Consider the following 242,550-nt stretch of genomic DNA (forward strand, 5'->3'; position numbering starts at 1 on the left):
TGAGATTTAAGCAGGGGTTCCAACATACAGGTTAAGACCTGTCTCCACAGAGTGTATTTTGTGTGGTGTGTGTGTGTGTGTGTGTGTGTTTAAACATAACACCATCCCCTCACTCGTTGCCAAGTAAATAGAAATCACATTTCATAATGTTTTTCTAGATTTTTAAGCTCTCACATCAAGGAAAATAATTTAGGATTCCTGAAAAAAATTTGCTGACCCTTCATGAGAGGCAGACCATCAGACTCCCCAGGCTTCGAATGAACAATTCTTATTTCTTACCGGGCCACATTCCACGGAGGTATGAGAGGAGCGATGTTGTCTTCTTGGCTGGCCTGCAGATAACTTCTTCCAGCTATGAGGAATGTTGCTGTGAAGCGGGAAGGGGTGGGCTCTGCCACTGCAGCCTGGCGTGGAGGCAGACCAAGGCTCTGGGCTGTTAGCAGACCACCGCCCAACACGTGCGCAGGTGCTTGATGTCAACATGTGAAAAAGTCTTTCTACAGAATCAACCAGAGGAGTCAAACATTACTAAACACGTTTCTCATGTTTAGTAATTAAATTACAAACATTTTCAAAACAATGAGAAACTGCTGCTGCTAAGTCACTTCAGTCGTGTCCGACTCTGTGTGACCCCATAGACGGAAGCCCACCAGGCTCCCCCGTCCCTGGGATTCTCCAGGCAAGAACACTGGAGTGGGTAATGAGAAACTAGGGGGGCAGAAATCAGTGTAGGAGAGAGGGAACCCTTTTTCCCTGGCCAGAAAACACAAGGGTTTTGAAGCTTGGTGTTGTCCTGGTGGCATTTTCCATGAGCAGAGCGTGAGAGCTGGACTGCAGCGCGGCAGGGAGAGTTAATTCCTTTCTAATCGTTAAATGGAAGGAAAGTACACATGTCCGACCTGCCGAACATGCACTGGGCCGCACACTTTCCCACACCCTACCCTTGAGAGTTTCAGGTTGAAAGACTTTGTTTGCAGTCCTTCATTGCTCAGAGTCTTGAGTGGAGGAGCCAGAAACACACCTCTTTACTCCTTCCCATTTCAGCTGACTCACCTGTGGCTTTTATGGAGGTGATCGTGAGAGGCCAAGGTAGGGCAGTGGAGGTCAAGGTGGTGCCAGCAAAAAGTCTGGACTTTAATGAATCAACATACTTTGTGATTGAAAAGACAGAGTGAAGGAAGGACTTCTTATACTGCGTGCATTCGGTGCTTTTACTGGAACCCAAGTTATGCAGGGAACACCTTGGCAGAGGAGGTCAACAGAGCTTTTTCCAATTATGAGTGATGAAACGAGCCAACATACGCTCAGTAAGAAGGGAGCTCTTCCCCACCATCTCCTCTCATGACTAGTCCAAAGATCAGCTTCTTTGAAATGATATGTGTGCTTTTCTGTCTTGTTCTAATAGGAAACACTGATGCTATTTTTTTTTTTTTTGAGTCTCCAGATGAGATGGCTGGATGGCATCACCAACTCAGTGGACATGGGTTTGGGTGGACTCCGGGAGTTGGTGATGGACAGGGAGGCCTGGCGTGCTGCGGTTCATGGGGTCTCAAAGAGTTGGACATGACTGAGCGACTGAACTGAACTGAACTGTGTTATCTCTGGTATTTCCAAACAGGCCCCAGTCCCAGAATTTCCACGGAGACATCCTGAGCAAGCTTGTTGGCAAGTCTCCCCTGATGGTCTGGGAGCCAGGTCCGCCCCAGGTGTTCTACTATTGATGTGCGCTGCGGGGAGCCGGCTTAGAACACCTGAGAACAAAAGGAGAAAAACATTATGAAATGTGATTGCTACCTGGGCTATGTCAGATAGGAAGGAAACAAGTCTTTTGTAAGGAAGCAGGTCTCAGCCTGAATCTCAGGGCCTCAGTAAAGAACGCCAGGAGATTGGTGGCTTGATGGGGATGGTGGTGGTGATGGCGGTGGCAGTTGTGGTAATGGTGTGGGAGAGTCAAGGATTTCTAAATGAGAACACCTCAAGGATGCGCTGCCCTTAGGGATAAGCACCCATCAAACCTGTGGTAGGGACGTGGTTCATTCTGGCGTGGTCCATTCATTTTGGGCAAATATAAGAAGCAAGATCAGATCCGCCCACATGAGGCTTGTGAGAAAACTCCATGAAAGGGGCCAGGGAACTGTGAGATGTTCCTGTAACTGAAACCTTTGTAGTTCTCTCATATCTTTGGAAATACTGCTAGAGGACGAAATTATAGATAAGGTCAAGACCGGGTTCGGCTTCTTTACTGGATAGTTTAACTCAAATTGAAGGCTTTGGAGAGTTCTAATTCTTCATGTCATGCTGAAGGCCAAAAAAAAAAAAAAGTTGCAAGCCACCTCCCACCCAAAACTGAAGTTCTTTATCACTCTTTTAAAAAGACACCATGACAACAACACACCAGGTAGTTTTTACGCTCCTTCAGGTCCTTCTAACTTGAATAACAACATTGCTAGTTTATCATTCTCAGCTAAGTCAGGCAATACCTGCTATGCAGGATTTCTCAGCAAAATGATTTACTGCAAGAAACTATCAATTGCCTGTCTCCCTTGGTGACTCTAGAGAGACTGACAGAAACCAGAGATATGAAAGGAAAATATTTGTGAAATAAAATTAGAGTCCTTGCTCCTTCCACTTGGCACCACTCTTATCTCTCTAGAGTAATTCTAAGACTCTTATTCAAGTTGAAAGCTCACCCTGCCTTTCCATGATGAATATTTGTATCATTGAATAATTTATTTGTTACTCGTTTAGCTTATTTCAGGGGCAGACTAAGTGTACGGGGTGTGAACTAATTTGCACATACTTTTTGATCAGAATAAGAGTTTCATTCTGCCACAGGTGATGCTAAAACTCACACAAAGGAGCATAGTATGTAAGGCGCTTTGTAAAAGGAACTTGCACATTTTCTGATTATTTTAGTACACAGGGTTCATGCTATGCTAAGTTGCTTCAGTCGTGTCTGACTCTGTGAGACCCTAGAGACAGCAGCCCACCAGGCTCCGCTGTCCACGGGATTCTCTAGGCAAGAATACTGGAGTGCGTTGCCATTTCCTTCTCCAACACAGGGTTCAAGTAGAGCTTACAAAGGGCTTCCCTGATGGCTCAGATGATAAAGAATATGCCTGCAATGAAGGAGACCTGGGTTCAATCCCTGGGTGGGAAAGATCCCCTGGAGAAGGAAATGGCAACTCATCACTGCAATATTCTTGCCTGGGAAATCTCATGGATAGAGGAGCCTGGCAGGCTACAGTCCATGGGGTCACAAAGAGTTGGACACAACTGAGTGACTAACACTTTTCATTTTTCACTTTCTTTCACAGCTTCCAAAAAAGTCTCATCTCTATTTTAATGTAGTTACCTCTTTAATGAACTTATCTCAAGATACAGTCACACTCTGGGGTGTTGAGGCTTAGGTTTTCAACATATGAATTTTGAGGGGACATCATACAGCTCATAACACTGACTTTTGTATTAGTCATATCTTCTATGGTCTGAACGTTTGTGTCCCTCCAAAATTCATATATTGAAACCTAATCCCCAACATCACGGTATTAGGAGGTGGAATCTCTGGGAGGTGATTAAGAGGCTGGAAATCTACTAGAAATTGCATTGCTGCTGCTACTGCTGCTAAGTCGCTTCAGTCGTGTCCGACTCTGTGTGACCCCATAGATGGCAGCCCACCAGGCTCCGCCGTCCCTGGGATTCTCCAGGCAAGAACACTGGAGTGGGTTGCCATTTCCTTCTCCAATGTGTGAAAACGAAAAGTGAAAGTGAAGTCGCTCAGTCATGTCCGACTAGTAGCGACCCCATGGACTGCAGCCTACCAGGCTCCTCTGTCCATGCGATTTTCTAGGCAAGAGTACTTGAGTGGCTTGCCATTGGATTAGTGCCCTTTAAAAAGTGGCCGAAGAACGCTTACTTACCCCAGCCCACCACATGAGAACACAGTGAAGAGGTTTTGTCTATAAGCCAGGATGCAGGCCTTCACCAGACACCGTGTCTTCCAATGCCATGATTTGGACTTCCAACCTCTTAACACTGTGAGATAAATTTCTGTTTTAATAAACCACCCAGTCTTTGGTATTTTAGCAGCCCATATAGATGGGCCACTTGGGGTCCTTGGTTCTCTGAGTCAACAGGCACAGATCAAAAGGAAAAAAAAATCTGATAAGGTTATTTTTGAAGAACAAAAAGCCCTAGTATTGGATGAAAGTGCCTAAATATTTTCTCACCCCAACTAATTTGTGTTGGTTAAATTCTGCTGATGGATTGCATAACTGAATTAGGAAGCAGGAATGCCAGAAACCCGCTTGAGGTTCAGAGGATAATGAAGTTAAAATAACTGTGGTCTCTAAAGTACTGAGTCAAGAAAATGTCCTGGGTTCATGGAGGGAGTTAGAGAGAGAGGAAAAGGAATTCAGCGGTAACTGTGGTGAAGAAGTACGATTTCCGAATTGATAGACGAGGGATCTAACTGCACATTCCAGTGCTTGTCGCCTCACCCTGGGGCCTCCATAGGATGAGGGGCTTGCATTAGATGATCTCTGAGGTCCTTCTGTGTCTATTAGTCTGTAAAACAGGGGACATCCATTTAGAGGATGCCAGGTTTGATCAGTAACACATTTTTGTTTATATGTGATTTAAGTAAATAAAAATGTGTACTATATTAGCATACTTAGGATTTTCTCAATGGCTTTTCCAGTCTCTGAATTCCACTTGGTTAAACAGGCTATTTAAATAAAATTTGAAACTTCCAGGTGGAATCAATGGGGTCAGTCAGTCAGTTCAGTCGCTCAGTCGTGTCCGACTCTCCGCGACCCCATGAATCACAGCACGCCAGGCCTCCCTGTCCATCACCAACTCCCGGAGTACACTCAAACTCATGTCCACAGAGTCGGTGATGCCATCCAGCCATCTCATTCTCCGTCGTCCCCTTCTCCTCCCGCCCCCAACCTTTCCCAGCATCAGAGTCTTTTCCAGTGAGTCAACTCGTCGCATGAGGTGGCCAAAGTATTACAGTTTCAGCTTTAGCAGTAGGATTGTCAATTATACCTCCATTAAATAAATTAATGTGTAGGGAGATAATTAGAACAAACTGTCAAAACAACAGAACAGAAATCTTAAAGAAAAGAATGAAGGTACATAGTACTTGTCTAAATGTTACCAACAAGAATATGAGAGCTAGGGAATTTGAAGAAAGCCACAGCAGGAAATGCAAAGAGACAACTCATTGGAAAAGACCCTGATTCTGGGAAAGATTGAGGGCAGGAAGAGAAGGGGGCAACAGAGGATGAGATGGTTGGATGGCATCACCGATTCAATGGACATGAGTTTGAGCAAACTCCTGAAGATAGTGAAGGAAAAGGAAGCTTGGCATGCTGCAGTCCACGGGGTCATAAAAGAGTCGGACATGACTTAGTATCTGAACAACGAACAACAGTAGGAAAATACGTGTCCATAAATAATCTTTTATTTTGGACCATCAACTTTGGTTTAAAAGAGTTAAGAAAACATAGAGGATGATCAAAATAAATGTTTCTAACATTGAAGAAATAAAATAACATTAAAAATCCTTGATACTTCATAGTCTTCCAGCAAAGACCTCTTAAATAAAGGTGGTTCTCTGAATAAACGTTGGCCTATAATCTATTTGGAAACCTCATTTTTATAACCTCCACTAGTCAACTTCAAAATCTCCACACAAAGAAGAAATTCTATGGAAAACATGGAAATCAAGTACTGGGAGCAAAACCAGGCAAGAGGAAAGACCTATCCTAAGGCACACAGGTGCCACTGCTGTGAAGGACACCGGCAGAGCTGAGGTCACTACCACCTGTCTTAGTGGAGGTTCCCTGGGACACAGGCCTGGAGGTAGAGATCTGCCTGCAGGAGGGTCACGGGGATCTTCTCAGCAGCAAGCCCTGGAAGGCAGTGAGGGAAGCAGGGCTGGGTATGAGGAGAAGTTGAGCTGTGATGAAGCTGCAACAAAGGCTTCAGCCGATCCCGCCAAAAGTTCTGGAGCTGGGGTGGCCTTTCAAAACTGGCTCAAGTCAAAACGAGAAGACTGGGTCTTTGTACAATCCCATGAACTGGTCACTGGATGTAAGCTACACCTGGGAGAGAGTGTAACCTTGGGTGAAGCAGCTGCCTGGGGCTGAAGGCAATGCCCAGAGAGAAACTCAACTGTAAGCTTTCAGCAGCCAGTGTATCAGCTACTGGGGGACATAGTCCTGACCTGGGGGAAGGAGGACTTGGGTCCTGCACTAAAGGTCACCAAATCTATGCACCACAGACAACAAACCTGATTCACAGGAGTCTCTGCACAAGAAAGCTGGCAATACGTCATCTACGCCCACATTCGATGAGAACTAACACGTGCAGAGGAGAATTAAAAATGTCTTGATAACACTGTGGACATTGTGACCACTGACAATGTATCTGTGAGGTAGGAGCCAAAGAAAAATGACACGAGGGAGGAAAACACCAATAACAACAACAATTTAAAGGGCAAGGCGTCCAGAATCAGTTAGTTGTAGTGAAAGCGGATCCTAGCGCCTCACTATGCCTGATGACATCATCCTATCACACAGCCCATCACTCATCAGATGATCAAGAAAGTGGTATTCCTTACATTTTGTTTATAAAGCCAAAACAAATTTCAGAACAATTTCCTTCCAGAATATAGTTGATGGTTTAAAAGCTTGACTGCTTACTCACGGCTGTTCAGACTCCACCCCCTTCTCTGAAGGATCTGAAGCTCACTAGGCATGGCTTCAACAAGAGCTTTGTTAGGTAGATGTTCCCACCGCACATCTGTGGCAGTGGCTCTGTATCCTATTTCTTTCCTTCCTTAATCAGGTCCCCTGGGGAGTGCACTTGATAAGCACGAGGTCAGCTACTGGTTCTTCCAGGCCGATTGCAAGTTTGGAGCATGCTCTTTGCCTCATCAGTCATCTTTTCCTTGCTAACATGGCTTAAGAAAATTTCCTGCCAGCAGGTAGAATTCTGCTCTGGCTCAGCCATTCAGCCAGCCTCTTTCCGGTCTTATAAAGAAGACACAGTAAAAGCAGATTTCAGACCAGCTTTCAGAGGCTGTATGCCTGCGACCTGGGGGCAGTGAGCAGTTGTTGCATTTCTACAGTTAAGCATGAGGAGAAAGTATTCCTGAAAATTAACCTAACTGTAAAGTCAATGAAAGTACTTTTTTTTTTTTTTATGAAACGCTGAATCATTCTGATGCATGGAGCCAGGAGTTTATGCAATTTCTCTTTTATCACCGGAAGATCTTTAGTAACTGTGGGCACTCCTCTTATTTCAATAGCTTCAGAGAGGGATTGTTGACACCTTAGATTAAGCCAGTGGATACATGCCACCTTTTTCCATTCATAAAGTCAAAGCACCAGGCATGTGCTAAAAACCTGAAAGTCGTTAAAGAACTGGACTTCATTTTTTTTTAACCTTGATTTTTTAACATTCTAGTAAGATCTTTATATCATGAACACAATCAGCAATCCTTTTTTTTTTTTTAATTTAATTCTTATGGCAGTAGGAAATGGCAACCCACTTCAGTATTCTTGCCTGGAGAATCCCATGGACAGAGGAGCCTGGTGGGCTACAGTCCATGGGGTCACAAAGAGTCAGACACGACTGAGCGACTGAGCACGCACATGGTCGTAAGAATTTAACATGAGATCTACCCGTTTAAATTTTTCAGCATACAATACATCTCTGTTGATTTTAGGCACAAGGCTGTATAGGTCCCTAGAACATATTGTCTTGTTTAGCCCATTGATTAGTAACTCTGCGTTTCCCCCACCTCGAGCCTCTGGCAACCACCATTCCACTCTTTGATTCTACGAATTTGACTATTTTAGACTTTTCATTGGTGGAACCATGAGGTATTTGTCTCTCTGCGACTGGCTTATTTCGCTCAGCATTATGTCCTCAAGGGCCACCCGTGTTGCCTCACATTTCCCTCATTTTGGGGGCTGAATAGTATTGCATTATATGCACGCGGCACATCTTCTTTTCCCACTCGTCCGTGGAAGGACGTGTAGGCTGTTTCCGTGTCTTGGTTACTCTGAAGGCTGGTTCAGTAAACGCGGATGGAAGTGCTCCTACCTCCTAGTGGCCTGAGGAGTCTTCTAATCTTCAGCACCTCAAAATGGATCCATCCTCTGTCTCTCCCCTGCCCTCACCGTCCTTTGTCCTCAGATAAGCTTGCAGGCTTATATGGCATTTCTAGCACCACGCTGATTCACAGTGTGAAAAGTGTAACACATCATACCCTGGCAACCTCTTTGCCAACTAAATCGACAAAATTGGACATAATCTCAAAAGCAGATCTTACACATTCATATAAAGAAAGATTTTATTTTCTCTATGAAATTGTACACAAATGTTAGTATACTTGACCTCAACAATGTGGTTGGATGACAATTCCAGGAACCTTGAAGCAAATTGGAGCTTATTATTTGCACCTCAGTAATTGAAGGCACGTACGGAATAAACTCAAGTTTTCCTAATTTTATGTTAGGAGTCACAGAAGATGGCTAGTGTCAATGGAGGTAGATTTCTTTTGTTTTGAAGATCAACTAAAGGCTGGTTGTGAAGGGATAATTTCTAGAAATATGCATGGCCTGGGAGAAAGAATGGACCTTAAATTAAACTGGCAATATAACTTCAAGTATTCGTCTTTAAAGTGAAAATTTAAAGTTTCTCCAAGCTACAGGAGATCTGATTACCCAATTGGTGATTTATTTTACTATATTTCACTCATCCCTATTTAACCTTGAGCAGGAACACAGCTATAAGCTATTATTTTCCCATGAGACTGAAACGCAGATTGGAGTTCTGTTTCTAGCTGTGATGGAATAACTAGTACCAGACTTGCCCTCCCACAGCTGCTGCTGCTGCTGCTAAGTCGCTTCAGCCGTGTCCGACTCTGTGCGACCCCATAGACGGCAGCCCACCAGGCTCCGCCGTCCCTGGGATTCTCCAGGCAAGAACACTGGAGTGGGCTGTCATTTCCTTCTCCAGTGCGTGGAAGTGAAAAGTGAAAGTGAAGGCGTTCAGTCGTGTCCGACCTTCACGAACCCATGGACTGCAGCCTACCAGACTCCTCCATCCATGGGATTTTCCAGGAAGAGTACTGGAGTGGGTTGCCATTGCCTTCTCCATGCCCTCCCACTAGACAACTAAAAAACTGAACAAAATTTATGAAACAATTGTTTTCCAGACAGTAGAAAATAGAGAGCATAGAACTGCTATCCTCAAGAGAAGAGAGACAAAAGAGGTAAGGCCTATGCTCACCTTAGTGAGCCACTGCACTTTCTGGACTTCAGTATAGGGAAGGGGGACATAAGCAGAACATGTAGGTCTTGCTAAGTGAGGAGGCAGAGACTGGGGTTCTGGGAGGCTGAATATTCTGAAGTTTATGGGGTACAGGAATAGTGAGGTGAGAGCTACACTGAGAAAAAGCTCCAGAAGTTGTATGACCCCGAATAAGAGCATGCACAGAATGAGACCACAAAGCAGGGCTAATAACAAGGATGCATAACAATCACCAGGGAAAACACGAGCAGCAGGGAACACAGTTCACAGAAGTCACACAATGCTAGGAGACATTCAAGTGTGGACCCCCTTAAGCACCTAGATCACTCAGCACGCACCCCCGAAAGACCATACCTTAGAAATAGGCTAAACTAACTATAAGTTAAGGTTGTTCCATACGTACCCAGCAAAACTTAAAAAGCAAGCCTTGAAAAGGCCAAATTCATCTCTAGGTATTTTAACTGCCTGCCGAAAGCCCATAATACTCTTTGAAGGAAGACAAAAAAAATTCAAACAATCAACACAAAACATCACAATATCCAGTATCCAAGAAAAAGTTGTTAGACTTGTGAAGAAACAGGAAATGTGATCCATAGGCATGATTAAAAATTAGCAAAGACAGTTCTAAAAATGACAGAGATGGTGGAAATATAAGACAAGAAATTTGAAAGCTAACACAAACATTGAAGAGTTCGAATAAAAACATGAACACAATGAAGGGTGAAATTAAAGATGTGTAAAAGGACTGAATGGGCATTCTAGAGCTGAAAAATACAATACCTGAAACGAAAAATTCCCTGGATGAGATTAATTGTAATTAAGAACATGTGAAGAAAGATCAGGGAACCTGAAGCCATAGATATAGAAACTATGAAGAGTAGGTATAGAAGAAAAAAAGATTTGGAAAAAGATAGAGCCTTTGTGACTTGTGTGACAAAATTTAGTAGTCAAACATGAATGTAATTAAAGTCCAAGAAGGAGGGGAGGCAGGAAAAAAAGAAAATGGAGACATGAAGGCCAAATTTCCCTCAAATTGGGCTTCCCTGGTGGCTCAGATGGTAAAGAATCTGCCAGCAATGCAGAAGACCCGGGTTCGATCCATGGATCAGGAAGATCCCTTGGAGAAGGAAATGACAACCCACTCCAGTATTCGTGCCTGGAGAATTCCATGGACAGAGGAGCTTTGAGGGCCACAGTCCATGTTGTCACAAAGAGTTAGACACGACTGAGCAATTAACACTTTCTCTTTTCCCTCAAATTAAAAACAAAACAAAACCAACCTAAGAACCCATGAGTCAAAGACAATAAGTGAATTCCAAGCAAAATAAATACAAAGAAAACTACATCAAGACACTTCATAATCAAATTGCTGAAAACAAGTTATAAAGAGAAAATCTTAAGAGTAGAGGAAAAAAGACCCATTCTAATTCAGAGGAAACAAAGATAATAATGACTTTTAGCTTCTTTTCAGAAATCACACAAACTAGATGATTTTTAGATGCTGAAAGAAAAATTTCCAATATTCCAAGTGAAAATATTCTTAAAAACTAAAGGTGAAATAATGACATTGTCAAGCAAACAGACTGGGAGAATTCAGCAGCAGCAGCTCAGCACTGCAAAAAGTTCTAAAGGAAGCACTTCAGGGTGAAGGCTAACAACATCAGAGGGAAGTTTGGATCTAGACAAAGGAGTGGTGAGTCGGACATAACAAATGTGTGGGCAAATATAAAAGATTGTTTTCTTTTTAATTTCTTTCAAAAAATAATTTACTGTTTGAGGGGAAAATAACAACAAGGTATTGAGTGTTTATAATGTACAGAATTTTAAAAGTACACAAAGGCAGGAGGGAGGAATGGAATATTTATCTATATCTATCTATAATGTGTATGTATGAACATAAATTTGTCTTTTTAACCATTTTAATTTCGGTGGCATCGATTATACCCACAATGTTGTGCAAACATCACCACTGTCTATTTCCAAAATAATTTATTATCTAAAACAGAAACTCCATGCCCGTGAAATAAGACTGACATAATACTCCCAGACTTCACATAATACCACAAAGCTACAGTAATCAAAATAGCATGGTATTGGCACAAAAAGAGGCATACAGATTAATGGAATACAATAGAGAGTCAAGAAATAAACCCACAAACCTATGGTTAATTAATCTACAACAAAGGAGATAAGAATATACAATGAAGAAAAGATGGTCTCTTCAGTAAGTGATGTTGGGAAAGTTGGACAGTTGCATGTTAATCAATGAAATTAGACTACCTTCTCTCACACCATATAAAAAAAATAGACTCAAAAGGGTTTAAAAATCTAAATAAAAGACTTGATACCATAAAACTTCTAGAAGAGAACATAGGCAAAACAGCATTCCTGGACATAAATCAGATCAATATTTTCTTAAATCAGTCTCCCAAGGCAAAAGAAATAAGAGCAAAAATAAACAAACAGGACCAAATAAAACTTTTAGCATAGCAAAGGAAAACAGCAACAAAACAAAAAGACAACCTCTGTGATAGGAGAAAGTATTTGCAAGTGATGCAACTGACAAGGGCTTAATTCCAAAATATACAAACAGTGCATAAAACTCAATACAAAAAAAACAAAAAATGAGCAGAAGACCTAAATAGACATCTCTCCACAGAAGACATACAGATGGCCAACAGGCACATGAAAAGATGCTCTACATTGCTACTTATTCGAGAAATGCAAATCAAAACTACAATAAGGTACCACCTCACACCAGTCAGAATGGCCATCATTAAAAAGTCTACAAATAATAAATACTTAAGAGGATGTGGAGAAAAGGGAATCCTCCTACGCTGTTGGTGCGAAGGTAAGTTTGTGCAGCCAACTTTTCCATACTGTTTTTTGGAAAACAATATGGAAGGTCTTTAATAAACTAAAAATAGGGCTACCATATGATCTAGCAAACCTATTTCTGACCATATATCCAGAAAATATGAAAACTCCAATTTGAAAAGATACATGCACCCCAAGGTTCAAAGCAGCATATAAGACATGAAAACAACCTAAGCATCCATCAGTAGATGATTGGCTTAAGGAGATGTGGTATATAGTAATACAATGGAATATTCAGTTCAGTTCAGTTCAGTTCAGTTGCTCAGTCGTGTCTGACTCTTTGTGACCCCATGAATCACAGCATGCCAGGCCTCTCTGTCCATTACCAATTCCCGAAGTTCACTCAAACTCATGTCCATCGAGCTGGTGATGCCATCCAGCCATCTCATTCTCTGTCGTCCCCTTCTCCTCCTGCCCCCAATTGCTCCCAGCATCAGAGTCTTTTCCAGTGAGTCAACTCATCGCATGAGGTGGCCAAAGTATTGGAGTTTCAGCTTTAGCATCAGTCCTTCCAATGAACACCCAGGATCGATCTCCTTTAGAATGGACTGGTTGGATCTCCTTGCAGTCCAAGGGACTCTCAAGAGTCTTCTCCAGCACTACAGTTCAAAAGCATCAATTCTTTGGTGATCAGCTTTCATCACAGTCCAACTCTCACATCCATACATGACCACTGGAAAAACCATAGCCTTGACTAGACAGACCTTTGTTGGCAAAGTAATGTCTCTACCAAATCACTTTGCTGAAACTAACATAATATTGTAAATCAACTATACTTCAATAAGAGCAATAATTTCCTGTCATTCACCCCTCAGTCCATGGTTCCTTCTATTCTACTTTGGTCTCTACGAGTTAGCCTACTCCAGTTATTTCAAGTAAGTGGGATCATACAATATTTGTCCTTTTGTATCTGGCTCTTTTTGACAATGTTTTCAAGTTTCATTCATGTTGAAATGGATGACATAGAGTATCAGAACTCCATTTCTTTCTGTGGCTGAATAATAATCCATTGTTTGTACAGGCAGACCTCAGAGATATTGTGGGTTTGGTTCTAGACCATCAAAAAGGGAATATTGCAGTAAAGTGAGTCACAAAAAATTTTCAGTTTCCCAGTGCATACAAAATTATATTTATACTATGCTATATAGTCTGTTAGGTCTATGAAAGCATTATGTCTACAAAAAATATATCTACCTTAAAATTAAAATATTAATAATTTATTGCTAGAAAATGCTGACCATTATTTGAGGTTTTAGTTCAGTTCAGTCACTCAGTCGTGTCCGACTCTTTGCAACCCCATGAATCACAGCACGCCAAGTCTCCCTGTCCATCACCAACTCCTGGAGTTCACTCAAACTCATGTCCATCGAGTCGGTGATGCCATCCAGCCATCTCATTCTTGTGAGTCATAATCATTTTTGTTGGTAGAGAGTTTGAAATATTGCGAGTATTGCTACAATATGACACAGACATAAGTGAGCAAATACTATTGGAAACAGGGCTCCAATAGTCTTGCTCCACGCAAGGCTACCACAAACCTTCCATTTATAAAACAAAACAAAACACAACATAGTATCTACAAAGCACAATAACACAAAGTGCAATAAAAAATATATATGTGTGTTTATATATGCTGTTGTTACTTAGTTGCTAAGTTATGTACAACTCTGCAACCCCATGGACTGTAGCCCACGAGGGCCCTCTGTCCATGGAATATCCCAGGCAAGAATACTGGAGTGGGTTTCCATTTTCTTCTCCAGGGGATCTTCCTGATCCAGGGATCAAACCAGTGTCCCCTGCGTTGGCAGGCGGATCCTTTACCACTGAGCCACCTAAGAAGCCCATTCATAAATAATTTAATTTCAACAAAATATTTCAGATAGAAAAGTCTTCTCAACCAATGGCCTTGGAAGAACTGGAAAGAACAAGCTTCCACCTTCATCTCACAAAGCTAGCTTGAAATGCATCATAAACTTATATGTAAAATAAAATATTGTAAAACTCTAGAAAAACATTTAGGAGAAAAATCTTCAAAACTTTAGGATAAGCAAAGATCTCTTCTGTAAAATGCAAAAAGAACTAACAGTAAGAGAAAAATAAACATAAAATTGGCTTCATTAAAATTGCAATCCACACGGCTGGATGGCATCACCGACTCTATGGACTTGAGTTTGAGTGAACTCCGGGAGTTGGTGATGGACAGGGAGGCCTGGCGTGCTGTGATTCATGGGGTCGCAAAGAGTCGGACACGACTGAGCGACTGAACTGAACTGAACTCTTAGAAGAATACCACTAAGAAAATGAAAGAAAAAGTCACAGAATGGAAGAAAAAACATTTAACTGACAAGAGACTTATATGCAGAAAATATAAAGAAGTTATACATATTAAGAAGACAAAGAAACTTACTTTTAAGTGGGCAAAAGATTTGAATAGATACTTCACAAAAAAGGATATACAAGAGATACTTAAATATAGGCACTAGGGAAATGCAACTTAACACCGCAATAAGGCACTCCAGTATCCTTGCCTGGAAAATCCCATGGACGGAGGAGCCTGGTAGGCTACAGTCCATGGGGTTGCAAAGGGTCGGACATGACTGAGCGACTTTCACTTTCACTTTCTTTGGACCCCATGGACTACAGTCAATGGAATTCTCCAGGCCAGGATACTGGAGTGGGTAGCCTTTCCCTTCTCCAAGGGATCTTCCCAACCCAGGGATTGAACCCAGGTCTCAGGCACTGCAGGCAGATTCTTTACCAGCTGAGCCACAGGGGAAGCCCATACACTCTGAAAGTGAAAGTGAAGTTGCTCAGTCCTGTCCGACTCTTTGTGACCCTATGGACTGTAGCCCACCAGGCTCCTCCTCCATCCATGGGATTTTCCAGGCAAGAATACTGGAGTGGGTTGTCATTTTTTTTCTCCAGGGGAATTTCCTGACTCAGGGATTGAACTCAGGTCTCCCACATTGCAGTCAGACTCTTTACACTCTGAGCCACCAGGAAATCCCACTATACACTCCAGAACGGCTAGAACGAAAAAGACATACTATCAAGTTTTAGTAAGAATAGAACAACTAGGACTGCTATACATTGCTGAAGGGAGTGTAACATAGTTCAACCACTTTGGAAAACTATTTGTCAGTCTTCTATAAAGTCAATGTATTCTTACCATTGACCCAGAAATTTCATTCCTAGATACTCCTCAAGAAAAGTGAAAACAGGAACCACACAAAGACTTGCAAATGGATGCTTATGGCACTTTCATTTGTAATACTCCCAAACTAAAGAGCTCAAATGTTCATCAACAGATAAGTGGATAAACCACTCAGAACTATGACTCAGAAAGGAGTAAACTACTGGTATATGCAACATGAATGATTTCAAAAGCATTATAAAAAGCAAAGGAAATCAGATACAAAAGAGTATTTTCTATGTGATTCCATTTAATGGAATTCTAGAGCAGGTAAAACAAATCTTTAGTGATAGAAATCAGATCAGGGATTGCCTATAGCCTGGGGGTGGGTGGATGCTGGTAACTTAGCAGGAATTGACTGCAAAGGACATGAGGGAGCTTTTGGGGTGATAGAAATGTTCTCTACCTTGACTGGAAGAGAGTTACACGAGAGTATACATTAGCCAAAACTCATCAAACTGTGTATCCTTTAAAAATGAGTAGATTTTATTGTGTGTAACTATACCTCAATAAAGTTTATTTCTAAAAGTTTTTTAAAGATTATAGTAGATTATAGTAACATTCAGTTAACAGTCATATTTATTTAAAACAATACAAAGTTTTACTAAACACCAAGGAAATACAAAGTTGAATTAGACACGGCCTAGCCCTGGGATGTCTTTTAAGATAGATAGGTGCATAGATAATCATTGTACAAAGCAAACTGTAATCACATCCTTTAATAATTTCATAGTACTATATAGGGGCAAAACTTAGTTCTAGCTTCCCAAAGCTTATAGAACTAATGCGGATTCAGCTGGTGGGAGCATGAAAGTGGGTAGAACATTCACCAGGAAACTACATACAACCATGTAAGACAAAGCATCAAACATGTTAGCTCAGATGCTATCAATTGGAAATATATGAAGTATATCTATGAAATTCTTACTGAATAGGAAGTTATATAATTTAAGACTTTAGAGGTAAAATTAATAAATAATGAGCCACTGGGTATTATGTATTTTTTTTTCTTCATCACATTCCTTTATGGAAATATTGCCATGATGGAGTAAGTGTGGGCTTTGGAGTAAAATATAATAAACACTGGAGAAGGAAATGGCAACCCACCCCAGTGTTCTTGCCTGGAGAATCCCAGGGACGGGGAAGCCTGGTGGGCTGCCGTCGATGGGGTCGCACAGAGTCGGACACGACTGAAGCGACTTAGCAGCAGCAGCAGCATTTATGAGGGTTTACCAGGCGACTCATAAACGCTAGCCGTGTCTGCTTCCCTTGTAGCTCAGTCAGTAAAGAATCTGCCTGCAGTGCAGGAGACTGGGGTTCGATCCCTGAGTTGGGAAGATCCCCTGGAGAAGGAAACGGCAACCCACTCTAGTATCCTTGCCTGGAAAATCTCATGGACAGAGGAGCCTGGTGGGCTGCAGTCCATGGGGTCGCAAAGAGCCGGGCACGACTGAGTGACTAACACTTACTTACACTTAACACCAGGTGCCTGGCAGTGTACTAAGCTCTTTGTGTGTTTTATTGAATCTCCATAATAAATTAATCTGTGAAGTAGGTATTATTATTATTACCCATGTATAAATGAGGACGCTGAGGATTGTGAAGCTTAAGTAACTTTGCCCAAGTATACACCGCTTACAATTGACAAAACCAGGAAATGAACCCAAGTATACTGATCCTGGAGCCCAAACTCCCAACCATTTCACTGCCTTAAATTCCAATTCGGTACTTATTAGTTATAAGTCCTCTGGCAAGTAGCATAAGTAAGTTCTTTGAGGGCAAGAATATTTTATGAAGGTCTGTTGTAAAAAGTAAATGAGATAAGTTAAACCACTTGGCACAGTATTTGGAAGGAATACAAAAAATTAGTTTTTCTTTCCTATTTACTTTAGACTTAATTTATAACATGGTTAATATAGGACTTTGTGAGGGTCAAATGATGAAATTACATAACTTAAGTCCTTTGCAAAAAATATAGAGAATATAAATTCTGACTGTTACTGTAAAGGAACATAAATGGAAGTAGAAACTTAGCTGTGACTTTTTAAAATTCAGCATGTAAAATTCAAACTCCCAAGACTTCCCTAAGAGAGTAGTTTTCAAACCTGGCTACCAGCAGAATCTTTAGAGGAGTGGTTGTAAAAACCAGATTCCTTGATCACATCCTTATCTACAAAGAACTACTGAATTTAAAATCTGTTTATCTAGAATCTAGATCCCAGGTGACTCAGATGATAAAGAATCGGCCTGCAATGCGGGACACCTGGGTTCAGTCCCTGGGTTGGGAAGATCCCCTGGAGAAGGAAACGGCAACCCACTCCAGTATTCTTGCTTGGAGAATCCCATGGACAGAGGAGCTTGGCGGGCTATAGTCCATAGGGTCACAAAGAGTCAGACATGAGTGAAGCAACTTAGCATGCACACACACAACCAACCAAATAAGAAACGACATAGCAAATATATTTAATGAAGAAATATTGCAAGCCTTTCTCTCAAAATCAGGAACAACACAAGAATATCTGCTATCACATGTCAGCCAACACACTGGAAGTCCTAGCTACATAATAAGGCCAGAAAGAAAAAAAAGATATAAGGATTGGAATAAAAGAAATGAAACTGTCATCATCCACAAATGACATGACTGCACATGCGGAATCCAAAAGAATCGACAAACCACTAAATTGCTAGATACTAGATCCGCATACAATACAAAAATATCCGCTGTATTTCAATACACCAGAAATAAAATAGGCAACAAAAGTTTAAATGATTATTTTAATATGTATTTATAAATATATATTTATAACATGAAAAAAATCAAATATCCAGGAAGAAAAACTAGCAAAATATGTGGAAGAGCCTAGACAGAAAAGTCCAAAACTTTACTTAGAGGAATTAGAGAAGACCTAAATAGTAGAGGGATATACCATGTTCATGGGTTGGTGGGCTCAGTGTTATTAACGTGTCAATTCTTATGTAGTTTATACAATTCTAATTAAAAAGAAGGCTTTTTGTGAAAATTGACAAGGTGAAGAATAGTAAGAATAGTTCTGATGAAGACAAATGCTGGAGGGTAAAGCTATTTGATAACAAGGTTCACTATATAGCTACAATAATTCAGACAATGTGGTATTTACAAAAGGATATACTGATAAAATATAATAGAGATTTTAGAAACAGACCTCCAGAGATTTATAATAAAATACATAGGAATAAACCAACATTCAGAAACTAAGATCATGGCATCTGGTCCCATCACTTCATGGGAAATAGATGGGGAAACAGTGGAAGCAGTGTCAGACTATTTTTTTGGGCTCCAAAGTCACTGTGGATGCTGATTGCAGCCAGGAAATTAAAAGACGCTTACTCCTTGGAAGAAAAGTTATGACCAACCTAGACAGCATATTAAAAAGCAGAGATATTACTTTGCCAACAAAGGTCCGTCTAGTCAAGGCTATGTTTTTCCCAGTGGTCATGTATGGATGTGAGAGTTGGACTGTGAAGAAAGCTGAGCACCGAAGAGTTGATGCTTTTGAACTGTGGTGTTGGAGAAGCCTCTTGAGAGTCACTTGGACTGCAAGGAGATCCAATCAGTCCATTCTAAAGGAGATCAATCCTGGGTGTTCATTGGAAGGACTGATGCTGAAGCTGAAACTCTAATACTTTGGCCACCTCATGTGACGAGTTGACTCACTGGAAAAGACTCTGATGCTGGGAGGGATTGGGGGCAGGAGGAGAAGGGAACAACAGAGAATGAGATGGTTGGATGGCATCACTGACTCGATGGACATGAGTTTGAGTGAACTCCGGGAGTTGGTGATGGACAGGGAGGCCTGGCGTGCTGCGATTCATGGGGTTGCAAAGAATCAGACATGACTGAGCGACTGAATTGAAGGAGGTAAAAAAAGGAATGCACCTGTGTTCATAACAGCACCATTTAGAATAGTCAAGACATGGAAACAACCTCAATGTTCCCTGACAGATGAATGGATAAAAACATATACATATCTATCGCACACACTGTATGTACGATGGAATATTACTCAGCCATAAAAAGAACGAGATAATGCTGTTTGCAGCAACATGGATTGAACTAGAGATTATTGTACATAAGCAAAGCAAGTCAGAAAGAGAAAGACATTAAATATCATATGATATCACTCACATGTGGAATCTAAAATGTTATACAAATCAGCACATCTTTGAGACAAAAACAGGCTCATGGACATAGGGAACAGACTTGTACTTGCCAAAGGGGAGCAGGTGGTGGAAGGGGGAACTGTTAGGAGATTGGGATTAGCAGAGGAAATATTATATATATGATGGATAAACAGCAAGGTCCTACTGTATAGCACAGGGAACAATATCCAATATCTTATGAAAAATCATAATGGAAAAGAATATGGAAAATAACACATATACTATAGTCTATACATAACTTAGTCACTACTGTCCTGAGGAAATTAATACAACATTGTAAGTCAACCACAAAATAATTTAAAAATTTATTATTTTTAATACAATAAAAAAAAAAGGATGCAATTTAAAATAGGGTGGTCAGGGAAGGCCTGGCTTAGAGGGACAATGTATGCTACACAGTGGGAAGTCTTCTATCATAGAGATGTCACTTCTCCCACAAATATATGTGTAAATTCAAGGCCTTCTCAATCACAGCATCAAAAGACTTTTTAATGGAACCTGACAATTTGGCCCTAAGTTTCAAATTGAACAGGAAAAAAAATGCAAGAAAAAATAGTCAAGATTACTTTGAAAAGGAGAAAAAGACTGGGATTTTCCTAACACCATCAAAACATATTGTAAAGTTAACGTCACTAAAATGATGTGGCACTGGACTACAAATTAAAAAACAGACTAAAGGAATAAAACAAAGAGTAAACAGACATGTGTTAACTGTGTGTGTGTATTGGGGCGGTGGGACAGCGGGGAGACACACTCTCCTGCTTCTTAACTAAGCTCTCTAAATGTTTGTAGCTTTCCATCAAGTCTCTTGGACTTTTCCCCAAAGAGATGATGTTATGCTTCTTTTCCAATTGTTATGCCTTTGGTTGGTTTCTCTTTTCTAACAGCATTGACTAACACACCAATACCAGGTTAAACAATAATGGCGATTGTATTCACCCTTGTCTTAAACCCAATTTTAGTGGGTGTGCCCTTGATGTTTGTCATTAAATAAGAGTCAGACATGACTGAGCGACTAAGCACACACACACCATATTAGGCTCCCTGGTGGCTCGGATGGTAACAAATCCTTTGCAACGCATCAAACCTGGGTTTGATCCTTGGGCTGGGAAGATCCTCTGGAGAAGGGAATGGCTACCCACTCCCATATTTTTACCTGGAGAATCCCATGGACAGAGGAACCTGATAGGTTATACAGTCCATGGGATCACAGAGAGTTGGACGTGACTGTGATTCATGGGGTCGCAAAGAGTCGGACACGACTGAGCGACTAAACTGAACTGATCTGAACTGAACTGAAGCATACATTAAATAAGATGGTAGCCTGAAGACTGGGCTATCTCTAGTCTATCTCCCTCTCTGTCTGTATTGGTTTGTACTTTGCCAGTATCATACACTGCTCCATGCTGGGTTGGTGATAGGTGAGTTTGGGCTAGAGACCCTCTGAAATTGTTTCCAATTTCAATGTTTAATTATTCTACATATACATGGAAATTAGATTTGAAACTTCTGGGTTTTAAGTAGATGTTTCTCTCGGAAAGATTTTTATGGCTCTCAAGCAGAAAGCAAATGACCTCATTCTGTGCCCCATGTTTAGACTGAATGTCAGCAAGTAGAAAGATTTTTTTTTTTTTTTTGGATGGGGACCAAATGTAAAGTCTTTATTGAATTTGTTACAACATTGTTTCTACTTTATGTTTTGGTTGTTTGGCCATGAGGCATGTGAAATCTTAGCTCCCTGATCAGGGATTGAACCCTCATCTCCTGCATTGGAAGTGAAGTCTGAACCACAGGAACACCAGGGAAGTCTCCAGAAAAATTCCTGAAGGAGGTGAGTCTAGAATAAAGTGGAAACAGCGAAAGTGCAGGGAATGGAATACAATTCTGACCGTTACCACCCAGAGCTCCCTGCTTTTAGGACCACCACCCAGCGTCAGTTCATTCCACTCAAGACACTTCACGTTTTGATCTGTTGGGGACAGAAACTGCACATATGGTTTATCTCCAGCTATGGGAATTATGCAACAGGGACCCAACTGACTCCTATTCATACACTGACAACTTGAAACCACCCATGCCAGCACCTTGTTGCCACCTTACCATAACCAATCATTTGTATTTGGAAGAACGCCACCACTGTCAGCATAATTCAGAAGCAAAGAGATTGATTGCTAGGTTTTGTGTTGTGTTTCAGAGTTCTGTTTGATTGCCTGAGTTCTATGTTCTGAGGGTTCACCAAGTGTTTTGTCATAAACCCTGCTTTGTTTTCTGCTCAGTATATAAAGTCTCCCAGCTGGCACCTTGCTAGCATTTTACTCACGGGCTGGGATACCTCTACCAAAATCCAGCTTTCTTTGTTTCTTCCCAGTTTGGTTTCTAGCAGCCACACCCTTCCTCACAGTAGAGTGTGGAATCCTATGTTCACTTGAATATCGTATTTAAATACAGTATATTTTAAAATGAATTACTTCCTTTCATATAGAGTTCTGCCTTTCTCTCCACCCTTCTCTCTCAAAAGCCTGGGCTTTGAGGGTTTGTTTGTTAGGTGTTTGGAAGATGGTAACACCTGACTCAGGTGGAGTGGGAACTCTGGCTTAGCCCTCCGGTGGGTACACCAAGAGGCTCTGGACAACCACCAGTAGGAACTCCAGCTTCCCATTCGTCCTTATCCACAATTACCCGTCACATATAGTACTTCTCCTCAGTTCATTCAGACATGAAACCTGATACGAGGAAGCCCTCTTCCCACAGTGCTCACCTCTAAACATTTATTGGTTGTTAAGAAGCTCTCCCTTTTATGGAGGGAAAGAGACACGTATTTTGTGATCCTAGGAGATCTCATCTATTGAAGCCTTGGACTTCAAAACAGAAGAGAGAGGCCTGAGAGGGCCTTAGTGGCAAAACAGCAATATGAAACACGTTTTTAATACTCTCTGCGCTTGGTTTTTGCAACTTTTCATTAGACTGATCCTGTCACTTAGGGTAAATGTTTCAGTTAAAATGCTATTTCAAAGAGCCAGCAGCCCCGAGGCTTAAAGCAATTGTGAGGAATAAAGTTGTTGCCAAAGAGCCCAACCCCATTTTCCAAGGAACGCTTGGTAGGACTCCCCCTGCCTGCCTCCCCTGGGCTGCAGAAAGCTGGATTTGACCCAGAGGTTGACACTGTTACTCTGGGTGCTTTGACCCACATTCATACTGACTGTTGCTTGAAGGATCCTGTCCTGGGTATCCCAGGGAGATCTTGATATCAGCAGCTTCTACTTCTGTATTTTGATGATGGCTGTAATATATCCTTAGCTCAGATTCCACTAAACAGGAAGTCTAAACTCTTATATTTGAAGACAGGTTGGGTGAACAATCATCAGAGATGTTGTAAACTGAGTAGTAGGGTTGCCCTAGATCAGTGATAAACTGTTTTTTTTTAGACTGGGTGTCCCACGGGAGGAACTCAGAGATCACTCTGGGGTAATAATAATAACTGGGAAACAGTAATACAAAACACAGTCCTCTGTGCTCATGACTACCGCTCACCAAGACCATCCCCATGGAAAAGAAATGCAAAAGAGCGAAATGGCTGTCTGAGGAGGCCTTACAAATAGCTGTGAAAAGAAGAGAGGCGAAAAGCAAAGGAGAAAAGGAAAGATATAAGCATCTGAATGCAGAGTTCCAAAGAATAGCAAGGAGAGATAAGAAAGCCTTCCTCAGTGATCAATGCAAAGAAATAGAGGAAAACAACAAAATAGGAAAAACAAGAGACCTCTTCAAGAAAATTAGAGATTCCAAGGGAACTTTTCATGCAAAGATGGGCTCGATAAAGGACAGAAATGGTATGGACCTAACAGAAGCAGAAGATATTAAGAAGAGGTGGCAGGAATACACAGAAGAACTGTACAAAAAAGATCTTCACGACCAAGATAGTCACGATAATGTGATCACTGACCTAGAGCCAGACATCTTGGAATGTGAAGTCAAGTGGGCCTTAGAAAGCATCACTACGAACAAAGCTAGTGGAGGTGATGGAATTCCAGTTGAGCTATTTCAAGTCTTGAAAGATGATGCTGTGAAAGTGCTGCACTCAATATGCCAGCAGATTTGGAAAACTCAGCAGTGGCCACAGGACTGGAAGAGGTCAGTCTTCATTCCAATCCCAAAGAAAGGCAATGCCAAAGAATGCTCAAACTACCGCACAATTGCACTCATCTCACATGCTAGTAAAGTCATGCTCAAAATTCTCCAAGCCAGGCTTCAGCAATATGTAAACCGTGAACTCCCAGATGTTCAAGCAGGTTTTAGAAAAGGCAGAGGCACCAGAGATCAAATTGCCAACATCCGCTGGATCATGGAGAAAGCAAGAGAGTTTCAGAAAAACATCTATTTCTGCTTTATTGACTATGCCAAAGCCTTTGACTGTGTGGATCACAATAAACTGTGGAACATTCTGAAAGAGATGGGAATCCCAGACCACCTGACCTGCCTCTTGAGAAACCTGTATGCAGGTCAGGAAGCAACAGTTAGAACCGGTCATGGAACAACAGACTGGTTCCAAATAGGAAAAGGTGTACGTCAAGGTTGTATATTGTCACCTTGCTTATTTAACTTATATGCAGAGTACATCATGAGGAACGCTGGGCTGGAAGAAGCACAAGCTGGAATCAAGATTGCTGGGAGAAATATCAATAACCTCAGATATGCAGATGACACTACCCTTATGGCAGAAAGTGAAGAGGAACTCAAAAGCCTCTTGATGAAAGTGAAAGAGGAGAGTGAAAAGGTTGGCTTGAAGCTCAACATTCAGAAAACAAAGATCATGGCATCTGGTCCCATCACTTCATGGGAAATAGATGGAAAAACAGTGGAAACAGTGTCAGACTTTGTTTTTTGGGGCTCCAAAATCACTGCAGATGCTGATTGCAGCCATGAAATTAAAAGACGCTTGCTCCTTGGAAGGAAAGTTATGACCAACCTTGATAGTATATTAAAAAGCAGAGACATTACTTTGCCGACCAAGGTCCGTCTAGTCAAGGCAATGGTTTTTCCCGTGGTCATGTATGGATGTGAGAGTTGGACTGTGAAGAAAGCTGATCGCCGAAGAATCGATGCTTTTGAACTGTGGTGTTGGAGAAGACTCTTGAGGGTCCCTTATACTGCAAGGAGATCCAACCAGTCCATTCTAAAGGAGATCAATCCTGGATGTTCATTGGAGGGACTGATGCTAAAGCTGAAACTCCAATACTTTGGCCACCTCATGAGACGAGTTGACTCACTGGAAAAGACTCTGATGCTGGGAAAGGTTGGGGGCGGGAGAAGAAGGGGACGACGGAGAATGAGATGGCTGGATGGCATCACCGACTCTGTGAACATGAGTTTGAGTGTACTCCGGGAGTTGGTGATGGACAGGGAGGCCTGGCGTGCTTTGATTCATGGGGTCGCGGAGAGTCGGACACGACTGAGCGACTGAACTGAACTGAACTGAACGGAGGAGAAGGGGCAACAGAGGATGAGATGGTTGGATGGCATCACTGGCTCAACGGACATGAGTCTGAGCAAACCCCGGGAGACAGTGAAAGAACAGAAGCCCAGCGTGCTGCAGTCCATGGGTCACAAAGAGTCGGACACAGCTTAGTGACTAAACAACAACATGTGGTCTACTTAAAATAAATTTTTAAAAAAGAAACAAGAAAGAAAAGACAAGAAACCAAGTCCCTTCAGACATAATGATGTTCTTTGAAATGGCAATTTTAGGAAAAAGGATCCTATTGGGTGTGTCCTCAATTAATCTCTGAACTTAGCTTAGGGCCAGCTGGCTTCAGAAGTCCAAAGATGAGACACCAATCCTTGATAAATCTCTGCCCTACATCCTTGTCTTGAGACAAGCAATGGACCCATTTCTTTACCTTAGAACAGTACCATAGATCCCAGTAGAACAAATGTGGAAGAGAAACTGAAACCTTTAAACCATTCAACGTGAGGGAATCTTCTAGAAATTTCCTAAGGAAAAGTCATGTTTCACTCACATGTACTCAGTCTACTCAGAAGTTACTACTCTAAAAATAGGTACCAAGTTCAGCTCAGGAGGCCACTCTGAAATCCTTACACTGGTAATTCTTTGAGCCCACTGAACATGGGGCTTCCTGAGAGTCTGGGGTCCCTCTGCCTGAATTCATGTGCTTCCTGCAGTTAGACCTGCGCTCTGGGAGGCCAGTGTTTCCACATCGTAGCTTTACTGAGTGGGCTCAGGCTGACGCCTTCATGGCCCTGAGAGTCTTCTCATCCACGAAAGCTTCACCTTCAACTACCTACAGCACCTGATCTCTTCTGGAGGACTTTGTGAGGTGTCTCTTACTATACATGAAAGCCTTTGGAAATTACCCACAGTGAGGGTCTGGAGATCAGAACAGTAAGTAATGGCTCCTTTCAGAATCCTTTTTCTAGCCTACCACTTAGCTGGATCCCCATGTACTTCATTCGTTAAGCACTTTATTAGCTAACCATTTATAACTCTATTCAACATCCTGAAACTGCAATACTTTGGCCACCTCATGCGACGAGTTGACTCACTGGAAAAGACTCTGATGCTGGGAAAGGTTGGGGCCGGGAGGAGAAGGGGACGACGGAAAATGAGATGGCTGGATGGCATCACCAACTCTGTGGACATGAGTCTGAGTGTACTCCAGGAGTTGGTGATGGACAGGGAGGCCTGGCGTGCTGTGATTCATGGGGTCGCGGAGAGTCGGACACAACTGAGTGACTGAACTGAACTGATTCAACATCCATCTTCCCCCTTAAGCTGTAAGCTCCACTATGGCAAAGACTTTATCTGCTTTATTCATTTCTATGTTCCCAGGACCTTGCAGAACACCAGGCACACAGTAGATGATCAGTATATGTTTGTTGATTGACTGATGTTAAACTAATCTCTTCCTATCTTAGGGCTTTAGGTTTTTTTTCTATAAAATGAGGGGATAAATTAAATCATCTCAAAATCCATACCAGATGGAACTAAGATGTATCATGATTTGTGAAGAGTACTGATGTTTCCTACCTGCTGTGAAATGCATTAAAAACGTGAGATGCATTGTTGGATGCATAGAAGGATGGATAAAAATGGCATAAAGGAAGCGTAATACAAAGCTAATTGTAGATAAGGTAGTGACTCTAAGTTATTCAGTTACTACAGAGTTACTTCAACTTTCTGTGTAGTTCAAGATTTTCAAACTAAAATGTTAGGGGAAAAAATGTGGTGTTCAGAACAGCCTAAAGCAAGATTTTGGTAGAAAAAAAAGGCAAATAATTCAATATGCTGCTGCTGCTAAGTCACTTCAGTCGTGTCTGACTCTGTGTCCGACTGCCAGGCTCCCCCGTCCCTGGGATTCTCCAAGCAAGAACACTGGAGTGGATTGCCATTTCCTTCTCCAATGCATGAAAGTGAAAAGTGAAAGTGAAGTTGCTCAGTCATGTCTGACTCTTAGCGACCCCATGAATTATAGCCCACCAGGCTCCTCTGTCCATGGGAGTTTCCAGGCAAGAGTACTGGAGTGGGGTGCCACTGCCTTCTTTGATAATTCAATATAAAAGTCATCAAAATTAGAAATAGAACAAAGAGACAAAATAGATGTATACATTTTAATAGAATTGTGTGAACTTGCAAAAATTTTATGTTAAGTAGTAGAGGCAATATATGTATGGTTAAGAGTTTCAAGGAGAGAGCAACTTTGGGGGACACCAAGTTGGGCCAAAAGTGTTTCAAGGAGTAGGTGATATTTCAGCTGGGCTTTGAAGGATATACATAATTTGGATGGGTAATGAGTTTAAGGAAAGGAATTTTGTTTATATTTTTGGTCACATCTTGCGGCATATGGGACCTTAGTTCCCAGACCAGGGATCCAACCCTCACCCCTGCAGTGGAAGTGTGAAATCTTAGCCATTGGACTGCCAGGGAAGTCCCAGGAATAGACTTTTTAAGGGGCTGAGGACAGCTGAACATTTTCATAAAGTGAGCATATGTGTGGAGCAAGAAAACAAGCAACAACAGTGAATTTCACATCAGCTACAACTAAACAGGGAAAGGCAAGGTTGAAAAGGAATGATAATGATAAATAATATGACTAGGATCTTCCTTATAGATCAGTATTTGAGGTACCTGCACAGAGCACTTTCCATGTATTTATCTCACTTAATCCTCTCAACAAACATTAGGTGTTACAACTAAAATAGTTGCTAGCAAGGAAACTAAGGTTTAGAGAAGTATATAGTCATTTGCCCAAGGTCACACAGCTAACAAACAGTGGAACCAGGTTTGTCTGTTTCCCGTGGTCATGTATGGATGTGAGAGTTGGACTGTGAAGAAAGCTGATCGCCGAAGAATTGATGCTTTTGAACTGTGGTGTTGGAGAAGACTCTTGAGAGTCCCTTGGATTGCAAGGAGATCCAACCAGTCCATTCTAGAGGAGATCAATCCTGGGTGTTCATTGGAAGGACTGATGCTAAAGCTGAAACTCCAATACTTTGGCCACCTCATGCGACAAGTTGACTCACTGGAAAAGACTCTGATGCTGGGAGCGATTGGGGGCGGGAGGAGAAGGGGACGACAGAGAATGAGGTGGCTGGATGGCATCACTGACTCGATGGACATGAGTTTGAGTGAACGCTGGGAGTTGGTGATGGACAGGGAGGCCTGGCGTGCTGTGGTTCATGGGGTCGCTAAGAGTCGGACACGACTGAGCGACTGAACTGAACTGAACTGAACTGAAAGTCCAAACCTCTAACCACTAGGTATACTGCCTCCCTGGAAAAAGTGAGGCTAGACTCTAGGGGCCCTTACATCCCAAAGTAAGGAACTTAGGCTCTCCTCCCTGAGCCTGGAGATCCACTGAAAGATTTTTTGGTGATAGAGATTTTTAAAAAGAAAACTGGCATAAAGAGGCAAGAGATGGAAGCTAGGAAACCCAATTAGGGAGCTGTCACAATAAAGTGTGAATAAAATAGCTGTGGGGACAGAATAAAGGAATAGCCTTTAAGCAGAAATAGTCTACTGACTTTTCCTGACTAATATTGAAATGTATTGAGAAAAATCACTGTTTTGGTATTAAGTATTCAAATTAAAAGTATCATTAGATCCCAAGCATTGTATTGTATTAGCCTAGTGAGGCTCCGAGGACAAATAAATACACATTTATTTATTTATTTATTTATTGTCATTCCAGTCCACTTGCCAAGCTGCAAAGGCCTCAGGGAGAGTTTGAGGGTCTTCAGCATGTTGACAGGTCAGGCTTGTGTGAACCGCCCACGGGGCTCCTTTGGGTCCCGTCTTGCAATTCTCTGTCACTGGTGATGATCTCCAGAGTGGATTCAAGAGGTCCAAACCCAACTTTCCCATCAGTAATCTGATAGAGCTAATCTCCCTTCCCCCAGAACTGGATCTAGAGCAGTTAGGGTTTGTTAGGCTGTCACTGATCATCATCCTTGATCCACTGGGATGGCTGTGGCTTTCTGCTGGGAGCTGCCCTGAGGAGTCAGCTGGAGGGTGGGAATTCTTATCAAAACAGATGTGTGCAGATATGGAGGTGGACGAAAATTCCCAGAGAGGTGCTGCTCCCTGGGGGACATTCATTTACATGTGGGCGGAGTCCCTGAAACGGCTGTCTGGTGTTCCCTCCTCCCCCTCTCTCGGCTATTTCCCCGATCAAGTGACACACTGGGGAGTACGGACCATGAAACAGGAGAAGAAAAGACTATTGAAGATAGAGACCAGTGGACAAGCATAAATGAGCGTGTGTGTGCGCATGTGTGTGTGTGACTACATCACTACGAAGCAAGTTCTCAGACAGTGAGAGGGTGTTGAAGAAGGGTCTACCAGAGAGAATGAAGAACTGCATGATTTCCCCACATGTTTACAAACAACAGGTTTTGAAGTCCAGGGAGACGTGTAGGAGGAAGAGCACTATCCGAGCCTGAGCCCAAAGCTCAGACCCTCGGAAGTCACTTATAATGAGGAATAGGCTCAGGGGTCTGTTGTGAAAAACTGAGCAAACTGAGAGATTAATCGGTGCTTTATAAACTATAAAGTGCCTTTAAAGTCCAAGGCGCTACATGAACTGCAAAATACTACACAGACGTAAGGGAGAATGATCACAATTATTTGAGGAGGAAAACATTATTCTGAATGTAGTCTGTTACCTGAGAATTAGACGGTAAGAAGGCCATTTTAAACAAACAACAGAATTTGCCTGTTGAAATGTATCGTCTCTCTTTCAGAATCTTATTGATCTTATACTCTTGATGGGGCTTGACGTTTATTTCAAAGAGAAACTATTCAAAACCTACGAGACTCCTTCTCTGGGATTCATTTCCTTTGAAACCAGTTTACAAGCCACAAAAAAATATGATCTCACTAATTTGTAGTCACCTTGTGTTTTGAACCTTACATGTTATCTTGCTTAATCATGAGAGCTGAGTATAAAAGAATTTTAAGTGTTTTTTAAAAATCAAAATTCCGTTTCTAAACAATGATTCTTAATCATTTTCGGGGTGTGTTGAGGACCTGCCAAAGCGCACAACACACAGAACAGTTGGCGTGGGAATTTCTAGGTTCCGGGGCAAAGAACTCTGGATCTTCCAAGAGTTACAGAAGTTCCAGTTTGCGGACTCCAGTTGTTATTGCCATTCAGTTGCTAGCTAAATCGTGTCCAACTCTTTGAGACCCCGTGGACTGCAGCACGCCAGGCTTCCCTGTCCTTCACTGTCTCCTGGAGTTTGCTCAGACTCGTGTCCATTGAGTTGGTGATGCTCTCTGAGGGTTACAGATCTGAGGGCAATTATTTTCTGAGCATAAGCAGCAGGTTTGTTGGAACAAATGTTCGGCCTCCCCAGAGGAGCTGGTTGAGGGAAACCACACCGCTGTCGGGAGGATCATATGGTATGAGTGTCTAAAAATTAGTCCATTAGAGTCATAGGGGGTCTGTGCAGTCATTTCTGTAGCTGCAGTGGCTTCTGGCCTGTGTGTGTGTTTGTGTTCGTTGCCAGTGGGATGTTTGCTGCTGCTGCTGCTAAGTCGCTTCTGTCGTGTCCGACTCTGTGCGACCCCACAGACGGAAGCCCACCAGGCTCCCCCGTCCCTGGGATTCTCCAGGCAAGAACAGTGGAGTGGGTTGCCATTTCCTTCTCCAAGTGGGATGTTTAGGCGGCAGCTTTTGCCTCCCCAGCTGTCTGCCCTCAACTCAATTTCGCCAACTCAATGTGGAAGAGCCATAGCCCTAGGAAAAGGCATCGGATGGGCTGACAGTGCTCTTGGGGTCCAGATGTTTACAGGAGAGGAAGAGAGGCATGACCGGCGTTTGCGTAGCTGTTCTCAAAGGAGTCCTGGCCAAGCGGGGGTGGGGGTTGGCGCTTATGCTGCTCTTCTCTGTGTGAGATGGAAGGGATATCTTATGGTTCTCTCACATGCTGACCAGTGTTAGAAACAGACTTCAGGTGAACGCCCTCATTTAACGCTTAACCTCCTCAGAAAGATAGTATTATTCTCATAGATCAGAAAACCAAGGTAAGGAAAAGCTGACACAAAGTCAGTTAGCTAACAACTAGCCAAGCAAGGAATTAAACTCAGATGTAAATTGAGAACTCCTTTCACTGCCCAACACTGACTCTGCCATTTCTTCCCAGCCCCTGGGAAATGCTCCCAGGAGCTCCACCCTCGCTAGAAGCCCCTGGAAGTGAAAGAGACTCACTCATCTCACCAAGGACAGTGTCCCAAGCGGCTGGCCCATCGGATATCTGGGACTCAGACTCATTTGCTTCTATTACTAACTTCCTTCCTAACCTCGGCAAGCTCCGTAAGTTGTCTGTGTTTTCTAATCTGCAAAATGAAGAGGCTAGAACTAGATGAAACTTCCCACTGAAAAACTCAGTGAAAGCGCTCCCCCTATTCCCAGTGGCTGGCAGGCCTCCCAACCCCGTGGGGTGCTCACGGCTCCCCCTGGGTGCCACCTTCTCTGACCGCCTGGCTAGAAGGAAGCGCCACTCCAACCACATGTATGGCTGTTGTCCATGTTACACTCCCTTGGCTCATCTTTTCCACTTCCTTTCCATATTTTATCTGATTTCCTCAAATCTTTTTGCCTATCTCCTATATAGTTCTCCAGTGTAAGAATAAACCAATTTATGTTTTAATTCCTCCACAGCAGACAGTTGGGTGTTTCCATTTTTCACTAACAGTGCTGACACTAATATTCTTTAGGTTGCCTCCTTGACTACATGTGTAAGAGATTCTCTAGAATGAATGTCCAGAAATGAAATTGCTGAGCCAGGGGGTTTGTATATTAAGTATTGCCAAATGGTTCCCCAAAGTGCTGGTGCTAACATACGTTCCCACTTGCAATATGCTTGTTTCTCATATCCTCACCAATCCTCTCAAGCTTAACAGTCTTCCAAACCAACATTCTGACTGCATTAGCCTCATGGCACTTAATGTTTTCCACTTTATATTTGTTTATATGCTACCTCCCCTCCTGGGCTACAACTTTTGAGGGCAGAAGCCTTGCTTAACTCAAAGAATTCACTGAGCTTAGTAAGGACGCAGTAAAGGGTTGTGAACAAATAAACAGTGAGCAGAACCGAATCTGTCTTGACCCAAGGAGGTGGAGATCCCATGAGGGGAGGGATGAAGCATCTATCGCTCTTCATCTAGGGTGAGGATGTGGGTAGGGAATCCCCATCAGCTGCGGCGAAGGTGGCACAGTGGTCAGAGCTGGCTGACAAACCAGAGGTTTCAACATCTATGGAGGGCCGTCTCCAACCTTTGGAGATGTAAGCTCTAGATAATTTTTTATCATGGTATTCATCAAATATTTACTGATTGCTGAGAGTAGCAAATTTCCCCGTCTCTGGGCTTGTATTTTTATACATCAAGATTGCTGTTTCTGAATGGAACTCCCCCACCTCTGGCCCCACCCCGTTACCAAGGGCTGGATAGGATCCATGTGTCCTTTGGACTAGGAAGTTGTGTGACCTCTGGTAAATGCCTCCCCCTTCTGACACCCCAGCAGTTCCAGGCTGACTCATTTTCTAAATAAGCCACTTGTGGCTTTTGCTCTGACATCACATGTGGAAGAATGAGTAATTTTTTAAGAACCAGAGTTATATTTGATCAGAATAAGATGCATTGTGTATGTTACTCATGGTTCTAGGACAAGGGGTCAACACTGGTAACAAGTACCCTAACCTTCTCCCACCCCTCCTTTCCCTGGGGCCAAGGGACAGAGAGAAGGCAAAAGGAGGAGGAAGGTATGGATGTGAAGAATTTTTGTGTACATTTCTAATTTTGTTATCACATTATGTACAGTTCAATAAAACTGTACCTTGCTGCTTCTGCTAGATTAAATAAAAATAATGTCACAAAGTAAGCAAGGCCATGGGGCTCGGCTCCTTGGGTTCAAAGCCCAGCTCCACCACAGACCAGCTGGGTGACTTTGGGCAAGTCATTGACTCTTGATTTGCTTCCATTTCCTCATCTGTAAAACAATAATAGCATCTATCACATTGCAAGGAACAAATGAATTGATATATGTTGAGTGCTTAGGATTGTGCCCAGAACTTAGCAGCCACTGTTGGCTATATTAGTAAATATTTCCTTGAATCCATCACAGTGTTTAGGCTCAAAAGAAATGCTCAATAAATACTTTTTAATGAAACAAATTCATTCTATTAAAACACATTTGGAACAGGGGATGGGGAAAGAAGTGACAGCAAGTGGGAGACTCTTGGTTGGAAATGGAAGCAACCATGGAGATCAATTCCCTTGAGCTCAGGTATTACCCTCCCACCCTCCTCTTGTTTTGTTGCCTATGTGCACCCAGGTTATGTGCGTTGTGGTGGGAGAAGGGCTGTCCCCCAGGTGTCACTCAGTGGAGGTTCTACGTGCTGTTTTTTAAGTGTTAAAAAGTCTGTAGAAGGACGTTAGGGTTAAGACTCTGAACTGCCTCTGCAGGGGGTGCAGATTCAATCCCTGGTCAAGGAACTAAGATCTCACATGTGGTGTGGCACAGCTAAAAAAAAAAATTTTTTTTTTATTAAATACACAAATGTGCGTGTTAGTCGATCAGATGTGACCCCATGGATTATTGCCCATCAGGTTCCTCTGTCCCCAAGGGATTTTCCAGGCAAGAATACTGGAGTAAGTAGCCATTCCCGTCTCCAGGGGATCTTCCCCACGCAGGGATCGAACCGGGTCTCCTGCATTGCAGGCAGATTCTTTACTGTCTGAGTCGCCAGGGAAAGAAGCCCCAGTAAGCAAACAGATTAAAAAAAAGAAAGAAGAAGAGGCAGTTTTAGATCCTCAAACCCTGGGAGCCTGGGCTTAGTTCGGAGGGAGACCCAGGCACCAGAGGACTTCATTCTTGGACCTCTTAGCACCTACTGTTTGGGAGGAGTTAGCAAGGCCGCAGCATCAGGATGAGTATTATCTGGCTGAGTGGTTGGTGGGGTGGGCATCGTGTACAGGACATTATTTAGGTAAGATGTTAGTATCAGGGCAGATGCAGTGTGCATCTTCACAGCACTCGTGGTCGGGGTAACACACTCCTGAGCACCCAAGAGTCATGAGGAAGCCAGACTGAAATCCCTGCAGCGCAGACTTCTTCAGGATGCTGGGGGCCTGGGGACCCCATTCACCAGAGCACATCTGTCCTGCCTCATCAGCACCACCGTGTGGGTTGGAGCTGAGGAAACGGATGGACCTGACAAATGGCTCGGACTGGCCGCTACGGAAGGAAGGGTGCCACGTTTATTGTTAACAGAAAGGCTCTACATTCCGTACAACTGGTGGAACGGCTGAGTTACTGAAGGAGGTCCGGCCATCCTGGAGGAAAAGGTTCGCCCGGGCGATGTCAGGAAGTGTGGCCTAGGGAGCGTCTGAGGGACAGTCATGTTCTCAACCACGTGCAGAGACAGTCACACACACACCGACAGCTTCACCCTTTCTCTGCCCCCATTTGTGCACACTCGCGCGCGGGCCTCACCAACGCTGTCTCAGTCAACAGGGCGGCCTAGGGAAGACCTCACGGCTGAATCAAATGCTGGTGAATGCTGCTGCTTTTATTACACCAAAAGTCTTAACATTTATTTGGAGAGGAACACAAAACTTGGTGTACTGGCATGCATTCTCTACAGCACGGCTTCAGAGGAGCTCAAGACCACCAAGGTCCGCTCAGGAGGACCGCGCCAGAGGGGGTGGCGACGGGGTGGGGGTGGGGGCAGGGGGACCACAGGTCCTTGATCGCTGGAGTCAGCAGACCACAGGCGCTTCACCACCACAGAAGTCGAGGAACTGCGTGTGTTGGGCAGGGGTGTTTCCGACAGCTAAATAGGTGTGACAAGGGATCCGGGTGTGGGTGAGTCCCTGACACGTACAGCCTAGAATACCTGGGGGAGGGTAAGAATATTCTCCTCTCCAGACGGGCAGCGCTGACTACAGTGGGAGAGGGGCGTGCTTAGCACTGCATCTGAGCTCGGTGAAGCAGCCAGATGTCCTCGGTGAAGGGGGCACTCCGGTTTCACAAGGGAGAGTAAGACATGACGGCGCTATCACAGTAAGGCCACTAAAGTCACAGCAAACGGGAACCTCGGAGGAAGCTCTCACGACTACGGGAAAGGGGCTCGACCCTCTCTGACGCCAGGTGCCTCTCGCTGGTTAGGCACCTTGCCCTGAGACCGTCACCTGGCCTCTTGGTTGAGCTGTACCACGTCACTGAGCACAACGGGGCAGAGGATGGGGCCACGCACATCAAGGTCACGGGACATCGCCGCCGGTGTGGCGGACAGTTGCTGGCAAGTGTCTCGGACGCCTTCCCCGGTTGGGCCGGGGGCCCCCTGTGTGTCTGCAGAGCTAATCTGAAAAGAGGCTGGCAAAGGACTTCCTCAAGCTCCGGATGGTCTCTGCTTTGGCTTCATCCTCACCGGCTGAAGAGCGGAAGAAGGAGGATTCAGAGAAGCTGAAGGCATTGGTCAGGGACTGCGACTTGCTTGAAGAAGATAAAAACCAGAGAGAATGTGAGATGGTGGTGTTCCAGGTGAGGAAGGGAGGGACAGTGACACGGGGATACAACAACCGGAGCGCGCGCTCCCGCCCCAGGGAGACCGGGTGACCGAGGAGAGAGCCAGCGTGGGCAGGGCTCCCAGCCCTAGGAGGTCCCCACGTTCTCCTCCCCTGCAGCGCTGCTGGAGCAGGAAAGGACGGGGCCGCAGGGAGGCAGGGAGAAGAGAGGGGCTTGGGGTGCTTTCTTTTCCTTAATGCTAAAGCACCAACTGGGTAGGTACCAATCCAGGAACCTCACACCCTCGCCCTCTCTTGGATGAAATGCAGGAATGGGGGCCGGTGGACTCGTGTGCTCCCTCTCCCACCAACCGTCTGGGAGCGAGAGGAGCTGGTGCCGGAAGACCTGGGTCAACGTCTTGGTTCCAGCCCTCACTCACTACTGACCTTGGGAAGCCACGTGCCCCTCTCGGTTTCCTGTTTGCTTTCTTAATTCTGTTCTATTGATGTCTGGGAAAATGATCTCTAGGCCTTTTCAGCTCTTTCTAGTTTGCTTTTCTTTCTCTGATTCCTAAAGAACCTCTGAACTTCGCACAAACTCTAACGCTTCCATGGACCATCCTTCCAGTGGACATAATGGCCCTCACAGGCTTCCTCGGGGGAGAGCTGTGAGGTTCAGGGCGTCTAGGGGCCACAGAACTAGATATCAGGCCCACACGAGGTTACTGGGTAGTTTTCTCAGGAAAAAAAGCCCAAATCACACACATTTTAGGGACCGATTTTCCCCTGAGACACCAGTGATTCAGAGAAAAAAGCTGTGAAGGCCACAAGGTAGAGGGGGAGGCCAGGCCCAGCTCTTAGGAGGGGACATGTGGTCTGGGGTCCCCATGGCCATCTGCTTTCCTTCCTGACTTCAGCTTGTCTCTTTCCTGCTCGCCTCTGCCTCCAGAACTCCTCTCCCGGCGTCTCAGCGCTCCCAGCCCTCCCCTGAACTCGGGCGCTGCCCCAGAAACCCCTCTACCCGAGCGTGAGCCCATCTCTCCTCCCACGGTGACTGGCTCGGAACCCTGCCTTTCACTGGGCGGGGATGAGCCCCAACACGCCAGCTGCTGGCAGCGGGGACTCCTCTGCACGCACGGGCCGAGGGCACTGGGACCAGCCTCCCACTTGTCTGGCTCAGCCCAGGGGCAGTGACAAACCCAGAGATCTGCCCTCAGACTGCGGCCAGAGTCAGCTCAAGAGGAGGAGGGAGAGATTAAAAGGTCAGCAGGCAGAACATGACTAGGTTGAGGGGAGGCTGTGGGGCGGGCGAGACGTGGAAAGTGCCCGTGTCCCGGGCTGGGGAGCTGGACTGGGGGATGGCCTGCCCATCGTACAGGACTGAAAGACTCAGAGAGAGCAGTCATCGGCCACCCTCACCCGGCTCCGTCACTGATGAGCAGAAGGGCTTCAACAAAGAAACGCAGAGCTCTGAGCAGGGTTTCTAGGCTCTGTGCTGACTAGACTGTCTCTGAGAGTCTCGTCCGAGCCCCAGACTCCGCGGCCCCTGTCCTCTGTCCCCAAGAGTCTCATCTCTTTACTGAGATGCCCTCGTGGACTGCTTCCACTCCCCCGGGCGGTGGGGTCTGAGCTGACAGTGATGACACAGGTCTGCGTTTGGGCTGTTGGAGAGAGACATCCCGGGTCTAGGGGAGGTGGGACTGAGTCCTCTGGTGCTATCCCTCCCATATGCTGCTGCACTGTCTCCCAGGGGCCCCCAGTTCTGTCTTCTGAGGCCGGATAGTGTGGTGGGAGTCTCTGGGGTCACTATTGGTAATGAGGGAACCCAAGAGGATGGAGTCCCTCGGGGCCTGTATGTGGGCCTCTCCTTTGATGACCACACCAGAAACCAACCTCCTTCTGACCAAGCTGAAGGTAAAAAGTTGAGATGGATCTAACTACTTCCCCCTTTTCCTTCTGGGCAGCCTTGCTGATTGGCATACCCTGAACTGTGAGTCAGAGGCAGAAAAGAGAACTTTTTTTCTTTTTTAAGAAAGAGAGAGACACATACACACAGAGAGAAAAGGAATGGAAAAAAAGAGTGGGAAAGAGGATTAAAAAAAAACCAAAAACTCAAAACGCAAACCCTAAGTTAGTACAAGAATGGGAGACGGGGCAGTAACTGTCTTAATTGTCTGTCACTCCCCAGGAAGAAACGGGAGGGTTTGAGTTTCTAGCTAGACCTTAGAGTTTCACTTCCCTCTTTCTTACCCTCCCCAGCCAACCCGACCATGGCCCCCCAAAACACAAAACAAAACAAAAAAACCCATCGAAATCCAAACCCCCAAAAACCCCCACAAAAGTGTCTGTGGGAGGAGGTCTGACTGAAGGTGCTTCCTAGCAGGTCTGGACCCCCAGGAAGAGGGGAGGAGGGGAGCGGCTGAGCTGTCTCTTACTTGAGCTGTGGGTGAGGCTGGGGCTTCTGCGGTGGAGCAGCCGGGGGTGGCTGGGCCTCTGCCAGGGAGCTGCTGCTGGAAGGCGCATCTCCGTGGGTGGTGGGGCCGCCCGGCCGCGGAGGAGCCGAGGAGGAGGAAGAAGAGGAGGAGGAGGAGGAGGAAGAAGGTGGCATTGATGGTCCTGGGGGGAGCCGGCGTGGAGGCAGCACCTTGCCTGGGGGTTGCATTCCTTGGGGTTGCCCAGGGCCCCCTAGGTTCAGTACAAGAAAAACTTCATAATTTAACCATATCAAAGGGTTTCCTTATTAGAATCTACATCTTGAAGGGTGTGGTTATTTAATTATCAGAGGATAAAATCTGTCACAAGAAGCTGCTGGGGAGAAGCCTCCGGGGAGGCTCTGAAGGGCTCCAGCGTGAGTCCCTGGTTACCCCAAGGACACGACTCTAAGTGTGCCTCCTCAGACGCACAACACGTGGTCACAGCAGAAGTGGGAGCACAGCGCAGGAACTAGGGGATGAGCAGCCCCTTCGGGGGTGAGCTCTGCTACAGAAAGCCCCCAGACCACACACAGGGGCCACCCCTCTCCCCCAGAGCTTCCTCAGGTGTGGGCCAACCTGGACCGTGAGGTACTAGGGGGTCTCAAGTTCCACATGGCACACACAGCGTCGGGTGGTGGAAAGAGTCCTGGCCTGGGGATCAGAAAACCCCAGACACAGTCTGTCAGCAAGTCCCTGAGCTTGTCCCTGAGCAAGTCAGCTGACTTCTCTGGACCTCAGTGTTTCCAACCAGAAAACTGAACAGTTAAGATGCAGTCTTAGTTATCTTTCAAGAGGGTAGTGTATCAAAGATGACAATGGACAAGAACATTCTTCAGAAAGTATTCTGTGCCTTACAACCATCACTGACTTACACTGTGTGTTTTTAGAGTTGGCCTTAGTCCCAATCCACTCCATGCCTGGGTGTCTGGTTGCCACACCCCCAACGGGACTTTCTTTTAGCATTAACTGACGCCCATGACTAGGAACTTCCATGTCTAGGCAATTCTGCCTCTTAGTACCATCTTTAGGGGTTCCTGTCCCTCCCAGGTGTGTGTGGTGAAATTCTCCAAAACTCAAGACCCATTCTCTCCTGGAGATGTTGTGGGCACCAACTGGCAAAGAAGGGCCCCCCCCACCCCCACAGAAAAGGACAAGATCCCCTTTCTCCCAGAATGAGACAGAAAACAGTCTGGCAACCTGGAGATCTCATTTCTTAGTCTCAGTCCCAGAGTACCCATTCATGTGCCCGCTGGAAGGAGTGGGCTTACAGAAACGCAATGGACAGCTAAGACTTGTAACTTAGTTTTCTAGAAACACAGGGATACCTGTGGCCTCAGGAGAGGCAGAACCATACATCTATACCACTGTACATCCATGATTATAAGCCGATTTCCCCTCTACATGGTACAGCTTTCACTTTATCATCAATGACCAATTCATACCAGGGTTAGTTACACAGAGATAAACAAGTAAATAAATAATGGAATTTTGCACGTTGAAGAAGCTCGAGGTTCAAATCGGATAACTAGTAAAGATGACAGATTAGCAGATCACTTCATGTGAACCCATTTTTGCCTTTTCCAAAGCTTGGCATTGTTTGTATCAGCATTTTCTTGTCAAGTACTGCAGGTTGAGAGCTCAGTCTCTTGGACCAGACACCTGAGAGCTTTCCCACCTGTACAGAGATGCTTCAACAGCCAGAAACTACAACTTAACACTGAAGACAGATAAAACTTTTCCTTTATTGCACATTAAGCTGTACAAGAGTCACAAAAAAAGAGGTACTTCAATCACACTTCCAGCATTAAATGAGGTTCTCCCAGCCGGATTGGTACAAAAACGGGGGACAACGTCAAGAAAAGAAATGGGTACAAAACACCTGAACAGCACTCTTTTACTGTGATATGGTTGCCTCAGGCCACAGAGTTGTCCTCAGCATGCTGCCCGAGGGCACAGGACAGTCAGGGTGTGCGGTCAGCGGGTGTCTGACAGCGGGAGGAAGCCCGAGTTCTCCTCTCTCCCACCTGACAAGACTGGCCGACACCGCCCTGCAGTCCGACTGAATTCAAATGGCAACTTTGTGTTTGTGGCTCACGAATGTCACATGAAAAGCACCTGGATGTTCACACTGATCACATGCAAAGAAGCAACGCCATCATCAGCTCACTGCTTGAACAAAAATAAAATTAAAAAAATAAAATGTATTCCTCCGTTCTGGGAAATGTTTCTTTACTCCTTTCTATCATTTCGTCAGATCGGGAGGTATTTTCAGGACCTGATTCTTAGGCAGCCCACTTGGGAGTGCGGAACTGCACATCAGATATGCACCTATTCACAGCACACTGACCACCGTCGGCACCCACACAGCTAAGGGAGGAATCGCAGTCAAGAACAGTCACACTCAGTGCGTTTCCTTGCAGCTCGGAACCTGCCAGCAGCCAAGACGGGAAGCAGGGCACAGACCCCTGGACACAGGAGTCACGTTACATACCACCATCACCAGCAATTCCTCAGACCTGGCCATCCAGAAAAGGGACATGTCGTGACAGCAGTGAGGCGGGATGTGAAAGGAGAGCTCGAAGCACTTCTAAAAGGCAAACTGCTGGCGTGAACCCCCTCGGCCCATGGCCCTAGAGGAGGCAGCTCGGTGCCCCGTCCTGGCCTGGCCAGGAGACGGCAAGAGGAGGCACTGACCTGAGGCCTTGTGCAGGAACTGCCTCCTCCCTGCCCAGGAGATGCGTGTCAGAGGAGAGAGGACAAGAGGGGTGAGGGCTCTCCCAGAGCCCCGGCCCCAGACACACACGGGCTAACATCTGAGACAGCCCTTCTTAGGGAAGATGAAGCTCTTCAGTCTCTGGACTCAGGAGGGCTCCTGGAACAGCTGAAAACTAAAGCGGGTGCCTACCTTGCAGTTCAGGAGGCAGTGTACCCTGCTTGTGGAAAATGGGATAGTTCCAATTCGCTCCCAAGTTGCCATGCCTCGAGAGAGGCCAAAGGCAGCGCAATCGAGTCCTTCCCAGACTTTCAGCAGCTCCCAAATCGCTAAGGAATCACCTCTGTACACGGGTCAAGCTTTGGGGAAAATGAAGCAGCCTCGGTTCCACAGAAGCGCACAGATGGCCAATTCAGAAACAATTTAGGGGGACTGAGATGAACACAGAAAAAATACTCACAAAGTCACTTGATATTGCACATCAGCGGCCCCATTTGTTTTTTGTCTAATCTCATAGCTAATTAGTTAATAATAAAACGAGAGGTACACTGGGATGTCGAATACAGAACACATTCCTGGAGATAAGCTTGTTCTTTATAGTTTACGTCATCACTAGAAAACACAAGAGCTCCACGGGCACGGCCAGCCTATTCACAGAAACTCAAATGCACCAAAGTTTAGCAAATGGAGAAAAAGAGAGACGCCTTCAGATTCAACGAATGAAGCGATGGAAATGAGACCTTGGAAATCTCTTAAACTTCTAGCTATTTACCCGAGTCATGCAGAAAGGAAGCGAAAAGCACTGAAGATCCCAAGCACACTCATGGAGGTAAGCAGCGGGTGGGGAGAGGGGCGGTTTATCTGAGTCTGGGGGAAGAAGGAGGGGAGTCAGGTTTGGTCGTGCGGTCTCTGTTTCTCCCCTGCCCACCCCACCCCACCCCCAGCCCTACTGCACCCCGCATTGTGTAATACTTAGAAGAGAAAACACCATCAAACCACCCAAAGGCTAGTCACACTGAACCTGGGAGAGGCACAGTCCTTTTGTACACTGTTGACGGACAGCCCTGGATTCACGAGTTATACAGAGAAACGTTAAGTGGGCGTTACAAGCACGAACAGGAACAGGTGAAGGACCAGACAGAGGCGCTGACACTGCACGGGAAGAGCAGAGTCCAGTCAGCAGTGAGAGCGCAGAACGGCACCAGTGCGAGGGTCTGCGGCCTCCCTCCCCGCTTTCCTTTCTTTCCTCGTTTGTTTTTGGCTTAAAATTTCTGCTTTGAAAAAAGATTAACTACCCATCACTTTAAGAAGCTTGGACCTGTTTGGGCCCTACTGCAATGCCATTACAGTCGAGAATATACTGTAAACAACCTTGGGGGGCTGGCCGCTGAGGCGGGGTCTTGCTCGAGTCTGGATCCTTAAGTGTTCCACTCTGGAAGACAAAAATGCAAAAGAGATAAAAAATGAAACTCCAGGCAGATTCCCAAGAGAAACCCTGTGGCTCTGTGGCGGGGCTGCAGTGGGATCCACTGGGATCTGGCCCAAGGGCTTCAGCTGTCTGCAAACACCTCAAGGGGGTTCTCAGCCTCTGGCGTATTGCTGGGACCTAAGTGAAGGCAATCTGGGGCTGAGAACCACTCTGGCAGGCAGTGTCTGAGACCCTTACCCCCTTTTCCTTTCCCTTCCTTCTAGACCCTTTCTAGAAACTTCCAAGAGCATCTGGCTTCTTCTCTGGGAGCTGCCTGAGGGCCAGCTACCCTGGGACTCACGGCTGGCTTCTGGGGGAAGGATCAGTCCCAGTGCCAGCCGGGGCTGGGCCAGGTGACGGCTTAAGCCCTGGTGCTAACTCCTGCAGAGTTGGCTGACTCAGGGGTCAGAGCCACTCTCTGGGCTGGGCTGGAACTCCCACAGGGAGGGACCTGAAGGAGGGGGGCCGTCTTTTGTTTCCCAGGACCCTCCTTACCCAGAGGGAAGGAGTAAGACCTTACTGTTTGTAAAAGTGCTCAAGGCCAAGCTGTTTTTCCCTCTCTAACAGCATAATTGCATTTTATCCAGCACCATGGCTCCACTCCCAGGCTTCCTCTCCTCCCAGCTGTGATTCTGATTATGCCCCGTCAGGAGCAGAGACGCCTGTGACTTCAGTTTATCTACCGTTTGCACTGAAGGCAGGGAGCATGTGGAGCCTGAATTCAGCTCAGGGAAGATGCTCCTCGAGGCGGGGGTCTGCCAAGTGTGCTGACGGTGATGTCACAGCGGGAGCTTCGGAAGTGAGGCCGGGAGAGGCCCTGCAAGTCCTCTGCACCCCTACTTCCTCTTTCAGTGCTCCTCTCCCTTGTGACAGGCCACCCCACCAGCCCTGCTCCCACATTAAAACTGTTCCCCATTCCCATGGGCCCCTGATCTGGCCTTCTATCTCCCTTCCTGCTGCTGCAGGCCTGTTTTCAGCTCCACTACTGGGAGAACAAAACGACCACTCTCGCCAGGGTCACGGTCTTTCAACAACAGCATTGCCTACAGCTGTTCTACCAACAGGATTTCAGGCAGTAGAAGGCAGGGGGGCCTCTGAAATGTCTTTGGTGCCACTGCACCAGAGGGTGCCCATTCTATCCACAATCCCGACCTCTTACAGATCACAGCAAGAACGCCCACACTTCCCTTTCCCTTCTTCCAAGGCTTGCATGGGGCCTTCAAGGTGGGTCTCACCCCTGACCCTGAAATCCCCATGCCCAACCAGCTAGAGTGCACACCTTCCAGCCAGCCATCAAGGCCCACCAGGTTTTCTGTCTTGGCATCCAAGATTCACTATTTCCTCTTGACCAACTCTGGTCAGGCCTGTATCACTTCTTGTTCAGACTACTAGAATAGTCTCTCAATTCTTCAGTCTCCTTTACAATCCATCTTCTGGATACCTACTATCCTCCTAAACTCCTTCTCTAATTGTATCACTTTACTGCTCTAAATGGGCTTCCCTTGTGGCTCAGATGATGAAGAATCTGCCTACAATGCAGAAGACCCGGGTTCTATCCCTGGATCAGGAAGAGCCCCTAGAAAAAGAAACGGCTATCCACTCTGGTATTCTCGCCTGGAGAATTTCCTGGACAGAGGAGCCTGGCGGGCTACAGTCCACGGGGTCGCAAAGAGTCAGCACAACTGAGCAAGTAACATTTTCACCGCTCTGAATAATTTACAGCTAACACTACACACGTGCCAGGCAACATGATGGACAATTTTATGCAGTATTTCTCTTAAGCTTCATAGCAGCTCTCCAAGGTATCAGCATCCCTGAGTTTTAGATAAGGAAGCTGAGGCCCAGCTAAGTCAGGTAATACAGAGGCAGCTGGCACGTGAGCCCAGGCAGTCTGACCTCCGCCATCCGTTGCCCAAAGGATGACGTCTGCATTTTTCAGGCTGACACCACAAACTTGCTTCAGCATGGCTGGACTGGCCCCTTGAGCCTCTGTCCCTCATGTTCTAAATGTGCCTGCTCCTTCCAGCCTGACCCTTCACTGCTTGTTCTCTAGTCTAGGCCACTCCAGTGTTTATGACAAGTACCCTCCAGAAATACCTTCTCTCCTTTTCAACCAATCCAATCCCACACATCCTGGAGGTCTGAGTCAAATTATTCCTCATTTGTGAAATCTCTCTTCTGATTGCCCCTTTTGATTGTGGTCTCCTCTCTCAAATGCTATAACAGCACTTAACAGACTGTCTTGTTATCCTCTTGAAGACTGTTTCTATCGCCAGATCCTTGACAGCAAGGACGATGAGTCTTCACCTTCTCATGAATTCCTAACAATTACAGTGCCCATTTTTTCCAAAGAAAAATTGGGATGTATGGCCTGATTTGGTAACTCTTTATTTAAAAGGTAAAACAGCTAAGATTGGGACTATTTTGGAAAGTTTAGGACTATCGTCATTCTACCAACGTCACCACGCACAGGACTGAGCACATAAGAGGTCCCTAATGCCCGCTTATTCGATAAATAACCATGCGACCACAGTAAAGTCCAAAATGAAGTAGGGTATGAGTCTTTCAAGAGAAAGATGTCGTTAAACCGGAGATGTCAAACCACCCCGTATCCGGGATCAACTCTGATGGACAGCTCTGAAAATGCCCAGGTTAGAGAATTAGAACATGAGGCCTGCTACCTGTGCCTGCCTGCTCGGCGCAGAAGGGAAATTCAAAACAATCCTCAAAGAAGCAGAAATGGTCTCCATCAAGACTTAGTCATCCAGTCAAGTTAGTGACACTTCGGGCCCCAGAGTTCTTCCCCATCGTGAGCTCTTCCTTCCCCTGGCCTGGCTGCCAATTGGAAGAGGAGACTATAGGGTGGGGTGTGGTAACGGACACACAGGACCCCAGGGCTGCCTTTTGAGCCGAGCGGCCTATCAACCCTACTGCCCAACACACACACATATACACACATACACACTCCATTGGGTTTCCAACAGTCAGTCTTTAAGACTGGGCAGCAGAGTGGAATTTGGGCCTTGGGGTTAGGAAGATGTTGGGTTTAAATCTAAATTTCCCACTTACTAGCTGTGTGACCTTGGGCAAGTTATTTTCCCCCTCTGCACCCATCTTTCTTCAAATGGTTTCTATGATATAAAGGGATATTATCCACCTATCTATCTACTACTGCCTATGCATCTATCTACTGAGAAATCTATGAGTACCTGTTCCTGGCAGGTGCTACATAAGACACTACAGATGACGGTAATGGTGATGCCGGCGGGGGTGGGGTCCTTCCTTCTGAAGCTCTGTCATCTCTTAGGTCTCACTCTCATTGTGGAATACCCGCTTCGGGGTGCTCCTGTTCCTGGGCTTCGGGGAACTTGACTCAGCTGTGACGGCACAGTCTCCTCTGAGCTCCCTGACACGCCACTGGTGTCACAGTCTCACTGCCTGAGATGAAGTGTTGTTCAGTCGCTCAGTCGTGTCCAACTCTCTGTGACCCCTGGACTGCAGCACGCCAGGCTTCCCTGTCTTTCACCATCTCCCGGAGTTTGCCTAAATTCATGTCCATTGAGTTGGTGATGCCATCCAATCATCTCATCCTCTGTCGTCCCCTTCTTCTCCTGCCTTTGATCTTTCCCAGCCTGAGATGGATACTCATATGAAAGACAGAGAAACTCATGCAGTTTGTGGAGCCACTAGACTGGCTCTTGCTGGTCCCCTCCCCCAGGGCCTCACCCTGTACCCCTGACAGCTGCCCATGAAACACCTCAAACTCTGCTCAGAACAGCTTAAGACGCTCTCCTCCCAGAGAATTGCTATTTTCAGAGAAGGTTATGGAAGACCACAGGGCACAAGGGCAGAACCAGGGCCAGTGGGAAAAACCTCTGAAAGGTAAACTTTCAATGACAGGAAGAACTTCCTATTGTAAAAACAGTGGAAGAGGCCTCTTGGGAGGGTGGGTATGTTCATGCAGAGACTAGAGAATTACCTGACAGAGATACAGCAAGGAGTACACCTCTATGGAATACGAGATAGGTTAGATGAACACTATGCTTCACCTTTCAACTCTGAGAACATATGATTCCAGGAAAAACGAAAACTCCCACGGATTAGATTAAGCTCTGATGGTAAAACTCACAGCATGAGCTGCCAGGGGTAATGACACCACAAAGCCTGGCCCTGCCTCTCCTCTCTGTAGCCTCAGAATTATATGACTGAGACCCCCAATGGTGACCCGAGCCCACAAGTTCCCTTCCAAAGGCTGCAGAAGAAGAACTCCCAGGAGCTGTCCTTCACGCTGGAGCCTGGGAATGTGCCTGGGCCACGCTTGTCTGGCGCCTGGGGAGCTTCTCTGGCCCCCGCCCCCTGGAGCTTGTAGACTGAAGTCTTCCCAGGGGTGATGGGAGGACGGAGGAGAGTCCCCCAGGACTGGCCCTTGCCAGGCTGAGACTCTCTGGCCCCACCCACAAGCCTTCAGTCAGATGGGGCTGAGGGCCTGCTCCCTGTGGGGTTTGGCTACCATGGAATCTGTCTCCAGTCACCAAGAGCAGCCTGGGATGCCGAATTCCATGGAAGTCTGGCCACTCTGGCGTCACTGCCAAAGCCTGGCCCATGGCCAGCCCACAGCAGGAACTCGGGGCCAGAGTGAGCAGCAGCGTTTCCCTCAGGAAACTGGGTTGACTCAAACAGGTAAGAATGCGAGGTCCAGTGCTTGCGCCCAGCTGCACACAAAGGAGCATAAGGAAAACCCCCAAACAAGCCTGGGCTTACAGAAAGATAAGAAGCTCAGAGGGTGTCAGCGGGCAATGCAGAAGCTGGAGGCGCATCAGTGTCCCAACAAGGGGAGGTCACCGGTCCACTGCTCTTTGGATGGATAAGCCTCACGACAGAGCAGTGATCACCAGGCCTGGGTGCTTCTTTTAAAGGTAGACACCAGTGCAATAAAATGGGTACATGTAGCAGACAGGATGGTGAGAAGTGTGAAATGACATCTCCCCTCATGTGAATTTGGGCAAGTTACTTAATCTCTTGAGTCTCAGCTTCCCAAATGAGCCAAGTCTAAAGGAGTAAATGCGGTAACTGGGGAAACCCCGAGGACCAGGTAGAAGCTCAAAGTCACTCAGACATGAATTTGATCAAGGTCAAGGGCTGGCATGGGCAGGAATGAGCCTCCTGGCAGCAGTGTTCAAAAGGGCCTGGACAAACTCTTGTCCGAGGAGCAGGGTCGGGGGAGGGGGCGAGGGTGGAGGTGGGGTTCTGCAGTCACAGGCTGTGGCGACTTCTACAGGCTCTGGGCTCCCAATCAGGTCCTCTTATGCACTTTTTTGAGGTATGAGCCAAGCCTTTCTTAGCTGTGGAGTCTCGAGCCCAGCAAGAAGCCAAGGCTACAGAGTATGAGCAGAGACGTCCTGCAGGCACAGGATTTGAGGAGAGCGGGCTGCTGCTCCCCATCCAAGCCAACTGGCTCGGGTCCCACTGTGCTGAGGCTACCGGCGCTGGTGACCGGGGAAGCCAGGGAGGGGACAGCAAGAGAGAGTTGGTGAAGTGTAGAGGTGCCTCCAGGTTGGGAGGCTCAGTGTGGGGCTGAGGAGGAGGGCAAGGGCTACCCCTGCACAGGGTCCTCAGGGCCAGCTCCCTCCCTTCTCACCATCCCCGAGCTCTGAAGGAGCATCCAAAGGGCACGGTGCAGGGCACTGCAGAGCATCTGTGGAACTGGGGGCCAGAAGACCCAGCTCTCCTGCCTAAAAACTCTGTGACCTTGGACAGATCGTTTGCACTCTCTCTGCTGATTTACAGAGACAGAAACACCAGTTGAAAGCATCTCACGGAAAGGCTGTGAGGCTCAGAATAATGGCTGTGCTTTGTAAACCGCAAAGTGCCAGGTAAAGTAATGATCTGAGCATCATTACTATTATTTGAATAATAATAAATTATCATTCCAGAGGAGTGAAGCTTTAATGGTAGGATTTCACGCATCAGTGCAGAAGACACTGCCGGCAGTTTTCTGTCAGCTGCACAAGCAGTGCACAGTAGTTCAGGGTGGGCAGGGTAGGGTGTGGACTCGGGGCTGGGCTGCCCTCTGTGTATCACTGACGTGTTCCAGCAAGGTCCCTGAAGATGCAGTGAAATCATTTCAAAAACAGTAAATGTTAGCTCCTGAGCTTACTGGAAAGGAAATCACTAGTGTGGGAGAGAAACCAAGTCCACGGAGGAGGATTTGTGGGGTTGTGCCAAAGGCACCCTTCGTTCGCCAGCCTGCGGCTTTCAGCAGACAAACTGTGAGAGAGGAGCTCCTAGCGGAGGTCCCAGCAGGCTGGAGAGCTGAGGAAGGAAAGACACTGAGTGACTCAACTCTTGAGGGCTGCTGGCCAGAGTCCAGCCGCCCCCACCTCGGAGGAAAGCCTGTGCTTGCTCAGCATATCTGAGACAGGAAATTGGGAAAGGGTCTCAGGGTCCGGCCCCAGGAAAGAGGCCAGGCCAAGCTTCTTGCCGGACACGCCACCGAGCTATTCTGATCAGCTCCCCAGGCCCTGCTCCCCCGGTCCAGGACCCCAGGGGGATGAGGCAGCAGGAAGGAATGTGGTCGGGAGGTTGTAGGTTCAGCAGAAGCAAAGGGGACGGCCTGTTTCCAGGCACCTTGGGACCTTTCTAGGATCACTCCTGCGGTCCCTCGAGCCCACCTTCCTTCTGCTGAGAGGTTGCAAAAGGCACCCAGGGACCTGCTCCTCCTCCTCATGTGAGGGGAGCTGCTGCTCTGAGGGCAGAGGCATGCCGTGGACTGCAGTCCTCCCATCATCCATGATTTCCTATGGACACAAGGAAGGTCCCGTGGGGTGGTCCATGAGACCTAAGGGGACCCTGAGGGCTGGGTCACCCGAGGTCACAATGTCAGCAACAAGTGATTAAAGATGTCCCTTACAAGTTAAGACAGCCTCAAAATAGTCAGTTTCCCTGAATAGTCTGTTAAGGGATCTGGTCACTAGTGACTTTTTATGAACCTGCCTCAAATCTCACATTTTCAGTTTACACTCACTGGGGAAAAAATTCCCTAAAGCGGTCCGACTGTGGGAAGCAGGAAGGTCTTTCTTTGCCTGAAATTTACTTTTTCTGAGCTGAGTGAAGCCTTCTGAGGCCTGTGTTTGGGGTCTGAGTTGTGTCTCCTCCCTAACTGCCTGGCCCTTTGGATTCCAATCTTGGACCCCTTCTCAATCTCGGGTCTCCTTGAACTCGAGAGACTTCAGAGCGCTTTGCAGCTGGAAAGGCCTAGCTGGAAACATTTCTGAGTATCTCTCTAGGGCAGAGAATCAGTGAAAAAGGACTTGCATAATGCCCCACCAGAAGCCCAAGGCCAGAGGTTATCGGGCCCCAGTCCTTCAATTTGGGACGCTCATCACTGCTTTTCCCAGGTCTCTGGCTAGCGCACAGCCTGGATCACAGTGTCTCAGACCTGGAAGGAGATCGTTAAGAGCTGCCTGTTCCAACAGCCCTAGCCTCCGGCCCAGCCTTTCACCATGTGCCTGAGGAGTGGCTTGGACATCAGCAGTGATGTGGCAGCCACGTACCGCTTCCCCGAACAGCCACTTCCTTTCTCAGCATCAGAGACTTTACTCACGTCTTCCAATAGGCTTGCCTTTGGCACCTGATCTGCCCCATGACAGCTGTCAGAGAGCTGAGGATATGGAGTCACAGGCTCCTTGAGAATTCTGCTGCTCCACAGCAGCCCTTTTAACTTCTGCTCATAGAACAGATCTGCCAAATGCCCCAACCTCTGGGTCTCTCTCCTCTGAGCACCTGCCTCGTTGCGCTGTGACTCCTGGATGAAGCGACACTGGAGGTGCGCTGTGATCAGCTCAAGATCGAGGCAGGGCCTCATGTTCTTCCTGGACACGTGACGTGCATTCACGTTTCCAAAGGCTGAATCTTAGCATCTTAGATCCTCAGGGGTCTAACCCACAGCCAGATAGAAAGGCCAGGGGTGTCTGAAGTCCCTTCATGAGCAATTCGGTCCTTTGGCTCTGGAAGATTTTATTGGGGAATAAAAGGAGAGCCATGTGATAGGAAATGACAACTAGACACATGAATAAGAGCTCCAGGACACCTCCTCTGCGGGCATGACCCGAATGTTCTGTCCACCTGCAGTTCTGCCCCTGTAGTTCCTGGGGTCTCAGGAGCAGACCCCTTCCAGGGACCCAGGATGTGATGAGGCCCAGCTCAGATTCCAGACAACAGGCCCCAGGACAGGGAGTGAGAAGGGGAGAGGAGAGCAGGCCTGAGGAGGGAGGCTCCGCAGGCACTTAGCCTGGAGGTTTTGGCCAGCACTGGCCACCAGGTGTCACTGCCACCTTGAGAACAGCACTCCAAGTAGAGGGTCTCTCAGGGCAGCCCTGAAGCTGGCAGGCCAGCCAGGATGAGGCCAAGATGATAAGGGTCTGCCATTCACTCCTGCTCTCAGCGACTTCATGCCTCTCACACCCCTGCCCCTATTCCTTTCAACTGGGCCCGGCAGTTGGCCTGGGCCCAGCCCCATGACTTTGCTCTCTGCTTCTTACAATGACTCCACTTACGTGGCTGGCTGACAGGGTGAGGGAGGCCCTCTGCTCACCTCCCCCACCCCTAACCTCCTTCAGGCTTTCTTTTAGAGTCACAGAAATAAACAAAAGCTCTAATGCGGGAGCTGTAGGCAAGGAGAGAGAGGGAGAAAGAGAGAAAGGTTGACAACAGCTAGTCATGAGTAAGGGGACGACAGAGGATGAGATGGTTGGATGGCATCACTGACTCGATGGAGATGAATTTGAGCAAGCTCCGGTATTGGTGATGGACAGGGAAGCCTGGCGTGCTGCAGTCCATGGGGTCAAAACCGTCAGACACGACTGAGCGACTGAACTGAACTGAAGTCTGTCCTGGTCTTGACCTAGAATATGGGCAAGAAGCAGCATCTGGGGCTTGTGACACAGGCCAGAGGCTCTCGCAGCCTGAGCTGCCTGAGCCACAGAAGAAAGAGGCCAGGACTGGGGAGCCTGATGGTGAGGAGCGGATAAGAATTAGTGGCAGCACCCACGGGCTCAGATTGCCATTCAAAGCCCTGGCTGAGGCCCACGTAAACTCGCTTTGGTTTGCATCTCTTGCATTTGGACTCTACCAAATTCATTCAGAAGATCTCCACCCCAAGTCCAGCGCGCTGCTAGGGCTGTTAAAGACACTTATTCCAACCGGGAATTCGTTCAACAAATATGTATTGCACTGGCAGATCAAGGGAGAAGTAAGTGGGAGTGGTTTATCACTGTCATTTATATAGAATGGCTACCACGTAGTGATAATAAAAAAGCAGACAGACTTGATTTTGTTATTGTCATTGGACTTTTCTACCCACGACTGACTGTACCGGGCAGACCACGCCTACACCGCTCCTTAGTGTAGCCAGGATGCCTCTGCCAGACCTGAGACACAGCAGTTGAGGAAGAATCAGTTTATATGATCACAAAGGAGCCAGCCACGCAAAAATACAGAAAGAGTACGTCAGAGAGAGGACGCAGCTAACACAAAGGCCTGTACCAGTTTGGTGAGGGCATGGTGGGCATGAGCAGGACGGTACGAAGATGTTGCATTTATCCCTGTCGCCCCAAGTCTACTAACTAATTTTAAACACGTACTTTGGCCTAGGCCTGTGCTGGTCAGAGAAAACACGGACAAATAAGGCTTGAAAGTATTTGAGAGACATTTGCTAAATTAATTTAATTATGTATGCAGTAAAGAATTTGGCCTTGCCCAAAGAAAGATCTGGCCCTTATTCACAATCTCTCTCCCTGCCTTGGGAAGTAGCCTCTACACTCTTTGGAATTTCCTGAGTGACAGGAGTGTCTTTGTTATACAAGGTGGGGGCCCCCTCAGACCACCCTTGATGGTGCATGATAATGAGGTGATTCAGGGTGGGCCCCTCAGGCCCTGTGGTATTAGACTGACCTCCAGGGAGGGGAAAGTTGGAGACGCAGATGATCCATCAATCAAGCAAGCTTATGAAATGAAACCCCCAAAACCCCTGAACCCTGGAATTCAGGTGAGCTTCCCTGGTTGGCAACACTCCCTGTGCCGTATCAGTGACAGAGGCCAGAGATTAATGGCAAGCCACTCCAGTGCTCTTGCCTAGAAAATCCCATGGATGGAGGAGCCTGGTAGGCTGCAGTCCATGGGATCGCTATGAGTCGGACATGACTGAGCGACTTCACTTTCACTTTTCACTTTCACACATTGGAGAAGGAAATGGCAACCCACTCCAGTGTTCTTGCCTGGAGAATCCCAGGGACAGGGGAGCCTGGTGGGCTGCCATCTATGGGGTCGCACAGAGTCGGACACGACTGAAGTGACTTAGCAGCAAGGACAAAAGAGGCTCTGGGTTTGGAACGCTCCTGAACTCTGCCCTAGGCAGCCTTCTTGGGCCTTTATTTTTGGATCTGTGTCCTTTCCCATAATGCACCTGTGAGTACAGTGGCTTTCAGGAAGTTCTGTGAGTTCTTCCAGAGAATTCTCGAACCTGAGGGTGGTTTGGGGGAGTATCAAAACTTTATGCTTGTGGCAGGAGTAAAGGTGGTCCGTGGAGGACTTGCCTTCGGATTTCCCAGTTGGGCTGACCTCAGGTTTCATGTGACCTCAGAACTGAAAGGGATCTAAAGACCGTCTATCCCAGTTTCATTTTACAGGTGAGGAAGGAGGTCCAGAGGTGGGAAGTGACTCACCCACAGTCACGTAACGTCCTGGTAGAGGCAGACTGGCCCCTGAGTGTCTTGACTCCCAGCACACTGTGCTTTCTGCAATATCCTGTTATAACTTCAACTGTGAAGCTCAGTGGAGAAAAACTCACCCTGAAGCCACAAGGGCTTTGCTATACGGAATTTTTACAGGCATCCCTGTGTTTAGGGAAGCTCATTCCTTACAAGGTTTCCTGCCTTGACTCTGAAGGCTTTCTCTTTAAAATATTTAAGTTGAAGTATTTAATGTTCACAAAGTAAGGGACTCACTTAAGTAAGGGACTCACAAAGTAAGGGACTCAAAGAAGAATCAATGCTTTCATTGGGTAAAAACACTTTTTTAGGGGGAAAGTCTTTCTTTGTTACTAAAATTTTATAATTTTCAAATAATTAAATTTTATTGCTAGAAAAGATCGTTAGTGAATTTCTTGCTTCAACCCTTCCTTTTACACACAGAGATGCTGAGACGGAGAAAGAAAAGGAAATCTACCCAAGGCGACCTCATGAGTCAGTGGCAAGGACAGACTGAACTCAGGTCTCCTGACCCTAGGCATAGCCTTCAGTCTAGTCAGAATGATTTTCCTGTAGGAGCCAAGAGAGTGTGCACACGTTTATAAAAGTCCTGAAGGGACCCTCACAGGGTCTCAGAGCAGCCCATTTTTGTTTATCTTGCCTGGGCAACATCGGCTGCCTTACTCTGTCATAAATTCTTTAAGCAGCTACCAGATACTCTAGTTCTCAAGGGGTCAGCAGGAAAGGGAACTCTTGTCACTCTTCCTATAGAGCAGAAATGAGCAACCATCTGCCAATCCTATCACCGAGATAGCTAGGACCAGAAGATACCTTGATGCCATCAGATTTTCTAAGTCATATCATCTACTGCAGGCCTGATATTATTTCAACCAGGAAAATCTTTCTATCACCTCTAGTTAAGCACAATATTTAAATAATGGGCTTGTATCTCTAATAAGCAACTAAGGTGTGTTATGCTAATTACCCTATATAATTAACTGGTGACTATATTCCTAAAGCACAGGAACAGATTTTTGTACTTGTTTAGAGGCCCCCACAGTGTGAGCCATCTAAGAAGTAAAAGTGTTAGTGGCTCAGTGTGTCTGACTCTGCCATCCATGGAGATGGATGCCCGCCAGGCTCCTCTGTCCATGGGATGCTCCAAGCAAGAATACTGGAGCGGATAGCCATTCCCTTCTCCATGGGATTTTCCTGACCCAGGGACTGAACCCTGATCTCCTCCACTGCAGGCAGATTCTTTACCATCTGAGCCACCAGCGAAGCCCTACAGAAGGTGTGTAACACACACAAGAGCTAATCTATGGCACCATCCCGCCTCATGGGGCTACTCTCAACCTGGGCACAAACACAGCACAGACATGCGTTAGCCCACAAGCTCTCATCTATCCAGCATCAGTTAGGATGGAAGGAGAATTCTACTCAAAGAGATCTTTAAAGCTCAAAAGGTATTTAGATATTATCTTGTATTAATGGGGGGCGGAGAAAGATTGGAGGAGACAGATCGAGAGAGGGTACTGACTTACCAATTGCCATGTTGTTTTATCTTAGTCATTTTCTACAGAAACACTTCGTATGCATCATGTTTCTGGCCTTCTTAACCAGAGTATGAAACACTGACTAAAATGCAATCCTTTCCTGAGGGTTCAGGTCCATTGTTATGACTGTAAACTATGTTTCTTTGCTATGATCCTGTGATGTTCAAATGATGAGAAGATAAGTGTGGGGGTAATTTGCTTTTATACTAAATAAAGCAGACAAGTTTATACTTTTTTTCCCCTCCGTTTCTTCTTTCTTACCATATGATTTCAAGAATCCAATTACTTGGCTCCTGATTGGAGCATAATCCCAGCAAAGCACTGATCTTTAGAAAAGGGAGAGACGATCTCAAAGCCGAAGACTGGAGGGAACCCACAACCAGAGGCTGCCTACTTATGTAATAACACAGGTAGCCTTCATTGAGCATTTACGATATGCTATGCCATAGTTTATGTTCTTTACTTCATTTGCTCCTTACACCCTAGAATACAGGTGCTATTGTTCAGATCTCTCCTGAGTCAGAGATACAGTCCTTGCTCAAGGTTACAAAACCAGTAAACTATCAAACTTAGAGAGTTCTTGCATCAAAGCCCACATTCTGAGTTCGATTCCACCTCCTTAAATGTTTGTAGTAGGATCTTGAAAGCAAGATTGTTGAGAGATTTTCATTTACAAGTGATAAAACCTGAACCCTAGAAAGGGTAGTAACTTCCCCTCAAAGTCACACAGCCGCTTGGAGCTAAACTAGGACTCAGTTCTTCGATTCACTGTTCCAAGCTGTTACAACTCTATTACATAGTGGAGGGAAGAGTTTGGCAATATTTTTGAAAAAGGAGCTACATCCAAATGGACTAAAGGCCCTCAGGCCCAGGGTCCCTGCCTTTCTTTGGCCCATTCTAGAGCCACAGGGCTTGAGGTTCCACAAAAGCTTCAGTGTGGATCTCCTACTAGACCTGTGGCTGGAGTACTATCATTGTGGATGTAACTGACCTGAGTCACACACCACAGGCAACTAGGAAGTTGCCTCGTCTCCCCTAGGGAGGAAAGCAGAGTTCTTATTTGAGTTCTACCTGTCACTCTCTCCCAGAATGAGGGACCTGACTCTCCCCCTCTCCAGACCAGCAGGCGTCTCAGAAACACCCTTCTTTCTCTACAAGTGTGACAGACCTCTCGAGCACTGAGCAGCTAATGAGAGACCTGACCCAGCCCTTCCTCAGAGACCTCCTAGGTTACAAGTCCCAGAGGGAACAGGATCCGGTTCCCTGGAGTCCTCAAGTTCAGAGGGGAGGGATCTAATACTCCATCTCTGGACAGTTATACAACTGATCCTGCAGATTGCTAATGAGGAGGTTTCTATAAGGGGTGATGGAAGATAATCAGGTGTCCAGAGGGGAGGGAAGGGAAAGAGAGGGAGAAGGAAAAGACTCCAGAGAGTCCACCCAGGCCTGTGGGTATCTGACCTCTGCTCCGTCCTAGAGCCACTGCCGTCTGGAACAGTGGGCTAGGCAAGGGTTTGTGGCTGCACCTGTGTCTCCTCCCCGCTTACCTGTGGCTGCTGGGTGGTTAAGGGTCTCTGAGGAGAGAGGACAGGGGTCCTGGACAGCAGCTGGTTCATCTTGCCGACGACCAGCTCAGTGATGAGTTGTCTGTCCTCCACCTGGTGCTCCCCGATCAGCGGCATACTACAGTCCATGACCTGGTGGAGGAAGGGAACCCGGTTAGGAGGGGAGACATCCACAGCCTGGGACAGTCTTTCAGAACGAGCAGGACTTAAGCCAGCAGAGGGAGGTTGGGGTGAAGTGGGTGCTTGTGTCTTCAGTTGGAGTGCTCCTTTGCACGCCTCCATTCCCTTCTCCTGCAGCCTTGGCCATGGTCCTCCCCAGACTTCATGCAGGTCAGGGCTCAGTGGGACTTCAGTCTGGCGACTGAGGGTGGTGGGGAGAGGCAGAGGGCAGGCAGACAGTCCAGCCCCGGGCTCTAAGGCTGGCAGACAGGGGAGCAGGAACACGGAAGGCCACGCCCTTAACTCCAGTGAGAAGGCAGTTTTCTCCTCTGTGACTCTTCTCCCACACAAACTCTGTCCCCACTGATACTCTGCCCATTAAACGACTGGCTTCCTGCCTTTGCTCACGATGTGGGATGCCTTGACTCTTACCACCGAGCCAATTCCTCCTGTACCTCAGGGTCCAGATCAATGTTTTCCTCCTTTAGGAAGTGTCTGCCTGCCCAGGATCGCAGACTCCATAGTTCAACTCTCTCATTTAGGGATAAGAAAACCAAGGCCCACCAAGAGAAGGCTGGTATGACCATCTAGAAGTTACATGCTGAGCAGGCCATGGAGTAGATTCTGAAGCCCACTTTGGGCTCCAGACGTGAATCTTTTGTAAATACTACCAACTCCTGGCAAGGAGCCTCTTCTGTTCCCAGGAAGACTGGACAGGAATGTGTGTGAAGGACACATATGGCCACTGGCTCTCCCTTTAACACGGGAAAAGGGTCTCAAGGTTGTGCCAGAGGCCCAGACTGAGTCAAGTGTCTCCAGGGCTCAGAGAAGGGCTAAGAAGAATCTCCTGCATCCAGGAGATCTAGCCAAGTTGAGACACCGACTCACTGTGGGGCTTTACTTGTGGCATCAGGCCTCCATTCGCTCACTGGCAGAGCAGACTGGACCCAGTGATTCCCAAGGCCAGCCTTCTGAGACTAAGAATGGCAAAAACACTGATGGTTTCCCAGAGGAGGGGCAGGCTAGGACCCAGGAACCTGGGTCTGGCATCTTTCACCAATGGTGTGGGTCAGCCTGGCTGGTTAGAAACCATAGCTCCACTGGCAGCTGTTTGGCTCTGCACACTCCCCAGCTGTGTCACCTGGGAACCTTCCTGTGACTTAGGAGACTCTAACCTAACTGCAGTCCGTCTCCCATGCAGCTCTCAAGCCAAGAGCTTGGCCTCCAGCCCTGGGGCTCATCTCTTACTGAGATACTCTTTGGGCCAGACTTACCTCAAAAATATAGTCTTTCCCATCTTTGCCATGCACAGCTTTGACGGCACAGATGTCCAGGCCACCAAACATCTCAGAGCAGGTGTCCACCCACAGCTTGTACCTGGAGTGGGGTGGGGGAAAGTGTCCTGAGGCTGGGGCACTAGCTCCCACCTAGCTTGCTTGTGGTCATGCTATCCTGGCGGCCTCTACCTCTCCTGGCCGCACCCCCCAGCCCTCCCCCCATCAATCAAGCACACTGCCTTATCTACCAGGCCCTCTTGCTTTGCTCTCTAGACCCTCTCCACCTTCCCAAGCTTAGAGAAGGTCTCATCTACTCTAGGCAGCCTCCCTCAGCTGTTCAGCCCACAGTAACTCCTCCTGCCCTGGAGCGTCTATGGCAAGTCCAGTCTTTATCTCCATCATTCTCCATCACGTCTCCAGCCCTGCCTGATCTTCTTAACTGGGTGTTTGGGCCTTTGTGCTCCATCTGTCTGGCTAGATTAGAGGCTCCCTTTGGGCAGGACTCGTTTCTTACACCTCCTCGTCTATGGAAGCCGCCCTCACCAGACAGGGGAGCTGCACCCCTCCCCCTCGCTCACCGGTCTGACATGGCGATCTGCTCCAGCATTGCAGAGCCAGTGTTTGTCTTCCAGTTCCCTGAGATCGACGTCCTCCTGCAACAAGGCCCCGCCAAGTGATGGCTCAAGGTCGTTGTCCCCACCTGCCTCTCCCACCCAGAGCCTGGGGGCCTGTCTGCTGACCCGAGAGCTTGGCTTCCGCTGCCAACCCCTCAACCGTAATGCTCTCCTCCTTTCTACAAGGGTCCAGCTCAGGTTGCCCTGGTGCCCTGGAGTCTTCCCTTATCTTTTCAACCTGATGAGTGCTTGCTCTCCTTACAATTCCTAGAGAACTTTGCCTCCACCTTTCTTCAAATCCTGTGTCTACTTTTTACTTTAGTTATCTGAGCTAAGTCTTCTGTCCACAAGTCTATTAACCACTTGAGGATATATATTGTGTCTTGTACTTTGGCCACCTGATGCGAAGAGTTGACTCATTGGGAAAGACCCTCATGCTGGGAAAGACTGAGGGCAGGAGGACGAGAAGGTGGCAGAGGATGAGATGGCTGGATGGCATCACTGACTCAACAGACATGAGATTGGGCAAACTCCGGGAGATAGTGAAGGACAGGGAAGCCTGGTGTGCTACAGTCCATGGGGCTGCAAAGAGTCAGACACAACTAAGCAACTAGACAACAACAACAAATTGTGTCTAGTATTCCCATCAGCCGACCTACTTGGTATCTGGGCTGACGTGGTGTGCACGTGCTGAATTCTATCGGTCCTGGAAACACCCTCAAGGCTCCATTGAGTATCTTCCCATGGCTTCCTTACTAGCTCACTTATTCTTTCAACAGTTAACAATGAGGGCCTACAGTATCAGCACTGTGACTCTGGACAAGTCGGTTGACCTCTTCAGGCTTAAGCTGCCTCATCCCTCACATGGAGCTCATGGAGTCAAGTCCCCAACCCTTCTCTTTTGTGCCCTCTGCATCCTCCATCTGTGACCACGTGTTAGAGTCAATTGGTCTTGGATAAAGAAGGAGGCAATTGACCTGGTTTCTGGTTCTGGATTTGCCCTTGACTGGCTGGGTGACCTTGGGTGAATCACCTCACCTCTCTGAGCCTTCCTTATCCTTGTGTAAACACGGTTGTCATGAGGACCAAATGATACAGGTTTTAAGTAAACTGTAAATTAGTCTTCACTTTCTGCTTCATTGACTATGTCAAAGCCTTTGACTGTGTGGATCACAATAAACTGTGGAAAATTCTGAAAGAGATGGGAATACCAGACCACCTGACCTGCCTCTTGAGAAACCTGTATGCAGGTCAGGAAGCAACAGTTAAAACTGGACATGGAACAACAGACTGGTTCCAAATAGGAAAAGGTATACTGTCACCCTGCTTGTTTAACTTATATGCAGAGTACATCATGAGGAACGCTGGGCTGGAAGAAGCACAAGCTGGAATCAAGATTGCCGGGAGAAATATCAATAACCTCAGATATGCAGATGACACCACCCTTATGGCAGAAAGTGAAGAGGAACTCAAAGGCCTCTTGATGAAAGTGAAAGAGGAGAGTGAAAAAGTTGGCTTGAAGTTCAACATTCAGAAAACAAAGATCATGGCATCTGGTCCCATCACTTCATGGGAAATAGATGGGGAAACAGTGTCAGACTTTATTTTTTTGGGCTCCAAAATCACTGCAGATGCTGATTGCAGCCAGGAAATTAAAAGACGCTTACTCCTTGGAAGGAAACCAACCTAGATAGCATATTAAAAAGCAGAGACATTACTTTGCCATCAAAGGTCCGTCTAGGCAAGGCTATGGTTTTTCCCGTGGTCATGTATGGATATGAGAGTTTGACTGTGAAGAAAGCTGATCGCCGAAGAACTGATGCTTTTGAACTGTGGTGCTGGAGAAGACTCTTGAGAGTCCCTTGGACTGCAAGGAGATCCAACCAGTCCATTCTAAAGGAGATCAGTCCTGGGTGTTCACTGGAAGGACTGATGCTGAAGCTGAAACTCCAATACTTTGGCCACCTCATGCGAAGAGTTGACTCACTGGAAAAGACTCTGATGCTGGGAGCGATTGGGGGCGGGAGGAGAAGGGGACGACAGAGAATGACATGGCTGGATGGCATTACCAACTCAATGGACACGAGTTTGGGTGAACTCCGGGAGTTGGTGATGGACAGGGAGGCCTGGCGTGCTGTGATTCACAGGGTCGCGGAGAGTCGGACACGACTGAGCGACTGAACTGAACTGAGACACAGTCAAGAGGAAGGGGATGGCCCAGGGACAGAAAAGCCACGCTTACCCACTGACAGAGCCCAGCCACTCCCTACCATATGCTGGCCTTGTCACTCACTCTGACTGGAGACTGATGATGTGATCCTCTGCTCAGCAGTTCTCAGGAGTATCCTCCCTGGAGATCCGATACCAGATGCGGGGAAACCAAGACACGTGGTAGATTCTTCAGAGCCCTGTGCCAGCCCAGAGAGCCGACCCTCACGGCAGTGACAACGCCTCACATCTGTAGTGCTGATTCCCTTCCAAGGCTGATTCCCTTCCAAATCCCTCACCAAAGCCTCACTGAACATTCCCTGGTGTGAGTGGACTGCAATTTTTGCCCCCGCTTTACAGACAAAGAGATTGAGACTCAGAAAGGTTAGCTGTCTCGTCAAAGATTGTATATCTAGTCAAACTAGGTTCACATTCTAGCAAGGTAATGTTCAAAATCCTTCAAGCTAGGCTTCAGCAGAACATGAACTTTCAGATGTACAAGATGGATTTAGAACAGGCAGAGGAACTAGAGACCAAATTGTCAACATCTGTTGGATCACAGAAAAAGCAAGGGAATTCCAGAAAAACATTATTGGCTACGCTACATTATTGGCTACGCTAAAGCCTTTGACTGTGTGGATCACAACAAACTGTGGAAAATTCTTCAAGAGATGGGAATACCTGACCACCTTACCTGTCTTCTGAGAAACCCGTATGCCGGTCAAGAAGCAACAGATAAAACCGGACATGGAAAACCAGACTGGTTCCAAATTGGGAAAGGAGTACATCAAGGCTGTATGTCACCCTGTTTATTTAATTTATATGCAGAGTACATCATGTGAAATGCCAGGCTGGATGAATCACAAGCTGGAATCAAGATTGCCAGGAGAAATATCAACAACCTCAGATATGCAGATGATACCACTCTAACGGCAGAAAACAAAGAGGAACTAAAGAGCCTCTTGATGAGGATGAAAGAAGAGAGTGAAAAAGCTGGCTTAAAATTCAACATTGAAAAAACTAAGGTCATGGCATCCAGCTCCATCACTTCATGGCAAATAGATGGGGAAAAGTGGAAAGAGTGACAGATTTTCTTCTCTTGGGCTCCAAAATCACTGTGGATGGGGGCTGCAGCCATGAAATTAAAAGATGCTTTCTCCTTGAAAGAAAAGCTATGACAAACCTAGACAGCATATCAAAAAAGCAGAGACATTACTTTGCTGACAAAGATCCATACATCAAGGTGTGTATGTATGGATGTAGTCATGTATGGATGTGAGAATTGGACCATAAAGAAGGCTGTGTGCCAAAGAATTGATGCTTTCTAAGATCATGGCATCTGGTCCTATCACTTCATGGGAAATAGATGGGGAAACAGTGGAAACAGTGTCAGACTTTATTTTTTTGGGCTCCAAAATCACTGCAGATGGTGATTACAGCCATGAAATTAAGACGCTTACTCCTTGGAAGGAAAGTTATGACCAACCTAGATAGCATATTAAAAAGCAGAGACATTACTTTGCAAACAAAGGTCCATCTAGTCAAGGCTATGGTTTTTCCAGTGGTCATGAATGGATGTGAGAGTTGGACTGTGAAGAAAGCTGATCGCCAAAGAATTGGTGCTTTTGAACTGTGGTGTTGGAGAAGTCTCTTGAGAGTCCCTTGGACTGCAAGGAGATCCAACCAGTCCATCCTAAAGGAGACCAGTCATGGGTGTTTACTGGAAGGACTGATGCTGAAGCTGAAACTCCAATACTTTGGCCACCTCATGCGAAGAGACCCACTTCATTGGAAAAGACCCTGATGCTGGGAGGGACTGGGGGCAGGAGGAGAAGGGGACAACAGAGTATGAGATGGCTGGATGGCATCACCGACTCGATGGACATGAGTTTGGGTAGACTCCAGGAGTTGGTGATGGACAGGGAGGCCTGGCATGCTGTGATTCATGAGGTCGCGAAGAGTCGGACATGACTGAGCAACTGAACTGAACTGAACTGTGGTGCTGGAGAAGACTCTTGAGAGTCCTGTGGACTACAAGGAAATCAAATCAGTCAATCCTAAAAGAAATCAACCCTGAATATTCATTGGAAGGACTGGTGCTGAAACTAAAGCTCCAATGCTTTGACCACCTGATGCAAAGGGGCAACTCATTGGAAAAGACCCTGATACTGGGAAAGATTGAGGACAAGAGGAGAAACGGGCAGCAGAGGATGAGATGCTTGGATGGCATCAACAACTCAAAGGACATAAGTCTGAGTAAATTCCAGGAGATAGTGAAGGATAGGGAAGCCTGGTGTGCAGTAGTTCCTGGAGTTGCAGAGTCAAACGCGACTTAGTGACTAAACAACAAGCCCAGGACTCTTGGTTCCCTCATTGGGTTTCACTTTCCCATACACCCCACTGCCTAGTTCAGAAAAGATGAACAACTCACAGTTGAGTGGCGTGCCCTATGTGAACAGAAACACAAGGACAGAGCAGAGTGAAAATAATGCTGTCTTCCTAGCACTGGTGGTTCATAGGTGTGCTCCTGTGACTAGGCTGGGCAGAGTCCCTCACTTCCTTGTCCACAGCACAAGGCCTTGGTCCATAATAGGGTGTCAGAAACATTTGAGTGAGTAATAGTAAAGCCCCTTATACTTCACACCTTTCTGTAACAATGGGATGCCAGGCACAGATCCATGAAGGCTACCTGGGGCACATGGGAGCAGAGGGGAACCTGAGAAGCCATTCAGGGACAGCTCAATGGCCACTCAGGACTCACAGGCCATCCGACATCCATAGCGGGACCCACATTATTGCTGACTGACAGACAGCAGCAGGGGCGGTGCACTCTTCTCACCAAGCCTAGCCATCTCCTAGTCTGTAGGTGAGGGCTCGGGGAGAAGGGAATAATCTCAAAGCTTACCTTGGCTACTGTCAGGTCAGTTCCTTCTTCTGAGAGCAAGAAGATGGCCAAAAGTTTGGGGAAGAGGAGCTGAGAGAACCTAAACATTCGCCCAAATAACTGACAGTCCCTCACAAGTAAAAAAGGTATGTGAATATTTTCTAAAGCTGCTCTCGTTGCTCACCCCTCATCAATGGTTGGGGATTCTCTTTTCCTATGCTCCATTTAAGCTGTTTTCAGAAACCCCAATCTTTAAAAATGTGGTGCCTCCTTTTAAGAATCAAGACACTCTTGCTCCACTATCATCGATGATTTTTTGCTTATGGGATTTTAAAATTAAAGGATAGGAAATCTGCTTTCATCAGAGCTAAAATCATGGATTTTCCTACTACTTTTAGCTAGTTTTTATAATGGTCTTTTAAATTGTGCTAAGTCGTGTCTGACTCTTTGAGACCCCATGGACTGTACCCTATCAGGCTCCTCTGTCCATGGGATTTTCCAAGCAAGAATACTGGAGTGGGTTGCCATTTCTTCCTCCAGGGGATATTCCTGACCCAGGGACTGAACCCGCATCTTCCTGTCTTATATTGTGCACACTGCCTTATTTATTTAGTTGGCCATGCACAGCACTTGGGATCTTAGCTCTCTGGCCAGGGACGGAGCCTGGGCCCTCAGCAGTGAGAGTGCGAAGTCCTGACCACTGGACCCCCAGGGAAGCCCCACACTGTGCAATTTTAAAGCAACTGTAAATTACTTTAAGCAGAAGAGCTTTAAATAAAAAATGACAAACTCAGAAAGTAGGAATCTGGTCAGTAAAGTTGTAAAAAGGATTCTGTGCCTCAGGTCCCCACAGGGCTCCTCTCTGCATATTTATTGGGCTGCATATTTATCTGCTGCTGCACAAGGAAGCAGGGCTGCAGCGATGACTCTGTCATTACCACCCAGAGTGCTCAGAGGAGCGCAGTGCAAACGCCCACATGTGAAGAGTGCTCAGCTAGAGGCGTGCGAGGGGCTACAAGAAGGGCACATAGGGACGGGGCTCCTAACCTACTCAAGGGGCCGGGAGTATAAACCTTAGAAAGAAAGACGAGGGAAGAAAAATGAATATCGGTGGGTGAGGGGGAGGGAAGCTGCTCCACAAGTCCAGAGTGGCAAAGGTCACATTCATAGATTGTGATGTTCTTTCTTTGTGAAGAAAAATACTAATTTAAAGTTTTTGTTAAGTGTGAAGTGAAAGTGAAAGTTGCTCAGTCTTGTCCGACTCTTTGTGACCCCAAGTCCATGGAATTCTCTAGGCCAGAATACTGGAGTGGGTAGCCTTTCCCTTTTAAAGGGATCTTCCCAACCCAGGAATCGAACTGGGGTCTCCTGCATTGCATGCGGGTTCTTTACCAACCGAGTTATCAGGGAAAATTTGAAGTTACTATTTCCAGTAAGCCATTTGTATTTGGATGTACATTTCAGAAGATCAGGTAGTCTTGAAATCTTTTCTTTTTCTCAATTCTATTGCAGGAAGCCTTTCCCTTCTCATTTTGGCAAACAGACCCAGTTACATGGAACAGTCACCTAGTCTTATAACCACAACGCTTCTGTAGTGTCTACAGGGCTACGTATTTACAGTTTCTTAGCTTTTTCGGTGCTCTGGCAGCCTTGTGAAGCCTACAGATTTCTTTTGATGTATGAAATACTGAAGATGTATAAGTATAAAATAAAATACACAGGAAAGCAAAAGAACTCAATTATTTAAATTATCAAAAAAGTTATCAAAAACAATAAATCTCTGATGAGTGTAAAAATGTATGTCTTTTATAAATTACAAATGTACTTACAGATATGAATGTAGCAGCAAGTCTAACTATCATGATTTATAAGTAGTGATAAAAGTAGTTGGTATTTAGAGATATCTGTCACAAGCGTATGTGATACAAAAGCCTCTGTGATGCCCGCTGGTGACAAGCCACACATCTGTCTACGACTGTGGCTACTGCGGTCTGCTCACAACTGAGGAGAACGTCGCGTTTAAGAAATATCCGTTTTCTGCCTCCTGTCAGTTTGGGAACCCCTCCTCTGCCTTGAAAGGAAGCCAGGCCAAGACTCCCTGACGTGCAGGGCCCTCCCTGTGTTCTCTGCCTCGTGGGGCCAGGGGAGGCGAAACTGAGAGCTGGCTGCTGCCTGGAGGCCGAGCATCGTCCTGAGCTGAGGAGACCGAGACGGGCGTCCGGGGCCCCCCACCCCACTTACATGTAAGCCTTGTAGTTGGTGCCTATCTTCTGCACCCGGATGTCATACTTGGCATCAATGAAAGGCTCTGCGGTGGCGTAGGTCTGCGTGAGGGCCACCACGCTGGCCATGTCCTGGAAGTCGTAGTGGTTCTCCACTTTGACCTAATGGTGGAGGAAGGCAGAGGGGCAGAAAGGGAGGTGTGCACACACGCGCGCACACACGCGCGCACACACACGTGCATACACACACACTGAGAGTCACAAGAGCCCTGGGCCCCCAGGCGCATCACGATGCTCACACCCAGAGGCAAACCTGGGTGCCACACCTCCCTAGGAGGTCCCTACTCTTGAGCTTCCCTTCCCAGGACCCAGAAGCCACATCTGCTGCAAAGAGCACAGGGACAGTCTGGTGACCTGCACTCTGCTTGCTGCAAGAGGCCTGTCTTGGTAACACTCATGGTTTCAGAGGGACCATATCATCTTCGCCTCGGAAAGAATTCATCAGCAAGCGAGGCAGAACAGTCCACAACTGGGTTCCTGGAAAAGCTCCCATTCTGCTCTCAGGCCCAGAGCACAGCGGCCCTGGCCTTACCTTGCCCATGCCCGAGTGAGCGTGGCCGATCTTCACCACCACAGGGAACGTGGGCAGAGTCAGCTGAAAGAAAAGGAGAAAGGAATGAATTGGTCAGAGTGTACCTGTCTCTCTGGGGAATCCTACAAATATTTTTCTTGGGAACACCCTTGGAAGGGCTCTTTCAAGAACCAGTGCAACCAGTGCATCAGAAATTAAAAAATTTAAAAACAGAGTGACAGTGACTTGCCTAAGGTCACAGCATATTATTAGTGGCAGAACTACAAGGAGCCCGTTCTCCTGTTTGGTACTCTCTGCATCTTTAAGACTCATTGCTTCATCCTTCATGTGTCCAGCTTTCCTGCACTGAACCTGGCTTTTTTCCCTTCTCACTCTCTTCCTTGCTCACCAACACCTAAAACTCACCACCTAACACAGCTCAGAATGCAAAGGCATATTTCTGCCCAGTTTGGGTTGGAAGACAGCTAACGTAAGAATTCAGCATGTTTACCATTCAAAAGAGATGCTTAAGAGAGTAGACGCTGCCTTGTTGTTCAGTTGCTCAGTCGTGTCTGACTCTTTGCGACCCCGTGGTGGTGGCACGCCAGAGTTCCCTGTCCTTCACCACTACCTTGACATAGTCATATTTTAACTAGAGGAACCACAAAGACTTAAAAGAAGAAAAGCCACCCCCTAAAGGCAGGATTTCAAGCTGTTATGGGAGAAATAACGTGGTAAAGGGGACCAGACGTCAGGAGACCCGCATCCCAGTCTCTCAGCAAGTCCCTTTGTCTCCTTGGGCCTCAGCTTTCATATCCGCCAAGTGAAGAGATAGGGACGCTTTCGAGACCCTGTCCAATCACACATCAGGCTTTATCCTGGCTGGGGTTGCGTGAAGAACCCCCGGACGCCAAACCTCATCCTTTCTCAGTCAGCTCAGTGCTTTCTCAGCTGCCTTCTTTTCAAACATCATGACCACATCGAGATGAAAAGAAGTCTTTCAGAGGATATAATATTGACTCTGACGAAAAGTCAGATTCCCGTGGGAATCCTGAGTGTGACCAGATACTGGGAGTGCCCGACCTGAGGATTTCAGCACTCCTGGCTGAGGCCGGCTGAGGCTGGGGCAAGGAGCTTCAAGTTTGGTTGGAGGCAAGGCTGTGAGGCTCCTGAGGGACAGAACCGACACCCAGCCTCCTACTGTCTGGCGCAAGACCATGTGGAAACAGCCGACAACCAAGCTGTGGGTCTCTCTCCTCGGTGGCTCGAGCACCGCGCTCTCCGGCAAACAGCACGCAGCTCTAGGCCACGGAGTGCCTCACTCATTTTCAAAGCCGCCCACCCTCTGCAACAAGGCGCAGTCTCTCCACTGAATAGGGCCCTGAGACAGGAAATCAGGGTGGCCAAGAGCAGAGGTTTGCCTCGAGTGATGGGCCACCCCATGCTCTGGGCCCCTCAAAGAGCACTGTCCTCATGCCATCCGCATGGGCTCCGGGAACGGGAAAGGGTTTCTAAGGCACCGGCTGCTTTCTCCGCCGTCTCTCCCCACCCCCGAGCTGACAGAGCCAAGACACACACACACACACCCCCCAACTTTCCCTGTCCTGTTCCGTTACTGTTTGCTGTTGCTTTGGAGCCTCATAAATAGGGCATTGAAAACACTTCCTGCGGCTGAAAGAAGCCCCAAGGAGCTTGTCCCATTCCCAGCGTGCAGCTCAGCAAGAGGCCCGGCCTTCTCTGTCGCGTCTCTCTCGCCTGTTGTAATTCTGTCTGCCTCTCTCCGACTCTGCCTGTCTCCCCCTTTCTGTCTGAGCCCCTCCGCACTCTTGCTCCTTTTGCCTGAGTCACAGCCCCTTGGTCTCTGTGCCCCCCAAGCATCTGTCTCTGTGGCCCTGTCCTTCTCTCCTGACGCCATCCCCTTTCCCGGTGCCTTCCCTCTACTTCGGGAAGGCTCAGGCAGGGAAACAGCACTGGAGACTCTCGAGGCTCTCCCCTGCGCCTTACCGAGCCTGCCGGCCAGGAGGGCCGCGGGTCGGCAGCCCGAGGGTGGCCTGCGGCCAACGGAGGGCGGAGCCCACTGGGGCGGGATTGGCTCTAGGTCCACCTCATAAAGCCAGGGGCGAGGGGCGCGCAGCGCTCTGGAGAAGCCGTGGAGGGGCAGTGTGGTCTGACAGTCCCCGCAGGCTCAGCTGCAGCCCTGCGGAGACATGCCCCGCAGCCCTCGGCCCGCGCCGAGTTGGGCACTGCTGCTGCGGTTGCTGGCGCTGCTGCAGCCGCCGGGGCTGGGAGAGGCGTGCAGCTGCGCCCCCGCGCACCCCCAGCAGCACGTCTGCCACTCGGCGCTCGGTGAGTCTGGGGGAGCCCTCGAGGGCCCCAGCAGTGGGTAGGGGTGTGTTGAGTCGAGGTGGGGCCGCGCGGCGGACCTGGAGTCTCGAGGGAAGGGGTGGAGCTCAAATCCCGCCCTAGTTGCCTCCTGCTGCGGCCGGTGGGTTGGGCCGGGCCGGCGCCATAGCAACCCTGCGAGCGCAGGGACCCGCTGACTTGCCAGAGAATAAAAGACAGTGTAGGGCTTTCCAGGTGGCGCAGTAGTAAAGAACCCAGTTGCCAATGCAGGAGACTCAAGAGACAACGGTTCGGTCCCTGGGTCGGGAAGATCCCCGGGAGAAGGGCATGGCAACCCAGTCCAATATTCTTGCCTAGGAAATCCCACGGACAGAGGAGCCTGGCGGGGTACAGTCTATGGGGTTGCAAAGAGTCAGCGACAACTGAGAGAATGAGCGCAGAGATCCCCTCTCCCCTGCCTACTGCAGTTATGGGATGTCACTGAACAACAAGTCTCTGGAACTCTCCAGGGGTTATATTCTGGTTAGGGGGGTTGGGCTTTCATGATAAACGGCCCTCTGTATCCAAGCCTATAACTGAGGTTGTCACCACGGCCCCACCCAACACACACCCTTTACCCTTTCTCTTTGCCTGGAATGCCCTCCCTCAAAAACCCTTAACTTCCTGGCAAACTCCTATTCATCCTTCAGAACCAGGGGGTCTCCTCTTCTCTGAAGGCTTCCTGACTCCTGGTGCCATGACAGCATCTCCAACATCTCTGTGCTCCTACTGTGCTGTGCTGTTGGTCTTTGTAAGAGTGTTCTCCACTAAAACAAGAGTTCTGCAGGGTGGGGGCCCTGTCCTAATCGTGCCTGTGGGCCTAGGACCCAGTGTTATACCAGGCACGGGGGAAGAACTTCATAAACAGGTTTTGATTAATACCTGAACAACAAAGAGATGAACTACCTCTGTGCACAGTCAGGATATTTATTAATTCAATAAACATTTGCCAACATCAGCTCAGTCGGGCTCTCTCTGAGGTCCTGGGCTACAGCAGTGAATGACTACACACTGACTGCCCTCCCGTGCGCCTCTGCCCTGCCTGTCTCCACCCCACTGTACTCTGGGCTGTGGAGAACTCGACTCCCCAGACCAGCGGGAAGAGTGGAGAGACTCGAGAACCGGGTAGGCCCAAGGGGTTCGGAACTTCCAGGAATTGCAGAGGAGCATCCCTCACATGCAGCATCTTCCTCGTTATCCACTGAGACCTAAACCCAGAAGCCCCTGCAGAATTCCCCAGGGGGCCACAGGTCACCCAGATCCCAGGAGGATCGCTCCCACAGGCTGCTGAGGGTCCCCTCTTTTCTCCTCCTGTGCAGCTATCCGGGCCAAGATCTCCAGTGAGAAGGTAGTTCCTGCCAGCGCAGACCCTGCTGACCCTCAAAAAATGATCCGGTATGAAATCAAACAGATAAAGGTACATGGGGGCAGGACAGGGCGTCACCCCCCTGTGGTCTGGGAGGGGTGGGGCTGCGGGGCTGGTGGTGAGGGCGGCCTGGCTCAGTGATGCCAGGGGTACAGAGACCGAAGTAGAGTGGGTGACATGTAGGGGACAGGCCCTGGGAGCCGCAGGACAGCGCAGCACAGGCCCTGTGTGCCTGTGCGTGGGGCTGCTGGAGGAGCCCCCCTTCTCACTGGAATGAACCAGGGCTTAAATATTTCTAGGGAGACGGGCGCCAGTTGTGCCATCTGTGTGCAGCGAGTCCGGGAAAAAGTTTTTCCTGTTAAGATATAAAGTACATTCACTGACTCAATACTGCTTTCCTAATTGCCTTTCAGATGTTCAAAGGGTTTGAGAAGGTCAACGACATTCAGTATATTTATACGCCTTTTGATTCCTCCCTCTGTGGGGTGAAGCTAGAAGCTAACAGCCAGAAGCAGTATCTCCTGACTGGTAAGTTAAAGACCAGCCGCGGCCCTATGAGTCTCTGCCCTAGGAAGGCAGGCAAGGAGGAGCCAGGCTGACCTTGGGCAGCAAGCTGAGCCAGGTGGCGTTTTCTTGGGCACAAACAGCTGCGTTACTAAGAGGCAGCCTGAGTTGGGAGAAGCCTTGGTAACCTCCCTGTCAGTGCCACTGCCTTCCTAGTTCACAGGCTGCTGTCCCAGCCTAGGGCAGCTGGTTCCGTTTCCAAACAGCTTTAAGTGATGTAAGATTACTGGTGTGTGCATTTCGACCCCCACAGACTGTAACCCGCCAGGCTCCTCTGTCCATGGGATTTCCCAGGCCAGGATACTGGAACGGGTTGCCATTTCCTCCTTCAGGGGATCTTCCTGATCCAGGGGTCGAGCCCACGTCTCTTGCATCTTCTGCATTGGCAGGCGGATTCTTTACCACTGAGCGATCTGGGAAGCCTAAGGTTTTTTGTATCTTGAGCCAAATTCTGCCGCTCTGAAACTGCCCCTGGTGGGTTCAGCTCTGCCCTCTGTGCCAGGATGACCCTTCAGAGGCCTGAGGACAATAGATACATGCATTCTAGCTCCAGGTTCTGCTGGCCGTGGTCCCCAGACCCCTGCCGGTCCTGCCCACTTTCAGTGGGATAGAGTCTGTCCCCGTCCCTCCCCAGTGCTGGACCCTGAACCAGGGACCACACTGCAGGGAAGGTCTTAGTCACACAGAATAAAGGAGGATTGTGCATCCGCAACCTTACCCCCACATATACACAACATACACATAATACTCACTGTAGCCTACGATAGCATCAGCTTTAGGCAGCCATGATGGGTCATACTCTTGGTTCGTGACTGACTCACACCCAGGGCCTTATTCTGGAAGTGCAGAAAAGCACAGGCCCTAATAGCAGCCTTGATTCTAATATGATTCTGTGTCCAAGACCTTGGGCCCAGGCAGATCTCCTCATACTGCACTGACTGGGATAGAATAGTTAAAGGACCTCACAAGAACCTAATCCGTAACTGAATGAATGCAATACTGAATTATTTTGTTGTTCAGAGAAGGCGTCTGTGTGGTTGCAGACAGGGAAGCCTCACTGTGTAAAGTGAACGTAAAAGTGCAGTCGCTCAGTCGTGTCTGACTCTGTGCGACCCCATGGACTGTAGCCGCCAGGGTCCTCTGTCCATGGGATTCTCCAGGCAAGAACACTGGAGTAGGTAGCCATTTCCTTCTCCAGGGGTCTTCCCAACCCAGGGACTAAACCCTGGTCTCCCACATTGCAGGCAGATTCTTCACCATCTGAGCCTCTAGGGAAGCCTTCATTGTGTAAGTGGGATCTAAATTTTCCCTATTTAGAAAGAAGGCCAGGAAAAGAAAAACACAGCAGGTGGGGAGAACAGCAGGAGGAATTCCACTCTCTGTCCATCCCTTCAGCAATGAGTGACCACCTCCTCACTGCCTGCCCTGGGGCAGGCAAGTGGAGATGCACTAAACATGCCGCAGGCCTCAAAGAGCTCCCTCACAGTTCAAATTTCTAAGAAGTCTCAGGTGTTGGAGGCCATGCAGGTGGGGGCCCCCCAGCTCTGAGGATGTGGAACTGTGCTAATCCGGGCACCTCTGGATGGGACAGCAGGGGCAGAACAGGCCCCTGGGACCTCCAGGTCCCAGGACTAGCTGATGGGGCCACCTCCTTCCTGAGCACCTGCCCTCTGCTAGGGGCTGTAGGGCGTCGGGGACGCAGACACGTGCTGTCTGCCTCAGGGAGGTCAAGTCCACCCAAAGGTGGGGTTAAATGACAAAGCACAGGCGTACTGAAAATTCATCTGTGGCGCCCATGGTCTGCAGCAGAAGATGCAGCCCTTCTGCCCAATACCCACTGTGATCTGACCCAGCTGACCTCCCCAGCCTTGCCTCCTGACACTACTCAGTGGCTGTCTCCAGCCCCTCATTTTCCCTGGAACTTAAACTGCTTGCAGTTGCAGAAAGTATTCTGCAGGGCTGTGCCCATCTGTCCCAGGGTCCAGAAGTCCTTCCCCAACTTGTCTGGCAGCTGAACTCCTACCCATCCTTTCGACGCCCAACACAAGCATCATCTTAAGACACCCTTCTTGCCCCCACCCCTTCCACAGACAGAGCTAAGTGTTTCCTTTCTTCTTATACCACATCCTGTATAGAATCATACAACAGTACCATTTTCTACTTGTTTGTCAACCTTGAATATTCACGGGAAGGACTGATGCTGAAGCTGATGCTCCACTGCCTTGGCCACCTGACGCAAAGAGCCGACTCACTGGAAAAGACCCTGATGCTGGGAAAGGTTGAGGGCAGGAGGAGAATGGAAGGGGATGACAGAGGATGAGGTGGTTGGATGGCATCACCAACTCAATGGACTTCAGTTTGAGCAAACCCCGGGAGATAGTGAAGGACAGGGAAGCCTGGTGTGCTGCAGTCCATGGAGTCGCAAAGAACTGGACACAACTGAGCAACTGAACAACAGCAATTTGTCTTCCCTACTAGTTTTTAGCTCTTTTGGGGCGGAAGTCCTGTCCTGTTTATTTCCTGTATTCCTGGTACCAGGCCATGGTACTTGCTCAGCCAGTAAGTGACTGAATGACTGAAGTTCTAAGAGAGGTAAGGGCTCGCATGGCCAGGGATGGCTCTGCGGACGAGGTGGTACGAAAAAGGGCATTTGGAAAATAGGAAAGAGTGTGATATGTAGAGAAGGGGAAGGGGAGGGGCTCACTAAGATATCACTGGAGCAGGAGAAAGGCTGGAAAAAGTGGAAAAGGAAGAGGGACCTACTATGTATCGAACATCTTTTGTGGGTCCACAACTGTGCTAAGAACTTCAGACACATTCTCTCATTTAATCTTGACAATAACCTTATTGTTCTCATCTTTCATCTAAGAACTTACATGGCTTTCTTATGGTCACACACTGGTAAATGATAGAAAAGAAGGGATTTCCGCCAAGATTCTGACTTAAAGCCCACATCCCTCTGTCTGCACCATGCTAATGGAAAGGCCTTTGCGCTACAACTCTCCCTCATACAAACATCATCCGGTAATGGCTTTGATATAAAGACAGTAGAGGTTTTTCTTGCTCCCTCACTGAGTCCCATGTCACCAGTTCCACCACAAGATACTGAGGAGGTTGTGATTCTGGACTCCTTCAAGAACTCCTGGAGCTCCACAAGCAGACTCCTCATGTCGGCTCTCCTCTATCTCCCCTTTAAGGTCAGATCCTCAATGATGGGAAAGTCTTTGTCCATCTGTGCAACTACATCGAGCCCTGGGAGAACCTGTCCTTTCTGCAGAGAGAAAGTTTGAATCACCACTACCATCTGAACTGTGGCTGCCAAGTAAGGGCTGTCCATTTCCAAGGTCTCCGGGGATGGGGGAAGGGCCGTGCAGCCTCACCCTTCGTGTACTCCTTCCTTCCTGTGCACGTGATCTATTCACTTGCTGTACTATACTTGAGATTTGTGATGGATCAGGCATCGTTCAAAGCTGAGGGTGGGAAAGCAACAAGGCCCGCAGTCCCTGATCTCAAAGTACTTGCCTTCTGGCTGAGAAGGCAGCCGTCATATAAGACAGACTGGGAAAATACACTACCACTTAAAGAGAGGCTACTCTTTTTGTCAGGACCTGTAAGGGTTAATTTATGTAAGATATTTAGTCTTTAAAAAACATTTGTGAAGAGTTAAGATTTCCATTTTATGGGGAAGGAATTCATGCTGTAGGAAGTGGAGTGACTTGCTTGGGTCAGTGGTAGAGTGAGGGCCTTCGGGCCTTTGGGGAGGCAATACTGCATGTGGAGAGTACAGAGGAGAGAGAGCTAAGGGAGAAGTCTGGAGACTTGAAGGGCCTTATAAGCCGGGGGCATCTGAGCTAGGCTGTGAGAACACGCAGGCGTCTGAAAGGCAAGGATAGAAAACGGACGCCCTACTCACTTGGATGTTGTGTGGCTATGGCTCTAGATCACCACCTGCTACACGGTGCCCTGCACCATCTCAGCTCCCAACGAGTGCCTCTGGACAGACTGGCTACTGGAACGGAAGCTCTACGGGTACCAGGCCCAGCATTATGTCTGCGTGAAGCATGCTGATGGTGTCTGTAGCTGGTACCAGGGACGCTTGCCCCTCAGGAAGGAGTTTGTTGACGTCATCCAGCCCTAGGACGGATCGCCACAACCCTTTGAGAGTCCCAAAGACCAAGTCCTTTTCCTTCCTGGCAGGGCGCTGGCTGTCCCCACCTGCTTCATGGATGCCAGACAAGGGGAAGTACCAGGTGGACGGTGTGGCCAGCATGAGGGCAGGGACGGGGCATGTGGCAGCTTGTGTTCAGGACCGCAGTCCAGAACACGTCGGGCCAAGGGCTAGGGGAAGTAGCAGGACTTTTCTCTCCCACGCTCGGCCCTTCATCCCGGCCTCTGAACCTTCTAGTTGAGCTGGTCTTTGTTACTGATTCTGGCTTAGTTTCTTTTTTCAAAGCTAGGACTATTCCTTTTTCTCCCCAGATAAATGTGTTTTCTTTTTATCTCAACTGATCTGACAGGGGAGAAATGATGACTGTTATGAGATGGGGTGGCCTTGTGAGATATAAGACCAGAAGGTGGGTGACAGTATCATAAACAGGCTGATTTGGAGAAATGAAAAGAACAACATCCTCTGGCTGTGTTTCATCTAACTCCTCCTGTCTCAACTCATTCTGATCCTCTGATATACTTTCATCTGTTTAGAGGAGTGACAAAGGGGGACAAGGAGTCATTCAATGTGAAGCCTACAATGTAATCCCCTCTATACCATTCTTGGCACAGGGCCTGGCCCAGTTAGCAAGACAAGAATAGACTTGGGTATTGTCTCTCCAGCTTAACTATACTTAATGTCCTCAACTGCTGTCCAAAAGGCTTCTCCTCTGTCTCCTTTAGAAAGTCCTTCTCTACTAGATTACTAATGTTTTCATTACTACTTCAAAATCTTTTTTAAGCTTAAAAAAAAAAAAAAAAGCCTTTCTCTTATAGAGTTGAAATTCCCCCTTAGCTTTTGAAGCCTCACAGAGATCTTAGAGGTCGGGGTGTCCTCTCTTGAGGGCACATTTTAGGCTAGAGGACAGGAGAAAAAGAACACAAGGGCCCTTGAGGGAAAGGATCGTGGGTGAGGAATATACTTTGCAAGTGTTACAGTTCTTCAAGTGGTCAGCCTGCTAGATGCTACAGCAGGACAAAGCCAGCTTCCAGAGCCCCCAGCCCCCAGCCTTCTGCTCAGCCCTCTCTTGGACGCCCTGAAATCTACAAGCACAGCCCCTGAGGGTTCCTCTGCCTCTGCAAGCCTTCCTGACTTGTCCTGAAAGGGAAAGCCCTGATGACGGTCTTAAGGATTTATCAGGGACAAGGGCTTAAAGTTCCAGGGCCTCTCCTGGGGAAGCTCTGGCAAAGATGGAGAAGGTAGTTCTTTCCAAGGCCCCAAGGTTCTATACGGCTTGCTGATAAGCTGCGGCATGCACAAAACACCAGAAGAAGGTTCCACAGATATGGTGCAAACGGAGATTCCTTCTGGAGATCTCTATCCTGGAGCACAAGACTTGGAAAGCTAAGGCAAAGAGTTTCCACTGGTGGGTTAAGTAGGATTATCCACTGACCACACAGGCCTGGGGCAGAATGTGGGGCCAGAGAAGAAGAAGGGGGATAAAACATTAGAGGCAGCCTCCGTACCAACCACCTATCCCATCGATCTGCTCCTACTGCCATCCTGGGATGGCCTCAGAGAAGGCAGAGTGAAACCCTTGTCTTATCTGAACTTTGAGGAAGTGTCTGGTGAGTAATATCGGGAACGATAGCTTATATCTGGGGAGCACTCCACACTCTTCACAGACTATTTGCTTAAAGAATCTCACTGAAATCATGCAAGTGCCATATTAGCTATCCTGGCCAGGAATCGTTAAGCCCACTCGCCTTTCGGATTGGGATGCTGAAACGTGGTGAGGGAATATAACCGTCTGTGACTTGTGGCTAGAACTGCAAGCAGCAGGATCTTCTGACTGTTGATCCATCTAGGTTGTTACTCTCAAGTTTTGATAAAATGCCCCTGTTTCTGCTCTTTCCTATACTGTCTCCAAGTTTTGGAGACAGAGGGCTGTCAGCTAAAACCCAGCCACTATGGCCTCACAAAGCAGGTTTGCAGTTCAACCTCAATAGAGTCTCTGTGGTTGAGAGGCTGAGGCCCTCCTCAGAGGCCCACAGCCAGCACACGGCTAAGCTGAGAGTGCACGCAGCAGAGACTGACGCCTGTTCTCAGTCACCTACCATTTCTTTGTGGTTGGGGTAGTAAGTCTGCTCAATGAGCGGGAACTTTTCTCCTCCCAGTGTCTTGTAGATGGCCACCAGCTGGGCAAACTGCAAAAGAGAAGCGAAAGGTTTCAGTTTACCCAGACAGCTTCTGGAACAGACAAAGTGGCAATCCATTGAACATCTGAGCATTTATTGAGCATCTGCTCCACTGAGGGCTTTGTGCAAAGTGCTCTGAGGATATAACAGAGGTGTCCCACCCTCTACTCTCCAGGAACATATGCTTCTGTTGGGGAAGGGAGAGAGTGAGCTAGTATTCATTCAGTGCCTACTCAGTGTTAATGATATTTCATTTAATCCTCATATCAAACTGATGAGCTAGTGTCTTTATCATCTTCATATTCCATATGAGGCTCAGGAAGGGTAGGTGACTGCCTAAAGCCACTGTGCTGCAAAAAAAAGGACAGCTGGGGTTGAAATTTGGGTCTCTATAACTCTAAACACCATCATCTCTAGAGATGGAAAGTGATGAGCTGGATGGGGGAACAAGGGGCCCAATCTTGGAAATTTAAATACCAAGGAAAAGAAAGGGAGGATGGAATCATGGAATGTAGCAAACACAGACCCTGTCTTCTGGACTTACTGCTCATCTAAGATCTGAATTCATTGGACCCTTTACCTGTGAGAAGCCAGAACAGCTCCAGGGAAAAGGGGTGAAGTGCACATACTTAAATGTCAGGGTCTGCCTCTGGCAAACATGTAGCGTCCCTGGTGTCCCCTGCCCACCCCCCTACTTTATAAGTGGAGAAACTGAGGCCCAGAGAGGTTGCTTGCTCAAGGTCACACCGTAGTTGAGCCAGACTCATAGCCAGACCCCTTTAGTTCTAACCCGTAACTCTTCCTTCTCCTTCATGTAGCTGCCTTTCAGACTCTAAAGAGACCATGGTCTTCCCACAGGAAACGTTCCAGTTCAGTCCGTTCACACTCATTCCCCACCTCCACACACACCCACCCCAGACCACTGGCAGCAGGAGTGATCCAGCGTCTTCTCTCTAGTGCTACTGGGTTCACGCTCTAAGCCATTTATACCTGGAAATGCTGGAAGGAAGAGTTGCCAGATCAAACCGACCTTCTGTTTACTAAAGAAGGGAAAGATAGAACATTTTTCAAAAGCCCAGTTCCTGTTTTCAGCCTGTGATGTTAGCACGTGTGTTGGTACAGGGAGACAATAAAAGCCAGAACTGGGTTGTTAGACAACCAGAGTCTTCTGATTCTTCTTCGTCTGCCTTGAACTTGCTAGGTGTCCTTGGGCAAACGATGTCGCCTCTCCAGGCCTCATTTTCTTCATATATAAAATAGACAACTGAATTTGGTCAGTTCTTCAAACTTTTTAACCACACCAAAAAAAAAAATTTTTTTTCATTATATTCCTCCTAAACTCCATGATGAGACTGCTGTTTAGTGATCATTGGCTGTGGTCCTTTTGTGAGTAGAGATAGAATCTGTTATTTTTGAAATTCTGAGAAACACTGGAGTTTCTGGGTCACTTTCCTCAGTGACACGCAGTTGGTGGTTCCAGAGCTCCAAGGCCTCCTCCAGGGCTGCAAGTATGATTGATGGACCCCCAAGGCCCTAAGATTTTATTATTGGAAGAGACTTCAGAGAGTCTCTAGACCAGACATCTCATCTTACAGATGAGGAGACCAAGGCCAGAGAAGCACAGGGGAGCACAGGCTCCCATGTCGCGCTTGGAGTTGGGGCTGTGCTGGAACAGGGCCCAGCTCCCTTCCTGCCCAGTGTGCCCTTCACTGTACCCTGCCGTCCCTGCTGGTGTTCTCTGCTTCCTCCACATTCTCTGACTGTCAAGACCACCCCTCAGACCTTTCCTGCATTCTCCAATTCCCTCCACTACCTCACCTTTAGGTCCTGGCTGGCCACTTGGAATGACTGGACTCTTGCTTGTGTCTGGATACCTGCCTGAGCTCCCGAGGCCCTCCAGCCTCCCCAGCCAGCTGATGCCAGTTCTGCCTCACAACCTCTGTCCTGCTGCAGCCCACGCCCTGGCACAACACCAAGGCATGTGGGGCCTTATCTTCCCAGTATGTGGGAGAGTTACACAGACACCACGCTGATGCCAAGAAGGCCTCCGGCGGGCTCCCAGAGTCCTGGCACAGTCAAGACTAAGATGGTAGCTGGTTCCCATGCACTAAGCTCGGTCCCTGGGAGCTCACGCTACCCTCCTCCACCTTCTGTAGTCCCTTCTGCTCAGAGCACTAGGCTTGGCATCTAACCCCTGCCTCCTTGGAAACTCAGCCTCAGTCACAAGCACACAGTCATCAATTAAACAAAAGAAATATCTGATAAGGGTTATTTCCTCTCCACATAGACAAAAGAATGCATTTGGAGCTGGGGGTGGGTATTGGCAATGAATAGGAAGATAATGCTCAACATAACCATTTATCCAATGTATGAGGAAAGATTTCTCAGATGAAATGGGATTTCAAGATGTCTGAATTTAATGTTGCCCTTATCCCTCCTGGAAATAAAATGCTTCAATTCAACTCTTGTGTATTTGCCTCTAAAAAAACCCCACACAGAGTGACAGGTTTTCAGATAAACCTGCAGCAATATGGCAGGCGGCACTCTTGCTCTCCCTGGAATGCTACTTTCACTGATAGGTCTTCTGCTGTCAAACTCCCCGTGTGCCTGCCCTGGGCACTCTGTGAAATAGCGGATGTGCTCAGAGACAAGGTGGGGCCTTCCCAACATGGCTGAGGCCTCTCCTCACGCCAGGAGCAGCCACAGTAGAGAAATTTAGGAAACACACACCAAAGTCATCGTCTCAGAGGGAGGCCCCCTTCACAGTCACCAGATTTGTTCATCCCCATGAACAGGCAAAGAACAATATAAAAAATGCCATTAGTGTGGCAGCTGCTTAGTGAAAATGAAGGGAGAACTTGGTGTGTGGCCAGGGAGCCCTGCTGTTCCCCTGCGATGCCAGCGGCAATGTGCTGGGACTGTGAACGGGTGAGAATGTGAACCCTCACCAGATCCCAGATCCCAGGAGGGGCAAAGCCCCAGCCCAGGCTCTCTGACCCGCCCCTCCCTGGCTGCAGGCACAGTTCTGGAACATGCAGCATGGAATAAGTTTCTTTCAGATCTCCAGCACTGGGGGCTGTCACACCAGGCAGACAGACTGGTGGCAAGTACTGTGATTACTCCTTGTTTCATGCTCATGCTCAGTCGCTCAGTGGTGTCTGACTCTTTGTGACCCCGTGGACTGTTACCCACCAGGCACCTCTGTCCACGGGATTTTCCAGTCAAGGATACTGGGGTGTGTTGCCATTTCCTTCTCTAGGGGATCTTTCCAACCCAGGGATCAAACCTTCATCTCCTGCATTGGCAGGCAGATTCTTTATCACTGAGCCACTGGGGAAGTCTCCACTCCTAGTTTACAAAGAAATCATGGCACAGAGTGGTTTAGTCAGGAGGCTGATTAGTGAGATCACCCAGAGAAAAAGCTGATGATAGCAGAACCACCCTGTGTGGCTATGAGGGAGCCAAATTCAGGCAAGTATTGAAGGGACTAGGGAGGAGAGGGCTAGGGCATGAGTGAAGGCCGTGTGACTAAGGGGAAACTTGTTGAAGGCCTCATATGCGCTCTCCTGTGATCAGCAACCCATTCAAATCACACAGCTCCCACGGCTGGTTTCTGCAGAAACCAGAACTCCAAGTCCTCAGGCCAGACAGAGGGAAAGGCTGAACAAGGGGCCACTACAGCAGCTCCCAGATCTCTCGACTCCTCGCTCACGGGTCTTCCTCTCACACTGTCAGGTCTCCCTGGCTTCCAAGGAAATAGGAAGACTGAGTTCTGGTGTAAGAGCAGAGGCGATGGGTCCTTTTGGTTAAAAAAGAAAAAAAAAAACAAACACTCCCACTCTAGCTCCCTGAGTGGGAGAAGCTTGGGGTCTGGGAACTCCACAATCAGCCACCAGTGCCATGACCCTTGGCAAGCCAGTGTGTGAGAGCTGAAATAACCCTTGAAAAACAAGAAGAGACGGATGTGGCTAGGGGCAGCTGTTTCCTTCTGAGAGGAGCAGCCTGGAGCGGCAGAGTTCTAGGAGCTGGATCCCTCGGCGGTCGGAGGGGAGGCTGGGGCAGCCTAGAACCATCTCAGGCCGCTTCCTCTCCCAGCTGCACTCTTCTCTCTGCTCAAAGGCTTCCACTGCCTCCAAGATTTCCAGACTAGCCCAGGAAGAGAACACCAGACCAGCTTCTTCCTCACATGGTAACCCAGCTTATGCAAGAGATGGTGTCAGAGAAATCTTGGCTGTGAAACTTTGATGAGTTACTGAATCCTCTCTGGGTCTCATTTCTCTGTAAAAAGTGATAATAATGATAATAATAACACCTTCCTTGTAAAGCTATTATGAGGATTAAATGAAGTTAGTGTAGGAAAATCTCTGAAGCTGGCATCATATAGTAAGTGGTCTTATACTCCTTACCTTCCTTCTGAAAATGGTCACATCTCTGCCATGAAGGAGTGAGAGCCGATTATCTCAGAGGGCACTTCCAGAGCATAAGAGTGATTTGGTACGTGTGTGGATGAATATCGTTTTAAGGTTGCTGAGACACTTGGTAGGACTCTGACACTGACATCCCTCTGAAGTGCACCATCCCCTTGGTCCCCACTGGCCTCAGGCCTTTCCAATGGTTAGATCTTTCGGAGGCAAGAAGTAGGTGTTTTTATTGCTATATCTGACGGCTGCAGACCTGGAAGTTCTCCTTCACAGAATCTTTGTGTGCCTCTGCTGTGAGGCCAAAGGTCCTTTCTGCAGCAGAGGCAGCCCAGCCCGTGACAACAAAGTCCTACTGTGACAGCCTGCCCCACCCCGTGCCTCAGCTGAAGCTCCTCCCACATCCTCTCAGCTGGCCCCTCACGGTGTCTGGACCAACAGAGGTCCTTCTTGGGACCTGGAGACAGAGGACCAGGATGCTGCCCTTCTACCTGAGGGAAGGGGGACTCACTCACCACCCACGGCTTGTCACAGAAGTTGTAAATGGACTCCAGGGAGTTGATGCTGGGGAGGCCTGCGTATTGCATGCCAATGACCAGGTGGCGGAAGTCCTCATTCTCTGCCATGCCAAATGCATGCTGCCGGATGAGCACAAAGTCTGGCCGGAAGGACCTGGAAAGAACGTAGAAGCAAGTCTGCCACCAACCAGCACCTCAGGTCACATATCCTCTTGTTTCCCATCTCCAAAGCCCAAGACAGGGAAGGGGTTACCTGAGCCAAGACCCTCATTTTGTCATGACTGTTCTCTCATGGACTAGGAAATTCAGTATTATGTAGACACTTCTCAAAGGAGATTTGAATAGATTTCTGAAATTATTTTCCTCTGGAAAAGACTCTGATGCTGTGAAAGATTGAGGGTGGGAGGAGGAGAGGGTGACAGAGGATGAAATGGCTGGATGCCATCACTGACTCAAAGGACATGAGTTTGAGCAAACACAGGGAAATGGTGAAGGACAGGTGAGCCTGGCGTGCTGCAGTCCATGGGGTCACAAAGAGTCAGACACGACTTAGCGACTGAACAATTCCTCTGGGTTAAGCACTGTCTTTTTCTAAGATGCAGAAACCCTTGGGGAGGGGGGAAGAAACACTTTTAGACTGCCACACCTTAAGTCAACAAGAATTTTCCATGTCCCTGTGGATGAGAGTGGAAGCTCCTGTGACTCTGGAGTTGGCACCCCGAGGGGGTCCCAGGAGACTCTGAAGACACCACACTTGGCTGATTTCACTGCCCTGCCCCAAAGATCCCTGACCTTAGTGTCCTGCTCTGACTCCTCAAGCTGCTCCTAAAAGATGCCATGCCCCCAGCAGCTCCCCAGGTGAGCCAGGGTCCAGGCTGGCTGAGAACAGATGCCAGACACCCCAGTGTTATTCCTCCAAAGCAGATTTAGGGAGGGGCATGAATGTTTTCACAGAGCTGAGGTTGAGCAACTGGCTACAGGAAGCTGAGAGTACAGTGTGTTCCCGGGCACAGGAAGGCTCCTTGTGCTTCACCTCCAGACAGCAGAGCTCCACAGGATCAGGGCCCCGACTCCTGAGGAACCTACCTTCCCAGGCAGTCGGTTTTACGGCAGCAACTCCTCTCAAGACTCCAGGCCTTGGCCATGTCACACATGTGCAGGGACCTGGTTCTCTGCCTACCACCCAATTCCCGCCTACAGCTCCAGCCCCACCTGGGCTCAGAAATCAGTCTTTCAAAGTAGGGGTGGGAGGACCCCTCCTCAGTCACTCAAGAGGGTGAGCATCAAGTCAGATGGCATGTGCGCCAACTTCCTTGCTCCCGAGTTCTGGAAAACTGGCTCCGTCTATATTCCTGAGACCAAACCTTATATCCCGGTTACTGAAACTGAGCTCCAGGCTTTCAGTCAGCCCCGGTTCCCCACACTGGTGATGGGAAAGGCCTGCCTTGTTTTTGCCAGATCCCTCCCAGAACGCTGATATGGGCCCTCTGTTGCCAACCATTTGTGTCACGGATCCCCATGACCTACTCCACTTGCAGCGGGGGGAGCCCACCATTGTCTCTAGAAGGAGCTTCCTGAGTGCTCCCTGGCCATGGGTGGGCAGCTCTTTTCTGTCCTCCTCAGTCTCCAGGATGGATGAGCTCACACTCCCTGGCGTTTGGCTCCAGACACCTGAGTTCTGCCTTCCCTGTCACAGACCAGGTCCTGTTGGACGCTGGTGGCTTCGGGGTCAGGGCAGTGCAGGTTGAAAAAGGGAAAAGGGTGAAGTGAAGGCTCTTCCTGGAGCAAGACCTTAATGCCTGGAACCCTGAAGCCACGTTGAGTCTTGGGAAAGAATAACAATGTGGAAACCATGCTCCCTCATCTGGAATCTTCATCATCACCTCCCACACAGAATTGTTGTATTACAATTGATGACGTCTACATGTCACCTAGCACCCCACCTGCAGTGTAAGTGCTTTGTAATTGCCAATTTTCTTCCACTCACAGTCAATGTCCCTTCTGACCCAGGCTTTCCTATCAAGACTTAGGAGTTCCCAGAAATTTGGAGTATAGAAGAACACTGGGAAGGGCGTTAAGAAAATTCACATAGTACACAGGGCTCTGCTGCCCACTCACTGAGTGAATGGAAGCAAATCCATGTAAAATGGGAGGCTGGACCAGAGCAGAGGTTTTTAAACTCCCCCTGGCCCTTTTCTTTTAAAGCAATGGAATCGTGTTTTCCAGGGGAAATACATTGAGAGATAAAAGTCCAGAGCTGCACTGGCTGAAGTGGGGCTGGAATCCTGCAATACCTCTGACAGGAATCAGTGACTGCAAAGTGAGCTCTGCATCCACAGAGCTTCCTTTACCATGGAACTAAGACATCTCTAAGGGCCAGAGCCAGCTTTCTCTGCCTCCTTCCACCACCACCACACAGCACATGTCATCCAGGTCTGTACACTACACATGGCATGCCAGAGACGGTGGCAGTGACCCCAAGGACAGAAAGGACCTTACCGGACCACCTTTGTGCCATTCCGGAGCACCTGCATATCCACAGCGTAGGTACCATCTGCATGGGCCACCAGGTTGAGCTCTGAAAATTCCGCCTGGAAAATAACAGGAGGGGATTAAGAGTGTGGATTTCATTTGATGTGTTTCTTACTGTGATAGAACATAACTAAACAAAATTAGCAGTAGGGGAGTAAGCCCCACAGTCCTGACTCTGAGAGGCGGCCCCCAGAAAGCAGCAGCAGCAGTATCTTTTCCACCAAACACGTATTTACAGTTTGCAAAGCATTTTCCCAAACTGATCCCATCTACTCTCATAGCCACTCTATGAGGCAGGAGGGAGAGAAATAAGTCTCCTTATTTACCAAAGGAGCAGTTAAGTGACTTTTCTGGACAAACAAAGCTTACTGTTGGTGGAGACCGGAGCAAAACTCAGGGCTTCCGAACTCCCCACCCAGCATCTTTTGTGCTGCCTCTCTGCAGAGCAGGAATGCAAACTTAGGCAAACATGCCCTTTCTCAGTCTCAACATAAAAGCACTAAGTTTTCATTTAGGAAATCGGGTTTTGGTGCTGCTCTGGCCCAGTGAAATGCATAAGATGTTCAGGCAAGTTACTTATTCTCTCTGGGAGGACAGTTTCTCCCATCGATAAGATGAAAATAATTTTTATCAACCTTGCCTAACAAGTTATTTTGAGAACTGAATGCAGCAAGGGATAGAAAGAGTAGATCTGTAAATCCCAGCACACGGTGTAAGGAATGATGAGTAGCCTCTATCGTTACACAGAAAATACATGCTCTGTGTAAACTGGACGTCCCCCCCACGCACACTCAAACGGACCTAATCTCTATTTATCATGAAGCAAAGGGTACGGGGAGATAAAAAATGAGCCTTTCGGGACTTCACTGCATTAAAACCAGGAGGTGTTCTTTGCCACGTTTTCTCTGAAGCGCAGCCTTGGGCACAGAGGAGGTCTCACTGGAGGCTGCACACCTGAGTGGCAGACATGTATCTGCCAAGCAAGGCCTTGCCACCACAGTGTGGGGGTGTGGCTGTGTCCTCGGAAGACATCCCTCTACAGTGTTCCTCAGCCAGAGGACCCTGCACCCCCAGAGGCCCTAAGAGCTACACTGCTTGTCTCCCTACAGACCCCAGAGCCATGAAGAGAAGTCGGGGGAGTTGAAAGATGCAGCCTTCAAGACCGGGTCTCACAGAGAGAGAAATCCTGGAAAGGGTAGGGGGAGGAGGTAGAGAGCCTAGAAGCTAGTGATGGATCCTGATCACTTGGCAGCACCAGATGGTTCACTCCAGAGTGTCAAGAGGGCCCCACGATGAAGCAGATGCAGTCCTGGGCTCCAGGGTGGTTACCTGTTCCACTTTGATATCATAATCTCCAAGGACTTTTTTGCCCCGAAAGCACTTGGCCCTGGAAAAAAAGGAAGAAAAAAAAAACCCAACACACCTATTAGTTTTGTACAGGTGTTTGTCATCAGAAATTCAGTCTCACAAAGATGAGGACGACCACGGCACACAGAGTCCCAGAATGAGAGTCAAGAGACCTGGGTCAGTGTTAGACCTTAGTCTGCTACCGGATCACCATGAGAGAGCCTCAGGCAAACCATGGCCTTTCCTCTGTAAAATAAACCAGAAGGCCTTTCACTCTCAGGCTTTGTGCTTTTATGAAAACAGTTGCTGTCATGTTTTGGCTACAAAAGAAGTCTAGAAGTAGGATTTCCCTGATGTGACTCCTGGTAAAAACTAGGTCAATTTATACCTCTCTGTAGTTTCCTTATCTTTCCCCATCCTGCGTTTCACTCTGGTTTCCTAGTTTGTTTCCACTTAGAATTTTAGTTTCTGAAGAAACTAAAACTATTTTACCCCTTCATATCCATACTTCCAGAAAGGATTTGAGGCAATTGATAATTTAAAAAGCAAATACAACCAGTGAAACAAGGATGAAAGGATAGTCAATGAATGAAGGAGAGTTCATTATACCAGAAAAATAGTGGGGGGGTGGGTGGCAGTGGGGGGAGAGGCTTAGGAAAACTACTATAATTGAACACAAAACCTCTCCTGTGTTTCTGAGCAGTCAAGGGAATGACTCAAGCCTAGATAAACCGTACTTATTATCTTCCCGTTTTGTCACAAGCCGGAGGAACCTCACAGCACAGCTGCTGGCAAGGGGACTGAGGTTGTGCTTGTATTTATAGCCAGTGCTACTTTGCCCTTCACCTACCCTTCCTCTCATGAGAGTTTCTTATCTGCCTTTTTAGGCTGCTTCTCCATCTGTCAAAAGGACCTTTCCACACCGTACCTATGTTGGCCTTGCTTTCCCAGTGCTTGAAATTTCAAATCAGCATGTCTCACTGGAGGTTTTCTGAAGTCCCTCTCCAAAACAAAGGGATAAACTAACATTTACTGGGAATCATATTCTAGGAATTATATGTTAGTTGCTTTCAAGAACATCTCATTTAACTCTCATAACTACTTATGAGATGGGAAGAAGGGCATTCATTTATGAGATGAGGAAACCGAGACTCAGAGGAAAAACTGGCATATTCAAGGTCATACAGCAAGTGAGTGCCAGAAGCAATAATCACGCGCTAGTCTGAGCCCAGAGTTGTCGGCTCTGCACAGCACCGTCTCCCTCTGTTCTTTCATTCTTGCCGTCTTCATTCCCACCATTACGAAAACTGACTTGACGTGTATGCTGTGTCACAAGTTTCTTGTCCCATTTTCCTTTGTCCACTGAGAAAGCTCTTGAAGTTGTGAGCGCTAGTTCCATTTCAAATACTTCCCGCCCTAGTTCCTGTGGACTGTCCAGGATGGAGCCTGGCTCCATCTGGTCCTGGAACAGTCTGTTCCAGGAAGTTGTCCTTTGTCCTGTCCAAGTCCCTGGTCACCCTCAAATTGCTCCTCAGAGGCACCCAGCCATCCTAGAGCTGGATCACTGAAGTTCATCTCCCTACCTCTGCCCCAGTTCCATACTGTGCTTCATCAGCTTGCTTCCAGAGTCCTGTTCAGCATTCACAGCTCAGCAAGCCCCTCAGGCAAAGGGCATGTAGCACATCCAGTCCCTTTCATGGTCCCATCTTATTTGTGGGTTTAAGTAATAGTCTACGCACTGCACAATCACCGCCCTGGGGATCTTGTGGACTCCGTAGGTCTTTGTCCATGACTCTAAACAGAAGGAACTGGAATAAAAATGATCCCATGAGGTTCCTCGCTTGTGTTGGTGAGCTGTGTTTACCTTGCTACGAGCAATGCTTTCCCGATGCTTCCTCCCAGCTTCCTGTCTCTAAACACTTGCCACCCCAGTCTTAACCAGTGGTGGAAGAATGGTCTCAGAACTGCTCGTCTCAGTTGGTCATTTCAGTTTAATAGTAAAAGACTGGTTAATGATAACAATGCATCGTAAACCCTTCAGCAGGAGAGGAGAATAAACGTTTTGTGGACCATTTGTGTGTGGCAGTTTTAAGTTAATAGTTTTTTAAAAATCAATACTTTTTAATGGAAACAACTTGAAAAAAATCTGTCACAAAATTTGAGATCCAATTAAAAAAAAAGTTTAATGAGAAAAGAGGTCTCCTTTTGTAAGGTATGTCCCAAAGGCATAGACAATAACCTCTCATTTGGTATGACGTCTTGCATTTTCAAAGCACATCTCTTGCCTTATTTGTTCCTTACAACTCTGCAAAGTGGCCAGGATAGACTGTGGTGTCCATTTGATTAACGGGGAAAGAAAGTCAGAGCAGCTAAATAATATGCTCAAAATCACAGAGAAGTTCACAGGAGTTAAGCCTAACACTAGGAATTTATATCTAGGTACTTAGATGCTGCCAAGTTTTTTAATTCACTCATTTATTTTGTGGGTTTTGAACACTGATACTGAAGTATAATTATAGATTCTGGCTGTGTTTATCTGCCACTTCCTGCACCTGCCCGTTGACCAAGTTGGCTAATGACTCTGTTTTCATGCCTTCTCCCCACCCCCACCTCTCCAATTATCTTAATGTCTTTTCCTGAAGGTAATTTGCCCTGTTGGAAATCTCGGTTTGTGTTTCCTGGCTCCAGGTCACTGACCTCTCTTGGCTGTGCCACGTCCTATAGAACAGAGGCCAAGGCAGGCAATGGAGCAGGCATTGGTGGCAGCCAAGGTGACAGGCAACAGAGCCTTCTCGAGAATGAGCACATTCTCCCAGGTGTCTTCATGGAAAGTTTTTTGTAATTTACAAACAAGTGACAGAATTACTTCCTGATCCTAAGACAGCACTGTTAGGAAGCAGTGTGCTAGGATCCAGAGGGGTTCTGGATCACAGGGCCTAGCTGTACACTTTTTTGGTTCTGTGACTTCTGGCAAGTGGCTTAATGAGAAAAAAAAAAGTATGTCAGATGGCTAAACCAAAAACTCTATTTTCAAAAGAACTTAAAAGTATAAGATGAAAAACACATTTTTCCCCTCCCATTTCTCTTATCATGCATACCCCTCATTACCCGTTGCAAGTATTCCACTCATTATCCTTCCAGTGTGTGGAAAATGCGTGCATATATGTGCCTTCATGTATGCTTCGAACATACACATGGCATCATGATATATACATTCTTCTTTCTTGCCCCATAATTTTTTTATTGCACTTAAAAATATATCAGTCCTTATGGTAGCTGCTGCTAAGTCACTTCAGTCGTGTCTGACTCTGTGCGACCCCATAGACGGCAGCCCATCAGGCTCCCCCCGTCCCTGGGATTCTCCAGGCAAGAACACTGGAGTGGGTTGCCATTTCCTTCTCCAATGTGTGAAAGTGAAGTTGCTCAGTCATGTCTGACTTGTAGCGACCCCAGGGACTGCAGCCTACCAGGCTCCTCCGTCCATGGGATTTTCTAGGCAAGAGTACTGGAGTGGCTTGCCATTGCCTTCTCCGCCTTACGGTAGCATATATATTTTAAAACATTAATTTTTTTAATCCATGAATGTGGGATATCTTTTCATTTACTAGCTTATAATAACTTTGTATAGAGTATAATCGAAAAAAATACTGAATTAATATGTTGTATGCATGAAACTAATATTGTAAGTCAGTTCTACTTCAACTAAAAAAAAAAAAACATACCTTAGTGATATGCTTTCAGCACATATTGATAAGACTTCCTTCTTTGTAATAGTTGCATGAAATTCCATTTCCAGTGTTTGGACTGTTTTTGCTATTACAAACAGAGCTACAATGGCTTACAATTAAAAATACACTCATAAGATTATTTTTTCCAGCTTTACTAAGGAATAATTGACAAATAAAATTGTAATATTTTCAGTGTCCACCGTGATGACCTGATATATGTATACTTTGTGAAATGGGATAACCACAATCGGGTTAACTACCACACCCATCACCTCACATTATTACCTTGTGTGTGTGTGTGTGTGTGTGTGTGTGTGTGTGTCCATGCGCATGCACTGAGAACACTTCAGATCTACTCTCTTAGCAAATTTCAAGTATATGATACATTATTGTTAACTGCAGTCGCCCCATTGTACATTAGAAGGATAATTTATTGCAGAAGTGCTGGTGCAAGGGATAGACAGAATTTTTACTGATGTCAGCACACTGCCTCCCACCCAAGAAAAAGATTATACCACTCTCCACAGTGCTTGAACATCTGGGGAAGTTACTTCACCTCCCTTAATTACTCCCCTCAGTCCCTTGCTTAAGTTGGGCACAGACAAGGGTCTCAGTAAGGACTTTCTGACTGCCAGTCTTGTCAGATCAATCCAATTCACTCCCGTGTCCTCAATCTAAACAGAAACCAAGATGTACATCCTTGAAGCACAGACTAAAAATATCTATGGTGCCTGGGTTGTCAATTTCCCCCTATTGTCACATTTTCTTAACAAGCCTACCAGCTGAGGATCTATGTGAGTTTAATGGCCTGCAGCTTCCTTGAGGAACGAGGCAGTGAACCATCTTCCCTCACTGCTAAAATGCGTAGAGGCTTCTAGATTTAACTCTTCTTACTCAAGGCACAGAACACTCTCAGGAATTCCCATTCACCGGCCAACCAGGGCTCATGAGGCTGAGGAGACCTCATCAGAGATGATTCCGCTAAGGCCACCTCAAAACTTGGCCCAACCTTGGCAAGCCCAGCTTAAATACTCCCTCTCTGCACATGGGAAAATGGAGAAAGGTCTAGAAACAGGAGCTGAGTTCAGGCCTAGTTCTAGCACTTCTCAGCTGTGTGACTTCGGGCTAGTAACAGCCTCTCTGAGCCTCAGATTTGTCAAGTATAAAATAGGGCTAATAATGATTTTCATAATAATAGTAAACATTCACTATGTACTAACCACTATTTTAAGAAGCCCCAAATATTCTATGTATTTTACCTCATTTAATAATACCAGGCTGTTGTGAAGATTTAATGAAGCCAGATGAAAATAAATGACATGAAAGTGTTTTGGAAACTCTGAAATATTATGCAAATATAAAGTTGTTGTTGTTCAGTCGCTCTGTCACGTCTGACTCTTTGAGACCTCACGGACTGCAGCAAGTCAGGCTTCCCTGTCCTTTACTATGTCCTGGAGCTTGCTCAAACTCATGTCCATTGAGTCGGTGATGCCATCCAACCATCTCATCCTTTGTCGCCCCCTTCTCCTCCCGCCCTCAATCTTTCCCAACATCAGGGTCTTTTCCAATGAGTCATCTCTTCACATCAGTTGGCCGAAGTATTGGAGCTTCAGCTTCAGCATCAGTCCTTCCAGTGAATGTCTAGGGCTGATTTCTTTTAGGACTGATTTGCCTGGAGAGTCCCACGGACGGAGGAGCCTGGCAGACTGCCATCTATGGGGTCTCTAAGAGTCAGACACGACTGAGCGACTTCACTTTCACTTTCCACTTTCATGCATTGGAGAAGGAAATGGCAACCCACTCCAGTGTTCTTGCCTGGAGAATCCCAGGGACGGGGGAGCCTGGTGGGCTGCAGTCTATGGGGTCACACAGAGTCGGACACGACTGCAGCGACTTAGCAGCAGCAGCAGCATTGGCAAAATGCAACAAACGTTCACACACCAGGTATTACTGCCTCCTCACCACAGCCAACAGGAGTCTTGCTCTTCTGAACTTTCGTCTCATTCATCATCTTCTCACGATATTTGGCTCATGGCCTCATCATCTGATACTACCTTTCAGACTCAGTTATCTAATAACCTGTGATGTCACTCCCCAACCCCAGCCACAGACCACTAGATCATGGAGCAACACTTCAAAGCAAGGTACATGCATACAAGCCTGGATTTTTCACCATCTTGGATTTTAAATATTGATTATGTCCTTCTGTCGTATCATGTGCTCTGAATCAAGGCCTGTACAAATAGAATCGTCCTATTGTAGATTTCCAACTCTTCCCCTGAGCTGTCCTTATGCACAATCAGGGCTCCTTTCTTCACTGGAGATGTTAGGAGTGATGGTGTTGGCTGGAGAGATGGAGAAAGCCAGAACAGGCCGCTTCAGGACTGAGTGGGCTGTGTCTCTACAGGTCCAGCCGTTTTCTTCCCTCTTCTTCGCCACATGAAAATCTGTTCTCAGTTTCCATTCACACTGGAAATAAAGGACCTAAAAACAGCCTGGAGTGTAAATCCCCCCAGGGTGCCTAAAGTTCTTACAGGGATCAAAACTTCAAGCTAGAAGATGAGAGCACTAACGAAGTACCTAGGGGATTCCCAGGTGGGCTCAGTGGTAAAGAATCTGCCTGTCATTGCTGGGGACATGGGTTCGATCTCGGGGTCAGGAAGATCCCCTGGAGAAGGAAATGGCAACCCACTCCAGTATTCTTGCCTGGAGAATCCCTGGACAGAGGAGCCTGGTGCGCTATAGTCCATGGGCTCGCAAAAGAGCAGGACACGACTGAGTGACTAAAACTGTGTACCTAGTAGTGCCTGCCTAGCACTGATCTAGACATTCACCTCTAACAAGATGCTTTGTTTCTGGCTCTCACTGTCTCTAACTTGGGCCCTATTCTTTTGGCCAGGCATCTCAAGGCATCAAGAAGTTAGAAAATAAACTAGGAATAGTAGAGGAGGCCATCTCCCACCCTACACTCAAAGGGTGAATCAGGCCTGCCCGTCGTGCAGTGTCTGTGAGTGCCTGCCGCCACCCCCTGGCAGCAAGTGTACTGCAGACACGCCTCCCTCCCACTGCAGCCACCCACTGAGCCAACTCCACTGGCCCAGTGACAGCCCTTCGGGTGCTTATTGGCTGCCCTGACAAACCATGTCTGAAAATTCACCATTTCTTCTAAAAAGTGTGTGTCCACACACCCCAAGCTAGAGAGTTGGCTTTCTGCCATCTGTAGAAAGAAAGGATGTGATCTGTGAGTAAATTCAGCAACCATGTACTGAATACTGGCAGGTACTGGAAATGTAAAAATGCATCAGTAGTTGCCAAGTAGAGAAAGCACAGTCTAGAAAGAGACCAATATTCCTATGGGTAATCGCTAAGGACCCTTTCAACTTTTAAGATTTATAACTAATATTCACATCGCCATCTTTCAATCTTTTCCTTTAAAAATATTTAATGCATGCAACTAAAACAACAGCAACGAAAGCTTCACATAGCTCAGGAAGATGTACAGTGAAAAGTAAGTTTCCTCTATTTTCATGAAGCTTGCAGGTTAGCGGAGAACAGAAGCATGAATAAAAGATGATAATATTGGGTATAAGCAAGCGGTCACAGGGGTGCAGACACGGCGCTGTGGGAACCCGAAGGAGGGAGTTCTCTTTGCCTGGAGGAGCCTGGGAAGGCTCCAGGATGCAGCTGAGTTTTAAGGAATGAGGAGGAATTTGCCACACAAGGAGGAGAGAGCGCAGCGGTTGCCTGCGCACAGAGCTCTGCAGTGCCCAGCTGCCTGGGGGCAGGGCAGGCAGGCTGAGCAGCAAGAGTTGAGGCTCCTGAAAAAGGGAAAGCCATCAAAGGACTTTAGACTTCAGGCTGAGAAGTTAGGATGTAAGAGCTAGCCTCTAAAAGATCTTTTTAAAAATTTTTATTATGGAAAATTCTATCCTCAGTAACTAACATTTGGCCAGTTTTTTCATTTATCACCTTCACTGTTGTTGGGACTACTGTTTGAGTGTCCTTTGTTTGTTCTTAATATTTTGTCTGTGCAGTGCAGCAGGTGGGACCTTAGTTCCCAGACCAGCGATCGAACCCGCGCTCAGAGGGTGAATCAGGCCTGCCTGTCTTGCAGAGTCTGTGAGTGCGTGCCGCACTTGGTCAAGACTTGGTCAAGTTTGGAGTCTTGACCATTGGACCACCAGGGAACTCTGTTTGAGTGTTTTAAGACAAATCCCAAATATCATGTTATTTTTCTTCCAAAGTTTTAAGTAATATCTCTAACTGGTAATGGCTTAAAAACTTTTTTCCCCCTGTGACAAAATATATATATAACAAAATTTGCCATCTTAACCATTTTCAAGTGTACAATTAGTGGCATTGTGTGCATTCAGTGTTGTGCAACCAAAATCACTATTTCCAAAACGTTTTCATCATCCAAAATAGAAACTCTGCTGCCAATTAAGCAGTAACTGTCCATCCCTCACCCCTTCCCCACTCCTCAGTCTCTGGTCACACCTAATTTCCTTCTTTTTTTTTTTTTTTTTATAGATTTGCCTATCCTAGGGTAACAACTTTTAAAATAACAATCATTATTTAATAATTGATAACAATTTAAAGCATCTCTGTGCTTCGCCGCTCAGTTGTATCTGTCTCTTTGTGACCCCATGGACTGTGGCCCACCTCTGTCCATGGGGATTCTCTAGGCAAGAATACTGGAGTGGATTGCTATTTCCTCTTCCAGGGGATCTTTCCAACCCAGGGATCGAACTCTGGTCTCCTTCATTGCAGGCGGATTCTTTATGGTCTGAGCCACCAGAGAAGCCCAAGAATACTTGAATGGGTAGCCTATCCTTTCTCCAGGGGATCTTCCCAACCCAGGAATTGAGCCGGGGTCTCCGAGACAACGTGGCTTCTCAGATCTTACATACATCTGATTGTGTCACCTCTCTGCTTACAACCTTTGGCAGTGTCTTGGGAGACAGTTGGGAAAACTTGAATATTAAGTATCTTTTCTGAGTCTATATTCAAGTTTTCCCAACTGTTTCCCAAGACACTGCCAAAACTTTTAAGCAGAGGTGACATGATCAGATGTGCCTACGATCTGAGAGGCCACATTGTCTGGGACACAGAAGAGATGGGAGGGAGCCAACCAGGGCTCCAGATCATTTGGGAAGCAGCTGCAGTAATGAGATGTCAAGATTTGCTGTCTTCCTGGTACATAGCAAACCAACAGCTACTGCACAACACTCATCAGGCAACTCAATGGAGCATCTGATTGATTAGGCCTAGGAACTTAGAAGCCAGCTGACAAATGACACTGATGTTAAGAAATAGGATTTAATTTTGTGACAGAAAATGGTATAGGACAGACACCTCATACAGATGTTCGGGAACAAAGACAAAAATGAGAAGTAAAATAGGTAAGACTTAGTTGGTAAAGAAAGAAAAGAAAGTGAAGTTGCTCATTTGTGTCCGACTCTTTGCGACCCCATGGACTGTAGCCTACCAGGTTCCTCCGTCCATGGGATTTTGCAGGCAAGAATACTGGAGTGGGTTGCCATTTCCTTCTCCAGGAGATCTTCTGGATCCAGGGATTGAACCCGGGTCTCCCGCATTGTAGGCAGACACTTTACTGTCCGAGCCACCAGGGAAGTCACTTAGTTGGTAAAGGGATTCTTAAATCCAATTGGGATTTGTAATCCAATTCATAAGTCATAAAACTCTTTTAGTACATGGGAAAATGTCCATTATGGATAACTGGTTTAGGAACAAGAAACAAATAGGAAAAAGTGAATAGTTTTCTGGATAAAGGCAATGTTCTGCGGCTGGTCGTTGGTATTATTAACTCAGTGATTAAGTAGTTAAAGATCTCTGCAACTTTCTAGATGGAAAGCAAGCTGCATGGTGTCTTCGTTAACAATCATATAAATGATCTGGAAAAGAATGTAATGCCAAGTTTGCAGATGGCATTCAGCTCTTCCAGGGATTAAAATGCCAAGTCGATTAGGGAGAAAGTGAAAGAAGATGTGGATGTGGGCAGTAAAGTGGCAGAGGAGTTTTAATGTGACTAAGTGTAAGAAAACATATTCAGCGGAAAATGATTTTATCAGGGGATCATGAATGTTCAACTACGATTCAAAAAAAGAACCTGAAATAACAGAAAACTGTTTCCTTAAGATACTGGTCCTGTGAGACGTAAGAGAAAAACACAAAGACTGAGAGATTGAAAGGTAAAAAAAAATGTTGATCATCATTAGAAAGTTTATTGGAAACTCAGCATAAAGGGTTTCTTTTACACTGACTTCATCTTGTACAAGTCACAGTACTTTCATACTTGTGATACGGCATATCAGGTCCACTTGTCTAAACACAAATGACATGAGGGAAATAGAAATGGCCCAGAGAAAAAGAAAACAAAATGAAAAGTCTCGGTTTTAGGAAGGGCTGATAGAATGAGTCTTCTTCAGTCTGTAAAGGTAAAGGTCCAAAGGGGACAGAAGGGTCTAAAGGAGGGAAAGAGATCTTGAGAGATGACATACTATACACATCATTTATCCCAGACAACCAAAGTAATCTCCCAATATTTCATGTCTTACAGGAATTCATTTCAATGTTATTGGTTTTGTAGGAAAATGAAGATCAGGTAAATGAAGTGACTTGTTTAAAAGCAGCAGATAGTAGGAGGCAGAGCTAATAAAATTAAATTTCAGCACCTCGGATGATCAAATTTAGAAACTATCTATTCCTTTATATGGGAACTGTGCATACTAAGGAGCTTCAGTCATATCCAACTCTTTGCAACCCTATGGTCTGTGGCCCACCAGGCTCCTCTGTCCATGGGATTCTTCAGTCAAGAATACTGGCATGGGTTGCCATGCCCTCCTCCAGGGGATCTTCCCGACCCAGAGATTGAACCCACAACTCTTAAATCTCCTGCATTGGCAGGTGGGTTCCTTACCACTAGTGCCACTGGGAAGCCCAAGATTTATTTATATTGGCTGTGCAGCACAGAATGCAGGATCTTAGTGCTCTGACCAGGGATCAAACCCGTGCCCCCTGGAGTGGAAATGTGGAATCTTAACCACTGGACTGCGAGGAAAATCCACTGGACATCCATGGGAACTGTGCTTCACTCATTTTTGTGGCCTCAATGCCTGTCCGACTCTTGGACACGTGGTAGATGCTCAGGAGATGTTTATGGAGTTATTAAAATGAGTACAGCTAGACATTTGGAGGTTAACAGCAGAGAGAGAGTAACCATGCTCAGTCTGACAAGAGTCCTGGGCTTGTAGATCTCTGAGGACACCTATTGAGTTCTTCTCTGGAGTTTATAAAATTCCCTCCAGAGATGTGCAGGAAGGCTTTAACCAACTTAGATGGCAGATGAGATCCCTTCAGGAAAAAAAGCAAAGTTCTGAAAATGACTAATTCCTCAGTAAACACACCAGCTGTGACCAGCTGGGAACAGAAAATCACTTTCTCTGAGCAGATTTTCTGAAGATCTCTATTTTGGGGGATAATTAAATGACGCAGTATCACAAGATAACAAGATTATCAAACACTGGTGGTGGGGGAGGAACAGAATCCTGTAACTCAGTACAACATGTGATGGGAAGATTAGATGCATTTGTCTGTAATTATAGTGGAGCTACAGAACAGAATGATTTGGGGTCATAGAACAGTCCTGACTGGCTTATAAAATTAAATCAGGCTGATTTGATATTAAAGTAGGTCGGTACTAATGTATGCTCTGGAGAAAACTTCAAGCAAATATAATTTTGAAAGATGTGATTGTTTTTATACCAGAAAAACAGGGATCCTAGCCTTGACAAATACCCAGGTTTAATTGCAGTGTCGGGTCAAAAATTATACCCACGATCACCACTACCATCAAAGCCATCCATTTCTAGATACACAGACGGGTCCTCCGTGATCTGGCCCCATTCTTCTATGCTAAACTAATCTCTTGCTGTTTCTCTCCTGCAAGATGGCCCCAGAGTCTGCGTGAATTAGAAAAAGAAATTCCTTCCTCCAGCTGGACACTCCCGCTTCAGGGTACGCAGCTTGGCAGGTAGAATGTGGGGTTGCGTTTCACCCCTCCTTGTCTCCTGGGTCAGATGCCCTTGTCAGTCAACACCCTGCACAAACATATGCAGGTGCCCTGTCCTGCTATCATTCAGACACTGAACTCAGACACTGAACGCTACTAGTAGGTCAAGCTGCCATTCACACACAGTTTCCCAACTACCTCCTGTCAAACTATCGCTTCTGTGTGTTGGTCCATTTAGAGATCACCCTTTTCTCATAGTATCCAGTATATGGAAGCAAACTAAATGCCCACCAACAAACAAATGGATAAAGAAAATGTGATACACACATATGATGATCCAACCATTTTTTAAAAAAGGGAAATACTGCCATTTGCAGCAACATGGATGAACCTGGAGGACATTATGCTAAGTGAAATAAGGCAGACACAGCAGAGAGATAAACACTGCGTGATCTCACATGTGGAATCTAAAACAGTCAGACTGAGACGCAGAGGATAGAATGGTGGTTGTCAGGGGCTGGGGGTATGGGGGGAATGAAGAGATGCCGATTAAAAAGTTCAGAGTTCCAATTATGCAAGGTGAATGAGTTTTAGAGAGCTGATGAACAGCATGAAAGTAAGCAATACTGTATTTATTGTAAAACTTGAAATCTGCTAGGAGTTCCCGCCAAAGAAGACAAAGAAGAATGGGAAGGGGAAGAGGAAAGAAGAGGAGAAGAAGTGGAAAGACAAGAAGGTAATCTCAAAGGCTGTTTTTCTTTTTACATTTGCTGTATGGTGAGTCACACTGATTGATATTCAAATGTTACATGAAACTTGAGTTCTGGGAGGAACTGCATTGGGTCATGACGCATGATCCTTTTTATGTATCATGAAATCCAATTTGCTAAAATGCTGTTTAGAATTGTTGCAACTATGTTTATTGAGGATTTTGGGTTGTGGTTTTCCATTTTTTGTGGTGTCTTTGGTGTCAGAGTAATAATTCTGGCTTCATGGAGGGTGTTGGGAAATAAGAATTTTTGTGGAACTTGTATTATCGCTACCATAAATGTTTGGGTGTGTTCATCTGTGAAGCAATCATATACTTTCTACTTTGGGTCCAGGAATAAATATTACTTTATCATATATTGTGCTTTTTAATACCTAGCTGGATGCAATTAGTTAATATATTACAAAGAGTGAATGCATCTAGATTTTTAAGTGCACTGAGACAAATATCATTTTCTCACTGCTCTGATGCAAATTATTGTCAAGGTTATCCTTGACTTAAGAAAATTGGATGGAGAGGCTTCCATTTTCTTTTCTGGTACAAATTTGATGAATTATTATACCATGTATCCTAAAGCTTGTTTTGTAGTTGTTTTTCAGTTGCTAAGCCATATCCAACTCTTTGAGACCCCACGGACTGCAGCATGTCAGGCTTCCCTGTCCTTTCACTATCTCCTGGAGTTTGCTCAAACTCATGTCCATTGAGTCGGTGATGCTATCCAACTATCTCATCCTCTGTTGCCCCCTTCTCCTCCTGCCTTCAGTCTTTCCCAGCATCAGGGTCTTTTCCAATGAGTCAGTTCTTCGCATCAGGTGGCCAAGTTGGAGTTTCAATTTCAGCATCAGTCCTTCCAATGAGTATTCAGGACTGATTTCCTTTAGGATTGACTGGTTTGATGTCCTTGTAGTCCAAGGGTCTCTCAAAAGTCTTCTCCAATACCACAGTTCAAAAACATTAATTCTCTGGGGCTCAGCCTTCTTTATGGTCCAACTCTCACATCTACACATGACTACTGGAAAAACCACAGCTTTGACTAGATGGACGTTTGTCAACAAAGTGATGTCTCTGCTTTTTAATATGCTGTCTAGGTTTTTCCTAGCTTTCCTTCCAAGGAGCAAGGATCTTTTAATTTCATGGCTGCAGGTACCATCTGCAGTGATTTTGGAGCCCAAGAAAATAAAGTCTGTCACTATTTACATTTTTCCCTACCAATCTGCCATGAAGTGATGGGACTGGATGCCATGATCTTAGTTTTTGAATGTCGAGTTTTAAGCCAAGTTTTTCACTTTCCTCTTTCACATTCATCAAGAGGCTCTTCGGTTCCTCATCACAGATATTATCTTTATTTTAAAATCACCTTGACTATTTATTACTCATCTCCCCAACCAAAATGTAACTTTTCTGAGAGCAGAGATCTTGCTGATGTGATAACTGCAGTGTCAATCATATGTCCAGCTCTATTATAATGCCTGGTACATGTTAGGTGCCCAATAATATTTGTTGAAAGAATTAATGAATATGTTAAGTAACTAGCAAGTACCCAATCACACATTTTACATCCTTTTCTTCCCTTTTTTTGTAAAAATCCCTCAGTTAAACAATGTGCCTGTGTGAGTCCTTTGAAATGAAGAGCATTTCAACAAAATGAATTCACTGAATGCTGATCAGGCATTTACAGACAGAAATATGATCATTTATAGGATATTATAGGATTCGAGGACTTGATTTCCATTCCAAGTGCTTGTGAGATCAAGCACAATAAAGAATATAAAAGCTAAGCATTACAGAGGACTTCCCTGGTGGCTCAGATGGTAAAGAATCCGCCTGCCAATGTAGGACACACAGGAAATGCAGGTTCGATCCCTGGGTTGGGAAGATCCCCTGAAGAAGGAAATGGCAACCCACTCCAGTATTCTTGCCTGGGAAATCCCATGGACAGAGGAACCTGGTTGGCTACAGTCCATGGGGTTGCAAAGAGTCAGACACAACTGAGCGACTAACACTTTAACTCTTACTTCAAGCATCACAGAAGCACAATAAACGTTTAATATTTATCACTTTGCTGACACATTAATTCTGTTTGTGATACTACATCACCGGTACACAGTTCATACAGCAGACTGAAGGAAATAAGAACACAGCTTTATCCTCATTCTGCACTCACTAGCAAAGGAGACTTGACCCTCTTTTCCCAGTCCAAGTGCAAACTGCCACGACTGGTATTATCAGCCTACTCACCACTGTGGCTGGGCAGAAATATCCTTGTACCTCAAGGCAACAATACTTTGGATTTCCAAATTCAAACCCAGGTGGCACATTCCATTCTACAATTTTCCACTGGCACCAATTCAGGAAGAGATATTATTCACCAGAATGGGCACTGATGACTGAATTTTGGCAGGCTGGGAGAAGAACTGTCACTGTCCTGGAAGACACATGCCATGGGCTCCCAGGTGCACTGGAGTTTAGTAACATGGAACCAAATGTGTTTTGAATGGAGAAACAGACCTTAGATGCTACATTCTCATTTTTATAGGTGAAGAAACTGAGGCTTAAGGGAAAAGGTGGGCCAAGGTCATGAGTGGGAACCCTGTGGGAGCTCTGACCTCTTCTCAACAGAGCTTTTTGTTATACCAAGTTTAGCTCAGAGTGGATTTGGACAGAAGCTCATGCCTTAGTTTCGAAGTATTAATATAAAGGTACTGTCTAGGCTCTCTCCTCTGCAGTGAATTTGTCCATCCTCTCAACCACCCCTATTGAGTCACTGAGGCTACACGGCCCTCACATTCAACAAGCCCGTAGTTTTAAAAAAAATAATTTTATCCTTAGTGTCTCCATACATTCCTTTGAAATAGAGTCTACCATCCAGTTTTTATAATGAAATATATTCTATAAACCTTTAAAAATATTTTCATCATTTATTCATTTAACAAAGATTTATCAGCGTGGGGACCTACTATTTTTCTAGCAGTATGCAAAGCAGTGGGTGAAGGGTAGGAGAATGAAAGAGTACAGACCCAGACCTTGCCCAGCTCTGCCACAAAGAATTAAAACACTGCTGACAGAAGTACAGGAGATTATTTATCCCAAAGTCCAAGTATCAGAATTATATCAACTACAGTAAAATTGATACCAGCTAAGCTCCACATTCAGAAAACGAAGATCATGCTATCTGGTCCCATCACTTCATGGGAAATAGATGGGGAAACAGTGGAAACAGTGTCAGACTTTATTTTTTTGGGCTCCAAAATCACTGCAGATGCTGATTGCAGCCAGGAAATTAAAAGACGCTTACTCCTTGGAAGGAAAGTTATGACCAGCCTAGATAACATATTAAAAAGCAGAGACATTACTTTGCCAACAAAGGTCCGTCTAGTCAAGGCTATGGTTTTTCCCGTGGTCATGTATGGATGTGAGAGTTGGACTGTGAAGAAAGCTGATCGCCAAAGAATTGATGCTTTTGAACTGTGGTGCTGGAGAAGACTCTTGAGAGTCCCTTGGACTGCAAGGCGATCCAACCAGTTCATTCTAAAGGAGATCAATCCTGGGTGTTCATTGGAAGGACTTATGCTAAAGCTGAAACTCCAGTACTTTGGCCACCTCATGCGACGAGTTGACTCACTGGAAAAGAGTCTGATGCTAGGAGGGATTGGGGGTGGGAGGAGATGGGGACGACAGAGAATGGGATGGCTGGATGGCATCACCGACTCGATGGACATGAGTTTGAGTGAACTCCGGGAGTTGGTGATGGACAGGGAGGCCTGGCGTGCTGTGATTCATGGGGTTGCAAAGAGTTGGACACGAGGCGACTGAACTGAACTGAACTGAACTGACTTTACTCACCTTATTCAATTAATCCTCATATCAGTTATATAAGACAGTTAGCATTATCTCCTAATCTTACAGATAAGATAACCAATGCACAGAGAATAATTAACTTGTTCAAGGACATACAACTACTTAATGGTTAGATTCAGGATTTGAGATCAGGCAATGGCACCCCACTCCAGTACTCTTGCCTGGAAAATCCCATGGACAGAGGAGCCTGGTGGGCTACCGTCTATGGGGTCGCACAGAGTTGGACACGACTGAAGTGACTTAGCAGCAAACTGACTCCAGAGCAGATCTTAATCACTGTTTTACACTACTTCTAAAATATGGAATTATTTTAAAAACCATAAAAAGAGAATTTAGATTTTTAAATGCTTTAAAGAGGATTTAGATGCATGCTTTTCTATTTTATTTTAGTTTCAAAATAAAAATTCGTAATAAAAGCAATTAAGAGTAACAATTTCTATTACTATTTTTAAATGGCTTCTTGGGAAGTATGATTTTTGTAATAAAAATATAGCCTAAAAAATGGAAAATGAATACAAGATAGTATAGACAACCAACATCTTTAGGAACAGATTAGTAATCTTCTCACTAATCAACCATTATAAGTATTAATCCTCTTCTTTTTTCCCATAGTGGCATTCAAGAGAAAAATCTACAACTCTTGAAACTAAACTTTCAGTTTTGCTTTTTAGTTAAGACATACATATGTCAAAGCTCTTTTATTTCTTTTATCACATATTACAGGATGAAAAATCTCTTTATAATTTCTTATGCTCAGTGGGGACTTGATGATCAATGGATATAAAGATTTTGTTTTGCAAGATGAAAGAGTTCTGGAAGTTGGTTGCATAACAACATGAATATGCTTAACAGTACTAAACTGTTCATTAAAAATGGTTAAGATGGTAAATTTTACATTACGTGTACTTTACCACAGTTGAAAATAAAAATTTCTTGTGCTCTTTTAGAATTAGAATACTTAAACTTCAATTGCTAACTTAGGACAAATAAAGTCCCAGACATTCCACATATGTGATTTTCTGTTTGTGTTACAGTACAGAGAAATAAGTGATAAATTTTTATTACAGGGTGAATAACAGAAATTTTGTGTAGCTTAGGAATTCATCTGAATTGCATTTTCTTCATATGTAATTGATAAAATTTAACCACATGGTTTCTTTCTTTTTTAAATTGAAGTATAGTTGATTTACAATGTTATATTAGTTTTGGGTGTACCACACAGTGATTCAATATTTTTATAGATTATATTCTATTTAAAGTTATACATATTATAGTTTTATATCTTATTTATTTTACACATACTAGTTGGTACCTCTCTATCCCCTTCCCTCCTCTTGCCTCTTCTTCAACCACACAGTTTCTAAAGGCATTTTTAGGCTCTGACAGTCTGGGAGTTGGTAGAATTTCAAAATGTGACATGGAAAGGACACTTCAAAAAGAAAAATGACTTAAACAAAAGTATTGCAGCATGGAAGTGTAATTCATAAAGCTCTGCTAAGTGGTGGCATTGTGATGGTATAATCAGGATATACATATGGCAGAAGGGCTGTGAGGATAAGGTTGAAAGGTAGGATGGAGCCAGTTCCTTGCCTCGTGGTTTGCTAATAACCAGGAAAGAGCCCTCTGAAGATCTGTGAAGCTAACAATTTGGAATCTTGGGAATGATGAAACAGAAACCTTAAGACACATACTCTGAAAGAGATATCTGTTCAGTTCAGTTCAGTTCAGTCGCTCAGTCGTGTCCGACTCTCCGCGACCCCATGAATCACAGCACGCCAGGCCTCCCTGTCCATCACCAACTCCCGGAGTTCACTCAAACTCATGTCCACAGAGTCGGTGATGCCATCCAGCCATCTCATTCTCCGTCGTCCCCTTCTCCTCCCGCCCCCAACCTTTCCCAGCATCAGAGTCTTTTCCAGTGAGTCAACTCGTCGCATGAGGTGGCCAAAGTATTGGAGTTTCAGCTTTAGCATCAGTCCCTCCAATGAACATCCAGGATTGATCTCCTCTAGAATGGACTGGTTGGATCTCCTTGCAGTATAAGGGACTCTCAAGAGTCTTCTCCAACACCACAGTTCAAAAGCATCGACTCTTCGGCGGTCAGCCTTCTTCACAGTCCAACTCTCACATCCATACATGACCACGGGAAAAACCATTGCCTTGACTAGACGGACCTTGGTTGGCAAAGTAATGTCTCTGCTTTTTAATATATTATCAAGGTTGGTCATAACTTTCCTTCCAAGGAGCAAGCATCTTTTAATTTCCTGGCTGCAATCAGCATCTGCAGTGATTTTGGAGCCCAAAAAAACAAAGTCTGACACTGTTTCCACTGTTTTTCCATCTATTTCCCATGAAGTGATGGGACCAGATGCCATGATCTTTGTTTTCTGAATGTTGAGCTTCAAGCCAACCTTTTCACTCTCCTCTTTCACTTTCATCAAGAGGCTTTTGAGTTCCTCTTCACTTTCTGCCATAAGGGTAGTGTCATCTGCATATCTGAGGTTATTGATATTTCTCCCGGCAATCTTGATTCCAGCTTGTGCTTCTTCCAGCCCAGCGTTCCTCATGATGTACTCTGCATATAAGTTAAATAAGCAAGGTGACAATATACAGCCTTGACGTACACCTTTTCCTATTTGGAACCAGTCTGTTGTTCCATGTACAGTTCTAACAGTTGCTTCCTGACCTCCATACAGGTTTCTCAAGAGGCAGGTCAGGTGGTCTGGGATTCCCATCTCTTTCAGAATGTTCCACAGTTTATTGTGATCCACACAGTCAAAGGCTTTGGCATAGTCAATAAAGCAGAAATAGATGTTTTTCTGAAACTCTCTTGCTTTCTCCATGATCCAGCGGATGTTGGCAATTTGATCTCTGGTGCCTCTGCCTTTTCTAAAACCTGCTTGAACATCTGGGAGTTCACGGTTTACATACTGCTGAAGCCTGGCTTGGAGAATTTTGAGCATGACTTTACTAGCATGTGAGATGAGTGCAATTGTGCGGTAGTTTGAGCATTCTTTGGCATTGCCTTTCTTTGGGATTGGAATGAAGACTGACCTCTTCCAGTCCTGTGGCCACTGCTGAGTTTTCCTAATCTGCTGGCATATTGAGTGCAGCACTTTCACAGCATCATCTTTCAAGACTTGAAATAGCTCAACTGGAATTCCATCACCTCCACTAGCTTTGTTCGTAGTGATGCTTTCTAAGGCCCACTTGACTTCACATTCCAAGATGTCTGGCTCTAGGTCAGTGATCACGTTATCATGACTATCTTGGTCGTGAAGATCTTTTTTGTACAGTTCTTCTGTGTATTCCTGCCACCTCTTCTTAATATCTTCTGCTTCTGTTAGGTCCATACCATTTCTGTCCTTTATCGAGCCCATCTTTGCATGAAATGTTCCCTTGGAATCTCTAATTTTCTTGAAGAGCTCTCTTGTTTTTCCTATTCTGTTGTTTTCCTCTATTTCTTTGCATTTATCACTGAGGAAGTCTTTCTTATCTCTCCTTGCTATTCTTTGGAACTCTGCATTCAGATGCTTATATATTTCCTTTTCTCCTTTGCTTTTCGCCTCTCTTCTTTTCACAGCTATTTGTAAGGCCTCCTCAGACAGCCATTTTGCTCTTTTGCATTTCTTTTCCATGGGGATGGTCTTGGTCCCTGTCTCCTGTACAATGTCACGAACCTCCGTCCAGAGTTCATCAGGCACTCTATCAATCAGATCTAGGCCCTTAAATCTATTTCTCACTTCCACTGTATAATCATAAGGGATTTGATTGAGGTCATATCTGAATGGTCTAGTGGTTTTCCCTACTTTCTTCAATTTAAGTCTGAACTTCGCAATAAGGAGTTCATGATCTGAGCCACAGTCAGCTCCTGGTCTTGTTTTCGCTAACTGTATACAGCTTCTCCATCTTTGGTTGCAAAGAATATAATCAATCTGATTTCGGTGTTGACCATCTGGTGATGTCCATGTGTAGAGTCTTCTCTTGTGCTGTTGGAAGAGGGTGTTTGCTATGACCAGTGCATTCTCTTGACAAAACTCTATTAGCCTTTGCCCTGCTTCATTCCGTGCTCCAAGGCCAAATTTGCCAGTTACTCCAGGTGTTTCTTGACTTCCTACTTTTGCATTCCAGTCCCCTATAATGAAAAGGACATCTTTTTTGGGTGTTAGTTCTAAAAGGTCTTGTAGGTCTTCATAGAACCGATTAACTTCGGCTTCTTCAGCATTACTCGTTGGGGCATAGGCCTGGATTACTGTAATATTGAATGGTTTGCCTTGGAAACGAACAGAAATCATCCTGTCATTTTTAAGATTGCATCCAAGTACTGCATTTCGGACTCTTTTGTTGACCATGATGGCTACTCCATTTCTTCTAAGGGATTCCTGCCCACAGTAGTAGATATAATGGTCGTCTGAGTTAAATTCACCCATTCCAGTCCATTTTAATTCACTGATTCCTAGAATGTCAACGTTCACTCTTGCCATCTCCTGTTTGACCACTTCCAATTTGCCTTGATTCATAGACCTAACATTCCAGGTTCCTATGCAATACTGCTCTTTACAGCACCGGACCTTGCTTCTATCACTGGTCACATCCACAACTGGGTATTGGTTTTGCTTTTGCTCCATCCCTTTATTCCTTCTACAGCCGAATGTGGTCCACTGGAGAAGGGAATGGCAAACCACTTCAGTATACTTGCCTTGAGAACCCCATGAACAGTAACAAAGGGCAAAATGATAGGATACTGAATGAGGAATTCCCCAGGTCAGTAGGTGCCCAGTATGCTACTGGAGCTCAGTGGAGAAAGAGATATCTACTTAAATGTTATTTCCCAGGTTCTTGAATTTGTATTATACTTTAGGGATTTTTTTCCAAGATAAAGAGGAAATCCTGAGGCCAAAATTAGTTTCCCTCTTCGTGTCAACAGTTCTGATATGTGTCTATGTTCACTTGAACGACCTAATGACTTAAAAGTCTGTCTCTCCATTATTTATGTGTAGGAAACATAAAACTAGGTCATCAAACCCCGCCTCCTATCCCAATGCAAGAATCTATACTATAATGTTCATAACAAGGGGTCAACAGAAAAATTATTATTTTTCAAGTTTCTTTTGTTTTGTTCTCCTTTTCAGGCAGCTGATGGGACAACATTTATTTGAGGACCTTATATACGTTGTGCTATTCTATATCTGCCTATAAGTTGCCGTTTTCCAGTTAACCTTGTAAGTATGACATGTTGTCATGGTAATACATAAAACCTTGGCTCATTTATTTTCATCCTTTGACTATATCACAATTTACTTATCTTTTTTCACAATGATGGACACTTAGGTTATTCTGAATGTTATTATAAATTATGCAGAGTTCATCTTTCTTTTAAATGGGGTCCTTTGTGCAAGTCTTTTTCCTTTAATTGTCTGGCAATTACACATTTTATTTCTATTCTTGGTGTGGTTACCACCAACAACTTTTTTAAACATGCACATTTTACTTATCAAGTTTAAATTTAATCAGTAGCTTTACTGTCCTCCCAGTTTTAGTATATTTCAAGACTGATCACGGTTTTCTCTTTACTCCCTGTAACTTATTGCCTGATATCTCAATTTCACCTTATTTTCATGCTCTCTAAATTAATCACTATTTTGTTGTTATTCTGAACTGTTATTTTTTCTGTTTTTGTTTGTTTTAGATTTACTCACATGAAAAGACTCTGATGCTGGGAGGGGTTGGAGGTGGGAGGAGACGGGGATGACAGAGAATGAGATGGCTGGATGGCATCACCGACTCGATGGACATGAGTTTGAGTGAACTCCGGGAGTTGGTGATGGACAGGGAGGCCTGGCGTGCTGTGATTCATGGGGTCGCAAAGAGTCAGACACGACTGAGCGACTGAACTGAACTGAACTGATGCCTATTTCTCTGGGCTTCCCTTGTGGCTCAGTTGGTAAAGAATCCGCCTGCAATGCAGGAGACCTGGGTTCAATCCCTGGGTTGGGAAGATCCCCTGGAAAAGGAAAAGGCTTCCCACTCCAGTATTCTGGCCTGGAGAATCCCATGCACTGTACAGTCCTTGGGGCTGCAAAGAGTCAGACACAACTGAGTGACTTTCACTTTCTTCCACTTTACCTGTTTCTCTAGTCTCTACTGTTTTTTTCAAGTCACTACTTCCTTTTGTGTTCGATTTCCTCGATTTCCTCAATTTCCTGCTTCTTCTTTTGTTTAAATATTTATCTATTTGTTCCTTTACTTATTTGGCTGTGCCAGGTCTTTGGTTGTGGCACTTGGGATCTTTGATCTTCATTGATGGATGCAAGGCATGTGGGATCTAATTCCCTGACCAGGGATCGAACCCAGACTCCCTGCATTAGAAGTGTGGAGACTTAGCCACTGGATCACAGGGAAGTCCTCAATTTCCTGCTTCATGAAGAATATCCATTTTTATTAGTCCTTTTAGAAATTATCTCTGAGATGTAAATTTGATGTCTTTATTTGTCTAAAATTGTCTCTATTTACCCTCACTCTTGAACAAAGGTCTAACTAGATGGAAAAGTCTAGATTGGGTGGGATTTCTTTTTTCTCTCAGCTGTTGAGGGCATTATTCTTTTGTTTATTTTGCCACTGTTCTTGGCTCAATTGTGATTTCCTGTAGGATATCTCTTATCTTTGGATGATCTTAATACCTACTTTTAATCTTCGCTGCCATGCAGTTTCACCACAATATGTCTAGAATTGCCTTTATTTCGATTTATGCTTTGGAAGTCAACATGCTTTCAAATTGAGGTCTTTCATCAGTTTTGGAAAAATTTCAACCATTGCCTCTGAGTATTGTCTCTTTTCCATTCTCTCTATTCTCTCTTTCTAGAACTATTATTAAACATGTATTACATCTTCTCGTTCTTTCCTCCATGTCTCTTAACTTTGCTTTCATATTTTTCTTTTCCTTTTCTCCCTGAGAGGCATTGCGGGTAATTTCTACCTTATCGTCCAGTTTACCAGTTTTCCTCTTTAGCAGTGTCTAATCTCCTGTTTAAACTCTGTCATATCTACCTTATATTATTCATGATGTGTGTGTATTAGTTGCTTAGTCATGTCTGACTCTTTGTCACCTCATGGACTGTAGCGCGCCAGGCTCCTCTGTCCATGGCATTCTCCAAACATGAATACTAGAGTGGGTTGCCATTCCCTTATTCAGGGTATCTTCTCAACCCAGGGATCAAACGCGGATCTCTCGCATTGCAGGGAGATTCTTTACCATCTGAGTCACCTGGGAAGCCCCATTATTCATGGTATCCATTTCTAAACTCATATTTTTAATTTTGTATTTGTTCTTAATTGTTTAAATATATTAATTTTACATATTAAAAATCATCTTATAGTTTTAGATCTTTTGTCATCTTAAGAGGGTTTTTTGTTTTATTCTGCTAGGTACCTCAGGGTATATCACTGGCTGAGTATACTTTTTGTGTTAATAAATCAACTTTCAGGATCCATATCACACAGGTAGTAGAAATATAAACTCTGAACCCAACTTCAGACAGACCTATCATTTTGAATTCTGAGAGAGACTTTTTTTCTTCTCGGAGACTAGACTAAGAAAAACAACTTTCTTCTGTCTATGTATTACGGAGATTTTTTTTTAACCACCATGTAACTGAAAGTCCCATCTCGCTTGTGGGTTCCAGCTTTAATGCTCATCTTGTGAAGACTCTTCATTTTCTCTTCCCGTGTGTGTACTTAAATCCAAGTTCCCAGGTTACCAACACAGATATCTCAAGAGGCCCGATACAACATCATCTGACACACTTACTACTCAGTTTGTCTTCATTTTCAGCCCCTGGAGAGTCCCTTACTTTCCTGCAAGTTCAGCTATGTATTAGAATGTTGCTACTTTTTATTCAGAGCTGTTAGGAGTTTAGTGGTAGAAGATTTGGGGGGTTGAGTCCAAATTACTGCTAGAAACAGAATTAAGATCATTCTATTTTTCTGAGCTTCAGATAAGAAGTTGAAAAGTAGACTTTAATTCAGCAAACATTTATTGGTCACTTACCTGATGATGAAATGTTTATGTGTCAGCTCAGCTAGGCTCTTGTGCCCTGCTGTTTGGTTAAACACTAGTTTAGCTCTTGCTATGAAAGTATTAGGTAGATGTGATTAAAATCCAAATCAGTTGACTTTAAGCAAAGGAGATTATACTTGATAATGTGTGTGGAACTCACCCAATCAGTTAAAAGCCTTAAAAGTAAAAACCCAGGTTTCCCAGAGAAGGAATTCTGCCTCAAGAGTAATGGAAAAATCTTGCCTGAGTTTCCAGCCTGCTGGCCTGCTCTACAGATTTCAAACTTAAGTCTGCAAAATCAACTCTTGCCCAAGTTCCTAGCCTGTAGCTTGCCCCACAGATTCTGCCTTGCCAGCCCCCACAACCACATGAACCAATTCCTTAAAATCCATCCACACATCTATATACCTCCTATTGGATCTGTTTCTCCACAGAAACCTAACTGATGGATTCATTGTGAATAAGGCCCTGTGATGGACAAAAGGATGAATAAGATTCAATCACTTTCCTTGCTCTCGCAGAACATACAATCTAGTGATAGACAAATAGTTACCCCCCAAAATAAAGTGCATGTTAAGTCACTTCCAGAGAAGGCAATGGCAAGCCACTCTAGTACTCTTGCCTAGAAAATCACATGGACAGAGGAGCCTGGTGGGCTGCAGTCCATGGGGTCACTACTAGTCGGACATGACTGAGCGACTTCACTTTCACTTTTCACTTTCACACATTGGAGAAGGAAATGGCAACCCACTCCAGTGTTCTTGCCTGGAGAATCCCAGGGACGGGGGAGCCTGGTAGGCTGCCGTCTATGGGGTCGCACAGAGTCGGACACGACTGAAGTGACTTAGCAGCAGCAGCAAGTCACTTCAGTTGTGTCCAACTCTGCGACCCTATGAACTATGTCCATGGGATTCTCCAGGCAAGAATATTGGAGTGGGTTGCCATGCCCCTTTCCAGGGGATCTTCCTGATCCAGGGATCGAATCCGTGTCTCCTGCATTAGCAGGCAGGTTCTTTACCACTAGGCTACCTGGGATAACTCAAACCATTATAAAGTTTAAAGGTTTAAGCCTTTAAACCGTTAAAAGTTTAAAGGTCATGTTATAGTTTAAAGGTTATTTGTTCACCTATTCCAAAAACATTTATTAAGCATCCGTTGTTAGTGGGATGCTGCTAGTTGCCAGAGATAGAAAACGTAAAGCACAGATATCTCCCTTGGAACATTGTCTAGTGTGGGAGTCGGGTACAGATAGATAAAACATAGTGTGTAAGTACAAAGATACAGACAGGTAGATTCTATCATGGGAGTAGCTGAACTCAGCGTGGAGGGTCGGGGAAGTCACCCTGGAAGAGGTGATGCCTGATAGCCCATCCTAAATTTAAATGGGACTTTGGTTGTTTTCCAGTCACTCAGTTACATCCAACTCTCTGTGACTCCTTGGACTGCAACATGCCAGGCTTCCCTGTCCTTCACCATTTCCTGGAGTCTGCTCAAACTCATGTCCATTGAGATGGTGATACCAACCAACCATCTCATCCTCTGTCGTCCCCTTCTCCTCCTCCCTTCAATCTTTCCCAGCATCAGGGGACTCAGCGGACAAAAGAGATAAAAATTAAGGTAGGGATTCTAGGCAAATGGACAGTGTTAGCAAAGGAATGGAAGTAGAAAATAACATGTTGCAAAGTTCCTGCATATAAAATATGAGGCAGGAAATGGTGGAAGACGGGGCTAAGAAGTAATACGATGGAAGGAGGGAGGATAACGTTGAAGGCTTCTTGAAGTGGTGTTTCAACTTGATGGAGAGATGAGTAATGTTTTAATAGGTGAAGATGAGGAGGGAAGGAAGAAAACATAGTACTCTGGGAGAAAACACAGGATGCATGAAGGGGACGCTGGGAAATAAGAATACAGAGGTAGATTATGGCCAGACTACAGAGAGCTCTGAGTGATTGATGACTCCCAGAGTAGAGGCTTAAATGTACTCCCTCAGGTAGTGGCTAGAGGCCTGTGACAAACAGAAGCTAATCAGGAAATTGCGGTTATAAACACCTACCACCTCCAAGGGCTTGGAAGGCCCTGAAAGACACACCTGGCCATGGCACTCAGCTCCCTCGGAAAGACCAGGAAACATCTGTGCCACCGTGACCTGCCTGAATCCGCTCTCTCCCCATCCTTCTTGGCACCGCAAAAACTGGGAACAGAACAAAGGCTAAGGCAAGCCCCAGCCTGGGTTCTAGAGAAAAACAATAACAAGAGGGGGGCCAACCTGAGTTACTAGCGGAGAAGGCGAGGTGGACCCTGTCAGGCCTCACCAAGGAGAGTAAAATAGAAGACTCATTGTTTCTGTTCTCTACCCTGGTGAAACGGGGCTCCACAGTAAACTGTGACTGAATGAACACTGACCTGGAAAGGAAACCTGGGTTCTAGTCCAGATTCTGTCACTAGCTTGCTGTGTGGATTAGGCACGTTGTTTCACTTCTCTGGGTCTCTGTTTCCCCGTTTACTGTGGCTACTAGAAAAGTTAAAATTTTACATAAGGCTCACATTTGCTATCTGCATTATATTTCTACTGGATAGTGTTGATTTAAACCTTTGCCATGCCCAGAAAAGAAGGTGACAGTATATCTCTTTGACCAATACCTTCAGGATAAAATAAGGACTCCTAAATTTCCTCACACTCTACCAAAACACACTTTATTTGGTGGCAACAGCATATGGGTTACTTAGAGTTCTTGCAGTGGACAAAGTCTATGAGTGAGGGAGACAAACGAAGAAAGTCATTCTATTTTGTGCTTAAATAATGGAGTGCTGTTTCATAGAAGCATGTGAGATTTTCAGCAAGGTTTTTCATCTTTATGCCAGTTTCCTCTACTGTAAAATGAGATCATGCCATAAGATCACTTTCCACCTTGCTTTTTAATTTGAATTTCCCAAAGCTTCTTATACAATATCTCACTCAACATTTACAACCACCTAGAGATTTAGACAGAGTAAAGATCATTCTGTCCACTTTATAGATGAGTAAACTAAGTCAAGAAAATGTTCATTTGGTCATGCACATAAAACTGAGCCTTTGAACTTGGGTCTTCCAACTGTAAAGTCACTGCTGTCTCCATTAGTTTGTGCTGCCTGTCACTGCACAAAATTCACTTGTCTTAATGCTCTTCCTCACTATTTAGCTCTTCCTCTGTATGCTCCATCTCCTTAACCAGACTATGTTCTTTGAATGTACTACCCATACCATGTTCATGTCTAAGCCACAATACTATCTGATGTCCATCATCAGTAGGAACTCAGAATTGAGACTAAGTAAAGTGACTCAGAGGGTAAAGAATCCACCTGCAATGAGAGAAACCTGGGTTTTATCCCTGGCTCAGGAAGATTCCCTGGAGGAGGAAATGGCAACCCACACAGGTATTCATGCATGTAGAATTCCATGAACAGAGGAGCCTGGCGGACTACAGTCCATGGGGTCACAAAGAGTCAGACACGACTGAGCAGCTAACACTAACACTTAAAATGTGGTACAGAGGGCCAAGATAGGAAGAGCTGGTGGGAATCCTTGTTTCCCAGCACACTGCAGGAAGGCTGTAGCTTGCCTCTGGAGAAGATGCTGCAGATTGCTGGGTAGGAAGTTCAGTCTTTTTAAAGAAGGGCAAAAGGCAGAAAACAGATAAGCAGAAGAGGATTTAGCTTTGACTAACTGCAACCTCAAGGCTGAGTTTTTAGCAGGTTATATAACAGATTCTGGCACTATCTGCTTATATCATTCAGAGCACTGCTGATTCCAGTCCCTGATGTTTTTCGGGGAGGGTGGGCTGGGAAATAGTTCTCTGTCTCCCAGGGCCTTTGTAAACAATGAATAATGAGATCTTATAGAGTCAGCACTGAATGGTACAAAATCCAGAGCAGCACATCTTTAATAATTTCCAGCATTTTTTTGTAGATTTTGAGATGAGATTTAAACAAAACAGGAGAGTCCTTTTCCTAAAGATTGCACCTTGGTAAGATATAATTTAGGGGCTAAATCCACCTTTCTAAACATTGAATCCAAAGCTGTCACTCAAAAATTATACGCTGAATGACTCAGTAGTCATTACTGAAAGAATGTGCTTTGTAGTTTCCCTAGGAATAAAAACTGGGTCCAGTGATGCTATATTTGGAAGATTGTGAGCAAGGAGAAATCATGGCGCTGGTACATTTTAAGTGAGTCTATTTACATATCCATGAAGGTAGGAAAGGGGCATGTGGTTGTAACTAACTGTACTGATTTCATGTAACTACCAGGAAATATATTGACTCTACAGAAAATTCTTGGGTGACACTGAAGCTTCAGTGGGTCTTTTCCAATGAGTCAGATCTTCGCATCAGGTGGCCAAAGTACTGGAGTTTCAGCTTCAGCATGAGTCTTTCCAATGAATATTCAGGACTGATTTCCTTTGGGATTGACTGCTTGGATTTCCTTGCAGTCCAAGGGACTCCCAAGAGTCTTCTCCAACACCACAGTTCAAAAGTATCAATTATTCAGCGCTCAGGTTTCTTTATACTCCAACTCTCACATCCATGCATGACCACTGGAAAAACCATAGCTGGACTAGATGGACCTTTGTTGGCAAAGTAACGTCTCTGCTTTTTAATATGCTGTCTAGGTTGGTCATAGCTTGTCTTTCAAGGAGCAAGCATCTTTTAATTTCATGGCTGCAGTCACCATCTGCAGTGATTTTGGAACCCAAAAAATAAAGTCTGTCACTGTTTCCCCATCTATTTGCCATGAAGTGATGGGACCAGATGTCATGATCTTAGTTTTCTGAATGTGGAGTTTTAAGTGAACTTTTTCACTCTCCTCTTTCACTTTCATCAAGAGGCTCTTTAGTTCTTCTTTGCTTTCTGCCATAAGGGTGGTGTCATCTGTGTATCTGAGATTAATGATATTTCTCACGGCAATCTTGATTTCAGCTTGTGCTTCATCCAGCCCAGCATTTTGCATGATGTATTCTGCATATAAGTTAAATAAGCAGGGTGACAATATACAGCCTCAATGTACTCCTTACCCGATTAGGAACCAGTCTGTTGTTCCATGTCCAGTTCTAATCGTTGCTTCTTGACCTGCATACAGATTTCTCAGGAGGCAGGTAAGGTGGTCTGATATTCCCATCTCTCGAAGAATTTTCCACAGATCTTTGTGATCCACACAGTCAAATGCTTTGTCATAGTCAATAAAGAAGTAGTAGATGTTTTTCTGGAACTCTCTTGCTTTTTTGATGATCCAGCGGATGTTGGCAATTTGATCTCTGGTTCCTCTGCCTTTTCTAAATACAGCTTGAACATCTGCAAGTTCACAGTTCACATATTGTTGAAGCCTGGCTTGGAGAATTTTGAGCATAACTTTACTAGCGTGTGAGATGAGTACAATTGTGCAGTAGTTTGAGCATTCTTTGGCATTGTCTTTCTTTGGGATTGGAATGAAAACTGACCTTTTTCAGTCCTGTGGCCACTGCTGAGTTTTCTTAATTTGTTGACATATTGAGTGTAGCACTTTTATAGCATCATCTTTTAGAATTTGAAATAGCTCAACTGGAATTCCATCACCTCCACTAGCTTTGTTCGTAGTGATGCTTCCTAAGGCCCACTTGACTTCGCATTCCAGGATGTCTGGCCCTAGGTGAGTGATCACACCATTGTGATTATCTTGGTCATGAAGATCTTTTTGCACAGTTCTTCTGTGTATTCTTGCCACCTCTTAATATCTTCTGCTTCTGTTAGGTCCATAGCATTTCTGTCCTTTATTGTGCCCATCTTTGCATGAAACGTTCCCGTGGTATATCTAATTTTCTTGAAGAGATCTCTAGTCTTTCCCATTGTATTGATTTCCTCTATTTCTTTGCATTGATCACTTTAGAAGGCTTTCTTATCTCTCCTCGCTATTGTTTGGAACTCTGCATTCAGTTTGGTATATCTTTCCTTTTCTCTTTTGCCTTTAGCTTCTCTTCTTTTCTCAGCTATTTATAAAGCCTCCTCTGACAACCATTTTGACTTTTAGCATTTCTTTTTCTTGGGTATGGTCTTGATCACTGCCTCCTGTACAATGTCACAAACCTCCCTCCATAGTTCTTCAGGCACTCTGTCTATCAGATCTAGTCCCTTGAATAATCTATTTGTCACTTCCACTGTATAATCGCAAGGGATTTGATTTAGGTTATATCTGGATGGTCTAGTGGTTTTACCTACTTTCTCCAATTTAAGTCTGAATTTGGCAATAAGGAGTTCATGATCTGAGCCACAGTCAGTTCCCAGTCTTGTTTTTGCTGACTGTAGAGCGCTTCCCCATCTTTGGCTGCAAAGAATATAATCAGTCTGATTTCAGTATTGACCATCTGGTGATGTCCATGTGTAGAGTCTTCTCTTGTGTTGTTGGAAGAGGATATTTGCTATGACCAGTGCATTCTCTTGGCAAAACTCTATTAGCCTTTGCCCTGCTTCATTCTGTACTCCAAGGTCAAATTTGCCTGATACGCCAGGTATTTCTTGACTTCCTACTTTTGCATTCCAGTCCCCTATAATGAAAAGGAGATCTTTTTTGTGTATTAGTTCTAGAAGGTCTTGTAGGTCTTCATAGAACTGTTCAACTTCAGCTTTTTCAGTATTACTGGTTCAGGAATACTTGGATTACTGTGATATTGAATGGTTTGCCTTGAAAACGAACACAGATCATTTTGTTGTTTTTGAGATTGCACCCAAGAACTGCATTTCTGACTCTTTTGTTGACTATGAAGACTACTCCATTTCTTCGAAGGGATTCTTGGCCACAGTAGTAGATATAATGGTCATCTGAGTTAAATTTGCCCATTTCAGTCCATTTTAGTTCACTGATTCCTAAAATGTCAATGTTCATTCTTGCCATCTCCTGTTTGACCACTTCTCATTTACCTTGATTCATGGACCTAACATTCCAGGTTCCTATGCAATATTGTTCTTTACAGCATCGGACTTTATTTCCATCACCAGTCACATCCACAGCTGGAAGCTGTTTTTGCTTTGGTTCTGTCTCTTAATTCTTTTTCTTTCTTAGTTATTTCTCCACACTTCTCCAGTAGCATACTGGGCACCTACCGACCTGGGGAGTTCATCTTTCAGTGTCCTATCTTTTTGCCTTTTCATACTTTTCATGGGGTTCTCAAGGCAAGAATACTGAAGTGGTTTGCCAGTCCCTTCTCCAGTGGACCACGTTTTGTCAGAACCCTCTGCCACGACCCGTCCATCTTGGGTGGCCCTACCTGGCATGCCTCATACTTTCATTGAGTTAGACAAGGCTAGAATAGCCTTTCCAATAAATGGTGCTGAGACAACTGGATATCCACATGTAAAAGAGTACAGTTGAACACTTACCTCACATTGTATTCAAAACTAACTCAAAATGGATCACAGCCTTAGTGTAAGATATAAAGCTATATCTTAAAATTTTCTTTTAAGAGGTATAGAGGGATAAATCTTCATGACCTTGGGTTAGGCAATATTTTTTATAGATATGCACCAAAAGCATAAGTAACCCAAAAAAAAAAGGCTTCATGAAGACCTTTTGTGCATCAAAGGGCATCATCAAAAAAGTAAAAAGACAACCCACAGAATGAGAGAGAATATCTGCAAATCGTATATCTGATAAGGGCCTAGGGCCAGATTATAAAATGAACTCTTGCAACACAACAATGAAAAGACAACCATTTTTTAAGGGCAAAGGACTTGAATAGACATTTCTCCAAAGAAGACATATAAAGGGCTAACAAGTATATGAAAAGATTTTCAACATCATTAGCCATTAGGGCAATGAAAATCGAAACCACTATGAGATACCTCTTCATACCCACTAGGATGGCTGTAATAAAAAAAGATAGACAGTAAGTTTTGGCAAGCTTGTGGAGATATAGGAACTCTCATATATTGCTGGTGGAAATGTAAAATTGTGCTGCCACTTTGGAAAACAGTTCGATAGTTCCTCACAAATTTAACATAGACCTACTCCGGGAGTTGGTGATGGACAGGGAGGCCTGGCGTGCTGTGATTCATGGGGTCGCGGAGAGTCGGACACGACTGAGTGACTGAACTGAACTGAACTATATGATTTAGTAATTCTACAGCTTGGTATACACCCAAAAGAATTGCAAACAGGTATTTAAACAAATATTTTACATGAATGTCACAGCAACACTATTTCAATTGGAAAAAGATGGCAACAGCCCCAAAGTTCATCAACCAATGAATGGAATAAATAAAATGTGCTATATCCAAACAATGGAATATTATTCAGCAATAAAATATAATGAAGTACCAATACATACTACAATACGAATGAACCTTGAAAACATGCTAAGTGAAATGAGTTAGACACAAAAGACCACACTGGAGGATTTAATTTATATTAAATATCTGAAATAAGCAAATTCATATAAAACAGGTTAATGGCTGTGAGGGTTAGGAAATGGGGAGATGTAAAGCAAATGCTTAATGGTACAGGGTTTCCTTTTGGGGTGGTGAAATGTCCTGGAGTTAGATAGTGGCAATGATGAACAACATTGTAAATGTCAAGGATTCTCTGATTCTTCAACAGTGAACAGTAGTTAATATCCCAGAGACAAAGAATCATGGCTAAAAAGTTCCAGATTTCTCTTTCTTTAAAAAAAAAAAAAAAAAAAAGCCCACTAACTAGGACTATTTGGTAGACTGGTAAAGTGGGCAGTAAATTGACACCAAAAGCAAATTCCTTTTGAGTTAGAAGTCCTATTTAAGATGAAGATCAGAAAAAAGAAGACCTACTAAAAGAAGATGACTTTCTCTGAGGTATTCTACAGGGCTGCTTAGGAATTACCAGTTCTTTAAAAGTTCATTTAGGGTTGTCGATGCTGGGAAGGATTGGGGGCGGGAGGAGATGGGGACGACAGAGAATGAGATGGCTGGATGGCATCACCGACTCGATGGACATGAGTTTGAGTGAACTCTGGGAGTTGGTGATGGACAGGGAGGCTTGGCGTGCTGTGATTCATGGGGTCGCAAAGAGTCGGACACGACTGAGTGACTGAACTGAACTGAACTGAAGGATATGAAGGAGACCTGGGATGGGATGATGATAATAACAACAATGGCAACCAACACCTATTTGGGCATCATAATGTGCCAAATAGTATGCCAAGTATATACACAACACAACTTATTAGGTTAAGGTTATAATTATTGCTTCCTTGGTGGCTCAGTGGTAAAAGAATCTGCCTGCCAACACAGGAGACGCATGTTTGATCCCTGGGTTGGGAAGATCCTCTGGAGAAGGAAATGGAAACTCACTCCAGTATTCTTGCCTGGGAACAGGAAAAACAGAAGTTTCATCAAGATAACTTGCCTTAGCCTGCTCAGCTAGTAAATGATAGGAGCCAGGATACAAATTCATATCTCAATCTTTCCCAAGGTTGAGTCTTTAATCTATACACTTTGTGGCCTCTTACAGAACACTTAGATAGGCAGAACTGACCTCTCTCATCTCAAATGTACCTCAAACCCTGGAGGTGTGTTACCCGTATCGTTGGGTCTTATTCTCTTCCTTACAAAAAAAAAAGACAGTACCAGGAAAAAAGATCAAGACTTTTGGCCACGGGGAAGGAAGGATGGGAGAGATGAAAAGAGAACTAACTGACCATTGAGCAAATATCAGGCACTTCATACGTTTCCTTTTACATTCAGGCAAAAGTATATTTATTGATTTTCTGATACTATATAATTATCATAAAAATCTCAAGCAAAAAGGAGAAAGTAAAAAACTTTCTCAATCTCATTTCCCAAAGGCAAACTCTAACTGGTTTGATGAATATAAAATGTAATGTAATACTATTGATATAACAAACACTTGTACTTTGATTTCTGTAATCTTCATAATCCTGAAGATAGGTAGTATTATCTTCATTTTAGAGATCAAATAAAAGTCTAGGGAGATTAAATACCTTGTCCAAGGTGGACAGTTCAAAACCAGAAAGCATGGTGACTTCAAAGTCCAGGTAACTTTTCAGTACTGTGCCTCTGGCAACTCTATCTTCTGTGCAAGTTCCCTGCCTGACACTTCTCCAAGTTCCCAGACCCCCAGTTTTGTCCCTATCCTGCCTCCATACTACTCAAATCCTATAAAATAAAAATACTCCCTTAATTTCTGATAATGGCACTTTCTGATAAGAGAAAACATGAATGAAAAATCTTCAACATGTAAAGCTCTTTAGGGATGGAATTACAGGCTATAAGCAGGAACAACCTGCAAACCTCATTGGGTTTCTATGGCTTTTTTCAGTTGAACAGCTCAATATTAGAAATAGGTATTTGCATTTTCTCCATATAATCTCTCTCCCGACACTTTGCATCTATTTCCTCGCTCTCTCTCTTAAGTAGATGGTCAGGAAAAGCTCTGGGAAAGTTGGTTTCTAAATGGATTATATCTTAAAAAAAAAAAAAAAACACCTAAGCAAACAAACTAACAACAACAACAAAAACCAAACACTAAAGTATGAAGAATGCAAGTTTTCACGCGTAACATGCAGTACTATAGTGCAGAAGTTAGAAAAGAAGATGGCTGGGGTCTGATAACGTAATAACAGTTTACTCCTGAATGGAGAAGGGAAGATAAGGTTTTACTTAAGACAAGGGCTCTGCACAGAAAAAGAATGGAACTAGAGTTGAAAAGAGCTATTTCATAACATTTTTTTTTAAGAATGGCAATTCATTTTTTTTACAGGAGTAACATTTTAAAAATATATTTATTTAGTTATTTGGCTGCCTCGGGTCCCAGTTGCAGCATGAGGGATCTTTGTTGCAGTGCTCAGGTTCAGTAGTTGTGGCCCGAGGGCTTAGCTGTGCTACACCATGTGGGATCTTAGTTCCCTGACCAGGGATTGATCCCACATCCCCTGTTACCACTGGACCACCAAGAAAGTCCCTTGTGACATTCTTTAAAAAACGAAAACTTCAGTATATTCTTTTAGTCAAAGCCCTCTTCCCAATCCTATCCCCAACCTGAAGCCCAGTCAATGTTAAAGTTATGGTCATCTTTAGCAAAAAATCTTCCAGAAACTCAGATTCTCCAGTTGTAATATGGTGCTGTGTGCTATGCTTAGTCGTTCAGCCCTGTCTGACTCTTTATGACCCCATGGACTGTAGCCTGCCGGGCTCCTCTGTCTATGGGATTCTACAGGGATTCTACAGGCAAGAATACTACTGTGGGTTGCCATGCCTGCCTCTAGCGGATCTTCCCAAACCAAGGATCAAACCCAGGTTTCCTGCATTGCAGGTAGACTCTTCACTGTCTGAGCCACTAGGGAAGCCCTGTAATATGGTAGTTCAATCAAATGACGTCTAAAGCTACTTCTAAAAAAGTGCTCTATAATGCTCCCTAGAGTTAGTCTTAGAGTCTAGATTATAAAAAATCAGCCTTTCCCAAGCTGTGTTCTATGAAATTTATTAGGTGTTAGGTGGAAGCTCTTCTGTAGTCAAATGATTTTAGGAAACGCTGGCTTAAGACCCATCCTGCATTGAAAAAGCAGAGATGATGAAAAAGCCATATTTTTCCTCCTTACATGGTATTCTCTGAAATAGTGTTATGTTCCAGAAGCCTCCACATGAGTCATCTCAAATGGGAACAACCTCTCTGGATGATGATTGGCAACTGACTTAAGCATAAAATTACATTACCCAGTCTGATTACAGTGACATCATTATACAGATAAGCTTTCTGATAGAATAAGTATCCACTAATCCATTTTTTAAACAGATAATCAATAAGGGCTGAGCTAATGTCATTAAATTGCAACAATAATACCTATCACTCAAAACTAAGATTAGAAAGCTACTCAAGCAGGAAGGAAAACATTTACATTTAGAGAGTCCCAAGGTAATAGATTTTCAATTCCAAAGATAAATGTGTCTTGGAACACACTGTTGGGAGCCATCTGGATGCTGGAAGGAAATGGTTAATCCTTCTGATACCTAACTCCAAGTATTTCTTTCTTTACTTGGAATACTTTTGCTGGGCATCTGAAATCGAAATGTTTAAGGCACAGAGTTATGTAAACTATTATGTTTAAATAGTATATGCAATAGTAGAACTGGACAGTGGAACGTAAAAGATTATCCAAGCCAAACTGTCCCCACACTTAGAACATACGCACACACCCCCTACCTATTTCTAGTTAGTGGTAGGGTCAAGATCTAAATCTAACTTTCATTTCCTATTCCAGTGCCCATCACTTTATCAGGAAAAAAATACAGAAGATATTTTTGTGAAAGAGCAATTTGCAAAGTTTTGCTTTTAAAATAACAATTAAAAATATCAAGAAGACTCTATCTGTACTCTATCAATTCATTAAAACTACAAAAATATAACAAACTGGATTACACATGATTTTAGGAAAATATATCATGCTACATAATAACCAGAAGTGTTCATAGCCCTGAATTATACAATTAGTTATTCATTCTTTCATTACTTCATCTAAATATTTGCTAAAATGCTAAAAGTGTTGGTTGCTCAGTTGTAGCCAACTCTTGCGACCCCATGGACTCCAGCTCACCAGGCTCTTCTATTCATGGGATTTTCCAGGCAAGAATACGGGAGTGGGTTGCCATTCACTTCTCCAGGGGATCTTCCCCACCCAGGAATGTGCTTTCAAACCCAGGTCTCCTGCATTGCAGGCAGATGCTTTATCATCTGAACCATATAGTTAAATCATACACTATGTCAGATACTAGGGATTTAAACATGAATAAGACTAAATCTCATACACAACTTCTAATATTAATTTTTAGTCACTGCTGATGTGAATATCAGTATTTACTAAGCATTATTATGTGCAAGGCATTAACTTGTCCTCAAGACTGTTAGGACCTAATAAACGAGATAAAACACATACGAATGTGGTAGGCAGAATTCTAAGATGGCCCCAGCTTTCCCAGAATTCTTGAATATGATGGATTTTATTTCCATGAATAGGTTATTATATGGCACAAATGACTTTAATATAGGGAATTTTTTCTGGTGGACCTAATCTAACCACACAAGCCCTTTAAAAGTATAGTTTTCTCCAGCTGGTGGCAGAAGAAGAAGTCAGAGATTTGAAACACAGTTAAGATTTGATGTGCCACTGCTGGATTAAGATTGAGAAGGCCACATGTTAAGAAATCCAAGCGGACACTAGGAGCTAAGAGTGGCCTGTGGCTGACAGTTGGCAAGGAAACAAGGACCTCAAAGGCCTACAACCACAAGGAACTGAATTCTGCCAACAAGAATGAGAAAAAAAGCAGATTTCTCCAGATAAGACTTCAGCCCAGCCAGACACTTCAATTTTGATCTAATACCCTAAAAAGAGAACCTAGCTACCCTGTCAGACTACTGACCTATAGAACTGTGAATTAATAGATGGATGTTACACAGCAATAGGAAATTAACGCAACAAACCATTACCAAGTATAGGAACTGTGTGAGTTCAAAGCATCTGCTAAGGTGGCAAAATAAGTCTGGAATAATAATACAAAACTGTGTGTGCATGCGTGTTAGTTATTCAGTTGTCTGACTTTCCAACCCCATGGACTGTGGCCCACCAGAAGCTCCTCTGTCCATGGAATTTTCCAGGCAAGAATGCTGGAGTGGGTTGCCATTTTCTTCTCCAGGAGATCTTCCTGATCCAGGGATTGAATTCGGATCTCCTGCACTGTAGGCGGACTCTACCATCTGAGCCATCACATGCTATAATAATAATAATAACAACAACATATAGTCTCCCTTCAAACCAGGTTAGAAAAGTTTCCTTGTACTATAACAGAGCCCATGTGTTCTCCAGAAATCTTGAGAGAAAACTCTCAAGTGTGGCTATATGAATTCTATAGCTAAAGGTCTTGGAGAATATTATGAACTGTTTCACTAGAAGCTTCTGATGCTTTCCCCTTCTTTATTAAGCACAGGATTTGCCCTAGAGTACGCCTCTTTTCTGCCAAGTCAGGTTTCCTTTCCTTTCCTGGGCTATCTGCAACAAAACCTCCTCCTGGAAAGCACGATCTTCTTTCTCCCTCTTTCCCTTCTATTTTCTCTTTCAAACATTTGTTAGCTGACCACTTTGTGCTAAACACTGTGCACAGATAAAAGACTGCAGTGACTCAGGAGAGGTGGAGGTTACTTCTGGCTACATGGGGATGGGGTATACTGGTAAGGTCAAAAATTACTGGGCTTCTGCATAAGCAAAGAAGTCACAATTCAGGAATCAAGAATGCTGAAGGAAGGGCTGTATACCCAGAATTTGAAAATCTCTATTCCTCTCATTCTTGTTACTGGATGCAAAGCCCTTGTCTAACACTGCAGCTGCTGCATGAGTTGGCATTCTCCTAATTTAAGCCTGATGAACAGAGGAAATCAGATTGCTCATACAATTCAATTATGTTGTCAAAGACACAAGCAGGTCCCTCTCAATTCACAGCAGCATCTGCAAATTTAAAATATAGATGAGTTTCACAGGGATGAGCAAGGCTTCAGAACCAGTGATTACATGTATTGTGCTCACTTAGTGCTAGAAATGATCAAAATAAAGATTCAAAAGGAAAATCTTTAAAAGCCCATCTTATCTGTATTACAAGGAGATCAAACCAGTCAGTCCTCAAGGAAATCAACCCTGAATATTCATTGGAAGGACTTAAAGCTCCTTAAATACTTTGGCCACCTTAAGATGACTCATTAGAAAAGACCCTGATGCTGGGAAAGCTTGAAAGCAGAAGGGAACAGAGGACGAGATGGTTGGATGGCATCACTGACTCAACGGACATGAGTTTGAGCAAGCTCCCAGAGCTGGAGACGGACAGGGAAGCCTGGAGAGCTGCAGTCCATGGGGTTGCAGAGTCGGACACGACTGAGCGACTGAACTGCACTCTCTGTATTACACTCACCTGCATCACCAGTCTCTTCCTTCTTGGTTGTTTCCAGTTTTGTTTTGAAAAAATGTTTCATATGTGCTTTAAGAAGGATAGAAGTCTCCCATCTTGGTAGTTGTTTTCAATTTATCCTATTACTCTTTATTCTTTTTTTTTTCTTTTCCTATCTTCTAGATTTAACTGAGTATTTTTTAATATTCTAATTTATCTCCAGTAATTTCCAGTGGTCATGTATGGATGTGAGAGTTGGACTGTGAAGAAAGCTGATCGCCGAAGAATGGATGCTTTTGAACTGTGGTGCTGGAGAAGACTCTTGAGAGTCCCTTGGACTGCAAGGAGATCCAACCAGTCCATTCTAAAGGAGATCAATCCTGGGTGTTCATTGGAAGGACTGATGCTAAAGCTGAAACTCCAATACTTTGGCCACCTCATGCGACGAGCTGACTCACTGGAAAAGACTCTGATGCTGGGAGGGATTGGGGGCGGGAGGAGACGGGGACGACAGAGAATGAGATGGCTGGATGGCATCACCGACTCTGTGGACATGAGTTTGAGTGAACTCCGGGAGTTGGTGATGGACAGGGAGGCCTGGCGTGCTGTGATTCATGGGGTCGCGGAGAGTCGGACACGACTGAGCGACTGAACTGAACTGAACTGATAGTTGACTGTGGAACAGCACTGGGGGGAAGAGCATCAATCCTGGGAAAATCTTTAAATAATACTGTCAGCCTTCCAGACCGAATCCAGTGTTCCACATCTGAGGATTCAACCAACCAGAGCAGCACTTGTGTGTGTGTGGGTGCATGATGTGTGCACGCACACTCAGCCACTGTCATGTCCAACTCTCTTGTGGCCCCACGGACTGTAGCCCACCAGGCTCCTCTGTCCATGGGGTTTTCCAGACAAGAGTACTAGAATGGGTTGCCATTTCCTCCTCCAGGGTATGTTCCCAATCCGGTGATCCAGCCTGCGTCTCCTGCATTGGCAGGTGTGTTCTTTACTGCTGAGCCACCAGGGAGGCCTGTTACTTCAGATGTCCCCATTTAGATCCACATGCTATTGCTGTCTGGGATTTTTATTGTCTTTTTAAAATTCCATAATTATACATCATTCTTATAAAATGTTCACTTAGACTTATAGAGGAAAGTTTACTCATTTATTTGCTCACCTAGTACTTAGTGATGTTTAATATCTTTTCATGTGCCTATTGGAGATATATATATATCTTCTTTGTAAAAATGTCTATTCATCTCTTCTGTCCATTTTTAAATTGGGTTGTTTTTTGGTGTTGAGTATGAATTCTGTATATTTTGAGGTATTAATCTCTTATCAGATATATCATTTGCAAATATCTTCCCCAATCTGGTAGGTTGTCCTTGACTGATGGTTTTCTCTGCTGTGCAAAAGCTTTTCAGTTTGAGGTAATCCCATTTGCTTATTTTTGCTTTTGTTTCTCTAGCCTGAGGAGACATACCTAGAATGATATTGCTAAGAGCAATGTCAAAGAGCACACTGCCTTTAGAGATTTATGGTTTCAGGCCTTTTATTCAAGTCTTTGATCCATTTTGAGTTAATTGTGTATGGTGTAAGACAGTGGTTTCTTCCTTCCTTCCTTTCTGAGTTAGGAATTGTTCCCTTCTCTTTAATTTTTTGGACAGTTTGAGAAGGATAGGTATTAAATGTTCGTTGAATGTGGTAGAATTCAAAGCTGGGAAGCAATCTGGTCCTAGACTTTAGTTTTTGTGGGCCTTTTTGATTACTGTTTCAATCTCTGTACTAGTGAGTGGTCTTCAGATTTTCTATTTCTTCCTGATTAGGTCTTGGAAAGTTGTATGATTCTAAGAATTTGTCCATTTCTTGTAGGTTGCCTAATTTGTGCGTGTATAGCTATTAATAATATTCTCTTATAATTCTATTTCTGTGGTGTATATTGTTATTTCTTCTCCTTCACTTCTGATTTATCAGGGTCCTCTACTTCTTCTTAGTTAATTTTTCCAGTGGTTCGTCAATCTCATTGATTTTTTCAAATAACCAGCTTTTAGTTTCACTGAACTTTTCTACTGTCTTTTATTCTCTTATTTCATTTATTTCTGCTCTGGTCTTTATTATTTTCTTCCTTCTACTAACTTTTGTCTTTGCTTGTCCTTTCATTACTAGTTCCTTAGGTGTAAGATTAGATTATTTATTTGAAATTGTTATTATTTCTTGAGGTAGACCTTTATTGCTATAAACTTTCTTCTTAGTACCACTTTTGCTCTATCCCATAAATTTTGGTATGTCATATTTTCATTTATCTTCAGATAATTTTTAAATTTCTCCCTTGATTTCTTTGTCGAGTAAAGTTATTTAATAGTGTGTTTCTCAGTCTCCACAGATTTGTGATTTTTCCTGTTTTCTTCTTGTGGTTGACTTCTAATTTCATTCCACCACTCTTTTTTCTTTTTCCCAATTCATTTTGCACTCACTTTATTTTTCCTTTTTTTTTTTTAATTCATGGAGGGATATGAATGAGGGAAGCTTAGAGACTTCCTATATGTTTTTGAGGGCCTAGCAATGATTAAACATGATATTTTAACTGTAGTTTATCAAGGACCTAGTTATATAATGGGAAGAATCATTAAAATCTGCTGTACCATGCTGATATCACAGTAAAAAGTCTTCCACATCCCCCACCACTGTCCCTTGTATCCTGCTCCTGTCCCTAAAGGCAACCAATGTTTTCAGCTTCTTTGCCTCTTTCCAGAGATATTCTATACTTATGTTGTTGCTGCTGTTTAGTTGCTAAGTTGTGTCCGACTTCACATGACCCCATGGACTGCGGTGTACCAGGCTTCCCTGTCCTTCACTATCTCCCGGTTTTGCTCAAACTCATGTCCATTGAGTTAGTGATGCCATCCAACCATCTTACACCTCTGTCACCCTCTTCTCCTCCTACCCTCAATCTTTCCTAGCATCAGCATCTTTTCCAATGAGTCGGCTCTTTCCATCAGGTGGCCAAAGTATTGGAGCTTCAGCTTCAGCCTCAGTCCTTCTAATGAATATTCACAGTTGATTTTCTTTGGATTGACTGGTTTGATATTGCTGACCCAGGGATAGAACCAGGGTCTCCTGCACCGCAGGCAGATTCTTTACCATCTGAGTCACTACCAAAGTTCACATTTATGTAGGTAACTGAATTTATAATTTTTCTTCCTTTATGCAAATGGTAACAGACTGTATACACTTTGTACTTTCCATCTCTTTAATTTAAAAAGATCTTAGAAATTGCTCCATATCAGTACAAAAAGGGCTTCTTCATCTTCTTTATGGCCTCATTTTAAACCAATTTAACAGGCCATCTAAAATCTCACCTGTTCCCTCAGTGTTCTTTGCTCCTTTAAGACGATGTCCTCATGAGGCTTTTCATCTACTTATTGGTCATGTGTTTATGTTCCTGAGAGAACCATCTGTTCAAACCCTTGGACCATTTCTTTCACTGTCTTTTCATTTTTGAATTTTACAAGTTCTTCTCATATTCTATTGATTAGATGCTTATCAGATAAAGAATTTGTAAGTATTTGTCCCATTTTGCGGTTTGTGTTTTCACTATATTGATAGTGCCCTGTGAAACATAAACATTCTTAGTCTTGATGAAATTTATCAGTTTTTTTCTTTTATCGATTGTTCTTTTGACACAGTATCTAAAAATAGAAACAAAAAGTCCCCATTGTCCAATCCAAGGTCACAAAGAGCGACATCTGTATTTTCTCCTAAGAATCGTGTGTGTGTGCACGCCCGTGTGTATGCACTCAGTCTCTCAGTCATGTCCAACTCTTTGAAACCCCATGGACTGCAGCTCACCAGGCTCCTCTGTCCATGAGATTTTTCCGGCAAGAACACTGGAGTAGGTTGCCATTTCCCTCTCCAGGGGATCTTCCCTAACTAGCAACCAAACCCATATCTCCTGCTTGGCAGACAGATTCTTTACCACTGTGCCACCTGGGAAACTTATAACTATTGTCAGAAATTAATTCTCTCACTTTTGCTACCTGGGAATATTGTATTTTCCCCATTTTGGAAGAATAATGTTGTTGGATATTGAGTTCTTGATTGACAGTTTTTTTTAGTATTTTGAATGTGTCATCCCACTGCCTTGAACCACTGCCTTCTTCATTTCTGATGAAAAATAAGCTGATAATCTTTTAAATATTCCTTATAAATGATATGAGACACTTCTCTTTTGCCATTTTCAGACTGTCTTTGGGTTTGGCTTTCAACAAAACTGAATTATGATGTGTCCAGGTATGGATCTCTTTTGAGCTTATCCTACCTACACTTGGAATTTTTTGAGCTTCTTGAATATATAAAATCATGCATTTCATCAAACTTGAGAAGTTTTCTGGCTTTATTTCTCCAAATATTCCTTCTTTTTCCTGGCTTTATTTCTTCAAATATTCTTTCCTTTTTCTGTCACCTTTGAGAACTCCTATGATGTTTACGTTGGTATGCTTGTCGATGTGCCAGAAGACTCTGAGGTTCTGTTTTTCTTCTTTCCTTTTTATTTCAGTTCCCCAGATCGTATATAATTTCAGTTGACTAATCTTCAAGTTCACTGATTTTACGCCTGCTTAGATCTGCTACTGAACCTCTAGTGAATTCTGCATTTGTTATTGTACCGTATAATTTCTTTATATGTGTACACATATGCACATACATGCACACAGATTTTCTATCTTTTTACTATTCTCTACCTGGGGAGACATCATACTCATATTTTCCTTTCTTTATACACCATTTGCTTTAATTATTTAAACATATTTAAAATAACTAACTAAAGGGCTTGTCTATTAAATGTCCCACAATTGGAGTCTTCAGAGACAGTTTCTATTGAGTATCTTTTTTTCCCTCCATGTATGGGCCACACTTTTCTGCTTATTTGCATACCTTGCAAGTTTTTTTGAAAAGCAGACATTTTAAATAATATAATGTGGTAACTCTGGAGATCAGGGTCTCTCAGGTATTCAGGTTAGTTGTTGTTCCTGCCGCTATTTTTCCCCCATTTGTTTGTTTAGTGATTTTGATAAACAAAGGCCTGCACTCTTATTTTTTCATTCATGAAGTTTTTAAAATTTTTTTCTAACTTTTTCTTTTATAGTGGAGAATAGTTGATTAACAATGTTGTGATGGTTTCAGGTGGACAGCAAAGGGACTCAGCCCTACATATACACATATCCATTCTCCCCCAAACTCCCCTCCCATCCACGTTGCCACATACCATTGAGCAGAGTTCCCTGTGCTACACAGTAGGACTTTGTTATGTTATCAATTTAAAATATATCAGTGTGTACACATGGATCCCAACTATCCCCTCTCCCCATCCTTCCCCTCTGGTAACCATAAATTCATTCTCTATGAGTCTGTTTCTGCTTTATAAATAAGTTCACTTGTATCATTTCTTTTTTGTACTCTTTGTTTTGTGTGATCAGTGAAGTCACTGCTTGGTTAGCTCAGTGGTCTCCTAATGACTGGAAATTTCTTTAAATGCCTGGGACCAGTAAGTCTCCTAGTCTTTGCTGAGGGTCTGTGTGTGTTGGGGAAGGACTCTGAAACAGCCATGCAGTTTACAACTCTGATTTAGCCTATAAACCCTCCTTATACTAAGCCTCATGTTAGCCAGAGGTGAGAGACTGGGTTCTTATCAGGTGTTTCTGGTACATGCACACAGTCCTGCATATGTGCACGGCCTTCTGTGCTGTGCTTAGTTGGTCAGTTGGGTTCAACTCTTGGCAACCCCATGGACTGTAGCCCACTAGGCTCCTCTGTCCAGGGGGATTCTCCAGGCAAGAATACTGGAGTGGACTACCATGCTCTCCTCTCAGGCATTTTCCCAACCCAGGGACTGAACCCAGGTCTCCCACATTGCAGGCAGATTCTTTACCATCTGAGCCACCAAGGAAGCCCACACACATTCCCAGAAATGTATCATACAGAATTGTATGGAGCTTTTCAGAAAACAAAGATCATGGCATCTGGTCCCATCACTTCATGGGAAATAGTTGGGGAAACAGTGGCAACAGTGTCAGACTTTTTTTGGGGGGCTCCAAAAAAATATCTCCGTGGATGCTGATTGCAGCCATGAAATTAAAAGATGCTTACTCCTTGGAAGGAAAGTTATGACCAACCTAGATAGTATATTAAAAAGCAGAGACATTACTTTGCCAACAAAGGTCCGTCTAGTCAAGGCTATGGTTTTTCCCGTGGTCATGTATGGATGTGAGAGTTGGACTGTGAAGAAGGCTGATCACCAAAGAATTGATGCTTTTCAACTGTGGTGCTGGAGAAGACTCTTGAGAGTCCCTTGGACTGCAAGGAGATCCAACCAGTCCATTCTAAAGGAGATTGATCCGGGGTGTTCATTGGAAGGACTGATGCTAAAGCTGAAACTCCAATACTTTGGCCACCTCATGCGACGAGTTGACTCACTGGAAAAGACTCTGATGCTGGGAGGGATTGGGGATGGAAAGAGAAGGGGACGACCGAGAATGAGATGGCTGGATGGCATCACCGACTCGATGGACATGAGTTTGAGTGAACTCGGGGAGTTGGTGATGGACAGGGAGGCCTGGCGTGCTGTGATTCATGGGGTCGCAAAGAGTCAGACACGACTGAGCGACTAAACTGAACTGAACTGATAGACATCTCATTCCCTAATGTTCCCTTTAAGTTTGTTTCACCTCATGCGGTCATAATGTTAAACAATTGCCACTGATCGCTTTCAATAAATACTCCCAGAGAAAAGGGTCTTCTTACTGGGCAATTTTCCAGTCAGTCAAGCCTTGCAAGTGAAGTCTTACAGGGAGCCATAAGACAAGTCAAATAATGACAATTCTCTGGCAATGTGGCTTCAAAGGAACTCCAGCCTCACTCTACCCATCCAGTGGCTGACAGTCTGCTGGTTTTAATGGTGATTGTAGGCTACTGGTTTTCAAAGCTACAGTGGAGCTGAGGTGTGAGGACTTGAATAGGGCAAGTTACAACACCAAAGATTTTTTGTTCTTATTGAGGTTTAGCCATTTTTAAAATGCTCTCTGCGCTGCCGCAAGCCTTTAGTTCACATCCGTAGTTCTAACTAAGTTGATTCTGACAGTCTTTGCCAGTACTCTCATTGCTTTTATGGAGAGGACTGTCAGAGGTCTTTACTCCATCATTCTCACTGAGGCAACTCTTCATTTCCTTCCTGACTTAGGCAATTCTTCTTAACTTGACCCACTCTTCACTTTCTTTATTCCTGTTTCCTCACACTCTCTATCTTCTGGTGCATAATTTCTTTCCTCTTGAATCTAGAGTCACTGTGCACTTTTATGAGACATTTCCACGCCATCCTCTATTCTTAAATCTGTGGTCATGTTCTGTTCCTAAAGACCCTCTTCCTTTTATGGCAAACTCTGATTCATTCTTTTTGATCTAGTGCAAATATCAACTCTTCTGTTAGGTCCTCCTCACTGCATCTGGCAATGAACAAAATCAGTCATCCCTGCCCCTCTTCCTGTAGCCCTCTTTATATGCATCTGTTTATCACAGCTAATATTTAACGTGTCCTGTTTCCTTTGTTGTTGCTGCTGTTCAGTCATTAAGTCATATCCGACTCTTTGCAAGCTCATGAACTGCAGCCTGCCAGGCTCCTCTGTCCTCCACTGTTTCCCAGTGTTTGTTCAAATTCATGTCCATTGAGTTGGTGATGCTATCTAACCATCTCATCTTGTGTCCTTTCCGTTCAGTTCCGTCGCTCAGTCGTGTCCGACTCTTTGCGACCCCGTGGACTGTAGCCTACCAGGCTTCTCCGTCCATGGGATCCTCCAGGCAAGAATACTGGAGTGGGTTACCGTTTCCTTCTCCAGGGGATCTTCCCGACCCAGGGGTGGAACCCGGGTCTCCCGCATTGGAGGCAGACGCTTTTAACCTCTGAGCCACCAGGGAAGCCCTGTCTCCTTTACTAGACTGCAAATCTTTCAGGACAGACACTATACCTTTTCATCTTTGTACACTTAAAATCTAATACAGAGAAGGTACTGAGAAAATGTTTTTTGAATTGATTCTCAGTAAAGAAATTACCACCCTGCTGGCTATAAAAACCAATCTCATCAAAGGCATTGAGTCCTCAGATGAAAGCAGAAGCTGATGGTCACAACTGAATTTTACCATACAAATCTAATTTGAAAAGTCTTACAGTTAACAGAATAAACAGAAAAGTCATGTGATTTCTTTTTATTTAACTTTGAGAAAACATCACTTGGAATCAGATTAGTGAGAACGTCCTTCTGGTGCTCTGGACTGATTCTCTGGACACCTGGATTCTCTTTCAGTCCACCCTCTGACCTGCTGTAGGATTCTGAAGGAGCCAAAAAGAATCTGCCCTTTAATGTGGAAGTGATTAATTTCATCTTTAACCCATACATGCTCTATCAAATTTATATTTTTTAAGAGTTCTCTTTCCCTGCTGTATGGAAAAAGGATTACAAGACAAAGAGGAAGCAGGACGAGCAGATAGGAAGCTACTTCAAAAATCTAAGGAAAAACTGATGGCGACCTGAACCAAAGTGAAATGAGATGATACGAGAAATTCTGGAGACAGAAAATATTTGATTTGGTGTCAGGTTGAAAGTGAAAAGTGAAGGGGTTTCCCTGCTAGTTCAGACAGTAAAAAATCTGCCTGCAATGTAGGAGATGCAAGTTTGATCCCTGGGTTGGAAGATCCCCTGGAGAAGGAAATGGAAACCTGCTCCAGTATTCTTGCCTGGAGAATTCTGTGGTCAGAGGAGCCTGGTGCGCTACAGTCCATGGGGTCACAAAGAGTCCGACATGACTGAGTAACACTTTCACTTTTTTTCTTTCACTTTTCTTAGATGTGAAGAGTAAGGAGAAAGGAGTCAAAGCTCACCCAAAAGTTATAGCTTGAATGGTTAGATTGCACTATTATTTATTAAGATGGGAGAAAGTGTTGAGGAGGAGACGGGTTTCAAAGGGAATATATTTAAGGGCCCTGTTTTTAGTCATGAATATAAGATATTAAGTGGAGATGTTGTGTAGATAATTGAAACTCAAAGGACAGATATTACCAGAAATAAAAATTTGGAAGTTATAAGATCAAGACAGTATAAAATCTACATCACGGGTTGAGATAACCTAAGAAAATAATTAACAGAGAGAAAAGAAATACAGGCTCAGTTTTGAGCCCTGAGGAATCCCAACATTTAGGGATCAGGTAGAGCGGAAATAACGCGGAAAGGTACTAAAAAAGAACAGCCACTGAGGTAGGACAAAGAAATAAGGGTGGCCGGCTGCGCTGAATGTTGCTGACAGAGCAATGTCAATGAGGACAGAGAAGTGCCCACTGTATTCGTCCAGCTAGGAGTGCTGCTCCTTTTAAAGGCGTTTCTTCAGTGCAGTTGAAGGGGATGGTGCAGAAGCCAGACTGTACTGAGCTGACGAGTAAATGGAAGGTGAGAAAGAGATGACTTCATGTACAGACAAATTTCTTGAAATGTTTTTTTCCCCTTGACTTCAGGGACACTATACTTTCCTGATTCTTCAACCTATCTGGCTGCCTTTTTTCGGTCATCTTTGCTGAGTTACCCTCTACTTACCTTTAAATTTTGAAGTTCTTCAGAATTTAGGTCATCTAACACTGTTCCCTCCCTTCCACCTAACAGCCTCAGTTACCACATGCAGGCCAGTGATGCCCAGATTTTACACTGGATCTTTGTCTCAGATCTCTCCTCTGAGCTCTAGAATTGCATACTCAGTTGCCTTTTCAAAATCTCAAAATTAACCTCTGTATTCCCCTTCCACACCTGTTTTTCTTCTAGTGTGTCAAATTCTCTGCAAATTATATCATTATCCTCTCAGTAGTTCAAGACAGACACCTGGGAATCATGTTTCATTTTTTTCTCTCCCTGTGTACCACACCCAATCCAATAGGAAGTCCTGTTCCTTCTACTTTCACATATGTCTCATTTACAGACTGTCTATGGGTCAAACATTCAAAGACTCTTCATCTACATTATCTTTCTCATTAAGGGTCACAAATACCCAGTAGAGCAGGTATTATCCCCATCTTGAAACTGAAACTTAGAAAGGTTAAGAAACTTATTGTGATAGTAAATGGCAGAGAAAGAGGGATTCAAGACTAAATACTATAAATCCACACTACCTCTGACCCTACTACTCAACCTCTCTGAGGCCAAGTCTCTTCAGGAGTAAAATGGACCTAATACTTCCCATCTTTAGGCTATTATTTTAAAATTTTAAATAAACTATAACTTACACATACCTAGTACTGGATATCAGTTCAATAAATATTAACTTCCTTTACAGTCTTTTACTCCTTCTATACATTTTTTTTCTGGGGCAAATTCAGCAAAATTAGGATTACAGAGCTGAACAAAGATTGCTCCTTGCTTTCAAGAAGCAAATATTTTAAGGAGACAAAATGAACAAACATAAAACAATGAGATAATAATATAAGACAGTACATAACTAAGCATTACATTGCATAGCAGAGTCTTCTTATAATAAAACTTCAGAGAAAGGGGAAAGGGCAGTTGGGGGGAAGGGGATGGGAGTGGGCTTCTGGAAAGGTCTATTAGGACAGGAAAGGTATATATTAAGGACATCAGCAAAGAGGGGCAGGACATTCAGAAAATAAAGTTACTGATGTGGAAATGAGAAAAACATGCTCAGGATCAATGATGATTTCGGCAAGAGGTGCTTATTTTCCCCACATCACAGTATTTTACTACTAAGTTTCCTTGAAACAATTTAAGTTCCCAATGGAACAAAGGAAAATTTGAGCCCATTATTAAGATCAAATGTCTTGGTGGGCAAAACCATCATTAAACCATCTGCCCACCTTCCCAGGGAATAGGAACAAGCCCCAGATTCTGACCCATAGGAGACAAAAATAACTCATATACTGTGGTATGCTCTGAGAATAACATTATGCTGTCAAAAGGGGCTAATGACGTCAATCACATTTTCCTAGCTTGCATCTCTCAGTTGACAGCAGCAACCAAGAGCATTCCTATGTCTAAAGTTTCCTTGGATTAAAAATCCACAGAGACTACTAATACTAACATACCCAGTACATCTGGGGCCTGAATTAATAAGTTTTAATTATCCAGGAACCTGTTCAATAAACCAATTTGGCTTCTATGACAATGAAATGGTGATATATAATTTGATCCACCATTCAGCAAAGCTTCTGGACAATGGCATCATAGAATATTAGAGTTGGAAAGAAAGTTAAAGATTTCTTTGGTTTTATTTTACTAATGAAGACACAGGAGCCCAAAGGGGATAAGTGATAAGTTCAAAGTCAAAGGGACCCTGAAGGAGAGAAGGTCATCAGGATGACAAACAGATCCTGGAGAAGGAGAGTCACACAGGGCCCCTAGTGAGAAAAGTAATGAAAATGAAGGGAAAGAAAAAATATAGAGCTACTCTCATAGAACCAATGGTTCTTCGGTACTGATCAAGAAACATAAAAGATTATTCTGAGGTCACCTCAAATTCTGGCCCAACAATCTCTCTCCCTAGTTCCCCATAAGCTGCTGCCTTACATTTATTTGATGGTCAAGTCCTCTATTCCAATGATCAGCAAGCGGAGACACCAAGTCATGGGCAAATTACAGAGGCTAGACCACTGTTAAGTTTCCACTCAATCTTGAGATTTCATTATTTTGACAGAAGTAAATATACAGCAGAAATAATACCCATAATCCAGCACTAAATCAGGCAAAATTCAGGTCTTCTGATTTCTAATCCAGTGCTATTCTCCAGTGTAATAAGGGACTAACATATGGAACAAAGAACCTACAAAATAACATATATTATGGGACTATAAAAGTTCCCAGATTTGTAGAGCAGCAATGGATAGATCTCCTCTTCCCAACCCAGGGACTGAACCTGCATCTCCTGCACTGGCAGGTGGACTCTACCACTGAACCACCAGGGAAGTCCATTCTCTCCTTGTAGGGCCTAGAATTATGCATATGCTAAGCAGAAAGTGCCCACGTGACCAGCCCGAGGGAAAACTTGGGGTGCTGAGTCTCCAGTGAGCTTTCTTGGAAGACAGCATTTCTACTTGTCACAACTGGTGCTGGAGGAATTAAGTATATCCTGTGTGACTCCACCAAGGAGGACTCCTGGAAGCTTACACACAGTTTTCTCCACGCTTCATCTTGTGCATCTTTTCCCTTCACTGACATTGCTTTGTATCCTTTTGCCATGATAAATCTTAGCTGTGAGGATGACTATATGCTGAGGCCTGAGAAACTTCCCTCTTAGCAAATCACCAAACCTTGGGACTCCTGACACATAGATGGAGCCTTTTTCTCCCTTCCTTAGTTTCTGCCCCTTGGTCCTTCAGTTCTACACCTTAGAACAAATGCTAAAGTTAATGACAAACCAAGAAGCAAACAAAAGAGAGAACAGCATGAGCCATAGGAAAGCTCACTAGAGGAAATAATACTTCTGTTGGGCCTTAAGTAATGAGTAGCATATAAATAGGTGGAAAATAAATTACAAATCAATCCATTTAGATAATAGGGCAAGCACTTTGACACAGGATAAAGCAGAAGATTGTGGGAGAGGGACATATTTGGAGGCAGACGGATGGCTCAGGTGGCTATTGAGGAAAAAAATCTGAGATTCTCGCTCTCTTAATTTTTGAGCACTGTTACAAATCATCAATTCAACTGCAGAACCTTTCCTAACTCAGAAATGCACAAAACACATTCTTTGAGTCTATTACAAAGGATTGTGTGTGTGCTCAGTCATGCCATGTCCTACTCTTGCAACCCCATGGACTGTAGCCCACCGGACTCCTCTGTCCATGGAATTTTCCAGGCAAGAATACTGGAGAGGATTGACATTTTTTTCTCCAGGGGATCTTCTTGATCCAGGGATCAAACCTGCGTCTTTTATGTCTCCTGCATTGGCAGGGAGATTGTTTACCACTCGCACCACCTGGGAAGCCTTATTAAGGATTGATCGTTACCAAATGTCTCCTCAAGTATTCTTTCTGTGATTTGCATTGGTAACAACAAAAAAAAAAGGTAAATTAAGGGAAGAAGCTAGAAATTCAAATATCTAAAATGAACAATCTGATAATATGCACTAAAATGCTGTTGTTCAGTCACCCAGTTGTGTCCAATTCTCTGTGACCCCATGGACTGTGACCTCCCTATCCCTCACCATCTCCCAGAGTTTGCCCAAGTTAATGTTTATTGCATTGGTGATGCCATCCAGGCATCTCATCTTCTGATGCCCTCTTCTCCTTCTGCCCTCGATCTTTCCCAGCATCAGGGACTTTTCCAATGAATCGTCTGTACACATCAGATAACCAAAATACTGGAGCTTCAGCTTCACCATCAGTCCTTCCAGTGAATATTCAGGGCTGATCTCACTTAAGATTGACTTGTTTGATCTTGCTGTCCAAGGGACTTTCAGGAGTCTTCTCCAGCACCACAGTCAAAAGGCATCAATTCTTTAGTGTCTGCCTTCTTTACGGTCCAGCTCTCACAACCTTACATGACCACTGGGAACACCACAGCCTTGATCATACATACCTTTGTGGCAGAGTAATGTCTCTGCTTTTCAACATACTGTCTAGGTTTGTCATTGCTTTCCTGCCAAGAAGCAATTGCACTCATCTCCCATGCTAGTAAGGTTGTGCTTAAAATCATGCACTAAAATGAGGAATGCTAAAAAGCAAATCATCTTTCAGCTATATTTTTATTGTAGAAATGCAAAATATCTGGAACAATAGCCCATTTCTTCAGAAACCAACAGAAGGTAACATTACTTATTCCATTTTCCTTTCAAGAAGTTCTTTTTGTGATTTGATATTATGGACATACTTACAGCACTGCATTAGAAAAGACAATTGTGTGTGCTTAAATAAAAGGCAGCTCTTCACTTGTTTAATCAATGAGCATTCATTAGGCATTTATATGCCAAGTACTACCAAGCTAACAGTGCAGATTAACTTCTGACTAAACTTTGTTGTTTATTGGCTAAAAATGCTCTAAAATCCAGATGTGATAAATCCTCTCATCAGTGAAAATACACTAATAGATGATGCTATTTACTTCCTTCACACTATTTAAAAATTTAATTATCTTTCCTCTAAACTATCAACCTTCATATTCTTATAGTTGAACAATTTTCTTCCACCACAATTAAGATGGTCTGGTCAGTTCAGTTCAGTTAGTTCAGTCGCTCAGTCGTGTCCAACTCTTTGCAACCCCATGAATCACAGCACACTAGGCCTACCTGTCCATCACCAACTCCCCGAGTTCACTCAAACTCACGTCCACAGAGTCGGTGATGCCACCCAGCCATCTCATTCTCCGTCGTCCCCTTCTCCTCCTGCCCCCAATCCCTCCCAGCATCAGAGTCTTTTCCAGTGAGTCAACTCGTCGCATGAGGTGGCCAAAGTACTGGAGTCTCAGCTTCAGCATCAGTCCTTCCAATGAACACCCAGGACTGATATGGTAGAGAACCCTAAAACATTTTAAGCTGATTTTGTTTGAAATCTGTAACCATGTTTGAAGGTTATTCCTACATGAATAGTCCTGGGACTGAATTCATCTCTCCCTGGGCTGTAAGGGTGACGCCAGTTTTGTCTCCAGAACAGTGTAAAGACAGAGATGAAGGTTCAAAGCACAGCTCTACTACTAAGGAGCCATGTGATACTTAGACAAGTTATTAAACCTTTCTTAGTCTTGGCAGGAAATAATACCTCCCCAATAGGATTCTTGTGAGGATTAATCAATATACGTAAAATACTTGGCATAGTGTCTGGCACCTAGTAATGACTCTTAGCATTATTCCCTGGAAATCATTTTTTCCTTTAGCCTCACTTCTCATGGTGATCATGTTATCATAATAAAAAAATATTGGTACACATGGTCTGAATAAAAAATATATATATATTACTTCTAAGTTCAAAAATCAATCTGAGAAATATATTTTACATGCCCAAACACTGGATTTTGCCAAACATTTTCATGGCTCATGGGACAAGGAGACTATCTGAAATCAGCACTGAGAAAATTCAAGAGCTGTGCTATCACAGGCACTTATTACCTCACACGGGCATTACTTCATTAGCTCCTACGAGCCTGCTTTTTCTCACCCTGGAAGGCACCACAGCATAACGAGAACAGCATGAACTCAGAGCATCAGACCTGTATTTTAGTCCTGGCTCCATGACTACCTGGTTATGTGACCTTAGCCTTGGTTACCACATCAGTGACTGTCTACAGCTGAGAAGGTGAGGGGAGATAGGATGGATGCTAATGGGTACAGAGTTTCTTTTAGGGGTGACGAGAAAGAATATATTCTATGATCAGATAGCATTGGCTGCACAGCTCTGTGGAAATACTAGAAACCACTGAAATGTATGATTTAAATGGGAAGTTTTTTTTTTAAGAGAAAAATAAAATATTGCTGAAAAAAAGGTAGGAGGGTTGGAAGAAAAGTTGAGGAGACCTTCTGAAAGATACATTTTTAAAAAAATTCAAATATGGAAAACAGAAGGGAAGAAAATTAAGAAAATTAGCCAATTGGTTCGAAGGTTTAACATCCAAATAACAGTAGCTCCAGAAAGAGAGATGAGAAAAATATGGGTTGGAAATGAACAAAGAAATAATTCAAGAGAATGAATTCAAGGTCAAAGGACTTGTTTTCCCAACTGAAAGTGCTCCAGAGAACCCAGCACAAAGAAGGAAAATAGATTCTCATGAAGGTTCAACATTATAAATTTCAGAAGAGCAAGCCAAAGAGAAAATACTTAAAGCTTTCAGGGAAGAGCGATGGGAACAGATTACATAGAAAAGACCAGAAATAAAGATGAGGAATCAAAGTGGCTTTGAACTTCTCAGGAACAATACTGGAAACTAGAAGATAATGCCTTCAACATTCTAAGGGAAAAAGACTTCCAATCTAGAACTCCAAAGCCAGGTAACTATCAATTAAGTACTAAGGTAGTATTTTCAGAAAAACAGAACTTAGCTGCACCTGTGTGATTCCATATAAACCTTCCTGTGTACAGTTGCAAAATACCTGAAGTAAACCTATCCGGGAGGTAATAGTGCCTCAAGCATTAGAGACGACTGTCCAAACTATCAAGGAGAAAATCTGGATTTCCTCAGTTCTCTAGGCTCAAGCTATGAGTGTGACTGTGAACTTTTATCACCCATCAGGGGTTTCAGGCAAAGCCTATCATCTTCAAGCACTTAAGCCATACAAGTTCTGGAATGTTCGCTCTGGGAAAGGACTTGCAAGAATCATCTTGTCCAACTCCTCAGTATGAAGATGAGTCTAAAGACCTGAGAGGTATAGTGATTTTCCAGAGTTTAAAAGAAAGTAAAAAAGAAAAAAAAAATTCTATGTAAAATTATTTGGGACCAATAATGTTGGGATTATATTTTTAAAAATCAACTTTATTGTTTCAAAAATAAAAACCAAAGGCAGAGCCAGAACCAGAACTCAGAACTCTTAAGTTTAGCTCTCTTACATGTCCTCCTAACTGCCCTTCATCAACGATAAGACCTTTGTATCGTAGAGAGATAGAAGAGACTTGCTATCTCTTCCCAGAAAGCCTGACATTAATGTCTACTACAGAGATTACAGTATCTCAGTTTTGATAAATGGGCCAAATGGAACATCAATGATATTGGCACAAGTGCAGCCACTTACTTGACCTGCAGAAAGCCCCAGGGTATGTGCAAACAGTTCACAATGCCTGAAGCATAGAAAAGTCTGCACTCCACAGTATTCTGTGAAATAAATGGACCTCCTCATCTGTTAGTAAAAATGAGTGGGGTATCAACTTGAAAATATAACCATGACTCCATACACAGGAACAGTGCCTGGAAAAATGTTTAATTTTAAATTTTTTTATTAATATCCCAACAGGTACTCTGCCTTATGTAAGATGCTCTGCGAGATACAAGAGACGAAGGACAGTTGGTGCTGTCAAGAGACTTTCACATAGTGGGATGAGACTGACATACATATTTATTCATTTTTAATGTATGTTTATTTGTTTGTTTATATACTTGGCTGTGGGTCGGATCTTAGTTGCAGCACACAGTATCTTCACTGTAGCACATGGACTCTCTAAATTATGGTGGGCAGGCTTAGTTGCCCTGCGGCATGTGGGATCTTAGTTCCTCAACCAGGGATGAAACCCATGTCCCCTGCACTGGAAGGCAGATTCTTAACCACTGGACCATCAGGGAAGTCCCAAGAATTTTATATCACAAAATGTCCTTAGAAATTGTATAAGATAGTATTCTTTCATATTGCAAGTGGCAAAATGGAAGCTAGGAAATGCAAATAACTAGTTAATGTCCTAGATCACTGAGAACCCAAGGCTACTGATTTGCTAATTACTGTTCTCACCATACCAGCTATAATAACCACACACCCACAAGTAATTTTAATGTTTAAATCCTTTTACAAAGGATTTGCGAGTGCTTCCTAACATACATACAATAGAGAAGAATGCAAAATAAATTACTGATGGTGTTAAGGCAAGGAAAAATCTCCCACGATTCCCCTGGAGAAGGGAATGGCTACCCAATCCAGAGGAGTCTGACAGGTTACAGTTCACAGGGTTACAAAGAGTCAGACATGACTGAGTGACTAACCACACACACATACAACCTAGCTACATCTCACGTGCATGCTAAGTCACTTCTGTCGTGTCCTACTCTTCGTGGCATTATGGACTGTAGTCTGCCACGCTCCTCTGTCCATGGGATTTTCCAGGCAAGAATACTGCAGTGGGTTGCCATGCCCTTCTCCAGGGGATCTTCCCAACCCAGGGATCAAATCCTCATCTCCTGTGTCTCCTGTATTGGCAAGCAGGTTCTTTACCACTAGTGCCACCTGCGAAGCCCAGCTACATCTCACAATCAGAACTAAAATTAACTTCCTCCCACAGATTCTCACAAAAAGGAAACATGTTATACATGATAAGAGATGTCCCAAATAATCAGACTATATGTAAGTACTTAAGGGCCAAAGTAATGACATCAATTGTAGTTAGATCAATTCAACAGAGACATAATACGGACTAGAGAGAAACAGACATAGAAGACATGGTCTTGGAGGTTGGAAAGAATTTCACAAGGGAAGATCAGACAGTAGAAACAATAAAGGAACAACATTTCCTTTATCACTGAACACAACTTGAAGCACATTTTGACATGGATCTGTTCTTTTCCTTTCCCTTCTTACAGTTTGCATCTGTCCTTTCTCCCCTAGAGAGACGAATTTCACAAAACTGGTGAATAGATTCTGCAAACAGAATATAGTGCTTTACCTTCCAAACGCCACTACCACATCGCCCTGTGATATCAGGGCTCCAGCATATTTATTTCCATTTCCAACATGTTATAAACATTCTGATATAAGTATACAAATGTTGCTGGGGGGAGAGAGGGAAATGTTTGGGCTGAAAAACTGAGTAGTTATACCAATAAGATATCCAGTTTGCATAAGAATCAGCTGGATTTTCTATGAATGACCCCAAGAGTTTTGGTGAACATCCTCAATTCATCCTTTGCAGTGTGATTAGGTTTTTCTCTCCCTGTAAATCTTTTTCTTTTTCCAAAAACAACTGACTCCAACTATTCCTGTTTTCATGAGTGAGATTTTGTTTTCACTTCTGATGTTGAAACAGCTGCTTTCCTGTTTTAAAACCAACTCTATTTTTTAGGACAATTTTAGATTGAGAGTTCTCAAAACCCCCAAGCCTAGCTTTGTCTGTTAACATCTTACATTCATATGATACACTTATCAAAATTAATAAATCATTTTATTCATTATTATTAACTGAAGTACAAACATTATTCAGATTTCATTTTTTTCCTTAGTTTACTGAGATAAAATTCACATAAGATAAAATTCATCATTGTAAGGTGTACGATTTAGAGAGTTCTAGTGTATTCAGAAGGTTGTGCAAACGTCACCATAGTTGGCTGTAATCAGTTCTTATATTAGAGTCCTATTAATGGGGTGGTAATATAAGGGAGAAGGAAGAGTTCTATAGTCTTATGAGTATATCTCAGTCTTTTAGGGGGATCTGTCCCTGGACTATGACCTTCCCCAGTGTTTCTCAACTTCTTTCTCCTCTCCTCACTTAGGTGAGACAATAAGACATGAGGGGCTGGAGTCAGAGAAATGTCCTTTCCACAGGTGGAATAGGGCTCTGGCCAAGTTTTTTCCCCTGGAAAGCAGACCTTTGTTACAGAGAAGGCTCCAGGTACATTTCATAATAGTTACTCTCCTCTTCTTGCCAGAATCAAGATGGGGTCTTTCTTGGCTCTTCACAGTGAGAACCTGATAAGGTTCTTGGGTGTAAAACCTATGAAAATGTGGGATATCTCTAAGATTGTGGCCCCAGGAGTTTCTCACTCTCCAGTTAGCCTGTACTCAGCCTGCAGCAAATCATCTAAATTACCATCTAGGTGTTCCTACCAGTTCATGACTGCGGAAGCTTTTGCCCCAAGTAAGCAGATCTCAACTGTTTTTCTGGATAAGTTTCTCTATACTTTGGGGGCAGCAATCAGCTCTCTGATAAGAAAACTTACTTATTACTGATTGCCTACTGTCCAAGAAAAGTTACCAATTTTCATTTTGCTCAGTTGCTTCTTGTGTAAGGATGGGTGTGATGACTTCTAAGCTCTTTGTATGTGGGAACTGACAGCTGCTGCTTGCGTTTTCATCCATATGGTTTAATCAATTGCCCTCTTAAGGAATTACCTGGCAACATAATACTTGAGATGCATGTAACCAGAGAGATAGATTTAAATATGCCTTCTCATCCAAACTGATGGCGACTTAGGGCTCAAGTGCTACCATCAGAGAATTGTTTTATAAGATGAGAAAGTAGTTGGAACCAGCATGGAACTGAAATGAGAAGGGATTCTCAGGGTGTGGGGTGAGGTGGGCGATAATAAAGGTAAGTGCTCCTTTTGGAAGCCATTCTCAGCACCTTATGACACTCCAACAGAACCTTTTAACTAGGTCAGGGAAAGTGAAATGATCAAATAGATCTCCAGTGCCCATGTTCCTTTCTGGGCTTTTCTCTGCCCAGGCCTCTCTTCCTGTTTCAGCACTGCCTTCATAGTCCCTTCCCCAATACTTTTATCTTGACTCATTCACTGGGTCCACTTTGACAGGCTAGAGCTTAATCATTATCAGAAGAACTGATCCTAGAATAAGTGGAAATAACAGAGGCAAATTGTCCTTCACTGCAAGGAACAGTTTGCTTCAGGAAAGAGCTTTCTGCCTCTGACATATTTAAACAGAAAGGGAACAACTGCTTGTCAGGAAAAGAAGTAAATTACTGTTATCTTAAGCCACACAGACATACAAAGGTTAATAATGACTGCAATAACTGACACTGATTCCAGAAAAAGAAATTCTGAGTCTTGATTCTTTTTTAGTCTATATATACACAGAGCCTAATTACATTTTAACTTAATGTCTTTGATAATGCAGCTGGGAATCATTCAGAAATCATATATTATCATTAAAAAGATCATTAATTTGTCAGAAAGAAAATGTATTTATGCTCTCAATATCTCCCACTTACATCACAAATCTACCAAGTCAACCTGCAGATGGTCTTTTGACATCTATAAGTCAATAAAGACATTATAGGTAAGAAATACGGAAATTGAGAAAAGGATGAAAATCAAATTCTAAATGCGTGCACTCATTTAGAAATGCAAAGATCCTGATTCAGAAGTGTTGGAGAGGGACATATGCAGTATGCTTTTACAATCATGAGTATCCTGGGGCTTCTGACGCAGGGAGGCAGAGTATCTACACATGGACATCACCAAACAGTCAACACTGAAATTAGATTGATTATATTCTTTGCAGCCAAAGATGGTCTATATAGTCCGCAAAAACAAGACCAGGAGCTGACTGTGGCTCAGATCATGAACTCCTTATTGCCAAATTCAGACTTAAATTGAAGAAAGTAGGGAAAACCACTAGACCATTCAGGTTTGACCTAAATCAAATCCCTTATGATTATACAGTGGAAGTGAGAAATAGATTTAAGGGATTAGATCTGATAGAGTGCCTGATGAACTATGGACAGAGGTTCGTGACATTGTACAGGAGACAGGGATCAAGACAATCCCCATGGGAAAAAAATGCAAAAAAGCAAAATGGCTGTCTGAAGAGGCCTTACAAATAGCTGTGAAAAGAAGAGAAGCAAAAAGCAAAGGAGAAAAGGAAAGATATAAGCATCTGAATGCAGAGTTCCAAAGAATAGCAAGGAGAGATAAGAAAGCCTTCCTCAGTGATCAATGCAAAGAAATAGAGGAAAACAAAAGAATGGGAATGACTAGAGATCTCTTGAAGAAAATTAGAGATACCAAGGGAACACTTCATGCAAAGATGGACTTGAAAAGGACAGAAATGGTATGGACCTAACAGAAGCAGAAGATATTAAGAAAAGGTGGCAAGAATACACAGAAGAACTGTACAAAAAAGATCTTCATGACCAAGATAATCACGATGGTGTGATCACTCCCCTTGAGCCAGATGTGAAGTCAAGTGGGCCTTAGAAAGCATCATAACAAACAAAGCTAGTGGAGCTGATGAAATTCCAGTTGAGCTATTTCAAATCCTGAAAGATGATGCTGTGAAAGTGCTGCACTCAATATGCCAGCAAATTTGGAAAACTCAGCAGTGGCCACAGGACTGGAAAAGGTCAGTTTTCATTCCAATCCCAAAGAAAGGCAATGCCAAAGAATGCTCAAACTACCGCACAATTGTACTCATCTCACACACTAATGAAATAATACTCAAAATTCTCCAAGCCAGGCTTCAGCAATACATGAACCATGAACTTCCAGATGTTCAAGCGGATTTTAGAAAAGGCAGAGGAACCAGAGATCAAATTGCCAACATCCGCTGGATCATCGAAAAAGCAAGAGTTCCAGAAAAACATCTATTTCTGCTTCATTGACTATGCCAAAGCCTTTGACTGTGTGGATCACAATAAACTGGAAAAATCTGAAAGAGATGGGAATACCAGACCACCTGACCTGCCTCTTGAGAAACCTATATGTAGGTCAGGAACCAACAGTTAGAACTGGACATGGACCAACAGACTGGTTCCAAATAGGAAAAAGAGTATGTCAAGGCTGTATATTGTCACTCTGCTTATTTAACTTATATGCAGAGTACATCACGAGAAACGTTGGGCTGGAAGAAGCACAGGCTGGAATCAAGATTGCCGGGAGAAATATCAATAACCTCAGATATGAAGATGACACCACCCTTATGGCAGAAAGTGAAGAGGGACTAAAAAATCTCTTGATGAAAGTGAAAGAGGAAAGTGAAAAAGTAGGCTTGAAGCTCAACATTCAGAAAACTAAGATCATGGAATCCGGTCCCATCACTTCATGGCAAATAGAAGGGGAAACAGTGGCAACAGTGTCAGACTTTATTTTTTTGGGCTCCAAAATCACTGCAGATGCTGATTGCAGCCATGAAATTAAAAAGACGCTTACTCTTTGGGAGGAAAGTTATGACCAACCTAGATAGCATATTAAAAAGCAGAGACATTACTTTGCCAACAAAGGTCCATCTAGTCAAGGCTATGGTTTTTCCAGTGGTCATGTAGGGATGTGAGAGTTGGACTGTGACAAAAGCTGAGCGCCGAAGAATTGATGCTTTTTAACTGTGGTGCTGGAGAAGACTCTTGAGAGTCCCTTGGACTGCAAGGAGATCCAACCAGTCCATTCTAAAGGAGATCAATCCTGGGTGTTCATTGGAAGGACAGACGCTGAAGCTGAAACTCCAATACTTTGGCTATCTGATGCGAAGAGCTGACTCATTGGAAAAGACTCTGATGCTGGGAGGGACTAGGGGCAGGAGGAGACGGGGTTGACAGAGGATGAGATGGCTGGATGGCATCACCAATTCGATGGACATGAGTTTGAGTAAACTCCGGGAGTTGGTGAAGGACAGGGAGGCCTGGCATGCTATGATTCATGGGGTTGCAAAGAGTCAGACACGACTGTGAGACTGAATTGAACTGAACTGAGGCAGAGTATCACCCTTGGAGAAACCATGCTCTAAAATTATTAAAACTATCAATATATTGCAGGTATATTTATATAATTATTTTTAGTTTTAACATTCTTTTAAAATTAAAACCAGCTCAATTTATATGCTTGTTTTAAGCATTTCACAAAAATCTTCCCTGACTGTCTTATAGTAACAATAAAGGCACGATAAGGGAATAGAAAGGGCATCTCTGGTGGCTCAGTGGTAAACAATCTGCCTGCCAATGCAGCATATGCAGGTTTGAGCCCTCTGTTGGGAAAACCCCCTGGAGGAGGAAACGGCAACCCACTCCAGTATTCTTGCCTGGGAAACCCCATTGACAGAGGAGCCTGGCGGGCTGCAGTCCATGGGGTCACAGAGAGTTGGACACAACTGAGGGACTAAACAATAACGGCAACATGGGAGAGGAAAAGTAGGACAACAGAGAGTAGAAGAGATCTGTTTCCTGCAAACTAAGAGTACAAATAAAGTTATCAACAGACAAAATGCTAAGAGAAATAAATCTAGATCAAAATTGAATGCAAAATAAACTTTAGAAAATCAAGCTGGAGTCAGAAAAATAACAGCTTTAATTTTTGTCACTCTACTGGCAAGTCTAATCCAAGTTTATATGGTGTCGAGGGCTAAAAGCAACACAAAATATTAAAAACAATCTCTCCCAATACATATATTTCTATATGTATAAGGCTGTTCTGGTACTGTTCAGCTACTAGACTATATTTGTAACTCATTCCTATCTTTTTTCCATGTTTCACTAGAAAAACAATTCCCCTAAAAAAAGGATATCTAAAGGTAATACTGTATTGTCATATCTTATGATATCTTCTTAGAACTATCATTTTTTTCTGTTAGAATGAATAATATAATGGGTCTTTCTATATTGATCAGTTGGAGAAAGAGAATTTAGCATACATGTTTCCACAAAATTTTTCATATACACGAAATACTAATTGAAGGACCAATACAATAGAGAAAGAATTTAGAGAGAAATCAGTGTACCCCCCACATTTCTGCTTGCCAATATCAGTGAATGGGAAAAGCAGAAGTAATCTGCACTTTGGAACCAGGTCAAGTTTGAGCTTTAATTTCTACTCTGCTAACTCACTATAATGATCAAGTTATTTAACCTCTGTAAGACTCAGTAAAACAGGGACAGTAGCTTTTGAATATTAAGATACTACCTGTGAAATGCCCGAGCACAGAGACCAGCATAGGGTAGTAAAAAAATAATCTTTTTCTTATACAGCTCCCTTATTTTCTCCACTAATCCTCCTGCTCAATAGTTCAGATAACAGAAAACATGTATAGAATGTATAGAAGCTCCAATACTTTGACCACCTGATGCGAAGAGCCGATTTATTGGAAAAGACCCTGATGCTGGGAAAGATTGACGGCGGGAGGAGAAGGGGATGACAGAGGATGAGATGGTTGGATGGCATCACTGACTCAATGGACATGAGTTTGGGTAAACTCTGGGAGTTGGTGATGGACAGGGAAGCCTGGAGTGCTGCAGTCCATGGGGTTGCAAAGTGTCCAACACGACTGAGCGACTGAACTGAACTGAACAGCTGTTGTTGGTCAATACCTAGATACATTAATTCACTAGGAGTTGCAAAATGATAATATTCTAGTTTTTTCTTTTTTTGCAAAAATCTACTTGTTTCTATGTGCCAGCAGTCAATAAATAAAAAATGAATTTCAAAAAATAATGCCATTTATAATAGCATAAAAAACCACCAAACACCCACGGATAAAGGCAATGAAATATGCAAAAGTCTTCCACACTGAAAAACCACAAAATGAAATTTAGAGAAGTTACAGAAGCAACAAATAAATGGTGGGACACATCGTGTTTATGAACTAGAAGACTCATAATTGCAAAGATGTCATTTCTTCCAAAACTGGTCCACAGAGTCATTACAATCACAAAATCTCAACAGGTCTTTTCTGTGTGTATGGAAATCCATTATTTTTTATGTGTTTCTTTTTTCCTTTCAGCTATTCTCATTTCTTAACTTCATAAAATAGTTCATTCATTTTAAAGATTTCTTACCTAATTTATGTATTTAAAATATAAATTTTCTTCAAAACTCTACCTTTGCTTTATCCCTCAAATATTGCTATGTAATGTTTTCATTTTCATTCAGTTCTAGGCATCTTAAATTTGTGTTATTTATTTGGCAATATGCCTTTCAAAAATTTTTTACTTTATATTGGAATACAGTTGATTAATAATGTGTTAATAATGGATAATTCCAAAGAAAATGCATTTTCCCCATAGTGTTCAGAACTAAAATTCTACTGAAATCTTTGTTTCTAAATCAATAATATATTCAATGGTGTCACATGGGCAATGGGTAAATATCTTCTGCATATGAACTGAAAAAAAGTTACAGTCTGCACTCATAGAAATGTGAAGCACTTAAAATGTGAATTTAATAGATAATTTTTTAAATGTCAAAAAGAACCCCACAATGTTGTGTTTCACATGTACAGCAAAGTGATTCAGTTATATACACACATGTATCTCTTCTTTTTCAAATTCTTTTTCCATTTAGGTTATTACAGAATACTGAACAGATTTACCCTGTGCTATACAGTAGATGAGATGGCTGGATGGCATCACCGACTCTGTGGACATGAGTTTGAGTGTACTCCGGGAGTTGGTGATGGACAGGGAGGCCTGGCGTGCTGTGATTCATGGGGTCGCGGAGAGTCGGACACGACTGAGCGACTGAACTGAACTGATACAGTAGGTTGTTTGTAGAATGCCCCTCAACTTGTCTTTCTCTAATAATATTTTGTCAGGTCACGCATCTTGAGCAAGCCTCTCGCAGAAGTGATGTTGTGTCCTTCTCCGTGTTGTATCAGGACCATGACATCACTGTGTCCCATTGTTGACACAACTCCTGTTATTAAGGTGGTATCTGCCAGGTTTCTCCACTTTATAGTTAGTCTTTTTGCAGTTTGTAATTAGTCAGTACCTTGTGGTGATTAGGTCAGTGTTGTCTTTTTCACCATATTTTCATCCACTAATTTTAATATCCATTAATGATTTTTGCCTGTGACAGCTGTTTCTCTGGCATTTACCATATGGTGATTTTTCTCATTTCATCCTAACATCTATGTTTATTGGTTGAGATTCTGCTGTATAGAAGAGCTTTCCTTGCTCCCGTTTATTTGTTGAATTTTAAATTTCATATCATGGATTTTTCTTGAATTCAGTGAGCTAAAATCTTTTCCTGTCTTTTATTTTTGTACTCAAACTCTCTCTTATTTAGTCAGCTGAAGCCATAGATTTAGCCAGACTGGCCCCTGTATCTTTTTATTTTTTTCTTTAAATTTTTTGACTGCTCTTTGTGGACATGTGGGATCTCAGTTCCCTGACCAGGGATCAAACCTGTGTCCCCGGTGGTGGAGTATGAACCACTGGACCACCAGGAAGTCCCCCCACCCCATGTCTTTTTCACACATCTGTATCACTTCTTAAGTACTTCTTACTTTCTGGCAAAAGATAGTCTAAGCTTATTTTGTAATTTCTCTGTTCCTGTCCTGAAATCCACCATCTGTCCAGTGAGTCCCTGAACCTTTTAGTAGAGGATGGCATTTCAATACCAGGATCTGGTAGTCCCAGGATTTTAAATCAGGCGGTCAGGAAATGACATCTAAGTGGAAGGGGAGGTCACAGGGCATGTGGGTATCTCGAGGAACAGCGCACCTGGCAGAGGGAAAGGACGGTGCTAGTGCCATGAGGCGACGCTGAACCTGGCTGTGTCTGAGGAACAGCAGGCAGAGGCTAGCGTGGCTGGAACAGAAGGAGTGAGAGGGAGAATGAAGAGGTGGTGTGGAAAGGTGCTGGTGACCTGGTCGGGTTAAGCCTCTCAGGCTGGTGTGAAGATTAAGTTGAATTAATCCTAATATCACAACCAGGCTACAGATGATGAAAACTTCAGTGTATGGAACTTAGAACAGGACTTTGTATACAGCAATTGCTCATTAAATGTTAAGCACTGTTGTCATTATCTCCAGTCCACAGATGAGTGAACTGAGGTCCAGAGAGTGTATCCGCACACACACATAGCACGCAGTTGAAATCTGGTGGCAAGCCACTCCAGTACTCTTGCCTAGAAAATCCCATGCATGGGGGAGCCTGGTAGGCTGCAGTCCGTGGGGTCGCTAAGGGTCGGACATGACTGAGCAACTTAACTTTCACTTTTCACTTTCACACATTGGAGAAGGAAATGGCAACCCACTCCAGTGTTCTTGCCTGGAGAGTCCCAGGGATGGGGGAGCCTGGTGGGCTTCCGTCTATGGGGTCACACAGAGTCAGACATGACTGAAGTGACTTAGCAGCAGCAGCAGCAGCATACAGTAGGTTAGCTATATGCTTTTAAATTTTCAACATACATAAAGAATTTAAAAATTTATGTTTTTTGTATAACTTCTGATTTTGTTAAGTTGCAGTCAAAGACCATTCTTTATAATTTCTATTTCTGAAACCTTATGTGTTCTCTATGACTCATTCATATTAATTTTTATAAATGTTCCATGTATATCCTTAAATTGTTTGATACAGAAATCTATATCACCAAAAGTTCAAGCATTGAGCTTTTCAATTTTCAATTGTGCCTTCTTAACCTATCAGTATTACACTTCTCAAAGTAAAATGAGATGCCGTTAAGAAAGAAACAATAATTTTCTAAATCTGGGAGAAAATTACTATTTCCAATCTAGAATTCTGTATTGGACAAAACTGTGAGCCAAATGTATAAGTACAGTAACACTCTTTTTGAACATGCAATTCTCAGAAGACTCATCTCTTAGGCCTCTTTCCTAAAACCTCCTGGAGTACGTGCTCCTGAAGAATGAGGATATAAAAGGAAAGAAAGAAAGTTGAATCCACAAAATAGCATCTAATCCCCAGAAGAGTATTGAAAGAGAAAACAAAATCCCAGGGTGTAATAACCCTAGATAGCAAATAATACAGGGTTCTGGGAGGGAGATCTCCACACAGGGGATGGGAGAAGAGACTATTAGCAAGTTCAAAACAGCATTTTGGGGTCAAAGGAAGAGAAGAGGGATACGAATTCAAAGTCACTAAATTACCACTTCTTTGAAGGCTAAACTGCAGGGGTAAAGTTAAGAATTTAAAAAATGCTATGATCCTTTGTATTAAAAAAAAAAATCTCTTTTCTTTTATAACTTCAAAGACATGGCCAGGCCTGGCCCCTATGGGTAATCTAGATTAAAACAATTTCCTAGTTTGTGTTTCAGCCTCTAATCTCTTTTCCCACTAATCCCTCTAGTTAGTGTAACATTCCTAACTTAACTCTTTCTCATCTTATCCACAGATCAGGAACCTATAATGGCTCCAGATCCCTCAATTTACGTTCTATCTTCTCATCAGTAAGCTGTATTTGTTTCTTCGGTCCACTCTGATTTTTCTTGCTCTCTTCTAACAGATCAACTTTTTTTTTTTCTTGGAAGTATAACCAACAATTAACTCTTAACCTTGATTAAAGTCTACACTATCTTTACAAATCTTGACTCCCTCAGACACTGCATGAGTTTCAGAGAACAGCAAACATGTCTTTTACTTCTCCTAAGTGCTAAGAACAATTCTAACCATGTGATAGGTAAAAGAAAGAAAGAAAAAAGAATGGAATTGAAGTTACTTAATTTCTTTGAGCTTCTAGTTTCTCTTTCCTAAAATGTGGATAAAACTTGACACTTGAAAAAATGGTATATATGAGAGTCTTGCACAATGTCTAGCATATAGCTAACATTCACACACATTTGCTAAATCTATATACTAAAATGTGTATAATATATATATCTCACATAATTGTGGGAGGATTAAACAAGGATGTGTCAACAATTTTAAAAGTGAAACACCTGTCAAAGGCAAAGAATTATCATCATTAAAAAGTACAACCTAAAGAAACAGAACGGAAGAGGAAACCAGGAGAAAGCCAGCCCAGAGGCAGTAACCCACATGGGAAATAAAGAGTGAATTTCACAAGAAGATACAGAGTGGACTGAAAAGCTTCTTTCACGGAGAAGTCAAATCACTATCTGAGAAAGTGTTTGCCTGAAGACATGCTACCCTAACACCTCAGGCCAGATGCTGTTCCAGAGTGTGCTTCAAAAGAAGTTCTCTGCAACTGACCTATTTAAGGTATATTCCTCTGGTTCAGAAAAGATCTCTGGTAAGCCATTTCCAAGTAGGTCAATGTACGAACAAGCCTGAGTGTTCAATTTCAGAGCCCCTGAGATACACTTAAAGTTGGAGAATAGCTCAGAACTAAAAGTACTCCATAAAATAGAGAAGGTAGACCTTAGGTAAGATCCTTCAGCTCTGACATTTGGGTATCTATTTGTACTAAAAAAACTTACTAGGGCAGCAGTAATGTGAAGAACAGACCACAACCACCCTACACTCTGCAGAAGAAATTATCAGAGCTTGTGCCTCTTTCAGAGATGTAGAACAATGCAGCAATTCACCTCTCAGCACAATATCCTCTGTTTATGTTCCAATAATAAAAAAGAATATTCTCCACTGAAAGACACCAAGAGTATCAAAAGAAACTGTCACTATATATCCCTTTGCCACAGTCCTATGAGGTCATCTTAAACCCGGTTCACTCAGAAAACTATAAGTTCTTGCTGCAAATACTGTGTAAGATTTACTACTTCTTTTATTCTTATAATCTGAACCTCTTTTATTAAGAGGACACTTAAAGACAGGTGGATCCATCACCACACATGAAGCACTGGCCTGTGAGTCAAAAGACTGGATTCTTGTCCAGACCACTTACTCTTTTGCTATTCTCATTCTGGGTCTCTGTTTTCTCTACATTTAAAATTAAGACGTTAATGAGATGATCCCAAAGATCTTTCCAAGTCTACAAACCTATGAAATAAGTCCAAACTGGAGCCATCATTTTCAAGGGATCTATATTAAATGAAGGGTGTAACTTCAGGATCTGTTAACATTCTAAGGTTCTTGCAGAGAATTACAATCATTGACAGCCTAAGGACTGGTTTGTTTTCAGACCACATGCCCACTTAGAGCTCTCCAGGGTACTGATTCTGGCTCCGGCTTATATCTGCCCTCCAGTCCTCTGCACACAAGCATGTTTCCAAACTGATCAGCCACCTAGGCAGAGGTGTGGAACAAACGTATACACTGCCCAATGGGCCCAATGGATATATGAATAAACAAAAGAGAAGAATTTCATAACAAAATATCACAGAACTGTAAAACAAAATTAGTTCCAAACCATGGTTTTCATTCAACAAGTTCTAGCCACTTCACAGGAAGTACGGTACCATTTCCAATAAACGCCCCCAACCCATCTATAGCACTCTGGTACCAGACTAGAACCTAGACTCCAATCTAATCTTCCCACAATTTATCTCTGCTTCTTTTGAGCCCCAGTGTTAAAATCCCTAAGTTATACTAAACCAGTAAGAATTCAGATTGTCTTCCTTAGGATATACTTAGCACAATGTCCTTACAAACCCTAAGTTTTCAATAAGTTTTGTTGAATAAATGATAAAGATAGGGCCATAAACATTTCTTAACTTCAAGTGCCTCCAGTCTCATCTGCATATTCATAAACCCTGACAATCCCATCTTATATAGAACTCAAAAGAATGACACACAAGCTCCTGGCGCTTAAGTCTGCATGTGATTGCAAAATAATTAAGCCAGCTGACTCAATGACTAATAGAAGACACTACTATGTTGACTGCTGCAATTCTAGTCTAGTGATTATGAACAGGGGTATGGAATTGGATAACCTTGGATTTGAACCCTAGCTATCACACAGATGCTGTGTGACTTGGGCCTATTACTTCCGTTCCGTTCAGTTAAGTCACTCAGTCGTGTTCGACTCTTTGCGACCCCGTGGACTGTAGCCTACCAGGCTTCTCCGTCCATGGGATTCTCCAGACAAGAATACTGGAGTGGGTTACCATTTCCTTCTCCAGGGGATCTTCCCGACCCAGGGATCGAACCCCCGCATTGGAGGCAGACGCTTTAACCTCTGAGCCACCAGGGAAGCCCATTACTTACCTAAGCCTTACTTATTTGTAAAATAGGGGGAATGCAGTGTGTACCTTCCTAAGACTACTGAAAGGATTAAGTCAAATATATAAAATCACTAAGTAGGCACTTCCTTGGATTGTCCTGTTTACTGTGTAGCTGGGACAGTGACTGGCACATGATTAATGCTCAATAAATGTCAGCCATCATCACCATTATAACAAATTACCAGATTCTACAACTAAAATGAAGACTTTTATTATATGTGAAAAAGCATCAAAAGTACAAGAAAAAGTTTTTATTAAAAAAATAATAATGACATCTCATACTCTCCTCATGGGGAAGCAAAACAACGCGAACACTGATTGCCTCATTTTAAAAGTCACAGAGAGGTTAAATCTTTCATTAGGGATCACAGAAGACGCTCGATCCACTAGAGACAAATAATGGGCACTTAGCCTGTAAGTCCGGAGAAGGCAATGGCAAGCCACTCCAGTACTATTGCCTAGAAAATCCCATGGATGGAGGAGCCTGGTAGGCTGCAGTCCGTGGGGTCGCTAAGGGTCGGACATGACTGAGCGACTTCACTTTCACTTTTCACTTTCACACATTGGAGAAGGAAATGGCAACCCACTCCAGTGTTCTTGCCTGGAGAATCCCAGGGACGGGGGAGCCTGGTGGGCTTCCGTCTATGGGGTCACACAGAGTCGGACACGACTGAAGTGACTTAGCAGCAGCCTGTAAGTCAGAGCAAAAGGCTGGAGTACACAAAGTATGTAACCTGTATGTAATCAGGTACCTAGAAAAGGAAAGTATTCTTATACCGAGAATTACTTGCTGATTTATTGAGCCACCTTAAATCTGAATGCCTTACTTCAAAAAAAAAAAGCATGTTAATAGCTCTCTTCAAATTAAAGGGAATGTTCACAAGCTGCCTCCTTATACTCTACAACAATCCAATGAAAAAGGTGTCAGAACTTATCCTCCTGTTTTACAAATGAATGCAACTTACGTCTTAACAAACCCTCCAAATGATTCTGATGCGCACTAAAGCTTGGATGCCACTCTCTCACTACACTGCTCCTTTCCTATCCTCTTCTGCCTCTCCACGCAACTTGGATTCCATGACCCAGTATTTCAATGCCTATATCTCCTTTGCCTTTCATCCTCTCTACCTGGTAAAACTTCAAAACCCCTTGATAAGTGGTTACCCACTTTCTCCAAAGATGTCCCCAAGTTGCTGAGGAATGCCAAAACACCCACATATAACAGGGCAGAAAGGACCTCAACAAAGTCTTCAACTGCCAATAAATCATGTTTGTCTGGTGAAAAGACAATGGTGACTTCCAATCTTGTTCATTCCCTTCAAATAGCATCCCTTCCTTCTCCCTTCTGCCATCTCAGTAGATGACCTAGCCTCCTACTTAACAAAGAAAATAGAATCCACCAGATGGATACGTGCTCAGCTTCACACCATTCAGTCTACACAGCTTTCTGTACATTCCCCTCCATCCCTTCTGTTAAAGTAACAAATCGGCTGGACCTCCTCTAATCTAAGACCAAAACCACCTGCTAGGGGGACCTCGTTTCCCCTTTCTCTTAAAGGAAACTCACATTTTAAACTACTCTTCTCTCTCAACCAAGTAGGCCCCACCCTGCTGACCTTAGGAGATTAGACAATTGTGGGGGGAGGGGGGCACATTCAGGGTGGAACTGTATTCAACATTTTGTAATAACCTGTAACGAAAAATAATCTGGAAAAGAAAATATATGTAAAACAATCACTTTGCTGTGATCACACCTGTGATAACACCTAAAACTAATACAAAATTGTAAATCAACTATACTTCAATAAAAAAAACGATCTGGGCAAAAAACATTCACTTCTTTCTCTCCATATTATGTATATTTTCCTTAAGATAATTATGCCACATAACTGGTACCTTAGTACTTAAACATACAGTCATGAAAAAAAGAATAAGGTGGTTCTTTCTGTTCTCACAGTCATAGAATACAATATGCGTTTCTGAAGTTCAAACCCATATTCCTAACTGCCCACACTCACCCTCTACTCAGATGTCTCATAGGCACGTGAAACACATGTCAAAATGTGTCTAAAATAACACTCACCCTTTCACTCTAAAACCTGTTACTTCAGGCTCCTCCAGTGTTCCTCACCTCTCAGTAAATGGCACCCCATCCACTTGGGCGCCTCTCAGAAACCTATTAGACATACTTTGCTACCTCCCTCTCCTTCATCTCACATCCTATTAATCATCAAGATCTGATCATCTTATCTAGAAAACATTATACTATTCCACCTCCTTCCATCCCCACTGCCACTACCTTTGCCCAAGCCACCATCATCCCCCACGTGGGCTCCTATGAGAGACTTCTAATGGTTTCTCAGGACCCACATTCCCCCTCCTCCAATCCAGTCCCCACTAGACAACTGCTAGGACAGTCATTTCAAAAGGGACCCCTAATTATGGCTCCCTTCTACCAAAACTCTGAGAGCATCCCACTTCTATCAGAATCAAGTGCAAAAGTCTTAGCAAAGCCCATAAGCCTCTGCATGATCCAGCCTCTGTGTACTCCAGGCTCATTTCATGCCGCTCCTCCCACCCCTTCTACATTCCAATCACACAGGGATGTGTTTCTTCAAATTAACCAGGCTTTTTCCCCTTCCCAGATGTTTTTTCCCTCAGAACATTTTACTCATTATTTTCCTTGCCAACTCCCCTTCACCATTCAAGTCTCAATTTTAAATATAACACCCTCAGTTAAACAGTTTCCAACTCCTCAGATCCAGTCAAGCCAATTTTAATCCCCCTTGTCCTGATTTACTGGATTTTCATTCATTTATTCACTCAACAAATATTTATTAAGCACCTAAGCTGTATCCGTTGCTGTGCTAGGTGCAGAGAATGCAACTGTGAAGAATACTGTAGTCTCTTTCCTGATTAAATTTATATACTAGTGGAAAATATAATCATTAAACAAATAATTATTTGATTACAATTGCAACAAATACTATAGAGGAGAAGTACAAGCGTGCTTTAATCATGAATCAATGTCTAGTAAAACAGGGAAGGAATTCAGATTCAGGTCTTCTGACTCCAAGTCCAAGCTTTTTTTCCTGCTACATTATGCTTGAAATAGAAGCGTCATTTTTATTTCTAAGCAAATTGATTTTAACTTTTTTCTTAACTCCAATAGATTCAAAGTTCATATAGTTCTGGGAGGCAGCTCTGAGCTCCCTACCACTCAACATGGCAATACTAACTCCACAGGACCCACAAATCAGTTCACTGGGAACACTGTTTTGGAGACTATAGTTGGTTGGGGAGTAAATAACACATAAAACACAGTGAAGGGCTCTGTGCAGAGGTCTGTGGGAACACAAAAGATGGAAAGACTAATATGCACAATGACTTAAGTGAAAGTGCTCTGTGAAATGTAAAACATTACTCAAGTGTTATTAGTGGTGGTGTAATGTAATCCTCAAAGGACAAGAAACAAACAAAAACAAACCACCCATTCAAATAGAGAAATAGCACCGCCACTTACTTTTTTTAACCCAGGAAAAAACCTGAAATATATTTCTCCTCATTCATTCTTAGCATCTCATTTTAAATCATTTTAAATACAAAATTCTTATTTGCAGCAAAAGGAAAATTAATTTATGCATTTTGCTTTTATCTACTCTTTTATGGCATCAGAAAAATCTTAAAAGGCTGACAGTTCTAATTTATTATAATCACATCTCAGTCATTAAGCAGTCACTGAAGTTAATATTAAAAAAAATACTAAAATACTAAATGTAGTAAACTCCCTCTAAACTTCGTTTTTAGTACAGATTTTGCCACTTCCCTGGTGGCTCAGACAGTAAAGCGTCCGCCTACAATGCGGGAGACCTGGGTTTGATCCCTGGGTTGGGAAGAAGGAAATGGCAACCCACTCCAGTACGCTTGCCTGGAAAAACCCATGGATAGAGGAGCATGGTAGGCTCCTACAGCCCATGGGGTCGCAAAGAGTTGGACACGACTGAGCGACTTCACTCACTCACTCACTCCATGTGTATAATGAGTGGGTTTAATAGCTTGGGGTCTGCCCTGGTGGCTTAGAGGTTAAAGCGTCCGCCTGCAATGTGGGAGACCTGGGTTCGATCCCTGGGTCCGAAAGAACCCTTGGAGAAGGAAATGGCAACCCACTCCAGTATTCTTGCCTGGAGAATCCCATGGGGTCGCAAAGAGTCCGACACGACTGAGCGACTTCACTTTCACTTTGCTACACCACAAGCACTGCCCCCTGGTGGTGGTATAGTGCAAAGACCCTGGAAGGGAAGGGGACTGTGACTCTAGATTAGTAAACACCACGAGCCCAGCTGGGAAACCCCCAGACCACAGAAACTTTAAGGTATACAATCACAGATTTTTAATTATCCTGGCTCTGCCACTTCTAAGTTGCATGATCTAGAGGTACATTTCTTAACCTGTTAATCTTTCAATCTCCTCACTCATAAAGTAGGAATGATTTATACACCTGAAACACTGTGAATCAACTATACTTCAATTTTTAAAAACAGGAGTGATAGCTGTACCTATTTTATAGGGTACCTGTGAGAATTAAACACACAGATGGTCCCCAAATTACGATGGTTTGACTTATAATTTTTTTATTTTACAGTGATGCAAGAACAATACACATTCGTCAAACCATACATCAAATTTTGATCTTTTCCCAGGCTAGGACGTGCGGTAGGGCAGTCTCCCATGATGCTGGGCAGCAGCACTGGGCCACAACTCCCCAAAACCTGTCAGCCACACGAACACGAGGGTAAACAAATCACGCACTAGACTACCATTCTGTTTTTACTTTCAGTAGAGTATGATGTTACATGAGAGATTCAACACTTGATTCTGCCCAACTGTAGGCAAATATAAGTGTTCTGAGCACATTTAAGGCAGCCGAGGCTAAGCTGTGATGTTGAGGAGCATTTTCGGCTTACAATACTATCAGTTTGTGCTATTTTTGTCTGTGCTCAGTCGTGTCTGACTCTTTGCGACCCTATGGACTGTAGCCTGCCAGGCTCCTCTGTCCATGGGATTCTCCCAGGAAGAATACTGGAGTGGAGTGCCATTTTCTCCTCCAGTGGATCTTCCTGACCCAGGGATTGAAACTTCATCTCACTGGTGCCACCTGGGGGCTCAGTTGGTAAAGAATCTGCTTATGATGCAGGAGACCGCCTGCAATGCAGGAAACGCAGGTTCAATCCCTGGGTTGGGAAGATTCCCTGGAGAAGGAAATGGCAACCCACTCCAGTATTCTTGCCTGGGAAATCCCGTGGACAGAGGAGTCTGGTGGGCTACAGTCCATAGCGTCGCAAAGAATTGGACACGACTTAATGATTAAAACACCACCAGGCTAAGCTGTGATGTGATTCAGGAGGTCAGGTGTATTAAGTGTATTTTCAACTTACAATATTCTCAACTTACAATAGGTTTATCAAGATGTAACTCCATCATAAGTCGAGGAAGTTCTTTAATATACATAAAGAAATCAGGGCAGTGGATAGCACACAATTAGTACTCAATAAATACTTGCTCTATTAGTCTATCTCTTTCAGCTCTAAAGTTCCATGATTCTGTAAGTCTAATGCCACAAGGTACAATAAAATATAGAAAACTTATTCGAAGGTATTGTGCTTATTCCTCAATAACAGAAACATCTGTAGTTTACGAGAACCACAACCACTTGGTTCTAATAGGGGATGCAGACTGCTCCTCTGGAAACCTCAGTGCCTCCACATACTTCTTTAAACTAGAGGACAAGGACTCAAGATAAAGATTCCTCCTATTTTGAGGCGTGATAATGTTTAACCAAATGTCTTCATTAGATTCTAAATATCACACACTAATTCCCCTAGTCCTCTCCTCTGAAAGAATGGAAAACAGTTGTTCAAATTGTTTCAACCACAGAGCAAGATAACCACAGACAGCTACAAAATTCTTGGTCATAACTTTCCCACAAAGATCTTATTTCAAATCTTTCAGTACCCCAATTATTCATGTAGTGGGAAAGACAGAATGAAACACAGTATTCCACCAGGAATCTGGACAAATCTGACTTACAGACTCTGACTCACTCTTTTCTGCCTTTGCTCAGCTCATCTGTGCTCAGGCCTCACCTTTCCTCTCCTTATCTGAACCCTGCCTGCCCTACACAGTCAGAAGTACACTTCTCTTCTGACCCTCTGAGTTCATTCCACCATTCGACTTCGTGAGTTTAACAAGACACCATCAGCATCACATCCTAAAAGAGGAAATTAAAGCCCAGAGGCTAACAGATGTGGTCAAGTTCACAGATCTGATCGATGACAAGGCTCTAACTTTATAAATTCACTGAAACATCAGTGGTCAGATTTACCTGCAGGGAAATACAACTAATAGCACCAAGAACACCTAGACTCTCAATCTGTATAATCCCAGTGTGAAAAAAATTTACTTTATTTCAAACAGGTGTCAACACAGAAGTAAATCTATCTCTTAACGAGGCCAGTCTACTCATTTTAAAGATACTAAAATAAAGGCTCAAAAAAGTTTGTCGAAAGTCACCATTTCAGATGACCTGCAAAAGTAAACTAGGCAAAAAAATTTTTTTACTAATTCACATATATGAAACGTCCAGGTTTTGAGTTCAACAGACTTTAGGGGTTCAAAGGACCTGGTTGCTCTTCATCTCTGTTTTGGTTTCATTCCCAGGCAGAACTTCTCCTGAGGACCCCAATCTTACATCCTCCCAGGTTCATATCCAATATAAAAAGAATACATGCCTTCTGTAAAAGAGAAAAAATTGATCAAAAGTCAGTCATACATGATATTGTACATAGAAAACCCTAAAGACAGTATCAGAAAATTACTAGAACTAATCAGTGAATTTAGCAAAGTTGCAGAATACAAAACCAATACACAGAAATCACTTGCACTTTTATATACTAACAATGAAAAATCAGAAAGAGAAATTAAGGAATCAATCCCATTCATCATTGCAACAAAAAGAATATCTAGGAATAAACTTACCTATGGAGACAAAAGAACTGTACAAAGAAAATTATAAGACACTAATGAAAGAAATCAAAGACAACATAAACAGATGTCCTCCTGGGTAGGAAAAATCAATATTGTGAAAATGATGATACTACCAAATGCAATCTACACATTCAATGCAATCTCTATCAAATTAACAATGGCATTTTTCACAGAACTAGAACAAAAAATTTCACAATTCATATGGAAACACAAAAGACCCCGAATAGCCAAAGCAGTCTTGAGAAAGAAGAATGGAGCTGGAAGAATCAACCTTCCTGACTTCAGATTATATTACAAAGCTACAGTTGTCAAGACAGTGTGGTACTGGCACAAAAACAGAAATATAGACCAACAGAACAAGATAGAAAGCCCAGAAATTAACCCATGCACCTATGGGTGCCTTATTTTTGACAAAGGAGGCAAGAATATACAATGGGGCAAAGACAGCCTCTTCAATAAATGGTGCTGGGAAAACTAGACAAAATATACGTAAAAGAATGAAATTTGAACACTTCCTAACACCATACAGAAAGATAAACTCAAAATGGATTTAAAGACCTAAACCTCAGACCCAAAACTATAAAACTCTTAGAGGAAAACATAGGCAGAACACTTGATGACATAAATCAAAGAGAGATCCTCTATGACCCACCTCCTAGAATAATGGAAATAAAAACAAAAGTAAACAAGTGGGACCTGATTAAACTTAAAAGTTTTTTCACAGCAAAGGAAACTATAAGCGAGGTGCAAAGACAACCCTCAGAATGGGAGAAAATAATAGCAAATGAAACAACTGACAAAGAATTAATTTCCAAAATATACAAGCAGTTCACACAATTCAATACCAGAAAGTCAAACAACCCAATCAAAAAGTTGAAAAAAGACCTAACAGACATTTCACCAAAGAAGACATACCAGATGGGTAACAGACACATGAAAAGATGTTCAACATGGCTCATTATTAGAGAAATGCAAAGCAAAACTACAATGAGGTATCACCTCACACCAGTCAGAACGGCCATCGTCAAAAAGCCTACAAACAATATAATGCTGGAGAGGGTGTGGAGAAAAGGGAACGCTCTTGCACTGTTGGTGGGAATGTAAATTGATACAGCCACTATGGAAGATGGTATGGAGATTCCTTAAAAAACTAGGAATAAAACCACCATATGACCCAGCAATCCCACTCCGAGGCATATACCCTGAGGAAACCAAAATTGAAAAAGACACATGTATCCCATTGCTCAATGCAGCACTATTTACAACAGCTAGAACATGGAAGCAACCTAGATGTCCATCGACAAATGAATGGATAAAGAAGTTGTGGTACATACACACAATGGAATATTACTCGGCCATAAAAAGGAATGCACTTGAGTCAGTTCTAATGAAGTGGATGAACCTCGAACCTATTCTACAGAGTGAAGTGAGTCAGAAAGAGAAAGACAAATATCATATTCTAACGCAGATATACGGAATCTGGAAAAATGGTTCTAAAGAATTTATTTACAGGGGAGCAGTGGAGAAACAGACATAGAGAATAGACTCATGGACGTGGGGAGAGGGGAGGAGAGGGTGAGATGTGTGGAGAGAGTAACATGGAAACTTACATTACCATGTGTAAAATAGACAGCCAACACGAATTTGCTGTGTGGCTCGGGAAACTCAAAGAGGGGCTCTGTATCAAACTAGAGGGGTGGGATGGGGAGGGAGATGGGAGGGAGGTTCAAGGGGGAGGGGATATATGTATACCTATGGCTGATCCATGTTGAGGTTTGACACAAAACAACAAGATTCTGTAAAGCAATTATCCTTCAAGTAAAAAATAAATAATTTTTTTTAAAAAGTCAGGCATAGATCCAAATTGAGACTGCTGGCCATTCCTAAGTCAATCTACCTCATCAGAAAGAATGCAATCCTCTTATTATCAAGGCATGAGTCACACGTGTATCCTTGGAGCCAGGGGTGAAGTGGGCTATGTCCAAAGCATAAGGCCTGAGTTCTAGGGAGGAGATGGAAAACCTGGGCACTGGTATTTAAAAGAAGGGGAAACAGACACTGGAAGCCAAAACCCACAAGAATCCACTATAACCATGTAACTAATTATAGTCATATCTGGGAGTAGAACTTGCAGTGTGACTCCCAGTTCAGTGTTCTTTCTCTCATACTATGCAACTCCCCTGGGGGAAGAAACTATAAAAGAGAATCTCAATCACCTCTAAGCCTTGAATTATCTGAAGCTTAAAATGCTTTGGTTTGCTTCGCTTCTTAAAAGCTATTTTCATGAAAAGACAGCTTCACAAAACTCTCCAGGAAACACTTCTGCTCCATATGGAGGGTTTTGGCATCACTTTTCAAGATGACCTTGGCCTTATGATCTACTTTGCATCTATACCTGGCAAGACTAGCCATATAAAATAGAAAGTAACCTATAAGGTTGAATACTTGGGGAATCAAAAGGCTCCCAACTCAAACCTCTACCTCAATACTTGTTAATATTTTTTTAAAAATTCTACCACCAAATTCAACCAGATTTGGAAGGCCTATCAGGTTACCAGTTTTCCTAGAAAAATATAGACATCCTATGAAGTAAAACACCTTTAATTTACTCACTCGATTAACATTTAATGAATGTGAAGCAAAGAGGCATTTGGGTACTAGAATGAGCAAGGAAAGTTCTTTTCCATTTGAGGAGTTTGTAGTTTGGGAGGCAGACACCTAACAAGAATATAACACTGTGAAAGTGCTACGACAGACCTCTTATAAAGTGATTTGGAACAAAGCATAGCAACACTTCACAACAGAATTAAGTGACAGCCAGGGGACAGCAAGGCCCACAGAAGGGAGGAGGTACACAGAGGAGAATGATGTCACTGAAAAGGAAGACAGAAAGAAACCAAAGATGAACTTTGCCTTCCAAAGGTTGGCACAGGAACATGAAAACTGGGGAAGAGGAAGAAGAGGAAAGCAAAATTCAACTAATCATTAATTAACAGATGTTACAACTAAGGATTCCCAATAGGTAATATGGAAGATATAAAAGTGAACGAGACAAGATCCTCATCTTAAGAAACCGACAATACACCTGGGAGAGTTAGACAGGCAGAAATCACATAATAAAACATAGACAATGATAAGTATAATAAAATTCAACAGATAAGCTGCTATGGAGTTTCAAATGAAAAAGAAAGAGAGAAAAACAGAATATTAGGTAAAGAGGAACCTAAGAAAGATTCACGAAGGCTGTGTGAATATGTAGGAAGGAAGTTGAGAGTGAGGCTGAAAGTCAGGCCCAGAAGAAAGGTCATATGAGACTTTCAGCCCTCATTTGATTAATCCACTGTTCACATCTCTGACCAATCTAACAAGGATAGACTATCACAATTCAGTGCCCTGGCACTGTGAGGACCACAAAATAAGCTCTTCAGGCAATCAACAGAAAAAGGAAAAGTATGCAGCTGAAAACAGAATGACAGAATATTTTTAAAACATGAGCTTTCTATTTTACCTTTCTGATTCTTATTTTCCTGACCATAAAATATGGATAAATCACTCTACCTACATAAAGTTGTTGGGAGATAAAGTAAAATAACATATTATAGTACCTAGAACTAGCCTGGTATATAAGAGACTTTCAGTAAATATTATTTTTTCTTCCCTTCTGTATTAGTTTCCTAAGGCTGCTATAACAAATTAGCACAAACGTAATGGCTGAAAACAAGCAAAATTTATTCTCTCACAGTTATGGAGGCTAAGCCTAAAATCAAGGTGATGGCAGGGCTATGTTTCCCCTGAAAGTTGTAGGGGACCATCAGTTCCTTGCTTCTTCCAACTTCGAGTGGCTATGGGCAACCCTCACTGTTCCCTGGCTTGCAGCTACCTAGCTCCAGTCTCTGCTTCTATCTTCACATGGCCTTTTCCTCTCTGTTCCTCTCTATGTGTTCTCTTCGCCTTATGAAGTTAGTTAGAAATTTAAGTCACTCAGTCGTGTCCAACTCTTTGCGACCCCGTGGACTGTAACCCACCAGGCTCCTCCGTCCACGGGATTCTCCAGGCAAGAATACTGGAGTGGGTTGCCATTTCCTTCTCCAGGGAATCTTCCCAACCCAGGGATCGGACCCAGGGATCAAACCCAGGTCTCCCGCATTGTAGGCATATGCTTTAACCTCTGAGCCACCAGGGAAGCCCCTCTCCTTATGAGGACACCAGTCACTGACTTAAGAGCCCACCCTAAATCTAGGATGATTTCATCTCAAGGTCCTTAACTTCTGCAAAGACTTTAAATCCCAAAAAGGTCACATTCTGAGGTGAAGGGAGGATATGAATTTTAGAGAGACCCTGTTCAATTCACTATACCTTTCCTCTTCAGATTTGTTTGAGTCTGAAACATAACCTCTTCTATAACTGTCTAGTTCACAGGAAGATGGTACTTTCTTATTGCACTCCCAGTATATTTCCATGGTATTGAATAACAATATCTACAAATCCCTTAAAGAAAACTGGGATTTTAAGAAAACCTGAGGCAAGTCGGTATTTTCAACAGAAGTAAAAACTTGGACTCCAGTTCTGTCTACCAGTTAGCAACCATGAGATCTTGTAAAAATTATATCAACTCTTTAAGAGTCAACTTCTTCATCTCTAAATGGGAATATCATAAAATTTCTTGGAGAATTAAATGAAATAATAAATGTGAAAGCACTTGTGAACTCTAAAACTATTAATATACAGATACAGTTATTACAAAAATTTCAGTGTTCAATAATTTAACAAAATGTACTGATAAGTGCCAGGTGCCATCTTAAATACCATGGGGAAGAGGAGGAAACATGGTCCATAGTTTCAAAGGGCTCTTAGTCCAACACTCACATACAAGCAAACATTATGAAACAATTCATCACTATATTATTTAGAAACTACTATTTATATTTGTTAGCACACAGAAGATGTGCTAGTGATCAATGTTAGCCTGAAGGAGGAGGAAACTCAGCTAAGATTTACAGGACAGGTAGGTAGGTTTTAGATAGAGAAGAAGGCCAGATATAACACATCTCAAAGGCTTCCCCAGGTAGCTCAAACAGTAAAGAATCTACCCGCAATGCGGGAGATGTGGATTCAATCCCTGGGTTGGGAAAATGCCCTGGAGAAGGAAATGGCAACCCACTCCAGTATTCTTGCCTGGAGAATGCCGTGGACAGAGGAATCTGGTGGCCTATAGTCCATGGGGTTGCAAAGAATTGGACACAACTGTTAGACTCACACTTTCACTTTCAAAGGTAGACAGTGAGCCTAGACTTGATGCAGAGCAGCAGTTATTAGAGAAACCTGAATGGAAAGTGCCATGATGAAAGTCGGCTTTTAGGAAAAAAAGCCTGGTAGCATTTGCAATCTAAACTGGCAGCAGAGAGACTAAAGGCAAGGACACTAACTGAAAGGCTGTGGCCCTAATCCAGCACATGTTCATCTTCACTGGTTGCTAAAATCGTGACTGGCAGCAAGATCTGTCACTTCCGGAAAGCTGCTTACTTCTTAGGCGATAATTCTAAGTCTTCCCCAGGGTTGTTTCTTCCTATGCTGACCTCACTAAACCAATCAGGGGCTACATAAGAGCTGCCACTTCACATTTCTTACAATCTCCGGGGAGAAAAAAGCTCAGAGGACACACAGGCGATCTAATTCAATGTAAAAATCCTCCCTACAGCAACATGGATTGGGGAAGTTATCCACTGCGAGTTACAGCCTCTGCTTAAAAATACTTCAGTCTAAGAAATGCCCGTTCTACCAAAGCCACTGTCCCTGCAAACAACAGAGGTCGGATACACCAGTTCCTTGACCAAACACGGGGTCTGCCAGGTCCTTGGCAGTTCTTAATCCAGGAAGGTTAGAGTATGCCACTGCTAGACTTGAAGGAGAAATAACACCATCCTGCCACTTTTGACAGAGATTCAAGCCATCCCCGTCATACCCAGTAGTGGCTGGCTGCAGGGAGGCAGGTCTGAGTCAGTCTGTCAGGCGATGAAATCCTCGCTCCATCTGCTCTGAGAGAGCCGTCTGCCAAGTTTGGTGCCTGGACACACGAGCTCCCACTCCCACACCCTCCACTTTCTCCCCTGAGAAGGAGAAACAAAATCCTGTTTCAAAGCTTCATTTTCTTCTCTTCTTCCCAAAGCTTAGCTCTGAGAAATTACCTTTCAGTTATAAGTCATGGAAGAAAAGAGAGAAACATATATCCCCTAATCACTCCAAATGGGCAAGATGACTATAACATGACAGATATTAAGCAAAGGCTGCCTGGCATTAGTTCCCTGCTGGGACTTGATTCTCTTCCTTTATTCCTCCACCATTTTTCTTTCATCTCCTCCTTTTCTGAAAGAAATATTGGATATATTTTAAAACATGATAAAGTTACTATAAAGTCTACTAATAAAAAGAACACTCATGGATCTACCAGTTGTTTTAAGAAACAGAACTTACCAATATCATTAAAGCTCTCTATCCAAACCTCCTGCCTTACCGTGGCTTCCATCAGAAGTAATCACTATGCAGAATGTTGTGTTTATCATTCTTCTCTCCTGTTCATCAGAACTAGATTAAGTTGCTAGTCCAAAGACCTCCTTTCCCACTCTGACATCTACTTTTACTGTCTTTTCTGTCTGCAGCTACACACTTGCCAGGCAATCCCTCATTAAATTCCAATCATCTTTGGAAGCTGAATCCTCATGAAATCTTAACTCATAGGAATCCAACTGAGAATCTCTGCTGCCAAACACAGACACAAATCTCCCAAATCACCAATCTTTGTCCCAAATCAGCACATTTTATACTTAATCATTCCACACTTCATTGTTATTAACTAAGTATACAATAAGTATTCCAGGCTCCCTCAACACCAGTGCCCATCTGGTTAATGTGGGCATCGCTAGGGACCCAGAATCTCACTGAACAGCTTACATGTCATCCACACTAGGAAACTAACTATTAATACCTAAGGGCAGAAAACTATGTCTTCTTTAAAACTGAGGCTTAAGGGTTAAGGCCTGACCGTATCTGATATCAAAAAAGGGTAGTCATACAGCCAAGAAAAATTGTGTTTCTTTATATCCCCAGCCCTTTACCTTACATGAGATGTCTGGCCTACGATTATACCCATGACAGGTTCAGTTCTGTTATTACATACATAAAGTTAGCTTTATAACTTATGATACATCTTCAAAAATTCTGCTGCTTTTTTGGCTATTTGGCTCTGTCTTACTCCTTTTCCTCACAGTATCAATCCCTATTTAAGATAAGATAAGCGCTGAGCCAAAAAAATTTTTTTTGCCTCTTTGTTTTCTCATCTGCAAGACAGGGACAATATGGCCTAGAAGTCTAAATAAGAGAAAGACAAGTAAGTCTTTTACCATGGTGGCAGCACACAGCAGTTGGTGAAATGTGAGGCACCTTCTAGTTCTCTCTGTATAATGTCAGATCTACTAAAAACACTTTGCAAAAAGCTCCAGCTACAAACAATATGCTAACAAACCAAATCTACCAGTATATAAAAAGAATTATATATTAGCCAATATTTTATAACAACTATAAACAGAATATAACTTTAGAAAATGTGAATCGCTATATTGTATATCTGAAACATATATAATATTATACATCAACTAATCTCAATAAAGAAAAAAAACACTCAAGAGGGAAAAACAGGATTATACATGATGACTGAGATTTATCCCTTCAATGCAAGGTTGATTCAACATATAAATATCAATATAATACACAATAGTTTAACAAAGGACAAAAACCACATGATCACAGACACAGTCAAAATATTTAACAAAACCCAGTATATTTTCAAAGCAAAAAAACCCCTCAGCAACCCAGGGATCAAAAGGAAATTCCTCAAGCTAATAAAAGGCATCTATGAAAAAAAACCAGTTAACTTTATACTAATGGTGAAAGACTGAAAGTTTCCCCTCAAAGGTCAGGAATAAGACAAAGATGTCTGCTTTCTCCACTTAGCATTGTACGATACCAGCCAGGACAATCAGACAAGAAAAAGAAATCAAAGGCATCCAGATTGAAAAGGAAGAGGTAAAACTACCTCTGTCTGCAGATGACATGATCTTTTATACAACAAATTCTAAGGAATACATGTATACATTCTATTAGAGCTAATAAACGAGTTTAACAAGGTTGCACGATTCAGAACCAATATTAAAAAAAATAGTTGTATTCCCATATACCAGTAATGAATACTTAAAAGTTAAATCAAGAAGACAACTCCATTCATAATAGCATCAAAAAGATTAAAATTATTGGTAACAAATGTTTAAAAAGAAGTACAAGACTGATACACTGAAAACTACAGAATAATTGAAGATCTAAACAGTGGAAAATCAACAGTATTCATGGATTAGAAGACTTAATAGATGCCAAGATTCTTCATATAAATCTACAGATTCAACATAAACCCTATCAAAATTCCAAATGCCTTTTTAAAAGAAACCCGGGAAGCCCAGTGGTTAGGACTCAGCACTTTCACTGCTGGGGTCCAAGTTTAATCTCTGGTCAAAGAACTAAGACCCCACAAGCTGTGTGGCACAGCCAAATATAAATTAACAAGTTTTAAAAATTGAGAAACTGATTCTAAAATCCATAAGAAAATTCAATGAACCAAGAATAGCCAGAAGTCTTATAAAAGAACAAAGTTGGAGGACTCATACTTTCCAATTTCAAAGCTTACATCAAGGTCACTACTGTGTGAGCAGTGTGATAGTTGTATAAGGATAGACAGCAGATCACTGAAATCCATCTCATCAGTGGAAGAGAACTGAAAATCCAAAAATGAATCCATAATTCTATAGTGAACTGGGTGTCGAAACAATTCAGTGAGGAGAGAGAAGTCTTTTCAATGAATGTGCTGGGAAATATAGATATCCACATGTGTAAGAATGAAGTGGGACTCCTACCTTATACCATCTATAAAAATTAATTCAAAATGAATCAAAGGCCTAAATGCAACAGGTAAAACTATAAAGCTCGAAGAAGAAAACAGGTGACTTTGAACTGGGCAATGATTTCCTAGACATATACCAAAAGTACAAGCAACAAAAGAAAAAACAGATAAACTTGACTTCATCAAAATTTTAAAATTTGGTTTGTGCTTCAAAAAACCCTATCAAAAGTAAAAAGGTAATGCACTAAGTATGAGAAAATATTTACAAATCACATTCTGGTAAGGTTACTTATAACTATTACATGTAAATAAAACTCTTACAACTTACCAACAAAAGGAAAAACCAACCCAATTAATCCAATTAAAAATGAAAAAATATTTGAATAGATACTTCTCCAAATAAGATATACAAAGTCAACAATCACATGAAAAGATGCTCATCATCATTAATCATTCAGTTCAGTTCAGTCGCTCAGTCATGTCCGACTCTCCGCAACCCCATGAATCACAGCTCGCCAGGCCTCCCTGTCCATCACCAACTCCCGGAGTTCACTCAAACTCATGTCCATCGAGTCAGTGATGCCATCCAGCCATCTCATTTTCTGTCGTCCCCGTCTCCTCCCGCCCCCAATCTTTCCCAGCATCAGAGTCTTTTCCAATGAGTCAACTTGTCGCATGAGGTGGCCAAAGTATTGGAGTTTCAGTTTTAGCATCAGTCCTTCCAATGGACACCCAGGATTGTTCTCCTTTAGAACGGACTGGTTGGATCTCCTTGCAGTTAGGGAAATGCAAATAAAAAACACAATGAGATACCACTTTACACACACTAAGATGGCCAGAATAAGAATTCTTAAAAGAACAAAAACAATGTTGTTGAGGATGTGGGAAAAAATGGAACCATGACACATTACTGATGGGAATGTAAAATGGCACAGCAGCTTTGGAAAACAGTTTGGCAGTCCCTCAAAAAGTTAAACATAGAGTCACTCCTATTCCACTTCTGGGAATACACATAAGAAAAGTGAAAACATGTTCATAACAACTCATACACAAATGTGTATAGCAGCATTATCACAACAGCACAGAAGTGGAAACAACCCAAATATCCACTGACTGACGAATGGGTAAATAAAATGTGGTACATCCATACAGTGGAATATTACAAAAAGGAACAGAGGAATAAAATTCTATAAAAAGGAACTAAGTACTGCTGCTGCTGCTGCTAAGTCACTTCAGTCGTGTCCGACTCTGTGCGACCCCACAGACGGCAGCCACCAGGCTCCTCCGTCCCTGGGATTCTCCAGGAAAGAACACTGGAGTGGGTTGCCATTTCCTTCTCCAATGCGTGAAAGTGAAAAGTGAAAGTGAAGTCGCTCAGTCATGTCCGACGGTTCCCATGGACGAGCAACTAAGTACTACTAAGTGCTATTTACTCAGTTCCTTTTTATGTCCATTCTGCAATGTGGATGAACCTTGAAAACACAATGTTAAGTGAAAGAAGCTAGACACAGAAGAAGAAAAGGTCACATTATTGTGTAATTCTGGACATTTACATCAAATGTCTAGAACAGGTAAATTCATAGAGACAAAAAGTAGATAATCAGTTGTCTGGGGCTGGGGGAAGCGAGCAAGGGAAATGGAATGACTGCTAATGGGTACAGGTCATTTTCTTCTTGGAATGATGAAGACTGTGGAATTAGACAGTGGTGACGATTATACAATCTCATAAGTACACTAAGACCAAGAAACTGTACACTTTAGAAAGGTGAATTATATGGTATGCAAATTATATCTCAGTTGTTTTTAAGTCCCAGTTACATATCAGTTATCAATCTCTTGCTCCCTACTCTGCCTCACGCTTGGATATCATCTAAATTTATCATTGGTCACAGCATAATGTTTTTCATTCCCAAAGTGAGGAAAGTATTAGAATAGCTTATAATTCTTTACTCTCTATATTTTATAAAGGCTACTCTTTTGATTAGCTTTTAGTGTTGATTTTCCAAAAGCGCTCCTCTGGCTCTATTGCCTAAAGCCTCCTCCCTAAAATTTTTCCATGGAGCTATGAAATTCCTATGACTCTATGAGGATAACCATTCTGCTTTCAGAGTCAAGAAATGGAAAACAAAGAAAAAAACATGACTTTTGAATTCAGACAAAGATTCAAATCTTCACTTATCACTTTCTAGCTATATACAACTTTGGGGAAATTACTTAACTATCTGCTCATATGCAAAATGTTGGTAACCCCTCTTTTTAGGTGTAAGCAGTCAGTGAGGCAATGTATATAAAGTGCCTGCTCCATGTGTTTTCAGTCACTGTCAGCTCGCTCCTTCTCATTGTTCTGTAAAATGGATGAAGCGGACACTGCCCCCAACTGGGCAGATATGTGTCCCAGTCTGAAATCTGTCCTCAGCCAGGATAGGATTCATATGATATTTAGGGACATCTCAAGGTCACAAATGAGAAAAAGGGACAACTAGGTGAGATGCCCCTCCTACATGTTTAATCAGAAACCTGATTCCTGATCTAATGCAATTCATAGGCTCATTATATCAGGCTCTGAGGCTCTCCAAGCAGGAAGACAGGCATCTGACAGGAGAATGAAAAGGCATGGTGCTCCAATTACCACAAATGGAATGCATTACAAATAAACATATGTTTCCAGGGACAGAATCAGGAGATCCATTACAGAGAAGAGCTGCGAAGTCTGAGCCACAAGCCTGACTAGTTTTTCACACAGGAGGTAAAATGACAATCTTGCTACTTCCACTCTTGATGATGAATGTAAATGGTAAGGACACTACTGAGTTTATTACAGTGTAGAAAGTCGGTGCCCGCAAGCACAGCCTCCCCCACCCCTACCTTTTCATTTTATACAAGTATGACACATATATACCCGATACTCCTAGTCAATTAAGAAGAAATTAATGCAGATCAGCAAGGTTGCCTCTAATCAAAGTCACTTCTGAGTATGTGAGCATCATCACTGCCACAGCTACCATGCAAAACCACTGCTGTGTGGATCAGGGGTCCTGAGACTAAAGGAGCCCCAGATGAATGAACAGTGCTAATTCAAATGACACCCACACTTCATTAGTCCTCAAATGTTCAAGTCCCTTTACAAAGAGGCCTCGTCACCTGGCTTTCCTCCTTTCTCTTTCCATCATATACAGCCTCTACACCAAGAACACAATACTTCTAAAACAGCAGTGCTTTTCCACGCCTTCCTGCCTCATTTCTCTGCCTGAAATGGCTTCTCTCTCCAGTCTCCTAATCCACCTAGAGAAGCTCTGCTCTTCCTTTAAGTCCAGCTCAGATGCCTCCTCTTTGATTAATCCTTCCACAACCTACCACCCTGGGCAAAACTCATCATATCTGCCCCATTCCCTTACAGCGGTCAGAGAAGAGCATGAAGGCTTGTGTGTGTGTGTGTGTGTGTGTGTGTGTGTGTGTATGTAAAGAGTGAAAATTTTGCTCATTTCAATTTTGCCACTTATAATCTTTCATAAAGTTTTCACAAAGTGATAACAGTGACTTAATAGATATCATCTAGTTTAGTGGATTTCAAGCATGTACTTTCATATAATCTTCCACCTTAACTAAAATCTCAGGAGGAAGCTCAATATATACACAACAAAAGTAAAAATACCAGAGCTGAAGTTTTCACAAAGTGATAACACTGACTTAATAGATATCATCTAGTTTAGTGGATTTCAAGCATGTACTTTCATATAATCTTCCACCTTAACTAAAATCTCAGGAGGAAGCTCAATATATACACAACAAAAGTAAAAATACCAGAGCTGCTTGTAAGTGTGTGTGTGTGTGTGTGTGTGTGTGTGTGTATGTAAAGAGTGAAAATTTTGCTCATTTCAATTTTGCCACTTATAATCTTTCATAAAGTTTTCACAAAGTGATAACACTGACTTAATAGATATCATCTAGTTTAGTGGATTTCAAGCATGTACTTTCATATAATCTTCCACCTTAACTAAAATCTCAGGAGGAAGCTCAATATATACACAACAAAAGTAAAAATACCAGAGCTGCTCTGTTTACAACTGTATACAGAGGATTCAAAGTATCTTCTGCTTGAGTCTTCCTGAGGATGGATGACCCATGTAACCACCAACCACAATCCAATCTCCTTTCTAATAAATTAGGAAACCTGGATCAAAAGCAGGTGACATTCAAGAGCATACAATTTAGTATTAGGGTCAGTATTAGTACTTAGTGGTATTTGTACTTCGTACTAGGTCTCCTGCCTTCTAGCTCTTTCTATAACATGTCATGTCCGTCTTCCTAGTCTTGGGAGGGGAAAAGTTACATGAAGAAAACTGGTGAGACAGAGAAATAAGAGGCTTGGCTAGCATTAAAAATTCCATGGGAGCTTCTTCCGTCACCCTGCTAGCTGGAGGATGTGTCAGGATAATAACTACTCTGAGACAGTCTTAATGACTGGCTGCTAAGAGATTCAGTGGGGAAGCAGAGAGGGCACAAGGCAGGCAGGTGTCTGGTTGGGAGGCTGCTGTTTATAGGGTCAGCTAAGTCCAAGTCTCAGAAGGGGACTATGTATACGAGGGGACTTTGGGGTCATCAGGAAGAGCCCCCTTTATGCACCAAAAAACCGAAAACGCCTCACTGACAAACTGTAGTTTTATGTGATGTGACTGGATTCAAGCAGATCTAGGTTGGATTCTGGAAGTAATTATGAGCTGCCTGAACTGTGAGTCTGTTTTCTGGCCTGAAACATCAATGCAATAACACTGAGCTCACAGTGTACATGCAAATTATCTTGATTAAATGAGACAATGTAAGTAAAAGCACTGAGGCAGTATCTGGTATGTGGCAGGCCTTCAATAACTAGCACAGTCGGCTCTCTGTACCTGAGATACTGCATCCACAGATTCAACCAACTGGGGTTCAAAAATATTTGGGAAAAAAAATTCCAGAAAGTTCCCCCCAAAAAGCAAAATTTGAATTTGCCATGCAACAGCTATGTACATAGCATCTACATTATATTGGACTTCCCTGGTAGCTCGGATGGCAAAGAATCTGCCTGCAATGCAGAAGACCCAGGTTCAATCCCTGGGTTGGGAAGATCCTCTGGAGAACGGCATGGAATCCCACTCCAGTATTCAAGGTATTATAAGTAATCTAGAGATGATTTAAGGTATACAAGAGGATGGGCATAGTTTGTATGGAAAATACCTCACCATTATTATACAAGGGACTTGAGTATTCGTAGATTTGTGGGGGAAGGGGTTCTGGAACCAATCCCCTGAGGATGCGAAGGGAGGACTGCAGTCCCTTTCTTCCTTTATGCTAGACTCAGCCCTCTCTGTTCAAGTTTCTTATAATTTAAGAGCCTCTGACATTTAAAATAGTACGTGCATGAGTGTTAAGTCACTTCAGTCATGTCCAACTCCCTGCAACCCCACAGTCTGTAACCCACCAGGCTCCTTTGTCCATGGGACTCTCCAGGCAAGAACACTGGAGTGAGTTGCCAAGCCCTCCTCCACTATCTTTTCCTGACCCCGGAATCGAACCCACGTCTCCTACATCTCTTACACTGTCAGGCAGGTTCTTTACCACTAGCACCACCTGGGAAACTTCTTAAAATATTACAATGCTGAATTATTATGGACTGAATGTTTGTGTCCCTTGCCACGATCCACATGTTGAAGTCCCAATCCCCAGTGTGATGGTACTTGAAGTGGGACTTTTGGGGGGGATAATCAGGTTTAGATGAACTCATAAGAGTGGAGCCCCTATGATAGAATTGGTGCCCTCATAAGAAGTTGATGAGATCATAGCTGTCTCTCTACCATGTGAAGAAAAAGCAAGCAGGTGGCATCAACAAGCCAAGAGGACTTTCTCAGAACTTGATCATGCTGGCAACCTGATCTGGGACTTCTAGCCTCACAACTGTGAGAAAGAAATAACTGCTCATTAAACCAGCCTATGATATGTATTGTAGCATCCCAAGCTGACCAAAACACAGGAATTGGTGAAGGACTCTGACATACTGCTAAAAGCAGTGTAAACCAGTAAACTCTGTAAAATGCTAAACTATTTGGTAGTATCTACTAAAGCTGAACTTGCATATGCCCTGTAACCCAGAAGATTATGCTCTTGGGTAGGAAACAAGAGCTGACATTTATCAGAAGACATGTAAAGGAATTTCTCATAGCAGTATGATTCATAACTTGAATAAATTCATTATTCAGCCTCAAACTGGGAACAACTTATGCGTCCATCAATAGCAGAATGGATAAATAAATTGTGATATATTCATACAATGAAATACAAATGAGCACTGAAAAAGAATGAACTAAAGTTTCATACCAGAAAACAGAAAAATCTCAAAAACATAATGCCAAACAAAATAAGCCGGACAAATAAGAGTTAGTACCGCCTGATTCTATTTATAGAAAGCTCAAAACCAGGCAACATTAACATATAGTGAAGGAATCCAAAATAGTGGTTACCTGTTGGGGAGAGAGAAGTAATGACTGAAGGGGTTATAAAGGCCTGAAAGTGTTAGTCGCTCAGTTATGTCTGACTCTTTGTGACCCTGTGGACTGTAGCCCGCCAGGCTCCTCTGTCCACGGAATTCCCCAGGCAAGAATACTGGAGTGGGTTACCATTCCCTTCTCCAGGGGATCTTCCCAGTCCAGGGATTGAACCCAGGTCTCCCGCACTGCAGGCAGATTCTTTGCTGTCTGAGCCGGGACTGAGGTTTACAGAGGCTTAGAGAGTGCTGGTTATGTTGTATATCTTGACTTGGCTCAGACTTTATACTTTGTAGAAACTCACTGAACTATTACTATTCATGCACTTTTATACTTCAATTTTTTAAAAAGTTTACAGGGGAAACAAACCTCCGGGAGAGATAACAGATGAAAGGTCATAATGTCCCAGAGTTCCTTCAGCTTGGGACTACACTCTCTGACATCCTGTGTTGACCCCTTCTTTTCCACTACCATAGTCCTTTTAGAAGCCTTCAGTGTCTCACAGATGGACAACAAAGCAGGCACTAAACTGGTTTCCAGCCCTGCAGAAGCTCTTCCTCCTCCCCATTTTCTACATCATCCCCAGATAAGTGGGCTTCCCAGGTGGCACATCAGTCAAGAATCTGCCTGCTAACGGAGGAGATGCAAGAGATGCGGGTCTGATCCCTGGGTTGGGAAGATCCCCTGGAGTAGGAAATGGCAACTCACTCCAGTATTTTTGCCTGGAAAATCCTATGGCCAGAGGAGCCTGGCAGGCTACAGTCCATGGGGCCACAAAGAATCAGACATGACTGAGCAACTAAGCAGGCATCATCCCACAGCACTGATTGAATTACTCTCCTGTTCCAAAACCTTCACTGTTCTCTACTGACCACGTCTAAGCTTTGTATTCAAGGCTCTCCTTGCTGGATCCTAATCTACTAATCCAGGACCGGCTCATGATTCCTCCACATCTTAACCCACTGCCTCAGTCAAATCACTCACTGCCTCTGACCACAGCCATGCTCAGGTTGTTTCATCCTCCTCTTTCGCTGTGCTTCACGCTCTAGGAAAAGGACTTGGGCAGAGAGAAACTTATCATTTGGTTAAAAGCATTTGACAAAAAGTCTATTCAGTCCCTAAAGTCCCAACCCCATCCTCCATCCTTCCTCACTATTATAATGGGGGGGGGGGGCGCGGAATACTTTAGAAACTTCCATTTTATCTTCAAATGATAAAGACTGACTGCAAACTATGAAGATGAAATCTAGCTCCTGGCAAACAAATAACAGTAACTGTACCCCTCTACTCCCTGGTTTCCTACATGATGGCAGTGATAACAATGACTTTTTATTCACACAGCACTTCAGAGTTTACAAAGCACTTTTACAACCTACTTTATTTAAAGAAAGTTGCACAAAAAACCTGGAAAGTAAATATTCTCATCTGCATTTATACATATGGACACCAAAGTTCAGGTTGTCACTAATGCTACCTTCCTGTTCTCCCATTCCTGGGATTCTCTGCAATAAGTGACGTTTATTCCTGACAACTACCTGCTGCTCTTCTCAGCATCACTCTCACGCCCTCTCCACACCTGCATCACTGGGTGTCCATTGTTCATTCCGCCTCTACAGAGTGTTGCTCTGGTACTGTGGTTATCGTCTCCAATATGTTCCTGAGACCAGCACACTCATCCTCCTACAGGTATTCATAAATTCCCAGAGGCATCTACGATTAGAAAGTCTTTGAGATCCAAAGAATGAATTTTAAATGGTAAAGATGTGAGAATGATACTGAGAGGAGACGATCCCAAGGAATTCATATGCCTTCAACAATTTTTTTTTTTTGAGGCCTCATATTGGCCAGGCTGCTAAATGCTGAGGCAAAGAATAAAACATGACTCTCGCCTTGAAGGAACTCGCAGTCCACTATAGACCCCACAGGTGTCAGGTCTACACAGAGTACTGATTCTAGCTCGAAGAAGCTGACTCTCGATGCTACAATCAAAGAAGTTTTTTGTCAAATTAGAGCAAATCCCCAGCAGACATTCTACCACTGTCATTCATTCCTCTTCATTGACAATGAACGCCCATCCAAAATCAAACCATCAAGTTAGCAAATCAACCAGTAAAAATCCCAAAGCAACTGTTTCACATATTTACCAACAAACATTAAGGAAAACATTCAATTCATCTGTACTCATAGAAATATTTGATAAAATATTCAAATACTGCTTGTATATCTATTAACACTTAAAAGGATAATACTGTGTGCAGAAAAGTGAGGAGAATAGTTGATGGACTACAAACTGCAAAAACCTTTTATAGGAAACAACATGGCAATATCTACCAAAAGCTACATATATCATCATAATCTTTTTTTTTTTTTTTTTAGCAACACTCACAAGGCATAGTCCCTGGCCCCCCAGGGGCATTCAAAGTGTCAGTGATCAATGTGTACTGCAATTTGCATTAATTCTGTCAACTAGCTGTGTTTTACATTGAGATTTGAGCCAAGAGATCCAATGCTGAGTCATATTATAATATTCAATCAAATAGTTCATTTCCTGAAAAAGAAAATGCCTGTGTTATTACTATGTAATAATGTTGAAAAATTGGAAGTCAACACAGTTCTCTAATAGAAACATAATTGAGTAATTTATGATACAACAGTTCTTTAAAAATATACAATTATTAAGACTGTGTAACAATATATAAAAATAATTTATAAGTAGAAAAATAAAATATGAAATTATAGCTAAATAACAATCACAATTCTGTAAAAATATGCTTGTATTTAGACAAATATTGGAAGAGAATATAAAAATGTAACAGCTGCTCTATTGCTATGGTGAAATTATGATAGAAACATGTTCTATTTAAATCTTCGCTTAATCATGTTGATATAATAATAAAGCATACTTTATTACACTGCTTGTTTAATTGACTATTTTCCCAAATAAACTATAAGCTTTATGAAGACAGGACACTGTCACTTGTGTTCAGCATTATAGCACTAGTTCCTTATTTCATACAAGAATTAATGAGACAAATGGGAAGCCTCAAACTAATCCCCAAGAAGCGATGAAGAAGTGGGTAAATAAAAACAAAAACAAGGTGGGAATTACCTGGCGGTCCAGGGGTTTGGGCTTCACGCTCTCACCATGGAGATTTCCTGGGAAATCTAAGATCCCAAAAGCACAAGGCCAAAAACAAACAAACAAAAGGGTGATCTCTATGTCTGTTTTAAGCTGGAGAAGACTCTTGAGAGTCCCTTGGACTGCAAGGAGATCCAACCAGTCCATTCTAAAGGAGATCAATCCTGGGTGTTCATTGGAAGGACTGATGCTGAAGCTGAAACTCCAATACTTTGGCCACCTCATGCGACGAGTTGACTCACTGGAAAAGACTCTGATGCTGGGAGGGATTGCGGGCAGGAGGAGACGGGGACGACAGAGAATGAGATGGCTGGATGGCATCACCGACTCGATGGACATGAGTTTGAGTGAACTCTGGGAGTTGGTGATGGACAGGGAGGCCTGGCGTGCTGTGATTCATGGGGTCACAAAGAGTCAGACACGACTGAGCGACTGAACTGAACTGATGGGGAAAACCAAATAATCTCACTGAAGAATCTCTGGAAAGTCTCTCTTCCCTCAAGGCAACTGCCCAGACCTTTGCTGTTGAAGGGTCTAGAGAAAGGCACAGGGTTCTAAATGGACACAGAAGCAGGATGCTTCGGATATTCAGGGAAAAGGCAGAGTCAGAAGGGACAGGAGCTTCATATTCTTTGCCTCCAAACTCACTGCTCTTGACTCGCAGAACTTTACATATGACTCCAGCTGGAACTGAGGTGAGGAAGAGTGGGTGTAGCTCTGGCTAAGAAATAAATTTCCAGGTACAAAAGGAAAATAAGAAGCTTTAAAGGAATTGAGCTCTGGAGTGAACATTCTCTTTCCTGACAACTTAAAAGCAGTCTGAAATATGCCAGAGGCACCAGAAGGACTCTAAGTCATCAGAGTATTATAAGCATTAACAAAAAACACGTAGGGAAAGGAGACAATCTTTAAGTTATTTTTCAACCAACCTACGCAGCACCTGTCACAGACCATACAGGCTCTTTTCAGCTTAGGCAATCTTTCATCCATCCTTGGTGCTTTGAGGCAAGAGCATCGTAACTGACTAATGCAGAGCTCAGAAAGTTTAGCTGCGTGGAGAAAGGGACACTGAGCAAGGAGAGAAGGGTGTGGAGAAAGAAGAATCTAGATTTTAGAATCTAGACTTTGTTTCATGTTGTAACTTTAAATAAACCCACTCTCTCTGAGCATTGGTTTCCTAATCAAAACAGGCAACGGTACCAACTTACCTCACAAAGTTAAGGTGACAATTAAATGAGACGATACATGTAAGTTGAAGTATGTAATACGTTATACATTTTTACTTAAACATATGGCCTTATTACAGAATCACAAATGCTACAATTTCCTTCCAGGGTGAAAGTTAAGATCAGTGCATTTTTCAGCCTGATCTGACTGTGTAAGTCATTCAGGGGCTACAGGAAAATCAATCTCACCCCTCTTTGCCAAGTCATGATAATTTTTTCTTTTAAGGAATAGACTTTCCATGTGAGTGGGTGACAATAAAGTATGATTCTCGTTTTCCTCCTATCTTAATGCTAAAATTGCTAAAATTACTTAGGGTTACAGAAGATTTTTCTATTTTCCAGCTCCTTCTAGGAAAATGCAAAAACCTATAAAAAGGGATTGTCAATAGCCACTAACAACTCATATTGAACAAAGATTAACTCAGCTCGCTGAAAATGAAAAGCTCAGAAATAAGGAAGCCAACAACAACTTGGCCAGGAATCTCTGGATTTCAAAGCAGTTCTTATCACCAACCACCATTGTCTTCAACCTCCAAAATATGTTGGTTGCACAGTCATGTCCTACTTTGTGACCCATGGACTGTAGCCTGCCAGGCCTCTCTGCCCATGGGATTCTCCAGGCAAGAACACTAGAGTGGGTTGCCATGCCCTCCTCCAGGGGATCTTTCTGACCCAGGGATTGAAACCTGGGTCTCCTGCATTGCCAGAAGATTCTTTACCATCTGAGCCACCAGGGAAGCCCCAAATTTCCCCCCAGTTTCCATATGTCAGCATCTAAACATCTCTCAGACTATTTTTTTACTGAAAGATAATACCTCATTCCCAAATGTGTTTTAGAAAATACGTTCACCTCTGGAATGGGTCCTGCGCCACAGGAGGCCATGGACAAAGAGTGAAAGGCACCAGTGGAGAGCAAGGGCAACAGAGAAGCGAAAAAACAAAATTAACCGTTTCCACAGTTCTAACGGGAGCCAGCAGCCCTGACACTTGGGAAAAAACTACTTTTTTCCCCTAAATTCTTACTCCTAACTAAATAGAAAAATTGCCCGTGACAATACCTGTGTGTGTGCAGTCACTCAGTCATGTTCAACTGTCTCCACACCCATGGACTGTAATTCTCCAGACAAGAGTGCTGGAGTGGGCTGTCATCTCCTTCTCTAGGGTATCTTCCTGACCCAGGGATCAAACCTATGTCTTGCGTGCCTCCTGCACTGGCAGGTGGATTCTTTACCACTGGGCCACCGCGGAATCCCATGACAATACTTAGAAGGAAATTAAGTGTGGAATTTTCCCTCGTATCTACTCTTAGTTCCACCTGTTGCTACGGCTTCAAAATGTATATATTTAAATCTGTTGTGGATGTTACTGTTTGAAATCTGACCTCACAGCAATCCTATGAAGAAAGCAGAGCAGGTTTTATGACTCCAGTTTTAAGGATGAGGAAATTGAGACTCAGAGAATAGCAGCTTGCTATCGCTAAATTAAACCCAGACTTTCTGACTACAAATCGCCAAAGCTGTCCAGAACATCATGGTGCTTCTTGAGGTCTTTTGGCTCCAATCTCGCCAGAGAAGATAAATACCAGCCCCAACCTTCCTGTGACCATCTTTCATGGCACTGTTCACTGGTTTTTTGTGTCAAATATAACAGTTTCTGCAAGAGAACCCCAAGGTAGCACTAAAGGGAAATCATTAATCTCATGGCAAACTCATGGCAAACAAAGTTTAACAAATGGCTGGAATAACTAATAAATTGTTCACTTAAAACAAGTTTCTAACTAAGTTAGTTAACCAGCTAGCTCTATGGCACCTGCAACTCAGTCTAGGAAGCCCACAGAAAAATACACAAGATCCAAAGACAGAGACCTCGGTGGTAGTCCTGACCATATCACTTCTGGCTATTTGACCTTGGGTAACTGAAGTGACTTAGCAGCAGCAGCAACCTTCCCACCTTAATTCCTTCATAGGTAAATTAAAATAACGTTAATTCAGTTCAGTTCAGTTCAGTTCAGTTCAGTCGCTCAGTCGTGTCCGACTCTCCGCGACCCCATGAATCACAGCACGCCAGGCCTCCCTGTCCATCACCAACTCCCGGAGTACACTCAAACTCATGTCCACAGAGTCGGTGATGCCATCCAGCCATCTCATTCTCCGTCGTCCCCTTCTCCTCCCGCCCCCAACCTTTCCCAGCATCAGAGTCTTTTCCAGTGAGTCAACTCGTCTCATGAGGTGGCCAAAGTATTGGAGTTTCAGCTTTAGCATCAGTCCCTCCAATGAACATCCAGGATTGATCTCCTTTAGAATGGACTGGTTGGATCTCCTTGCAGTATAAGGGACTCTCAAGAGTCTTCTCCAACACCACAGTTCAAAAGCATCAATTCTTCGGCGATCAGCTTTCTTCACAGTCCAACTCTCACATCCATACATGACCACGGGAAAAACCATTGCCTTGACTAGACGGACCTTGGTCGGCAAAGTAATGTCTCTGCTTTTTAATATACTATCAAGGTTGGTCATAACTTTCCTGCCAAGGAGCAAGCGTCTTTTAATTTCATGGCTGCAATCAGCATCTGCAGTGATTTTGGAGCCCAAAAAAACAAAGTCTGACACTGTTTCCATTGTTTTTCCATCTATTTCCCATGAAGTGATGGGACCAGATGCCATGATCTTTGTTTTCTGAATGTTGAGCTTCAAGCCAACCTTTTCACTCTCCTCTTTCACTTTCATCAAGAGGCTTTTGAGTTCCTCTTCACTTTCTGCCATAAGGGTAGTGTCATCTGCATATCTAGGTTATTGATATTTCTCCCAGCAATCTTGATTCCAGCTTGTGCTTCTTCCAGCCCATTACTGCCCCACAAATACTACCACGCACACATTACGTTGCCTCGATTGTGTCCGACCAGCTCTTTGCAACCCCAAGGATGCTAACCCACCAGGCTCCTCTGTCCATGGGATTCACCAGGCAAGAATACTGGAGTGGGTAGCCATGCCCTCCTCCAGGGGATCTTCCTGACCCAGGGATCAAACCTGTGTCTCTTACATCTCCTGCATTGACAGGTGAGTTCTTTACCACTAGTGCTGTCTGGGAAGCCCAAAGACTATTGTATGGAGGATTAAATGAGACACTGGACGTGACAGTCCTCAAAGTACAATTTCTACAACTGAGCCAATTCAACTTACCCCAAGACTATTTCTAAACATTAGTAATCAGTGTTTTCTCAACTATGTGCAACAAACTATTCCAACCAAAATGAAGGAATATTCATTTAGGTTTGTCCTATTTTTCAAAATTATTGTTCGTGTCATAGAAACCTGTCTACAAATTATTTTACTTGACTTGAAGGCTCCTATAAATACTCATATGTAAGCTGCTGCCTCAAAGCTGCTATGAAAATCTGCTTGTCATGATGGAACATTTATTTTTCATTTCCCAGGTCCTAGTCACATTAAGCATTTCTGAGAGTTTATGTCAACTGATTCTCACAAGAACCCTTTGAAATATACTGTACTTCCTCTTTATAGTTGAAGAAACTAAAGTTCACAGAGAACAAGACATTGCTCAACATAAAACACATGTCTGTGACATTGAGGAAAAGAAACACCATCGTGTTCGGTGCCAAGGAGAAATCTGGAACATTGTTATCTAGTGATTACAGAACATACTGTCAAGAGTTGAGCTGCTGCTGCTGCTGCTAAGTCGCTTCAGTCATGTCCGACTCTGTGCGACCCCACAGACAGAAGCCCACCAGGCTCCCCCGTCCCTGGGTTCAAATCTCAAATTCACCATGAGTTTCCTCATTTGTAAAATTAGATTAACAACAATAATGTGTTTTATAACTTAGTAAATGAGTTAATACATCTACTTAGAACACCTTGGGATTTCCCTGGTGGTCCAGAGGTTAAGATTCTGTGCTCCCAATGTAGGGGGCATGGGTTCAAAGCCCGGTTGGAAACTATGATCCTGCATGAGCCACAGTGCAATCAGAAATAATAAATGAACAGTAGAGCCACTCCAGTACTCTTGCCTAGAAAATCCCATGGACGGAGGAGCCTGGTAGGCTGCAGTCTGTGGGGTTGCTAAGGGTCAGACACGACTGAGAGACTTTACTTTCACTTTTCACTTTCACACATTGGAGAAGGAAATGGCAACCCACTCCAGTGTTCTTGCCTGGAGAATCCCAGGGAAGGGGGAGCCTGGTGGGCTTCCGTCTATGGGGTCACACAGAGTTGGACACGACTGAAGTGACTTAGCAGCAGCAGCAGCAGATGTGCATATGCTGCTGCTGTTCAGTCACTAAGTCATGTTCGACTCTGCAACCCCACAGACTGCAGCCTGCCAGGCTCCTCTGTCCATGGGATTTCCCAGGCAAGAATACTGGAGTGGGGTGTCATTTCCTTCTCCAGGGGATCTTCCCAACCCAGGGATCGAACCCACATCTCCTGCACTGGCAGGGGATTCTTTACCACTGAGCCACCTGCGAAGCCCCATATGTACACACACACATATACACAGCACCACCTGGAAAGCCCAAATACTAACGTATGGAGGATTAAATGAGATATGGATGTGACAGTCCTCAAAGTTACAAATAAGCCATCTCAAAAACAACTTTCTATATAAAAGAACACCTATCACATTGTATACACAATACATTAGATACTATTGTCATCATTTCTCCTGTCACCATTTCACCCCCTTATCCAAATCCCCCTTCCTCTCTTCCCTGTCCTGAAATGTGTATGCTGATTAGCCTAAAGTTCTCTTAAACACATTTTATGCATTACTGCTGTTGTAATTTTGCTTTCTCTTCCTTTTAACTGTAATGCCTCTCTCCTTCCTTGTGAATATAAATCTCACTCAGCCTTCAAAGCCTAGCTCAGACCTAGCCGTTCTGTGACATATTTTGTGACTTTACCAGCCCACAGTGATTTCTTCCTTCTCTGAACAACTCTTTATTCCATCAAACAATCTAACCTTTAGAAATCAAATTTCTAAAGGACTCTGAAGATAAATGATTTTGCTCTAATCCCTAATTTCTGAAGTAGAAAAGAAGGCTTCAACGGTTAAACTGCCTGTGGTGAAACAAAAAGTTACATGGCAGAGGAGAGATGTGAATCCCGATATTTTAAATGTTTGCAATGATCTTTCCACTATACAATGCTAATTTTGTCTTCCCCAAGATTCTTTACAAGTTCTCAAAAGTGAAAGCACGCATTATATAATTTATCTGATTCCAAGTTTTTCACTTATTTTGTAGTCTTCATGGAAACTAACACACTGGAGTTATTAGCTCTTCGCTCATTGATTAGCAGATCAATCTTTCATTGCTGTCCTTTTCCCCAGGAGTTAAAATGTTAGTAAACATAGGACTCTACAGAACTTAAATGCTCATCATCAGCTATGCCTCAGGATGTGATAGGTCTGAAGAGGGAATTATATCCATAGGTGTCCCAAGAGGCACATCACAGGGTCCGACGACAGAAGACTCATTCTATATCACTAAACTTGGAGGTATAAAACACAGTCTTAAACTGTGTTATTATTAATATTAGGGCCCCTCCAAGGATTCAAGTCCACAATAGAGAGAGGGGATTTCCAGTTTACTCCCACAAAGCCCAAGCCTCCTTTTGCAGGATTAATTCAGGCTCAAGTTACTTCATAAAGTTGTTAGGTCCCCTAAACGAGAACTAGATACACAGAATGTCCTGGAAAGGGATTAAAGCTGGGTTTGGGAGGAGAAGAATGGAAGAAAGTTCTTAGAAAGAAAAAAGAAAGAAATCTTCATGCCCAGGCTGAGACAGCAGAAGAGGCAGAGAGCACAACAGCTGTTCTCCAGGAAGGAAGGAGGATCAAGCATGGGGTGTTCATGCACATCAAAAAACAGCGAGCTGGAGAGCTGAATAGCTATTTAATATTTGGTAAGCAACTGCTTTTATGAGCCTGTTTGTTCATCATCATGAAGATAAATGAGACAATGGGTATGAATATGTTGAGCAAACTGTGCAACACAGTGCACCCAGCAGGGATCAAGAAATAAATGCAGTTAGCCAACACTTCAACATCTGTAATCCAATGTTCTTCCATCTACCAGGGAGAGAGAAAGTCAAGCACAAGTCCCCACTGTTGAGGGGGAAACATACACAGTGGGCATTACAGGATCAACCCCTTTTTTGGGGGGATACCACATGGCACCAATGCTGTAAGAAAGGGGTGCTGACAGTAGTAGAGGATGAGCTTTTCATCCAAGGACACGTGAGCCATATACTGACCCATGCCTCCTCTTTCAAAAGTTTGCAAGCATTACCACATAGAACAAATCATAGAGCCAAAGTCTTTGAAAGAAAAATGCACAAAAAACTGTAACATGGAACTAATGTAGTGTTGTAAAGGATCTTAGAGAATGTCTGTTTCAGTGCTCTCCTTTGACAGTTTAGAGAATAAAACTCCAAAGACACGAAGTGGTTTAACTAAGAATGCACAGTGGCACATGTTTTAAAATAATTTTTCATTTATGTATTTACTGGCTGTGCTGGGTCTTCGTTGGTGCTTGGGCTTTTCTCTAGTTGCACCGAGTGGGGGGCTACTCTCTAGTTGCGGTGCACAGGATTCTCACTGTGGTGGCTTCTCTTATTGCTGAGCACAGGCCCTAGGACTTCAGTAGTTGTGGTTTCTGGGTTCTAGGGCAGAGCCTCAGTGCTGCTTAGTCACTCAGTCGTGTCCGACTCTTTGTGACTCCAAAGACTGTAGTCTGCCAGGCTTCTCTGTCCATGGGATTTCCCAGGCAAAAATACTGGAGTTGGGTGCCATTTCCTTCTCCATCAGGCTCAATAGTGGCACATTTTTAACGAGTATGGTACAAACACCTCTGACCACAACATTATTCTTCTGTGTTCCTACAGCCTCTTATACATACTCATTACCATGCTATACTAAAATCCTATTTAAATGTCTGTCCTCTCCCCTTCTGGACTGGAAGATTTCAGTGGACAAGGCCTACGCCCAACTTAATCTTATATCCCCAGCACCTGGCTTGTGTTTAGATGCTCAAGTGAACTGAACATATCCCAGTTAACTCTTTTGTAAATTTGAGGGGAAGGTATGAGGTTCTGGGAAACTTGCTATTTTGGCTTCCATTCTGAACTTGGGTACAGAAAGACAGTAAACAGTCTCAGGCAGACAGGGACACTAAGGTAAAAATGCATCCCTGGGAGCAAGGTCATCCTACTAACTTTATTATACTGTTGGAGTTTGATGAGTAGGCTCTAAGAGTCTCCTTCAATCATTTTACAATGACCTTTGCTGAAACAACAATAACACAAATAAGATAGTGAAATTACTGGTGAAGATACAGTGCAATATTATGCTCAGTGGTTCTTTCTGAAGCATTCACAACTCCACAATAACTCCTTAAAAGCAGCAGACACAATAGAATTTTCACAGAGTAAAAGGGTTAAATTTAAGGAATCTACTGACAGAGTAATTAAAGAGTCAGAAGATGAGAATTCTGGTCTCCATTCTCTCACTAACTTCTTATTTGACCTTGGGCAAACGATTCCATTTCTCTGGGCTTAGAAGAAAGACTTAGAAGTTCTAGAACCTAGTTCTCAGTAAACTTGAACAAGCCACTTTGCCTCTTCAGATCCACATTTCCCTCATTTATAAAATAATCTGGATGATACAACAGCTCTAACAACCTAGGATTCTAAGTTATAGGCTACTGTTGTTATGAACAATGAAATTCTATGGAATCAGAATGTTTGTATTAGAAACAGGACATATCGATAAAACATTTGGCAGAGAGAAGCCTCAGACCTCACTTGAGCTTCCCACCCCAAGTTTCAATTCAACTATTTCTCTCGAACTACACACAAGCACTGGTCCAGGCTACTGTACTTTGAGTTCCCCTATTCTTAATGAAATGCCCAAAGACTGACCAGAGACGAATGGAAACACATGCTTCCCAGATCACACATCAAGCTGGTCTCATGGCGGGCTCCCTCTATTCTACTGGTGCACTTTGCTTATGCCATCCACTGTCTGGACTGAGCCAACTTGTTTCTTTTGATTTAAATTCTTTAAAGCTCAGTTCAAATCTCACTATTTCCATTCTAGCTTACATCCCTCTCTCCCTCTTTCAAACATCCACAATACAATACACTGTTGTGGAAGAGATTAAATGGTATTTGTAAAGAACGTGGCACCACATGTGACATATAGCAGTGGCTCAAAAAAAGATCGTAGTTGGTTCTTTGCCACACCTTTAGCACTAATCACATAACCTTTAATTCAGTGCATCCTAAATTTAATGTGCTGTGAATCACCTGGAGATCTTATTCAAATGCAAATTACAATTCTGTAGGCGTCAATTGGGACCTGATAATCTGTAGCTCAAAAAGCTCCTGCTTAAGAAGGGTTCTGTGCCCATCAGTCTTTAGACAAGTTTATTGCCTAACCATTATCTGTTTGTGCCTTTTCATTAATATTGCTGTGTATTAAAGAATAAGCAAGTCCTAATGCCCAAAGTATATTAAAAATAGAGGTAGTATGTGTGTGTGTATGTATATATAATGCATGTGTGTGAGTATGTGTCTTAGTCACTCAGTCGTGTGTGACTCTGCGACTCCAGAGACTGTAGCCTGCGAGGCTTCTCTGTCCATGGGATTCTCCAGGCAAGAATACTGGAGTGGGTTGCCATTTCCTTCTCCAGGGGATCTTCCTGACCCAGGGATCAAATCCAAGTCTCTATGTCTCCTGCATTGCCAGGTGGGTTCTTTACCATCTGAGCCAGGAAGCCTATATAACGTATAATATATATATTTTAGAAAATTTATGAATTTTTGCCTAGATAAAACAATTTATGACATTTTTATTCCACTTGTTTTACTTAGTATGAATAGAATGCTAGATTTCTAATTTATATTCACGTAAAACTTTCATATAGTTCTATGTATTTTGGCATCTAGTATTACTGATAAAAGTAGAGAAAATTTATTATCTTAGTGATTGAAAAAAAATTTGAATGAGGCTTGAAACTTCCAATCCAATCCTGAAAATATAAAGAAATACTATGCTGTAAAAAAAAAAAATCCAGGAAACTAAAAAGTGATACAGTATTATTAACGCAAGTACACATTTTGTTCAAATTTCACAAAACTTTATGCTAGTGTCCATTATTTGTTTCCATACCCTATTCAAGACTCCATATTGTATTCAATTGTTTTGAGCAGCTTCAGTTGCATGCAACAAATTCTGATAAATTCTCTTTTCATTTTTATTCTACTACAATTAGTTTCTAATTTTCCTTGTTATGGCTTCTTAGATATACCCATCATTTAAAAGTAGACATGTAATTTCCAAATACATGGGATTTTGTTTAAAGTATCTTTAATACTAATTTCTCATTTAACTGCTTTCTTCTCTGCAATTACCCTGTTTTTTTCAGTCTTTTATGAGACATTTGATGGCTAAGTTGTGCACTGTGCTTGAAAATATGTGGATTATTTTCAAATATCTTTTGATATTGATTTCTAACATAATTCCATAGTGGTAAGAGAACAGACCCCATATGATTTTAATACATTTAGACCATGAAATTTTGCACCTTGTTTTGTGTCCCTGGATATGTTCCAGTGTCTCCCAGTTTACAGCCTATGGGAACTTACATAGAAATTTTAAGTTCCTACAAATTCTGTTGTTGTGTAAAAATTGTATACATCTAATTATGTTGAATTGGTTCACAGTGTTTTTCAGGTCTACTATATCCTACTTCTCTGTGTATTCATTCTATTAATTTTTGAGTGTTTGACACTGAAACTTCAACTAAAATCTTACATTTATCTACTTAAAAAACTAACTGTAATACACAGTAGAACTATATGTAACCTTCTATATTTTCCAAGTCTCCTGTAAATGCGTTATCATACTTTCATAATTAAAAAAATTTAAAACAACAACAAAGACAAAAGTAGAGGTAGTAAAACGATCCCTAAATAAATTAAAAAAAAGAAAAGCTCCTGTTGATGCCAACTCTGTTGATCCAAGGACCATAGTTCTAATAGGAGGGGAAGTTTCTGGAAGCTTTTTAAAATGTATTTATCCTGTCTATTCACCCAGACAGAAAGATCTTAGAAGAGAAATACTATTTCTCATTTTTCTTAGCATATATACCCTATACAGAGGTGTTCAATAAACATCTATGGATTTACCAATCTGCAGTCTCTAGATATTCTAGATAATCCCTAGAACACCTATACCATCCAGATTTTCAAATTCAAACACTGAGACATTTCATGTTGAAAAAACACTTGGTCACTGGAATTAGGCTCACAGGAACACAGGCAGGGAAGAATCTGAGAGAAAACTTACCTCATAACCAGTAAGAATATAATACACAGAAAAAATAAAAAATGGATGCTTGTTTCTTGCTTAAGCACAAAGGTCATTAAAATGCAATCTTAACTGGACTTCAAATTCAGGTACAAACCGTGCAAGAAGACACGCATTTTCAGGCATATGTGTGTGTGTGTGTGTATACTCACAATATACATATATATTATTATACATTAATACAGCTATTATTCAGTTCAGTCGCTCAGTTGTGTCCGACTCTTTGCGACCCCATGAATCACAGCACGCCAGGCCTCCCTGTCCATCACCAACTCCCGGAGTTCACTCAAACTCATGTCCATCGAGTCGGTGATGCCATCCAGACATCTCATCCTCTGTCATCCCCTTCTCCTCTCACCCCCAATCCCTCCCAGCATCAGAGTCTTTTCCAGTGAGTCAACTTATCGCATGAGGTGGCCAAAGTATTGGAGTTTCAGCTTTAGCATCAGTCCTTCCAATGAACACCCAGGACTGATCTCCTTTAGAATGGATTGGTTGGATCTCCTTGCAGTCCAAGGGACTCTCAAGAGTCTTCTCCAGCACCACAGTTCAAAAGAATCAATTCTTCAATGTTCAGCTTTCTTCACAGTCCAACTCTCACATCCATATAATAGTAATTTCTTAAAATAAAAGTATTATTATATATTATAATTATAGTAATAATTAATCAAAAAGGTATATAATGAGCTTGATATCACTTTTTAGTGGAACAGAAACATTTTTCAATGATTCTTTAATGTGCAATTAATCTCAAGGCCTCAGGCACCCAATGAAAACACATTTCAAGCAAAAAAAAAAAGAGAGAAACACCCTCCAATTTTCCCATCAACCTGGTTAGTGATAAGATCCCCAAATTCCATTGCCCATAATTATGCTACAGAAATTCAAAAGAATCGGCTGTCTATCAAGGCCGCCTATTTTAAGCCCCCCTTTAGATTTCCAATTATTGAAATACTTGTTAAAACTCCATAATTCAAATGCGACCAAAATTCTTAAATTTTACTGGGAGGCTATACTTTGACTTCCTATTCAAGCACCAAGGAAATAATATCAGGCATGTATGGCACCTGCTCACAGAATACTATGTAGGTAGCTTAAACTGTGAGACAAATTTACTGAAATCAACCTTTAGAACAAAAAACACCTTTTAAAGTCACTGAGCTTGTCATAAACAGGCATCTGCTTCTTAACTCATAGAAACTTTTCAATAAAACCACTCAGCAATATTTAACTGAGATGTTTTTAACAAAATAGACACCTTAAATGAAGACAGACTCTGCAAGTCTGAGAACTGCTGTTAAGCACAGAAACACAGAACTGTTGTCAAGCACTAGACTAAAACTGGGTTTATGAGTTTTAATAAATCAACATTATTACTTCAAAGAAAACAGCTGGGAGTCAGTCCATAGGAAAATGGCCTCTATTACTTTCAGAAGTCTAGTCTCCAGGGCAAGGTAAATTTTGTGGTTCATGCCAGGCAGGTAGTCTTCCTAGAGAATAGCACTACCCAAGGAAAGTTTCAAATCTCAAGCCACTGAAGCAGTTATAAACACATACCCATACAAATGAGTACCTTCCTACCTGTGGGTACCTAACTGGTAATTAGACCCAAAACAAATGCCTTCAACAGGCAGAAGCGTGTACAGGAGGATCAGATTCTTGAATAAAAAATGAAGCACTGATTTCATTCTCGTTTCTCCCCTCCTTTTCCTGGCCTTTCTTCAGGACACATCCTTTGTGAAGCTTTCTCCAATAATTTTAACTCTCACTCATCATTACATTTACTGAATGCCTGAAACACTAGTCTCAACTAATTATTCTAGATTCCTTTTTGTTAACTGTTTTATGTTTTCATTTTGTCTCTCAAATTAGAGTCTGAGTTCCCTGTAAGGTGGGTACACTGCCTAGCCCCTGCTGCTGCTGCTGCTGCTAAGTCGCTTCAGTCGTGTCCGACTCTGTGCGACCCCATAGCCGGCAGCCCACCAGGCTCCCCGTCCCTGGGATTCTCCAGGCAAGAGTAGTGGAATGGGGTGCCATTGCCTTCTCCGCCTAGCCCCTAGAGGGAGCTAATTATTAATATTACTAATAATAAAATAATAATAATAGGAGGTAATACGACAGAAGCGACTAAGCAGCAGCAGCAGCAGCAGGAGGAGGTAATATAATGGAGTGGCAATAATGGAGTCAAACAGGCCTGAGCTCAAATTCTAGTCCTACCATTTGAATGTGAACACATTACTTGCTTTCTCTAAGCCTCAGTTTGGTGGTAAAAATTTGACAAGAGATCTGTTCGAACACCTAGTACAGGGTTTGTCATATAACAATGCTCAAAAAGCTTAGTTACCTTTCCTTCCCACTTAATAAGCACTTGTTGATTTTGAACTGAGTTACAGTAATTCTCCTAGGGTACTGCCAATGGCACCATCGTACACTCTCTTACCTTCCCCATTACACTCTTCCCTGTGCCCCTGTCATTTCCTTACAAAGGTCCCTTTAGATTTTCTACTCTGCTGTCCTAAGAAAAAGCCAACTACACAAGCCATCCAAGTGACCATTCAGAATGGTCACGGGCCAGCAGGAGGGCATCTCCACATCTACATCTCACTTTCAGCACCCCCACACCAGCACTCTCTCCCTGCAGGTCTCCTAGTAAGAAAATGATAGAGAAAACCAGAGAAGCAGTCAGAAGAGGAAATGGAGACAAATAGCTCCATGGTCCCTCTGTGCCTGCCTCTTGGGAGGAAAGACTTAGGTCTAGTCTCCAACCCCAGTTCTAGTGAGGAAAGGAAAAACCACCAACAAACAAGCCAAAAAAAGAAAAAGAAACCCTTTCCATGATCCAGGAGAAAAAGCAACCCCTTTCCCTCACCCCTTCATTTCTTCAAGCCCCTCACCAGTCAATTCCACTATCACCTCCCACCCCAACCATGAGCCCCTGGGTCAATCTCCTCCTCCATAAATTAGAACCTCTTTTAACCAATTTATCTTAAACAGACCTCATTCATGCTTTTATCAACTAGAGGTCACATATTCATTCCCCCAATCTTCACCATTCCAAATTGGAATATCCCTTTTAAAAAAAAAGAAAAGAAGAAAAAAAATTTTAAGTTCCCCATCTACTGCATTAAGGCAGATCTCTTTTTATTTGTGATCCTTTAGACGGTAAAACTTCTGCCTACAATGCGGGAGACCCGGGTTCGATCCCTGATTCGGGAAGATCCTCTGGAGAAGGAAATGGCAACGCACTCCAGTACTCTTGCTTGGAAAATCCCATGGACAGAAGAACCTGGTGGGCCACAGTCCATGGGGTCGCAAAGAGTCGGACACGACTGAGCGACTTCACTTCACTTCAATGATCCAGAATATTTTACCTCGGTCATCATCCTTTCAGCTGGAAAAAGCCACCATCACTTCCACCCCAAAACACATACCCCCGTTCCAAAAAAGATTTTATTAATCCACAGATCCCAACCCCGCCCCCTCACACACACACCTGGGGCTGCACAAAATACAAGAATCGTACTATTCTTAAAAGACTTCCCCATGCTGTACCGGTCCGTGTACACCTGCGCTCCCACATCTGTGATCTCGCCAACCTTGCTGTCAATACTGACACCAGCCTTCAACCGACCAGGTGAAAAAACACCTTTGCCCTCTCCACCTCACCACCCCGCCCCTCCAGATACCTATTTTAATTCCTTACTCGCCCCCAACCCCCAGCCTCATAAAGCAGAACCCATTTTATTGGCCTTTAACGTCCCTCCGGGGCTTTGGGACCCTCTTCACCTCAGCTTTGGATGTAGAGAGGCAGAAAAGTCTGTCCCCTCCGCGACCCCTCAGAAAGAAAGAAGAAAAACTACTTCCTAGACTCCTCTCTAGGGGATAAAGCAGCTCCAGCAGATCAGGAGGGGACTCAGCTGAGGGGCTGATTCACCTCAGACTTCACCTTCCGAGGCGGACCGCCGCCTCCCCGCCCCCGCCACACGCGCTCGCAGGACCGCTCCTCCCCGCGGGGCCGCAGACCCCGGCCTCCGTCGCCGTGACACCTCCCTGGGCCCCGGAGCCGCGTCCGCGCGGCCCCGCGCCCCCTGCCCCAGCCCGGAGCCCCTGGCGGCGGCGGCGGCGGCGGCCGGGCACCTACCAGTCGGTGTGCGGCTCGTCGACGACCAGCAGCACCTTGGCCTTCCTGGCGGCGGCGGGCGCGGGCGCGGGCGCGTCCACCAGGCCGGCCGAGGCTGCGGTCTGCTTCACCGCCTGGGACAGCGAGCTGAAGAAGCTGCTGCCCACCGACGGCGCCGGGGCCGGCTGCGGCGCGGGCTGCGGCGCGGGCGCCTGGGCGGGCGGCGGCCTCCGCTCGGGGCCGGGTGAAGCGGCCGGGGGCGCCGACGAGGCCGAGGCCGCGCCCGGGCCGGGGGGCGGCGGCGGCGGCGGCTGCTGGGGCTCCGGCCGCTGCAGGTCGGTCATGTAGCCATTGGGCAGGTTGGCGATGAAGCTGCTGTCCGACAGCCGGCGCCGCAGGAAGTTCATCATCTGGCTGAGAGGCTGGGGGCGCGCGGGGCGGCGGGGCCGGGCGGCGCAGAGGGCGAGACGCGGGCGGCGGCGAGGGGCTGAGGCGGCCGAGGCGGCCCGAGCTCAGCCCGCGGCGCGCGAGCCCAGCAGACAGCCGCGGAGGACTGGGCCGGGCGGGCGGGGCGGCGCGGGGCTCAGCGCCACGGAGCGGGCGGGGCCGGGGGCGTGGCCACGGGTCGCCCCGCCCCTCTGCGCAGAGCCGGCACCGCCCCCGACCGGCCGCCAATGCAGCGGGCGGGGAGCCTCCGGCCTGCGGGGTCTGGGGCTCGGGGTCTGCGGGGTCGCGAGGTCCGCGGAGTGCCAGGGCGCCTGCGACCTGGGCGCGGCTCTGTGGGGAGGGCGAGGAAGCCAGGAGAGGCCCTACCCTTTTTTGACTGGGGGAGAAAAGAACCATGTCCCACCGAGATGGAGGCGAGGGAAACTGGGAGCGAAGAGAAATGTCAGCTTCCCCACCCTGAGGTGAGAGAGGAGCCATTCCTCTCGCGCGCGCGGACACGCACACACACACACACAGAGGCGGGAATGAAAAAGAAAACAACTACCTCCCTTCCCAAAGCAGGGAGAAAGTGCCATCTCCCCAACCCCCAGGTGAGGGAGAAAGGAATAATCCGCCCCTAGTAACTAACACATACACACACACACACACACACACACACACACACACACACACACACACGGCCTATGGTGAGAAGAAAAAGAACTATCCCTTGCTCAATGCTGGGAGAGAAAGTCACCCTCCCCTCACACACCCTAAGGTGACAAGACCTCGTGAGGAAGCCAAGGGTCATCTCCTTCACTTTGGGGAATAAGGGGGTGGGGATAGGCCCTCTGCACCCGTCTTAGAAGGGTGTGTGAGATGCACTTTCAGCACCTGCACCTTAGAGGTGCCTCACCCCGGAGCATGTATCCTGTCTTGCTTCTCTTCCATGAGAGGAAAGGTGAGAGGCTGGAGATGCCCCTCCCCCAGGAGGAGCCCCCCAAAGTGGGACAGCCGAGACTCCCCCTCCCCTTCTCTATCCTTGCTAACAGGTATTGGTACATCCTGTGTTGTACCAAGAAAGCCTCCTGTTTAAGATCGATGTCTTTTTTTCCAGTTCATTTATTGGCCAGATCTGCCTTGACCTCCATGAAGTTTTTCTGATTAGAGCCTTCCCATCGATGTTCCCTAAATCTTGTATGCCCCCCCACCCCCAGACCTTTGTTTTCACCTCTCAGGAGATATACTTAATCCCCACATTAAATTGGAGCAGGCCGCCTCAGATACACATTCCATTCAGACCACTCTGAGTGATGTGTGACCTTCGGCAAAATCAGACCTCCCAGCCTATTTTCCTCAGCTAGTAAAAGGAGATCACACTTTACAAAAAGTGTTACACAGAGCCAGTGAGATCATGTATGTAAAGCACTTGGCACACAATAAGTATTCTAGGAGTGGTGGCCAGGTTCTTATTCTTATTGGAACTCAGTGCTCAGTAAGTTAAGTATGTACTGGACTGAATGGAATCACTGAGCAGCTTGGCGCTAATGTTGGCAGGCAGTCCTTGCTTCCTACATCCCAGCTGGCACACAGCTTGGGAGCTGGAGATGCACAGTTCAGCCCTGAGCCAGAGACCCAGTGATGCCTGAGAGGTCTTCGGTCAACTGTAGTAATACAGCGGTCCTCCCGTCTCCTGCCTGGCTTTCCTGATAGCTCAGTTGGTAAAGAATCCGCCAGCAATGTGGAAGACCTGGGTTTGATTCCTGGGTCAGGAAGATCTGCTGGAGAAGGGATAGGCTACCCACTCCAGTATTCTGACCTGGAGAATTCCATGGACAGTATAGTCCATGGGGTCGCAAAGAGTCGGACACAACTGAGCGACTTTCACCTGTCTCCCTAATGACGTGATTAGGAAGTGGCCCCTGTTGTGAGTTCATTGTCCACGTGGGCTAGAGGGAAGAGTAGGGAGGATCAATCACCACAATAAGATGTGAGAAACACTGTAATACAACAGGGATTCATTCTGCCTGTGAGGCTTAGGGACGGCTTCTCAGAGGAGGTGACATTTGTGATGGGTCTCGAGGCAGCTGTAAGAGTTTACCAGCAGAGAAGTGGGGAAAGCACGCAGACAGGGAAGTTCTGGAGGAATGCGCCTTGATGACTCCTCCAGGAAGCCTTTCCTCAGTCCCCACATTGGGCTGTGTTTCATTGCCTGTGCTTGGATTCATCAGAGTCCCTGAAGAAATGAAAACAAAATATTCTGGTGACTAGAATATAAGCATCTCAAGGATAGGATTGCGTCGTGGTCATCTTTGGACCCCAGCATCAAGCACACTGCCTGATACATAGCAAGGACTCTGCTGTTTTACAATCCAACTGTACCCAACTTAGTTCTTGAGTCTATTGGAGAATAAAACTAGTAAATCACTAATATATTAAGTAAATAAACTTTGATTAATATATTGTCCTTCCTAGAAGTACTGTTTTAGAAAATGAGGGAAATCTTTTCAAAGGCATGAATCTCTAATCATGGGATTTCAGACACTGCATCACTTTTTTTGTGTGTGGATGATTGGATTATATTTCTTTTCATATTTCACTAAGTAATTCCCCCTAGCCATTAAGCTTGTAGTGCATATATAATATTCAAAAATCAACCAGTTAACAAACATGTTTTGAGAACCTGACACATACAAAGCATGATACTAGGCACGAGAGGGTAGAGGAGATTCAAGGATGAAGAAAATACAAGTTGAGCCCATAAGGAGACAACTTTGAAACAGGTGAACACATAACTAACAATAGCAGAGAAGTCTGTGTGTGACCTTTCAATATTCGTTCAAGGGACTGATGCTGAAGCTCCAAAACTGACCACCTGATGCGAAAAGCCAACTCACTGGAAAAGACCCTGATGCTGGGAAAGAATGAGGGCAGAAGGAGAAGGGGATAACAGAGGATAAAACAGTTGGGTGGCATCACCACTTCAATGGACATGCATTTGAACAAACTCCAAGAGATGGTGAAGTAGAGGAAAGCCTGGTGTGCTGCAGTCCCCAGGGTTGCAGACAATTGGACATGACCGAGCAACTGAACAACAACAGCTGTGTGTGAGCAGAAAGTGGAGCAGGCAGTGTGTGTCACAGGAGCCGGAGGAAGAAGAGATCCCTGGGGTAGAAGAGGTGTCACAGGGGAGGGCTTATAAAGTGGGTAGATTCAGACAACCAAGACAGTCTGGAGGAGACGGTCAAGACAGAGGAGATGGCAAGAGCAAAGTCAGGGACGAGGCACCGAGTAAGTCGTAAGAATGTATAGATCTATTCCTTGGTGGCAAAGACCTTCCCTGTATTAACATTATACTCCTTAAGAATTAGAATAGCACCTGGCACGTGGAAAGCACTCAAATGTCTGTAGAGGTGCTCTGAGGGGCTGTACTTATGCATATATTTATTTTGTTAGTGTCTATCCAGCTATTTTTAAAACTTTTTAATATCTTTATTTATTATTTGGCTATGCCATGTCTGTGGCACATGGTATCTTCTGTCTTCTTTGTGGCATGCAGAATCTTTAGCTGTGGCACGTAAACCCACAGGTGAGGCATGTGGGATCTAGTTCCCTGAGCAGGGATCAAACCCAGGCCCGCTGCATTGGGAGCGCAGAGTCTTAGCCACTGGACCACCAGGGAAGTCCCTATCCAGCTACTTCTTTAGATGGCAATCCCAGTGAGGAATTCTGTCTCCTAGTTCTCTTAGAATGATTTGCAAAGCCTCATATAATATCCGGAGAAGGCAATGGCAAGCCACTCCAGTACTCTTGCCTAGAAAATCCCATGGATGGAGGAGCCTGGTAGGCTGCAGTCCATGGGGTCACTAAGGGTCGGACACGACTGAGCGACTTCACTTTCACTTTTCACTTTCACACATTGGAGAAGGAAATGGCAACCCACTCCAGTGTTCTTGCCTGGAGAATCCCAGGGATGGGGGAGCCTGGTGGGCTTCTGTCTATGGGGTCACACAGAGTCGGACACGACTGAAGTGACTTAGCAGCAGCAGCAACAGCAGCATATAATATCCAAAACACAGGAAGTCTCCCAGTCTTGAGTGCTAGATCAAAATGTTCCCAGAGAATTGCTTACCTAGAGAGTTCTTCACTGATACAATGGAGGCCCACAAGACAAGTAAAAATATTTATCAAACATTCCACTCATTCACAATTATCTTCTGGTTGGTTTTAATAAGATATTACTCTTGCAGAAGAACAGACTATTTTCTTATGATTGGGCATGGGAAGTTATTAATCAGTTGAATAAGGTCAGAAGATTTTCATTTGTTGGCACAACTGTAAATCGCATTTGCTTAAACCAACATCTTCTTTGTTCCTCTGAGTCCTTGCCAAGAAGTGTCTTTGCAGTGTGCAAAGACACTGCATTATAAATGGGCTGGGGTTTTTCATGAGCTGTAATTCAAAGTTTTCCCTGATCCTTACCTGTGGATCCAGGATCTGGATGCTAGGAGAACATAGTGCTCTTCATCTGTTTTGTGTGTTAATCGCTCAGTCGTGTCTGACTCTTCCCAACCCCATGGATTGGAGCCCACCAGGCTCCTCTGTCCACAGGATTCTCCAGGCAGGCATACTGGACTGGGTTGCCATTTCCTTCTCCAGGGGATCTTCCCAACCCAGGGACTGAAGCCAGGTCTCCAGTATTGGCAGGCAGACTCTTGACCATCTGAGTCACCTTGCCTTTTCTCTGGAACTGAAGGAGGAGCAGGATTAGGAAATGCTGTAAAATAGAAAATTTTAAGGGTGCACTTAGGCCCTTTTCTACCTATCTTCCTCTGAAACCAGCCAGCACCATTCCTCATCTGCAGGGGGAAGGCATTTCTCCCAGAGCAATTGGTGAGGAAGGCGGGAGGTGGGGGGGGGTGTCTCCCCCATCTTTCTTAATCATTCAGGGATGTCTCTTCCAAGCCTGGAAGCCTGGGACTCTTTGAGGTTCTTCGCTGTGTAATCTTTATCTTCCCACTGAATTGTAAACACAAGCAAACATCTGGCGACCACAGATGAAAAGAATCCTGCTAAAATCAGGAACCAATTTAAATGCTTTACCACCTCTTGGATTTCTCTCTTCCCCTTGAGCAGCAGTGCAGTGGAGAAGGCTCACAGGCAGCCAGGCTGGCGACAGGAGCGTTCTGCATGCAGAGCTCAAAAAACTGAGCTTAAAGGCAAACCTTGGTGCACGGTCCCGGTTCCTCCCAAACACGGAAGTTTGTTGGAACGTAGGTGTTATCCTTGTCCCTCCCTCATGCCTTAGGATCTGGGACCCCATTCAGACCCAGCTGCCCTAAGGCGAGGTAGAGTTAGGGTTCAGAAAGTATAATAGGTCCTTGTCCTGGCTCTATCACTCACTGGCTTTGCAATTTTCAACAAATAGCTCAGCAACCTGGGCCTCTTATGTAAACCAGAAGGAACAGGTCTTCCTTGGGCCTCTCATGAGATAACATGGGAAAACTTTGAAGGTGACAAAGCTTTACTGCAAGAGGCATCATCATTGCCTCCAGTACTATCCTGTGACCTGTCATTTGGAGAACCTGATTGAACTGCGGGTTTGTCATCTGCATTCCGTAGGCCTTCATGACCATCAGCCCTGTGGATGCCCTCCTCCTCCAGCCCAGCACAGAAGACAGCCGTGTCCCTATCTTTGAATCCTCTGAAGCTGGCACATCGCCTGGGCCACTTGGCTGTATTTAGGAATCTCACAAATATAAGTTCAGCTCCTAAACCTGCCTCACGGTAGCTGTGTCCTTCTGAAGAAGTCACTCGCAGCCTCAGTTTCCTGATCTGTAAAAGCATGGCAATAATTATCACAACGACCTTGAAGGACTATTTGGAGGCCTAAATAAGATCAAGTACGTGAGTGTATTTTATCATCTGTGAAGCACTGTGCAAATGTTAGCTATTCCTATTTCTGATGCCAGGGGAATCAAAGAACTTGCCACTAGCACAACTAAAATGCAAAATAAGGCCTCTTCGCATACATACATCTCACCACATCACACACCCAAGGGAGTTCATGGAAGGCACAGGCGCACCTCTGCAGCTACTCCCAGGCTGCGTTACAACTGCCAAAATAAAGGTAACAAGCACTTTAACTAATGACTTCTGCCTTTCTGGATGACTTTGAGGAAGGAACTTCACTTCTGTCTCCAGGCTTCTATTTCCTGGGCTGGAAAAGATGAAGGAGAGGGAGCTAAGCTGGGTGATCCCCAAGGTCTGGTGCTGTGAGATTCTCTGGGCGGGGCCCCACAGGGGGAAGTAAGCACCTGACATCACCAGGCTGAACCAGGGAACACAGGGACAGAGGCTAAACACTGGCAGATGGCCTTAGGAAGAGAGAGAAGCTGGGGCGCCCAGAAGCAACAAAGGTGGCATGAATTCTAATTCCAAGTCTGCCCCTGACTTAAGGGAGTCAGAGATGGTCCCCTCGCCAAGTCTCCATTTCTCTGAGAGTACTGGGGACATAATAATAACTGCAACTGATTAGATGCTGACCGGATACCAGAAACTGCCCACGGGTCTTCTCATTTAACCTCTCATAATGGTGTTAAATATCCCCCTTTTACCAATAAAGCAATTAGACTTCAGAGAGGGTACGCCAACTAACGTGAGCTCTTAGAATAAAAAGTTACACAGCTGTAAGTCAGATCTGGTTGTGTGCAAGGCCCATGAGATTCTGCATTAGGGTGTATCGACAGGCATCTTTAGAAGGGTGGCATTCATCAGCAGCTTGCCTAATAAACACATTTATTGGAAGCCATAGAAAAAATAATAGGCCTCTTGGACTCTCCTCAGCTTCCCTGCCATCTCCCTTTGCCCAAATTCCTGCCGACATAGGAGGCTCAGAATCCTGTATAAACATTCCTGCTCCAGGAACAAACTGGCCCCAAGCAAGAAGAATCTAGCTGATGAGACACCCCTCCTCCCATATACCCCACTCCTACTCCCACCAAGCTTGGACCACAGCTCCCCACAGAGCAGCTCTGGCCTCTTGTGGGATGCGGTGTATTGGCTGTTGCCATGGTGATAGAGGAACATTTCTGTCATGCACGCAGGAGCAGCACAGAGTGGGTTTTCCCCGCCTGGGAAACTCAGAGAATTCATCAGAGGTTGTTTTGTAGCAGCATCTGCATACCACTTCACAGATAAGTAAAAAAGCATCCCTTCCACTCAGCATTTAACCCCATCCCAGGGAAGGAGCTGAGCCTTCTGTGCCAAGTCCGTGCAGGAGGCAACCCCCTCTCTCTACCTCTGGTATAGTTCCTCTTCAAGGAGGTGCCTTCCAGGTGGTAGGACAAGATATTTACAAGAGGCCAGTGAATGAGCTGTTTATAGAAACAATGGGCAGTTCTTGACTCCCCATCCTGCTCCACCACTCCTGGACTGTGGATCAATTAGATCGTTAGTGTCAGAGCCAAGTGGTCTATCCTTGCCTCAGCCACCTATTAGCCAGGCAGCCTCCTGCAATTTCTTTAGTGAGACTCAGTTTATTTATCTGTAAAGTAGGGTTAATCATTCCTTGCTGAGTTACTGAAGAAAATTAAGAGATTATGTATAAATTGTGCCCAATACGGTGTCTGGCACATGGTAAGTACATGTTCATGATAGCAATTATTTATTTAAAGAAAAAAAAGAGTGTAATGAAACTTATGTTCCGATTTGGAAACAGACTAATATTTGAATCCGTGGCTTACCACTTAATACCTATGTGATATTCTGCAGTCAATTTTTTTTTTTTGAGTCTCCCATTTCTTGAAGTGGTCAGGATGTGATTCACAGACTCTGTGAAGATTTTATTTTGAAAGTATGGTTACAATATCTCTGCCGAGAACCTGAGGATTTGAGCCACAAAGAAAAAAAGACATCCTCTTCTTTACTCGTGAGATGGCATGAGGCATTAATGGCTTTACTCCTTAATGTAAATATCTGTACATTGAGAAGAACATTTCCAACCCCCACCCTGACACCACATTGAATGAGTTCTTGCATGGCTGTCCCCAGGGATAGGTTCCTCAGTGCCAGGGCCAGCTCTGAGCAGATGGCCCCATTTCTTCTTCTCTTAAAAACAACCAGCTCCAGGGATTGGAGAAAAACAGCGTCATAGTCCAAGGTCAAACACTTGACTGTCATTTTCATGAGTATGATTCAGCCTGAAAGCCCATTGGCATTCTCTCTCCATCCCCTCCCTTTCACCGTGAACATCTGCAGGATGCTGCCAGGACTAGAGATACTCTCAAGGGCTGGAGACACCTGGCTGGCTTGCTTGTCTCCCATTCCTGATCAGGAGTCAGTCAGTATTTCTATTTCTTGGTTTTTATCTTCTCTCTACACTGCCACTGTCAAGAGAATGTCTTTTCTCATCTCCAAAATAGCATCTGGTCCATTTGAAGCAGGCTAGCAGCAGGCTGTCTGCCAGCACCCTCATTTCTTGGAAGATGGAAGGCATTCCCTATCCAATTATCTAAAAGTCCCCTTGCCTGGTGATTCAGCCAAACCCTTCATCAAGAGCCAATCCTGGGTATTCCAAAGTCACCTTGAACAGATAGATTGTAATTCAAGGCTTCACAAATTGAATTCTTACAACTCTACAATTCTTACAACTCTAGGGTAAGAATCAAGGAGTCATTTAAACAAATGAGGGAAAAGAGGCTCAGAGAGGGGAAGGGAGTTCCCCAAGGTCACACAGCCCGTCACAGAATTGCTGAGATTCAGACTCTAATTCCCAACTCCAGGAGGAAGTGTTGAACACTCACCTGCCAATTGCTCTTCCTGCAAGCCACGGTGGAAAGAGTATATTAGAGAGCGTGACAGCCAAGGATTTCAGAGAATAAGCTCCTGTGTCATGTATAGTGTGCCCCCCAAGCCTGTGCTCAAGCTGTTCCCTCTGTTTGGGATATGCTTCCCCAGGCCTGGTGGAACAACCATAGGCTTTGCAGAAGACAGAGTTGTCCTGGAATCCTTTATGATCTCAGGCAATTTATCCAATCTCTCTGAGGTTTTCTTCCTCTGTAAAGTAGGATTGTCTGCTCACGGTTTTGTCACGAGGATTCCAGCTAAAAGGGCCTAGTGAGGTACCCAGCAGTTAGCAAGAGCTAGTGATTATAACCAGCCCTTCCCAATGAGCTCAGACACCACTGTCTCTATGAAGCCCTCCCTGACTACACCTCTCTCCTCCCTGCCCTAACATTCATTCAATTTTTTTCTTTCATCATTCAACAAATATTTGAAATATATAAAGAATTCAATCACAGTACTCAGCACACAAAACTGTAAGTACTGGGTCATCATGTTCTGTTTCCCTCATTCGACTGGGAGCTTTCTGAGGGCAAAGATTTCAACTGAGTCATTTCTGAATCCGGAATGCCTAGTTCAGGGCCTAGGAGGAAGGGAAGGGGAAAAGAAAGAAAAAGGAAAGACAGAAGGAAAAGAAAACAAGGCACAGGGCTGCTTATGACCACCTGCTTGCCCGAAACTCCTGTCCCTGTGTCCACGCAGACAGGAAAGGCACGTGGTCGCCCCAGCCTCTCTGAGAGCCCTTCCCGGTTCCTCCATCCTCAATTGACAGGAGCCAGCAACAGGATGAGAATATCAATGACCGCCTGAGTAGGAGGGCTCGGATGAGCCCGGCATTCAGAGAGTGGGACGGCGGCGGGAAGGCGCGGCTGCAGAAAGGAAAATTCCGTCTGTGCCGCCGCTGGGGACAGACAGGCGTCCCAGGCCTGGAAACGGCGCGCGGGGGCTGCAGGCGGCGCCCCGCCCACCCCCGGTACCTGCGCCGCAGCCTCGGCGGCCGCTGGGCGCCCGCGCCGCAGCGGGGGAGGCCAGCGTCTCTGCTGCAAGGCCGGAGGCTCGCTCACGTGGCCGGGAGTGTGCTGAGCCCCGGAGCTGGCGCTGGGAGCCCCGCGCCCTGGGCAAAAGCGCCAGAGAGAGGCGGGGAGGAGGAGGGCAGGGTCTTCTTCCTCGCTGCTCCCCAGGCAGTGCCCCGGGGGGTTGGTGGTTTAGTCGCTTCAGTCGTGTCTGACCCTTTGCGGCCCCCAGCACTGTAGTCCGCCAGGCTCCTCTGTCCATGGGATTCGCCAGGCTAGAATACTGGAGTGGGTCGCCATTTCCTTCTCCAGGGGAATCTTCCTGACCCAGGGATGAAAGCTGCCTCTCCTGCATTGCGGGCAGACTCTCCTGCATTGTAAACGGATTCCTTACCGCTGCGCCCCCAGGGAAGCCCCCAGGCAGTGCCCCTGCCCACCACCAAATCATCCCCGGAACTTCTAAAACATTTCAATCCCATATCCTTTCTCCACAAAGGTCAAGCCACTGGAAACCCGGGCACCCATGTTTCTCCACACTGCCTGACAAGCTCATCTCCCTTGAGCTTCCTTGAACGGCTCTACGGCCATACGGTATTTAACTTCTTTCTGGTCCCCAGACATGTCATGCTGTGTCATACCTCTGTGCCTTCGCTGACACTATTCTTCCTTCCAGGAACGCACTCTGCCCATCCTTTGCTGTTGGGGTTAGTTGCCCAGACGCACACCATGACACTAGGATTTGAGCACATATGACAACCCACTCCAGAATTCCTGCCTGGAGAATCCCACGGACAGAGGACCCTGAAGGGCTGTGGGCCATGGAATCACAGTCGAACACGACTGAAGCGACTTAGCACTCAAGCACACGGTTTGCTGAAGAGGCGATCCCAGGAAAGGATCAGTGGGGACATGGACAAGTAGGACGGCAAGGGAAGGAAGCAGAGATGTGTGTTAGGGAGTAAGTTACCCTGTGAGCAGCTGGGGCCCAATCCGCTGAGCAGTGTTGTAGAACACGTTTCAGAGCCGTCCCACTAGGCAGGTGAGAATTAGGGCATTTATCCACTCCAGATTGGTTAGCACTGCTCCTGGGAACAGTGACTACCACCGACACGCCTTTCCCACCCCTGACATCCTGCCCTGGGCAAGAGCTGGGCCCAGCCCCCACTGGTGCTAGCTCTCAGGTAAAGCCCATAAGCCCTAGTACCCTCTGCCACCCTTGCCGAACTGGTTAACTACTCTTCACCTTTTAAGGCCTAGCTCAAAAGCCAGACTACCACTATTGCTGTTTAGTCGCTCAGTCGTATCTGACTCTTTTGGGACCCCCTGGACTATAGTCCACCAGTCGCCTCTGTCCAGGGGATTTCCCAGGCAATAATACTGGAGTGGGTTGCCATTTCCTTCTCTAGGGGATCTTCCCGATCCAGGCATCGAACCCACATCGCTTGCTTGGCAGGTGGATTCTTTACCACTGAGCCTCATGGGTATGTATGGATGTGAGAGTTGGACCACAAAGAAAGCTGAGTGCCGAAGAATTGATGCTTTTAAACTGTGGTGTTGGAGAAGACTCCTGAGAGTCCCTTGGACTGCAACGAGATCCAACCAGTCCATCCTAAAGGAAATCAATCCTGAATATTCATTGGAAGGACTGATGCTGAAACTGAAACTCCAATACTTTAGCCACCTGATGGGAAGAACCAACTCGTTTGAAAAGACCCTGATGCTGGGAAAGATTGAAAGCGGGAGGAGAAGGGGATGACAAGATGAGATGGTTGGATGGCATCACCATCTCAATGGACATGAGTTTGAGCAAACTCCAGGAGATAGTGAAGGACAGGGAAGCCTGGCGTGCTGCATTCCATGGGGTCACAGAAAGTCGGACACGACTGAGCACTGCACTGACCTGAACTGAGCCACGTGGGAAGCCCAAACCCAAGTAAATTCCACAGCCCCCTCCTCTACATTCCTGTGGCATGTTGAACATAAGTCTATTGAATATTTGTCCTTATTCATTAGAGTGACTTTCTGCGTATCTTCCCTACTGGATGGTGGGACTTGTAGCTTTATTCATTTCTGTGTCCTCAACTCCCAGCACCAGATGGCACATAGATAATAGATGTTCATTAAACACCAGTGATGGTCAAGAATACTAGTGAACATTGACGAATTCCAATACCAGACTGATTCAATTTTCCTGGGAAGACACCTGACACCCTATCGCCTTTTGTGATTTGAGGAAAAAATAGCGTGGCATCTTTAGAACATGTAATATTGAATACTGCCTCAGTTTCCTGCAGTTGATCAATTGTTAGGACACCAAAGATAAGTTTATCCAAACAGTTTCAGACTGAAGCAACATAAACTTTACTTTGCTATCTTCTCCTCTGTCCCAGAGGATGAAAAGATATTGGATTCATACACATTTGTAATTGTTTATGACATACATAACATCATCAACCTATTTGAGTACCCATGGAATCCATCCTAAAGGCACTTAGCTGTATGGGTAGGGCATTCCCTCTGCCAGAACCCTCACATGCCAAAGGGTCTGGGTCTCGGCTGTAGGCTGGTGGAAGGAACTGGAATCTGAGTTGGTAACAAATGGAGTTGTTGCCAAGTTCCAACAACTGGAACCCAAGTCAGATGTGAAGTTTCCCAAGATAACTTGCAGCAATACTGCCAGAGTGGAGATATACAACTGTTGCTAAAATGACATCTAGTTAGGAAATATGATGGAAGGGCAAAAGATATTTATAATAGCAATAAAAATGTAGATTATCCATCCACTCAATATGCCAGCAAATTTGGAAAGCTCAGCAGTGGCCACAGGATTGGAAAAGGTCAGTTTTCTTTCCAATCCCAAAGAAAGGCAATGCCAAAGAATGCTCAAACTACTGCACAGTTGCACTCATCTCACTTGCTAGTAAAGTAATTCTCAAAATTCTCCAAGACAGGCTTCAGCAGTAAATGAACTGTGAACTTCCAGATGTTCAAGCTGGTTTTAGAAAAGGCAGAGGAACCAGAGATCAAATTGCCAACATCCGTTGGATCATTGAAAAAACAAGAGAGTTCCAGAAAAACATCTACTTCTGCTTTATTGACTATGCCAAGCCTTTGACTGTGTGGATCACAAAATCTGGAAAATTCTTAAAGAGAAGGGAATACCAGACCACCTGACCTCCTTCTTGGGAAATCTGTATATAGGTCAGGAAGCAACAGTTAGAACTGGACATGGAACAACAGACTGATTCCAAATAAGGAAAGGAGTACATCAAGGCTGTGTATTGTCACCCTGTTTATTTAATTTATATGCAGAGTACATCATGAGAAACGCTGGGCTGGAATCATATTGCCAGGAGAAATATCAATAACCTCAGATATGCAGATAACACCGCCCTTATGGCAGAAAGTGAAGAACTAAAGAGCCTCTTGATAAAAGTGAAAAAGGAAAGTGAAAAAATTGGCTTAAAACTCAGCATTCAGAAAACTAAGATCATGGCATGTGGTCCCATCACTCATGGCAAATAGATGGGGAAACAGTGGAAACAGCGACAGACTTTTTTTTGGGGGGGGGGGGCTCCAAAATCACCACAGATGGTGATGGCAGCCCTGAAATTAAAAGATGCTTGCTCCTTGGAAGAAAAGTCATGACCAACCTAGACAGCATATTAAAAAGCAGAGACATTAGTTTGTCAACAAGGGTCCATCTAGTCAAAGCTATGGTTTTTCCAGTAGTCATGTATGGATGCAAGAGTTGGGCTATAAAGAAAGCTGAGAGCCGAAGAATTGATGCTTTTGAACTGTGGTGTTGGAGAAGATTCTTGAGAGTCCTTTGGACTTCAGGGAGATCCAACCAGTCCATCTTAAAGGTAATCAGTCCTGACTATTCACTGGAAGGACTGGTGCTGAAGCTGAAACTCCAATACTTTGGCCATGTGATGCAAAGAACTGACTCATTTGAAAAGACCCTGATGCTGGGAAAGATTGAAAGCGGGAGGAGAAGGGGACGACAGAGGATGAGATGGTTGGATGGCATCACTGACTCAGTGGACATGGTTTTGAGTAAGCTCCTGGAGTTGGTGATAGACAGGGAGGCCTGGCGTGCTGCATTCCATGGGGTCACAAAGAGTAGACACGACTGAGCGACTGAACTGAACTGAACTAATCCATCCATTAACGTAACAAGATGCATGCAAATTCTACTTGAAAAATTAACATTCCCGAGGGACATCAAAGAACACTTTAAAAAAGAAAGCTATGTCTTTGAGAAAACACGTATTTATTCATTTATCTGACTGCATCATGTTTTGGTTGTGGCCCATGCCATCTTATTTTCATGTGGGATCTTTCATTGTGATGCCTGGGCTCCGTAGTTGCGGCACACAGGCTTAGTTGCTCTGTGCCCTGGGACGTCTTAGTTCCTTCATCAGGAATTGAACCCATGTCCCCTGCACTGCAAAGCAGACTCTCAGAAAGTTACATCTTTTCCTTTAATAGGAAGACTCAACTCATAAAGAAGTCATTTCTCCCTAAATTAATCTGTAAATTTAGTGCAATTCCAATAGAAAAAAAAAACCAACAGTTTTTAGGGTGCTAGAGATGGGGAGAACTAGAGAGATGAATTCTGAAATTCACATGGAAAAGTAAACAATTAGGAATAGCCAGGAGAGTTCTGAAAGGAAGAGTAGAAAGAAAGGTACTGGGTCTCCCAGCTATTAAAACATGATATTAAGCTGCAGTAATTTAAACAGTGTGGTACTTGCATCAAGAGACAAGCATATCTATAACATAAAGCTCAGAAGTAAATATATTGAGAGATCTAGCACAGAATAAATGTGGCATTTCAAATCAGTGAGGAACAAAGGTTATTCAATAAACATTGTCGGAATAACTGGCTTGTTATTATGAAAAACTTAAATTGAATCCATATCTCATTACAGCAAAAAGTTTTCAGATGGATCGAGCCCAGAACAGTAACAGAAGAAAACGAAGGGAATTTTGTTTTATAATCTTGGGGTGAGGTATAGCTGTCTGAGAATGGCATATCCCAGTCATAAAATTTAAAAATTGACAGATTTGACTGCCACAACGTTTCTCCATGGAAAAAAACCTTCACAATTTCAAAAAGCAAAAGATAAACTGGGAAAAATACTGGCAATTCATACCACAGGCGTAGGACTAGTTCCCTTCATATATTAGAAGCTTCTATAATACATATCAGTAAGGAAAAAAACAATTCTATAGCAAAGGTGGTAATAGACATGAAAGAAAGAAAATGCAGATGACTTCTAAACCTCATCATAATAAGAGGCTGGGTAGTGGGGAAACAACACTTGTATGCTCTTTTGTGTCTCTAAATTTTGTACTATTTGGCTATATTACCCAGTTTAAAAAAAACAACTGAGCTCAAAAAATAAAGGGGACAAACAAAAACTACTTTTAAATAATACTCAGTAAGACTCTGGGTACTAATTGAAATGACCACTGTGGGCATCAAAGTCTTATGTGGGAAAATGAGTAATAAAGTTGATAACTGAGAGAGTTTACATTGAAAGCAAGGGTGGAGGGGGAGTATAATAGGGGGCTCAAACTGGACTTGAACTTGGTATTCAAGGTCCAGATCTGTTTGGTGCTAGCTGTGTGACTTCATCCTATGACCCTCAGTTTTCTCCTCTGTGAAATGGGAACGATCATAGATTTTCTGAGGTTCAAAGAGGAAGTGCACAGAAAATGCTCGGGGCAATGTCTGGCATACAGTGGATGCAGGAAGGGCACTTTGCTTGTGCTCAGAGGAGAGTGGGTGTGGCAGCTTAGTTAGTGGTTGCCCAGAATCAGGGTAAGTACAGAATGCTAGATCTCTGAATCCTTCAACTTGTCTGCTGCTGGGCTGTGTCTGCACACCACTGACAGTCACAAAGTCACCTCCTTTTAACTCAGAAGAGCCAAATACCCCAAATCCCTTTCTGTTGTTATTTTCTTTATTTCCTGAAGCCTCTGATATCCACAAATTACAGATTTCTGTTGACCGACGTGATGATCTCTGGCCCTGAGTTCTAGAAAATTCCATTAAGGCTCCAGGGACACTAATCTATTGTGGCTCAATTCAGCTCGTGGTAAGAATTCAACGTGTGCATTTTACCCTGTGCATCGGCCATTCTACCCCAGGACTTTTCAATAAGACCATTCCACCCACTCATCATATTCCTGCCAGACCTTAAAAGCAAGCTATAAATGGCGGCTGACACATCAGGCAATCCCACAATGCTCTCTGATCTATCTGTCTCCCAGGTCTGAACCCTTGGCTCCATCCCCAGATTTTGATCCCTGCCTCTGGCTCCTCCTAGATTTTTGTATCTTGTGTCTCCCCTGGCGTTTAGACCTCAGGGTCCCTAAATTATTTGTTATCTGAATAGCCGTTATAGTTGTTAAGTACCTCTATCACTGCCCCTGCCCAAGGGGAACCCAGATAAGGCTAGCGGAATTGGGAAGAAGATACAAATTTGCCTCTAACTCCTTCCCACGCCATCCCAGGGCCCTTGGCCCAGATTAATGACGCTGTTCTCCTCTGGGCATTTTCCATAAAGCTCCTCTCTGCGTTGACAGTCGTCAGCACCCTTAAGACACCAGCTGATTAGGTTTACGAATGCTTCTTTCCAACCCCTTTTGCCAAAGAGTCCTGGTTTTGGATTTTCCACAGTTCTGAAAACCTGCAACGCCTTCAAGACCCTGTGGAAATGTTTTATTGTATTATCATTTGGTGGCCTCTTCTCCAACCTTTTCTTGGGAATTTCCCCCCATAATCCACCCACATGGCTGCCATGTGCTCACATGACTCACTCGCTTGACCACAGTTCATTGATTTACCTGGCTCAAGTCACGTCAGTTAGTCTTTCTCCTGGAGATTAAAAAGAAAGAAACTGAATTAAAGAACAATAGTCTTTATGGTAAAATACAAGACTTACCCTCAACCCTTTAATTATTTATATTAGTTCGTCTTTGAAAAGCTTGTACCACGTGGGATTAGACATAGAAGAGATTCCTTAGGGAAACACCTATGGAGGACAGTGGGGAGCGAGCAGGAGTAGGACAGGGAGAGCCTGGACTGCAGTGCAGGTCTGACCTGTGAAAAGAGAGGGAAGGAGACAGGACTGGTTAGGAAAGTCTCTGCCTACAGCACAGTTCTAAGAATGTTTGGGCCAGGCCTGTGGGGAGTCACGAAGCCAAAGTTGCCCAACAGAGTATTGGTCCAATATAGACCCCCCACCTGCTCAGTTATTGCCTAGAAACAGTCTAGGGGAAACGTGGCCTCAACAAAATGCCACTGTGGGTCCAGGGGTGAACATCGAGGCCTTTCAGTCACCCTTGCTTTCCACAGCAGGCTCTCCTGAGGGAGTCTCTTCGTCCAGTCCTTTGAGAAGCAGCGCATATTTAACGAATTAAATGTTCAAGGAATTTAGCAGGCAAGTTACCAACGACAAACCTAGATGGCATTTTAAAAAGCAGGGACATCACTTTGCTGACAAAGGTCCATCTAGTCAAAGCTATGGTTTTTCCAGTGGTCATGTATGGATGTAGGAGCTGAACCATAAAGAAAGCTGATCACCGAAGAACTGATGCTTTTGAACTGTGATGTTGGAGAAGACTCTTGAAAGTCCCTTGGACTGCAAGGAGAGCAAACCAGTCAATCCTAAAAGAAATCAACCCTGAATATTCATTGGAAGGACTGATGCTGAAGCTGAAGTTCCAGTACTTTGGCCACCTGATGCAAAGAGCCGACTCATTGAAAAGACCCTGATGCTGGGAAAGATTGAGGGCAGGAGGAGAAGGGGGCAAACAGAGGATGAGATGGTTGGATGGCATCACTGACTCAATGGACATGGGTTTGAGCAAGCTCTGGGAGACAGTGAAGGACAGGGAAGCCTGTCGTGCTGCAGTCCATGAGGTCGCAGAGGGAAAGACATGACCGAGCAACTGAATGACAACACCTTTTACTAGGTTTCTTGGGGTCATCCTCTTCCCACTCTGTCATCATGAGAACGCTCATCCACTCATTGTCTCTCTTCTAAAATCTGAACTTCTCTTTCAATGTGTTCTTTAAAGTTATGCTCTGATAAACTTGGATCTCTAACTGGAAGCTGTCTGGCTGGAAAAAATTTTTCTTGGTTAACAACTTCCAAACTAGCTGTCAGAAAATGTGGTAATTGGAGAAAAAAATGAGTCTGAGGCATTCGTGCAATCACACCATTACATAAACTGTTTCTTTCTCCTGCTGTTTCACCCAGAGGTGAGAAAGGACCCTTCCAGGAAAAAGACCTTAGCAGGGGCTTCTCTGGCCAAACAAGAATTCGAAGGACAACTGAGTCTGCTCCACTAATGACCACAAAGCAGGAGAGGGAAATGAACTGGAGGAGCTACTGCGAGTTGAGAACTCTCTAGAAGGATAAAATGGCAACTCACTCCAGTGTTGTTGCCTGGAAAATCCCATGGACAGAGTAGCCTGGGGTCACAAAGAGTTGGACATGACTGAGTGACTGAGCATGCTTAATGCTTCATGGAGGTGAGAGGGTTGGATGGCATCACTGACTTGATGGACATGCGTTTGAGTAAACTCTGGGATTTGGTGATGGACAAGGAGGCCTGGCGTGCTGCAGTCCATGGGGTCGCAAAGAGTCGGACACAACTGAGCGACTGAACTGAACTGAACTGAATGTCAACCTTGTTTGACCCCTATCCAGAGTGGAGAAGCTTTTGGAGGAACCCAGGAGAGATTCCGAATGCTTCAAAAATATGTCTACTCAGCAGCCAAATCAATTCTCAAGTGACCGTTGCTCAGTCGCCCCACCTGACAGCAAGTCTTCAAAGTAAAGCCGGGTGGGAGCAGGGCGGAGTGGCTTGCTCAAGGTCACAAGAGCAACGAAGTCTCTGGGTCAAGCTCTTTGAAGCTGTGCTCCGCATCCGCGTTGTATCTGTAAGTGATCCTAGTGTGAGAAATCAGGTCTGCTCAGTGTCGTCTTTATCCCCCTTCAAAAATGTATCATGAACCCTAAGTGTCCCCCTGCAGTGGAAAGCAGTTCTTTTAGCACCATAGTTAGAGAGATCTGCCATCCGGATCCTCAGACCCCTCCTCCCTTTTCTTCATGTTTCTCCTCGTTCTTCTTTCTCTTGTCCCAGGACTCACGTCAGTCGGCTCCTCTTCTCTCTCCTGGTTCCCTCTCTCCAATTAAAATCCACTGTCACACCGGCACTGGAATGCTTGAGCAACTGCATTTTAAGAAAAAAACAGGAGAATGGCTTAAATTAGAGGAATTAATGGTAGGACCTCAGCTATCATCTAATGGAGGGGATATCTTATCTTGGAGAAAACAAAGTCTTCCCAGGGCTCTCAAAGTCATACAAATAGGGAATCACCTATGCGTTATAAACAGATCAGTTTCACCATCTTTATCGATGTGGCATTTGGTGCAATGGAAACCACACTGGACCAGGAATCATCTGAAACTTTGCTTTCCTCATGGGTGAGCATTGGAGATTGTATCTTACAATCTCCCCTTGACATGTTAGAATCTAGTGGTAGATTTTTAAAGATCATGGCTCTCTCCAAATAGACTTGGATTAGGGTGTCATGTCTATCACTTACCATCTGGAAGAACTTGTCAAGTCACTAAACCTCTCTAAGCCTTATTTTCCCCTTCTGTACAATGGGAATTAAACATATCTGCCTCAGAGGAATTGGAGAAGGAAATGGCAACCCATCCAGTGCTCTTGCCTGGAGAATCCCAGGGATGGGGGAACCTGGTGGGCTGCCGTCTATGGGGTTGCACAGAGTCGGACACGACTGAAGTGACTTAGCAGCAGCAGCCTCAGAGGACTTCCCTGGCAGTCCAGTGGTTAAGATTTCATCTTCCAGTGCAGCGGGTGAGGGTTAGATCCTGGGTCAAGGAGATATGATCCCGCATGCCTTATAGCCAAAAGAAAAAAAAAAAAGCATAAGTAATATTGTACCAAATTCAATAAAGACTTTAAAAATGATCCACACACCCCCCCAAAAAAAGTCAAAAAAATTACCTGCCTCACAGTATTGTGAGAAATTCAACAAATTGTGTGGTCCATGAAAGGGTTCAATAAATATCCATTATGATAATCATTGGGCTTCCCTGGTAGCTCAACTGGAAAAGAATCCACCTGCAATGCAGGAGACCCCAGTTCGATTCCTGGATCAGGAAGATCCACTGGAGAAAGGATAGGCTTCCCACTCTAGTATTCTTGGGCTTCCCTGGTGGCTCAGTTGGTAAAGAATCCACCTGCAGTGCAGGAGACCTGGGTTTGATCCCTGGGTTGGGAAGATCCCCTGGAGAAGGGAAAGGCTACCTACTCCAGTATTCTGGCCTGGAGAATCCCATGGACTGCATAGTCCATGGGGTTGCAAAGACATTGCCTCTCTTTCCTTATAGGGTGACCAATTCTTCTTCAGCCAGCCATCTGTCACCTGATAGTTGGATATACTTTCAATAACACTTGGGGATGAACTTTCCTTTGGTTTCAGTGAATTCTCTAAAACCTGAGAGAGAAATTTATGTTCAAGACAACTGCAAGTCTACTGAGAACATGGAAAATAGTTCCTTTCTTAAACAAATGGAGCTTTAGTATTCTAATTTTTCACCCTAGCGTTTATGAGTCACTGAAATTAATTGGGTTCAGTATTGAAAGAAGCACATTATCTTCCTTATGTTTTCATAATCAGCTCCCTGGAAAGTATTTTTAAAGCGAAATCAATATGTCACACCTGGTCAGCACTGTAACACGATTAGTTCTTTAATTAATAAGGGGGCAGGAAAATATCACATTTTATGTAGTCTTCTTGGGAATAAGGTTGGATTCTAGCAGCTCAAAAGTTTGAGATAATTCAGCTCGAACCACACTCAAGAAACTATTCAACGGAAAAGTGTGCGTATATTTTATTCATATAAAGGTAGCATGTTTTGGGTCTTCCCTGGTGGTCCAGTGGTTTAGACTCAGTGTTTCCAATGCAGGGGGCGCAGATCCCCCATGGTGTGGGGGCACAGCCAAAAAAAATTAACATGTTTATCATATTTTAAAATGCCTCCTCTTACCTGAGCTCCCTACAGTATTGTGGATTTCTTTTCTATATCTTTTCTTTAATTTGCAAGTAAATGCAGTTTCTTTATAAGAAATAAAGATCAGCAAAAAGAAAAGCAGATCCCCCAATCCAGCCATGGCTGGAGCCAGTGTTATTCCTACAGTCAGTAGATTTCATTGAAGTCGGAAGGAGTCAGACCTCTATCCTTGACTTCCTAGAGTCCTGACTAACACAGGAAGGAAGTGCAGCTGGGGAACCTAGGAAGCCATTCTCTCTCTCATTTTCTCTTTCTCCAGAGGCCCATTCATCTCTGTGTCTTTCTGCACGTCTGCCTCACTCTTTTCCACCTTTGCGTCAACATATGACCATTAAGGTGGAGAAGGAAATGACAGCCCTCTCCAGGATTCTTGCCTAGGAAATCCATGGACAGAGGAGCCTGGCGGGCTGCAGTCCATGGAGTCACAAAAGAGTCGGACATGACTGAGCGACTAGACAGACGTACGTGACTATTAAGCACCTCCCCCTCAACTCCCTAGTTTATGTGTCTTCCTTTTGAGCGGCCAGCGCACACTAGCAAGGATCCAAATCCAATCCCCAAATTTTCTGGGAGAGAGAATGAGTCACCCAACTTGGATCAGCTGTCCAATCCCGATCCAGTCAGCTAAGGCTCGGGGGCGGGCGGGGGCAGGGGGTTTGGCAATTTATATGACTTTCTAAGACCAGTTTCTTCATTGGTAAAATGAGGATCATAGCAGGACCTCCCTGTAAGTTTATCAGGGGGTGCAAAACGAGATCGCACAGGTGAAGTTCTAAGCATAATACCTGAAAGTCTTCATTGTTCAGTCATGTCCAACTCTTTGAGACCCATGGACTGTAGCCCACCAGGCTCCTCTGTTCATGGAATTCTCCAGGCAAGAATTCTGGACTGGATAGCCATTCCCTTCTCCAGGGGATCTTCCCAATCCAGGGATCAAACCCAGATCTCCTGCGTTGCAGATGGATTCTTTACTGTCTGAGCCACCAGAGAAGCCCGGGATAATACCCAGTGTGTAGCCAACACACAATAAATGTAAGCCGTGGAAATGTTATTTCATTGGTTAATGATGATGCTCCTGCTCTGTCTCAGTCTCCTTAGATTCTGCCTGAAGTCGGGGCGATGCTGAGGTCACGGGGGGTGACAGAGATCTCAGCTGTGGATACGAGAAGGATTTGAGGCAGGAAGCCAGACAGGCAATTACAGTGGTACAGGATTCCACCCGGGAGGCAGCCTCTGACTGCTGAGACGAGAGCGAATGCTTGAAATTCAGCCAAAACTCTCCTCCCTCCAGCCTAGAGAGGCCCGTTGAAATAAGCCCTTCTTCCCAAACTGATGCTGCTGCCTTCTGAGAAATTCTCAGTCAGCTCAGCCCTGACACCTGGTTCTCCCCTGGGCTTGTCTATACCAACAAGCAGAGTGAAGAGCACAAAGGACCTCAGCAGTAGTGTCTGAAGCACTATCTCACTGAAGCCTCACAACAACCCCCGAGACAGGAGTTGATATTATCATTCCTTCCTCATAAAGAGAACACCGAGGCTCAAAGGGGTTTTGCAGGTGGCCCACACCATAAAATTCAGCCTAAGTGTACAATTCAGTGGGTTTTAGAATATTCACATAATTGTACAACCATCACTACTGCCTAATTCCAGAACAGTTTTATCACTTGCAAATTCTTTGTTGATTCTTTCTCTCCAAACAGTAGTTTGGGGTGATGGGTTCCTTGTTTTCCTTTGCCCTCAAAGCTAGGGTGGGGCTTTCCAGGTGGCTCAGTGGTAAAGAATCCACCTGCCAATGTGGGAGATGCAGGTAGAATCCCTGGGTCGGGAAAACCCCCTGGAGAAAGAAATGGCAATCTACTCCGGTGTCCTTGCCTGGGAAATCCTATGGACAGAGGAGCCTGGTGGGCTACAGTCCATGGGATCAGAAAGACTTGGACACAACTGAGCGCGTACACACACACACACACACACACACACACACACTCACACACACACACACACTCACACACACACACTCACACACACACACTCACACACAGAGCTAGAGTGAGACCTTCATCCTGGTTTGTCTGGGAGCTTGTTAGCTTAATACTGAAAGTCTCACCTCCCAGAGCCCTCTTGATTCTGGGTGTTCACCTTCCCTGCAGGATATGTTGTCAATGCCATGCCTGTAATCCTTTCCACTTGGGTGTGTACCAGCTGCCTTTCCCCTGCCAGTTCTGTATCTCTTTGTCTATAGCCTTTCTCGAAAGCCTTGAAAGCCTGGTCTTCTCTCAACAGCAGGATGGAATTAAACCCTGCTCTACAAGAGCAGCCCTGATAGCAATTGGAATATCAATACCCCAGCTCTGTCACCTCTTGGGTGGGATACCTCTGGACGAGAGAGTTTTGCACTTGTTTCCCTAGCAAGCTCAGCTCCATTCACCCACAGTGGTAGCTGGCTTGATAACATGCCTTTGATTGCCTTCCTCCCCTTGTTTGTTTCATTTCTCCATTCTTGAATCTCTCTCAGAGTCTGCTTGTGGTCAAATTCAAACTAAGACAGCTCCCCTTCCAAATCCTTGAAATAGACAACTGATGCTCTCTCAAATATCTGTAAAATGTTATGCAAATGGAACTTCCAATCCCTTCTGCTAAACAGATTGCTGCCCAGAAACACCTCCCACCCCAAATTAGGAATTTCTGGAACTGCTACCACTTTGCTGGACAGATCTTGATAACCTCCACCCTCAGTGGTAGAACAACCCATCTGCCAATGCAGGAGCTGCAGGAGACATAGGTTAGACCCCTAGATCAGGAAGATCCCCTGGAGAAGGAAAGGTCAATCCACCCCAGTATTCTTGCCTGGAGAATTCCATGGACAGAGGAACATAGCAGGCTATATAGTCCATGGGGTCACAAAGAGTTGGACACAACTGAGCACACACATGTACGCACGTGAGCACTCAGTATACACAATCCCTTACCTGAAGCTCAGCCCACCTTCAGCCTTTAAATTCCTCCTTTGGGACCAGGGAAGGCCTTTACTCCAGAGAGGAAATTTTTAGTCGTTGTTAGCTGGGCTCCATCCAATGGCACAGAATTGGATCAGCACTTTTTATTCCTCTCTATTTTCAATGTCAGCTCCTCTTGGCAGACAGGATCACGCCCCTGCCTATCAGTGGAGAGGGCTGTCTGAACCTTTTAAGAAATAATGTATCACAAACTAACTGCACTATAAATGCAGAGCAGAGAAAAGCAGAATTTGGAATGCAGGAAGCTAGAGCAAAGAGAACCCCAAGAGCAAGTGAGTCTGATGGGAAACACAGCGAGAGACCCTCCCCACCAAGTGCCTAAGAGCTGTTCCCAGAGACTGGTGCTTGAGATCCCAGCTACAGAGAGATGTGCCAGACTGTATTTTCCAAAGACGGCTACACCAATACGTGTCCATCCCACACGCTCCTCTTATAATTTGACGTTGGTATTCCTGCACTGGGACGTGAATGGACCTTGGGTTCCGCCTCAACCAGTGGGATTAGGCAGAAACGACACTGCAGGAACTGCAAGACTAGACCATGAAAGGCAATGAGCTCAGGGGCTTCCCTGGTGGTCCAGTGGCTAAGACTCTGCACTCCCAATGAAGGGCCTGGGTTCAATCCCCGGTCAGGGAACTCGATCCAATATGCTACAATGAAAGATGCCACATGCCACAACTAAGCAGCAGTCAAAATAATATTTTGGTGCAGCCAAAATAATATATATATATATTTTTATTATATGAAAAGAAGAAATGAAAGGCAATGAATTCTGTCTGTCTCTCTTTTTGGGTTACTTGCCCTGGAAACTCAGTTACCGTATTGAGAGGAAGTTTAGGACACATGGATAGGCCATGAGGGGTGTTTCCAGCTGACACAGCTCCAACCACAGATGCATAAGTGAATGTCTTCATTTTGTCCCCAACCTTTGAGTCTCACAGCTGAGGACTAAGACGTTGTGGAACGGAGTCAAGATTTCTCCTTTCTGCCCTGTCTGGGTTCCTGACACACAGAGCCTCTGAGAGATAATAAATGACTGCTGCTGTATTAATATCAAGCCACCAGTCCTAGGGTAGTTTGTTACATAGCAGTAGATTACAAATATAGGAATGAAACCCTGCGTTGCGGTAGAGAGCAATCCCTGTAAGTGCAAACACACGCAGATGGAGAAACATATGACCCTCGGTATAGTCATTCACACTTCAGTATGAATCACCCATATTTTGGCACCACCATCCTTACGAGAAAAGAGACAAGATGACAAGTCTTAGGAAATGAAAGAGAGGACCTGGGAAACTGAAGAGACAGAAGTGGAGATGGGGCATTTGTGTTAACAGGAAGAGATCTGAACTTAAAGCCAGACAGGACTGGGTTCTCGTCCCACGCCCCTTTCTGATAGAATTTCCTCTGGTGTGCAGAACTAGCTCTGATCTGGACACGGCCTCAGTTCCCCCAACACTTACACTTACCTGGCTCCCAAGATCGCTGGGAAAAGCAAGTAAGACCACTGTTATGAAGACAAATCGTTTATGTAATTAAGAAACTTGCAGGGTGTGGTAGAGCACGCAGGACTTGGCAGATCAGGGTTCTAGCTCAGGCTTAGCAGGAGCTCACTCTGCAGCCCTTGGCAAAGTAACTCCCCTCTACACTGTAGCCCCCCAAAATGCCAATGTAACATTCACTTCTAGACCCAAGTGTTCCCTGGTGCAAAAAGGCCTAGGCCATCAGTGCCAGTGGAGGATAGCAGAGTCTCTATCACCAGGCCAGGTAACAAGGAAAGTTCAAGGTCAAGTCAAGGTCAAAGTGAGGTCAGTCTAGCAAGGTGAGAAGCCAGTTACAGCGGGGTTAAAGGGGTCCAAGGTGAGTCCTGTTGTCTAAACATTCTCAGCTCTGAGAATGAGATGCAAATGGGGGTGTAACTGGTAACTAGTCATAGGGTCAGCCATTGCCAATATCAAGTGCTATTTAGGAGCTTAAACTCTGGAGCCAGAATACCTGAGTTCCAAATGCCAGCCCTACTGGCCATTAGCTACAGCAATCTTGGCTGTGTTAGTTAACCTTTCTATGCCTCCGTTTTATCATTTGTAAAGTGGAGCTGATAATTACCTATAACACCTTGTTGATAGGATGGACGTGTGCAGGAAGAATTCTTTCACACCTGGGAAGTTGGCCCTTCAGAAGCAATTCTGGCTCATGTTTCCTAAACTGAAGAAAATGGTTACAGGGCAATTTTAGAAGGCAACTTCACAGGCCCTTCAATATAAAATCAGTGTCCTCTCTACTCGCACTAAAATCGCTTTTCAATGCTTTCTTGATCTTTCTGTCTATACCAAAGAGAAAGTGTCAGGTTGGAGCTAATAAGTCTTAACACCTCTCTGGCTCCTGCTAATTCGCTAATCCCCCTCCAGAGATGCCAAGTGCAGGGCCTGGATTTCAGAGCCCTCCCAGGCAAAAGCTTCTAGCTGCAATTTAATAATATTTGGCTACTCTTATGTTTATCTTTACAGTTATTTACTTTTTACTTGAGTGATTCTGATTTTACATTTACAGTTCTCTTTTCTTGAAGCTCCAATACTGTTGGCCACCTGATATAAAGAGCCGACTCATTGGAAAAGACCCTGATGCTGGGAAAGATTGAGGGCAGGAGGAGAAGGGGGTGACAGAGGATGAGATGGTTGGATGGCATCGCCGATGCAATGGACCTGAAGTTGAACAAACTCTGGGAGATAGTGAAGGACAGGGAAGCCTGGCGTGCTGCAGTCCATGGGGTCACAAACAGTCAGACATGAGTTAGCCACTGAACAAGAAAAGTTCTCTTTTAAAGTAAATGTTGTCTTTAAAGTAAGTTTCTTTTCAATATTAAACATAGTATGGTATATGCCGTCTTCGATATGGAAAAGAATCCTGAAGGTGGGAAGCGTGGTATTAGGCTGCACGAGCAGACACGGCCTCTCCAGGGAACTACATGAATCTGCTGACAACTAAAGCTCACATCTGAGGGCCTTTCCTGGTGGCCCAGTGGTTAAGACTCTGTGCTTCCAGTGCAGAGGACTGGGGTTCAATCCCTGGTCAGGGAACAGGAGACCACATGCCACAACTAAAAGATCCTGCAATGGAGATCTTGCGTGCAGGAATTAAAATCCGATGCAGCCAAATAAATTTAAAATAAATCAATCAATCACAGGTCCTAAGTCATGTCCCCACAGTCCCCTGTTCTGTTTCCAGAACTCCAGGGGCTCATGCTGCTCTTTAGTCTTTTAGCCAGTTGGTACAAACTCTGTATAATTTGGCAAATATATCCCCTGGTGGGGAAAAAAATGAAATTGTTAGTCACTCAGTCATGTCCAATTCTTTGAGACCCCATGGATTGTAACCTGCTGGGCTCCTCTGTCCATGGGATTCTCCAGGCAAGAGTACTGAAGAGTACCATTCCCTTCTCCAGGGGATCTTCCTGACCCAAGGATGGAACCCGGGTCTCCTTCATTGCAGGCCTATTCTTTATCATCTGAGCTACCAAGGAAGCCCCCTATATGTTGGCAATTCCATTTCTATGAATTTAATAAAAATAACCATATATGTGCTCAAAGATACATGATTGAGAACATTTGTGGCCACATTATTTAGGACAGGGAAAAATTGAAAACCATCTAAAGGGCCAACCATAGGGGACCAGCTTTGTAAATTATAGTATTTTCACAAAACAGGCTGATCTAAGAACAGTAATATGGCAAACACTCTGTACAAGGTAGATATCATTATTATTAGCTCCACTTTACAGAAGAAGAAACTCAAGCACAGAGAAATTAATCATCTTGCCGAAGGTCACACAGCTAGTGAGGGGTAGAGCTGACACTGAACACAGGCCACTTAGATCCAGAGTCCATGTTCTTTACCACTAGGCTGTGGTCCTGTCTCTGAAGCTGACATTGTAGATGAACTTTTATTGATGTGGGAAATTCTTCCCCCAATGTATGTGTAGGCTAAAACGCAGGTGGGAATGAAAGATCTGCAAAACCATACACCGTATGTCAAAAGAAGCTGTTTCCGGTTGGTGGAATTGTATTATTTTTGTTATTTGGTTTGTTTTTCAGGCTTTCTGTTCTGAATGCTTGTTACCTTTATGTTAGAAAAGAAACATGAAAAGATGGCTTTTCTTCTCAGTTCTCCTATTCCTTTCTGCTTCCAGAAACAAGACAGTTGGTTCTTCATGATGACGATGAAAATGATGATGATAATAATAGCCAACATTTGATTTTCTCTTAGTATGCTAAAGGAATGACGAGCACGATTTCATGTAGCTCATCACTGTCTGCCACGTCCCATGTGCAGCCTCCCAGTCCGTGCACTGCACAAGCGCAGGGAGTGCCACTCATATATCGTCTACAGTTTAGAGGTCCCTGACCTCAGGATCTAATGCCTGATGATCTGAGGTGGAGCTGATGTAGTAATAAGAGAAATAAAGTGCACAATAAATATAACACACTTGAATCATCCCCAAACCATCTCCACCCCCGCCAGTCCATGGAAAACATCATCTGCCACAAAACCAGTCCCTGGTGCCAAAAAGGCTGAGGACCGCAGGCCCGGACTGTGCTGTGAACCGTGCAGGACATTGACCTGTCCCTGCTCCGTCCCCACCTTGCTAGTGACCTTCGCAAAGTGTTTTTTCACTCTGGGCTCAGCTTCCCCATCTGTAAACCAAAGGAATTAGACACTACGATCTTTAAGATCTCTCGCAGCTCCGAGAGTCTATGATTACAGATGGCATCCCAATATGGGCCCAGAAGCGGGCCCTCCCACTCAGCAGGACCATTCTCCCGCCCGCTCAAGGCAGCATCTCTCCGGCTGACCTACTTTGTTGTTTGTTGGGGGAGAGAAGGGCAGAGAGGAGGCTTGAGGCAGGAGCGAATAACCAAAGGTTTGCCCTCCCGACAAGCCAGGCTCCTCTCCAGCCGCTAATGGTTCGGTCAGTGCCCCTCTCGGAAGCTCCTGGGGCCTCCCTCCCACCTCTGCAAAAGGCAGCAGGCTTAAAATATCTGACAGGGTGGCAGCGCTGTTTTAATGTGTTGCTTTTAGCTTTTAATCACGCTGGTGATTCAGCAGGGTATTTCTCTGACTTTCCCAACCTGCTTGGTTAAAGTCATTCTTGCCGGATCTTTAGCATGTTTTATTAAACAAAGAAACCAAGGTGCAAAACAGTGTGCAGAGGGTGAGAAAAATTATTTAAATATACATTTGTGCCTGTGTGTGGAGAGAGAGAGAGAGTGAATAACTCTGGGAGGAAATATGAGATCGGTAACCATTCACCTTGCAGAAGGGAAACCAGGTGGCTTAAGGGAAGGACAGAGGTAGGAAGGCGACTTTTGCCTTTCGCCTGTGGGTGTATTATTACCCAATTTTTTTAAATTAATTTATTTTTATTTTGGTGGTGCTGAGTCTCAGTTGCTTCGTGCGAGGGCTTTCTCTAGCTGTAGCGGGGGGCAGGGGGGTAGTTTACTCTTGGTTGTGGCGGCTTCTCTTGTGAGCCTCAGGCTTCGTATTTGCAGCACACGGGCTTTAGTAGTTGTGGAGCTCGGGCTTAGTTACTCCTTAGCAGGTAGGATCTTCCCAGACCAGGGATTGAACCCATGTCCCCTACATTGGCAGGTGGATTCTTATCCACTTTACTACCAGGGAAGTCCTAGACAAATTTTTTTTTAATTAAAAAAATAAAAGACATTCTTCCCCTATCTCAGCAGTGTTTAATTCTGATTTCTCTTCACTTCAAAGATACTTCTGGCTGTATTAGTTTGCCAGGCTGCCATAACAAAGTACCGGGTGCCTCGAACAATAGAAAGGTACTTTCTGACAACTCTGGAAGCTGAAAAAGTGCAGCACCAAGGTGTCTGCAGGGTTGGCTTCTCCAGAAGCCTCTCCACTCGGCTTGTAGTTGGCTGTCTTCTCACTCTGTCCTCTCCTGGTCTTCCCTCTGTGCAGGTCTGGATCTTAATCTCTTCCATAAGGACACCAGTTATATTGGATTGGATTAGGGTCCATACACATGACCTGATTTTAATTCCATTACCTTTTCTCAGATCCTATCTCCAAATACCTTCACTTTCTGAGGCCTGGGAGTCAGGACTTGGACACGTGAATTTTGGAGGATGCAGCTCACCCCATGACCCCGCTCTACACTGATTAATTCACCCGTGCAGACCAGTGGCCTCTGAGGGACAAGAACAGGTTCTTACACTCAATCAACTTTAATTAAGCTTCCCTTGGGAGGGGAGTTCTGTTTTAGGGGTGGAGATGATGTGAAATTGACTGAGACTTGATTCTGGACAGAAATAAACAGGAAGAGGAAAAAGAGCGAGAGACTGAAAATCAGAACAGCTGATCATCCGATCCCAGCTCCCTGTCTTGCAAACTTAGTCTGGACACGACTTTAGTCTCCAGTTTTATCATCAAGGGCAGGATGATACAGTACACACCTCCAAGGGCTGTTGGCCCACTGTCGATCCACGCCTCCACCAGAGACTCCCAAACTCACAGGCAAATCTGGCTCAGTCTCTTGTGGGGTCACCGGTCCTTTCTCCTGGGTCCTGGAGCACACAAGGTTTCGTTTGTGCCCTCCGAGAGTCTCCATTTGCACAGTCCTGTAAAAGTTCTATAATTGAATCCCACTGACCATCAAAGTCAGATTCCCTGACCCTGATGCTGGGAAACATTGAGGGCAGGAGGAGAAGGGGACGACAGAGGATGAGATGGTTGGATGGCATCACCGACTCAATGGACATGAGTTTGAGCAAGCTCCGGGAGTTGGTGATGGACAGGGAGGCCTGGCGTGCTGCAGTCCATGGGGTCTCAAAGAGTCAGACACGACTGAGCGCCTGAACAACAAAAGAGTTGTTGAGAGGATTAAAGCAGAAACCACAAGTGAAATACCTGGTCTATAGTCCGTGTTTCATATACAAAGCTGTGGTTCATCTCAGCTGCCCCCTGGGCTGGGGCTCCCGGCGCAGGGCCCACGCCCTTTTATCCTGACAGCCCTGGAGGTCGCAGTGATCTGCATGGTACTGGCTAGACAGCTTTGCTGGAGCAGTAAGTGCCGCAGACTGATTCATGAGGCCACGTGAATCCACCCAGAGAGACTCTCTGAATTATCATAGAGGCTGCCTTTAAAAGCAGTTTTTCCACCAGGAGCTCAGCCTGGTGCTCTGTGACAACCTAGAGGGGTAGGGTGAGGGGTAGGGGAGGGGAATGAGGCTCCAGGGGGATGGAATATATGTTTACATGTGGCTGATGCATGCTGTTGTACGGCAGAGACCAACACAACCTTGTAAAGCACTTATCCTCCAATTAAAAAAATGGTTTTAATAAGATAAAAAATATAAATAAATAAACAAATGCAAGTTTTTTTAAATGAAAAAAAAAATTACAAGTATTAGTGTTACTATGACCTCCTTGGGAATCACAGGCTGATGAAGCCCAGGAACGTTTAGCTTTATCTGTCACTTCTGTATTTGATGCCACACAGATCTGCCCGGGGTAACAGGAAGCACACCAGAGTTGTTGTGGAATTTGCTATTTTGACCTGCCAAACCCTGATCCTTCTTCTGTTAGTGGAATCCCACTGTTCTTTGGGTGACCCAACTCCCAGCATTCCTAGCCCATGTGGCTTTTTGATTGATTGATTTGGCTGCATCTGATCTTACTTACGGCGTGCGGGATCTTTCGTTGAGGCCCACGGACTCTCTTGTTTTGGCAAGCGGGCTCCAGAGCGCACAGGCTCAATAGTTAGAGCATGTGGGCCTAGCTGCTCTGCATCATGTGGGATCTTAGTTCCCCAACCAGGGATTGTCCTCTGCGTCGCAAGGCAGATTTTTAAACACTGGACCACCAGGGAAGTCCCGCCCATGTGGTTTCAGATGGGCAGACCGCAACTCCAGCTCCAGGAATAAGTACATAGCTCCAGCCTGCCATTGAAAACACTACATTCTCTGTTAACTATGGACGGCTCATCAACGAGAACATGACCCCAACTGGGCAAATCAGCATTTCCTGGGAGTCTGACAGGCTGTGTCAGGAAAGACATGCTCTCTTCTCTCAACTCAAACTTCTGATGGCCATTTTGTCACCTGGAGAAAGCCTGCCTGAGGTCCTGGTTACATTGTTTGAGAACCTGGAGTTAGCCTTGCTGAAGCCAGCGTAATCCTGAATATCATGTTGATGTGAGCCAATAAACCTTCCTCCTTTCTTAAATCAGTTTGACTTGGGGTTCTGTCACTTATCAACCAAACGAATGGCACACAGGGTGGAGATGACGTGAAATCGACGGAGACTTGATTCTGGACAAAAATAAACAGGAAGAGGAGAAAGAGTGAGAGAGTTCTCCCTGTGTAACTCGGGTCCCTTCTTTGCAGGCCTAGACCTGCTCACTACTAGACATCAATGCTTCACACAACCTGCATTTAAACTCCCTCTGGAGTTTATAGACATCTTTCAAAACTCCAGAGGTGTGTATGAAAAGGGATATTGGAGACAGGGAGGACACATGAGAGCTGGTAACTACACCTGCCCTGTGCATGCTCAGACGGACTGTAGCCCGCCATGTTCCTCTGTCCATGGGATTCTCTAGGCAAGAATACTGGCGTGGTTTGCCATTTTCTACTCTAGGGGATCTCCAGACCCAGGGATCAAACCTGAGTCTCCTGCATCTCCTGCATTGCAAGTGGATTCTTGACCACTGAGCCACTGGGGAAGCCAACTACACTTGCCAGGTGGACCCAAATGCCGATTATGGCCCAGCCAGCACAGTTCACTACAAGGTGGCTGACTGTCTGCTCTGGGCCAATGACGTGCTGGAGCTGGCTTGTACCAGCTAACAAGAGGATTTGTTAAATATCTGGAAATTCGGTAGCTAGTTGCTAAACCGTTGATAGTTTGAAATCCCCCGTGCCTATCACCAAACACTGCTGCTGCTGCTGCTAAGTCGCTTCATTCGTGTCTGACTCTGTGCAATCCCATAGATGGCAGCCCACCAGGCTCCCCGTCCTTGGGATTCTCCAGGCAAGAACACTGGAGTGGGTTGCCATTTCCTTCTCCAATTCATGAAAGTGAAAAGTGAAAGTGAAGTTGTTCAGTCATGTCCAACTCAGCGACCCCATGACACTACAAATCAAGTTAATTTTCTCCCCCTGGAGAGTTTATCAGCAAACCTCAGGCCCTGGCCTTGATTCAACAGGTCTGAAAATGGCCAGCAAGATTGCAGGACTTCCCCAGGGGTCCAGTGGTTAAGAGTCTGCCTGCCAATTCAGGGAATGTGGGTTGGATCTCTGGTCCGGGAAGATCATACCTGCCATGGAGTAACTGAGCCCTGCCCTAGAGCGTGTGCTCAGCAACAAGAGAAGCCGCTGCAATGAGAAGCCCGAGAGCCGCAGCTTGAGAGTAGCCCTCCACTCCTCACAACTGGAGAAAACCTGAGCACAGCAACAGAGACCCAGTGCAGCCAAAAATAAATGCACAATTTTTTTAAAAAAAGGAGAATGAGTGCTAAAAAAACAAGGGTAACCAAACTTTATATTCCTACTCAGAACGGCACCTTGCCCCACTAGCAACACTGTAAAGTAGAAATTATTATTCATATCCTATAGCTAAGGAATGCAAGGCCTGGGGAAAAAATGGCTTTCTTGTGGTCAGAAAACAGAACTCAGAAGTCAACTTAGGTCTTTGGACCCCATGCCTAATTGTTTCCCTGACACCCCAGCAGGAGGTGACTGAAGTAGCAAAACAGGGTCTAAACAAGTAATTTGGTCACTGGGGATGGAAAAGCTGTTTCTAGAAGAAAGAGCTTTTAACAATTTATTTCTGAGCAGAGGTGGCCAATTATAAAGGCAGCTGCCCGGAGATTAGCCATAATACTGCATATTCAATCTACTGGGGAAACACAGCATCATTTCTAATAAATTATATACCTCACATTTATGCAGAATATTTGGTTGGTTTATAAAACCTTTTCAAGTATGTTGCCTCTGTAGATCAATTCTTTAAAAACGTTCAGACTTAGGCCCTGTGTGGCATATCAATTAACCTAAGATTCACCGCTGACATTCTTCTCCCTTGACTGCCTCCACTAAAAAAGTCTGGGCACTCTGTGGGAGAGGGTGAGGGTGGGATGATTTGGGAGAATGGCATTGAAACACGTATGTTGTCATATGTGAAACGAATCACTAGTTCAGGGTCGATGCATGTTATAGGATGCTCGGGGCTGGCGTGCGGGGATGACCCAGAGGGAGGATAAAGGGAGGAGGGAGGTGGGAGGGGGGTTCAGGAGGGGGAACTTATGTAAACCTCGGGCGAATTCATGTCAATGTATGGCAAAACCAACCAATATAATATTGTAAAATAATTTGCCTCCAATAAAAAATAAATTAATTAAAAAAAAAATCATCTTGGAATAAAAAAAAAAAAAGTCTGGGCAAATGAAATATTTACTTTTTCAGTCTCCCTTAGAGACCTACAGACATGTTATCTAGCTCTGGCTATGTAGACTTAAGCAACAATCAACTTTCCTGATAAAAAATGTTGCCTTTTCCTCTCTTTATCCTGCCTTAAAGAAGGATATGATATCTGGTGCTGCAACAGCCATTTTGTAACCATGAGGTGACAAACCAAAATGCAAAGCAGAGCAGAACAGAAACAGAGCAAAAGTATGGGTCCTTAGTGGCATTATTGAGTTGACTCCAGGCCGTTTCCTCTGAATATATTATAATGTGGAGAAAAACAAGCCATTGTTATTCGAGTATTCTGTTATATGCAGTGGAAACATTCCTAACATAACTGGAAATTCTACTTCTAGGAATTTATCATAAAGAGCATCTATAATAGAGGAAAACTGGAGTCTCAATGTGCAACAATAGGAGGCTGATAGAATTGATATCTGAGTGGCTACCAGTTCAGTTCAGTTCAGTCGCTCAGTTGTGTCCGACTCTTTGCGACCCCATGAATCACAGCACGCCAGGCCTCCCTGTCCATCACCAACTCCCAGAGTTCACTCAAACTCATGACCATCGAGTCAGTGATGCCATCCAGCCATCTCATTCTCTGTCAACCCCGTCTCCTCCCACCCCCAATCCCTCCCAGCATCAGAGTCTTTTCCAGTGAGTCAACTCTTCGCATGAGGTGGCCAAAGTATTGGAGTTTCAGCTTTAGCATCAGTCCTTCCAATGAACACCCAGGATTGATCTCCTTTAGAATGGACTGGTTGGATCTCCTTGCAGTCCAAGGGACTCTCAAGAGTCTTCTCCAGCACCACAGTTCAAAAGCATCAATTCTTCGGCGATCAGCTTTCTTCACAGTCCAACTCTCACATCCATACATGACCACGGGAAAAACCATAGCCTTGACTAGAAGGACCTTGGTTGGCAAAGTAATGTCTCTGCTTTTTAATATACTATCTAGGTTGGTCATAACTTTCCTTCCAAGGAGCAAGTGTCTTTTAATTTCATGGCTGCAATCAGCATCTGCAGTGATTTTGGAGCCCCAAAAAATAAAGTCTGACACTGTTTCCACTGTTTTTCCATCTATTTCCCATGAAGTGATGGGACCAGATGCCATGATCTTTGTTTTCTGAATGTTGAGCTTCAAGCCAACCTTTTCACTCTCCACTTTCACTTTCATCAAGAGGCCTTTGAGTTCCTCTTCACTTTCTGCCATAAGCGTGGTGTCATCTGCATATCTGAGGTTATTGATATTTCTCCCGGCAATCTTGATTCCAGCTTGTGCTTCTTCCAGCCCAGCGTTCCTCATGATGTACTCTGCATATAAATTAAATAAGCAAGGTGACAATATACAACCTTGATGTACTCCTTTTCCTATTTGGAACCAGTCTGTTGTTCCATGTCCAGTTCTAACTGTTGCTTCCTGACCTGCATACAGGTTTCTCAAGAGGCAGGTCAGGTGGTCTGGGATTCCCATCTCTTTCAGAATGTTCCACAGTTTCTTGTGATCCACACTGTCAAAGGTTTTGGCATAGTCAATGAAGCAGAAATAGATGTTTTTCTGGAACTCTCTTGCTTTTTCGATGATCCAGCGGATGTTGGCAATTTGATCTCTGGTTCCTCTGCCTTTTCTAAAACCTGCTTGAACATCTGGAAGTTCACGGTTCACATATTGCTGAAGCCTGGCTTGGAGAATTTTGAGCATGACTTTACTAGCATGTGAGATGAGTGCAATTGTGCGGTAGTTTGAGCATTCTTTGGCATTGCCTTTCTTTGGGATTGGAATGAAGACTGACCTTTTCCAGTCCTGTGGCCACTGCTGAGTTCTCCAACTTTGCTGGCATATTGAGTGCAGCACTTTCACAGCATCATCTTTCAGGATTTGAAATAGCTCAACTGGAATTCCATCACCTCCACTAGCTTTGTTCATAGTGATGCTTTCTAAGGCCCACTTGACTTCACATTCCAAGATGTCTGGCTCTAGGTCAGTGATCACGTTATCGTGACTATCTTGGTCGTGAAGATCTTTTTTGTACAGTTCTTCTGTGTATTCTTGCCACCTCTTAATATCTTCTGCTTCTGTTAGGTCCATACCATTTCTGTCCTTTATCGAGCTCATCTTTGCATGAAATGTTCCCTTGATATCTCTAATTTTCTTGAAAAGATCTCGTTTTTCCTCTTCTGTTGTTTTCCTCTATTTCTTTGCATTGATCACTGAGGAAGTCTTTCTTATCTCTCCTTGCTATTCTTTGGAACTCCGCATTCAGATGCTTGTATCTTTCCTTTTCTCCTTCGCTTTTCACTTCTCTTCTTTTCACAGATATTTATAAGGCCTCAGTATATACTATTCAGGGACTGAAAATTTTGTAGCAGGCAAAGGATTCTTAAACATGCGTTCTTAAACAAGTACCCTTAAATACATCAATACTAGATCCTGCATGCCTCAACTAAAGCTCCCACACACTGCAACGAAGATCAAAGGCCCTGTGTGTCACAAATAAGACCTGGCACAGCCAAATAAATATTTCAAGTAAATAAATAAATACAGACAGACAAACATTTTTGCATATGCTTTTTCTGGGTGCATGATTCTTTTCAGATTCTCAGAACTTTCAAACAAAGTTTAAGTATCACTTTTTCAAATTAATATTTGTAGGCATAGAAAAATGTTCACAATATATTGGGAGAACAGAAATGGACAAACAGAATGTTTAATATTCTTCCATATTGAGAAAAATTACATATACATTATAAATGTATACATGATGTGCTGTGCTTAGTCACTCAGTCGTGTCCTATTCTTCGTGGCCCTGTGGACTGTAGCCCTCCTCTGTCCATGGGGATTCTCCAAGCAAGAATACTGGAGTGGGTTGCCTTTTCCTTCTCCAGGGGATCTTCCTGACATAGGGATCAAACCCAGGTTTCCCGCATTGCAGGCAGATTCTTTACTGTATGCATGGTGGTGAGCTGAAATGTACAGAATATATACTTGGGAGCCCCCCCCCAAGAAAGAACTTTATTCCTAAAAGCCCAACTAATCCTACTCTCCCACATTCTTGCTGATTATAGAAAACTTAATCTTGTAACTCAAAGTAACTCTGACACTTCCTAATTTAAGATGGTCAGTTCAAAATCCTCTCTATTTCTTCCTCCTCCCCTGCTTCTGTAGCTCTTCCGTAGATAGATGTGCTGTCCTGGAATCCAGAGAAGTGGCATCTGGTCCCACCCTTCCCTTGGCCTCTGCAGGTCATCTTTCTGGTCCCCATCATCAAGCTCTGGCATCTGCTACTAAAGTCTCTAGTCTGGTCCTAATTGTTAGTTGAGAAATGCATGCACTCCCTGGTCTTCCTGGTCCCAATTTATTTTCAGCCCATTTGATATCCTTCACAGGGGCCCATGGGGGGAATTCTTAGATGTTTCCACATCTGAAAGGATGCCCTCTGTCTCACCACCTCCACTCAAGTAATGGCTACTTTGCCTCTCAAGGCACCAGGTTTGACATGGAGTGACTTTAATGGACTCATATCCTGGGAGGAGAAGCTCAAGTGCCTCCTGTTTTCCTGTTCTCACTAAACTTACTCAGGATTCCTAAGGCACACTGCCAGTCCGGGCGAGGGCAGCGCTCTGAGCCCCTCTTCAGAACCGAGGTAAGGTTCAGCTCTGTTCTCAGCCTTCCCATGTTTCCTTTTCTCTCCAGATATTCCATCTTGTCTCTCTTTCTTCAGGCCTGCATTCTTCTCCATTTTGGGGCTTATCTTCCAAACACTGTGCTCTGAAGCTCCCAGGTTTGCTCTTTCATATATAAAGTCAAACTATTGCAAATCTGAAGATAAGCTTTTTGCTTTCTGTCAAAATCCTGGCTCTTGTGAATCAAATGTACTCTGGCTTCTAAGCTTTTGTCTCTGCTGTAAATTTTCAAGTCACTCTCAGAGTAGCCAAGACTCGGGCTTTTTGTTTTTCTAAACTATTTATTGTCCCTCATGGGTAATGCCTGGAAAAATGCCCAGATGGTGGGTGCAGAACACAAGGTACAAGGTGGCATGTGTTAGGAGGAAACGAAATATTTATCTCTCAAAATATTTTTCTGCTGCATAGGCATCAGAAAAGATCTGAAAAGATGCATGCTGGGATGTCATCATTTATGATCCCTGGATGATGAGAGTATATTAAAGTAATAGCTATGATGAAAGTTACCCAACTAACAGTGGCTTAAAATAATGAGGGTTTATTCTTCTCACAAAATGAGAAGTCTGGAAGTGGGTGGCTGCTGGCATTGACTCATCAGCCCAACATTGTCAGGGCCAGCATCTGTGCAGTTCCCTCAGCCTTTCTCTGTGGTCTCGAGATGGTTGCAACACCACACGTTACATCCCACATTCAAGGAAGAAGTGATGGCACGAGCCCCATCTGTTCCTCTGAGCCAGAAAATCAAAAGCTTTACCCTCTCATCTCATTGGACAAAACTGGGTCACATGGCCACCCCAGGTACAAGGGAAGCTGGGAAAATCCCAGGGTTGGTCGGCGTGAGGTTAGTCAGCTGATGGTGTCTACCACAAGGAACAGTTACATTCTTTTTTCTTCTTGTTTTTCTGTGTCTCCTAATTTTTCCACTATTGACAAATAATGCTGTCTTTTATCTCTACTTCGTATTCTCCACCTCTTTCTCTCTGTGATAAGTCTGCAGCGGAGGACAGCCTATAACACCAGCTACAAGCTTAAACATATTTTCATTTTCTTATAAAAGAAGTCTGGATATGGGTAGTTTATGGCAGATGTGATAACTCCATCCTCTGTCTGTGTTGCTTATCTAATACTTTCCATTGGCAAAATCACCTCATAGTGATAAGAGTGATGCTGCATTTCCAGCCATCGCATCTATATTCCAAGTAGTAGGAAAGGACAAAGTCACAAGAGGTAACCTTGTTGTCTCAGCACAGTCAACATCCTTGAAAGAGCTTTCCTGGAAGTCCCACCTAAGTACTATCATCTGGCCATCCTTATCCTCAGGGGAGACATATAATTTTTCACATAGGTACATAACAGAGTCCTGCTCTTAAGGAAAAAGAAAGAAAATTGTAACTGGGTAAGTAGCTAACTCTCATTGCTAGCCTATAGTCAGAAAGAAGTAAAGGAGATTGAACATTGGATAGGCAGCTAACCATCTCTACTGCTCCATCTTTAGAATTCCTTCTGAGGAAAGTACTGTCCGTGGTTGGGAAGAATATTCTCTGATGAACTGTTTAGGTAGATGGGACACCCAAGAAGCATGGTCCAATAATTCAGTTCAGTTCAGTCACTCAGTTGTGTCAGACTCTTTGTGAGCCCATGGACTGCAGCACACCAGGCTTCCCTGCCCATCACTAACTCCCAGAGTCACTCAAACTCATGTCCTTTGAGTCGGTGATGCCATCCAACCATCTCCTCCTCTGTCATCCCCTTCTCCTCCCACCTTCAATCTTTCCCAGCATCAGGGGCTTTTCCAATGAGTCAGTTCTTCTCATAAGGTGGCCAAAGGATTGGAGTTTCAGCTTCAGCATCAGTCCTTCTAATGAATATTCAGGACTGATTTCCTTTAGGATGGACTGGTTGGATCTCCTTGCAGTCCAAGGGACTCTCAAGAGTCTTCTCCAACACCAAAGTTCAAAAGCATCAGTTCTTCGGTGCTCAGCTTTCTTTATGGTCCAACTCTCACATCCATACATGACTACCGGAAAAACATAGCTTTGACTAGATGGACCTTTGTTGGCAAAGTGATATCTCTGCTTTTTAATACATTGTCTAGGTTGGTCATAACTTTTCTTCCAAGGAGCAAGCGTCTTTTAATTTCATGGCTCCCTTCACCATCTGTGGTGATTTTGGGGCCCCCAAAAATAAAGTCTGTCAGTGTTTCCAATGTTTCCCCATCTATTTGCCATGGAGTGATGGGACTGGATGCCCTGATCTTAGTTTTCTGAATATTGAGATTTAAGCCAACTTTTTCACTCTCCTCTTTTACTTTCATCAAGAGGCTCTCTAGTTCTTCTTTGCTTTCTGCCATAAGGGTGGTGTCATCTCCATATCTGAGGTTATTGATATTTCTCCTGGCAATCTTGATTTCAGCTTGTGCTTCATCCAGCCCAGCATTTTTCATGATGTACTCTCCATATAAGTTAAATAAGCAGGGTGACAATATCCAGCCTTGACACCCTCCTTTCCCGATTTGGAAACACTCTACTGTTCCATGTCCAGTTCTAATTATTGCTTCTTGACCTACATACAGATTTCTCAGGAGCCAGGTCAGATGGTCTGGTATTCCCATCTCTTTAAGAATTTTCCACAGTTTGTCGTGATCCACACAGTCAAAGGCTTTGGCATAGTCAATAAAGCAGAAGTAGATGTTTTTCTGGAACTCTCCTTTTTCAAAGATTCAACTAATGTTGGCAATATGACCTCTGGTTCCTCTGCCTTTTCTATATACAGCTTGAATATCTGGAATTTCACAGTTCATGTACTGGTGAAGCCTGGCTTGGAGAATTTTGAGCATTACTTTACTAGCGTGTGAGATGAGTGCAGTTGTGCAGTAGTTTGAACATTCTTTGGCATTGCCTTTCTTTGGGATTGGAATGAAAACACCTTTTCCAGTCCTGTGGCCACTGCTGAGTTCTCCAAGTTTGCTGGCATATTGAGTGCAGCACTTTCACAGCGTCATCTTTTAGGATTTGATAGCTCAACTGGAATTCCATCACCTCCACTAGCTTTGTGCATAGTGATGCCTCCTAAGGCCCACTTGACTTCAGACTCCAGTCCAATAATTACAGGTTCTTAACTCATCTTCTAGGAAGGAGGTTCAGATTAATGCTAGCCTTCCTTCTGCTGAATGGAGATGTGGCTTTGAATCCAGAGCCGTTCGGCTTGGACAGCAGAGAGACTAAATACTGCCAAGAGGACTCCTGTTTGTTTTCATTTTTAACACCCAACAACGTTCAGCCTCTTCTCTAAATACCCCTTTAGCAAATATTTGAAGAATAATGGTTTGTAGGAACGCCAAATTATTAGCCTGCCTGGGATAGACCTTACTTGTGCTCACGAAAATCTGGTTTTCCTTTTCCTCTTTCTGAGTGCATAGGGAAAGTAGTTTTGCAACTATACAGGGCCGCCTGGCTAGTTCTGGCCAGCAGGCTTCAGTCGAGGCGACATGTCACTTCCGGGGCTAAGCACCCAAGAGCAGGTGGCAGTGCCCTTTGCTTCTGTCCTCCCACCACGGTGAATACAGAGGTCCTGGTTGAGCTGGTGGAGCCACAGAACTGCACCAGCCTAGGTCCTGAGCATCAGCATGTGAGGGACTTTGCCCTTGGGGTGGGAGAAGATTCCCAGGAAACTTTGATCAACCCAGAAACAAATTTTTCCTAATAGCCAAAAGGTAAAACCATTGCTTTCTCTGTAAAAATGTAGACAATGAGTGGAGACACTCATTCAGTCAGACTGTACACAAAACAGAGCTAATATTGTGTCACAAATAGTTACCCTCTATACGACAAAAACAAAAATAGAGCTTTATTGTCTCACTTAATCATGACAATGGACTTCCCTCGTAGCTCAGATGGTAAAGAATCTGCCTGCAGTGCAGGAAATCCAAGTTTGATCCTTGGGTTGGGAAGATCCCCTGGAGAAGGAAATGGCAAACCACTCCAGTATCCTGACCTGGAAAATCCCATGGACAGAGGAGGGCTGCAGCCCATGGGGTTGACAAGAGTCAGGCACGACGGAGCGACTAACACTCATAACCTTAATCATGACATTAGGGACCTCCCTGGCGGTCCAGCGGTTACGACTTCACCTTCCATTGCAGCATGTGCCAGTTCAGCCTCTGATAGCGGAGATAAGATCCCACATGACTTCAGGGCCAAAAAAACAAAACATTAAACAGAAACCATATTGTAACAAATTCAATAGAGACTTTAAAAATGATCCACATCAGAACAAAATCTTTGTTTTCCCTGAAAATTGGAACTGAGTGTTTCCCAAATGTACCTGATTATAGGAATGTATGTGGTTATAAGAATCAACCTGGTATAATTACAGATTCACAAACTCTCACCCTGGACATTCAGATTCAGTGGGGCTGTGGTAAGGTCTAATGATTCTGTTTTCATCAGGTGTTCCGGGGACCCTTGTGTGCAGGGAGGTCTGAGAGACACAGTGGGTGTTACTATTATCCCTACTTTACTGATAAGGAGGGGGCTTCCCTGATGGCTCAGCATGTAACAAATCTGACTGCAGTGCAGGAGAAAAAACAGGAGACTTGAGTTCGATCTCTGGGTCAGGAAGTTCCCCCAGAGGAGGAAATGGCAACCCACTCTAATATTCTACCCTGGGAAATTCCATGGACAGAGGAGCCTGGTAGGCTAAGTCCATAGGATCCCAAAAGTCGAACTCGCCTAAAGGACTGAGCATGCACGCGCTGATAAGGAAAACTAGTCTGGGACCAGCGCCTCTCCCGAGCTCGTTAATGGGCAGGAGAATCACCAGGGGATTCTGATTCAGGAGGTCTGGGGTGGGGCCCAAGGCCCAGGAGTGCCGGCAGGCTTCTGGGTGATGTCCACCCTGAAGTCCCGGGACCACGCTGAGAGCAAGGTTGAGCCTGGAGAGTGAGTTCTCAGGTCCTCAGGCAGCTGCTCTTTGGTGTCGTGTAAAAATTGCTGATGCCAGGGTCCTGCCCCGACAGATTCAGACGTAATTAGTAGGGGTGTGGCCTGGGCCTTGGGATTTTTAAAACCTCTCCCAGATGATTCTACTCTATAGCAAAGTTTGAGAACCACCAGCTTCAGTAACAGTCATATAGTTTGAGTTCACAGAGCTAATAAATGGCCGACCCAAGTGTCTTTCTTTTCTTTTTTTTCAATTGATGTATAGATGGGGAAACAGTGGAAACAGTGTCAGACTTTATTTTTTGGGGCTCCAAAATCACTGCAGATGCTGATTGCAGCCATGAAATTAAAAGACATTTGCTCCTTGGAAGGAAAGTTATGACCAACCTAGATAGCATATTAAAAAGCAGAGACATTACTTTGCCAACAAAGGTCCGTCTAGTCAAGGCTATGGTTTTTCCAGTGGTCATGTATGGATGTGAGAGTTGGACTGTGAAGAAAGCTGATCACCAAAGAATTGATGCTTTTGAACTGTGGTGCTGGAGAAGACTCTTGAGAGTCCCTCAGACTGCAAGGAGATCCAATCAGTCCATTCTAAAGGAGATCAATCCTGGGTGTTCATTGGAAGGACTGATGCTAAAGCTGAAACTCCAATACTTTGGCCACCTCATGCGAAGAGTTGACTCACTGGAAAAGACTCTGATGCTGGGAAAGGTTGGGGGCGGGAGGAGAAGGGGATGACAGAGAATGAGATGGCTGGATGGCATCACCGACTCGATGGACATGAGTTTGGGTGAACTCCGGGAGTTGGTGATGGACAAGGAGGCCTGGCATGCTGTGATTCATGGGGTCGCGGAGAGTCGGACACGACTGAGGGACTGAACTGAACTGAATTGATAGTTGATTCACAATGTTGTGTGAATTCTTGCTGTACAGCAAAGTGATTCAGTTACACACACACACACACGTACCCTTTTTTATACTCTTTTCCATTATGGTTTATCACAGGATATTCAATATGGTTCCCTGTGCTGTACAGTAGGACTTTGTGGTTGATCCATCCTGCATATACTCATTTCATCTGCTAATCCCCAATTCCCAATCCTTCCCTTCCCTACCTCCGTCCCCCTTGGAAACCACAGCTCTGTTCTCTATGCCTGTGAGTCTGTTTCTCTTTCATAGATAAGTTCATTTGTGTCATATTTTAGATCCCGTGTAAAAGTGATATGGTCCAGCGTTCGTCTTTCTCTTCCTGACTTATTCCACTTAGGATGATCGTCTCTAGGTCCATCCGTGTTTCTGCAAATGCAAGCCACGTATCTTCTGAGACAAGTACACAGTATGGTAACCGATGTTACCAATGTTGTCATTATTGGGGGGAACCCCAGAAATAAGGCCTAAAAAGTTATCCTAAGGCTGGAGTCAGAATGTGGAGTTGGGCAGCACCAAGTGGGCCAGGCCAG

At 44.1% G+C, this 242,550-nt stretch overlaps 2 protein-coding genes, 1 long non-coding RNA gene and 1 pseudogene across 6 annotated transcripts; 1 reads left to right on the forward strand and 3 right to left on the reverse strand.

Moving 5' to 3' along the window:
* Window positions 1-34,369: 34,369 nt before the first annotated feature.
* Window positions 34,370-198,084, reverse strand: SYN2 (synapsin II). Its single transcript, XM_055413563.2, has 13 exons — window positions 197,576-198,084; window positions 85,535-85,592; window positions 84,173-84,264; window positions 81,671-81,827; window positions 76,657-76,746; window positions 66,102-66,164; window positions 65,529-65,671; window positions 58,160-58,234; window positions 57,579-57,681; window positions 56,128-56,277; window positions 42,183-42,243; window positions 38,060-38,309; window positions 34,370-35,613 (listed from the first exon to the last, which is right to left on the reverse strand). Exons 1-13 carry the CDS (start codon window positions 197,962-197,964, stop codon window positions 35,478-35,480), a joined length of 1,767 nt encoding a protein of 588 aa, XP_055269538.2. The 5' UTR covers window positions 197,965-198,084; the 3' UTR covers window positions 34,370-35,477.
* On the forward strand, window positions 67,731-79,245 carry TIMP4 (TIMP metallopeptidase inhibitor 4). Of its 4 annotated transcripts, none has more exons than XM_055413566.2 (5): window positions 67,742-68,426; window positions 69,782-69,879; window positions 70,242-70,356; window positions 73,590-73,714; window positions 78,562-79,245. In XM_055413566.2, the coding sequence occupies exons 1-5, from the start codon at window positions 68,288-68,290 to the stop codon at window positions 78,583-78,585; spliced, it is 501 nt and encodes a 166-aa protein (XP_055269541.1). In that variant the 5' UTR covers window positions 67,742-68,287; the 3' UTR covers window positions 78,586-79,245. The 4 variants fall into 4 exon arrangements, with proteins under 4 accessions (XP_055269540.1, XP_055269541.1, XP_055269539.1 ...); XM_055413564.2 differs by having other exon boundaries at window positions 67,747-68,426; window positions 74,333-79,240; XM_055413567.2 differs by having other exon boundaries at window positions 68,365-68,426; window positions 69,782-69,857; window positions 74,333-79,239.
* Window positions 181,060-181,201, reverse strand: LOC148773972 (5.8S ribosomal RNA; annotated as a pseudogene).
* A 1,850-nt stretch (window positions 198,085-199,934) lies between the features above and the next one.
* LOC129547574 (uncharacterized) lies at window positions 199,935-203,155 on the reverse strand. Its single transcript, XR_008684103.2, has 3 exons — window positions 203,087-203,155; window positions 202,463-202,730; window positions 199,935-200,216 (listed from the first exon to the last, which is right to left on the reverse strand). It is a non-coding gene; the product is annotated as an uncharacterized LOC129547574 (long non-coding RNA).
* Window positions 203,156-242,550: the final 39,395 nt, after the last annotated feature.

Source organism: Moschus berezovskii, chromosome 24 (assembly GCF_049115385.1).
Source record: "Moschus berezovskii isolate FMDL1 chromosome 24, NW_MosBer_1.0, whole genome shotgun sequence".
Lineage (NCBI taxonomy): Eukaryota > Metazoa > Chordata > Mammalia > Artiodactyla > Moschidae > Moschus > Moschus berezovskii.

Excerpts from the sequence above, each read along its gene's own strand:
- SYN2 (XM_055413563.2), bottom strand. The coding sequence starts at position 197,964 with ATGATGAACTTCCTGCGGCGCCGGCTGTCGGACAGCAGCTTCATCGCC. Across the intron at positions 81,828-84,172 it reads AATGGCACAAAGGTGGTCCG|GTCCTTCCGGCCAGACTTTG; the intron begins GTAAGGTCCTTT and ends CGTTCTTTCCAG. Across the intron at positions 38,310-42,182 it reads TCAGCGGCCAGCCCCCCAAG|GGGGCCCTGGGCAACCCCAA; the intron begins GTTGTTTACAGT and ends TACTGAACCTAG.
- TIMP4 (XM_055413564.2), top strand. The coding sequence starts at position 68,288 with ATGCCCCGCAGCCCTCGGCCCGCGCCGAGTTGGGCACTGCTGCTGCGG. Across the intron at positions 68,427-69,781 it reads CGTCTGCCACTCGGCGCTCG|CTATCCGGGCCAAGATCTCC; the intron begins GTGAGTCTGGGG and ends CCTCCTGTGCAG. Across the intron at positions 73,715-74,332 it reads ATCTGAACTGTGGCTGCCAA|ATCACCACCTGCTACACGGT; the intron begins GTAAGGGCTGTC and ends CTATGGCTCTAG.